Source organism: Macaca thibetana, chromosome 6 (assembly GCF_024542745.1).
Source record: "Macaca thibetana thibetana isolate TM-01 chromosome 6, ASM2454274v1, whole genome shotgun sequence".
In the NCBI taxonomy this organism is placed as follows: Eukaryota; Metazoa; Chordata; class Mammalia; order Primates; family Cercopithecidae; genus Macaca; species Macaca thibetana.
This window is the reverse complement of record NC_065583.1, coordinates 101,365,712-101,654,069: the sequence shown is the minus strand read 5'-3', so window position 1 is coordinate 101,654,069 and position 288,358 is coordinate 101,365,712. Positions and strand designations below refer to the sequence as shown.

The 288,358-nt window shown below is 42.5% G+C and overlaps 3 protein-coding genes, 1 long non-coding RNA gene and 1 pseudogene across 10 annotated transcripts in view; 2 read left to right on the top strand and 3 right to left on the bottom strand.

The window, feature by feature from the left end:
• Positions 1-99,774: 99,774 nt before the first annotated feature.
• On the bottom strand, positions 99,775-114,001 carry MTX3 (metaxin 3). Of its 5 annotated transcripts, none has more exons than XM_050795709.1 (9): positions 113,897-114,001; positions 113,332-113,401; positions 112,895-112,971; positions 111,878-111,970; positions 111,186-111,368; positions 110,963-111,039; positions 109,650-109,807; positions 108,279-108,367; positions 99,775-106,790 (listed from the first exon to the last, which is right to left on the bottom strand). In XM_050795709.1, exons 1-9 carry the CDS (start codon positions 113,975-113,977, stop codon positions 106,680-106,682), a joined length of 939 nt encoding a protein of 312 aa, XP_050651666.1. In that variant the 5' UTR covers positions 113,978-114,001; the 3' UTR covers positions 99,775-106,679. The 5 variants fall into 5 exon arrangements, 4 of the variants coding, with proteins under 4 accessions (XP_050651666.1, XP_050651668.1, XP_050651670.1 ...); XR_007726830.1 differs by having other exon boundaries at positions 106,781-106,790; positions 108,279-109,266; positions 113,897-113,992; XM_050795710.1 differs by lacking the exon at positions 99,775-106,790 and adding an exon at positions 109,170-109,266 and having other exon boundaries at positions 108,295-108,367; positions 113,897-113,992.
• A 27,305-nt stretch (positions 114,002-141,306) lies between these two features.
• On the top strand, positions 141,307-142,069 carry LOC126957626 (RING-box protein 1-like; annotated as a pseudogene).
• A 768-nt stretch (positions 142,070-142,837) lies between these two features.
• Positions 142,838-202,547, top strand: THBS4 (thrombospondin 4). Of its 2 annotated transcripts, none has more exons than XM_050795650.1 (22): positions 142,838-142,997; positions 161,298-161,501; positions 176,616-176,863; positions 179,019-179,127; positions 179,521-179,603; positions 180,254-180,305; positions 180,517-180,719; positions 182,499-182,636; positions 185,139-185,207; positions 187,726-187,878; positions 190,025-190,129; positions 190,363-190,470; positions 190,741-190,900; positions 191,849-191,967; positions 192,846-192,898; positions 196,114-196,307; positions 197,323-197,501; positions 198,192-198,240; positions 198,333-198,529; positions 199,175-199,347; positions 201,659-201,798; positions 202,326-202,547. In XM_050795650.1, the coding sequence occupies exons 2-22, from the start codon at positions 161,483-161,485 to the stop codon at positions 202,385-202,387; spliced, it is 2,613 nt and encodes an 870-aa protein (XP_050651607.1). In that variant the 5' UTR covers positions 142,838-142,997; positions 161,298-161,482; the 3' UTR covers positions 202,388-202,547. The 2 variants fall into 2 exon arrangements, with proteins under 2 accessions (XP_050651607.1, XP_050651606.1); XM_050795649.1 differs by lacking the exon at positions 142,838-142,997 and adding an exon at positions 156,576-156,854.
• LOC126957639 (uncharacterized) lies at positions 185,955-199,480 on the bottom strand. Of its 2 annotated transcripts, none has more exons than XR_007726844.1 (3): positions 199,373-199,480; positions 192,079-192,236; positions 185,955-186,353 (listed from the first exon to the last, which is right to left on the bottom strand). It is a non-coding gene; the product is annotated as an uncharacterized LOC126957639 (long non-coding RNA). The 2 variants fall into 2 exon arrangements; XR_007726845.1 differs by lacking the exon at positions 199,373-199,480 and adding an exon at positions 196,626-196,813.
• Positions 202,548-256,984: 54,437 nt separating the features above from the next.
• The window catches only part of SERINC5 (serine incorporator 5), a 121,727-nt gene continuing 90,353 nt past the window's right edge, over positions 256,985-288,358 (bottom strand). Inside the window, exons 7-12 of the mRNA XM_050795684.1 lie at positions 286,009-286,104; positions 278,171-278,297; positions 269,069-269,135; positions 265,384-265,423; positions 264,227-264,371; positions 256,985-261,929 (exon numbers count right to left, since the gene is read on the bottom strand). Coding sequence (XP_050651641.1) covers positions 261,782-261,929; positions 264,227-264,371; positions 265,384-265,423; positions 269,069-269,135; positions 278,171-278,297; positions 286,009-286,104 — 623 coding nt within the window. The 3' untranslated portion in view covers positions 256,985-261,781. The remainder of the gene's footprint in view (positions 261,930-264,226; positions 264,372-265,383; positions 265,424-269,068; positions 269,136-278,170; positions 278,298-286,008; positions 286,105-288,358) is intronic.

The window sequence follows — 288,358 nt, the reverse complement described above, 5'->3', positions numbered from 1 at the left end:
AAAGGAGATGAAACTTTATGTTAGGCTACCAGAGCAGACATCCGGGTGTCAGTGTGGGGAGATGCCCCGGGACTTAAAGATGAAGGGGCTGTGGGAGATGATGGCAGAGGAGGGGTCCGGCTCTAGGTCTTCAGGGGAAATGAAATCTCCCTACCTTTCCTGCCTGAGAGGGTGCTCAGCTGTAGGGAGGGTACGTTCTTCTTCTTTTGGGGCTTTATTGTCAAAAGGGAGGAGTAGTCTTCCTACATGACCTCAGGGAAAGTGCCTTTTTAATGAAGGACTTCTGTCCTTGCGTCTTCTCACCTGCCCTCTGTTCCATCTTCTCGCCTCCTTGGCCTTTTCCTCCCACTTGCTATCTGTCCTTATTTAGAGAAAAGGTTTGGGTAAGACTATTCATTTCATAGGATATTTTCTGCTTAATCTTTTTTTTAAAAAATGTTAAAGTCTTAGTTTCAGACACCTAGCCCATGCTTGTCCCTGGAATTACATGTTCCTGTAAGAGGGGCTTGGTCCAACATGCACCCCCTGGAAAAGACCCACTGGCCTTCTCATAACAACAGGAGAGAGACAGTAACGGGCTCCATGATGGGCAGCTTCTCACTTCCGTCGTTCCAACTGGTTCTGGGAGTAGAGAGAGCTCATACCAGCTGCTTGATGCAGGCTCCAAAGGGCATTTTGTTTTAACAGTGCCTTTTTCCTTAGGAATTGTCGCGTTCTCCCTCTCCCTCTCATTCATTCACTCAGCTCTGTGCTGAGTCTCCACCCAGGAGAAACTGACTAGAGGCAAGCGCTGCTCTCAGGAAACGGAGTTACCCTGTCAGGCAGTTTGTGAGTGGATCCCAGGCTTAGCAAGACCCACTGGAAATTCTCTCAAGGTTCAGAGAGGACAGAGTAGATGAGAAAAGAAGACTCTTTGAAGTCAGCCCTTGAGAGATTGGTTCAGCAGAGAGCAGGGGCTAGGACATTGCAGATGAAGCAAGGAGACAGCATAAGGGAGATCATAAATATACATGGGATATGGTATATGTGCGTGTGTGCATGCATGCATAATAGTTATATGTGTAAATAGTGCAAAATCCAGAAGGTTAAAAAGATATGTAGTCTGTCTCCTTGTTCCTCCTCACTCAGTTCCCCTCCCTAGAGGCAGAGTTTATGTTTAAAAATATTTAACAAAGACAGAGTATCCCTCCGCATCCCCACTCATGGCTGGATGGCTGAACCATTTTCTAAGAGTGGAAGTATCAAATATGCATGTTTTCATTGTTTTATCCTCAGTGCATTCTGTGGCCACTCTCCACAACCAAGTCCTCACAAAAAATACTCCATGTTCCATTTTGGAGACCAAGTTCCTGCCCCAAGATGCAGAAAAATTGAGAGGCCTATATAATGTTAGCCACCCCTGCCTCCACCCAGGAATCCACAAAAATCTCCTGAGGACTCTGGGCTCCTGCAGGGCAAGGGTTGTGGCTCTGAGCCAAGAGTATCGAGATCTAAGGGATCTCAGGGACCAGGAGGCCCCAGGAGCATGTGGGCTGCACCTTAAATGGAAAAGGATTGACTCATTTGGAGACCAGGGCAGCTTACAACCAAGGAAGGGCTGCCTCTGCCCCCAAGCGGATGGTAAAGGGGGTGCCCAGGGACACAGGAGCAGCCCTCATGGTGGGCACTAACAGAATCAGGGTTCACAGGCTACAGGAAGACAACTGAGAACACACAGACCGACTCTGGCTCTTCCCAGATGAGTTTCCTGACCACAAGAGAACTCCCGCATAGAAAGGTTATGTGGGAAACACTCTGGTTTTTCTTGCCCTGCTGTGAAATCAATTAAAAACAGGATGGATATAAAGTGGTTTTATAACCTCCTCCACCTTCTGGCTTCCTTCCTTCTTGGGGACGAGCCAGTCAGAGTGGGGAGAGACAGGAGTCTCACGGTCTGAAAATTCTGCAGCAGTTTAAATGATAGTGACCTATTGCTTTAGCTCTCCTCAGGGGACCTGTGGCTGGAGGAGAAAATGTCTCCTTGGAAAGTGGCCAAAGGAAGGAGAACCCCATAGAGGGAGTGAGGGTAGGGCCCAACCCTTCCAAGTGCTGGGTCAGTCTTAGGTTCAGGACGCATCTAACCTGAGGAAATAAGAAAGCCAGTTTTAGAAGACAGTTTATTTCCCACGGAACAATTCGAATGGCTTTGTTAGCCTCGCACACACTTGCTCTATATGGCCCAACATGAATAATTTTCATTCCTGCTTTGATTTACCAAAAAATGATAGTACATAACTTTTATTGAGTACTACTCTGTGCCAGGCACATACTCAGATACCTTTCTTACATTAACTGTAATTCTTACAACACCACTGCAGGTTAAGTAGTATTTTCTCCTTTTAAAAATAAGGAAAATGAGGATCAATGAGGCTAAGTAAACTTCCCAAGTTCAGAGAGCTAATAATAATAGTTCTGACTTATTGAACTCCTCCTCTTCTGTGGGCTAGATATTTGACATACGTTATCTGAAATCCTTATCACAACCCTATGAGGGATGTTGCTATAGTCCATTTGACAGATGAAAAAGTCATAGTTAAGGAAATAGTGCAAAGCCCCGGAACTGACTTGGTGAAATCTGGCCTTGAACCTGGGTCTCTCTGGATTCTCTGATGCCTGTATTTATTCCAAGTGTGCCATGCAACTTCGGGGATCCAGGAAGGTGCTCTTGCCCTAGGTGCTTCCAGTGGGTGCTCTGGGACCAGTGAGGGGCCCCCACTGGTTGTCCGTGGTGATCTGAGGTTGAACTGAGCTGTGCACAGAGCATGAGAGCAGCTTCTGCCAATACACATTGTTCTCCGCAGCATGTAATGTTTTCTAGGGCCTTGGCCAACTTGGCTGAGGCATTTTAGACATCTTGAGGGACTGGGTTTCGAGCATCTTAAGCGGATCGACAGATTTTATCAGGAAGTACTGCTTCTTACCACGGAGCTGCCCACATTTTTCCCAGTGAAGAGTATTAGCTGGAACTAGGGTTCCAGCTATTTTTACACCCAATGCAAAATCATGTGAATGAGTTTCCATGGTTTACACATCTCTCCTTACTCGTCAGACAGTTCTCATCTGCTTTAGGCAACCCCATCTTCTCTTTATTCCTGTGTTATTTTCCAAGGCACAGCCACCCACAAAACATCTTAGGGAGTCTTCATGTCCCAATCCACATCTTCACGTCACTTCGCTCACTTGCCCGCACCCTGAAATCTGTAGTCCACAAGCAACAGCAACAGCAAGACAATTCGAGATTGGGCTGGCATTAGAGAAATGCCCAAAACATGTTTACATCTTGTATGTCTTTTAGGGCTCTTGTTAACCCAAGGAGAAAGAACAGTATGAACACGGGTTTTAGAGAATAACTCTGAAGACCCTATTAGTGCCCGAAGCAGGACTAGAAAGTAGATTTTCACCGGATCCCATTGTCCCCAATTATCTTGCTCCAGACCCTATTCTAAGGCATAAAGTTAGGGAAATAGCCACAGAGGCTCAGGCACGTTGCCCTAATTTGAAATGTTTCCCTCAAGGGGTCCTTTCAGTTGTTCTGAAAACTCAGCCTGAAAATTGTAAATACCCCATAAAGGCAAAGCTTTTACCTGGAACAATCCATTGCAGAAGAAGCGTATTCCCTAAAGCCAAGGTTGTTGCACAGTTTGAGCTGTCTCACGAGCACCAGCAACTAGTCATTTATTTATTCAAGAAATACGTACTGAGTGGCTGCCAGGGGCCAAGTACTGCTGAGTACTGTGGACTCAGCCTAGCCCTCCTAGAGTGCAGAGTGTGTCGGAGGAGTCAGCTGAACAGGAACTTTTAGTGAAGTGCACTCTGGGAGTAGAGAGCAGGTGGGCCTGGGCAACCCCAAGGTTCTCTGAGGAAGTGACATTTAAACTAAGACCTGGAAGACAGTAGAAGCTGGCCAGGCGAGGATGACATGGAGTCCTCCAGTGTGGCAGCCATGAGTATGAGCCTCACAGACCCCCAACATGGAGGAACTTCAGTGATCAGGAGCCTGGCTGCTGCACCCTGAAATCCATCACCATGCCTGTGCAGAGGCCATGCTTCCCACAGGATGCACCCAGCCAATGGCTGAGGTTGGTGGCAGTGCCAGGGCAGCCTGTTCCTTGGAAGCCAGGACTACTCCGATGGCCACCTTTGCTCAAGAACACCTCCAGAACCCTGCTGAGCTTCTTTACATTGCTAGGTGGTCTACAACGTCTCTCTCCATCCTTCCTCTCCCTTCTCCTTCATGTGGAGTCAGGTTTGCGCCATGTTCCTTATCCAGCCTCTCCTCTCCTGCCCACCATGGGCATGTGTGACACTGCTCAGGGAGGATGTGAAGGGGGAGGTGAGCTGAGCCAGGAGGCCAGGAAAGAAAAAGGGAAAGGTCCCTGGGTAGAGCTGGGCAAGTTCTATTGTCCCAGCAGGAGGAGGAAAAGTCAGGCAGGAGGAGTCAAAAGTTTATTCCAGGGGTTGTCTGAGATTAGAATTCTGTCCCTTCTTTTTAAAATTCCAGAACAGGTCTGGCTAAAAGCTTCCTGTTTCAGGACAAAGTCCCAAAGGAACTTCTTTGTAAAACCATCTTGTAGCTCACCTATAAGAGCTTTGTCCTTCCCCAACATTTACATCCTTACAGGTATCAGAAGAAGGTGGCTCTCCAGAGTGTCACCTTGGCAGGGCCAGTCCCAGTCCTGACTGGGGAGAAGCCCAGGTGCCAGGTTTGTTGTTATTGCGGCAATGGAAGCTGCAGGCTGCCGGCACCTGTTGCCGCTCACCAGCTCCATCCTTCTAATCAGCAGCCCAGGCTCAGATTCTTCCCAGCTGCGTGGGGAGAATGTCCTGCTCCGGCTGCCATGAGTCACTTGGCAGATCTAGTTCTCATTGCACATTAATACCTTGGGGATTTTTTTGTTGTTTTATTTTTTTTAAATAAAAGAATAACATTAACATCAAGGGAGGTCATCAAAGAGAAAAAGAGTTACAAAAAGGTGGCATGCAGCCTGGGCATGTGAGGTAGAAGGTGGAGCGGGGGTGGGTTTTGGCCTTTAGGTGGTCATGGCTGCCCCAGCCCGGGCTTCAGTGGTGCCTTTCACATCCATTCTTCATCTATAGGATGCCTGGGGATTAGGTAGGAGTGCCAAAACACTGCAATTATAAAAAGAGGGAAAAATGACCCTGCTGGTGATCATTTAAGGAAGTATTTTAGGACAACTGAAAGGAAATAGATCTTTACACAGCCTGTAGCCTATAAATGGAACCCATTACCCCCATCAGGTGTTCTGCATGAAAGTAAAAAATGGGTCCCAGAATAGGCCAGATAAATTCACAGATATTAGATGTCATGGTCACTAGGCTCAGCCTATGAAGACCAAGTTACCATGTTCCCATGAAAATGTTCCTGCTGCCCCCAGAGGACCTGTGCTCCAGCCACATCAAGCTCCTAAATATTTCTGGAACACTGAATCTCCTTTCTTGAGTCTGTGTCTTTGCTACGCTGTTACCTCTAGGTTCCCCTGCCACTTTTTCCCAAGACTGGTAAACTACCACTTACTCTTCAAGATCCAGTTCAAAGCCTCCTCTAGAAAGTCTTTCTTGAATCCTCTAGGGCAGGGGTGGTCACTCCTTCCTCTGTGCCCTCAAAGCCTGCTGTACCAAGCACACGCACAATGCCATCATTGCACTATAATTGTCTGCTCAACTGGACTATAAACTTCTCCAGGGTAGAGACTGTGCCTGATTCATGTGGGCTTAGCAGAGAGGCTGGCCCACAGCCCCTATACAGGAAATACATGTTGAATAAAGGAATGAATGTTGAGTTACATCAACCAATGGTCTCACCACTTACAGGACACATTCTTAATGACATTCTCAGAAGCTTTGCTTCTAATATCACTTGGACAGTATTCTTCTGCCAGGACATATTCCTGTTTATCTCAGCTAATATATATGCTCGTCTCCAAAGCAGCCATCTGTGTAGTTGAAGTGAAGTAGCCAAGAGAATTGAGATTTTAGTGTCTTTAACTTAACTGTGTCTCTCAGACAAATGAGCCAGTTCCCCAGAAATCTGGTCTAGAAATATTGCCAATGCACATTCCAGTGACTTTGAGATGTTAGAAAAACAGACATATCACCTTTCAGGCTGAAATCACTGGGAAGTGCATTTTAAAGCTGGGTTTCCTTCCAGATCCTTAGGTTGTGAATGACACACAGTCTGTGGAAAATTTATGAGATCACCAAGAGCTGAGGTCTGAAGTGTTCAAGAAGTGTTTAACCACAGATCAACCAAACAGAACATTTGCATGTTTCTGAAAAACAAAAAACAAAAAAGTAAAACAAAACAAACACCAAACCAGCAAACAAAGGTCTAATGATTAAAATGCTGTCCAAATCAAATCAATATGAGGGGTCTGCCCAGGCTCATATGTAGAGACTCTGAAGATGATGAATTGTAGGAAGAGAAAGGAGAATAAGACCCTGGCAAGTATGGGAAAATCCAAGAATAATGAGGGGTGCTGCTCAGTGAATTAATTAACTATCCCTAGAGAAAAGTTCCTAGAAGTGGAGAACCTTGGGTTTCAACCCCAATTTCAACTTTTCTAGAAAATCATTTGAACTTAACTTTCAAATGATTGACTGCAAAAATTTGTTAGTCAATTTAAAAATAAACATCTATACATGCTTTTAGGTGTATGTGTGTGGGTGTATTTTTAGTAGAGATGGGATTTCACCATGTTGGCCAGGCTAGTCTTGAACTCCTGGCCTTGAGTGATCCACCCACCTCGGCCTCCCAAAGTGCTGGGATTACAGGTGTGAGCCACTGTGCCCAACCTATACATGCTATTAACTTATCGGCGGCCGGGCGTGGTGGCTCAAGCCTGTAATCCTAGCACTTTGGGAGGCCGAGACGGGTGGATCACGAGGTCAGGAGATCGAGACAATCCTGGCTAAAACGGTGAAACCCCGTCTCTACTAAAAAATACAAAAAACTAGCCGGGTGAGGCGGCGGGCGCCTGTAGTCCCAGCTACTCGGGAGGCTGAGGCAGGAGAATGGCCTGAACCCGGGAGGCGGAGCTTGCAGTGAGCTGAGATCCGGCCACTGCGCTCCAGCCTGGGGGACAGAGCAAGACTCCGTCTCAAAAAAAAAAAAAAAAAAAAAAAAAAACTTATCGGCAAATGTAAAGTGTTTTTATGGGCCACAATGCAGATTTTTATTCAGAAATTAGCTCTGGGACAGCTAGTATGACCAGGGCCCCCGACTGGGCCCTAGAGATGCAGCAGGGAGCGGGACTGAGGTCGCGTCTGCCCTCATGGGACCTAGAGTCTGGTAAGAAGAACAGGCCCAGGATAAGTGATTACAGTAACAGCCAGTGGCAATAAGGTTTTGCTGGGAGACATCCAGAGGGTTCTGTAATGTCCAGTAAGGGGACTTGATTTATTCCAAAGGGCAAAGATAGTCACCCCGAGGAAGTGAGCTTGGGCTGATGCTCAGTATTGAGGTTGTAGGGAGAAGAATGTTCCAAGAAAAGGGAGGACTCTGAAGAACTGAAGCTTCCAGAATTGCTGAAGCCCAGAACGAGAGGAAGAATCACCAGAGAAGGCTTGAGAGAGAAGCAGGGGCAAGAAAAAATATTTAACAACTGACACATGGATATAAATTCATAAACTGTTACATTCATCTTAAGTAAGTATAAAATGTGTTTCATTTTATTCTCTAAATTTGCTAAATTATAGATATTATTCAATGTCTTCCTTTCCAAGAGATTTAATAGTACAAATTGTTTATAGATATCATTTTGTTTTTGTGTGATGTAACTGCCACTAGATAAATTATGCCCCTGAGCCATGAGAAAACTTTTCCAATGATTTTCCCATTAAATTGCTGGACATTAAGTAACACGCAGACTCAGGAAGCGGAGAATCCACTTAACTTCAATGGTATTTTTCAAGATGCTTAATTTTCTCTCAGCATCTGCTGAAATAACAGCAATTGCATTAACAAAGTTTCCTAGCACTTGTAATACTGCCTTAGATTTTTATCTATTTAATATCTTGATATTGACTGAGTCATGAAAATTGTACATTGGAATCACATGCTTGAGTTTCACCTAATCCTTAGGCTAGATGAGAGGCTCTAGTGGGCAATTAAGTACTGAGCTGCAAGTTCAATATTTTGACTCAGCCCCTCAGGCTGTAGATAACCTCTGTGCACTGCGGTTTTCTCATGCATAAAATGGAAATTATGATATCTGTGGTGTTCCACTGAATTAATATACATCTAGAATGAACACAGCTGGCATTCTATTCCCATTAGCTCTCCCCTTTAGTAATAAAGTTAATATTGTAAATGCCCAGGACAGATGACCATCAGGTATCCAAGCTCTTCTGATAAATGGAGGAGGAATTCAACAGAGAAGAATTTCTCACTGGTCTCCAGACCATCCTTATGGGTGTCCGTCTTTCTCAACAGTGCCCATCATTCCTGAAGAAACTCTGCCCGGCACCTGACCAGGACCTGTAGGAAGCATATTAATATGTACTTATTTGCTCTTTCAATTTTCACTGAGTACTCCAGGAGCCCAAGTTCAACAAAAGCTGATGTTCCCACATATGGCCAGGTGAGGGCGACTCTGAGAGAGCACTGGCCTGTGGTAGCTGACTACAGCCTGGGAGGGTACCAGAGTCCCTATCAGGGGTAATGTCATCCCCTTACCATGGAATTTGGGAATGCTCTGGTTAAGTGAGTTCACCAGGACAAGACCTAGAGCTTGGTGAGCATAGGGCTTGCATGCTGAACACCACCACAGTGATCCTCAAGCAAAACCCACCTGGACTGGGTGAAACCAAGACACAGGAATGAGGCAGTCCTCTCATAGTGGAAACCAATGTCAGTGCCTAGAAGTCCATATTTTGGGGGAAACTGATTGGCACAAGCAGCAACCAACCAGAGTAGATTCAGCATTCACTCTTTGGTTAATGGATTGAGAGGAGATAGGTGAAGTAGTTCTAAAGCATAGAATTTTACTATGTAAGCAGCCTGTACCACTAACCATGCAGATAAACATAAGTTGAATGTTAACCTCAGAGTCATATTAATGGCCCTGGATGCATAGGAAGAACATGGACAGCCACAATGGTCTTAAGAGATCTGATGTATGTTTTTGACAATGTTTTCTGAATACAATATGAAGAAAAAGTTGAAGGAAGTCAAGACTGGAGGCAAGGAAACTCGTTGGGATACCTTTCAGGGGTTCAGGTTGGGATACGAGAGATATTTAATGTGTGTAATTCTCAAGACTTGGTGATTAATTAGACGTGGGAGGTAAGGAAAAAGAGGAGTCAAGGATGACTCCTAGGTTTCTTGCTTGGGAATTTAGAAAGATTAGGTCACCATTTGTCATGCCCCCACAGAAAATCAGGAGACAGGCATGTTTGGAGAGGGGCTGTGTTCAGTCTGGTGTTGGATATGTTCAGTTTGAAGTACCTATGACATATCTAAGCAGAGATCCAGTAGGCAGTTGGAGATATGGGTACCACACAGAAAGAGGCCTGGCTGGAGATGATGATTTTGGAATCCTTACATATTGACTGCATGAAATTGCTGAGAGAGAGAGAGAATAAAAGTGAGAAAGGCAAGGGTCTGAGTCCTGAGTAACAACAACATGTAAAGAACAGGTAGAAGATAAGGCATCACAGGGTTGGGAGAAAACCAAAATATCACGCTCTAACAGAAGGCAGGAGAAAGGCGTGTTGGGTATGGTGAATGGGCACTTAGCATCCGTTCCTGCCTTCTCTGCTGTCTATGTTTTCTTCTTGGACAGCTCAAGACTACTTTCCCCAGATTCCTTTGCAACTAGAGGACTGGATGCAAATTAGATTCCACCAATTACATGTACATTCAAGATTTTGAAAGTGAAACTGAGGCAGAGGCTATAGTCCCATTGCTTTTGGCTGTTTTCCATTGGCAAGTACAATGTTAAAGATGCAGAGCTTTTCCCAAGCAATGTTATGGTATCTAGTCATTAGCCTCGTGGTTACTCAGTTGTCACAGTGGTGGTAGCAGCTTCCTAATCCTAGATTGTAGCCATAGTGGTATGTTCTGATTCCTTCCTGTACCTTCCTGAATTTGGCAAAGGTCCCACTTCCTGTTGGCAGGTCAGTTATGATGGGCATTCCCAGAGATCCACCTACATCTCAAAACCTTCCAACTTTTTTGTTTTTGTTTGTTTGTTTGTTTTGTTTTGTTTTTGAGATGGAGTCTTGCTCTGTCATCTAGACTGGAGTGCAGTGACGCGATCTCAGCTCACGGCGACCTCTGCCTCCCAGGTTTAAGCGATTCTCCTACCTCAGCCTCCTGAGTAGCTGGGATTACAGGCGCCTGCCATCACACCCAGCTAATTTTTGTATTTTTAGTAGATACGGGGTTTTACCATGTTGGCCAGGATGGTCTCGAACTCCTGACCTCGTGATCTGCCTACCTCGGCCTCCCAAAGTGCTGGGATTACAGGCGGGAGGGCTTAAAATGTCAAGACTGACTTCTTTTTTTTCTTATTGAAGCCTGAATAATACAGAATATTTCAGGGAGGGAACGGTTGACTGTATTAAATACTGCTAAGAGAGCAAGCAATGTAAGAACTGGAAAAGTCCACTGGATTTGGCAATTTAGCTGTTGGTCATTTTGGTAGTAACTAAAGCAGTCTTATTGAAGGTGAAAGAAGTATGCACAACATCGAATTCATCTCCCTACTTCAGAAAGAACCTCAAAACTCTTATAGGTTGACATAGTGATGTTTTGTGGAAGAAGCTCTAGAGTCAGGAGACCCACGTTCTAGTCTTAATCTTGTTGCTATCAAGGTGTGTGAATGCAGTGGAGTCACTTAGCCTCTCATCTCCTCAGCCAGGTGTCCATGCCAGAACATGCACCATTCTTGCTGCCTCCTATTTCCCTTCTCCAAGCTGACTCTACCTGTTTCCCTTAACTCTCCAAAGTATAGCAACACTAGGTGGTGGCGTTTGAGAATACTCAAAAGATTTGAGGATAGCAAAAGAGAATTACAAGATAGAAATGGTAAACTTAAAATAAGATATCAAACTATACTTCTGGAAAACATCAACTATGCATCTTGCAGTGATTTCCAGTGCACTTCTGTCATTGCACACCAACAAACTGACCTGGGCAGGAATTCCTTTGACCCTGTCCTAAACCTCCGGGTCCAGACCCAGCTCTTCATTTTCCTCAGGAAAAAGGAAGAAATCCTCCCTTAAAATATAATACATTCTGTATCAACATACTTGCCCTCAAAGAAGACAACTCACTTTGTCAGAGCAATTTCTTTCTTCATTATCTCTGTGTTGTTCTAGAAAAGGCTTTATGGTTTATCTTGCAATAATCAGAAGGCTCATGGGAAGGTTCTGCTCCCCTGACATTCCCAAAGCAATCTTCTCCCAAATTTGAATTTGAACCTAATTTGCATCCAGTCCTGTAATTGCAAAGGAATCTGGGGAAAGTAGTCTTGAGCTGTCCAAGAAGGAAACATAGACAGCAGAGAAGGCAGGAACAGATGCTAAGTGCCCATTCACCATGCCCAACACGCCTTTCTCCTGCCTTCTGTTAGAGCGTGATATTTTGGTTTTCTCCCAACCCTGTGATGCCTTATCTTCTACCTGTTCTTTACATGTTGTTGTTACTCAGGACTCAGACCCTTGCTTTTCTCACTTTTATTCTCTCTCTCTCTCAGCAATTTCATGCAGTCAATATGTAAGGATTCCAAAATCATCATCTCCAGCCAGGCCTCTTTCTGTGTGGTACCCATATCTCCGACTGCCTACTGGATCTCTGCTTAGATATGTCATAGGTACTTCAAACTGAACATATCCAACACCAGACTGAACACAGCCCCTCTCCAAACATGCCTGTCTTCTGATTTTCTATGGGGGCATGACAAATGGTGACTTAATCTTTCTAAATTCCCAAGCAAGAAACCTAGGAGTCATCCTTGACTCCTCTTTTTCCTTACCTCCCACGTCTAATTAATCACCAAGTCTTGAGAATTACACACATTAAATATCTCTCGTATCCCAACCTGAACCCCTGAAAAGTATAACAACTAGTTTCCTTGCCTCCAGTCTTGATTTCCTTCCATTTGTTCTTCATATTGTGTTCAGAAAACACTGTCAAAACCACATCAGATCTCTTAAGACCATTGTGGCTCTCCATGCCCTTCCTATGACATCCAGAGCCATTACTATGGCTCTGAGGTTAACATTCAACTTGTGTTTATCTGCATGGTTAGTGGTACTGGCTGCTTAAATAATAAAATTCTCCTGTGCTTTGGAACTACTTCCCCTAACCTGTGCATTTCCCTGGGCATGATAGTGGCTTTCTAAATTTTCCTAGAAATGTGTTTGCCTTTAAATGTTCTAATATTTATATGTCTGGCTTCCAAAAGGAGGAAAAAAAGGAAAATGAAGGGGGCAGAGAAATACACTAGTCTTTTAAATTTCCTAGAAGTTGCTTTAGTCAGAGAAGGTGGGGCTTGCAATAATGGCAGTGAGGGTTGCAATAAGGCTGCTCTCTTACATCTGCACCTCCACAATCATAAATAGCAATCAGCAATCAGGGCACAGATCCTTGATATTTGGAGGAGAGGTTCTTTATTGACCAATCTAGCTCCCACAAGCTGTATGCATGCTCCTGGAACATGTGCGCAGCTGCCTGCCACAAAGCTGGGGGTGGCAGGGTGACAGAGGGATGTTCACACCAAAAGCTGAAATTGACCAAAATTAATCACAGTTTACTACCCAAGTCTTCCTATAGAAGTTGCAACCCTTCAAAAAGACTCCAGAGTTTCAAAACAGTTACTCAGATATAGTTTAATAGGAGAACACTATGATTCTTTAGAAATGAATCCTGACATATTTAAGGATAAAGAACCATGATGCCCATAGCTTTCTTTCAAATGGTTCAGCAAGCAAACAATAAAAGTATAGGTATATAAAGAAAAGATGGCAAAAAAGTAAACACTTTTTGAATCTATGTGGTAGGTATGCGGGTATTCATTGTCCTACAATTTTTTTTGTATTTCAAATTTTTTATAAAAAGTCATAAAAACTAGTAGATAGGCGATGTAGGGGAAGTGATTTCCTGTTTGGGTACTAGCTTCATGGCCAGATGGATGGCAAGAACTATCCAAATTTGCACATGCCTGATTTAAGCATGTCAGAAATAGTGGAGACTGTGTGACTCCATTCACTTAGAGGCCAGAATCTTCAAGGCCTATTGTACCACTCTAAATAGTTTCTAGTTCATCCATGAGCTAGCAAAAGCCCATAAATAGTTTAAACATAAGAATGACAAAAGCATGCTTGCACATATTTGAAACATCATTCAGGCTGGGGAATGGTTGGAAAGGTAGCAAGACTGGAAGGGGTGGGCATTTTAGGGATTGTTGGTCAGTCTTCTGGGTCGATTATAATGAAGCCTAAACTAGCACAATGACCACGGAAACAGTGAGATAGAATAGATCCAAGAGAACTTCACAAACATGGACCGAAGAATGAGACATCTCAAACTTCTATTAACCTTGGTTCAAACTGAAGTCTTAAGTCGTCTTGATATTTGCTGAAAATCCCTGGAAAGAAAAGTCATCCTGTTGACCTAAGTACTTTAAGAAATTAAGTGCTATGTTACTTATTGCCCGTCTCAGCAAGATAAGCAGACAAGTTTATAGAATATTTACATCTGAGCAATAATGGGAATATAATGAAAAAATAATCCAGGCAAGGCAAAGATCTCAAGATTAAAAAGTACATGTTCTGAATCATGAATTATTATTTCAGTTCCTCTCTATGCTGAGAAAGAGCAAGGGGTTTGCCAAGTGTTTGTAGCACTTTTATGTAATCTCTCAGATAACCCTTAAAGCCTTGTGATAACCCTAGAGGATAGGAAAATACTTTCTTTTGAGAAATTGCTTATCTGTCTCGTAAATATATTTGTTATGGGAAAGTGAATTATTTGTGTAATTGTAGGTGAAGTAATTGTTTTAACTAACCTACCATTCAGTGTATTATGTTAGACAGAAAGTACCCAACTTCCTAGTTTAATTTTTTTTTTATAAAGTGCTGAAATGCCTTTTACCAATTCTGATCCAAACACATGGCAAATCTTTATTCTTCTGTATGTGGTAGAACAGTCAGGACATGGAGATTGGTTTGAAAGTGTGAGCCAGGATGAATTTTCAAGACTGATGCCCGGGTTGCTGGCTTGGGTAACTAGGTAGGTGGTGAAGATATTCAGTGAGTCAGGGCACACAGGAAGAGGAACAGCAGGTTTCCAAGACAGTGAGTTTGACTTTGAACATAAAGAATTTGAATTACCTGTAGGACATCTGAGTAGAGCTGATTAATAGGCAGATGGAGATATGCATGTGGAACTCAGGAGAAAGATCTGGAAATTTACATTTAAGCCAACTGCACATGACTCAGGTAGAGCCACTCTCAGTTAAATGTGGGACCCTTGTAATATAACCTGAACCACGAAAGTACAAATCTTTTTTGACACCACGATGCTTTCCTCATTGAGAATAGAACATGTTGACTTTGAAAGAAAATCAGTATTCACTTTGGTGAAATCTTGCCGCTGGGTAATTTAAGAGGAAACCAGCCATAGCACTGATGTTGAATGACCAAAAGGGCACAAAGAACCCTCCATCTTGCCCTCACCAGGATCCAGATTATAATAGGTATTCAAAAACTATTTGTTGAATGAACAAATGGTGAAATATCCCCATTCCCCACAGCCTGCTCCCAAATATGTCCCTATTACCTAATGAAACAGAAAATGCACTGGATGGAGGTATTTTCTTAAGTAAAAGATGACCCCCAGGTACTTCTGGGATGAGTAATACTTCAACCACCACCAGTCACACAGTTCTCCGGGGAAACAATTTCTGGAAATGGGAAGAGGAACAGACATGGGGGAAAGTGGGAGGAATGGGAAGAGAGAAGAGGCCACAGAGGTCAGGCTGCTTCCTTCACATCTTTTCTTGGGGGTGGATCTGGCCTGGGCTGGAGGCCCTTCACCCTGAACTCTTAAAGGAACAAAAAGTATCCTTCCTGTGCTTTCCATTAGTTGCTTTCAAATATGTTTCTGGAAACCCTCTGGGGATAGCAACAGAGTCTGAGGCCTACCTCCCACCTCCACTTATTTTTTGTTACATCACAGCATTGATCTTTGTGACTAAGTGGCAACTCAAAAAGCCCAGGAACAGCATGCCTTCCTCAACAGTAATTCTGCAAACTCTCAGGAGAGGAACAAGATCCAGGGTTTGCCAGGGGTGCCACTTGCAATGGCTATGGAGATGGGAGGGTGGCGGGGAGAGGAAAGCCTTTGCTGAGGCTGCAGAGATCTCATCAAAGGCCTGCAGTTCAGGTGGAGTAAAGGAGTTGCAAACCTTGGGGATAGAATGCCCTTACCCTCCGCTCTGGCTTTGACCATTGCTCATTATTATGTTTCAGTTTTTCTCCTTATGTCACTGTTGGCTTCTGTCTTGATAAGCAGCAGCTCAGAAAGCATAAACCTGGGCTGTGTGGAATGTCACCCTTTAGAGACTAAAATGGGATGTTTCCAGAATATACTTTCCTCTCAGGTCTGCACACAGCCCCAGGCACAGCAACTCCACAGCTGGGGAGTACAGAGTGAGGCCACCACCCTATCATTGAGGCTTGCCAATTGGTTTTCCATGATACAAATAGATGATTAACACAAACCTATTTGGGAAGAAGGGAAGTTCTGAGTAAATGGGTTAACAGCCGCCATCACAGACCTCTTCCTCACCAGCTGCCATCCTTAGATGGCAGGTGCTTGGTAAATATTTGCACTATGTACTAGGGGTTGAGTTAGGTTGGCATGATTGACGTGAAATGCCAGTCAATCCATCTTACTAATTCTGCTTTGTTCAGAGAGTTCTAGGGCCCTGTCTTCAACAACAGCTGGCTGAAAGGCTCTACCAGATTTGTTCTCCTCATCCTCCAAACTCCTGGTGAATTCATCACCTGAGTTAAAATTACCATCCTCTTGCAAAGCAGACTCTATAGACATGAACCATCCTAACTCCAGCTGTTTGTTATAGCCAAAGCAATCTGAACTTAATTTAAACGGATGAGTGAGTGTTGGTGGTGAAAATCACTCTAAGAATGACCAAAGAAACAGGCTCTAAGATTCCCTGAATAGTGCTTTGGTCTCAGAATATGTAGAGGTGTGGGGAAATGTTAGGTGCACCCCATCTGGGCAACATCTGTTGTTTTGGGAGCCAAGAGTTTATTTGCTGAAGCATATCTGAAGGGTTTGATTTGGTTTTCCTCTTTCCATTCTGGGTTCTGATGCTTAATTTTGCTTTGTGAGGCTCTCAAGGGACAGGTGCATCCCATCTGCTGACTTCCTGTTGGCTCTGAGGTGACATATTCTCATTAAGACGGCTCCTATTTAAATGCTGTGTCTTCTGCTGTTGCTGTCTCCGCATCTTTCTCCTTTTTGGTTTTCTTTCTCTCCAACTGGTCCCAGTGGACTCAAATGGACTATTTGACACTCCCCTGCTTTCAGTCCTCCACCTGTATTCCATCAGTATGTTATATGATAATTACTTCATCTTTTAATTCACTGGACTGCAAACAAGAGCCAGGGAAAGCCAGAAACTCCATTTTCCACTGGAAAATGTGCAGGGGTTAACAAGAGAAGTGTTCACAGGAAAGAAAATTAATGGCTTGATGAGATTTCAGGGTGTGTACTGGACAGGATCACCCAACAGGAAACCTCTTCCCTGATGCTGAGGCCATGAATACATTCCGTACCAAAGCAGGATTTGAAGTGCAGATACACACGTACCTCGTATTTCACTATGAGAGTTACTTAAGCATGCTGTTAAAATATGGGTATTTAACCCGGCTAGAGCATTTTGTTTCTCAAGTGGGAGTAGTCGAACAGACTAGAAATTATATCATTACCATAATGATCATTGTTTTTGTATATAAAAGAACATGACTGGCCTTTGTCCATAGTCTCTGTGAGCTAGCCTAAGTTCTTGGATTTTCCTGAGTGATAGGAATGTCTTTGTTATTCATGGTGGGCCCCTCAGACCATATCTTAGTTTATGCTAATACTATGGCTCAGGATGGGATCTGACTATGCTGGAAAGACTAACCGTTGATGAGAGGGTTGAAGTTTTGAGCCACGTGATATCAACCCAAACTCTGGGGAGGAGAATGGAGCTAGAGATTGACTCCAACCATACAGAAATGATATAATCAACCATGCCTATGTAATGAAACTCCAATAAAAACTCTGGACACAAAGGTTTGGTTGAGTTTCCTGGTTAGTGATACACTGATGTGCCAAGAGGGTGACACATCCTGAGGACATGGAAGCTTTGCATGTGAGCCCTTCCAGACTTTGCCCTATGGGTCTTTTGTTTCAGCTGGTCCTAATTTGTATCCTCTATAATAAAACTATAATCATAAATATAGCACTTTTTTAAGGTCTGTGTGTCACTCTAGTGAATTATCAACCCTGAAGAGGTAGTGGAAACTTCTGAACTTATAGCCAGTTGGTCAAAAGTGCACAGAGCCTGGGAGTCCTGGAACTTACAACAGATGTCCAAACTGAATGGAGCCTTGTTAGGTGCATGCCTTTGAACCTGTGGAGTCTATGTTAATTGCCAATAGTTAGTGTCAGAATTGCATTGCGGTCATCATCATCATCATTGCTTCACTTTATTGAGTTATTACCAAATGGTACCTTGTGTATGTCATGGGATCCCCAAATTTACACACTATACTCAAATATGCAAAGAAGATGTTGCTCTCACAATGGATTTTATCTAACGATCTTCACTTTCTTCCCCAGTCATTGAATAGTAGAAGAAAAACAGAATTTAAACTTGATAATTTATAGCATCAGAGTCTCTTTCAGTTTAAACTCTTTTAACTCCATCTTTTTAGAGCACGTACTTAGGCTTCCAGATTCCCCTTTCCCACCCCCAATCCTCTTTAGAGTGAAATTTAGAGTTTTGGGCAGAATCATGGCCTAACGGCTGTCAATGCTGCATCAGCAAAAGGGACTCAAATCCTTGGAGCCATGCTGCCCTTAGGCTTGAGCAAGAGCTGCCCGTGGCGGGTTGGGGGTGGTTCTTGCTCTGACTTTTCTCTTTTCACAGCCCACACCAAGGGGCAGGGTGTCCAAGCAGCCAAGGGGATGTGCTCACCAGAGTCTGCACCTCCACTACTGCGTCATATTCAGGATACCCAGGACATAGGAATCCCTTCCTTCCCAACTTCTCCAATGTACTTTCAGGGCCTGTGCAGGCTTCCTCGTTAGGTTCATCTCCTGACGGTGAACCCCACAACAAGTATGCATACCCTTAGGCCAAAGAGGTGGCCAAGGAGAAGCTGTAGCAGAGTGGGATTGGGGTGAAGGAGCCTGGACCTACAGCCTAGGGGGTCTATGTGCCTGTGTAAACCTTCCAGACAAAGTTGGGGTTGGGAAGAGACAGGAGCAGGCTGGGGCTGCATTTGTACTCACCTCAGGCCCTGCTCTGGATCCTCATCAGCCTCTGATGCACTGTGACTGGTCTGATCCAGCTCCTGTGCCGGTGACCTCTGAGGTGTCAGGCCTTTGCAATGATGCACTGGCATCCATCACTGGAGTCCATGGTCCTTGATGTTTACCTTCAGTCATGAAGTCCACATATACAGGGTTTACTTCGTCTTGACTGCAGGACTCGGCCAGCAAACCAGCCCTCTCATCTTCTCCTATCCCCTCATGGAAGCACAGAGAAACTTCTAGAACTCCTGCATATCATATGTAACTATGGGAAATCAGGAACATTGCCACCTCTCTGCTCCTCCTCTGGCTACCATTTATACTGTACTGGATGTGGCCATATGTGAGGCTTCCCTTAAAGTTTCATCATTCAATATATAGTTTACATATGGCATGCAGGAGTTCTAGAAGTTTCCTTATGCACTTGAAAAGAGGTTAGTCTGAATTGAGATGTGCTGCACCAGATACACATCAGATTTCAAAGACTGACCCCCCAAAAGTAAAATATCTCATTAATTTTTTCTATTGATTGCATGTTGAAATGATAATATTTTGGATATATTGAGTTAGGTAAAATATATTATTGAAATCAATATTATTGATTTCTTTTTCTTTTTTAGAGACATGATCTTGCTCTGTTGTCCCAGCCAGAGTGCAGTGTCACCATCATAGCTCACTGCAGCCTCTAACTACTGGGCTCAAGCAATCCTCTCTCCTCGGCCTCTCAAAGTGCTGGGATTACAGATGTAAGCTACCATGGCTGGCCTATTTCTTTCATTCTTTTCTTCCTCTTTTTGGTAGGATTTTTGTTAATTTATTTATTTGTCCTAGTTTTCTGGCAATCTAAGTTAAAGCAGAAAGCTTTTAGGGCTTTAACCTTGAGCCAATGAAGTTAAATGGATAACTCTTTGTAAATGGCAAAGTAGCTGCAGTACAAAAAAAAAAAAAAATAATAATAAGGACAGATTGACCTGGTTCAGCAGATGGCCTAGAACCAGGGAGCCAGGACTAGCTAGGCATTGGTTCATTACCTCTTCTGGAAAGCCTTAGGGAGCCTGCCTCACCCACAGTCCCCTTCTGAGGGTGATGAAGAGTGATGGTACATGACCCATGATCCCATCACATTAATAGAACAAGGAAGCTATTGTTGGATTAGCCAGAGCCTGAGGGTGGTCTTCAGCAAGAGCTCCTCCACCTGGATGTTGAAGGCTGTCCAACCAGATGCTCTATCAGGGCATTCAATATAGACATAGAAAGTCTGCTGGTAAAGTCAGGAGCAGCAGGTGCAGAGGCAAAATCTATGCATCATCATCATGGTGGAGCCCCAGAGCAGGGATCTGCAGATGCCCAATTCTGAAGAGTTGCCAACCAGATATTATTGTGACAGTGTCACCAGAGCTACTAGTGGAGTAATGGGACTACAACCACTTCCTGGACCATGTTTTTTTTTCCAGGGAGGCCTGACCGCATGGCCTGAGACAACTTTCTGTCTCCTTAATTTTCCTAAGTAGGCTGATACAATAATTAACCCTCATTTGTGGAAATAACCTAAGGACATGTCTGTATCTTGAAACCTTGAAACCAGTGAATCTAATATACATTCACATGCTACAAAAAGAAACAACCAAAAGGATCAGGCCACAGCTTCTTTTCTAATGAAGGACTGGCGGCTCATATCAGCCCCCAAAGTGGTTCTTTCTAGATGTCACCAGTAGGGCAGCTCATTCCTAATCCTCTTCCACATTGCCAGCCTCCACTTTAGAAACCGGAACAGGGAAATGCTTCTTTCCCAACAATTCTTGCAGCTAAGCGTCACCTGTTTCTTTTTGCTTTAAAAACGTGGCCAGCAGAAAAATTGAAATTACATATATGGTTCACATTAGGTTTCTACTGAACAGCTCTGTCCTAGAGACTTGGTGGCCCAGCCAAACTGTCTGAGGCAAATGGCATTTGCCTCCCCAGTCTTGCAGTTCCTCGTACATGACCTCTTTGCCCTCTTCTTGTCTCTCGTCTCCTTTATCATTCCATCAGAGAAGAAGGGCAGACTTCCTCCTTCATTTTCCTGTCTCCCGTGAACTTCTCCTGTGTTCTAGCCTCTTTCCTTCCAAAGCCTCTAAGCCAAGCCTCACAGCTCAGCCATAATGATGGAAAGGGAGTCTGCTCTACCCTTTGAAAGAAACTTTATAATCCTGTCAGTTAGGCTTGTTCTGGATAAGCAATAAACAAAATTTGATTTTTTCCTTTTTAAAAATGTTTAAAGTTTCTTCTCCTTCTGTGATCCCCCTTCCCTCTCCAAAGTCCTACTTCGGATGTCAAAAACTACATATAACCTCCCACTTCCTCTTTGGTTTCCTTTTGTAATACTCCTAACTCTCCATGAGGCATCTCTGGATGAATTAGGTGAATGCAAAACGAGAAAAACATATTCATAAATTTTAAATGTGTATATCTGTTATATGAATGCAGTCATCCTTTGGTATACACAAGAGATTGATGCCAGAACCCCGTGTGTAACCAAATCCAAGCATATTCAAGTTCTGCAGTCAGCCCTGCAGAACCAGCATATAGGAAAATTCAGCCCTCCCCATACATGGGTTTCACATCCCAGGAATGCTATACTTTCCATCCATGTTTAGTTGGAGAAAAGCTTCTGTAAGTAGACCTGCACAGTTCAAACTTGAGTTGTTCAGGGGTCAACTGTTATCTCATACCATCATCAACAACATATATACCCAAGAAGTAGGTATAATTAACTCTATTTTTATATATGAAGAAATGAGACTAAAAGGTATCAGTGGCAAAGCTAAAATTTCGACTTAGGCCTTTGGACCCTTAAAGCCTCATTCATTCAATTCAATGAGTATTTATTATCCACTTTATGCTAGGCACTGTTCTAGACACTTGGGCTGTATTGGTGAATGAAAAAAGCTCTCTGAAAGCAATTTTCTAGCAAGTGGGGACAGATTATAAACAATATGGTTGGCAGAATAATGTCTCCCCAAAGATGTTCATGTCCTGATCCCCAGAACCTGTGAATATGTTACACTGGATGGCAAAAAGGACTTTGCAACTATGATTAAGGTTATGAACCTTGAGATGGGGAAAGTATCCTGGGTTATCCAGTTGGGCTCAATGTAATCACATGGGCCCTTGAAAGTGGAAGAAGAAAGCAGAAGAATCAGTAAAGAGACATGGAATGGAAGAAGAGGCAGGAAAGATTTGAAGCATGAAGCGTACTTGACCTACTGTTGCTGCCTTAAAAGATGAAGGAAGGAGCCATGAGCCAAGGAATATGAGTGGTCTCTGGAAACCGGGAATGCCAACAAGGAAACAGGAACCTGAGTCCATCAATCACAAGGAACTGAATTCTGCCCGCAATCTGCATAAGCAAGAAGACAGATTCTCCCCTAGAGTCTCCAGAAATGAAGGCAGCCCTGCCAACACTTTGACTTTGGCTTTGAGAGACTGTAACCAGAGAAAGCAGCTGAACCCACCAGACTTTTGACCAATAGAACAATAAGATAATATATCTCTGTTGTTTTGAACTACCAAGTGTGTGGTAATTTGCTATGACAGTAATATGAAATGAATACAAGCAATACATATAATAAATAAGCATCTAATGAGTCAGTATCTAATGAGGAAAAGAAAAAACCACTCTCGATAATCAAAGCAAAAAGAGATTTAACGCATGTAACTGGTGGGAAAATTTCGGGCAGGGCTGGAAGAACAAAAGAAGGAAGGAAATATTACCCGTATGGCAGACTGATTGCATATATGTTCCTAATCCTTTACTCTTCCCGTACCCAGACCTTTTAGCATGTGAGTTTGGAGTCCCTCCCATACAGTGGAGTGCATTTCTCCACCCTGTGTGACTTGTGGCGCAGAAGTGATGATGAGCCACTTCTAAATCCAGGCTCTTGAGGCTCTGCACGTTTCCACTTGCTCTTTCTCGGATGCCTGCCATCACCATAGAACATGCTCAGGCTCTCCTGCTGGAGGACAAGAAAACCATGTCTCAGAGTCTAGTGGCCACAGTCAAGGCCAACCCATCCAAGCCAACAACCTGCAGAGTACACAATCACTCAGCCAACCCCCAGCCAACCCTGGGTAGACAAACGCTACATTCTTATATTTTTGAATGCTACCAAAATGTTATGATTGTATGTTTCATGGAACTATTTTGGCAATAGGTAACTTACATCCCTGGAAATCAGGAAATTATCATCACTCTTGACTTAGAGGCTAAAAGTGGGAAGGGGTGTTACTCAGAGATCAGGAAGCTGCTGCCACCCCTAGCTGATGCCCGTAAGCTCAGTATTTATCACTGTACTGCTGCAGAGACTGTCGCTGCTACTAACACTGATAGACACACTATTGCTGACATTGCTGGAGACACTGCCACTAGAATTCAGGAAGTGATTCCCACCCCATGGTTGAAGTTCATGAGTCCACAGTGTTGGAGGCATACTTGTGTTAATGAACAGAAGACAGCCTCTGCCTCCATCTTCTTACCTTCAAATCTCACGTTAATGCCTCCCAAGGGCAGATACTAACAAGCACAAAACTGACCAAGGAGTACGGGAAATATAGTTGACAGCCTTTCGGCCCCAACAGTACAAGGGAAATTAGAGAAGAAGCCTGGATAGAGCTGTGTGCTAAAGGCATTGTCTGGCACAATAAATAAATTATATGATAATTTAGAATAATAAGTACTATAGGAATAAAACAGAAAAAAAGCAGGATTTAGATAAATGAGCATGTCTTTAATCACTGTTTTACTACCTCCCAGGTAATACATCCAGACTGTTTAGTTTTTCTAAGCCATTCCCACCCTTGGTAGACAGATAATAACAAAAGGACAAAGTATTTTTCTGGGAAGGAGGGGCCAGTAGGGAATAGAAATACGCATTGGGAAGAAGTGGGAGAATGGGAGAGGAGTCTTGCCTGGTGCATGCAGGCTAAAAAAGAAGAAAGTTGCATAAACTTTGCAGGGATTTAGATACCTATTTAATTCTGTTTAATAAACCATTTGTTCCTACCTATGTGCCACAAGGTACCAGACTATGAACTTTGAGGAATTCAAATATAGCCTGGATATCAACAGTCTGATTGTCCCCCAAGTCCTGTAAACTGCAGGTGTCAATTTGTCTGTTAGGATTTGGTTAAGTTGCTTTACCTCCCATTCTATATACTGTGAAAACTCATCATTACTACCTATCTGTCTGGGTTCTCTTGGGGTGCCTGAGGGTCTGGTCCTGAGTTCTTTCTACTGTATTTTTGGTTTCTGCTTGGAGTTTTGCCTCATGTATACATTATCAACCAACATAAAGCAAACTCTGTAAAATATTCAAAGAGGTTTATTCTGAGCTAATGTAAGTGACCGTGGCCTGGAGACCAGTCTCAGGAGGTCCTGAAAAAGTGTGCTTGAGGTGGTCAGGTTACAGTTTGGTTTTATACATTTTAGGGAGACAGAAGTTACAAGCAAAGGCACAAATTAATACAGTTCAGTCCCAAAAGGTGGAGCACCTCGAAGGGGCAGGGGCATAGGGGCAGCTCACAGGTCATAGGTGGATTCAAAAATTCTGTGATTGGCCATAGGTTGAAAGAGTTAAGCTAAAGACACGAAGTCAGTAGGAAGAAATGCTTGAGTTAAGAGGTGGGGGTCGTGGAAGCCAAGGTTCTTGTTATATCGATGAAGCCTCCAGGTAGCAGGCTTCAGAGAGAATAGTTAGTAAATGTCTCTTTGCGGACCTTAAGAGGGCTTAAGCTTAGTTAATCTCTCCTAGATCTGGGAAAGGCCTAGCTGCATGAATGGAGATTCTCTATAGATACAGAATTTCCCCCACAAAAGACCACTTTGCAGAGCCATTTTAAAATATGTCAAAGGAACACATTTTGGGATAAAATATTTTGATTTCCTTCAGGGTCTGCTCTCTGTCATGGGATGCTATACTAGAGTCAGGTTGGAATTTGGTAACTTGTTGCCGAAGAGTCTGTTTTGTCAGTCTTATGATCTCTATCTTGGTCAGTTGTGCCTAAACTCCAAAAGGAGGAGTACGAGGAGGCCTGTCTGACCTTCTGCCCTGTCATGGCTGGGAATGTATTCCATTTTTCAGGTTGTTCTGGGGTCCCCCTGGCCAAGGGTGAGGCCAGTTCAGTCACTGGGTGGGGATATAGGATTTTATTTTTGGTTTACAATATAATCCAAATCCCTTTATTATATCAGGTCAACACATCAGACACTGCCACAGTCCCTTGCAGCCCCAAAGTACCCACTGCCTAACGCTGTGTCTGGGCAGATATATCTGGGCAGGCTCCGGGCCATGGAGGGAGCTTGGCAATGCAGAAACGGAAACCTGGTGTATCACGACTTAGACATCCTTATCCCAACACATCTGTCAGTCTTCTCCCCACCTGGAAGAATTTTCATTTACATTTAATTTCATTTGCATCTTGTCGACATTCCCTTTTACTTAGGTTTCCTTCTCCCTATCTCACTTCCTTCCTTCCTCAACCAGTTATAGTTTGACCTTCCACCAAAATTTCTGTTAAGTGGAGCAATTGAGCGGTCTTTGTTTTACCACGTGACCGTTATCTAGGTAGGCTACCCCACTTTCCCATCAAGGTGTATTCCTGAACAAACACATAGTTCCCTCCTTAAACAAAATTTTGCAGTCAGCTTTTAAAATCATTTTCCTCCTTCCCATCAAGCCAAAGATAATAAGCCAGTGCTTCCACATTCACAGGTACTTCCTGTGTATACACAGAGGAGTTGCCTACAGAAAACGTCCCGCAGAATGTTCCTGGAATTTGATTTCCACGTACTGTTCTGAGAGGCTAGCCTGCAGAGAACAAATGTAAGGAGGTATGTCATAAGATCAAGATATTTTGAAAATATGCACCCTCATTTCACATGGTAAATGGGAAATTAAGTATTTTCTTCTAAAGTAAACAACAAGGGAACTTTTGTTTCTATAAGAAAGACTAGGTAATTTGCTCTTCTTTATTTTTTAAATGTTTTTATTTTATTTATTTTTATTTTTGTGGGTATATAGTAGGTATCTTTGTGGGGTACATGAGATATTTTAATACAGGCGTGCAATGTATAATAATCACATCGGGGTAAATGGGGTACTCATCACCTCAAGCATTCTTTGTGTCACAAACAATCTAACTATACCCTTTTAGTTATTATAAAATATATAATTAAATTATTTTGGACTATAATCACTTTGTTGTGCTAATGAATACTAGGTCTTATTCATTCTTTCTAACCATTTTTTTGTACCTGCTAACCTTCCCCACTTCCCCTTCCCCACTACCCTTCCCAGCCTCTAGTAACCATCCTTCTACTCTCTAGCTCCATGAATTCAATTGTTTTAATTTTTACCTCTCACAAATAAGTGAGGGCATATGAAGTTTGCCTTTCTGTGCCTCGCTTATTTCATTTAACATACTGACCTCTGGTTCCATCCATGTTGTTGCAAGTGACAGCATCTCATTCTTTTTTATGGCTGAATAGTACTCCATTGTGTATAGGTACCACATTTTATTTAGAGGACTAGGTAATTTGAGCCAAGCCTTTGACTGAGGGCAAACAGAAAAGCTGGATGAAAATATATATATACACACACACAGACACACACACACACACTTTAAAATATCAGAGAACTAATAAGGTAGCTAAGAATTATTTTTCTATGATCTAGGAAAAGACAGAAATATATAGAGTTGAGCCTGGCAAATAGGGCTTTTTTCCTTGGAAGTGTTTAATGACTTCTGAATAGATTGCTGAAAGGCAGAGCAGAATTTTGAGTGGCTTCAGAGGCTAAAAGATGAAAAGTGGAGTCTAGGACCCTCTAAGATAACCTATTTCCATGCTTTGAATTGGAACCATCAAAGTCTGAATTCTAGGAGTAAGGATAAATCAGAAATATAAAACAGATTTATAGAGAGAGAGTGCTAGAAAAAAGAGAGAATGGTACAGAAAAAATAGTTTAAGAGAATTTTGAAGAAAATAGCCTGGGAATTTTCTAAGAATGATGAAATCATCCAGCCACAGATTTAAGAAGTATCATGAACCTCAAGAAAGCTAAATATAAAGGTCATTTAAATTATATATAAATTGTGATAATTTCTACAAAAGTATGCTGATTTAAATGCATAGAATTTATAGACCAATTTGGGATGGTTAACATCTTTTTAATTTTCTTATTTATTTATTTATTTAATTTATTATTTTGAGACAGGGTCTTTCTCTCTGTTGCCCAGGCTGGAATGCAGTGGTGCAATCTTGACTCCCGGCAACTTCTGCCTCCTGGACTCAAGCAATTCTCCTACCTTAGCCTCCCAAGTTAGCTCAGACTACAGGGCCAAGCCACTATGCCCAGCTAATTTTTGTATCTTTCATAGCGATCGAGTTTTGCCATATTGCCCAGGCTGGTCTTGAACTACTGAGTTCAGCTGATCTGCCTACCTCAGTTCAGCTCATCCTGCTTCCCAAAGTGCTAGGATTACAGGTGTGAACCACCGCGCTGGGCCAGAGATAATTAACGTCTTAACAAAATGAATCTTCCAATCCATGGAGACAGTATATTTCTCCATTTATTCAGTTTTTCTTAAATTTCTCTTATCAGTATGTGCACAATTATTTTTAATCGCATTTTTGCAAAACAAATAACTCACATGTTCTTCAATAGGGTAGCTGTTAAGTAAAATTATTACACATACATACAAACAATGAAATTTTATCCAGCTTTTAAAATGATTCAGAACTCGCATATGAAGATGGTAAAGTAAAGCCATATCACAGAATTTGTCTATTATCTAACAAGGTGATTTTTTGTTGCAAAAACATGGATAAAGAGCCCCAAACAAGAAAAGGGGCTCAAACTTATGCTATAAACTTCAAAAAGTACTGGGCAAAGAAAATGCAGAAAGTTCAAGTGCAGGCCTGCATCACTTCTAAGGCTACTCCACCTCCACCTGAATCAGTACTGGGGTAATGTTTTAAGTAAGAGAAATCCTGAGAATTTTGAGCAAAATCAACCAATTCAAAGAGAAGTGGACTTACAGTTGATAAGGTTGGCAGATAATACAGCTTCAGGATAATTGGCTCTACTGAATAAAGCAATCCAATAAAGAAGGAGCAAAGGGAGCATTCCAAATTTTCAAAAAGAAAGTACAGAAAATATCCTTGAAGTGAAGGATAAAAAGATGTACACTTAAAGGCATAGTCTCTATCTCAGAAAACTGACATAAAGCAATAGACATTGACACACTGATTAAGTTGCTAAACATGAAAGAATTCTTCAAATAGTCAGCCAGAACAAAGCAAGTCACCAAAAGAAGGAAAATGTGAGATGGTTTCCAAATTCTCTGCAGAAACATTTATTACAGAGGACAATGGAGCAACCTATAGACATTTTCCAGGGTTAAAGAATGACTCAAGGATACTTGGCACAACAAAAATTGTTAATCATGTGTCAAGGAAACAGGCATTCATTTTCAAATATGAACAGTGTGTGAGTCGTTGAAAACCATTTTGACAATGAAATCTAGCCAATCAAGAACTAAATAAAAATTAATAATCCAGGAATGGCGAAGTCATAGAAAAAGGATTGTTGTAAACAATTAATTCAGTTATGTAGAAAATGAAACTAAACATCTGGGAAAATTCTGGTTGCAATACAGAATTTAATGTTATCAACTTGAGCAAAGTAAGAATAACATAATTAACAACAACAAAAACATACAGATGCGGGGGTGGGGGTAAAAGGAAAGAAGAAACAGATGCATACTGACCTATCCACTTTTTACAATCAGGAGTCAACTAATGCTGTTGGGAGAAAAGGCTGGGTGTGATGACTCACACCTGTAATCCCAGCACTTTGGGAGGCTGAAGTGAGTGGATCAGTTGAGGTCAGGAGTTTGAGACCAGCCTGGCCAATATGGTAAAACCCCATCTCTACTAAAAAATAATAATAATAAAAATAAAATTGCAAAAAAATGACAAGTTTGAGACTAATCATTTAATTTTTAAAATATCTTAACCTTAAATTTTATAGGAATTAATAAAATTTCTTGTAGTGAAAGATTATTGATCTAGTATAGCTATTTCTTTCATTTTCCATCAGCATATTTTTCTTCTGTTAAATTCCAATTAGATTTCCAAAACTACACGGATGAATGTCACAGACTCACCTTGTGCAAAAGAAACAGATACAAAGGAATACATACTATATGTTTCCATTTGTATAAAGATCCAAAAGATGAAACAAATGTACCCCTGCATGGTGAGGGCAAGAGACTAATGACTGGGTCTAGGCATTAGGGAGCCTTCTGTTGCACTGTGAATGTCTTATATGTGGGTTGCATGTCCATGGGTGTGTATACATACATACAAATCCACTGAGGTGTACACTTAACATTTGTGCATGTTGCTGTGCATATATAGGTTTTTCGACATCTCAATTAAATATAATGCTTTTTATTTAAAAATAGCATAGATAGTAAAGTTTAATTTTTTTCTTCAACTTCTACTTTAAGTTCTGGGGTACATATGCAGGATATGGAGGTTTGTTACATAGGTAAACATGTGCCACGGTGGTTTGCTACACAGATCAATCCATCACCTAGGTGTTAAGCCCAACATCCATTAGCTGTTCTTCCTGATGCTTTCCCTCCCCATGCCCCACTCTTACAGGGCCAGTGTGTGTTATTCCTTCCAATGTGTTCATGTGTTCTCATCATTCAGTTCCCCCTTATAAGTAAGAGCATGCAGTGTTGGGTTTTCTGTTCCTGCATTAGTTTGCTGAGAACAATGGCTGCCAGCTCCATCCATGTCCCTGCAAAGGACATAATCTCATTCCTTTTTATGGCTGTACAGTACTCCATGGTGTACATGTACCACATTTTCTTTATCCAGTCTATTACTGTTGGGTATGTTGGTTGATTCCATGTCTTTGCTATTGTGGTTGCAAGGAACATACGTGTGCATGTGTCTTTATAATAGAATGATTTATATTCCTTTGGGTATTCGCCCAGTAACGGTATTGCTGGGTCAAATGGTATTTTAGTTCTTTGAGGAATTGCCAAACTGTCTTCCACACTGGCTGAACTAATTTACATTCCCACCAACAGTGTAAAAGCATTCCTTTTTCTCCGCATCCTTGCCAGCATCTGTTGTTTCTTGACTTTTTAATAATTACCATTCTGACTGGTGTGAGATTGTATCTCACTGTGGTTTTGATTTGCATTTCTCTAATGATCAGTGATGTCAAGCTTTTTTACATATGTTTGTTGGTTGCATGAATGTCTTCTTTTGAGAAGTGCCTGTTCTTGTCCTTTGCCCCGTAAAGGTTAATTAAAAAAATTTTTTTTTGAATTTATCTATTCTTCTCTCTATGCATATTTTCAATCTATGCATATTTATATATTCAAAGAGAGATATCTGGAATAAATGTCAAGTGATAGAAACTGGTAATTTCAGGGTGAAGGGATTTGGGTGATTTATTGCTTTTTTGTTGTACTTTCCTATATTGCTTGAGTCTTTATAATCAGCATAATTAGGAAACAAAAAAGTTATTTTAAAATAATGGTTCAGATACGTATTTCTGCATCCAAAAGTGTCTCAGACATATTTTTAATTTTAAAAGATTATAGGCCAGGCGTGGTGACTCATGCCTGTAATCCCAGCACTTTGGGAGACTGAGGCTGGCAGATCACTTGAGGTCAGGAGTTCGAGATCAGCCTAGACAACATGGCAAAACCCCATTTCTACTAAAAATTCAAAAATTAGCCGGGTGTGGTGGCATGCACCTGTAATCCCAGCTATTAGGGAGGCTGAGGCAGGAGAATTGCGTGAACCTGGGAGGCAGAGATTGCAGTGAGCCAAGATCGTGCCATTGCACTCCAGTCTGGGCAACAGAGCATGACTGTCTCACACACACAAAAAAAGATCATAAAATATTATATTATGATCCATTTTTAATTAAAACAAACAAACATAAACCCTTATGTCTATGTAGTTTTTTTTAACGTCTAGAAATAAAGACTCCAAAAGAGTCTGGAAATCCCAATAACAAAATTTATTGGCAGCAATAAAATAGATAATTATTTTTCTTTCATCTTTGCACTTCTTTATATCACATTGATTTTTACATTTTTTCTGATTATTTAAAGTTTTTTATAATAAAAGGTATGTATTACTTGTATAATGAAAAAAATTGCTATTTTCATTGATGGAATAAAGGGAGAAGGGAAAAAAATGGAAAAATAATCCATTAGGAAATAGAATTGAAAGAATCCCATGAAGGAAATGACTAGACTTGGAGTGCTGGTAGGAAAGCCAGGCCACATGTGTGAGAAATTGTTTCTGGAACTGGACTCCTGTGGACTTATAAAGAATCTGACTTTTGCAAAGTATGGCCAAAAGACTAAAGAGAATGAGTGTATGTGTTTGACACATGTGAAGGCAAGTATGATGCAGTTAAATGGCAAATCTCCAAACAGCTGGGCAGGGTAAGTCTTGACATTTGTAATGTCAAAGTGAGACCCCATCTCTACAAAAAATTTAAAAAATAAAAACATAGCCAGGCATGGTGGCACATGCCTATAGTCCCAGGTACTTGGGAGACTAAGGTAGGGGAATCACCTGAGCCCAGGAGTTCAAGACTGCAGTGAGCTGTGATCACACCACTGCACTCCAGCCTGGGTGAAAGTGCAAGACCCTGTCTCTAAAACACACACACACACACACACACACACACACACACACACTCTCACACATATACATACATAGATGCAATATGTCTATTAGTAGTTTGTTAAAAGAGATTATGGTACATTCCCTGCATATGGAATAAAATGCAACCATTAAAAGTTAATATGCATATCTGTATTATTTGTGGCTACAACACATTGATGAATAAACAAGCAAGTAGCAAAAAACATGCATAGCACATTCTCATTTTAATGTTATGTGTGTGGCTATGTGTTTGTGTCTGTGTCTGTGTGTATATACACAGACACACACAGAAAAGAAAGTTTGGGCAGATATCTGGCCAATGTTAGCAGCTATTCTGTGAGGTGAAATTACCAGTGATATTCACATTTGTGGTGGTTGATTTCTTTTTTTACAATGAATATAGACTTATTTCGTAATCTAAAAGAGTTAGTTTCTTTCATTTGTTCTTTTTCTTTTTTTCTTTTTCTTTTTCTTTTTTCTTTTCTTTTTTTTTTTTTTTTTTTTTTTTTTTTTTTTTTTTTTTTTGAGACAGGTTCTTATTCTGTCACCCAGGCTAGAGTGCAGTGGCATGATTACAGCTCACTGCAGCCTCCAGCTCACTGCAGCCTCCGGAGTCTCGCTCTCGCCCTGGGCTGGCCGGATCTCAGCTCAGCAAGCTCCGCCTCCCGCCACCTCAGCCTCTTGAGTAGCTAGGACACAGGTATGTACCACTACACCCAGTTTTTTATTATTTATTTTTGTAGAGATTGGGGTGGGTAGGGGTCTTACTATGTTGCCCAGGCTGGTCTTGAATCCCTGGGCTCAAATGATCCTCCTGCCCTAGCCTCCTAAAGTATTGGGATTACAGGAATGAGCCACTGTACCTGGCTTATTATTATTATTTGAGACAGGGTCTCACTGTGTCACCCAGGCTGGAATGCAGTGGCATAATCATAGGTCATCTAAGCGTAAATGATCCTCCTGCCTCAGCCTCCCGAGTAGCTAGGACTGCAGGCATGAGCCACTACTACTGACTTATTTGTTCTTTTTTTGATTTTTCATCCACCACTAAGAGTCATACAAGCAAATGTTATTTTTGAATTTTAAAAATGTAAACCTTTAGAAATTTCAAACAGAGGAGAGACAGTTCTCTGTAATTATTATAAGGGTCCTGATATAAAAATCTACCATTTCAAATTTTTTTAACATGGCACAAAAAAACCAGGAAGATAATGAAAAGTATCAGTGAAGGCTATAGAATGGTGAACACCTAAGTGAGAATAGTTCATATTTTGTTAACCACATGGCTAAGGATTTCACCCTAGCCTCATAAAAAGAGGTAATTGAGGTTAACCTCAAAATCACACTGACCCTTTTTATGGTAGGTTACAAGGATATGTGTGCCTAAATTAATTTTAAAAATATTTGGAGTGTAGAGCCAGCCACTTACAGATGGATGGAATAAGGACTTCCAATATCTGCTCCTTCATAAAAGCAAGGAAAACTCTGGAAAAAAAAAGAAAAGTCAAAATAAACATTTTCAGAACTCTGAAAATTAATCTATTATTTAAAATACTCTGCAAAGCATTTATTGAAGAGAATGGCTGAATCTCAGTAATAACAGTGAGCTTTGTGATGTTTTACTTGCCCCTTCTCATGCCTTTTCCCCAACTCTGTGGCAACCTTGAAAACCAACAGCCTGGTAATGGTGGTAGCCAGGAAACCCAGCAGACTGCCAGCCACTGCAGGGAGCAGAATGGGTTTGGAGCTTCCCAAAAGCTCTATCCCCAGAGAGTTGTCACTATTTGACCTATCTGTCAGTTTCCTGAAAATTCTCATTCGCAAGGCTTCTGATGGTTAATTTTATGTGACAACCTGAATGGGTCATGGTGCCCAGATATTTGGCCAAACACTATTCTAGCTGTTTCTGTAAAGGCATTTGTTAGATGATATTTAAAGCTGTGGACTTTGAATAAAGCAGACCACCCTCCATAATGTGAGTGGGACTCTGAAAAGTTGAAGGCCTTTATAGAGCAAAAACTGATCTCCCCCAAGCAAGAAGAAATTCTGCCAGCAGGTTGCCTTTGGAATTCAGACTGTAATTCTTCCCTGGGTCTCCAACCTGTCAGCCTACCCTGCAGATTTTGTGCTTTGTCCCTCCACCATTACATTAAGGAATTTAAGCCAATTACTTAACACAATTACAAAATAAATCTCTTTCACTCTCTCTGTCTCTCTTTCTCTAACTGTGCACAAATAACAGTTCATGTTAGCACACAACAAGATGGTGCCTCCTGAAAGCCAAGAGGGCCCTCACCAGGAATTGAATCTTCCAGCACCTTGGTCTTGAACTTTCCAGCCTCCAGAACTGTGAGAAATAAATGTCTGTTTTTAAGTCACCCCATTTATGATATTTTGTTATAGTAACCCAAGTTGACTAAGATACTTATCTCATATCGCATACAAAAATTAATTTGAATCAAAGACCTAAATGTGTGAGCTAAAACTACAAAACTGTTAGAAGAAAACATAAGCCTAAATCATAATGATCTTGGATTAGGCAATGGTTTCTTAGGTGTGATACCAAAAACATCATCAAAGTTAAAAACTTTTGTACTGCAAATAATACTATTAAGAAAGTTAAAAGACAACACATAATTTGGGAAAAAATATTTTCAAATCAGCCATTAGATAAGGAAATTATCTGGATCATATAAAGAACTCTTGTCAAGTCACTTCCAAGATGGCCAAGTAGGAACAGCTCCAGTCTACAGCTTCCAGCAAGACAGACACAGACGATAGGCTGCATTTCCAACTAAGATACCTGGTTCATCTCATTGGGACTGGCTGGACAGAGACTGCAGCCCACAGAGGGCTAGCCAAAGCAGGGCAGGGTGTCACCTCACCAGAGAAGCGCAAGGAGTTGGGGGATTTCCCTTTCCCAACCAAGAGAAGCTGAGAGTGACTGTACCTGGAGAAGTTGTACACTCTCGCCCAAATACTGTGCTTTTCCCACGGTCTTCACAACCGGTAGACCAGGAGATCTCCTCTTGTGCCTGGCTCAGCAGGTCCCATGCCCATGGAGCCTTGCTTGCTGCTAGCACAGCAGTCTGAAATCAACCTGGGATGTGGGAGCTTGGCGGGGGGAGGGGCGTCCACCATTGCTGAGGCTTGAGTAGGTGGTTCTATGCTCACAGTGTAAACAAAGCAGCAGGGAAGTTCAAACTGGGTGGAGCCCGCCCCAGCTCAGCAAGGCCTCTCTAGAATCCACCTCTGCGGACAGGGCATATCTGAACAAAAGGCAGCAGACAGCTTCTCCAGACTTAAACGTCCCTGCCTGACAGCTCTAAACAGAGCAGTGGTTCTCCCAGCAGGGCATTTGAGCTCCAGTAACGAACAGACTGCCCCCTCAAGTGGGTCCCTGACACCCATGTAGCCTGACTGGGAGACACCTCTCAGTAGGGGCTGACAGACACCTCATACAGGCAGGTGCCCCTCTGGGACAAAGCTTCCAGAGGAAGGATCAGGCAGCAATACTTGCTGTTCCCAGGCAAACTGGGTCTGGAGTGGACCTCCAGCAAACTCCAACAGACATGCAGCTGAAGGGCCTGTTAGAAGGAAGACTAACAAACAGAAAGGAATAGCATCAACATCAAGAAAAAGGACATCCACACCAAAACCCCATCCGTAGGTCACTAACATCAAAGACCAAAGATAAAACCACAAAGATGGGGAGAACCCAGAGCAGAAAGGCTGAAAATTCCAAAAACCAGAACATCTCTTCTCCTCCAAATAAACACAACTCCTCACCAGTAAGGGAACAAAACTGGACGGAAAATGAGTTTGATGAATTGACAGAAGTAGGCTTCAGAAGGTCGGTAATAACAAACTTCTCCAAGCTAAAGGAGCATGTTCTGACCCATAGCAAGGAAGCTAAAAACCTTGAAAAAAGATTAGATGAATGGCTAACTAGAATAAACAGTGTAGAGAAGACCTTAAATGACCTGATGTAGCTGAAAACCACAGTACGAGAACTGCGTGAAGCATACACAAGTTTCAATAGCCGATTCAATCAGCAGAAGAAAGGATATCAGTGATTGAAGATCAAATTAATGAAATAAAGTAAGATGACAAGATTAGATAACAAAGAGTGAAAAGAAATGAACAAAGCCTTCAAGAAATATGGAACTACGTGAAAAGTCCAAATCTACATTTGATTGGCGTACCTGAAAGTGATGGGGAGAATGGAACTAAGTTAGAAAACACGCTTCAGGATATTATCCAGGAGAACTTCCCCAATGTAGCAAGGCAGGCCATCATTCAAATTCAGGAAATACAGAGAACATCACCAAGATACTCCTCAAGAAAAGCAACCCCAAGACAAATAATTGTCAGATTCACCAAGGTTGAAATGAAGGAAAAAATGTTAAGGGCAATCAGAAAGAAAGGTCGGGTTATCCACAGAGGGAAGTCCATCAGACTAACAATGGATCTCTCTGCAGAAACCCTACAAGCCAGAAGAGAGTGGGGGCCAATATTCAACATTCTTAGAGAAAAGAATTTACAGACAAGCAAATGCTGAGAGATTTTGTCACCACCGGGCTTGCCTTACAAGAGCTCCTGAAGGAAGCACTAAACATAGAAAGGAACAACCAGTACCAGCCACTGCAAAAACATGCCAAATTGTAAAGACCATTGACGCTATGAAGAAACTACATCAATTAATGGGCGAAATAACCAGCTAGCATCATAATGACAGGATCAAATTCACACATAACAATATTAACCTTAAATGTAAACAGGCTAAATGCCCCAATTAAAAGACACAGACTGGCAAGTTGGATAAAGAGTCAAGACCCATCAGTGTGTTGTAGTCAGGAGACCCATCTCACGTGTAAAGACACACATAGGCTCAAGATAAAGGGATGGAGGAAGATCTACCAAGCAAATGGAAGGCGAAAAAAGCAGGGGTTGCAATCCTGGTCTCTGATAAAACAGACTTTAAACCAGCAAAGATCAAAAGAGACAAAGAAGGCCATTACATAATGGTAAAGGGATCAATGCAACAAGAAGAGCTAACTATCCTAAATATATATGAACCCAATACAGGAGCACCCAGATTCATAAAGCAAGTCCTTAGAGACCTACAAAGAGACTTAGACTCCCACACAATAATAATGGGAGACTTTAACAACCCACTGTCAATATTAGATCAATGGGACAGAAAATTAACAAGGATATCCAGGACTTGAACTCAGCTCTGGACCACGTGGGCCTAATAGACATCTATAGAACACCCCAAATCAACAGAATATACATTCTTCTCAGCACCACATCTCACTTATTCTAAAATTGACCACATAATTGAAAGTTAAACACTCCTCAGCAAATGTGAAAGAACAGAAATCACAACAAACTGTCTTTCAGACCACAGTGCAATCAAATTAGAACTCAGGATTAAGAATCTCACTCAAAACCACAGTACTACATGGAAACTGAACAACCTGCTCCTGAATGGACTACTGGGTAAATAATGAAATGAAGGCAGAAATAAAGATGTTCTTTGAAACCAATGAGAACAAAGACACAATGTACCAGAACCTCTGGGACATTTATAGCAGTGCGTAGAGGGAAATTGATAGCACTAAATGCCCACAAGAGAAAGCAGGAGAGATCTAAAATTGACACCCTAACATCACAATTAAAAGAACTGGAGAAACAAGAGCAAACAAATTCAAAAGCTAGCAGAAGACAAGAAATAACAAACATCAGAGCAGAGCTAAAGGAGATAGAGACACCAAAAGCCCTTCAAAAAATCAATGAATCTAGGATCTGGTTTTTTGAAAAGATCAACAAAATTGATAGACTGCTAGTCAGACTAATAAAGAAGAAAAGAGAGAAGAATAAAATAGATGCAACAAAAAATGATAAAGAGGGTATCACCCCCAATCCCACAGAAATACATACCATCGTCAGAGAATCCTATAAATGCCTCTCTGCAAATAAACTAGAAAATCTAGAAGAAATGGATAAATTCCTGGACACATACACACTCCCAAGACTAAACCAGGAAGAAGCTGACTCTCTGAATAGACCAATAACAGATTCTGAAATTGAGGCAATAATTAATAGCCTACCAACCAAAAAAAGTCCAGGACCAGATGGATTCACAGCCGAATTCTACCAGAGGTACAAAGAGGAGCTGGTACCATTCCTTCTGAAACTATTCCAGTCAATAGAAAAAGAGGGAATCCTCTCTAACTTATTTTATGAGGCCAGCTTCATCCTGATACCAAAGCCCGGCAGAGACACAACAAAAAAAGAGAATTTTAGACCAATATCCCTGATGAACATCAATGCGAAAATCCTCAATAAAATAATAGCAAACTGAATGCAGTAGCACATCAAAAAGCTTATCCACCACGATCAAGTTAGCTTCATCCCTGGGATGCAAGGCTGGTTCAACATGCACAAATCAATAAACATAATCCATCACATAAACAGAACCAATGACAAGAAACACATGATTATCTCAATAGATGCAGAAAAGGCCTTCGACAAAATTCAACAGCCTTTCATGCTAGAAACTCTCAATAAACTAGGTATCAATGGAACCTATCTCAAAATAATAAGAGCTATTTATGACAAACCCACAGCCACTATCATACTGAATGGGCAAAAACTGGAAGCATTCCCTTTGAAAACCGGCACAAGACAAGGATGCCCTCTCTCATCACTCCTATTCAACATAGTATTGGAAGTTCCGGTCAGGGCAATCAGGTAAGAGAAAGCAAAAAAAAAGGGTATTCAGATAGGAGAGGAAGTCAAATTGTCTCTGTTTGTAGATAACATGATTGTATATTTAGAAAACCCCATCATCTCAGCCCAAAATCTCCTTAAGCTGATAAGCAACTTCAGCAAAGTCTCAGGATACGAAATCAATGTGCAAAACTCACAAGCATTCCTATACACCAATAACAGACAGAGAGCCAAATCATGAGTTAATTCCCATTCACAGTTGCTACTAAGAGAATAAAATACCTAGGAATACAGCTTACAAGGGATGTGAAGGATCTCTTCAAGGAGAACTACAAACCACTGCTCAGGGAAATAAGAGAGGACACAAACAAATGAAAAAACATTCCATGCTCATGGATAGAAAGAATCAATATCGTGAAAATGGCCTTACTGCCCAAAATAATTTATAGATTCAATGCTATCCCCATGAAGCTACAACTGACTTTCTTCACAGAATTGGGAGAAAAGCTACTTTAAACTTCATATGGAACCAAAAAAGAGCCCACATAGCCAAGACAATCCTGGGCAAGAAGAACAAAGCTGGAGGCATCACACTACCTGACTTCACACTTTACTACAAGGCTACAGTAATCAAACAGCATGGTACTGGTACCAAAACAGATACATAGACCAATGGAGCAGAACGGAGGCCTCAGAAATAACACCACACATTTACCACCATCCGATCTTTGACAAACCTGACACACACAAGCAATGGGGAAAATATTCCCTATTTAATAAATGGTGTTGGCTAGCCATATGCAGAAAACTGAAACTGGACCCCTTCCTTACACTTTATATGAAAAGCAACTCAAGATGGATGAAAGACTTAAATGTAAGACCTATAACCATAAAAGTCCTAGAAGAAAACCTGGGCAATACTATTCAGGATATAGGCATGGGCAAAGACTTCATGTCTAAAACACCAAAAGCAATGGCAACAAAAGCCAAAATTCACAAATGGGATCTAATTATACTAAAGAGCTTCTGCACAGCAAAAGAAACTATCCTCAGAGTTAACAGGCAGTAGAACATTTTTGCAATCTATCCATCTGACAAAGGGCTAATATCCATACTCTACAAAGAACTTAAACAAATTTACAAAAAAAAAAAAAGCAAACAACCACATCAAAAAATAGGCAAAGGATATGAACAGACACTTCTCAAAAGAAGACATTTATGCAGCCAACAGACATATGAAAAATGCTCATCATCACTGGTCATCAGAGAAATGCAAATCAAAACCACAATGAGATACCATCTCATACCAGTTAGAATGGTGATGATTAAAAAGTCAGGAAGCAACAGATGCTGGAGAGGTTGTGGAAAAATAGGAACACCTTTACACTGTTGTGGGAGTGTAAATTAGTTCAACCATTGTGGAAGACAGTGTGGCGATTCCTCAAGGATCTAGAACTAGAAATACCATTTGACCCAGCAATTCCATTACTGGACATATACCCAAAGGATTATAAATCATACTATGATAGAGACATATGCACACATATGTTTATTGTGGCACTATTCACAATAGCAAAGACTTGGAACCAACCCAAATGTCCAACAATGATAGACTGGATTAAGAAAATGTGGCACATATACACCATGGAATACTATGCAGACATAAAAAAGGATGAGTTCACGTCCTTTGCAGGGACATGGATGAAACTGGAAACCATTATTCTCAGCAAACTATCACAAGATCAGAAAACCAAACACCACATGTACTCACTTATAAGTGGGAGTTGAACAATAACAACACATGGACACAGGGAGGGGAACATCACACACCAGGGCCTGTTGGGGGTGGAGGGCTAAGGGAGGGATAACATTAGGAGAAATACCTAATGTAGGTGACTGGTTGATGGGTTCAGTAAACCACCATGTCACGTGTATACCTATGTAACAAAACTGCACGTTCTGCACATGTAACCCAGAACTTTAAGTATAATAATAATGATAAAGAATTCTTACAACTCAATAGTAAAAACACAACTCAATTTTTAAAATGGGCAAATGGACCAATAATCAGTTCTGAAATTGAGGCAATAATAAATAGCCTGCCAACCAAAAAAAGCCCAGGACCAGATGGATTCACAACTGAATTCTACCACATGTACAAAGAAGACCTGGTATCATTCCTACTGAAACTATTCCCGAAAATTGGGAAGGAGGGATTCCTCCCTAATTCATTCTATAAGGCCAGCATTATCCTGATACCAAAACCTGGCAGAGATACAACAAAAAAGAAAACTTCAGGCCAATATCCTTGATGAACATTGATTCAAAAATCCTCAACAAAACACTGGCAAACCAAGTCCAGCAGCATGTCAAAAAGCTTATCCAGCACAATCAAATGGGCTTCATCCCTGGGATGCAAGGTTGGTTCAACATATGCAAATCAATAAATGTGATTCCTCACATAAATAGAACTAAAGACAGAAACCACATGCTTATCTCAATAGATGCAAAAAAGGTTTTTGATAGAATTCAACATCCCTTCATGTTAAAAACTCTCAACAAACTAGATATTGAAAGAACATACCTCAAAATAATAAGAGTTACATATGACAAACCCACAGCCAACACCATACTGAATGGGCAAAAGCTGGAAACATTCCCCTTGAAAACCAGCACAAGACAAGGATGCCCTCTCTCACCACTCCTGTTCAATATAGTATTGGAAGTTCTGGCAAGGGCAATCAGGTAAGAGAAAGAAATAAAGGCATTTAGACAGGAAGAGAGGAAGTTAAACCATCCCCTGCTTGCGGATGACATGATCCTATGAATACAAAAACCCATCATCTCAGCCCCAAAACTTCTTAAGCTGATAAGCAACTTCAGCAATGTCTCAGGATACAAAACCAATGTGCAAAAATTGCTAGCATTCCTATACACCAACAACAGTCAAGCTGAGAGCCAAATCACAAATAAACTCCCACTCACAATTTCCACAGAAAGAATAAAATACCTAGGAATACAGCTAACTAGGGGAGGGAAAGATATCTACAAGGAGAACTACAAACCACTGCTGAAAGAAATCAGAGATGACACAAACAAATGGAAAACATTGCATATTCATGGATAGCAAGAATCAGTATCATTAAAATGGCCATACTGCTAAATCAATTTATAGATTCATTGCTATGCCCATTAAACAACCATTGACATTCTTCACACAGCTAGAAAATACTATTTTGAAATTCATATGGAAACAAAAAAATGGCCCGAAGAGCCAAGGCAATCCTAAGCAAAAAGAACAAAGCTGGAGGCATCACACAACTCAACTTCAAACTATACTACAAGGCTACAGTAACCAAAACAGCATGGTATTGGTACAAGAACAGACACATAGACAAATGATACAAGAACAGACACATAAAACAGACATAATTTCCCTAGAATAGGGAAACCAGAAATAAGAGCACACACCTACAACTATCTGATCTTTGAGAAACCTGACCAAAAAAAAAAAAAGCAGTGAAGAGAGGAAAGGATTCTCTATTCAATAAATGGCACTGGGATAACTGGCTAGTCACATGCGGAAGATTGAAACTGAACCCCTTCCTTACACCATATACAAAAATTAACTCAAGATGGATTAAAGACTTAAATGTAAAACCCAAAACTATAAAAACCCTGGAAGACAACCTAGGCAATTCCATTCAGGACATAGGCATGGGCAAAGATTTCATGATGAAGACACCAAAAGCAATTGCAACAAAAGCAAAAAATTGACAAATGGAATCTAATTAAACTACAGAGTATCTGCACAGCAAAAGAAACTACTAACAGAGTAAACAGACAACCTACAGAATGGGAGAAAATTTTTGCAGACTATGTATCTGACAAAGGCCTAATATCCGGCATCTATAAGGAACTTAAACGAATTTACAAGAAAAAAAAATCCCCCTAAAAAAGTGGACAAATGACATGAACAGACACTATTTAAAAGACGACATACATGTGGCCAACAATCATATGAAAAAAGGCTCAACAACACTGATTGTTAGAGAAATGCAAATCAAAACCACAATGAGATACCATCTAACACCAGTCAGAATGGCTACTATTGAAAAGTCAAAAAATAACAGATGCTGCAGAGATGATAGAGAAAAAGGAATGCGTACACACTGTTGGTAGGAGTGTAAATTAGTTCAGCCTTGTGGAAGACAATGTTGCAATTCCTCAAAGACCTAAAGACAGAAATACTATTCAACCCAGCCATCCCATTACTGGGTACCTACCCAGAGGAATAGAAATCATTCTATTATCAAGATACATGCATGTGTATGTTCACTGAAGCACTATTCAGCAAATATATGGAATCAACCTAAATGTCCATCAGTGATATACTGGATAAAGAAAATTTGGTACATATATGCCATGGAATACTATGCAGCCATTAAAAAGAACAAGATCATGGCCTTTGCAGGGATGGAGGATGGAGCTGGAGGCCATTATCCTTAGCAAACTACCACAGGAACATAAAACCAAATGCCTCATGTTCTCACTTATAAGTGGGAGCTAATGATGAGAACACATGAACACATGGAGGGAAACAACACACACTGGGGCCTTTTGGAGGACGGAGAGTGGGAGGAGGGAGAGGATCAAGAAGATCAACTAATGGGTACTAGGTTTAATACCTGGGTGATGAAATAACCTGTACAACAAATCCCCATGACACGAGTTCCCCTATGTGACAAACCTGCACTTGTACCCCTGAACTTAAAAGTTAAAAAAAAAATGGGACTTGAATAGAAATTTCTCCAAGAATACACACTAATGGCCAATACATACATGAAAAGAAGCTCAACATCATTAGTTATTAATGGGAAAACAAAACCCAATGGGATACCGCTTCTCATCTACTAGGATGGCTATAATAAAAAAGACAGATAATCAGTGTTGGCAAGAATGTGGAGAAATTGGAACCCTGAAAACATTGCTGGTGGGAATGTAAAATTATGCAGCTGCTTTGGAAGACAGATAGGCAATTCCTTAAAAAGTTAAATGTAGAGGTATCACATGGTCCAGCAATTCTACTGCTCAGTATTTACCCAAGAGAAATGGAAAAGCATATGTCCATACAAAAAACTTGTTCCTAGCAGCATTATTCATAATAGCCAAAAACTGAATATAATTTAAATATTCATCAACTGCTTAATGGTGTATAAACAAAATATGGTATATCCATTCAGTGCAATAGTATTCATTTTTAGAAAAATAAAATACTGATACTGGCTATAACATGGATGGAACCTTGAAAACTTCATGCCACATGAAGGAAGTCAGACACAAAAGTCATATGTTATATGATTCTATTGACATGAAAAACCCAGAAGAGGCAAATCTATAGAGACAGAAAGTAGATTAATGGTTTCCAGGGATTAGACTGAGGAATGGGGAGTGACTGCTAAAGGGTACAAGTTTCATTCTGCAGAGAAGTAAATGTTCTGGAATTAGGTAGTGGTGATAGTTGCATGACTTTGTGAATATACTAAAAAAAGCCACTGAATTGTACACTTAAAAAACAAAAATGTTGGGAAATTTTTAAGAAACCATTTGTTTTTTTAATTGCACAAATACTTTATATCTTTTTAAAAACCCAGAAAATATAGTATGCAAAGAAGTTAATGATCAATTATGCTACCACTCCGAGATAATGGGCTGTTAATATTTTGTCTTACATCCCTCTGTATTTTTAAAATTTCTTTTTACAAAAAATAAGTACACAGAGAATTAAATATCAAATATTTCTCTTTAAGCCATTGTTCAATTGTCGTCTCGAACTTCCCTCTGTTGTTATCCTTGCCATTCTCTTTGCCATTTTCATGGCTGTGTTCTCTGTGTTCTTGGTTTCACATCTTCTCCCTTGCTTTAATCACTTTTTTGGAGGATAGGAGGGAATGGGCGACAGTCTGAGCAACATGCCTGTCTCAGGTCACACTGCGGTAGTTTGGGTTGGTGGCCCTCAGCCTCCAGTGCTCAGTGGATGTCCTGGGATCTTGCTTTACCATCATCCTGGAGAGCCCCTTGTTTCTCTCTTGGGGTGGATTTCCAATTTATTTTATACCAAGTCTTCCTCTGTCTGAGTTTAATCCTTTATTTTGGTGTAACAATCCTCCACTAGAATCCTGGAAAAAAAAGATGCTTGGAAGGTAACTTCTTTGAGGCCTTGCATGTTTCAAAATGCGTCTAATCTATGCTCATGTTAAATGCTAGTAAGGATAGATTGCAAATGCTGGTTCAGGATGGTAAAAGTGCTGCTTATTACTGTCTGGCTTCTAGTGCTGGCATATGATGCGCCATCCAATCTGGAAAATCATGTGCTTCAGTCTGGGAACTTTCCCTGAATCATTTCATTGGCAATTTCTCCCCTCCCCTCTGTTTTCTCAGTTTTTCTGTTTTGTTTTGTTTTGTTTCTTTTTTTTCTTTTTGGAATTTCTATTCTTTTGCTTTTGGATCTCCTAGACTAATCCTTTAAACTTTCTCCTTTTTTGTGTGTGTATTTCTGCTGGGGTTCAACTTTATCTTCCAACCCTTCTAATGACTTTTCTTCTTCATTTTGCTATCACCTTTTTAATTTCTGGGAGCTGTTTTGTTCTCTGAATATTCCTTTGCCAGGAGTGAGGGTGGGGTTGGACACATATAATGTCCTATTCTAATTTTATGAATGCAGTATCTTCTCTTAGCTCTCTGATGATATTACTCAAAATTGCTTGTTTTTTAGTGTTCAAATTACTTATCAGATACAATGTCCACTATTTGGGAAATGGGTACACTAGAAGCCCAGTCCCCACCACTATGCAATATATTCGTGTTACAAACATGCACATGCACCCCCTGAATCTAAAATAAAATAAAAAGTATTCTTCTCCCCATTTTTAAAGTTGCTTTTTCTCTTTTTGTTTGTTTGTATCTGTATCTTCCAAATTAAGGACTTTCCTTAGAAGTCTAGTATTCTTCAATTGACTGCTTATGATTTAGAGTTGAGGACTGACCTGGTTTGAATGTGTGTCCCCTCCAAATCTCATGTTGAAATGTAATCCTCAATGTTGGAATCACTGGTGGGAAGTGATTGGATCACAGGGGTGGATTCCTCATGAATGGCTTGGTGCCATCTCATTGGTGATGAGTGAGTTCTTGCTCTGAGTTCACACAAGATCTGGTTGTTTAAACGCGTCTGGGACCTCTCCCTTCTCTCTCTTCCTGCTGCTCTCACAAGGTGACATGCTGGCTCCCCTTCATCTCCCACCATGATTACAAGTTTCCCGAAGCCCTCACTAGAATCAGATGCCAGCTCTATGCTTCATGTACATCCTGCAGAACTGTGAGCCAATAAACTTCTTTTCTTTATAAAGTACTCAGTCTCAGGTATTTCTTTATAGCAACACAAAAACAGACTAACACAAAAACTAAAAGTCTGCTTGGGAGCTCTGAGTATGTAGTTTGAACTTGAGAAAACTACACTTTACTGTAGGGTGATGTGCGTAACCCATCTGTTGGGGAAGACCTACCTTAGGTCTTCCCTTTGGACTGGCCAAATGAGCCAGAGAGTTCTCTATCTCCTTCCAAGAAGGTAAAGGTCTGAGTGCCATCATTCTGGCACTGAGTGAGGGAAGGGCTGGGAGTTTCTACGTTCAGCACTGAGAAAATATACAGTCACTTAATTCCCTATTTCAGGTACTCACTGTGCCTGTCAATCCATTAACGCCCCCAGTTCCAGAAGAGTCTGGTACTGCTTGTTCCTGTGACTTTCGGTTTAATTCTAAGCTTATACCAGCTCTGGTTTAAGATTATTCTTTCCTAGGTTTAAGAAGGAAGAGTTATTATGACAGAAAAGCTGAGAGCAAGAATCAAATCTTAGCTTTGACATTTCAAAAATATAAACCCTAAAGGACTCAGGACATAAAGTTTATGACACTATGCAGGAAAAACTATCTAAAACTTAGAAATAAGGTAAATGTAATGGCTGCATGCCCTTTCTAAATAGTCCATGAAGGGTCATCTGATTCACTCAGGGAATGTGCTTTTGACCATGTCTTAATCCTGAAAAGTCAGAGATGAACTTGTAGAAAAATGATACAGTGTGGTGATTTTTGAGGGGGGAGAAGGGAACTTGGTAGAGAAGATAACTCCAATGCCTGCATTCGTGTGTGTGTGTGTTTTTTAAATCTATAGAGCATTAACTTCTCTTGTATCTGTTTACCAATCTTATTTCTATACTCCTTTCCCCACTAGCAGTATAATCCCTGTTCCTCAAATTTTTTTCAAACTAGCTCTTATTTTGTTACTGGTTCCTTCATGAGCTTGTCATCTATATGTATGAGAATTATGTTTCTTAACAGTTTGAGAATTATGCTTTAACACCATGTCTTAATCCATTTTGTGTTGCTATAATAGAGTACCTGAGACTACATAATTTGTAAACAAGCAATAGAAGTTTGTTTGGCTCATGGTTCTGGAGGCTGGGAAGTCCAACAGCATGACACTGGCATCTGGCAATGACCTTTGTGCTGTAGCGTACCATGGCAAAAAATGGAATGGCAAGCATGTGCCCAAGACAGAGAGGGAAGGAGGCCAAACGTTCACAGTAACTAGCCCACTCCCAATATAATAGCATTAATCCACTCAAGAGGGTGGAGCTCTCATGGGCTAATTACTTCTTAAAGACACCACCTGTCAACACTGTTATAATAGCAATGAAATTTCAACAAGAGTATTGGAGGGGAAGTAGAAGAGAGATGTCTACATGGAGTGCCTGGGGAAATGGGTCTAACCCAGCATCCCAGAGTTTCTGTGGAGCCCAGTATGCTTAAGGGATCAGTCAAATGTTTCCCATGTATAGAAGTAGCTAAAGGAAAGCTGACCTGATGCAGCCTTGTGGTCGTGATAAGGAAGACAACCTGTGTGGACCCAACAACTAAGACAAAGCTGGAATAAAGACAAGTCAACACCTGTCTGTGTAGATTAATGATGGGAAACCAGATATCCCCCAACCTGGCCTCACACCAATATGATCTGTAAGTGTCTGGGAACTTAGATGTGAATCCAGGAAATGAGAAGAAACCATAGATTCACTGTGATGAAGTTTGCTTCAGTCAGAAGAATGGGAGCTTTAAATAGAAATTGAATTATAATATATTAATAATTTACCTTTTTTCAAAAGTGGATTATACTGTACTTACTATTGCATATTTCACTCAATAGTACAGCATGACTATCTTAATAGGTCAATAAATCATCTATTACATCATTTTTCTTGTCTTTTTCTTTTTCTCTTTTGAGACAGAGTTCTTGCTCTCTTGTCCAAACAGGAGTGCAGTGGTGCAAACATGGCTCACTGAGGGCTTGATCTCCTGGGCTCAAGCAGTCCTCCTACCTCAGCCTCCCAAGTAGCTTGAACTACAGGTCATCTCTCTATTTTTTGTAGAGAGGTTGGGGTCTCACCATATTGCCCAGGCTGGTCTCAAACTCCTGGTCTCAAGCAATCCTCCCACCTTGGCCTCCCAAAGTCCTGGGATTACAGGTGGTAAGCCACTGAGCCAGGCCGACAACACAATTTTTCATTGCTACATAGCATTCTACCATGCAAGCTAGTTTAATAATTTAGAAAAACTATACACATTTCTCCTTCCTACTGGTAGGCACAATCAGTCTCAATTATTTTGGTTATTAAGTACTTAGTTAAAAGAACATAGACTTGGTGGAAAGAACCCTAAACTGGGTGGACCCCGCTGTTAGTCAAGGATCTGGTGACCAGAGTTGGCAAAACCAAGTTAACTTCTTTTTCAGAAAGCCCCTTAATGAAGCTGGTCATATTTAATCTTGGCTGGCCATTCCAGAGCAACACTGATTCAGCTCCTTACAAGGAGAGCTCTAGGAGTGGAGAACACCTGTTAGGGGATGTTCCATAATGTGTGTCTTAAGTGTAATAGCAAAACGCAACTGTCTACCCACCCCAAGTTCTGTGTTCATGCAGCCAGCCACTGGGAGGCAGAGATGTGCCTGCTGGCTGCAGGCTGGTGCTGGGCTCCATTTAGCCTGTAACACAAACTAGTAAATGCGCTTGCTTTAAAAGACATGGGGGAGACTGATGTGGGCTTCCATATTTGAAGAAAGTACTTTTCTCGTGATGTAGACAGAGATACCAGTGTCTAAAGAGTTTCCATTCCATGGTGGTACTTGCAATGCCCTCAGCAACCCCTGCAATTACACAGGGGAGCAGAGGTCTCAGAGTTGATCAGTTACCTGTCAATTACCCCAGGATGCTGGTTTTCATCATTTCCTATTTTTTTGCGGTGAGGTGGGGGGGGGGGGCATGGGGAGCTTGTATTTACCACAAATCAAAGCTCCTCCAATTGAGATCTATTATATATTGGGGTATTATTATTATTGTGTTGTTGTCGTCATTGTTCATTTGCTTGTTTCCGTGCCTGTAGCTTTGAAAAACCACAATGTGTTTGTGTCAAACAGCAGCATTTTGATCAATATGATCTGGTCAAAACAGATTTCTATTTGTTCTTGCTATTTTGTACATTTTATCCCTAGGATCAAAGAGAGATAATCTATTCAACAAGGTCACAAGAAACTGTTTAAAAGCTTGTTCCAGTGATAGAAACAAAATACAAATGCCTGGTTTCTTTTTATAAGAGAAACAAACGTCATTTTCCCCGCAAGTGTTGAGAGAAAAAAAAGAATATTTACAATATAAATTCTGATACTAAACCAAATTACAGGCAAGAATGTGACTATTGCACTGCTATTTTATTGTTTTAATAGTGTTATATTATATTCAGGGCATATTATCTTCATTAGTTGGAAGAATAAAATTAGAATCATATGCAGACTTTCTCAGTAATTCATGTAATTTCCTGTTTTCTATCTTTTTGGTGACTTCTGTAGAAGGACTACTTAAAAAGTTTCCCCTTTGAAAATGGCCCAACCAGGAAAGAAAACTTCTATTTTAATGCTTTGTGAGTCGGTGAGAAGAATGCATTTCATGAAGTTTAACTTCCATTCCAAACAGTGACCAAAGTGGACTGGGGTGAGAGAAGGTAGTAAGGGCAAGGTGGTGGGTGTGAGGGGCAGAGGTTAGGACTCATGTGCTTCATAAAACAAAGTGACAATGTGTTTTCCATGTGTTAAAGGCTAAAATGAGTGAAGTGAAGCCCAGTTGTCTTAACAGGGTCAGAAAAATAGCATCAACTTCAGAAACTGAACAGTAGTAGGCAACTCATACACATCAGAATATGAAAATTATCACGCCACTAAGGATTTTAGAAAATAAGATAGCTCTTCCCCTGCTTGGAACAGAATACCTAGGCTGGCCAGAGGAACAGGTTTCAACTTTCCAATCCCTCCCTTCCTTCCCCGCTGACCACACAGATCCCACAGCCTGGGACAATTGGCATTGGTGACCAAGGTAGTTGAAATGAATAAAACAGCTTTATCTTGGATACCTATGCCAGGCATTCCCAGAAGACTCTGGCCTTTCCAGGCTGTACGACCCACCTCTTTCCCCCTACTTCCCTGCAGGAAAAAAGGAAGAATCCAGATAGGTGAACAGTGGGCTGCTGAGAATATTGTCTCCTTTTACAAAGCAGAAACCCTTCAAGAGATGACCTTCGGTGACCTTATTGTTAAATGTATTATACCTTGTGGGAGACATTGGTGTTGTCTGGGTTTGAAGTACAAATGTTGTTGATTCTAACTAAGAATAAGACAAAGAGCTATATCTACGCTTCATCCTTACCCCTCCCCCTTAAAAAAGAACTGGAATACAATTAAAGGGTGCATGTCATAAAATCTGATTTGGAGAATACATGATGAAATTTTATCCTCAAGAAAAGAAAATGTTCTGTTTTTCCCATTATAAATGCCTTTAGTTCCTGCCAAACCTCTTCTTTCCTGAATGTCTTAGAATAACTTGGTATAACACAGCACAGATAGGGCAGCACAAACACTGAGTTATAATTTAATTCAATATATACTGAGGGAGAAGAGTTATACTAAGAATACCTCCCTCAAATCCCTTCCCCTGCCACCCATAAAATAGCTCATGATATTAGGAATCTTTTTAAAAAAATTATCCCATTAAAAAAAGACAGTAATATTTCCATTTGGACTTTGCCACAGGCACACTGGACTGGAAGTGGAAAATGTGGTCAGTCTTTCTCATGATGGGGCAGATTCTCATGGCCAGTCCGGGGCCTCGAGGTGGTATTAGGGACATGCAGAGGGGCCAGCCTGGCCATGTCACTTCCTGAGGCCAGGTGGTTGTGAAAGACCTAGAGGCAGGGCTATTGGTACCTGCCATGACATAGGCAGTTAATAAATGTTCAATGTTGAGATAAGCCCTTAGGATCTGAAATCTCAAAATCTGAATGATCAATATTCACTTTATTGGCCTATAAAAATAAACTCATGGAGGGGGGTTGGGGAGAGATAGGTCAAAGGATACATAATTTCAGTTAGGAGGAAAAAGTTCAAGAGCTCTATTGTACAGCATGGTGACTATAGTCAAGAACATGTTGAAAATTGCTAAGAGAGTAGATTTTAAGTGTTCCCACCACAAAAAAATATGTAAGTATATGAAGGAATACACATGTTAATTAGCATGTTTTAGCCACTCCACAAGGTATACGTATTTCAGAACATCATGGTATTTACCATCCATATATATGTATAATTTTTATTTGTCAATTAGAAAAAAAAACCTCATCCCTTCATGAACTGGCTCAGAGACATTTGAGGACTTGAATATTCATGTAGTAGAGGAGGTTTAAATCAAGCAAAGCTCTGTTCTTTTTTAAACATGCAGTCCTTTTATTGTGCTGTTCTTTTTTTTTTTTTTATGACTTTGATTTCTCCTTGCATTGCCTTAGTCATTTGAACAGAAGGGCTCCTCTCTGAGGCTCTTTGAGTCTCATGCAGAAGACTCCATTCAGCACCTCTACTTTGCACAGAGGCAAGGGTATCTCTGCCACTCCACGATCCATGTCTGTGTCCAAAATTCTCATAGCAACTCATGGGAATGGCACTGGTTTTCATTTCTGTCTTTCAGGCAACCAAGGAAGAAATTACTTTTTTCCCCCAAACTCATTTTTAATGTTTATACTTTGTCTAGTACTTCTTTACATGTGCCGTGGGAAGGGGCATATCTACATCAGCTCAGGCTCTCTTTACTGAAGGAAGTTGTTTCCAACTCCTTTACATCATGAAAAAGATTCCACTGAATTCAGAGACCTTGTAGGTGCAAAGTCTGGTCTTTAAGGAATGAATTGCAACAAAATCAATACACTTAAAGTATAACAGACTAAGTTGATATTGATCATATTAACTCTGTTTCTGCATTCTAGATTCCAAAAGCTAGATTCTCACACCATCTTCTGCTAGGTACCATGACTTCCAGGAAGAATTCTATTTCTTAGAACCATTAGAAAGACTTTCATCACTGGAAGGGAAACTTAGCAGCCTTCAAGGCAAGACAAGTAACACAGATGAGTGGGTCTGGCCGGGTGTAAGACAACAAGGGGTGGTGCCGACTGTAGTAAAATAGAAACTTCAAGCCCCTTCTAAGAGGTATTCAGATCCCATTTTTAAAATTACTGAGGTCCAAAAAACTCATGTGCAGGCTGAATTCAACACAAAGCACACCAGCTTACCAGCACTAATTAGTCTGATGTTCTTCATTATGTAGGAGGAAATGAAATTTAGACAGAATGAATAAATTGCTCAAGGTCATACTACGACTTATTAAAAAACCAGGACTAGCCTGGCCTCAGGTTTCTAATTCCCAGATGCAGTCCTTTCCCCTACCCCACGCTGTCTCTAGCTCCTAAAACGCCCCTTTAAAAATTAAAAAAAAAAAACCCACTTGCATGTTTCTCTCATTAAATTAAATGTCGTCAAACTCCTTTCCCCCAGATTTCCTTAACAACAAATTCTGAATAGCATCAAAATATGGATAAGTTGGTCAAAAGCCTGAGCAGAAGGGAAGGCCAGGCCTGTTTGAATGAAAAGGTTGATGGCTGTTACGTAAGTGTGCAGCTCAGATTTCCCCAACTTAGCAATGAACCTGAACAACCACAGAAAGCCTTGGAAATCACTGAGCAAGTCAGAAACTCATACCTGTCTCACTCGGAGAGGGCTCCAGAAGCCCTGACATCATCACTTTGCAGTCACGGCGTGGCTAGGGGCCAGACTTTCTCCTACAGAGCACCCTGAGTAATGATTTTGGTCTGATCTGTGAAGCCTGGCCAGAATCACTTCTGACATATAGACCCTAGTTGGCCACACCGTGTGACCTGGTGCAGGGCCAAAATTGGCTTTTAGCCTCTCAGAGGCATTACGTCTGTCCTGAAAGAGTTTGAGTTGCCAGGAAAGGGTCAGGTGGTGTAGTGGAACATACTTTTGGAACGAGATAGATGCACTTCTGAATGCCCTCTCTACTGCTTCTTTCAGTCAGTCAACCAACCTTTCCTGTGTGCCCACTGTGCGCCAGGCACTGTTCTACACCCTGAAGAGACAATGATGAGCCAAACAGAAAGTCCCTGCCTTCTGGAAATTTACATTTCATTGGTGGGGGGAGATGGATAATAAATAAATGGTTCAGTGATCTAGTGCGTCAGAGGGTGATGGGTGCAGTAGATGAAACTAAGAAGGGATGGAGAATGGAGAGTGCAGTGTAAATGGTGTGCTCAGGGAAGGCTCACTGAGCAAGGACTTGAAGGAGGTGAAGGAGTGAGCTATGGAGACGTGCAGGGGAAGGGCTCCATGCAAAGACCCTGATGTGGGAGCATCCATGGAGTGTTCAGGGAACAAGGAAGCCAATGTGTCTGGAGGGAGCCAGGTGGCCTGCAAGTGGCAGAAGATAGTTGATAGAGGCAATGAAAGGTGATCAGGCAAGCACTTACCTTGAGTGAAATGGGCAGCTGCTGTGGAAAATATCCGGAAGAATTTTCCAATGGATTGAATGAGGGATCAGAGAAAAAGAATCACCAAGAATGACCCAAAAATTTTTGGCTTAAGCAACTGGAAGAATGGAGGCGCCATTAACTGAGCTGGGAAGGCTGTGAGAGGAACTGGTTGTGGGGAGGGGTAGAGAGAGGACCAGGAGTTCATTTTTGGAAACATTAAATGAAGATGATGAATAAACAATCATGTATGAGTCTGAAGCACGTGAGAGAGGCCTAGATGGAGGATATAAATTTAAATGGTATTTAAAACTGTCGAACTCAATGGCATCACCAAGACTTATGGTAGGCAGGGAAGAGAAGAGGTTCCAGGACCCAACCCTGGGACACTTCACCTTGAAGGTGCAAGCTGCCATGTGGGAGCTGGGTGGCTACAGTGGGTGCCCAGGTCAGAACCGAGGCTGAGGTCACAGTCGAACCCTCCTCCAGGGACAGCTCTCAGTAGAAGGGGCTACCTTGTTTCAGGGACAGTATATAGGCAGTGACTGGTCCATCTGGGGTGCAAAGCCTAACCCCCTTATCTCGATTTACAACAACTCTGAGGGGCTTCCCTAGATCCAGAGTGCCCCATGGTATCAGCTGAGGCCACTGTTTCACCTGCCTTGCTGTTCACCTCTCCCTTGGCCTGCCCCTCACAGGGATGTGTTTTTAAGAGCATTCCCACGCACAGATTTCCATTGCAGACAATTTCCCAGGCAATCTGTCCTAAACAGTGGCTTTGAGCATAGCACTTATTTTATGGTTTGCTCATTTGTCATATGATAATTCTACCCACCTGGTAGGATTGTTGTAGGGATAAGAGACTGATATGTGGAGTAGCTAGAGCAGGGCCTGGTTAATCACAAGCCTCAAACAGGAGCTATTCTCTGAGAACCAGATTTTCATTATTCCGCCTTCTCAAACTTGGAAGATGAGAAAAGGTGCCATCATAGTGCTCAGGAGGGCAGCCTGTCTTCTCCCTGACTCCCTTGACTACATGCAGATGCTCCTTGTATGTGCTCTGACAGTACCCTCCACTTCTCATATCATAATTATATGGTATGCTATTCTAGACTGCAGTTGCGTATTTCATTTTCTTCCGCTCCTCTTTCCTGTAAGCTCCTTGCCTGCCTTCTCCGTGGTTGTAGCTCCAGGGACAAGGACATTGTAGGTATTTCACAAATATTTATTGAACTGACATCTGCCTGAGTGTATGGACTAAGGCCTGGTTTGACTCTGCTCTGGGAATTATGTATAGACTGAGGCCTGGCACAGTTTGACTCTGTTCTGGGAATTATGTATAGACTGAGGCCTGGCACAGTTTGACTCTGCTCTGGGAATTATGTATAGACTGAGGCCTGGCACAGCTTGACTCTGCCCTGGGAATTATGTATAGACTGAGGCCTGGCACAGTTTGACTCTGCTCTGGGAATTATACACGCAAATGACCTAATGAGAAATTTGGTCTGGTTTTCTGAAGTCCTAAGAAGACTATGCATCTAACAATCCATCCATCTATCCATCATCCCCCAAATTATTATATGATAAAGCATATATTATTATAGAGCACTGCTCTGTCAGGCCCTAGAAAGGCAATAGAGAACTAAATTGTATAGTTAAGCAATAAGATAAGCAATGAACAATAAACTCAAATAATTAAACAACCATCAAACCTTCTGTGGAGAAAAAAACAAACAAAAAAAACAGGGAGAGAATGGGTAGGAAACCTCATTTAGGCAGAGTCATCAGAGACTTCTAGGAAGAGAAGAAACTTAAGATGAGACCTGGAAAATGGGTAGAAGCCAGCCATGGGAAAGGCAAAACTGTTTCACACCAAGAAAGATCTTGAGAGGGGTAAAGAGGTTGATGCATTAAGAAAAGGAGAGAAAGCCAGTGTGCACGGAACAGAGTGAGGGAGGTGGCGGCTAAGCTGGTAGGGCAGGAGTAGTTCACGCTGAGCCTTGGACATTCCAGGCAGAGCAGACACAGCCTAAGTGAGTCATTTTTGGTCCCACCTAAGAGAACGAATGATAGGGGAGCAAGGGTGTGGGTAGGAGGAACTAGCTAGAGGTTGTTGGAAGAAATGATGACAGTGCAGATAGAGAAAAGGACATCTCTTCCATGTGTATTTTGAAGGAGGACATGATGGGGCTTATTAACGTGGGAGATCAGGGAAAAGAATGACTCAAGATTGGCCTTAGGTTTGGCGCTTGGCCAACCAAGTGAATGGTGATGCCAGTTGCAGAACTGGGGCAGGCTGAGGGAAGAGGGCAGGACGTTAGGAGGGAACTAAGAGTTCCTTTTTGGAAATGCTACATTTTGGAAACTCCAAAGCCTGCAATGGGACAGCCGGCTACAGTCGTCTCCCTTCTTGGTTCTGTCCCAGACAAGAACAGAGACCAGACTCTCTTGGGCTTTCCTGAAGTTCTTGGGGCCCCAAGGAATCCTGAGAAGAAAAGGCCTGCAGTGCTGGTGGTGAGTAAGTACCTAGAGAAGAGAGCGTACAGCAGCATAGTCTCCAGCAAAGACCAATACTCAGTGTTCTTGGGAACCAAAGCACAGGAACTTAAGCGCTGATGGCCAATGACCAGGAGGAGAGGTGTTACCCAACCAGGAAAGCAGCACCCATCCAGCTCTTGGCACGTTGCCCTCAGTTCCATGAAGAAGGGTCCTTCATCCCACACGCCACTGGAATGGAAAGCAGATTTAAAAGCAAGCACAGGCCTGCCAGCTGGGTACCATTCAGACATCTGCCTACAATCAGGAGCCTCCCGCTCACGACTGGCTTCATGCTAAGAAAAGCACATTTCTTCAGTGGCCACTGGTGTGTCACCTCCACGAAGTATGTGATGGGGCTTGCTGAGCTTGTGGGGGTTTAGGATGGATGAGGAGAGTGGCTGGAGTGCTGTCCCCTAGCTCAAGTCTGGCAGATACTAGAGCACTGAGACCACCAGCGACTTGTTTTCAGGCAAGTGTCAGGAGCCACTCACATCCTAAATGCCCTTTGGCTGTGAGCACCAAAGAAACCCTGTCACTGGTCAGCCTGGGTCATAGAGCCCTGGGAGCCTCTCTTCTTACCACTGTGTTTTGGCCGGTTCTCAGTGCAGCTCAAGAGTGCAGGGATAAATGAAATCTTCTATTTACTTCCACTCTACTGTGCTGGTGAGATTGTTTTCAAATACTACCCAACCATCACTGTTTTGCCCCTGTGTTAGGACTGTTCTCATTAGCCATGAGAGACTTCATAGGCAAATGGATAATGGCAAAACCATATATAGAAATTGAACTCTGACCCACAACCTGCAGCAACCTCGCCAAGAAATCTACCCCTTATCTACAATAAACAGCCCAGGAAGCCACCCTGCTGTAGGTCAAGCCTTACAGGAAGCCAGATTGCTGTCTCAAGGGGTAATCCACGAAGCCAAACAATAACCTCTGTAACAATAAGCCCCAAATGGCTAGGATTTGATGAATAACCAACAGGTTTTCTAATTTTTATCCCTGCTTCCAACTCGGGACCAAACAGGGAAAGCCAAATAGGCGCCCCTAACCAACCGCATAGGATACCTCACTTATAGTTGGCCTACCTGCAGTTTTGCCATGCCAATAGCCTCCAATAATTCCTGCAGCTTTCCCTTTTTTCCACTCTCAAGCTTTCCTACTCCTCTTCCCGCCTTTGAGTCTTTGCCCAAACATAAGTAATGGTTGCTGATTCCCTTGCTATAGGAAGCTCTGAGTAAATTGTCTTTGCTTTTCTCATTCAGTTGGTCTGCATTTACTTACACAGCCATTTATTGACGTTTCCTTTATGAATTTCCAAGAATGATTTAATAGTGCATTTGGGCAACCATATTGAGCCCCAGTGTAATGGGTACAAATTAAACTGCTATATCAAAAAGACCCCACACCATGGCCCAAATATAACAGAGGTTCAATTCTCTCCCGCATGCCTGTCTGCAGATAAGGGGTGGTCGAGGGTGAGGAGGGGAATACTGTTCCTGAGGCCAGTCAGGGACCCAGACTTCCTTTTCCTGGTTGCTCTACTGCTCCCTGGGATGTTGTGCTCACCTGTACGGTGGGAGCTGACTCCACCCCACCATGTCTGTGTCCTGGTTACAGGAAGGAGGAAAAGAGGATGAGCAGCTTCCCTTTGAAAGATGATCTGGAAGTTGTACACGTTGCTTTCTCTTACAACTGGCCAGACTTAGCCAAATGACTTCAACCCGCTGCCATGGAGGCTGGGAAATGGAATCTCTACAGGCGCCTTGCTGAAACTTGGTCTTATTACTAAAGCAGAAGGAGAGAAAGTAGATATCGGAGGGCAGTTGATGGGCTTTGCCACACCCACATGATGCTGGGTACTACAAGATGCAAATTATACATCCTTTTTGCCCTTGGAGGTTACCGGTCAATGATGATTCATGTGTAGTGTGAAGACTAGCTCTTCTAGCCAGGCATTTGAGGCCTGCCACACTGATTACCACACTTACCCTTTCTCCAAAGATCCCCCTTCCCTCCCATATGCTCCTGCCAAATACAGCCATCCTGCCCTGCCTGCCTCCAACCCAAGCCATCTTGCTCCTTGTACTGTGGATAAGAGCCACTTCCAAATTCAAATTAACTCTTTTACAACTGTATTCCATCCAATTATTTAAAGAGTTTTAAAGTCCTGCCCCTCCACGCTGGTGAGCAATAGGGAGAGGGCGGTGGAGGATTTCCCCACCATGGCACTGACTGCACGGTGTTGTCATTAACTCTTCATTGTCTGCTCTTTTGCCTAACTGTGAAGTCAGCCGGGAACAACAGCCTGGATTTTCCAGGTGCTGTCATTGGAGAAAAGTCTCTCCATACAATGTGGACTGCTCTTACCTAACCCTATTATTTCACCTGAGGGCAGCCCCTGAGAGTCCAGACAGAGCACTTTGGAGGAATGATGGAGAGGTTTAAAGTCATCACATCACAATCTATGTGAACCAACTAGAATATCACAATCTCTAAGAAGCTCCTGGGGTGCCCATACATGAATTAAAGCTTTTCCCCTGTAGAAAGGGGGCAGCTCTCAGGCCTGTGAGGTCTGGCCACTGGCATGTGACTTTGATGTGTTAAGCCTGTTCCTTGGAATAGCTTGTTCTGTAGCTTATTTTGACTTGGCACAGACTAATCCCCTCTCTTTAGATCCTGTCTCTGAATTCACAGCCATTCTGGGGATTCAGTGGTCTCTGCTCATCCCACCACCACAGAACCTCAAGCCAGGGCATCTCAGGCCTGTGTGGGTCCTGAGCGGTTTGGGATCTCTTCAAATCAATGAAAGATTTATTCAACATCTATTTAGAGAAGAACACTAATTAGCAGCTCTGTGTGGCAGACTGGTGAACATGGAGGCTTCCTGGTGGTGGCATTCTGCCTCTCATCTCTTGGTGTGAGCAATTCAGCTCTGGCCTCAGCTTGCATCCTCTGCTCAGGCAATAAGCCCTTCATGTAACTTTTACTTGCAAAAGTCCCTTAATTGTCTCAACATCTCCCCTTTAATTACCCTCCAGCAGCTGATCAAGTGATTGTTCCATTTCTCTTCCTGAAAAAGAGCTATGGTAAATACTATTTTCTCCATCCCATTCCATTTCCAGGAATCTTTTAACATATTTTATAGATTGCTGCCAGGCCCCTAACCCAGATCTCACCTCAGACAGCTTAGCTCTGCTACTGTTCCCTCAGCCTGGCTGCACAACCCTGCCCCACCGGCGCCAGCCAGAGCTAATGCCTCTCTGTCTCTCCTAGTCCCAGCCCAGCCTGGGAGCCTAGACTTGCAATTGTCTTCCTTCCATCATGTACTACCGTGGCAGACTGGTGGGAAAACTGAGCAGCAAAAAGTCACCTGTATATTATGCCTCCCGGCCTCCAAAGAAGCAAATTAGGGTTTTAATATTAGACAAACAGGACTTGAGTAGGAGTGGGAAGACTGCCAATTACAATCTCTCAACTCAAGGTTGCTCGTTAAAAAAAAAAAAAACAAAACACTGGAACTGTTTCCATTTTTAAACAAAGTGAACTTTTGATGTTAATTCTGACCTTAAAAAAAAAAAGGAAAAAGAGATGCCTTTCTCCTCATGATTTCAATTTCAAGAGTTGTGTGAAATCAAGCCCTCAGTAGTGCTAGGGTGTAGGGTGGAGGCATTTTCTGATTCACATCAGCCCCCAGCTGCTTGAGGATTGTGAAACCCTGCATGAGTTTCCACAGCACACCAAATCCACGGACTTCCTTGGCTCTCCCTTCAAGCTCTCCCCAGCTCTATCTATGTAGTCTCAGTAGTCACAGTAATTCGGGGTGGAAGTTATTTAGTAGTTTCTTTACAATGAAATAATTACATTGTTCACGTTTCCACACCTGCAAATACACAAGAGGGTCCCAATCTATTTCAATTATCTCGCTTATTAGCATTTCCAGCTTTTCCCATTTGCTAATAAGAACCACAGGTCTGGGTTGAGGTAATCCCTTCAGAAGTTAAATTATTTTGTGTATTCAGTAACCATTCTGGGATTATGACCACACTCCACTGACATAACAGAAACATAAAGATGATGAATAGAAGTTGCATGCTTTTGTTGCATGCTTTTGCAACTGCAGAAAATAATTTGGCTTATCCCTCTCTCCAAACAGGCTATATATAATTCTTAATATCTGAATTTTAAAGGCAAAGACCAAGATGGTAGAGGATTTGTTAATGACTTAAGATATTTAGTATAAATACTGCTCTGTGAATCACTATACTGGTAGGAGCAGGAAGAAGTGGGGAGATGAATAAGAGAAAATTGGGGAGTAGGTGGGAGAAAAAGAGGAATGTGTGGGCTGTTTGAGAATGTTTCAGGCAAGTACCTGGGATAAGGTGCATCTCAAACCCATGCTGATTCTTCATCATGGTGAGTAGGGTGCTAGCATTTCCCCCTTGTCCACCCCCTTCCCCACCCCACCCACCACCACACAGAGATGTCAGACTTCCATCGAGGCGCGGGTGTGCTATGTCTTCTGGCTCTTCCAGGAGCCCATGAAATTATATACCTTTCAACACTAGTGCTGCAGGGATATGCACCCAGCAAAGAGGCAAGGCGGGAGCAGTGACTCATTCATGATGAAATTTTCACAAGTCTAAAGTGAAGTGAGAAAAACAAGAATAATTATTTATATGTGGATAGATAGATGGATAGATGGATGAAAGGATAGGTAGATGGATGGATGGATGGATGGGGGAGACAGAGAGAGAATAAAATTACTAACTCATTTTGGGAAAAAAACAATTGAGGTTATGCTTTTTTCTTTTTCTTTTCTCTCTCTCTTTTTTTTTTTTTTTTTTTTTTAGACAGAATCTCATTCCATCACCCAGGCTGGAGTGCAGTAGCGCGATCTTGGCTCACTGCACCCTCTGCCTCCTGGGTTCAAGTGATTCTCCTGTCTCAGCCTCCCGAGTAGCTGGGATTACAGGGGCACACCAGGCCCGGCTAATTTTTGTATTTGTAGAAGAGATGGGATTTCACCATATTGGCCAGGCTGGTCTTGAACTCGTGACCTTGTGATCCACCTGCCTCAGCCTCCCAAAGTGAGATTATGTTTTTATCACTTATTTGGGGTCAACAAGTTCTGCTATGATAAAGATGTGACAAAGAGGGGCTTTTGGTTTTTGTTTTTAGTTAATCTGTCATTTGGCAAAATTGAAAGTTGACTCCCTATATAGGTCCCCTCTCGACTTGTTTTTTTGTTGTTGTTTTTGACACAGTTTCACTCTATCTCCCAGGCTAGAGTGCAGTGGCATGATCCCAGCTGACCGCAACCTCTGTCTCCCGGGTTCAAGTGATTCTCATGTCTCATCCTCCTGAATAGCTGAGATTACAAGCATGCGCCACCACTCCTGGCTAATTTTTGTATTTTTTATAGAGATGGGGTTTTGCCATGTTGGCCAGGCTGGTCTCGAACTCTTGACCTCAAGCGATTCGCCCACCTCAGCCTACCAAAGTGCTGGGATTACCGGCGTGAGCCACTGCGCACAGCCTCGACTTGTTTTTTAAATTTTACTAATTTAGGTCTGAGAAACCACTGGCCTAGAGTTCCATTTATCAGTGGGCTCAGTGGGCCTGGGCCCTCCAGAGGCACAAACACCCAGATGTCCTCTGAGCTTGCTTGCAGGATGCCTCACCCTGCCTTTGATCTCTTTCTTTGGTGAAGGCAGCCATTTGGCATTCTTTGAAAATGAAGTTTACAAAAAGACTAATTAAGCTCCAGGGAAGCGAAGGGACCTCAACCACAAAGCACAGCTGAATGTTTCTGCCATCCATTACAGTATTAGAGAAAAGTGAGGATTTAGCAAGTTCCCTTTCTTACAGAATGATGATGAGGCCAGGTCGATAGGGGAATTGCTTTTATATTTGATTTCCTTGGTGGGCTGCCTAAACCGTTTGAATGCTTAACTAGATAATTGTCCAAGAAATGTATCACAAAAAGGTGTTTCTCTTTTATTGTTTGTGTGTCTCACAGTGGCCCATGCAGATATACCCTTAGCCATATGAATCCAGTATCTACCGTCACAATAGCAACTGCATAACAACCAACCACAGAACCTCAGTGGGGACACAACGATAAGCACAGGTTTGCTCACAAGTTTGCAGATAGGTGATTTAGGTCGGGCTCAGATGGGCAGTTCTTCTGGTCTCCGCTGAGGTTGCTCACCTAGCTCTGACTGAGAAGACTCAGCTCTGCTGCCCCTAGGTCTTGCTCCTTGAGGTTAGCTTGGGCATATTCTGGTAATGACTGCTGAGGAGCAAGGGAGTGAGTGCAAAGGCACAGACACTTTTGCCAGCCTCCGCTAGTCTCCCATTTGCTAACATTCCACCAGCTAAAGCAAGCTATAAAACTTGGTCCAGAACAGAGGGAGGGGGTGCTATAGAGTTACCGGGCAAAAGAGGTGGACACAGGGAGGGGTGAGGAATTGGGATTATTTTTTTTTCTTTTGAGACAGAGTTTCACTCTTCTTGCCCAGGCTGGAGTGCAATGGTTCAATCTCGGCTCACCGCAACCTCTGCCTCCCGGGTTCAAGTGATTCTCCTGCCTCAGCCTCCCGAGTGGCTGGGATTACAGGCATGTGCCACCACGCCCAGCTAATTTTATATTTTTAGTAGAGATGGGGTTTCTTCATGTTGGTCAGGCTGGTCTCGAACTCCCGACCTCAGGTGATCCACCCACCTCAGCCTCCCACGGTGCTAGGATTACAGGTGTGAGCCACTGGACCCAGCCAGAATTGGGACTATTAAAGCAATCAATCTTGCTACACTAGTTAGGTTCCTATTAAGTGTGAATCTGAATTTGGGAAGGCACAGAAGTCTTAAAAACAACACTTTTTTTTTTCTTTTCACATCTCTGCCACCCCCTGTGCTCCCCTAACAGGCAGAACCATGAAGGCTGCATAAGTTGATGGATGTGTTTGTGGATAATTATTCATCAATAACAACCACAAACACCTCCCTGGGATCCCCCAAGATATGGAGAGGAGATGCAACCTACGGTTGCTGTTTCTGTGAAATAAAGGTGTGCTTCCCATCCCTACACACCGACATTTGCAAAGTGTTCACACACAAATCTGACTCAAGCAGCACATCTGTTGCCAGTCTTCCGCAGCTGTGTTATTGTAGCAGCACTGCTGCCTCTCCGGCTTCCACCACCCTCAGCAGAATCCTTGAGTGCCTGCAGGCTGGGCGACGGCATTGTTGAGTGGAGCTGCTACTCCAGGGGTGGAGGGAACAGCGTGGAGGGGACGGGGCCTCATGGAGCAATGCGCTATTTGGATTTGGTCTCAGGTTCTGTCACTTCCTGGCTCAGGGTCTTGGGTCTCTTTGATTTCTAGTAACTGTAGCCAACCTCAAACAAGGTTAAGGTAAGGGAGTGTCTCATGGGATTCAAGAGTGGGACCACAGGCCGGGTCTGGTGCCTCACGCCTGTAATCCCAGCACTTTGGGAGGCCAAGGTGGGCGGATCACCCGAGGTCAGGAGTTCAAGACCAGCCTGGCCAACACGGTGAAACCCTATCTCTACTAAAAAATACAAAAGTTAGCCAGGCATGTTGGTGAGCGCCTGTAGTCCCAGCTACTTGGGAGGCTGAGGCAGGAGAATTGCTTAAGCCCGGGAGCCGACACGGTGCCACTGTACTCCAGCCTGGGCAACAGAGTGAGACTCTGTCTTAAAAAAAAAAGAACAGGACCACAGCTGAGTCTCAGGAAGGAAGCTTATCAAGAAATGACAGGAAAGAGCAGGGCATGCTCTTGGCTTTTGTTCACCACCTCCCTTTGGGCCTTCTTCACTAGCTCCTGTCCTCATGGCAAGCAGGCAGGCAGGCAGGCAGGGGATGGTGGCCTCACAACTCCTGGACATGCACATTATAGGTCCAGCTGCATGTGAATCGTGACGATCAGTCCCAAATCCAATTTCCTGGGGAAGAGAATCTGACTGGCTTTGCTTGGGCCAAGTTTCCACTCCTGCACCAAGAGGCCCCGACATGGGACAAACAGTGCTGCTATGGACCCAACCAGTTTCCAAAGAGGGTGGATTCACTGTTAGCAGCACAGATGACCCCAGGTATGCCATAATCCTGAGCAAGTGATTTAGCCCCTCAGAGCCTGTTTCCTATGTATGTCGGGGCTCACAAAAGGCTACCCCAAAATACGGCACCCTGGAAATTTAGAAAACAGCAGGGGCAGAAAGACCACTCTGATATCCCCCACCATTCTGTGTGAGAGCAGGCCATAAAGGAATTCTTTGACCTACCTTCCCTGAAAGTAGGGTGATAAGCCCCTCGTATGATAAGTGTCTTGCCTTATACTCAAAGGATAGCCTGTCTGCTACACAGGGAGGCTAAGAAGATTCTGAACGAACAGGATTTGTTAGGTTCCCCCCAGCTGATTACCATTAGATCATACTCTTCCAGTCTAACCATATTTCTATACGATTGTCCGTTTTCCACCAAACCTAAGTGTACAGATTTCCCTGGACCTTTGGGTCTTCATTTCTGAAGTTTCTGTGTCGGTAAAACTTTGTTTAAATGAGTTTGTGATGCTTTTCTCTTGTTAATCTGACTTTTATTATGGGAGTGTTAGCTATGACCTTTGCAATGGGGGAAGAAAAGGTACTACTTTTTCTCCCTTACATCTGTAAAATGGAGGAGATGTTAGAAGCTATCTCTCTAGACTGTTGTGAAAATTAAATAATTTCAAAACATTAACAAAAGGAAATCAAATAATAAAACAATAAGTCCTTTTTTGAGATTCTGTGAAACCACTGAAAATATAAGAATGGATAGGTCTAAGGTCAGGCAGGAATACCCAAAGGGACCTGTTGCTGCTTCTAGATCCTTGCTACATTCATTCCAGCCATTCCCAAAAACAAAAGTGACTTATCCAAAGTTATAGAAAATATGTTTAAATTATCTTTAGTTTTTTCAAACTATAGAATAGTATGTTTTTACTGTAAGCATCAAATTATATAGAAAATATTGAAATGTACTCAATACGAAGTAAAATCTCTCTCATTATTCACTCCTGCCCCAACCATGAGAAACTCCAGCAACAACACTGCTGTGGTTTGGCATTTATCCTTATATGTGGTTTTTATGCAAGTGCACACACACACACTCTCACACACACACACACACTCACACTCACACACACACTCACACACACACTCACACACACTCACACACACACACTCACACACACTCACACACACTGACACACACACACTCACACACACTGACACACACACACACACACACGCTCACACACATGCTCACACACACACACGTTCACACACACACACACACACTCACACACACACACACAGGGTTGCTGTTTTCCTGTACAAATGGAGTCATACAATACATACTTTGCTGAACTTGCTTTTTATTATCTCTTCCCATGTCAGTATATATAGGGTCTAGTAATCTATAACCACTGCTTAGTACTACTTTGAATGACTGTACCTCAAAGTATCTGCTGTTAGATAGATACTGCTAGAGGACATTAAAGTCAAAACGAAAACTTGTTTTGTTTTTTTATAAAAAACTTTTTTTTCAGAACATTCCAAAAGCTTGTGGAAAACAGGGAAGTGGTAGGAAACCCCCCTGAGAGGCAAAGGCAAAATCAAATGCAATCCCTCACTTGGTAAGTGGCTGAGCCATGACAGGATGCCTGGCCCATTGCAGTACTGGTTGACCGCGTTAGAACTTCAGGCTCAATGAATTCATGTTGAAAATATAGTGGCTTCAATGTATCTTCACATGTCAGAGTTTAGTATCAAGACATGTTTAAAGACACAGTGCAAATGACTGGACTGGAGGTTTCCACACATTGGGATATCTTTTTTATATTGACAAATCCATCCAAAACTCACACTGTGAATCAGATGGGCTATAAAGAAAGACAACTTTGCACTGTGACAAGATGGGCCTTCTCTCCACCTGCCAGGACCCTTCCCAGGAAGCAGAGCATTTACTCAATTTCCCTCTGGCACCTTTTCTTTATCAAACCCTGATAACAGAAGAGGTTTCTGGTGAGGCAGAGAAAAGTGAGTGATGCTGTTAACATTCTACCCACCAGAGTGACGCTAAAAGAGAAGCAACCTCATCCACAGCCAATATGTGTTGAGTGCCTGCCATATTCTTAGCCCTGCTCTAGGCGCTTGGGATTCAGCTTCCCAACTTACAGAGTTTCCATTCTATTGGGGAATATAGACAAAAGAGAAATTAAAAGGTATGTTATATGGTATGTTTTAAATGATAAATGTTATGAATAAATCAGGAAAGGGGTAGAGAGCACTGAGGTTGGGGGTTCCCTATTTTCCATAGATGGTATATTCATTTCCAAGGGGTACCTTAAAGTACCACCAACAGGTTGGCTTAAAACCACAGAAATGTATTCCCTCACAGTTCTGGAAGCTAGGAGTCAGAAATGGCAGTGTTCAAAGGCCACGCTCCCTCCAAAGCTCTAGGGGAGAATCCTTCTCTGCCTCCTCTAGCTTCTGGAGGTTGCAGTAGCCCTCGATGTTCCTGGCTTGTTGACAGAGTAACTCCAGTCTCTGCCTCCACTGTCACATGGCCTTCATCCCTTTGTGTCTGTGGCCAAATTTCCCCCTTTTTAGAAGGATCCCAGTCATTAGATTTAGGGCTCACCCTAATCCAATGACTTCAACTTAATTACATCTCCAAAGACCCTATTTTTTTATTTTATTTTTATTTTTTTGAGACAGAGTCTCTCTCTCTCTCACCCAGGCTGGAACAGTGGCACGATCTGGGCTCACTGCAACCTACACCTCCTGGGTTTGTGCCTCAGCCTCCCGAGTAGCTGGGATTACAGGTGTGCACCACCATCTCTGACTAATTTTGGTATTTTTAGTAGAGACCGTGTTTTACCATGTGGGCCAGGCTGGTCTTGAACTCTTGACCTCAGGTGATCTGCCCACCTTGGCCTCCCAAAGTGCTGGGATTACAGGCCTGAGCCACTGCTCCTGGCTAAAAACCCTATTTCAAATAAGTTCATATCTACAGGTACTGGGTATTAGGACTTGGACACATCTTTTGGCGGAGGCGGGGACACGTTCAACCCACAGCTGTTGTTAGGACTGTGTCACTGAGAGGGTGACAGCTGAACAAAGTCAAATGAAGTGAGGGAATAAATCATGCAGCTATCATGAAGGAAAGAACTCCAGGCAGAGAGAATAGCAAGTGCACAGGCTTGGAGTCAGGATGGTGACCGGAATGTTCGCGGAGGAGCTCATTGGCCATGATGGCTAGAACAGCATGGACATGGACAAGAGGAAAAGGTGCCGAGTTCAGGGAGGAAACTGGGTGGCACTGGCTTATGCTGGGTAAGGTTTTGGGCCGAGTGACAGGATCTGATGTACATTTTAAAAGGCTCTCTTGGCCAGGCGTGGTGGCTCACGCCTGTAATCCCAGCACTTTGGGAGGCCGAAGCGGGCAGATCACTTGAGGTCAGGAGTTCAAGACCAGCCTGGCCAACACATAGTGAAACCCCATCTCTACTAAAAAATACAAAAATTAGCTGGATATGGTGGCACATGCCTGTAGTCCCAGCTACTTGGGAAGCTGAGGAAGGAGAATCACTTGAACCCAGGAGGCAGAGGTTGCAGTGAGCCAAGATTGTACCACTGTACTCCAGCCTGGGCGACAGAGCGAGACTCCATGTCTCAGAATGTTTCAAATAACAACAACAACAACAACAAACTTCTTGCTGCTGTGTTAAGAGTAATTGAAGGGGGAGAGAGCGGAAACAGGGGGACCAGTAATTAATGGAAAGGTTGATTTGCCTTTAGTTATTTCGCTTGGAGGCACCTGAAGAAGCTAAAGCTGCTCTCAATATTCTGATCCATTGAGGGAAAATATAAACAATCTCAGTAACATCTCCAAAGATGTGATCCCTGAGAACCAGGATGTTGGACACTAGAGAACTTGGCCCACAGACCACAGATAGAAGTAAGACAGGGTGACCAGGGGTTCCCAGGTGTCTGTCCAGGGGAGATTCAATGCCAATTCACTGAGACAAATGAGAGACGTCTGTAGCTAGAATGTCTGTTCCACAAGGACAGGAATCTTTGTTTTTATTCTAACTCAGAGCCAAGTACCTGACGCATGGTAGGCACTTAACAAATATTTGTTGACTGACTGAATAAACGGGAAGTAAAGAACTCTTTTTTCTCTCCTATCCCTGGAATCCATATGTGCTTGATTAATAATAGTAAAGTTTTTTTTTCTAGAATGGACAGTTAAAGGTAACTAAGACCTGGCCGGATGCAGTGGCTCAAGCCTGGAATCCCAGTACTCTGGGAGGCTGAGGTGGCTGAATCACTTGAGACCAGGAGTTTGAGACCTGCCTGGGCAACATGGTGAAACCCCATCTCTACTAGAAATACAAAAAAAATTAGCCGAGCATGGTGGTGTGTGCCTGTAGTCCCAGTGACTCGGGAGGTTGAGGCAAGGCAATCAATTAAACTCAGGCGGCAGAGGCTGCAGTGAGCGGAGACTGAGCCACTGCACCTCAGCTTGCGTGACAGAGTGAGACTCTGTCTTAGAAGAAAAAAAAAAAAAAAAGAGAACTAAGACCTTACAATAATAAATGTCTACAACCATAAGTAATTCCAAACCCAGTCAAAGGCCTACTTATTTCCAACAATAATTGGTTTTGCATAATGCCCTAGCAAGGGAAGAATTGGTGCTGGTCACTGCAGTTGGCTTAAGGACATTTAAGGGACATGTCTAGGGCAGTGGCCTACCCAGTCTCCCCAGGACCTCACTGCATGTGCACTCCAAGATTAGCAAGGACGTTCTAGGTGCAGTGACTCACCCCTGTAATCCCAGCCCTTTAGGAGGTCAAGACAGGAGGATCGCTGAGGCCGGGAGTTTGACACCAGACTGGTCAACATAGCAAGACCTTATCTCTACAAAATATTTTAAAAATTAGCTGGGTCAGGCACAGTGGCTCATACCTGTAATCCCAGCACTTTGGGAGGCTGAGGTAGGTGGATCACTTGAGGCCAGGGGTTCAAGACTAGCCTGGCCAATATGGTGAAACCCCATCTCTACTAAAAATACAAAAATTAGCTGGGCGTGGTGGTGGGTGCCTGTAATCCCAGTTACTTGGGAGGCTGAGGCAGGAGAATCACTTGAACCTGGGAGGAGGAGATTGCAGTGAGCCAAGATTGCGCCATTGCACTCCAGCCTGGGTGACAGAGTGAGACTCTGTCTCTAAATAAATAAAATAAAATAAAAATATAGAATTAGCCGGCCGGGCGCGGTGGCTCAAGCCTGTAATCCCAGCACTTTGGGAGGCCGAGACGGGCGGATCACGAGGTCAGGAGATCGAGACCATCCTGGGTAACACAGTGAAACCCCGTCTCTACTAAAAATATAAAAACTTAGCCGGGCGAGGTGGCAGGCGCCTGTAGTCCCAGCTACTCGGGAGGCTGAGGCAGGAGAATGGCGTAAACCCGGGAGGCGGAGCTTGCAGTGAGCTGAGATCCGGCCACTGCACTCCAGCCTGGGTGACAGAGTGAGACTCTGTCTCTAAATAAATAAAATAAAAAAAAAAGAATTAGCCAGGCATTGGTGGTACACGCCTGTAGTCCTAGCTCCCTGGGAACTGAAGTATGAAGATCGCTTGAGCCCAGGAGTTCAAGGTTACAGTGAGCTGTGAGTTACCACTATACTCCAGCCTGGGCCACAGAGCAAGACCCTGTCTCTTAAAAGACAAAAACAAGATTAGTGAGGTATAGCAGGCATGAAAAGCTGAGAAAAAAAAGACAAAATTATGCAAATCTGCAAAAGAAATGAATGCATATAGGAAATGATGATTAAATTTGGCTCTATTAAAACACACACACACACACACTTCTGTACCACAAAATACATTATTCACAAAGTTAAAAAACAAGGCAAAGCCTGTGGGAAAATTTTAGCAATGCATATAAATGACTAAGGTTTATTACCTAGAACATAAGGTAATGGCTCCTAAACCTCCCCTCCAAAAAAAGAAAAATAAAATAATATGAATAGGCAATTTACATAAGAGAAAATACAAATAAACTTAAGAAACCTTGCTGAGTCTCACTGATAGTTATGGAAAAAATTAAGACAATAGTATGTATACCCCTCAGATTGGCAATAATTTAAACATTTGATACTATTTTGATATGGCCAGGGTGTGAGGAAACAGGTATGGCTCACACAATCCCAGCAGAAATGTATATTAGCATAGCCCCTTTGGAGACCAGTCTGGTAGTGTCTAAAACAAAATTTAAAAATTTGCATACCACTTGACCCAGCAGTTTCACTTGTCAGTAACTAGTCTCAAAATATACTCATTCTTATCCACAAGGAAGCATGCCCAAGATGTTCACTGCTTGTAACAATAAAAGGCAGGAAACAATGGAAACATTCAGCAACAGGGAATTACAGAATATGCTTTAGAATTCTGTGCCACGTTAAAAAGAAAAAGATACTGAATGGATAGGTCTTCAAGATATATTATTGAACAAAAAAGGAAGATTGCAGAGCCTGAAAATATGATACTATTAATAAAAATAGAAAAGAAAGCAAAAGTAAACACTATATAGTATCTATGAGTGCATATGAGTAAGTGCGTAACAAAAATATCTTTAAAGAAACACACCAACTGGTAATAGTGATTTAACTCTGGGAAGGAAGGGAGAAGACTAGGGGTGATTTTACTTTTACAAGGAGAATTTATTCACGTTATCACTGGAGTGTTTGAACATACATTATTCAAGAATCCAAAAATCAGTTATAAAAATTATAAAGAGATCGATACAAGAATATGGGCCAGTTTTGGTCCGAGGGCGTTGCTGAGTTTGATGAGAGGGAAAAATACCAGCATGGGTAGTCAGGAGCGCTCTGCAGAGGGGTGGGACCTGAGGCCCAGGGGGATCACTGAGGGCAAGAAGGAACAGGATGGGGAGAGAGCTGCCTTAAACAGGATGTATTTGGAAAACATAAAAGGGCCCTGCCTCGCTGGGCTTTCCTAAAAATGACTGTGTAATTTTTCTGATTGTTAAATAATCCGTGTTTATTGTCCAAAAATTCAATTGACACAGAAAAATGTAAAGAAGAATTAAATTTCCTTCAGCATGCCACCCCCTAGAGAGAATCACCATAGACATTTGGGTGTATACACTTTCCATGACTGCACAAGCACTGCCCATCTGCTAAGCACAGCCCTACCAACAGAATGACCAGCCGCAGGGCTCAACCAAGTCAGGGTGCAAGCAAAGGCAGTCTTCAATTGTATCCCTAATTAGGCTCCAGCCAGGAAGAAGCTGCCTGAAAATTCACAGGGTTAGGGATGAAGGTGAAAATCTATCTTCTAGACGAGAATAAATGTCATTTCTTTTTTCATAAAAAGAAAGAAATATTTATTCCTCAAAACTACATTTTACCCCATTAAAATGTCCAGTTTGTATTGCCAGTCAGCAAAAGGCCAGTCTTCAGCACCTTCTCCTGGAGGGGAAGAGGACAGCTTTATGGTGACTCAGGGCATGGGCTGAACCTCCTGGGCTTGTCTCAAAGTCATCCCAAGGTTCTGGGCCAATAGTCCAAAAGCAGCTGAATTTGAAATGCTTGGACGAAAAAGTGCTTTTCCTCATTCCCATTGTTAACCCCTGAGCCTTTTCTGGCCAGATGCTTGTCAACAAGAGATAAATGTGTGCAGTAGTTTAGGAGGGAGGGGGACAGTTGCTGAGATGTCCAGAATTGGGGCAGGCCCTGGAGCTGCTTGACAAGCCTACATTTAGGGCAGACACCTCTCTCTCCTCCTAAGAAAGACAGGACTGTTTGATGGTCATGGACCTGAGTCATGGTGCTCAGATGGAGCTCCATTTCTGAAGCCTGCGCAATTGAGGACAGTGTAAGGAGTTGGCTATAGTTTGCATCATGTGGTCAAAAGAGAACTGAGACCTTACAACAATAAATGTCTACAACCATAAATAATTCCAAACCCAGCCAAAGGCCTACTTATTTCCAACAATAATTGGTTTTGCATAATGCCCTAGCAAGGGAAGAATTGGTGCTGGTCACTGGAGTTGGCTTAAGGACACTTAAGAGACATGTCTAGGACAGTAGCCTACCCAGTCTCCTCAGGACTTCACTGCATGTGCACTCAAGATTAGCAAGGATGTGCTGGATGCAGTGACTCACCCCTGTAATCCCAGCCCCTTGGGAGGCCAAGACAGGAGAATCGCTGAGGCCAGGAGTTTGACACCAGCCTGGTCAACACAGCAAGACCTCATCTCTACAAAATATTTAAAAAATTAGCTGGGCTGGGCACAGTGGCTCATGCCTGTAATCCCAGCACTTTGGGAGGCCGAGGTAGGTGGATCACTTGAGGCCAGGATTTCAAGACCAGCCTGACCAATATGGTGAAACCCCATCTCTACTAAAAATACAAAAACTAGCTGGGCATGGTAGTGCATGCCTGTAAACCCAGCTACTCAGGTGGCTGAAACAACGAGAACTGATTGAACCTGGGAGGTGGAGGTTCAAGCTGCAGTGAGCTGAGATAGCCTCACTGCACTCCAGGTTCTAACTTTCCTAGGTTCTAACTCAGCACAGGTGGAGACGATGGTACCTTTTGTAGCAGCCCCATGTCCATGCTGCTTTCCATCAAACACAGCCACAATGACTGAGGTCTGACAGTATGGAGAGGATGGTGCCAGATTCTGGGGATGCCAGGATGAATGAGACAGCATCCTCCACCTCAAGGAGCTTCTAATCCAGTGGCCCAGATAGAAATGAATGGCATGGACATTAATACAGATGAAATGACATAAGGCCATTGTAACTAAAGACCAGAAAAACAGCAAGATGGAAAAGGCTTATAGGAAGTCTACCAGTCTACAAAAGACGTTCACATATATATATGGACTTAGCAGAGTTAATGTAGGTATATGATTAGCAGTATGGAGCTCTTGTGCTTAGCCAGCCAAGCTGTCACTTGGTGTATTATGGGGTGTATTCACGGTTTCCACAGCATTAACCCCACCTCCTGGCTTCTTTCCTCTGGACCAAGTTTCAAGTCCCACCTATTTGGTTCTCTCTTCTCATCCTGACTGATCCTAGGCATATCCAAAGACATCCTTGGGTGTCGGGTCAAGATATAGTGTCTCTTCACCAAGTTGATCGATGTGTTGGGCAAAGATGTGCATAAGAATTATTGGCCGGGTGCGGTGGCTCACGCCTGTAATCCCAGCACTTTGGGAGGCCGAGGTGGGTGGATCACAAGGTCAAGAGATCGAGACCATCCTGGCTAACGTGGTGAAACCTCATCTCTACTAAAAATACAAAAATTAGCTGGGCATGGTGACGTGTGACTATAGTCCCAGCTACTTAGAAGGCTGAGAGGCAGGAGAATTACTTGAACCCAGGAGGCGGAGGTTGCAGTGATTCGAGATCATGCCACTGCACTCCAGCCTGGTGACAGAGTGAGACTCCATCTCAAAAAAAAAAAAAAGAATTATTGATTGAGGGTAGAGAAGACCTACCCCTTACCTGATGAAGAGAACCTGCAGGATCCCTTTTCACTATGGTGACATCCCATGGCAGCTTCACATTTGGCCTCTGCTGGTGAGTAGAGGGGTCAGGGTGGGTGCATTGAAGTTCTTCAGCCCCATCCTTGCTCCCCTTCTTCCTAGCTACACTGGGAGTCACTACCCTGCTACCTGTTTCCTCCACCATATTTCCCAATTTAGGCCTTAGCTTGAGTCTGTTCCCAGGTTTGAGCAGCCCTGGATAGTCTCTGTCTTTTGAATCCCTCAGAAACAGTGTTGGGTGGGACTCAGGTTATGATGTGGCCCTGTCTAACCTTGGAATTGTAGGCCTGGATCAATGGCATGTGGTGATTAAAATGACCCTCTGCATGTCCCCAGCTGTGCCTGGCACCAGAGCCCACATTTCAGTCCTGGGCTTGAAGCTTCTTTGGAAGCCCACAAAGACTCTTCCCTTCAGAACCGTGAATAATTCTTGATTTCGTGCTTGTCCTCAAAAGAACTCAGCTTCCTATTGTCAATGTGTCATAGGCTCCAATTTTAGTTATTTTTTAAAAACTTTTTTCCCAAGAATTTGAAGACTTTTTCTGGGGGATCCTCCCCCACAGTCCTCTGAAAATATTAGCTCGTTGGCCCCTTTCCCCATCAAGCTTCATACAGGCTGTCAGATGCAGGGACTCCACGGAAAGTTTTTGGAATGACCTCTAATTCTCTGACCTTGGAAGAAAAAAGATCCAGTGAGCAATTTCACAATGCCTCCACGGAGACTGCAGCCCTTGATTCAAGGAAGGTGCCCTCAGTAGAGGCAAGAAAGATCCCTCTAGAACCCCTCAAGCTGTGGCCATTCCTCCTCTAGCCCCTCTCCTGTTCACCCCTCACTACCCACCACCCTTCCACCCAACTGGAGAGAGGGAAGAGTCTATGGTCCACAATTATGAGGTTCTATCCATGGCCCACGGCCCACTGCATGCTAGAGGTTACCGGACTTTAGTGCTCCATAGAAACCTCCAACTTAAAAAGCACTTTGGCCAGTCAGCATACATTTTATCTTCTTGGGGTTGCACCACCCAATTTTCTTAGGGAACCACCTTTCTTCCCATCATGCGTGGCTGGGAAAAAAATGTCAACCAGTGAGCCCTTATCTACCTTCCTCAAGGGGTGGCATGTGATGCAGGTTAGACCAGTTAGATTGGGAATGGTAATAGGAGGAAAACAAGGAGTGGGGAGGCAGTGGGAGCTCATTCCTTACAGAGGCGCCCACCACTGTCCCCTAACAGACCACTGATTATAAATCCTGTCAACTGGACCCTGATGCTGTCCTGGTTCTGGTCCTTTTTCAAACCCAGTTCTCCAGTCTTCCCTTCAATTCTGTGAAGTACTAGGTATTATAGGAATCTATCACTGATCTCTTGTTTTTGGTTTTTTTTTTTTCTTTTGAGATGGAGTCTCATTCTGTCACCCAGGCTGGAGTGCAATGGCACTATCTGGGCTCACTGCAATCTGCACCTCCCACGTTCAAGCAATTCTCCAACCTCAGCTTCCTGAGTAGCTGAGACTACAGGCATGTGCCACCATGCCTAGCTAATTTTTGTATTTTTAGTAGAGCAGGGGTTTCACCATGTTGGTCAGGCTGGTCTCAAACTCCTGACCTCATGATCTGCTCACCCAAAGTGCTGGGATTACAGGCGTGAGCCACCGCGCCCAGTCAACCAAACCATTTTAACAAAGGATTTCTCGGATTCCACCCTTTCACTCCATGAGAAAACTAGAGGACCAGATTAGGTCTTGCCTGGAGTCATACAGCAGAAGAGAACAGAGCTAGAAAGAACTCAACCCACCCAGTCTCTCTGTCTCTCTGGGGGTCTTCTTGCTTCACCAGGCTGCTTCTGTGTCTTTGGCATTCAAGGCAAGGTTCAGAGAGAGGAATTCTGCCCCTCTGTCGCTGGGCAATGGTGGCCCCATAGCTCTGGAAGTTTGTCTCTTCATCTCAGGTGCTGAAAGCTAAGGACAATCTTCAGTATCTCTGATGTAATCCATTTTCTTCCTGCTCCTCTTTGAACCCGGGTTACTAAGCACTTATTGAGAAAATAGCTCTGCACCAGACTCTGAGGGAAGATGTGAGGGGTCATGGCACAAGGGAAAATGCAGCCTTATTGCCTAGAGACACAGAGACAAACCTGGGCTTTCACCTCTGCCATTGATTGCTGTGTGGAAGTTCAGCTGCCATGATGGCTGGTCCCTCCCAGGAGTGAGGCCTTCAGGGTGATGGTGACACCCCACTCCTCTCACCTCTACGGGTCCTCATTTGTGTCCCCCCCTCTCCATTTCTGGAGCCACCCTCTGAGCAGAGGCATGCACCATTTGTCATCCGGACATGTTTCAACAGCCTTCTCCCAGGCCTCCCTGCCTCCCATTCTTTCTTATTCCCTCCACACTCCCATGCTGGCAGGTGATTGGTAGGGCCGATCACACTGCACTCCCCAACCTCTCCAGCAGTTAGGGGCTTCCCATGTCTGTGAAAGGAAGTCAAAGCTGGAAAGGTAGACAGAGCCTTCTCAACCCCTTCCATCCGGCCTTAATTTCCATTCTGTGATGCTGCTCGCTCTCTCTCTCTCTCTCTCTCTCTTTGTCTCTCTCCACCCCTCCAGCTCTGCTTTCTGTCCTTCCTCAGCACACCATGTCCTTTTCACCCAGGCTGTGCTTAGCTCAACCCCCTCAGGATTCCCTGGGTTGAACCCTTTCCTTATCTCTTCCTTTAGAGAGTCTTTCCTGTCTCATGAGCTGAGTCCACACTTCTTGCTTAAAGGATCTTCTGATCCCATCCTCCTCCTCCCATGTGTGTGGTCTCTCCCCTGGTGCTCCCCACAGTACTTTGCTAACGCTTGCATTTGTGCTAATGTTCCCATTCTACTTTGCATGGTCATCTGTTGTTGGCATAAACTATCTTTCAGGGGGTCATAAGTACCTTGAAGACACAAATGAAAGATCTTTGTCATCCCTGTGTCCCACCCATAGTGTCTGGCATATAATGCTCCGAAAAAACGTATTGAATTTTTCCATTCAACAAATATTTGTCGAATAGTGAACAGTAGACATATCAACCTAGATTGAGTGCTAGCTCCCACCATTCTCTTCTCCCCCAAATAGATTTTTTCTCATTTTCCACCAAGAAACCCTGGTTCTCCTCTACCCATGAGCTTCCTTCTGCCCTATAGACTTACTCATTGCCTGCTCCCAACTTAAGTCGCAACATTTTGTCACATTTGTGTCATATGTTTTAAAGAAATAAAACATTATAGGTACAATTATTGCCCACTGGGATGCCTTCTTGATCCCCTTCTTTTCTCTTCCTCCCAGAGATAACTACTCTTCTGAATTTAATATTTATTGACATTTCGTACATGTATTATCCTACACATGGTCAGGCCTATTAAACTGGAATCTTGAAGAGGACTGATGCTGAAACCACCTCTGCAAAATTATAACTGAGGAAATATTGACAGTGAAAGAAATCAGAACTAACTGACTCCGTCTTGCTTCTAACCTTCAAGCTGTCCTTCTTCATTCCTGGGTGTAGGCAGAACTAACTTTGGGGAGAAATTCAGTTCATGGTGTGACTCTGAAACAAAATCGATAATAGCCCTATCCCGAAATGACCCCCTTCTTGCCTGGGGACCAGGCTGCCTTTGCAGGATTAACAAATTAGCTACAAGATTAGAATTTACAATTTAGGGGTCATGCAGCCTCCGGCTCCAAGAGTTTGAACCTCCCCAAATTGCTCCTGGGGATAACATCACTATTGTAAAGCCTAAGATCAGCGCTTGAGATAGTTTGCAGATCCTGAGCTTGATGGATCAGCTGACACCAACCAGATCGGCAATCTGGCCCAGTCAGTGCTGCCATCACACCCAGGAACAGAACATATTAAGAAAATCTAACTTCAACTTCCAACCTGACCAATCAGCACTTCCTAAGCCCCTATTCACCAACTTATATTTAAAAACTCTGATCCCTGAATGCTTGGGAAGACTGATTTGAGTAATAATAAAATTCCAGTCTCCCACACAGTCGGCGCTGTGTGAATTACTCTTTCTCCATTGCAATGCACCTGTCTTGATAAATCAGCTCTACGAAGGCAGCAGGCAAGGTGAATCCATTGGGCAGTTACAATGCTTCAGCGAATAAATAAAATGTGGGTGTTTACAACTGTGGTGTAGCAAGAAATTCCTGTATGACAATACACTGGCCCCCAGCCAATGTCTGAAAGCCAGTGGGCCCACAGGTAAGAGACCCTATTGTCAAGGGTTTCTTCTCTCCATGAGGGCTGTTGAGACCACAGAGCTTCGGGCATGCGTCCCTGAGGAGCAAGGGAGGTCTGAGCAAGATGACTCCCCGTTCTCATCTCCACACGGGTCTAGCAGTAAACCAATGTGGGAGTCCTCCCAGCCAGCCCTCCAGAGTCAGCCTGGACCAGTCTTTGTAGTGTGGTCTAGCTCATGGTGTATCCTTAATCTCAATACAGTGGATTACGTTTGCATATTTTCGAATTTTATATAAACAGTGTGCTATTATTGTATGTATCACTCTGCAGCTTGCTTTTTTTCTTATTTGCTCAACTTTGTTTTGAAAGCTTATAACCATGTTAAATCTTTAAAAAGTATTCCAGTGTTTGTATATAGAAAAATTCGTAGCATTTTTTCCTAGTGAAAATTGCCCGCTTTTTAAATTCTGACAAACAATCCTGCAGGGAATGTGCTTGTGTGTGTCTCTCTGTTGGTATGTCTGGGTGTTTCTCTCTTCTCACTTTATGCTCTATGACAATCTGCTGGGTGTATGAAGTGCTCTCTTCTTGTGGATGTAAGTTATGTTGTTTTATCAGTAGAAAGAGTTGGACCATTGAGGCAGGGGACAACAAACTTTTTCTGTAAAGAGCCAGATGGTAAATATTTTAGACCATACAGCCTCTGTCGCAATACTTGACCCTGCCCTAGTAACAGAGAAAGAAACCACAGACAATACGTAAGCTAATGGGCATGTTCCAATAAAGTATTATTTACCCAAATAGGCAGCCAACCAGCAGGCTACGGTTGTCCAGCCCTGTTCAAGATGAGCTATCTGAAAAACAAACAATAGAAAAATAGGCAAGATCTTAACAAGTAACATGAAGAAGATAATGCCCAAATGGCTGGTAAATATACAAACAGTTCAGCCTCCCTAGTCATCAGGGAGTTTGTGATCAAATTTCCTCCCTAGAGAGTCTTCAGGTACCTCTCCTAGAGTGTCAGGAGGCATCCGTGTAAAGGAGACCAACCATCAGAGCATGCTGAGGCAGCTCTCCGGGCCTGGAATGAGGGGGACAGGCCCTGCCTCTTCTCTGTTTACACCACAAGTGTCCAGGAACTTCCTTGCACCCTGAGACACACGTAAAAAATGCACCCCATGCTGTTGAACAAGTGGAGGGGGCAAGGACAGCATCTGGTGAAGTCATTGATAAGGGACAGAGATCATTTCCAAACTATCCTTCTTGAAGGTTAAATTCTTTCTTTGTGAAGGGAGAATAGGACAATGGGATCACAGAGCAGAGGCAAAGAGATTTCCAGAGGCCTTTTTGCTTGGTCAGCTGAAATACGTTTCCTCTGAACATGCTGATAGCATACATTTTCAATGACTCCAGCTTAAGGAGAGTTTACCATTTGAAAAACATCCCACAACCCTGAAGTGTGATCAGTAGGGAAACTAATAGCTGCAGAGTTTGCAAAACATTCCATTTTCCCTGGATTAAGTTTGCAACCTGGGAAAACACGAGGAACAGATGGTTCGTGATCTGCGTTTAACAACCTGAGAGGAGCTGAATTTCTGCCTACGACAAACTAATGGAGGAAGCCTGTGCACTGCCCGACTGGGTGCCTAGGAGGGCCCTGATTATGTGGGTCCTAAAGTCAGGAAAGACTCCAAGAATTGCGGCTTTAAAATTTTAAATACAAGATTATCTAGCCAGTTGGACAAAACTAGTCCCATTCTAAGCTATCCAGGATGAAGGTTTCATTACTGCAAATGTCAAACAGTTCCTAGCTGGGTGACATGGCAGATGCCAGGGGCCACATCTGACTTAAGATTTGCACATAGGCCGCTCTCTTCCCCCAAGAAACCCCAAACCATATGCCATTCCAGAAACACCACTGTGAGACGATCCTCTCATCCTCACCCCTCCCCATACTGCAAACTGAGCACGGGAGCAAACTGCCCGAAAAACATCCATCTGCTGACTCCACAGCAAAGGCCTTGGGGAGACGAACCAGCCAGGGCTTCAGTTCTCTGTGTTACTTAAATCTGATTCCCTAATTAGCTACTCTAGTCAAAATTCCCTGATACAGAACATTTACTGTATGACATCAATTCAATTCACCGAGGAAGGCAATAGAAGGATATGCTGTAGCCCTGACAACTGCTTCTAAATAAGCGTCTTCCTCAGGAACTGTTTTCCTTAAAGCTTTTGACCCAAGTCATGCCTACGATCTCATCAGAATGTAGGAATAAAGGGTGTCAAAGCACTAGTACTAACTTGGATGACACAGGCTTTTATCCATTCCTGACTTGCCCCAAATGAGTGTCCCACAACCGGTACTGACATTCCCCAGAGGTGACTCACTCATGCTCCCAAACAAGTCCTTTTCTACTCCTGGCATGACTACCATGCCTGCCAGGAACCCACCGTCTCTCACTGGGCAGCATCTCAGCCATGGCCCCACTCTGCCAGGGGTGCACAGTCACACACATCCCGCCAGGCCCCATGGGCATAGTGGTCCCCTGCTGACTCTTAGGGCAGGCACATGCCCAGACACGTCCAGCCTGGGCCCTTCACAGTACTGAGCAGTGGTGAGCCCATTCCCTGACTCTTTGTCTCACTCTAGTTCTTGTACCAAAGTAACGCCACTTGTACCCTCACGTCTCACTGACCCTTTCATAAAAACATCTCCTTCAGCACATAAGATATGGCTGATACCATAGGGTCACCATTGTACAGTCCCTTTTCCATTCTCTCCTGCATCCCACATCAGCTCTCCAGCCTGCCCAGGGGCCACCATCAGAAGCCCTCCTGCAAACTACCTCATACAAAGTGATGCCCTCCAGGGCTGCGTCCCAGCTTGAGATGTACCTACATTTGCCAGAACATCAATTTGAGCTCAAGGTGAAATACTCATGTCACTTATGGAAATTGAACCAGCAAAAGCTCACTAGACTGAAGGAAAAGGTTGTCTGAACTACTAAGGCCTAAATCTCATAATTTTAAAGAAATGTATTCACTCATGTATTCACCAGCAGAACATTATTGTGCATTTGCTGCCAGGAGGACAGACACGTAGCAAGGCACGTCTTCACTCCCACACTCCTGTGGCCAACACTGCTAGTCAATCAGTTACTTTCCCACTGAGTCTAGATCAGTCAGAGTCTTTCTCAAGATAGCATTCCAGGCAACTACTACCAACCCATAGGAATTGGCCTGTGAAATACAACCCATTTGCCACTTCTAATCAACCGCACGTTGATGACATTAGATCCTGGAGATATTAAGATGAGTAAAAATACAGTGCCAACTTTGAGCAACAGCTGGGTAGCCAGACACATGGCATCTAACAATGGATACAGAGTTTGAGGGAGGGGGGCTTCGGTAGCCGGGGGGGCTTCACTGTGGAGGGAATAGCCACACACACAGAAACATAAACTAGCACAGTGGAAAGGAGGAAGTAGGGCAGTCCAGGCAGACAGCAGCATGATCAAAAGCAAGCAGACATGAATGTCTATGGTGGGTTGGGGAAAGTCTCAGGGGAACAGATTGTGGCGCCAGAAGGGAAGGTGGGAAATGTAGGCTGGATCCAAACTTTGAAGGGCTTAAGGAGGGAGAATGTCAATCAGAAGACAATGAGGAGACGATGGATATTCCTGAAAAGGGTAGTGATCAGATCAGAGCTGAGTCTTAAAAAATTATTTATATTATCATAATGGATAGTAGATTATAAAGACATAGGACTGGAGCCAGGAAACCCAATCAGGAAGCTAAGTTGATAGGCTAGGGCTTCAGTTAATATGTATCGAGTGAATAAACGAATGAATGAATGAATGAGGGAGGCAGGGGGTGAGCCAGCAGGGATCCAGCCCCCAGCCCTGCTCCAACTAAAGCAGCTCTCTTTTATGTATAATCTGGAGTTTCTTATAGATTTTCTTTGAAGAAAGTATTCTGTAATTTTTTAAAAAGAAGTCTGAAAACCATGCTTTGACCAAGGGGAGAGGAGGGCCTGGTTGAAGGCAGCACCCACGAGAGAACTGAGACTGAAGGTGTTTACGAGAGATTTCCAGGAGCACACAAAGGAGGTGGTGACTAACAGAAGGCGAACATGGGCTCATTTTATTTCTTTTATTTTTTACTCTTAAGACCAGAATAACACAAATAAGAGTGCAAAATAAGATCTACCCAAATCTGTCTCAAAAACATTTGCATTTTTAATGCAAATTTATAGTTGAGCATTATTTTAAAGATCATATTGTCAAGTAGATCGAACATTTCCTTGTAAATTGGTTGTTAGTTTTGATTTGCTTAGTTGACCCCCACAACCTCTACTCATGCCTCAGGAGATAGTCGTTCCCAACAGAATTATTAGTCTCTACCTGAAATAGCCTATATATCTTCTTACACCCAGTTAATAAACTCTAAGAGGGGTATTCTTGGCTCACCCAGAATTTGTCTTCTAAATCATTAGAGAAAGTTAACAATTCCAATTGTTAAAAAGATGAGTGTCTTTTTATTGCTAAAAAGACGAGTGTCATAGAATGAATGTTTGTGCCCCCCCCCCCAAAATTCCTATGTTGAAATCCTAACCCCCAATGCGATGGTATTAGCAGGTTGAACCTAGAAGTAGGTCCTCATCAGACACCAGATCTGCCAGCATATTGATCTTGGACTTCCCAGCCTCCAACACCGTGAGAAATAAATTTCTGTTGTTTAAGCCACCCAGTCTGTGGTATTCTGTTACAGCAGCCTGAACTAAAACAACTAGGGACCTCCAATTCCCATCTGCTTCCTCAGTTCCCCTTTCACCCCTTCCAAAGCCCCAAGGAGTGAACATTACAGCAAATTGCCTTCTGCCACTCATCAGAGAAATGGGCAGGTGTCGAGCAGTGGTTCTCAGAACTGGATCCTCAAAGTTTTGGAATGCAGTTCTGTGGACCAGCCATATAGGATTGCCACTATGTTATTTTTTCCAAGAAAGAATACTAAGAAAACAAATAGCATTTACTACAATCCATTTCCAAAAAGACAATTGAGCACTGTTAAAGTGAACTAAATATGGCCTGAGAAGGATTCCACACTTCTATATTTGAGTCCTCATGGACGAAGCGCAACCTAACTTATAGGTAGACAAGGTTGAAAACCTAACTCAGGAGTATGGGCCTGTAACCATAGCTAAGGGTTGGCCAATCCTGGCAGCCATACTTCAACCATTCATACACTGCTGAGTGTTCAAACTGTATTCAAATAAGGCAAACGCTGAGCTGTAACCAATCCAGTCATTCTGTACCTTACTTCCGATTTCCATATGTCATTTCCCCTCTTTTGTCTATAAATCTTCTTCCAACACGTGGCTGTGCTGGAGTCTCTGAATCTGCTGCCCGATTCGTGAATCATTCATTGCTCAGTTAAACTCCTTTACATTTAATTTGGCTGAAGTTTATATTTTATCAACACCAAAAAGTGAGAAAACTATCTCCAGAATCAAGGGTGGTTCTTTAAATGGAATACACTTTGCTTTGTGAAAAACTTTCTGAACTAGACTTACATGTTGTATTTTACTTTGGACCAGTGAGACCATTGCCAGTGACCAGTGCAATCCAAGGGCTGGTTTTAGAGGCAGCAGAGTAGATCTTTAGCAAGGTCCCAGAGTTCCCACTCATTCCCCTGATTCCAAGACCCTGGAATCCAGGAAACTGCAAGGGAAACTGTGATCACTTGAGGAAGAAGCTTTGTTGCTGCCATCTGAGTGCCTTCAGGGCCTGGAATTTGTCTTTCTTTGAATGAAAGAGTTACAAATCGTGGTTTGTTGCAATTGGAATATCAGGAATAGTCAGGTACTTCAGGCAAAGTTGTATGTTAAATAAGCTTCTCTAAACTGACCTTGGAATTTGAACCACCATTTATATACCATCATTTCTGCATGGAAGTGTAATGAGATTTCTAAGCAAATGACTTGGAGATGAATTGCGAGCAAAGTCTGAACAGAAGTTGGAGGCAGCCTAGATTCCTTTGGCCTCCTGGTCCCTTTGGCCTCAACGTGCATTGTTATCCTCATTCCTAATCCCCAGATACAAATATTGATTGATGTTTAAATGGCAACTTTTCATTAATGAGCTTAGAGCACTTTCTGAAAATGTGTGCTCTTGCCATCTCTGGGACATCTGCCTAAGTTGTGGTAAGGGTTCTGGCTAGGAGTTAAGAGCCCTGGTTCTAGTTCTGAAGCTGCCATACATTAGCTTAAAGCCTTTAGGAAGAAGAGAGGAGAAGAGCAATACCTTTGAGGTCCTTGCATTGCCAGCGTTCTATGATTTATGATTTTATGGTGAGTAGATCAGAGACAGTGACAGGATCTTTCCATAGCTCCCTTTTCTGGTCAAAATGCAGCACGAATAGTCCAACCACTTTATTAGGATGTCTTTATTTTTATGGCTTTTCCACCAAATGCATTGCTTTCCTTAGCTGGCCTGGGTTTTGGGGACAGAGATTTGGCAATTATGTCCACAAATGCTCTTGACAACAGGCAACGGAGGAGGTAGGAGCCAGAAGCTTTGTAAGTTTCATAAGTTACAGTTCCTGCTGGGATTTTGATTTGATGAACCTGTGTCACCTTAATAAATTATGAAGGCTTCTCTTTTCCTTGACTCTTTTCCTTGGTTCTTTGTTCCAAAACGGGCCAAAGAATGTGCTCTAGAAATTGGCCATCTCCCTGTTTTGAAGGTGAAAGATTGCTGGGTGTCACCCCCAAAAGGAGACCTCTCTATTATATGTTTCTGTGGTTCCAAGCTCACTGTGAGCTGTGCCTTTGACTTGGCAAAGGAATTCATTGTTTGAAAAGCTATTTCTAGCCCAGCACAGCTGTTCACTGCTTAAGTTCAGCAAATGCCACCATTTTTGCAGACTGTCCTAATACCCCCAGAGAAATTATGGCAACCTAAGTGTGTGACTTTGATGAGTGAACAAAGAATGACCACTTGTCCAAGGTCTTACAGAAGTCATCCATTGTACATTTGATTATATTCTGTCTTCTCTTATCTGGTGCAATGTAGGCTCTTAAAAGCAAAAACTCAAAGAGGTTTTTTGCACTAGGTTCCTTCCCTGATCTTTGTGAAATCAAGGAATCAGATGATAATAGTGATAATACTAATAACAACAACAGCAATTCTGATTTATTTGGTGCTTCTATGTGGCAGGTAATATACTAGATACTTTATAAAAATTATCATGCTCATTTACAGATGAGAGAAAAGAGGCATAGCAAGATCGTGTAGTTTGCCAGAGAAACTTCTTAACTAGGAAATATCAGATGTGGAATTTAAACCTGGGTTCACCTTGGTAAAAGGCTCATCGTATTCCACTATGGCACGTGGATTAAAATATGGATGTGGAGATATGGATGTGGATGGGGAGCTCTGTAACTGCTCTGGCTCCATTTAGCTTATAGATCTTTGTTAAGGTTCTTTAATAGCTTGCCCCTAATTCTGCTAAAATAAGAGCCACCTCTCTATCCCGTTCCCAACCTACACAATGACAGAATTTCTTCCCTCAGCCTTTCTTCTGTATCTCTGGGAATACCTCAGTGGCAGTGGCAGGAGGTTGCAGCACACATAACTCATGCCACTGCTTGCCCTTCCCTCTGCTGGCCCCCTGATCACCTAGATGATGCTGTCTGGAGCTCCCACTCCAGAGCTCCCACCAACCTGCTACAGCTCTGGGACCACCTGTGACCTCTAGTTGACCTTGGGCCATCTCTCCTCCCTTCTCCAGCTGCTTACAAGCCCTTGATGTCCCCGCTCATCCCAGGTCTCTCTCTGGCTGGAGGGGAAAGAACTCAACCTTCTATACCCTGCCCTTAAGTGTGTTTCACTTTGTGTGTGGATGGGAAGGTGCAGGCCAGCAGCAGCCTTCCCTGGGCCCACTCTGGGGTTCCAGTTTGTTCTGTTTCTCCCTGTACTCCTCCCGTCCAGTGCATGTAAGCCCCGGGGGTGCTGGATCAGAATGGTTCACATAGTGGAGGGCTGTGCTCAGACGTGTGGCTCTTCTTTTGGTCGTGCTGCTGAGTGACTCTCCAGGGCTCCTTCTCCTTTCTCAGTTAAAGGTAAGTTTCTCTCCCAGGGCTCTGTGGTGCACATGTCTGTATATGAAAATCCACAGACTCCGGGAACTACAGAACCAGGAAATGTGGCTCGAGGGAGTGAGGTGGCATTTCCTCACAGACACTGGGTGTCCAAATCCCGGGGGAAGTCAGGGGAGGTGTATGTGCGTGGAGTGCTGGCTGGATCATATTTTGAGCTAGCTAGCTATTGTGATTTTATCCATTTCATCCCTGTTTTTTCTCTTGCCCTCTGGCACTGGCCCCCACCCCCACCTCCCATTCAAGCAGATAATAGCTGACTCTGTGCTCAGGCCTCACAGGAGGTTTGTACCAAGGCACAAAGCAAAGACTTTGCTTCTAAGCTTTGAACAAAAGCCTAAGCCCTTAGCAGAAAAGGATGCAATGGAAAAAAAAAAAAAAAAGCAAAAGACAGATTATCCTCAAGAAACATGGAAGGAAAGAAGCAGTTTCCCCAAACTAGAAAGAGATCCCATTTGGTTAGCAGGAGGTGAAGGCAGAGGCGACAGAGAGACAGATGGGGCTCCAGGAGCACAGAACCGAGCACTGCTCCCTGGGAGAGTGACGTCAGCATGATTCAAAGGCGGCCTCAGCAGAGATGCTTGGGGACCCGGGAGCCACAGCACAGAGTGACTCGGCCTGAGGGGTCAGGCCGGCCAGGCAAGGGCAAGACTGTCTCAGGGATCTGTAGACAGAGAAGCGAGGACCAAGTGGGCCTCATCCCAGAGGCCTTGGTGCTGCGTAAGCTCCAGAAACACTGGCATTAATAACCATGGACAAGGGACTCCTGGGAAGGCTGAGGTTGTGCACTTTTTGTTTATTTTTTATTTTTTCTGCCAGCCGGAAGAAATAAGAGCTTGGCATTAGAAATTAAGTTGTTACAGAAAACAAAAGAAAACTCGTAAACCTTGTGTTTGTGGACTGAGATTCATGCCCTCTGTCACTTGCCCTTGTACCCCTTGTGTTCACCCAGAAGGGGAGAGGAGAGCCTGTGCTCATACTCTATCCTGGGCATTTGGCTAGACTCAGGCCTTCTGTCCTGGACCCAGGAATAGGCAGCCTTGACCATGAATGCTTCATATTCCACTTTCTTCTCCATTTCAGTAATGATTCAACAAAACAGTTTTAAATGAAAAGCATTCGGTAAACATTGTTCAGTTTTTCCAGGACCTTAAACTTCAGAGGGATGCCACAAAATCATCTTCAGAGAAGTTTATGCTGCTTGTAAGGCTGAGAAAACAAGAGTCCTTAAGAAAAGCTCTAATTAAACATTGTAGACCATTGTATTTCCTGCCTTGTAATCGTGATGGATGGTATGGCTTTGTTTTTAAACAACACCTCATCTTTAAAATGACTCTGCTGATAAACCTAGCATTTTTTTTCAGAATATGTCCACTGTGTACATTAAATTGCTAAACATTCAGAAGAAGGAGCACAAATCAGACCCAGGAGAGTCTGTTGCAAAGTGTAAGTAGGAGAGAGGAGATGTTACCAATACTGAAAATACACTAAAATTCTGATGAAAGTACCAGATTCAATCCCATTCAAGCCTCTTAGGAACATTCAAACTGTTGAAAATAAAATGGAAAAAAGTGATTACACACTGGCATCAGCATCTAATTGTTTAATGAACATTACATGGCCTGGATCCTATTACTAATGTTTCTCTTCTTTGACATATGTCCACTGATGAAGGAAAGTTCTTTTTGGGTTGCAAAGTGGCTTTCAGAAGTTGGACGCTCTGAAAGATGACAAACAGGCAACATCTTTTACTTCTTGCTCACAAGTAAATTTCTGGCAGTTTTTGACAGGTCATAAACACACATGAAATGCTAAACTTAGTGGGTTGTTAGATGCTTTCCTTAAAGTTGAAAAACATTTTTAAAATAAATTTCCTTATGTCTACTTTTTTCCACATTCTCAACTCTGACATTCAAATGCACTTCACGAACCAACATGTAATAACATTTGAAAACCAAATTTGGAAAACCTTCATGAATTCAGACTTCACTCTTAGAGAATTTTCAAAGCATTCTTGAGACAAGCAAATGGAGGCTATGAATAAGATTATTGAGAATAATGCTTACTTAAGAGAAATATTCATGTTTGTTACATATTCACAAGCAGTTAATTACATTTGGAGTTGTGCTTGTTTGGGTCATTGTGTGAGAGCACTGACATTGGTTAGAACTTTCTAGAAAAGCTTTCATCCATTGGTTTCTGTGACTTCACTCTTCCTTGTATTTCCAACGGGCTCCCTGGACGCATCTTCTCAAGCTCTTTTTTGGGCTCTTCTTCCTCACCCAGCTACTTCAAAGGTGGAGTTACTTAGGGTTCCATCTATAAACATTTTCTTTTCTCACTACACAAACTCACCCAAAGGTTTGAATTAATTATATGCAGATAATGCTCATGGTTATGTCTCCAGCCTCAGGCTCTTCCTTGAGCTCCCTCATGTGTATCCTGTCTTAGTGGGTGACTCCTCTATATTTTGCTAGCCTAAGCCTTAAACTTGGAAATTATGCTTAATTCCTCTCTCCCTTCCCATCATTGTCCTAAATATCACTTTAACCATCCACTCTGTCTCTTCCCACTGTCGTCAACTTATTCCTGCCATCATCCTTTCTTGTCCAAATTTCTATAGCAATCTCTTAATTGACCCATCTGCTTCTAAAACCTTTCTCCTGCTAAGACCACAGGGATTTTTCTAGAATGCAAATCTGAACGTGTCACTCCTCTGCTAAAAACTTTGTTCGTGCTCAGGCGTGATGGCTCACGCCTGTAATCTCAGCACTTTGGGAAGCTGAGATGGGTGGATCACCTGAGGTCAGGAGTTCAAGACCAACCTGGCCAACATGGTGAAACCCCGTCTCTACTAAAAATACAAAAAATAATAATAATAATTAGCCGGGCATGGTGGTGGGTGCCTGTAATCCCAGCTACTTGGGAGGCTGAGGCAGGAGAATTGCTTGAACCCAGGAGGTAGAGGTTGCAGTGAGCTGAGATCACGCCATTGCATTCCAGCCTGGCCACAGAGTGAGACTCTGTCTCAAAAAAAAAAAAAAAAAAAAAAAAAAAATTGTTCAGGATTCTCATTGCCCTCAAGGTAAAGCCCACACTTTGCTTAGGCTGATAAGGGCCTTCATGATGGAGACCACATTCCACCCTCAGCATAACCCTTGCACACCAGACTGAATGCACTGTTGGCATTTTCTGTTCCATCTGTTTAGAATGCCATCCCCCTCACCTTCACTCTCTCCTGGATCTATAAAGCTTTCTTCCATCTAAGATATCACCTCTCCTGGGAAGCTTCTCTGCCTTCCCAAGATTGAATAAGGGACCTCTCCTATGTGCTTCTATAGTACTTACATCCTATATTATCTATATCACAGCACTCAATACTCTGAATTGCAGCGGCAGCTTTACTCATCAGTTTTCTCAGATGATTGTAAAAACCTTCAAGGAAAGATGTGTCTTGCTCATCATATCTCCAATAATCAGCTCATTCTAGATTCTGAAAAAACATTTGACAGATAGATGAATGCAGTTACTTTACAGACCTGTTTCTCAGTTTCCTGATTCTAAATTCTGAACAGGGAGAATCTAATTTGCCCAGCTCGGGTCAGTTTCCATTCCTGGTCCAATGAGCCGAGCTAGGGGTGTGAGAGTATGGATGGAATCTGTTAGAAAGGGGTGTGGGGTTAGAAGCAATGGGTGGCATGCATACCCGAATTATACCTTCATTGAAACAATAAAACTGCATTTTAGTTTTTAAAAGTCATACGTTATATATTTTTCATTAATTCATGAGCCTCCTTTCATTAGTTCATTATAAAAAGGTATCACTGTACCTTTAATACATAAAATAAAAATTATACAGTCACTTCTTATTTATTATTAGGGACTCATTCATCCAACTGTTCACAAATATTACTAAGTACCTACTATGTGCGAAGCTCTGCACTAGGGACTCGGTAGATAGCAGAAAATAAAATCAAATCCCTGCTGTCATGGTGCTTACTTTAAGAAATGTAAAACACAGATGTAGCATTTTAAATTAGAAAACTTAATATGAAAGAAGACAATAGGATGCTGTGCGGAAAATAACTGGGGGGATGTGATTTAGTTCTGAGAGCCAAGGAAGGATTCCCAGTCTGGGAAAAAATTATGTCAAAGCTAAAATCTGGCTTCTCTGGGAAGAATGACTGGATGCAGAGAGTTGAGGGAGGACAAGGATGGAACTGGAGATCCCTGTGGAGTTATTATGATAGTCTCAGCAAAAGACTATGATGCCTATGACTGCTGATGATTTCAGAAGATTTTGGGAGCCAGAACTGATTGTACTTTGATTGTTTCCATGTAGGGTGAATTAAAGGGTGGTGCTAAGAATAACAGTTGGGGTAGAGGTTAGGCACATGAACTCTGAAGCTAGATTGTCTGAGTTTAAATTCCAGTTCCATTAGTAAGCTATGTGACTTGGGCAAATTACTTAACCTCATTGTGCCCTGGTTTCCTCATCTAAAAAGTGGGTGATAATAATAGTAGCTACCTTGAAGATTTCTTGTGAGGATTAAACAAGTTAACATGCATAAAACATTTCAAACATTGCCTGCATGTCAGTTTACTTACAAACTGAAAAAGAGAGGTAAGTTTCCATGCTTCTGGCCTGAGCAGTGGAGCAATACAGGTGACATTTATTGAGACGGGAAAGACTAGCAGTAAAAGAGACTTTGACGGACTGAAGATCAGAGTTTGGCTTTAGATACAGGCTTGAGATTGCTCAGACCTCTTGGACATCTCTCTTTGGGCAGGTGTCTGATCTCAGAAGAGATCCCTGGGCTGGCGATGTCAATCTGTAAGACTTCCAAATACAGGCAACATTTGAAGCCCAGGAATGGAAAAGACAAGCAAGGAAGAGTGTGTAGAGTGAGCAAAGTGTGAATACAGGGCCAAGGACTGACCATGAGAGTTCTGAAAGCCAAGTAGAGAAGGAGGGGCCAACTACTGGTTTATGTGCAGTGCTGTTATACACATGCATTAGATAAGTGGAAATAGAAACATCTGGTATAATTTGAATATAAGGAATATTAAAACAAAGGACATCCTTGTATTTCTATTTTAATGGAGCTTAAAACTCTAATTCTCTGTTTAGCCCTGTTACATTGATTTTGTGACTTCTCCTATTCCTCATTGAAATCTCTAATCCAAAGATTTAAAAGAAAGTCTGGAGAATTTGGAGATTTGAGTAGTGTCATGGCTGGATCTTCAATGGCGAAGACAGAAGGTGGGGCATAAACTAGAACCAGGTGATGAAATGTCTTATAAACTGTCATAGAGTTTGAACTTGATAGCAATAAAGATCCATTCAAAGTGTTAAGCAACAGTGAAGCATGATTATTTTGTATTTGAGAAAGATCTCTGTTGAACAAGGTAGAAAATGCACTGAAAAGGAGCAAATCCAGAAGCTGAGGGGCCAGTGGTGCATCTGTAACAGTAACCCAGGAAAGAAAAGGCAAGACAAAGGCAAAGAAAAGACAAACCAGGACTGTGGGGGAGGCCAGTGGTTCCAATTCGAGTAATGACCACAGCAAGAAGCAGATAGGACGAGGCGACTGACTAGTTAGAGAAAGTAAGAGAGAGGATGATGCCATAGCCTCTGCTTTTGTTCAGACTATTCTGTGCCTTTAAAATCTTATGCTCCATGCAGCACCCTCAATGTCTTCTGTAGGGATAACCCTTTAATTTTCAAATATGTTCTCATCCTGTCTCCTGGTGAATGCACGCAGTCATTAATTAGCTCAAGTGGAAAATAAAGATGCAGACTTACTTCATATGCACTCTAGGTCCCAGGCCTGGGTAGAAAAAAAAAAATCTATGACCTAAACCACAGAAGCTAAAATCCTCCAGAAAGAAGAAAATACCCCAGTGATTGACTTGGTCTCCACATCATGTGGCTTCACTAGGTATGGAAATATAAATATGCTAGACCTTATTTATCAAAATAATTTAGTTCATCATTGTGAGAGAAAGCCCATGTTTCAAACAGCAATCTTTTTGTAATAAATAAGAAGTCCCTCGACAAACCCTGTTAAACCCCATGTGGATTTCTGTTAATGGGGAAGTTTTCCCAATGACCTAGCTTAACACTGCTGCTGCACATTAATTTGCTTTCCAGCTATACATAAATAAATAAGTGGCTGCCTCCTTGATGTGAGCTCGAGGACCCAGGGGAAGGCATTTTTTCCTCTAGATATCTTCCCCAGACTTTTTATGCTGTTTATAATTATCATATTCATCATTTTTTTCTTCTCCCTCTTCCCAATTTCTTTCTACCTCGTCTCTCTTGAACTTATTCCTATCAGACTTATGCCCCCACCATTCCATTAAAACTGCTTGTCAAGGTCACCAATGACCTCCATTTTGCTGAATCCAATGGTCAGGCGTCAGTCTCATTTAACATGATCCATCAACTGCATTCAGTGCAGCAAATTGCTACCTCTTCCTTGACACACATTCTTCATTTGGCATCAAGAATAACACATTATTTCCATTTTTTCCTATCTCATTGGGCTTAGCCTTCCTTGCTGGTGTTCTCCATGGTCTCTTAGTGTTCAGAATACCCCAGGGCTCAGTTCCTAGTCCTCTTCTCTGTAACTGAAACCCTTGATGGTCTCATCCAGTCTCGTGGTATTAAATAACACCTTTACCCTGACCACTCTTCAGTTGGTACCTCCTGGTCTCTAGCCTTACTCAGCATCTCTACTTGGATGTCCAATAGACATCTCAAACTCAATGTGTCAAAAGTGGAACTCCTCATCTCCCTTCAAAAACGGTTCTGCTCGTAGCCTTCCTTATCTCAGTTGATGGCAAGTTGATTAAGCCAGTGCTCATGCCGAAAATCTTGAAGTCATCTTTCTGTCTTTCTCTCACAATCCACATCTAATCTTGTTGATAGTGTCTGCAAGGTACACCCAGAATCCATTCTCTTCCTACCTTTCCACTGCAACCATCCTGATCCACCATCTCTTGGCTCAAAGTCACTGCAATATACTCCCAGCTTCTCTTCCTGCTTATATGCCCTTGTCTAGTGCCAGCACCATAGCTCAAGCAATCCTTCTTAAAAAGTAATCAATGGCATCACTTCTTTACTCAAAAACTGCAGTGACACAGAGTAAAAGCCAAAGCCTTACAAATGCCTTCAAGCTCCTACCTGGTCTGCTCCCTCCCCTGAATTTCAACCTCATCTCATGCTCTCCCCTGCCCACTCTGCTCCTGACCACTGGCCTCCTTGCTGTTTCTCAGACATGCCAGACAAGCTCTCCCTGTGCCCTCTGCCTTGAATGCTGTTGGATACTACAGGCCAGCCCCACACTTCTTTCGTGCCTTTGTTCAAATGCCATCTTCCCAATGCCATCTATCCTGCCATATTTCATACTATCACTTGTCCCAGCCCCAATGGTCCCAGCCTCCTTGCCCTGCTTTACTTTTTTCTTTTTCCATGGTACATATCACTTCCTACTATGTGATGCAATCTGCTTATTTATTAGGTTCACTATCAACTGTCATCCCTGCTGGACTGTAAGTGCCACAAAGGCAGAGGTCTTTGTTTTGTTCACTGATGTATCCTAGAACAATGCCTGGAACATAGGAGGCACCCAGTAAATGCTTATTGAATTAATGGATACGTCGTTTTAGGTTTCAATCACAGGGGGCTCCTACTATAAGGCAAATATTACTGGGCAGGTGATACATTCAGCTTCAGGCTTCCAATCTGAGCCATTGACATCTCTTACAAGCTTGAGCGAACTACAAGTGAGATGTCTTTGATCCATTTCCTTTCTAGCTCACTTCTTCAACACATTTTTCATCCCAGTGCTCTGGTCCTCTCCTCAGGATGGGGAATAGACACAGTCAATAGTATCTGCTCAGGGTTTATCCTCCCTAGAGTAATTTGGTCCTCTTTCTCCTTATCCCCATGGAATCCTCACTGTGATCCAATTTCTCAAGGCCTTAAGACTAAAAAAATGAGAACTAGTGGCTCCATTTAAAAAAGTATTGCAGATTGTAAATTAAGCCAATGCTGCTGTTGAACCAGATTTAGCTCATTGACCTCTAGAGGAAATACAAACGATCGCCAGAACTTTATAGCAAGACAGAAGGATACGGTATAGTGGGAAACCCAAGCAAAGGGCTGGGTTGGGAGCTGTACGTTCCTAGAGGCTAACGTGAATGTCCCAGAGGAGCGAGGAAGAGAGGCATGACTGGAAGGGACAGATCATGGGGCACACATCTTATTTTTGCCTATGGACAACTGGGCTGACTCACCAAAGGTTTTGCGAGTCCCCCATCGTGCTGCAGGCACCTAGAATAGCCGGGTGGAGGCTTCTCCAAGAATTCTAATACCCATGGAATCAGAAATGCCCACGCAGATACGTGGCGAGTGATATCTCCCACTGGAGCTCTTCTGGAGACCCTGGGCCACTTCCACAATGCTTTCTACACTGAGAACACTCTACAACATTAGGATCAACTAGAGGCAGGTTGAGTTTTTATTTCACTAAGTACCCAAGCTCTTGTGCATAATTAATCCTCAAAAAACTCTAATTCCTTTCACAGCACTGAATTAACCTTGGTCCAAAAGAAATCAACATGATAAATACTAGGCACACAGTGGGCATTTGACATCCTTCTTCCTATGTCTCTCATTTTCCTCTAGTACCCGCCCTCCCAACCTCCTTTGAGATGACTGTTTTCCATATTTGTCTCTTTCATGGCATATCTGTATTTCTTCATATCTGGCCCCAGATGTCAGATTGGCTTGCATTACTCCAGGCTGAATCATTTGATTTCCTGTCCATGTTCCTAACCTTTCCAGATCCTCTTGTATCATTTCTCAGTCACTCCCGCTGTTTACAATACCTCTCAATTTAAAGCCATCTGCAAATCTCATTAACAAACCACTGACTCCTTCTCCCTCACGATCGTAGGACATGTTGAATGAAACAAGACCTGACAGCAATCCTCTCCTCTCCATTTGAGGCATCACTTCTCTGGGTTACTTTAACTTATTATCATTTTTTATATTGTATTATTATTACACATGTACTCCCAGTCTAGGCAAATCTAATATGTGAAAATCAGTATTCATCATTTTTTGAAATTCAGTTATTCACAGGCTGGGCATGGTGGCTCATGCCTGTAATCCCAGAACTTTGGGAGGTCGAGAAGAGTGGATCATTTGAGGCCAGGAGTTCCAGGCCAGCCTGGCCAACATGGTGAAACCCCATCTTTACTAAAAATACAAATGTAGCCAGGTGTGGTGGCACACGCCTGTGGTCCCAGCTACTTGGGAGGCTGAGGCATGAGAATCGTTTGAACCCAGGCGGTGGAGGTTACAGTGAGCCGAGATCTTGCCACTGTACTCTAGCCTGGGTGACAGAGCAAGACCCTGTCTCAAAAAAAAAAAAAAAAAAAGTTATTCACCTTACAAAAACTTATTAATCTCTTTACTAGTGACCTGTCCTAGTATACTTAAAATATTTTGCTTACAAAGTAATAATTACTCAACTTTTCAAGGCTGGTTACAGCCTTGAATATAGGTATTTAATACCCTTTAGCTACATCTGTCTGTAAGAAATTTTTCCTAGCAGAGTTTTTGAATAAGTTTCAAATTCTTCCATATCAATATTAGTAAGCATCTGAGGAGCACACCAGTTTTCTCACACAAGATTCATTGGATCTTGGCTTCAACTTTTCTCACCCCTTTTCCTGATATACTCAAAATATTTCCAAATCTCACTATTCTTCCTTCCTTAAAATTTTTTGTGTCCCTTCTATGTGCCAAGCACTGTGCTTACTGCTGGGGTACAATAAAGAAAAGAGTCTCCATCCTCTGGAGCTGTTAATCTAAGAAAAAACATGAAGGGAAATAGTACTTTTGAGTACCTGCCATATTCTGAACCTGCAATGTGTATAATCCCTTTTAGACCCCACAGAAACCCCACCTGATAGCTGAGAAAACAGGAATTCAGATAATTAATTTGCCTGTGATGCGAATACAAATAGACAATTTACAGAAGAAATACAAATGGACGATAGATATATGGAAAAAATACTCAACCATACTAGCTATTAAGTAACTGCTTTATTACATAAATAAAATGCTACTTTTTTACCTATCAAGGTGGTAAAGAGAAAAATAATACTCTATGCTGGTGGGGTTGCAGTAATACAGGCTCTCCTGCATAGGGCTGCAGGGAACATAAAGGAGCATAATCCTCCTGCGAAACCCTATAATAATATGTAACAAGGACCATTATAAGAACTCACCTTAATGTCTATCGCAAGGGAAAGAAATAAACGATGTTACATCCATCCAGTGAAATTGTAGACAGTCACTAAAAATCATATAGAATATGTAATGACCTAGAAAGATTTACCAAATATTAAATAAAAAGGCATATTATAGAATAGTAGATATTATTGGATGACAATATATACAGGATTGTGTGTGTGTGAGCGTGGAGAAAATAAAAGACTGCAAGAATGGATAATATGTTAACAGGGGTTATTCATAAAAGATGGGACGGAGTTCTTTCTATTGGTTGTCTTCTACATTTCAATAATTTAAAAAATCCAAACATAAAAATGTTCATACATTCAGATCTAGTTATGCAACTGTATTGCAATAAACAGTAATGCAGACTAAGAGTCAAGCAACTTGCTCAGGACCACCCATCTGGTATATTACATTAAGTCTTGCTTTCTAAGTCTGAAATCCATTGTCTTTCTACAACCTACTCATTCAGCTCCATAACCCCAATTATAGCCTAACTAGAGTAATCCCTTGATGGCCTTTCTAGTTTCTAGGCTTTTTTGTCATGAGATTAATTTCTCCTACCAAAATAGTTTGCTGTTCTAAAATCTTTACACTGGCACTTTTTCTGCATTAAGCAACCCTTTCTTTTTTCAAAGCCTGCTTACTGGCAGGTCATTCCGATTTTCATCATCTGCTTTTGTTCTGTGAAACCTGATGAGGGCTTACGAGGTCTTCAGCATCTCTCAACAGCAAACATTGGTATTTGGGTTTGAATAATTCTTTGTTGAGCAGGGCTTTGTTAGCCCCTGGCCAGCTTAAATGCCTTCAGGGCTTCACTGTGACAACAGAACTGCCACCATACATTTCCAAACACATCCCAAGGGTGGGCAATTGAGAACCACCCTATGATCGGCCACAGCTAACCCTCTGATCTCATCTGTCTCTACTCCCTGGCTCTCAGGCTCCATTCCAGCCACCCTGGGCTCCTTGCTGCCCTTCTCATAAGCCCACAAAGGCAGGGATTTGGTGGTGGGGAGTGCGGTGGAGGGGTGTTCCTTTCATCTGCACAACCAGTTCCTGTATTCAATTCCCTCTCTTTTAAGCGCTTGATTGTTTTTTGATCCCTTTTAAATTTGATTCAGCTTCCCCAACTGTAAATGAACTAACCAATGAAACTAATCACTGATTCCACATGTTCCCAAGCTGTGCACCTCTACCGCAGGATCTCAGGGTCTTCCAAGGTCTGAACTGAAAACTGTGTCTGCATTTCCTTTTGCCTTCTATGTTTTGGGAAGGTATCTCTAAACTATCTGGGACAGAAGAGAAAAACTACATGGATGCAAATCAGTCGTACTGCATTTAAATTATGTGCATCTCTCTTATATTTTTAGCTCCTTGAGGGCAGTCATTGTAACCTTCTCTTTATATTCTTCCCAAATAAATGAGTGCCTGGAAATCACAGGTACTCAAGATCTCCACAGCAGCCTCCTCCCTGAGAAGTTAGGTGGTTGGAATGTAATTATTTAGACACGTGGGCATCTCCAGGCTTCCACACAGCAGTCATTACTGAGTGATGGATGTCAATCTTAGCATAAACGTGATTTGCAAGGCTCCAAAACCAGAGATTGGATTAAATTTGCTTAAATTTCCATTAGGCTGTGTGTGCGTGTTCCTTATTTTTACTTCCTTTTTGGTCTTTTTCCTCTTAATTTCTACATCTGCTATATACACTCCCCACTCCCCAACATTTTCTAAACTATTTGAGCAGTAGTCAACCCTGTGAATTGGATGTCATGTGCAATACAAAATGTAAATCATGTTCATTAGATGAAAAACGCAATTTCCCCCTCATGGAGAAAACTGGGACAACACGTATCAGAAGGGGCACAATATGACAGTCTTCAAACAAGTCAGTGTGCTTCCTGCATTTAAAACTGAAATCTGTTTGGTCTTAATTGTGATATTTGCAAAGTGTCATGCAAATCTTCTACACCAAAAGATTTCTTAGCTTCTTCAAAATGTGACTTCGAGAGCCGACTACCTTCTCCAAACTAGGATCTGGGGAACCAATCCTAATTGTATTTATACATGTTAAAGTTCCCGTTCTTTCCACTCACTCAAGACGCAGGATAAATAAAATAACTTCTCTTCTACTTGGAAAAGCACAAGTTTTGGAGCCTTGAGTTGGCTGCACTGGAAATTAGAAAGATCTTTGATGATGCACAGCTGTCTTCATTTCTTAGTCACAGATGTCTAAAGCATTCCAGGAGGCTGACTCATATACCTGGAGAGAGGGACCACGGTTTCTCCTTCTTTCTCCTAAAGTCCTTGTCTGGTCAAGAAGAGACCAGTTACTCCTTTGTTCTACAGCTAGGAACTTAACTACAGGATGATCTTGAGTAAGACAAAACCTGACGTTTCTTCACCACCATTTCCTTTTTGTTCCCTTACATTTGTCTCAAACATAATTTGCAGCACTTAGTGATCTTTCTGCTATGGAGGCTCACTGAAGACAAGACCCCAACATGGTAAAACGCAAGAGTTTTCCCACCAATCGCTGCTATATGCAGCAAAGGAAAGAGAGCACCTTGTGTTGTAGCCTACCATCCACTGAAGGAGATCAGTATGGACATCCAGGAGTTTCTGAGCTCCCCAGATAGTCTCAGACGAAAGTCAAGCCTCTGAGATGAGCAATTAAGAACAAAATTTCTGAAGCTCTTTGTCATATGGTTCCCAGCTTTGTGACTCTAAGTAGTGTCTCTCCGCAAAAGAATTCCATTATTCCACAACAGCAACTCCTCTTTTGTTCTTTTGTAGCAAGCAAGTGATCACTACTCAGCACCTCAATCCACCCAAGGGCTTTCACCTGGAACCCAAAGTGCATAAGTAATTAAGATTTGTGTTCTTTGGGGAAAGGAGTATTGACAAAGATGTAGGTGGCTTCTCATGTGAGAAAAGTACTTACATACCTGCATAGCTGTACTTGGAAGGTCTATGCATTTTACTATAGGTAAATTACACCTCAATTTTTAAAAATTCTACTAGTGAAGACACCCATTCTCTCAGGGAACTTGCCCTATTTAACTTACAGCTATAAATAACAGGGTTCTCTATAAGCATATACTTTGTCCCATAAACACAAAGCAGTAAAAAAACCTGAATGTCTTCCCTCCAACTAAAATTAGATTATTTTTCTCAGTTAAATCTTCCATTCAATTACAATGGACTATCCCTGTACTGTCTGGGTGAGCAAAAGGTATAATTTACAAGAAACTGACAGAGCTGAAGGGATGACAGAACTATAACCCTGCAAAGTTGCGTGAGCATCTGAGGTCCTACACAAACCGGTGGCCTAGAGAACAGACCTCTAACCTCCCTTAGCCCGGAGTGGCAAGAGCACAAGTGGTCTCAATGCATAACAGAAAGAATGGACATTTTTTGGCCAGGCACGGTGGCTCACGCCTGTAATCCCAGCACTTTGGGAGACCGAGACAAGTGGATCACCTGGGGTCAGGAGTTCAAGACCAGCCTGGCCAACATGGTGAAACACCTAAAAAAAAAAAATTATGGTGGCAGGTGCTTGTAATCCCAGCTACTTGGGAGACTAAGGCAGGAGAAGTGCTTGAACCTGGGTGGCGGAGGCTGCAGTGAGCTGAGATCGCACAATTGCACTCCAGCCTGGGTGATAACAGCAAAACTGTCTCAAAAAAAATGGACATTTTTAAAAAACCCACTATGTCTATAGCTCAGTCCCAGCCATGAACAACTACATTCAACCACCAAAAAATTCTTCCCGATGAAAAGATGTACCTCAAAGAATAAATAACATTAAATCAAGAATTAATAAGCAGTCAGATTTGAGATTTTTATTGAGAAAATAGCTATTTTGACATTATATCCAGTTTCTCATTTATCAGAATAAATTCTTTACAATATTGATCACCATCACCACTTTAGTGTATTTATACAGTCTCTGAGTAAAATATATTCACACTCGGCAAGGCTAGAATATTGAAATTATGGCCAACATTGCTTACTTTAAGATTGTTTACTTTATAATGAAGCTAGAGTAGTTGTGCAACTAGAACAGATGTTTTAAAAATGTTTGCCATTCAAAGATAGGCTTGATGGGACAAAACTAATATGCATACTACATACATATATTACTTGTCTTTTTTACTGTCAATCTTTCCGAACAATAACGTGACATTACAAACACCTCAAACTCCCACTTCAAAATGAATAGAAAAATGGAAAAACATCTCCCATTTCATAAAATTAAAAACCAAGTCAGAAGAGAAATAAAACTCATTTTTATGCATTTAACTTAAAAGCTTGAGTACACTACTCCTCCTAGAGAGAAGGAAGCCAGAACTGCAGAAGTAGCCAACAGTCCAAAGAACGAAGGGCCCCATGACCTTCTCTATGGTTCATAACTTATTGAGGGCTGATGCAAACTCTGGCAAGTTATTTTTCATGATTTCCAAGGATCTGGGATATGTAAACGAAATGATTAAAAGACATTTCTCTGAATTTGCGAGAAGACTGAAGAATCAGAACAAAGATCCAACGGCCTTTCATGTGGCTACATGTTCACCATTACACCACAACTCAAAACCCACAGGCGAGCTTTCTCTCAAATACACACTCAAAACGGTGTTCCAAATGATGCAATTGTATACATTGCAAAGACACACAAAATGCTTCCTTACACATGATTAGTAATCTGGTTTTAGACTCTGAAGTGATATCAAACATATTTAGCTAACCCTCTCAAACTTGCAGGCCTAGTGACGTTTAAATGTTTTAGGATACAGAATCTGCTTAGAATTTAGTGAAAACTATGAACCTTAGACTGTCTTCAGTAATGAACAAAACTTGAAAATATTAACCTTCCTTTGCTTTGTCACTGAAGCAACTATAAGCTTTCTATGATATATGTATCATACTAGCTTGTATGTGACTTCAATGTCATAAACATCCTTTGCCTTTTTGGCACTTTTAAAGCACAGCCAGAAAAGGTTTGTAAAGTTGTTCTGGAAATACAAGTTGGTTCCCTCTGCCTCATGGATGCTTAGGAACTGGGTAGTCCTCAAACCACCAGTTCAGACACCTGTATAGCTGCTCCTGGCCAACTAGGATTCTGAGGAAAGGGGCTGAAATAGCCAGGGGCCTCCCTCACAAATGCCTAAATAACCAAGGTATCTATGCCGACAGCCATACCCCTCTCAATACCATGGTCCAAGGAAGTCTTGACCTGTCTCTTCCCATTTTACTACTACTGGCTAGAGGGGCACCCAACGATAAGAAACCTTTGCAATGAGTATAAACTAGCAAAAACACCGTAGGGAGCATTTCCTCAGGTGTATCTCTCAGAACATAAATCCCACAAGATACCTACTTTAAAAAAAAATCCAGCAGGGGGCAGTGGCTCATGCCTGTAATTCCAGCATTTTGGGGGGTGAGGCAGGCAGAATCACCTGAGGTCAGGAGTTCAAAATCAGCCTGGTCAACATGGTGAAACCCCATCTCTACTAAAAATACAAAAATTAGCTGGGTGTGGTGGCGGGCGCCTGTAATCCCAGTTACTTGGGAGGCTGAGGCAGGAGAATTGCCTGAACCTGGGAAGCGGAAGTTGTACTGAGCCGAAATTGCACCACTGCACTCCAGCCTAAGCGACAAGAGCAAGACTCCATCTCAAAAAAACAAAAACAAAAACAAATCCGTATTAAAATAAATTAGGGAAATGATGTATAAAATAGAGGTGCTTCTCGGAGATTTAAAATGCACATTAGCATATCAAAGGTCTGAAAGGCCAACAGTAACTCAATTTTGTCTAACCCACTATTTCCCACACTTACTTGGCCACAGAACCCTCTATTCACCTAACAGTATGTTCTGACAAAACACTCTGCTAGGAACTGCTTCACCCAGAACCAAAAAGGTGATTTTTAAAAAATATTATAGCATAATTTCATATGATTAATAAGGATACAAAGAGACTTATTTTCCTGTCTCTTGTTATTTTGTCTATTTTGTTCTGAATAATCTTCTATCACATTTCCCTTTCTATTCACAAACCTTCAACTCGAGATACCCTTTCTGATACCTTTGTTCAAGAATGTTAATTCTTATCAGAATTAACTAGTCTGGAAAAAAATAATTTTGTGTCTTTTTAAACTCCTAGAGTACCTCTCCACTTCAATCACAATCTAAGTCCAGGGCAGGTAACCTGGGCTCCTAGCAAACACTATACCCCAACAAGAGTTTGGGAACCAAAACAAAACTAAAACAAATTTATCCTTATATCTCTGTGAAAATTAGCATTTTGAACATCTAATGAAACTTCAAGTTTGAGGATAATGGGATTACTGACCTACTGACCTTTGACTTCACGTAACTAACAACAAAATTTCTTTAAAATCTGGTTAAGCAATATGAAAACACTGAAAAGTAAACATAAATTCCACAAAGTTGAATGGCAGCAAAAAACATTTAACATCAAGAACATACACAAAAGACTATCATTACCACCCAAATTATCTCTGTTGCTCAGGATTTCAGTTATAAAAATAGCCAAATCAAGACAAAGACAATTACAGCTTAAAACGAAAAGCTACACCTTCTTCATTAAAGGTGAGCATCTTGTGAAACTGTGCATCTGGAGAGAGAACAAGTAGAGAGAACAAGTACAAGGCACGGGAGAACTACCACGTCAAGGGACAGAACTTTTTCAAAATATTTTATCCTCAGAAGTAAACCCCGCTACCATAGAAAGAAAAAAATATAATTAGATATTTTAAGTCACAGCATTTTTGACATCCTAGGGAAAAGGAGTTTTTGGTTTTAGGTTGGTTTTTTCTTTTCTGGTAAGGCAAAATAGATCTTTAGATAAAGTCATTTGTTACAAACATGAGTTTTTCTTAAGAACGAAATAAAAATTGTATTTAACTTCTATCATATATTTATTCAACTAAGTTGAATACTATGTTTGGAAAATTAAAGTTTTAAATCATAGTTTATATAGATAATGATACATTTAATCTATGAATTTACTTTAAAACCACTTTTATTTTGAAATACTTAGACTCACAAGAAGTTATAAAAATAGTTCAGAGAGATTCCAGGTACCCATTGCTTAGCTTCCTGTCTTTACATGTAAGCATTTATATCTAGGTTTTAAAAGGGTTAAAGTTTTTGACAGTTGATGAAAAACTGTCAAAAAAATGTAACAAGCCTGGTAAATGCATATTTTTGGAGGAGATTGTAAGGAAGCACTACCAAGTTCAAATACTACTTTTATCACTGCCTTAACCAACAGGTTTTCTAAGATACTATCTCCATTACCTATTTCTGCCTCTTTCAATGGTGTTTTTCCATTTTTACAGGCTTCTGAAAATTTTAGCTTTGATTGAAATAAGCTTCCCCATTCCTTCACATTAATATATCTAGCAATATTGAATGAATACGAATTATAAACGGAAATAAAAATGCTTGCTTTTATAAAATCTCCAGTCTTGCAGCACCCCCAAAATAATACAGACTTAAGTTGAAATTTGGTTTGTTAATGCCCACCTTTTGTGTGGTCAAAACACAGTTTTGAAGGAATGACCACCTTCAATGTTCTTTACAGCTTCTTTAGTGTTCCTTAAAAAAAAAAAAATCAGTCTTATGGATGATTGATGGCAGTTTGTTCATGGAAGATCTTCATCTGATGGGAATTATCTGACCAGTTTTTCTAATCATATACTACCAACAAAAATAAACACAAGCATGTTCCCTTTAATCATATTATCCTCCACCATCACTTCCAAAAGCCATTGGCTCACAGTATTCTGTTTAAGATTGGGGCCATTTATCCCAATGAACTCAAACTTTATCTAAAACAGGCTGGTCTAGCAGTCTGTTCAGTCTGAAAAAATGGTCTGTGCTCTGTTCAGATTGACAAAATGTTCTTTTTTGGCCGGGCGCAGTGGCTCATGCCTGTAATCCCAGCACTTGGGGAGGCTGAGGTGGGTGGATCACTTGAGGTCAGGAGTTCGAGACCTGCCTGACCAACATGGTGAAACCCGTCTCTATTAAAAAAAAAAACAAAATTAGCTGGGTGTGGTGGCACATGCCTGTAATCCCACCTACTTAGGCTGAGACAGGAGACTTGCTTGAACCCAGGAGGCGGAGGTTGCAGTGAGCCGAGATTGCACCACTGCACTCCAGCCTGGGCAACAAGAGCGAAACTCTGTCTCAAAAAAAAAAAAAAAAAGTTCTTTTCTAAGAGCTTCCTGTATGTGTGATTGGTCCCTAAAGTACTTTGTGCTCAGTTACAGCTTCCTGTCATCTCATCTGCTTATATACAAATAGCTCAACTAAGTAACCCAACATACAAACTCTCACTAAAATCGCATGTTGCATCTTAGGAAAGGTGATCTGGAAGCATTATGGACTATAGTGAGAATGTAAGGCTTATGGCAGTTTGAAGTAGGGATGACACAAAAGCAAATAAATCATATTGACAGTCACTCCCTCTACTAAAAAAGACAAATACTTGTTATTCTAAAATGACCTCTTTTGATTAAAATTTCAGGTTATGAAATATTACAGTATGCTTCTTTATCAAAGTCTACATATCAGAAGAACATGAGCTCCACGTTCCTGTAAAACTTTAAACACATTTTTCTTACTAATGGACATCAGCAGTTTTATTGAAAGAAAAATTGACATAACCTAGCATTATCTTTTGACTTTGCCCATAGAGAAACTTGGAATTAAATTTACCACTTAATTTTAGAATCTGTCAGTGTTGATATTGTTCTGCAAATTTTTAATTTTTTTAATTTAAATTTTTTAATGTTTTTAATTCTTTAAAATTAAAAATTTTTTAATTGTCCTGTTTTACATGTAATATGCTTGTAATATACATGTTATGTATGTTATAACTGTAATGTATTTCAAATACTTTTTGAAGGGTCTGATATAAATCATAATTAAAAATGACTGGCCTTGACCAAAGCATAAACACATGTCTGATGAATGTGCTAATCACCCTTCTCCAATACACATCCATCCCAGAGGACAATAAAGTCTCACAGTCATGATTTCCAATATAAAATATTTAGATTTCAGACTGCTGGAATCAGATTTTAGACTGCTGGAATCTAATAACCTGCCTTTGAAGATGCCTAATACACACACACACACACACACACACACACACACACACACCCTGTTGTAGAAGTAATGTGCAACTCATGAGGTACTTTCCCTAAATACATCCAAACAGATGACCAAGATTTTGAAGACTACCTTATTTCTCATTTAGTTAAAACTTTCAAGAAAAAATATTTACAATGACTTAAAGACTCCTGTATAAATAACTACCTAAATACAGAACAAATTGGGAGGATGTGGGTCAAACACAGCTGAGCTCCACTCAGCTCAAATTAGATGAGTCTTTTGACTACAAAGCTTGTTTTCTTAACATATGGGTTCCTACAGGACTTGATAAGATTTCATGAGCACCACAATAATCTTTTAAGACACTAATCAAAAACATGGTTCTACATTTTGAAAACCTCAGAAGTGGTTTTAGGACAACAGAAGCACCTCAACCACTAAAATAAACAAGTTTCTATTATAAGTAAAATTACCACACAGCAAATCCCTTAACAGTTCAGCAACCAATAAATAGAAAATATTTGTTAAAAGCTGCTATTTCTGATTGTTCCTTTGTATTCTTTGACTGTAAGTGAAACATATGGAAAATAATTGGTTGTCAGAAAGCTTCTGACTATATGATATGCATCTTATGAAAGAATATTAGCCTGAGCCAAGCATAAAAAACTTGGACCAGATGCACAGTAAGTATTTCTACTACCCTGGCCATGGGCTCCTCCTGAGTAGTATCTAACAAGAGGGCAATTTCAGTAAGATTTTACAGCCTAGCATAGTAACTATGACCAGTACATTCACTTCTTCTGGAATTAATACAAGAAATACAACTAAAGATGTACTACAAAGACATAGGTCTAAAACTGCCACATTCGCCCAACTAAACTAAAAGAACCCTTCCTAACGTATATCGAACACATCAGCAAAGACCAATGTTATACTGAAATGAGTATTATCAGATGTTATTATATGTAACCACCTTTAATATTTATCTATGTGCTACTAAACCCCCAAAAGATTAGACTTATGAGAGCATAATTAAAAAGCACGTTCCTCATCACTTTTTAAAGCTAAATATGGTCTCTTCTACTGAAGCAATTTATCTTTTTCTGGTTCCTAAAATAGGCATCAAATTTCTAAACAGAAGTAAAAAGCCTCAGCCAAAGAGCCACACATTAGGTATTCAGCCTGGTCTAAGAAAACTAAGTTAATAAATTGAATAAATTAACTCAAATAAATTAGGAGTGCACATTCAGAACAGAATTGTAGCTTTTGGTCAGCAACCTATGAACCAAAGGCAAAAATCTGCCATGATTAAGGCAGTTTTTTGTATACAGTACGATGTGTTTTTCTTCCCCCCACCCACCAAGTTCAATTAGCATTCTCTTTGATGTTATTAAAAATGCAGTGCCAAGCTAGAATACAAGCTTCCTAATAACAATAATAGTAATAAAAATAGATGTCATAGAAAGTTCCTTTTGGTTTAGAGTCTTCCTTAATACCTATTATGGTATCTTCTTTTTGCCTTCACACACTTGGTGTAAGAGATTACTGCAACAATCATTTGACTTTGGCCACAAACCATGACTGCTGTCAGGGTGAAAGCCGTTGGAAGGAATTATTTTCTTCTTCTGCTGGAGTCAGTTTAAGTGTTGGCAGTTTCCGAGGAGGAAGCTGAGGGCTTTGGCGAAGATTGTCATCCATCTGTAGAAAGTACAAAAGATACATCTGACTAATGCTGTGGCACCACTTATGTGGACTGTGGCCTCCCCATCCAAACTATAGCCTAGAAGAGTACAGAACCATATGTTTCCTGGGCTGCTAGAGAAATCTTTTTCTTACAAATAATCTCAAGAATTCTAAATGTCATACCTCAAATACCAGCTGACTCAGTTTCTGTAAACAGCAATGTGGCTCATTCCTGATACCTTCACAGAATTACAGTAATTCCAAAAAATAAATATTCTACTGAACTCAACCATAGCATAACTTAAAGAGATCTTCTGATAGTAAGTGTAAAAGCGATACTGTTACACTAAGCTCCAGTTTGCAAACTATGTTCACGTACAATATCTTATTTGATCTTCCCAATACGCTATGAAGAAAATGCAGACACAGACCTTCCCTGTTGTATAGATAAGCAAACCGAGACTCCGTAAGGTTAAGTGATTTGCCCCATGTCACAAGCTAGTATGAGAGCTGAAACTTGAACCCAGGTCTTCTGATTCCAAAACTATTATTCTTTCAACTATACTTCTTTGCCTCAATGAAAATGACCTGTATTCCAATCAAAAAAGACCAGCTTTTTAAAGCTGAGAGTATGTAGACCAAAGGAAGCTAGGACATTAGGCAAAAAGAAAGATAAATTCTTTACATCTAATCCAGTGGTTTTCTAAACACTGGATCAGTTCTAAATGAGGTAACCCACATCAAGCTCAAATAACACAGTGCTGGACCTCAAAAACTGTTAGCCAGTATCATCAGGCCTCAGGCTTCACTGCCCTATGAGTTTGTAAAACAGTAAGTATTACTATTTGTATCAAAAAAAAAAAAAAAAAGCAAGCTTATCAGTTACTGGGGAAAAAATATGTAACCTCTTTGTATTTTTCCTACTAGAATCGCCCTTGAAATTCCCTTTGTTGGCTCTCTCCCCTACCCAGTTCCTCAGTGTTTCTCTCATGAAAAGAACACCCCAAGTGGCAAAATATATACACTGGTGAAAAACCACATACTGTATCTACAGCAGAGAAGAACAAGAAGGAGAAAAAATAAAACTTTCATGTGGAAAGAAGAAAAGAACATTATGGTGCTGTTAATAAGAAAGGATAAGCCCGGTGCTTACAATCTTAAGAAACATTAACTTAAGAGACAGAGAGGCAGACATGCAAGCAAGAAGTGTTTTTGCTTTGTTTTTTTAAAGCAAATCTTTTGAATTTCCTAGCTTAAAGGGTACTAATTGTGTGGCAAAAGTAAACCCAATACTCTTTTCTGATCTTTCCCCAATCAGGCCACTACTGGCTTCAAAACACTATGTTACATACAACTTTAGTGAAAGTATAGTTGAACAGTTTTCTGAAAAATAAACTCTATAAAAAAACTAAAAGGGTACAGTTAATGTGTGACCCAAATGACAATATTAGCTACAGAAAGGAAAATACTAAGCTATGACAAAATGATTGAAGTAGACTTGACCTTTTCAATCAAGTTGGATTCCTTATTTACAAGTTGTGTGAGTTTCTGAAGATTTGCATCTACCGTATCTTGTCCAGCTGGAGAGATGCCTAAGAAGCCAGGACAGAAATCAGAGAAAGACAGGAAATTTTTAAAGCCTTTAAAGCTATTTAGATTGAAAGAATTTTGAGTCTACCCACCCTGTCCAGTGCCCCACTCTCCCCAAAAAAGGCAAAGAGGAAAACCATTCTGGGTTTAAAGGCGAAGAGAGGGATTTGAATGCTCCAAAATTAAACCCTGAGCAAAACGGACGAAAATTTGTCCGCTAAGTAGACAATGCTAACCAAGTGTTCTGCAATTGGCCACAATAATTAGTATTTAAAAAAAAAAAAAGCACAGTAGTCCTCATTTCCTTCTCAGGTTTAAGCTATTCCTTTCTTGCACCCATTTCAAATAGGTCTTTGGTCACAACTATCTGGATAGTTTTCCAAGGCAGTAACTCCCAAAAAGTTGCCCACCAGACATCCAAAGTATTTAGAAGAACTTAAAAATACAAATTCATAGGATTGATGCCTAAAAGATTCTAATTTAGTAAGTCTGGAATAGGACCCAAGATTTTTTATCTGTCAAATAATCAGGTTTGCTAACCACTGCTCCCAAGTTAACAAGGTTGAACATCACTTAATTTCATGACTCCCAAACTACTAACCCCTTCCTGTATACAGAACATATAACCCACCATAAAATAACAAGCTGTCCACCTAAGCCAGCTATCTTTATAATCTGTTTCTTAAAAGGACAATTTCAGCCAACCCTCCCAATAGAAATTTAGTATCTGAATCACTTAAGCACAAGGCCCCACTCTCTCAACGAAGCACATCCTAAGTAACAGGTGCCCTCTATTTACTATACCTCCATTCTGATGCAATCAGTTTTCAAGTAGTGGAATCATGGGAGTGTACCTCACCAAAATCAATCTGCTGCTGATTTCTGTTCATGCAGGAAAATGCTAGAAGCAGCAGGTAAGAATCATTTAAAGTAATTGTCCATTTGCATTCGGATAAACTCTTTTTCAGCAAATACTTAATACCTGTGGTTTCAACCTTTTAGAAAAACATGACCCACTTCAAAGGGGTAATATTTAAAGAACAAGAAGCAAGAAATGTAAAAATCCAGAGGAATAGATAAAAGGCAAATATCTATTTCTCTATTTAAATAAAAACTAATGTGAGAATAAAAATGAAGTCAGAAAAATATAAATCCTTGAAGTGTTATCAACCACTATTTAAAGACAATACACAAACTTTTAAAATTAAAATAAGTAGTGGATTTTGCTTATACATACATAGGAGAATAAGCAAACAAGTATTAGCTGAAGAAGAGCCAGCTTACCTCCAAGACTAAGCCTAAAATAACTGCTCAGGATGTCATCACAAAAGCGACAGAGGTTGGAGAGCTGTTTCAGATGTTCTTGTAGCTGAACTTTAGGAAACCGTACTTTGTAAAGAGGTGCAAGAAAACCAAAAACATAGGCATCCAAGGTAGAAGGCCTAGAAATAAATTAAGGATTTTTTAAGCACATAAGACAATATTACCTAAAGGCCGGGTGCAGTGGCTCAATGCCTGTAATCCCAGCACTTTGGGAGATGAAGGCGGGCAGATCACTTGAGGTCAGGAGTTTGAGATAGGCCTGACCAACATGGTGAAACCCTGTCTTTACTAAAAATACAAAAAAGCGGTGCGTAGTGGCAAGGACTTGTAAACCCAGCTACTTGAGAGGTTGAGGCAGGAGACTTGCTTGAACCCAGGAGGCGGAGGTTGCAATGAGCCAAGATCATGCCACTGCACTCTAGCCTGGGCAACAAGAGTGAGACTCCATCTCAAAAATAATAATAATAATAAAATAAATAAATAAAAGAAAATATTAAATTAAGGATTTTTTAAAGCATCTAAGAAAATATTAACTTGGGATGGTGTTTAATTTTTTTTCAAAATTCTCAATTCTGAATTACACAATATAGTCTCTTAAAAGGTTTACTATCCATTTTAGTTTATAAAAATGATGCAACTAAGGTTTTACTCATTGAGTAGCTTAGACTCTAACTATTTAGAAGAAAATGAAATTGTCATAGATTCATTTTCACTCACAAATGTTAAATAGACGGGAAGCAGAGTGGGAACAGTCTTAGATGTTTTAAAGTCACATATGCAGCCTACTAAGTCAATGTTAGATTATCACTGGTAGAAAAAGTTTCCTATAATAAAAGCCCATTAAATTTTTTTGTTTGTTTTGTTTTGTTTTTTGACACAGAGTTTCGCTCTTGCCACCCAGGCTGGAATGCAGTGGCGTGATCTCAGCTCACTGCAACCTCTGCCTCCCAGGTTCAAGCGATTCTCCTGCCTCAGCCTCCCAAGTAGCTGGGATTACAGGTACCCACCACCACACCCAGCTAATTTTTTGTATTTTTAGTAGAGACGGGGTTTCGCCATATTGGGCAGGCTGGTCTTGAACTCCTGGCCTCAGGTGATCTGCCCACCTTTGCCTTGCTGGGATTACAGGCATGAGCCACTGCACCTGGCCTAAATCTTTTCTTTTTTTAAGTGAAAAACTCATCTTTTGGAGAGATAAGAGGACTTGCTTTAAATAGCTGCTCACTGAATATAGGTGCACAAAATATCAAAATGATTTTTAAGGGAATACTCACGTATCTCCGAAGAAAAACTGAGATGTTCCCAATCTGTTTGATAGAAGATTTAGGCACTCCTTGGCATCTCTGTATATCTAATAAGGATGAAATTATATCTCAAAAGTAGAAAAGATACTCTAAAACTACTTTTGAGGAAGGCATCTCTAGATAAACTCATGTCTGCGATTTTTCTTATCCTTTCTCTCTAGGGCCCTTGCTTGAAGAATAATCCACACTATACCTGTGCTTCCACTTCTCGGAGGTGGTAGAGTGGAGGCTGTCCTCTGGTCAGGAGAATCCTGTTCAGTGCTCCCTTAGACATTCTTCCAGGCAGGATCAAACTCAAAGGAAAAGGAATTTGTGAAGCAAACCATGGCTTTGTCACAGTAAAGTAATTGTCACTCTCAACCCAGAATGTGTGAAGCTGCAAAGGGAGAGAAAAAAACACTACCAGGATGTTCTTTTATTAAAAGAAAGATCACTCAATCAACATGAAGGTTTTTCATAAATACCTTTATATGAAGTGACTTCATACAAGTTTTCCAATTAGAATGACTCGGGATAAAACAAGATTATTTTAAAATGTGTGAGTTTTGTTGACTGCTATATTCCAAGCACCCAGAACAAGGCCTGACACATAGCAGGTGTTCAATAAACATTTGTTGAATGAATGAATTATACCCAATTCTATACATGCAGCAAAAAGATCCATCTCCCACAAAGAATTTCCAACATGACATTTTCTTTTACTTTGTTGTTTCACATACTAGTTGAATGCCTAACAGAATCCAGTTTCACAGTAATATGAAAGAATTAAGATTAACATATAAGTAAAATTTTCTCTTAAGACTTTTCTCATTGGTTTTCTTCTAAACAGACTATGTACATTTGCAACTAGGCCACTAAAATACTGTAATATTTAAGAACACTCACCACTGCAGGGAGAAGCTTCTCTTCAAGGAGAGCAATGTAAGCCAATGTATCTGCTCCTTGTTTTGCTGAGAGTTCATAATCAGCATTATATTTCTATTAAAAAAAAAAAAAACAAAACTCAGAAGTCAAAGAGCAGTCCCAAAACAGTAAAACTAATCAAATCAGGATTCGTATTTTTCCTCACAAATAGCAAATGTGGTATTAAAATGGGAGAAAGAGAAATACAAATCCAGTGAAACCTATTGCTTAATGCACATAAAAGTTCTTAGCACGGCATCACATACGCAATATGGTCAATAAATGTTATAATATTAACTACTATTATTTTCATGCTTGTTAATGACCTAGTTCAGTGCATGGCATGTAATACAAACTTAATAAAAGCAACTATTATTTTTAACAAGAAGGAAACAGTTCCAGTTGGCTGTGTTTCTCCCCATGGAAAAAGAAAAAAACCTTCCCATTTATAAAAGTTCAAAATGTTATTGACACAACTTTTTTTAAGCACAGTATTGGCAAAACAAATAACTTTTGCATTTATATAAATCTTTACATGTTTAAACATTTTGGATACACAACTCTCTACTGTTAAAACATTTAGATACATTATTCCATAAAACTGCTATAAGAGCTTTTTAAAAATAATATAGTTGCTAGTTGGTGAGAACTCAGATGTCATGCTCAGCACAAAATGTGTACCAACTATGTGACAAAATAGACAATCCTATCAATAAGTGTAATAGTGAAAATGGCTACATTAAATCTACTTACATACAAATTTCAATAAAATTCAAAGGTTATTAAAATATAAATTGACTACCTCTTCATATGACTTTCCAATCACAGAACTCATGCTTTGGAGCAGTGATTCTCAAATCTGTTTTTAAATCTTATCCCAGGTATCTCCAATTGTCTAATGAGTTGGCAAAAAAAAAAAAAAAAAAAAAAAAAAAAAAAAAGCCCGACATGCAGGGATCAACAATCTACTCATCTACTTCTTCCAAGTGAACCACCCACCTGTTTTCTTAAAAAGTTTAGTATTTTTGCTGGCTGAGAAACCATGTTGTCTTCAGTTGTCAAAATTGGTACATCGCCTATAATCAAAAGACAGTTTACATACAAGGACACAGTGTGATTTCCTCTGAAGAGATTGCAATACCCTAAAAACTATAGCAGATGCACATTTAGAGGGGAAAAAATGAGTAAGCTTGTCTTGGTTTTTTTGCTGTTTCACAAAGAGCGGTTCTAGAGAACATTTTCATTTCTCATAATTTCCAGTGATTTGGCTTGCACTTTGAGGTATTACTCAGAATGATCAAATCATAAACAACACAGAGCCAAGGTCACGGTAAGAAACTAAATCCTTAATATTATAGCTATATACCTCACAGCTTTAAATACAAGAAGAAAAAAAAAACAGTACAGAAAGGGGAGTGTAAAGGTTTACACTATACCTCTTGAACCTCTCCAGGTGTTATCTATCACATTGACTTTCAAGGGTGCACCACAAAATTTGGCATAAGCCTGAAACAGAGTTTGCAATCAAACATTTTAGACCAAGTGCGTAACGCAAAGCTGCAGAGCAGCTTTACTTCACAGCCCCACCCCCAAAGGCAGAAGGCGACTGATTTTGAGGCCGCATCCCTCCCCGTGATCTCAAGTAGGCACGCGACCGCCAGCCACCGCGGCTTTCGGGGACTTTGCTCCCCAAAAGGTCCTGGGGACGCAGAGTAGGGAGGGCGCGCCCCCTTCTTTGGGGTTTCACTTCACCGCCCAGACAGCTTTGTGAGGCAGACAAAACTCGGGAGTCAAGCGGAGAAGCCTTGACGTCTCCGCCGGCCTTCGGCGGGGGTACAGGCTAGGTGGGGACTCGTTGGTGGGAGGGAGCCCGGGGCGATGCAGCGTGCAGCGGCCCGGCCCTCCTGGACCCCGCAGCGCAGCGGGAAACCAGGGCAAGTCAGCCTCTCGCCTCTAGCCCCGCCCCTTCTTCCCGCGCCCTGGCCCGTGAGGCGGCCTCACCATCACCACCAGGGACTCGCTGTGAACCGATGGGAGCCCCCAGCCACCTCCCCAGCAACTGAGTTCCAAGGGGGCCGCCATCTTGCGGGGGCCGACCTTTACTATCCCGGAAGTAATTTGCCACCTAATTTCCGGCACGTGGAAACGCGGGGGCGTGGCGAAGGGAGAGAAGGGCAGTTTGGGGGCTCTTGAGAGATGGGGGAGAGAATGACTGGAGGGATTAGAAAGAACTCTTAGGAGAAGGTTGGCCTAAAGGGTAAGAGTTCTGCACCTTAAGTCAGACAGACCCACCTGTAATTCTTCAAATATTAATATTTATTAGATCCTTAGAGTGTTCCAAGCCCTTTGAACATTAAATCTGTGTGATGCCTAAATTAACTGTTTGTAAAATAGGGATGACTCAGTATTTACAAGATTGTGGTGTTTAAAATGTCATGGAGGGAAAGAACTTGGCACACAGGAGGCACTCAGTAATTGTTCAACCCCTTTTCCCATATATATGGTCTCTGCCTACCTTTCCAGCCTCAGTCTGTTCTCACCCTCATGTTCACTGGCACCATCCTGCTTAAAAGTTACAGTATTTCTGAATGTCAGGTAAATTCTGCCCACCTTCAGTGCAGGTCCTTCTATCTGGAATATCTTTCTTCCCTATGCAACTTCTCCCTCAAAAATGAGTTTAACTCACATTCCCAGTGATGCTTTTACAAAGTTAGGAGCTCTGGGTTCCTGCAGCCCCTTGTGCATACTTGAATTGTAGCTTCTCTCCCTAGCTACAAACCTTTTGTCTTTCACAGAAGAGGGCTAGCTTCATAGGTGTGGGACCTGTGCAGCCACACAAGGCTCTATGCTTAAAAGGACTCCTCATTTGGCTGATGCTCTTCAGTCACTGTCTTGAAATTCTTAAGTTTTGAACAAGGGGCTCTGCATTTTTATTCTGGGCTGGGCCCCGCGAATCCTGTAGCTAGTCATGTTTGTGGGCCTAATGAGCATGGACTAAGTATTTCTTGACGTTAAACCTGACAATTTCTCAGAAAAACTATTAAAGAGGAAATTTTGGTCTTGGAAATGCTGTGATCCAAATGTATGACTGGGTCTCAGAGTTAGAACTTGGGTGCTGGGTCTTTTTTCTAGAAAGCACAGTAGTCTTTCTTCGGTACCCTCCCAGTCATGCCTCTGAGTTCTTTCCTCTATCCCACTGAGATGGTCGAGTCTTCTTAAAAACTAAAACTCAAAAGAAACCTCTGCAACTTTTCATAAAATTACTATTCAACAAATAATTGCTAGGCACTCCCTTACTGTTTACATAGTCATCTAAATTACAGTGCCAGCCTGCTAAAGTCTTTTTTACGTGTTTCAAAAACAAGAGTTCTCAGAAATGAAAAAGAGATATATCAGAAATGAGAATTAATAATAACTGTACAACTGGAAAATGTGTAACATATGTACTATTAAAACTATTGAAACATTTATTGAGCAGGCCCTATGTCTTAGACATCATCAGGCTCTGGAACAATACAGAAATATATAAAACATGAATTCTGTCCTCAGGAGTTTACAGTGCACAAAGGAGACATACACACACCAAGGTGTAACAAGTCAGATAATCACGAGTGGTGTTAGAAATATAAGCAAAATACTACAGAAACACAAAGGAGGGACAATGCATTCTCTGTGTGATTAGTGGAGACTATCTGTTGAGTCTTCAGTATAAAGAAAGTAAAGTAATTCAACTTTTAGATTGTAATGGAACCTCCCTGTTTTGAGGGTTAAAAATGCCAAGCCATAGACTGACAAAGGCAAGGCAGAGAAAAAGAAAAAAAAATCCTAAGCCATAAAGCTCAAGGTCCATATTCTACAATGAGGAATTTAAAACAATAATACAGAAAGAATGTGGATTTCCTGAGCCTTGTTTGTAGCAGGACTGAGAGGAGTGTATGAACATTCTTAGTGGACACGTAACACAGTTACTCAGTTTGGCCTTTGTCTGTACTGCTGCTGCTACATACAGTGATTTCATTTGCATTGAAGAGAAATTAAATCTCTTTCCTTAGTGTCAAATTGAGACCAGAATAGCATGTCATTGCATCTGATGAGAGAATCCTTACACACATGTTTATTAGTGCATAGATAATAGCAATCTTTTATTGCTGCAGTTCCTCTTGAGAGTCTGTATCTGTTAGATTGAATTTAAAAACTCTAACATAGCTAATTGCACAAACAGGCTGAATATTGTTGCAGAGAACCACACAGAAAATTGAAACCTTCAGAAATTATGCCTGGTATGGTTAGTTGGCTCCTGTGCCTTTTCCTGGCTGCTTTAGAGTATTGTTCAGAGTTCATCAAAATCATAATTTCAGATTCCTACCGGGAAGAATACTATCTGCAAAACATCCATGTTTGTGTGGGATGGCCTGAATTACAGCTTTATAATGAGTATCCCAGACAATGTTTTCCCCAAAAAAAGAAATCTTATTTTTCAAAAGATGATCATTAAAAATGGTTTCATCTGGTGATAGTCATCTGAACTCAGGCAACCTGACCTTGGCATCCATACCCATCCCTCGTGTGTTTCTTAACTTGGGGGCCACCGTGCAAGGTTTGTTAGGCTCTTTTTGTCTGGATGATTAATAATCTGGGAAATGGTGCTGTTGGGAAAGATGAAAGGTTTGTGACAAGTGATGGTGCAGTATATGGTCCCTTATGGGAAAGTTAAATTGTAAAGTCTTAAATATCCCTTTGAACTTGAATATTCTGTAGTTTGTGTTCAGATATAAAATCCTTAAGGAGGGGAAAGAACAAACACTGAATAGAAATCAGGAGAGCTGAGTTCTTGACTTGGCCTCTGATTAGCCATATTCGCTTGAGCCAATCATTTTGCATTGATACCTCTGCTCATTCATTTATAAAGCAAAAGCTCTTTTATCTCTGAGATGCTATCATTTTATGTGTAATGAACATTTAATAATTTATGGAGCAATTTATGGAGCATTTATGGAGCAATTTCTACATGCCAGAAGTTGCTTCAAGTATCTAACATAACTCACTTGATCTCCATAATGATTTCATGACACAGGTACCTTCCTAAGGTTAACTAACATCTTTGTGTCCCTCCTTGAGAACAGAAGAAAATATCAGTACCCATATAGCCAGTAGGTGGTAGAACCAAGATTTGAACCCAGGCAGTTTTGGCTTCAGAGTTTTTACTCCTAACCACTGTGTCATACTGCCTCATGCAGCCTCCTGTGTAGTCCATTAAAAAGCCCAGTTTCACTCAAAGTGGAGCTATCAATGCCATGATATTACTGTTATTATTTATGTAAATAATATTTTTTTAGTATTACACCGTTAAACAAATTTATTAAGCAGCTTCTGTATGCCTAGCACACTGCAAGGCTATCAGGGAATAAAAACTCATGTTCACCTGTAATCCTAGAACTTTGGGAGGAGGATCGCTTGAACCCAGGAGTTCAAGACAAGCTTGGACAACATGATGAAACCTTGTCTCAACAGAAACACAAAAATTATAGCTGGGCATGATGGTGTGTGCCTATAGTCTCAGCTACTTGGGAGGTTGAGGTGGAAGGATCGCTTGAACCCAGGAGGAGAAGATTGCTGTGAGCCGTGATTGTGCGAAAACTTACATTCAAGCTTTAAGAGGCACAGTTGATGAAACAAGGCCCACATATTTGAACTAACTAGAGACTATTAGGAAGTACCATTTTTGTCAAGAAGACAAGTCTAATATGGTTTTAGACAAAGACCTGAATGTACTGCAATGCTTGGCAAAGGTCTAATGAGAGAAGTAAAATGCTAGCTGATCTCGAAGGGTGGGTACATTGCATTTAGATTGGCACAGAGTAAGGCATTGCATGTGGGCTGTGCTATATGAGTGAAGGTATAGAAATGGGACTGACTATGGCAAGGAATCTGAAGATGAGTAAACGAATGCTGGGTTTGGTTATAAGCTGGAGACTGCTCAGGGAGAGTATTGATTGACTAACTTGAGAACCAGAATTGGAAGGCATGGGAATTTGTAGTTTTGAGAAAGTAAAGACAAGTAAAAGTCCAAATACAATATTAGTGGATTTACGTAGTCAAGGATGGGAGGTAGACAGCTATTGTTACATGGACATTATAAGAAGAAGCATTTTATAAACCCATAAACTGTATTACATAAAGTAAAAGTGTTATGGAAAATGCTGCTGAATATTATTGGAGGAAGGTCACTTGGCACCCTTCTGCTGAGCATATTTGATAGAGGAGGTTGTTATAAATCCAGTGGCAAGGGATTACTGGAGAAAAGGGTATAAACAATAAGGACAGGTCTAAAAGCATCAGAAATATGACTGATAAAGGAAAAAGAGAAATGGGACAGGAGTGAAAGACTCAAAGGTTTTGAAAGAGATGATATGGTGAATCTACACACATATGAGGACAAAATTGGCTATTAGTGAGTAAAAGTCTGAAGATGCTGGAGAGAAGAAGGATGAGATCCTAGGAATTGCCTAAGAGTTGAGGCTGAGATCCGGAGCTTGAGCAGTGGGGCTGGCATTGAAAATGAGAGACATGATCTCTTTCTGACACTGGAGGAAGTTTCAAGGGGAACTATGGGGTGCTGAGTAGATCAAATCAGTTACCTTCAAATTTCCCTATTACATTAGAAAACAAATAAAAAGTGCCTGAGAGAAAGAGATTGGGGATTTAAAAAGACAGGTGGGCACAGTGGCTCACACCTGTAATCCTAGCACTTTGGGAGGCCAAGGCAGGCAGACCACTTGAGGATTACTTGAGGTCAGGAGTTCCAGACCAGCCTGGCCAATTTGGTAAAACACGATCTCTACTTTAAAAAAAAAAAAAAAAAAATTAGCTGGATGTGGTGGCGCACGCCTGTAATCCCAGCTACTCAGGAGGCTGAGGCAAGACAATCGCTTGAACCTAGGTGGCAGAAGTTGCAGTGAGCTGAGATCATACCACTGCACTCCAGCCTGGGTGACAGAGTGACTTTGTCACAAAAAAAAGACAGGGAATAATTTAGAGACTATATCAGGGGTTAGTAAAAAGTAAATGGGAGCATTGCTGACAGTGGTAAAAGTCAAATGTAAATTAGTATTAAAGCCTAAATCAAGGGAGAGCCATGGACAGGCTAATGATTAGGTGCCTCTTTAAACAGATATTCTTTAAATATTCATTCAGTTTTTTTAAATGGAAATGAAGTTGGCCCCAGAATGTAACAAGGTCAATTTATATTTTACCAATTATGTTAAAAGTTTTATTTGGAAATCCAGATTTTCGTACCACTTAAAAGTTGGTCCTCAGGATGATAGAAGAGGAATGAGACCCTAGGAATTGCCCCAGGAATTGAAAGATGAACTCTGTAGCTTCAGCATGATGGGGGCTCAACCATCCTGACGTCTAGCTAAACTTGTACAGTTGTATGGCTTCGTCTTTGTTACCCAGAAGCATAAAAAGCCAAGTTCATGTATTTGGTAGCTATGTGAAGGTGATCAGGCCATGATATATACTGTTAGGGATTCATTTTGCTCCTCTGGCATAGTAAACCTGCTGTCTTTTGTGTGAAAAAGAATTGAATGAAACCAAAATGATAATATTATCATCCGACATTGTGCTCAATTTATGTTGAGGAAATAGGACAATTATACTTAAAAAGTGAAGTTTGTAAAGGGTCTTAGGTGGAAAAAAGGACCTTGTAATGGAAGTAAATAATGGAAATAATGAAGCCTTATTTCTGCACTTCACTCAAAGTGGTGAAACCCAATATACCAATAGACTATGATGTTAAATATGTATATTGTAATACTGAGAGTAGCCACTAAGAGAACTGTACAAGTGATATACTCAGAAATACTAAATAAATCAAAAAAAATTTTTTTAAGTCCAAGTAACCCACAAGAAGGCAAGGGGCCAGCAGGGGAGTGATAGGTTGGAGGTGGGGAGGTAGTCAGAGAAATGAGAAGTTGAGAATAAACAGAAAACAGGTAACAAAATGGCAGGCTTAAATCCTAAAATACCAAGACTTATTCTAAATGTAAAATTGATCTCAATACACCAATTAAAAGACAGAAATTGGCAGAGTGGGTAAAAAACCTAAGCCAAATGTATGCTCTCCATCGAAACTTCCTTCAAACATGACATTGGTAGATGGAACCTAAAAGGATAGAAAAGTTATACCTTGCAAACACTAATCAGGAAAAAAAAAAGTAGTATGTGTGTGTATATATATGTGTGTGTATATACATATACACACATATATACATATATATATCAGATCAAGTAGACTTCAGAGAAAAGAAAATTACTAGAGACAAGAAGGACATTACATAATGATAAATGGATCAGTCCACAAGAAAACATATTAATCCCAAATGTGTGCACCAAACAACAGTGCTTCAAAATACATGAAGCAAAAACTGATAGAGGTGAAAGAAGAAATAGACAAATCCATAATTTTAACTGTAACATATAAGCTATAGTTATACCCAACACTCAGCAATTGATAGAACTATTAGACAAAAAATAAGCAAAGATATAGATGAATTAAACAACAGGATCTAATAGACATTTATAGAATGTTCCACCCAACGACAGCAGAACATACATTATTTTTAAGAGCCTATATAGCACTCACCAAAATAGGCTATTATGAGTCATAAAGCAAACCTCAACAAAAGTTTTTAATGAAATAATGCAGAATGTATTACTTGACTATGCTGGAATTAAACTAGAAATCAATAATAGAAAGACAACAGCAAAATCTCCAAAAACTTGGAAATTAACAAACTTCTACGTAATCAGTGGGTCAGAGAGCAAGTGTCAACAGAAAAGAAATATATACAATTGATAATAAAAATACAACATTTCCTATTAAGAGAATGACAAGAAGCCACAAACTGGGAGAAAAAAATTTGCAAAACATGTATCTGTTAAAGGACTTGGGTCCAAAATATACAAATAACTCTTAAAACTTACAACAAGAAAACAACCCAATCATACTGGATTAGGATGGACTCCAAATCCAATGATTGGTGACTGATATGGTTTGGATTTGTGTCCTTGCCCAAATCACATGTCAAATTGTAATCCCCAATGTTGGAGGAGGGGCCTGGTGGGAGGTGATTGGATCAAGGAGGGATTCCCCCCTTTGCTATTCTCATGATAATGAGTTCTCATGAGTCCTGGTTGTTTGAACATGTGTAGCATCTCCCCCTTCTCTCTCTTCCTCCTGCTCCAGCTGTATGGGACGTACCTGCTTTCCCTTCACCTTCCACCATGATTTTAAGTTTCCTGAGACCCCCCTCAGCCATGTTTCCTGTACAGCCTATGGAATTGTGAGTCAATTAAACCTCTTTTCTTCATAAATTAGTTTCAGGTATTCCTTTGTAGCAGCGTGATAACAGCCTAATAAAGGTGACCTTATAAGGAAAAAGAGACATAGAGAAACAGACATAGACCCAGACCCAAATTTGGTGAAATCTGAATGAACTCTGTGGTTTGTACCAATGTCATTTTCCTGGTTTTAATATCATACAGTAGTTACAGTAGATGTTACAATTGGAAGAAACATCCCTGTACATTTATTTTACAACTGCCTGTGAGCCTATACTTAATTGAAACTAGATGTTTTTAAAAAGAATTAAAGGTAATGTAATGGCATGTGATGCAAAAAATGGGCACATGAAATATCCAGAGCATTCAACCAGATGGCAGCTAAAAATGTGGACCATCTGCTTTCATGGAACTTTGTAGTTCGGACATCTTTTCATCAGCAAGACCATGCCATTTAAATGTTTTCCCAGAAGTGGTGCTGAGCTATGTTCAGTGGCCACATGGCTCTCTAGAATCAGGAAGAATGAATAAGGATGGACAACCAGGAGTAAAGATGCTCTTCAGGAAATCATCTTAGGACTGGGTAACCGCCCTACACTCCTAGGATTCAGTCAACCTTGGAAATCACTGGAATCCTTAATATAATCTACAAACAATCCAGCATTCTCTGTTTTGTCTGAAGATACATTTCAAAGTTTGCTTTAAGAAAAACAAAAGCAATGTATTAAAACGCTTTGTTTGAATATATGTATATTTGCTGGATCACTAGTTCTTGCAGCCATATTACTGAAATTAAGGGGCTGTGGCATAATACGAATTACTATAATTCTAAACCCACTAACAGTTTATAGCTTATCCATTTCTTATACTATCCCTGTGAGGAATAATTATATCAAGCTTTATTTGTTTACACCAAACAGGGAAAAAATAGATATATTTATTCATATTTTCTCCATTGGATTAGCCAAGTCTACTAGGGAGCAAAAATACTAAATTCACATGCCTCCTTTTTTATGGTAGTAATTGAAAAGTTATGGATATGATCCCATTTTCTGAAATGTTTAAAAATGACTGTATAAAATGATCTTAGTTATTTTCAGAACTTAAGTCATTATATGTATTGTTTAGTTTATAGGGAGTTATATTACTTTTCCAGATTAATAAGCTACCATCGATAATGAAGAACAAGTAAATCCTGCCTTGTGAAATGCTGTCATTTTAAAATTTGCCTAAGGAAAGATTCATTATTGAAGGATTCCTTGCTTTATACATAAATTGCTTTAAACGGCAAACTCCCCTAGCATTGAAAAATAGTCCATATATAAAAATTCTCTCAATCCGCAATCATATCAGTTGTGTAAAATGACATATATATGGTCTGATACCTCAATTTATGGAACTTTCTCTTGAAATGTCAGTCATTACTCACATCAGTGCTTTAAATGCCATTTTAGTAAACTAAAAGAAATTAGTGTATATTTTGAGTAGTGAAAGTGACTTAGGAAGAGGAAAGAACAGCGTCCAATGAGTTTGAAATGGTGTTTACAGCTGGTTATTGTTCATAACTTTTGGAACTGTCTTGCTTCCCCTGTTCATCAAGGTGCTGAGCAGAAACATTAAAATCAACCCAAGAAGTATACTGAGTAGGTATATGGGAGAATGGCGTATTGTTAACTTCTTGATAAAATGTCTCAGTATGTAAATACTTGTGAATTATTGTTAGTTTATATTACTGTACTTACACCATTTGATTGCCCCTGCATAAAGCTGCACACTCATTTTTACTTCAAATGCAGGGACTAACTCTTATATCCCCCACAGCATTTAGTAGGCACATAATAGATGCTTATAGTTGATGGACACAAAGCATATTCAACTATTAAAAGAATAGAACTTTTATTGCTTCTTCAGTTTCCAGTGTCTCAGAGTTACCCTTTGCTTTTGACCACAAAGTCTACCCCTCTTTATGGTGTTTTCCTCAGGTGTCTGTGTCCTCTCTCCATTGCATTTTCTCCTCCCACATCTACTCAGTAACTGGAGCCTTCCTCCTTTTGCTGACCCTTGACTACAAGGCATTTCCATCTTTTGGCTTCCTAATATGTCATGCCTTCTGTTATTGCCACCACAGCCTTCCATTCCCCAGCTCTCATTTCCATCCTAGGACAGCCTTATTGTCCCATCCCTAGGATGAATAAGCATAATTTATATGCCTTTTTCTCCATTTGTTGGTATGGATAATTAAGTGACCTTCAACTTTCATTCGAGGTTAACCGTAGCACTGAAAACCAAAAGGATGAGAGGAGAGTGAGCAAATCAAGTCCAGAGAGGTGTATTTCCAGTGTGGAACAGTGACTTAGTATGAATATCCAGGAGTGAGGCTTCCAAGAGAGCATATGTGTGTGCACCGGTGAGGGGAGGAAGAGTTAGGGGTGGGAATTGTAGTAGAAGCTTCCTCAGGCCAAAGAAAACATTCCCAGAGGGTCTCTATTCTAAAGAAAAATTTTCTTTTCTCTGATTTTTTAAAATGTAGATATCTTCATTATGTATTTGGACCTGTTTTTAAAACAGCTTAGTTTTAGATTTATTCTTCAAGATAACTTGTACCTATGGACATCGCCAACAACTTATAAAAATTAGAGAGACCAGTTGACTCTCAGTAAAACTTCTCACCTGGTCCATGAGCATCGTCTCTTTATTTGGATTCCATAAGCCAAATGTTATCTTAAAATTGGCAAATATAGTTACATCTCTGTTGAACATATTTTTCTCCAGAAAATGTTTTGAGTACAAAAACGACATCTAGAGGTGACTGTCAAATATCTTTTCTTTGCACATACTACGTATTTGTTGCCGTGTTTTAGAAATATTTTAGGAGAAGTTTGGGTAACAGAACTAGCAGTGGCATTTATTAAATTCTTCCTCACAATAACTGAAGGGATATACTCCTTTTGCAGATATAACCCTTTCGATCCAACTAATGAGTTTACTAAATGCTGGCACCAGTGATACCAAGATCAATCAGATGTAGCTCTTGTTACTGAATGGCGTACATGGAGGAGATAAACACAGTAACGTCCACTCTGTGTGGTGAGCGCTGTTGGAGATCAATTAAGTGGTATGAGGTTATAGAAGAGGAATTATTCACCCATCTGCAGAGGGCTTGGGGACGAAACAGTGTCAGTAAAGCACTCCTGGAGGAGGTGTACCAGGGGAGGTGTTCCAGACAGAAAACAGCTGAAGTAAAAACATGGAATAGAGCAATAGTATATTGTGGTCTGAGCAGTACGTATAATTCAACATTTCAGGAGGGTAAAGTGAGCGGTAGATAATGATGAGAAATAAGACTGCAGGCACAGTCAGAGGCCTGTTTACCCACACTAAGGAATTTGGAGTTGGAGGCACCAGGGGTAAATATCTTGTTTCAAAAAGTGATTACATGAGGATTTTTATCCAGTTCTGTTTGTCTCCAAAGCCATGATTTTTACATTAAACCATGTTTACTTCATAGAGATTCTTCAAATTAACCATTTACCAAAGATGTAAGTAAGTTATAAGAAGAAAAACAATACAAATTTGGAAAATACTTACAAGCATTATTTGGAAAAAGCCAGTGTAGTATCTCTATTTTCAATTTGAACTTTGAGTCCAATGATTAGACATTTTCTAGTCCCATATTTTATACCATACCATGCACTCGCTTTTGTTAACTATCATTAATAGTGAAATGACAAACCTACCAGCATCTAATACTGGGGTTATACTGGTGGGTACCCTACAACAGGCGTTTTGTTCTTTGGGTATCCAGCCACTACCTTCAGTAGCTGACTGACAAAGATGTGAATCTGAAGCCACACTACCTCAAGGGCACCTCTACCAAGACACATCTGCTGGGCCTAATGAAAACAGAGGTTTCTCTCAGCCCTAGCATTGGAGATTGACATACCTTCAATGGATGTCAGGGGAGACCCAGTCCCTAAGGATGACTCTCCTGCCCCTAACCCATTAGCATGTCCCAAAAAGAAACAGGAGACCACTTTGCCTTGTATAACAGTCACGCTGCCTCGGAAAAGCTGGCAAGTCCCCTCTTAATGACCCCATGCTCTTTCCTAATGTGAACGATGTTCATGCTTTTTCATCAAATCTTTTAAATAGAAAGGGTGCAGAGAAAGTCAACTATAATCACTTGGTGCAGAGCAGAGTGCAGGGAGAGAGGGCATTTCATATTCAAGAAGAAATTGTCCAAGCAGTAAATGTCACTGTGGCGAGTCCTGTAATTGGAGATAGTAGAGAAGCACTGGACAGCTGAGGAAACTCCAGAAGGAAAAAAAAAAAAAAAAAAAAAGAAAACCTAAGAACAACATAAAAGAGCCTAAAATTTACACGGAATCAGAAAAAGACTTCTGAACAAAATAGCATTGATGGTGCTGGGAAACTTAATTAGTGTATACCCCTTAGAGCAGGAGATAGGTAGAGGAACTGTTATTTTAATGAAAGATCATTTGGAAAAAAAAAAAAAATTTGTCTTCCTCTTTAAAATTTTAACTGAATTCCCTAATTCTTAACAGAACAGGGAATATAAATTTTTCACTAAGAACAAGTGTGTTTTCTTAAAATTCCATGTTATGATCTGTTACAGGTGAGTGGGTGGCAAGTAGAGTATTGTGGTTAACTCCTGGGATGGAGAAGGGGTAGGGGAATCGATATTATTAGGAGAGGGATATAGAAGAGGCTTCAGTAATTTGCAGTTTGAATACTGCAAACTTTAGTTAAGTAGCAGGAACTAATGTTTCTTGAGTTATTCCTTATACTTTTATAAATGCCTAAATACTACAAACATTTCATAAACTTTTAAAAGTGAATTGGAGGTTCAGGCAATATTTAGGGAAACGAGAAGGAGCAAAAAAGAGATCGGGGGCAGAGGATAAGAGGAAGAGGAGAAGTAGGGAGAGAGAGAAAAAGAGAAGGAATGGTTTTGAACCTAGTGAGCTTTTGGAAGGGTTAGGTTAGAGGTCACATCTAACTAATTGATGTGACACAATTAGTTAGATGTATGAATGAACCTAAACCAGCTCTAAACTACTCCCCTTTGGGGACAGAAGCAGATGCCTTTGCCAAATTCAAAATGAAATCCTATATCTCTGAAGACCCCTTTCTTGTGTTACTGTGTAATTTACATGCAAGTTGTCTGCATAGTTAATCGCCCTCTGTAGCATCTGGTATTTATCATCAAAAAGCAGCTTGTTGAGAGGTTCTGAAGAAGCTCTTCATGTATCCTGAGTTTTAAACCTTCTTCTACAAGTCTGTTTCTTTAAAAGTTAAAGGTCTTGCTGAGTACAGGGAGGATGTGGTAGTAAGTAGTAGGGAGGGTCATTCATACTTGGGATGCTGCTAATGTGGCCTGCATGATTCAGGGCCAGAGAGGTGAAGATAAAGGGAACTAAGTGTTACAGCTAAAAGGGGTCTGAAAATCTCCTAGTCAGATTCCTCAGTTTCCACATGTGACAGTAGCTTTCGCAGGGAACCCCAGCCACCATGACTGAGCTGAAACTGGAAACCAGGTTTTTAAAGTGTCATTCATGGTTGATTTAGGGTTTTGGTTTTCTCCCACAAAATGGAGAAAATGGGAAAATTCTAGATTATCCATGTTAGAGGGATGATGAATATGTGTAGATGATACTGTTCAGATTCTGTGAGTGGGACCAGCACCACATTGGACTGGCCTAGGGAAGTCAGGATTCTGCCTTCCAGGTAGGCGCTCCCACATGTTGGTGACCTGGAACATCTGTCTGTGTTCATTCTGGAGATGCAGATCTGGGTCCCGTAGACTCAGACTTTTGCAGGACACTAGGGTGGCCCCTTGTTGCTTCTCATCTGCTACAGTCTTCCTGCCACTGTGGCCTACGGGTTTGATTTAGAAATTCAGAAGACTAGAGGTGAACAAATAGATAAAAGGTTAGAGAAGTGTTTCTCCACTAGGGCAAAGCCACAACTTTTCATGTTATTTAGCTCTTATTATTATTCTAAATTTTAAATTGTTTTTTATTCTTTCACTTACCATGTGTAACTTTCACTTTTCACTTACACATGGTAAGTGAAAGAATAAAAAACAATTTATTTATTTATTTATTTTTATTTTATATTTTGAGACAGAGTCATGCTCTCTCACCCAGGGTGGAGTGCAGTGGCGTGACCGTGGCTCGCTACAACCTCTGCCTCCTGAGTTCAGGTGATTCTCCTGCCTCAGCCTCCTGAGTAGCTGGGATTACAGGCGCCCGCCACCACACCCGGCTAATTTTTGTATTTTTAGTAGAGAGGGGGTTTCACCATGTTGCCCAGGCTGGTCTCAAACTCCTGACCTCAGGTAATCCACCCACCTCGGCCTCCCAAAGTCCTGGGATTATAGGCATGAGCCACCGCACCCAGCAAAAAAAAAAGGAAAAGAAAAAGAAAAAAATTTTTAAATTTAGAATAATAATAAGAGCTCAGAAAATGACAGTAATTAAACAACGTTCACATGGAAAAGTTGCCCTTGATGTATCTTGGGACAGGGTGGGTTTTCCTTACTGTTTTTCTTAGCTCCTTTTGTTAATATTTATTTTAGTGCCTTAATGCTACTAAACAGAAAATTCAGAAAACATTGTAGATATCTTCCTTTTTACTCTAATATTCTCCAGCTTTTCATGCATTTGCAAAAAGAAATAGATTATTAATTTCTCAAGGTTTAGCAGCTTGTTATTTCCATGTGTAATACAAATAAGCATAATTAAAGGTTAATTAGCAAATTTGCAGTTATCTGAATTAAGTGTACTTCAAATTTAATTTACAAGACCTGACAAGTTTGTGAATAAGTTAATTCATTTCTAATGTATTTTAATATACCCAAACCACAAGGCATCTTAAACTTTGTAAAAAGAGTGTGCACGGAGGAATGAGCACTAGATGTGAATTCTCGAGAACTGGGGTCCAGGCTCTGCCGTATATTGGCCTGAGCAGTTCTCTTAACTTCCCTGAGTCTTGGTATCCTGTTTTGTATACAGGGGGACCTGATCCCTCTTCTGCCTGGCTGGCAGAGCACCATGAGACTCTGGAGAAATGACATATGTTAGAGATATTTATGACCTGGAAGACAGTGCACAGTTTGTTTTGTCTGTGACATTGTTTGTTTGTTTTTGTTTGAGACGGAGTCTCGCTCTGTCACCCAGGCTGGAGTGCAGTGGCGTGATCTTGGCTCACTGCAACCTCTACCTCCCAGGTTCAAGCAATTCTCCTGCCTTAGCCTCCCAAGTAGCTGGGACTACAGGCATGCACCATCACACCCAGCTAATTTTTATATTTCTAGTAGAGACGGGGTTTCACCATGTTGGCCAGGATGGTCTCGATTTCTTGACCTCGTGATCCACTTGCCTCAGCCTCCCAAAGTGCTGGGATTACAGGCATGAGCCACCACGCCCAGCCTCTGGCATTGTTTTTAGAATAAAGCATGTATTACAGTTTTCTTGAAAAGTAAAGATTTCCAGAAAAGGAATTGGGAAACTCTTTTACCCTCATAGTTATAAAATATGGAGGTTTCCTTCCTCCAGGTTGGTCAGCTTCCCTCTTGATATGGTTTGGCTTTGTGTCCCCACCCAAATCTCATTGGATTGTACTCTCACAATGTGGGAGGGACCTGGTGGGAGATAATTGAATCATGGGGGCGGTTTCCCCCATACTGTTCTCGTGGTGGTGAATAAGTCTCACAAGATCTGATAGTTTTATCAGGGGTTTCCGCTTTTGTGTCTTCTTCATTCTGTCTTTGCCTGCTGCCATCCATGTAAGAGGAGACTTGCACCTTTTTGCCTTCTGCTGTGATTGTGAGGCTTCCCCAACCACGTGGGACTGTAAGTCCAATTAAACCTCTTTCTTTTGTAAATTGCCATTAAGCAGTGTGAAAATGGACTAATACACCTCTGCTCTAGTTTTTTTTTGGAACTAGGCCTCTTCCCTTTTATTGTCTTGCCACTCACTGTCAGATTGGACATTTCCCCACACTGGACCTCAGCATCATCCTGCTGGCAGTCCCACAGGAGTTAAAATATCTGAAGAGGGAATGGCCCAAAAAGGAGTCTCACTGCCATTGCAAGAGCTGGTTTAGAATAAAGGGGGCACTACCGTCCGCCATGTGTGTCCTGTCTGCAGGACGTAGCTACTACTCAGATCCTGGTTCTCACTCAAGTTCTACCTCAAGGCTCGAGCTCTGTCAAGTGATGCACTTCTTGGGGTCCATCTGCCTCAGGGATGGAAACTGTGAATAAAACTGAAGCACAGAGAATCATTGAGAGACTAGTTATAAGCCATTGGCAGAACTTCAACCAAAATGCCGGGCTTGTGACTCCTAGCCCTGGGCTCGTGCACATACCACACAGTGCTCTGAAATATCATTGTTTGAGGCGTTATTGTCACTTTTCTTCTAGTGATGTGGATGGCATGTCACTATCAATTATTCAGATTCTTCTCAAATAGTAATTAGTTGGTTTTTAGAGTAAATAAAGCAATAGATGCTCCCACAAGAAAAGAGAATGAAAGACACCAATTTGTGTATTTGGGGTAAGATCTTACAACAAACTGAGCCCAGGTCTGGAATAAATGTGGACAACTTCTAGCAGAGCATAAAAGCATTAAGAAGTTTATTAACACATCAGATCAGTGTCAATGAAAATCAAATTGGTATAATTTTCAAAGAAGAAACTAATGATATTTTAAGGCTGTGTTCATAGTAATATTGTCTTTCTGAAAGATACTTTATGTACTATATTAACATAGAAAAATAGTAAGCAGTTTCCAGCTACAATCAGTGGTTTAAATTAAGATATAAATGTGAGTCTACGAGTGAGAAACTAAGGCAAATGTCTCCATCTAAGACAGAGTTGCCAGATAAAATATAAGATGCCCACTTAAATTTGAATTTCATATGAATAATAGGTAATTTTTTCTTATAAGTAAAAATTTCAAACTTAACTGGATATCCCACATTTTTTTATTTTTATTTTTTATTTTTATTTTTTTGGAGATGGAGTCTCACTCTGTCGCCCAAGCTGGAGTGCAGTGGTGCAATCTCGGCTCGCTGGCTTCCCACATTTTTATTTAAGTATGGCAACTATAAAGGATAAAATTTGCTTCCAAACACTGCCTCTGAATAATATCCAAAGTACATATGATAGCCAATTAATTTGGAAAATACATCAATACAATTTCAAATCTCACAGAGGCAAGGTTTCTCAACATTGGCACTATTTATTTTGGGCCAGTTAATTCTTTGTTGTGAGGGGCTCTCGTACATTGTTTGATGCTTAACAGCACCCCTGGCCTCTACCACCAGATGCCAGTAGTAGTATACCCTAGTTGTGACAACCAAAAATGTCTGGATATTACCAGATGTCTGGTGGGGAGGGGGTCACAAAATCATCCCTGGGTGAGGACCCCTGTTCTGAGGGAAGAAGCTTATTTATAAGTGCAGTATATGTATTAATATCTTAGTAGAAAACTAGCTTGTCCTGATCTTGAAGAAAGAAGAGGAAAGCCATATTTTATGTAGTCTTTATTTTAAAGTATCTTGGGAGAAGCACCAATGGAAATGGTTGAGGAACTGGAGAACTGGTAGACATGGGATTGTTTTGCAATCTAAGGCTCTATGACAGAAGCTTCTGTTTGCTCCAGCAGCTTTGAGAGAAAAAGGCAGTAGAAAGTACTCATGACGCGGCTCAGGTTCCCAATATAGACTTCATCCAAGGCTTTGAAAGAACAGTTAGTACAGAGTCTGCTGATTTCTGGAAAAGGAGTGTTTTATTTGGATAGCAATAACTGAAATTCCAACCTAGACCACCTAGCTGAATAATTATATGTGTGTGTCCAAAACACAAATTGCCAAGAGATGAATTGAGAATCAGAATAGGAAAACTGTTTGCTGTTTGATTTTTCAGAAAATAATTCGACAGGGAATTTTGCTAAAGTGTTGTTCCTTCTATTTTACCCAGGAAAACATAGTTTGCTGTCTAAACCAAGAAACTATTAAGGGGAAGTTTTTAAGGAATTAACCTTTAGAGTCTTTGTGGCTCTAATTACTGCTCTTCGGTTGTATAGTGAGAGTCACTAAGCATTCCTTCCTCCAAGGAATTTTCAGCATAATCCTATTTTCCACTCAAATTCTTTGTGATTGCCAGATTGGAGTGAAAAATCAAATCTACTTCCAATGAAGAAAAACTAAAAAAAAAAAAACCAGTGATTCAAACAAGTTTCCAAAGAGAATACATGAACTTCTTATTCTGCCTTTATTAATTGACATCTACAATTTTGTATTTTTGTCAGGACAATGCAAAAAAAATTCTTTTGAGTCAGTCTAACTAAATATAGGGGCCAAGTGTCCTAGCTATATTGCTTTTTTTTAAAGTTATGTTAAAGCAGCCAGGCTTGGTGGCTCAAGCCTGTAATCCCAACACTTTGGGAGGAGGAAGCAAGAGGATTGCTTGAAACCAGGAGTTCAAGACCAGTCTAGGCATCATAGTGAGACCCTGTCTCTACCCGCATCCTACTCCTCCCAAAAAATTAGCTGAATGTTCCTGTAGTCCCAGCTACTCAAGAGGCTGAAGCAGGAGGATTACTTGAGCCCAGAAGTTGAAGACTGCAGTGAACCATGATTGCACTGACAAAGCAACTCAGTTCTGGTCTACAGTTCATTCTTTGGATAAACATAATACACAATACCTAGAGATACAGCAAAAACCTGCTACCCTTAAGACAAAGTCCAGAATCCTTACTGCGGTCTACAAGGTCCTAAATTATCTGATTGGAACAGACTACATTTTCCCCAACTCCTAGGGTATATGCTAAGCTGCTCTAAGTTAGAGATCAAAAAAATAGAGTGACTCAAATGAGATCAAAGTTGATAATTCTCTCACCTATCAGGGTAGAAGTATGCAGTGGTCAGTGGTCCAGAGTTTGTGGGAAGTTTGATACATGAGGCCATCTAAGTAAGGTACCTTGACCCAAGTACTTTCTATCTTGTTGCTTCCCACCCTTTAAGACATTCTCCTCATCCACACGGTCAAAGCTCACTCACCATTACGCTCACTCTGTCCCAACCTGTAGAAAGGAAGGCAGAGAGGCCAGCAAATAGCTTTCTTTTAAATTTGTGTTGCTGGGTAGGTCCCCCAGGAAACAGACTCTGAGATGGAGGTTAGTGTACAGGAAGTTCATTATGGTGTGCTCCGTGAATTATCACCCACTGGAGGAAACGAAGGAAGCAGAACTGGGAGATAGAAAAGTTAGGCTGCAGTACAGTTCTGGCAAGGTCTCGATCCAACTGATACGGAGCGTTGAAGCTGAGCTGGTCCTTCAGAGCTGGGATGAGACCAGATATTGGTTGCTAGTCGCTCCAGGAAAGGGATATGACCTTGAATGAGATGGCTCTTCTTAGCTGAGGCAATTCTCAAAGGGGGCTGTCAGCCAGTAGCCTTCCAGTTGGACAGATGGCAGCACAGCAGAGCATCTGGCTCAGGATGTGACCTGGAAATAGCATTGATATGGTTTGGCTGTGTCCCCACCCAAATCTCATCTTGAATTCCCATGTGTTGTGGGAGAGATCCAGTGGGAGGTAATTGAATCATGGGGGAAGGTCTTTCCCATGCTGTTCTTGTGATAGTGAATAAGTCTCATGAGACCTGATGATTTTAAAAGGGGGAGTTTCCGTGCACAATTTATCTCTTTGCCTTCTGCCATCCATGTAAGACATGACTTGCTTCTCCTTGCCTTCTGCCAAGATTGTGAGGCCTCCCCAGCCACGTGGAAGTGCAAGTCCATTAAGTGTCTGTCTTTTGTAAATTACCCAGTTTCAGGTATGTCTTTATCAGCAGCATGAGAACAGACTAATACAAGGGTAAACCACTTCCATTCACCCCTCATTATCTAGAATGTCTAGAACAGCCACCATAGTTGCCACGGAGTCTGGGAAATACAGTTTCTAGTTAGGAGGCCCTATACCTAGCCAGCACTAAAAGGAAGAAGGGAGAAGGGATACTGGGGAGCAATCACAAGAAGGAAGGAAAATCATTGTTTGAATTTGTTCAGCTTATTGACTGTTTTAGATAAAAAACCACTTCATTGAGGAAAGCAACCCACCAAACACAGAAGCAGAAAGAGAGCTAAAAATGGGATAAGAACAACTGAGAAACTGCTCATCCAGTAATATATTTTAAATAGTGAGGACTACACCAAACTTAGGCTTCAGAATGAGCCAGGGACGACTCTCCAGAGCTCTGCAGGAAGGGGCTTCACTGCACGCTTCACTGTAAGGACACACTTACAACCTGCACCTGAAACCCCAAGTCACAAGGACAATTGATATTTAGATGCTTTTTTTTCCCTAAGACCTGCTACATATCAGAAAAAGTCACTTAAGGTAAAAGATAAAATATGCTGAGAAACGATTCTGTTTCTTCAAAAAAAATTAAAAGAAACCCAAACAGTAATTGTATTGACCCAAGATAGCACTATTAAAATGTGGGGAGGGGGGAGGGATTGCATTGGGAGTTATACCTGATGACGAGTTGATGGGTGCTGACGAGTTGATGGGTGCAGCACACCAACATGGCACAAGTATACATATGTAACAAACCTGCACGTTATGCACATGTACCCTAGAACTTAAAGTATAATAATAATAATAAAAGAATACAATAAAATGTATCACTTTCTGTTAGCGTTGATTGGATTTTAACATAATAATGTTCTGTTTAAAAGAAGGAGACCAAAGTATGCTTATTACCTGAATGACAGAATATTCTGAGGACCAAACCCCCATGGCATGCAATTTACCTATATATAACAAACCTGCATGTGTACCCCTGAACCTAAAATAAAAGTTAATAAATAAATAAAATTTAAAAATAAAAATGAAGGAGACCAAGAAATACTTAAGGGCCCACGCCCCGTCTTTCTGAACAAAATAGCCAGACCAGCCTCTGCCACTGATTGAACCAGGGATTGGAAACGAACATAAAGCAACCACCACCTGTAGGATAAGCATAAGATTATCAGTAGCCTATGAGGAAACCTAGTAATAAAACTCTGACTGGTAGTGACACCGTATGAGGTAGTGTGGGCATCTAACCAACTAATGTGATCCTCCTCTTGTGGACAGGGAGAGGGGTATGTGGTGTGTACAACAGGAAAAACACATTAAAACTCTAGAAACCTAAACAGAGGGAGTAGGAGGGACCATAAAATGTCTGACTTCTCAAATGGTTATGAGCTCCTAGAGGTGTGCTTGGTCTCTTCCCCAGAGGCACATTTCAACTAGAGGTTGAAACTAAGAAGCTTATCAAGACTCAGGGCTTCTCACTTTCCTCTCACAGGCCCCCTCCAAGGCTGTGATTTCCTGGGCTCTCTTTGCCTTGGTTTCCTGGCCATCAGTGTCCATCACTTGAGACAATCTGAGTGTCCCCACAACAAACACCAGAAATACACCTAATGAGAAAGCCTCATCCCATCTGCAAAGTATGCTGGAACTAAGATCCAGATTCACAACCCAGGAAATTTCACTCTACTTAAGTAGTGGCATTCTATCTTCAGATTAAAGTGTGTTTGAAAATCTCTACCCTGACTGACTGGGGCTGTCACACAAGGTCCCACTGGGCCGTCTTGGGACTCTCCTGTGCAGCACTTGACCCTGCTAGACATCCTCTCTCCTCTCCCCTGTGCCCTCATCCCCATCATCTCCCAGAAACCCAGTGCTGGAACACATGAGACTTCTCAGCTGCATATTGGCAGGGCCAAGGGATCCTCAAAACAAGGCAAGTTTCTGGCCTGCTCCCCCATCAAAAGTGTGTAATTTCTTTTTCTTTTTCTTTTTTTTTTTTTTTTTTTTTTTTTTTTTTTTTTTGAGATAGAGTCTCACTCTGTCACCCAGGCTGGAGTATAATGGTACAATCTTGGCTCACTGCAACTTCTGCCTCCTTGGTTCAAGCAATTCTCCTGCCTCAACTTCCCAAGTAGCTGGGAGTACAGGTGCCCGCCACTACACCGGGCTAACTTTTGTATTTTTAGTAGAAACGGGGTTTCACCATGTTGGTCAGGCTGGTCTCAAACTGCCAACCTCAGGTGATCCACCTGCCTCGGCCTCCCAAAGTGCTGGGATTACAAGCATGAGCCACTATGCCTGGCCAAAAGTGTGTAATTTCTTAAACCCAAAGGGGTCTAGCCAAGATTCTGCATTCTCCTATTTTAAGAATACAGTGGTATCTCCATGAAGGGCCCCACTTTGAGCGCTATTTATGTTTGCCTCTGGGATTTAGCTATAGCTGGGCGTGTGTGATAGTGGGCAGGTGGCAGCCTGCCCAGGGTATATTTGCACCCTGTCCGTGTAGCATGGGGTTGAGAAAGCAGGCTCCAGTATTCCACAGGTCTGGGTTTAAACTCCAGCTCTATCATTTATTAGCTTTGTGGCCCTGGAAGAGTCTGTATCCCCTCTAAGCCTTCATCTCCTCATTTGTAAAATAGAGACATAATAATAGTTTCACAAGGCTGTTGTGAGAATTAAATGATGTATAATTCATTCTTGGCATAGGGCCTAGAACGTAGTAAGCACTGATAAATGACAGTTCTAATACTAGATACCCCATAAGTAAGCCTCCTTGAAGGAAGTTTACCCTAAGGTAAGAAGAAGGTCAACTTGATCCAGTAACAAAACCCCAGAAGGAGAGATTCCAAACGTAGCTTGGAGCCTAGCTCTTGGCTATGTCTCCTTGCCCAGCTTCCCTGTAATTCATCACTGAGTCCCATGTAGAGGAGGGATTGTAAGTAAATTGTGAAAAGAATTGTTTCAGTAAAAACTCCTTAAGGCTTCGGGGTACAGCACAGTGTTGTCTTGATACCACCACCACTTCCTATAACACATATGTCCCACCTAACCAGGAAAGAGACAACGTCTCAAACTTGGCTTCAAATGCTGCCCAGCTTTGGAATCTCACAGTGTCCAAAGCATCAGAGGTGGTACTCAATGGATGTAACAGTGGCCTTCCGCAGATATGACCATGGTCTTCAGGTGATGTGCCAATGGTATCTAGTAGACATAGCTCTGGTTCCCAAAAGAGGTATTGATGGTTCTAGCAGTCATGACAATGGTCCCTCGAATATGTGGTGGGATCTCTGGAACAAGCAGAATGGTGTTCCGTGGATACAGCAGGACCCTTGGAAGCATCAACATTCTGAGACTGATTGAGATGTTAGGGAGTTCAGATACCTCTTAGGCCCAGCAAGAGTGGTACTCGAGCCCAAGGATGTGGTGTTAGCCAGTACTTGGGGGAAGAGAGGGAGAAAGTGTCTGATACCATGGAATAGCTGCTGGTATTTATTTATGACCATGCATGGGTTATAGCCCAAGGTACAGACATTTGGGGTGTGAAGAATGTGAAGAAGAGACTTTGAATTGGACAAGAGTGAGGAAAATAGCCAAGGAACTATGTAGTATACTTCTCTTATCTGGGGTCACCATAAGCATAAAACTAAGAGCTTCATTTACAGCCGTGTATTTCAATGAGAAAGTGGAAAGAGCACCGAACCAGTGGTCTGGAGAACCAGGTGTTAATCCAAGTTTGTCAGTTGATCTCTTCAAATCTTATTATGTATAGAAAGGAGGAAAAAGAGTAGCACTCAATAACTGATGTATTTTCTTTGATAATTTTATTTCATCACTACCGGATTCAGATAAAGCCAAGGTCTCGCTAACACTCCTTGCCAGTTGAAATGTGGTGACTCTCAAAAACTTGGAAATGTCACCATTCTGGCAAGAAATCTTTTAATGGAAACTTTACATCTTCTAAAATAATTAACATTCAGTACTCAACCTTAGAACATTTTCCAAATTTAGATGAGAAGAGATGAAGCAATATAAAAAGGTGTAACCCTATCATGCTTTTCCTTTTGGCATTGAAATGAATATCCAATTAGGGGATGGGGAAAGTTTTGGTTTCTTTAGTACTGAGTTGGTGGCAGCAAGAGCTAAGTAGGGGCTGAGCATCTCAGGTGTGGCCTTCCCCTAGATGATCCAGCTATCAGGTTCAGCCAAGGTGAGTATGCCCTTGTGGGGCTTGCATGGCCTGGTCACAGTGGGAGACCCTCTGTAAAGGCCTACAAGTACTTAGGGAGGTAAGAGGACACCCCCTCAAGGGCTGAAGCCTGTCTCACCTTTGAAGGGAGTGAGATCACCAGTATCCCTGTGAGCTGTATAATAGGAGGGATAAGTCCATGTTCTGGTGCCCACCCCTATGCCTTTGGAACATTTACCCCTCTGATAAGAAACCTCCTGATAATACTGTGTTTCACTGGAACACCATAATCCTCATCATTAGTAAAATGATTGCTGGTTGTCAGCATTCACGGAGAAGGTCCCTGGGGAAGGTCAGCTGTTGGAGGGAAGACTGGCATGCTGGCTCCCAAGGCAAATGTTCCTTTCCATGATGAAGGCACCAGGGACCAGGGTCAAGCCTTTGGTCTCAGAGATGCAGAAACTCTTGTCAGTGCCTGAAAGAAGCTGAAGAATAATAAGCAGACTGCCAGTGTTGTCATTAAAAGGCAAGGTGTCTTTTACGAGGTGAGCATTAGCATCAGTCTGGCAAGTACATTCTTAGACAAACTGCAAGGAAGCCAATTTAACAGAAAGTTGCTTGACAAGCAACAAGAGTGATGTTTAATGGGGTCAGCCTATAATTACATGATGCGTCCATTTCCACCATGTGCTTCTGTTTGCCTCTTGGACCAAAAGGGCTGTCTTTGGGGCCAGGAAGACCCTTCCCTGGACAGTATTCATGCGTCCACTGCCAGACTTTGCCTCACTGACTCTTCCTCTGTCACACATTTCCAAACCTCAATGACTCACCGATTCCCTTTCTGATTGTCATGGTCTTGCCTTAAACGTGTTGATGTCTTTAATCAAGACAGATTAAAGTGAAGTTTCTTTTCTCTGGAAGATGGGACTGCCTACTGTTTTGACCCATTATATGTGCCCAGCTGGTGAAGGGCTGTGTCCTTTCATAGCCTAATTCTTGGGTCACCCCATTGTTGCCTTCCTCCCATATAACACCTACGCTGTAGTGTTGAAATGTCATCATGTTTTATTTCATATCATTTTTATTTTCTGTGTTCTTTTTCTGTGTTCCACTGATTTTTTTGAGTGGGATTGGTCTGCGAAATGGCATTATTTTTAGCACAAAATGAATCCAGTGAGACAAAATCTTATAACAAATTCAACTGTTTCATTGTATGAAAGCAGGGCAGGTTCTTTACTGATGACAATTTCTGTTCGAGAGACCAAACTGAGTTCTTGATAAATTATGAACGAATAATATACACATATTATTGTGTTTAGAATTATAGTACTGCTAGCCCTAAAAATTGATCAGTGAAGTATTGGTAATGTGAGGTGATAAGTTTTTATTTTTTCTTTTCATAATAGATTTTGCCTGTCCTTTTAGTGATTTGCACTGCCCGCAGCTACCCAAAACCTCAAGCATAGACAAACTGCTTAAAATTCCAACCTTGGATGAACTGATTCAAAACAGATAGATTAACCCATACACACTCCCTGTGCTGACACTAATGAAGAAACAACAGAGCAAAAGAGTTTCCGCTTCCCAGATGTCAATCTTCTATTTGCTTTAATCATTTTATATTTATTTATTGATCCATTCAATTATGTTGGTTTATTCCTACTTAATTTGTTCCAAAGCTTTAAGACAGATGATAAAACACAAGATAAAAACCAGGATTAAGAAAAATAAAAATAAATGTTAGATGATAAAGATGGAAGGAGGAGTTAGAATTAGAAAGATGTATAGAATGCTAGTTCCTATATTAAAATGGAATATTCAAGCTGGGCTTCCTATTGGCAAAAGCATAAATGAAATTATAATAGGTACAAAATAATACCATAAAGAAAACCTCCCCAAATAAAGAAAGCTTTTTCTTGGCACTCTAATCTATATAAGAAAATCTCAGTAATATGGATGACACAATACCACAATATAATCTAACAACATGCAACCCAACAAAACATGTGTTTTTTAAAGGAATTTTGTTCTTTGTTCAATTTCTTCCATCTACTGATTTTTAAATAATACATCCTCTGTCTATTCATTTGAGGTTAACCTAAATATTTTAATATTTAATAAAATCTAAGTTTAAATATTTTTACCTGCTTCTGAAAACTACAAGGGGATTATAAGACTGTATCGAATTGCTTCTCATGCCATTGTATTGTGTTTTAGTTGAGTGTTTTAGTTCTATTTTGCTTTTTAATTCTACAAATTAAATCCTATTATTATTATCATCACCATTATTTTATATGGCCAATGTTTCAGTGTATTTATTTATAAATGTCTTTGCTCACCATTTCTTCTTGCATTTCAGGCTTTCAATTTGGATTCATTTTCTGTGAGCCTCAGCTATAGCCTTCAAAATTTTCTTTTGTGAGGATCTATACTCAGTTTTGTTTGTCTTCAATGTCTTTTATTTTACTGTTATTCTTAAATGATCTTTTTACTAACTGTGGGATTTGGGATTGATCTCTTTTTTTTCTTTGACACATTGAAAATAATATTCTGTCTTCCATTAATGCTGTTAGAAACACTGCTATACCTCTAATTTTTATTCCTTTGAGGTGATTTGTTTTCTATCTTTGGCTACTTTTAAGATAGATCCTCTCTTTGACCTTGTTGTTCTGAACTTCCACTATAATGTGCCAAGGAATTATTTTATTTATATTTATCTGCTTGTGGTTTGGCTTAGCATCTTTCCACAATTCTGGAAAAATTTCAGCCATTTTTCCTCGGAATATTGTCTCTTTTCCATTCTTTCTACTATTTTTTTCCAGAGCTCCAATTAGGTATATGGACTTTTACAAAAACTCTATCTTCCTTTTCTCTTATTATATTTTGAAATCTCATTTCTCTATACTATATTTTATATGATTTCTTTAGATTTATCTTATACTTCACTGGTTATCTCTTTGTGTCCAGTCTGCTGTTTAATTCATACATTGATTTTAATTTAAATTATATTTTCCACTTACAGAAGCTCCAGTTCAAATATACTTTTTTTTTTCTTGAGGCAGAATTTTGCTCTTTGGGTCACCCAGGCTGGAGTGCAATGGCATGATCTCGGCTCACTGCAACCTCTGCCTCCTGGGTTCAATTGATTCTCCTGCCTCAGCCTTCCTAGTACTGGGATTAGAGGCACCTGCCGCCATGCCCGGCTAATTTTTGTATTTTTAGTAGAGATGGGGTTTCACCACGTTGGCCAGGCTGGTCTCGAACTCCTGACTTTAGGTGATCTGCCCACCTCGGCCTTCCAAAGTGCTGGGATTACAGGTGTGAGCCGCTGTGCCCAGCCCAAATATACTTATTTTTTAAACATTTTTTTATTTCTTGTCATTATTTTCAGATGTCTGTTTTATTTCTTAAAGCATATTAAATATATTTACTGTATGGTTTACTTCTCATATTTCTAATATCTGCAAGTCTCTGAAAGTGTGATGTTGTTGTCTGCTGTTTCCTCTGGTTCTTACTTGGTGCGTGTTTTGCCTAGTATACTTTGTTTGTTGGGAGGGGAGTTCGTATTCTTTAGAATGTTATCTGTAGGATTTTTTGAGAACTGGTTAAAGTTGGGGTCCTTCAGAAAGGATTTTCTTTTACTTCAATTGCCTGGGAGCACTACCAGTGCTCTCTTTGACTTTTTTTTTTTTTCTTTCTGGTCATGCGTTCCACTTCCACTGCATTTCTCACTGGCTCAACTATAGTAGCATGAATTTGGAACTACAAAACCACAAGAAGCAACATCAACTATGAGGTATTATTGACAAAAATATTTAACTTGAATCTAATCATGAGAAATAATTGATCAAATCAAGACTATGGGACAGAATCTAGGACATTCTATAGAGCCTGGATTCTTTAAAAAAGTTGTACACACACACACACACACACACACACACACACTTTAATTTATAAGATAACTTAGAAATTAAAAGAAACTACAGAGACAACAGTCCAATGCAAGGCATGCCCTTCATTGACTTCTGGATTTTTTTAAGTCATAAAAGATATTTGGGAGTCACTTAGGAAAATTAGAATGCAAACTGTATATTAAATGGCATTATGGAATTATCATTACTTTTCTTAAGTGAGATAAGGATATTGTAATTATACAAGAGATGTCCTTCATGTAGGAGATGGCTGCTGAAGTACTGAAGGGCAAAGTATCCTGTGCTTATAACTGGCTTTCAAACAGACAAACAAAAAAACCCGGTCCAAAATGGCAGCGGCAATGGATGTGGATACCCCAAGCAGTACCAACAGCAGTGCTTTGAAGTAAAAAAGTGAAATACAGTAGCTAGCCCTCTGGGCCTGGGATGTTGTGGTTAATAACTGTGCCATCTGCAGGAATCACAGCAGGGATCTGCAACGAATGTCAAGTTAACCAAGAGTCTGCCACTTCAGAAGCGTGTACTGTTGCACGGGGTGCCTGTAACCATCCTTTTCACTTCCACTGCTTCTCTCACTGGCTCAAAACACAACAGCTGTGTCTGTTGGACAACAGACAGTGGGAATTCCAAAAGTATGGGTACCAGAAAAAGATTTCTTCTATCAAGTTTAACTGTTTTGTGATTCATTTAATGACTTGCCCTTCTGTCACTTAATTATAAATTAGATAGAACTGTGTCTTTTCTGCTCTGTCTTTTCCATTTGCTGTTCTCGCAGCCACATTGTATTCTGTGTCAAATAAAGTCCAGTTGGATTCTAGAGCAAATGCTGTCTCTTGTGTATGTGGGGGAAAAGTGAACATAAATGAAGGGGCCCCTCTTCCAAGGCTGAAAAGCCACATTTTGAAAGTGAAATGTGTGTTCATTAGAGCCGGAGCAGGGTTGTCCTGTGAGTGCATTGCTTAGTCAGAGGACTCCAACTGTACAAGGGGGGAATGTGGATCACTGACCCTGAAAACAGCAGTCAGCCCTGTCTTGCTCTGGTGTGACAGCAGTGGGCAGCTGAATGAGGAAAGAACGTGGGATTCAGTCATCAGACCCAGCTCTGAGTCCTGGTTGCATAGCCTGGCTACTGATGGCAATCTCAGACAAGTTGCCTCTCTACCCTGATCTTTCCTCCTCTATAATGTGGGCTTCTAAGGACTATATGGCATTACATGGGGCACAGAAAGAGGCTTTATAAGATGCAAAACCACTATTCAAATGTAAACATTGCGTGCATATGACATGTTGCTTTCTCTTCTTAGCTTATAAAAATAAGTTTTAAAAAATTGTAATATGTAATCTTGGCTGGCAAATGTATGAACTCAATTTAAAAACTGATGTCACCTAAAATTGAATTACCACAAGAGTTCAAGTTTCCTTTACCACCACTACCTCATCACAACTTGTTAAAATGTTTTGGGCCACAGAAGGAATTGCCAATTCTAGTACTAATTTGGTAGCTATAGAGAATCTTCAACTGAGAAATGGTTTTGTTTGTTGCAGTGGTTCTCGAAATATGGTCTGAGGATTCCTGGGGGTACTTGAGACCCTGTCAGGGGGTTCATGAAGTGCTCCCTCCAACTGCAAGTCTATGCGAAACTAGTTTTTTCTTCATATACTTTAACCAAAGCAGTGCATCAAATGAAGAAGCAGACTTGAGAATCCAACTGTCTTCCATTGTCAGACATAAAAGAGATCTGCAAAAAGGTAAAACAATGCTAGTGTTATCACTAAATTTTTTTTGTTTTGAAAAATAGTTGATTTTAATAAAAGTATGTTAATAAGTGAAAAAACATATTATCTATACACAGACACATACACACATATGTATAGGCATATGAAATAAAGTAGTGACTCTAAGAGCACTGTTCATAGTACTTTGTTTCTTAGAGACAGGGTCTTTGTCATCCAGGCTATGATTGGATGCACAATCATAGCTCACTATAGCCTCAAACTCCCAGGCTAAAGGGATCCTTGCATCTCAGCCTCTACATGCGCCACTACATCCAGCTTAGATTTTTGTATTTTTTGTAGACGGGGGTCTGTGTTTTGTACATTTTGTAGAGACGGGGTCTGTGTTGCCCTGACTGGTCTTGAACACCTGGCCTCAAACAATCCTCTTCCCTCAGTCTCCCAAAGTCCGAGGATTACAGGCATGAGCAACTGCACTTAGCCTCATTGTACCTTTCTTTCAACTTTTTTGCAGGCTCAAAATTTCCACAAATTCTTAAATTTTGTGGGAAAGTGTAAAAACAAACCAGAAAATCACATGAGTTCCCCTAGAGGTGTTCTCCTCTACACCACGGCCAAAATCAGGAGAGGCAAGTTTCTTGTTCTCTCCTTTTGGGAGGAGGGTTTATGTCTAAGCTACCCTACACTGAGGGTGCGACTCCTGAGGTCTCAGTTTTCTTTGAAAGGTTTCCTGCTGGGCTTTTCACCCTAGGACGGCTTTTCTTAATCTCTTCAACCCATGATGCTGATACAACAGAAGTTTAAGGTCCCAGGTTTTATCAGACACTTTCAGGGTATAATATAGCTTTGGCACTCGCTTCCCTCTCAGAGCGCAGGCTTTCACTTTATATTTGGTCTCTATACATTTCTTGCTTTCTTGCCAGCTCAATAATTCATTTAATTTTAAAATTTCTACCCCAAATTTTTAGTTATTTTCACTGGGAGGATCATTCAGGGTATGTCATCACATTACACTACTAGAAATGGAAGTCTCAATGCAACAGCATTTTCAATGGAAGTTGAATCGCAATCACTTTTCTTCTATTTCTTGCAGAGATTCAAATGGTGGTTACAGCCACAAGCAAGAGATTCAAATAGTGGTTACAACCACAAGCAAGTTTTGAAAAACAAAATCCTTACCATAAAACTGTAAAAAAACTGGTGGCCTTAAGGCATAAATCCAGCATGTCCACCTTTCAATTACTCAGTTGAAAATATAGTTGTCTCAACACAAGAAAGTGCTCTACAAACCAATCTTTCCCCCTAATTTTTGCAGCTCATTTATTCAAATTATTGTGAATTCAGAATTCTATATTATGTACAAAAAAAGTATGAAGATAGGCCAGATCATGAAAAAACACCTTCTCAAAAGTCATGAATACTTTCATAACAATGTGGAGATAGCCCTGTTGACAAGTGCACTACATCTCTTTTTTCATGCTTTTTAATTTGCGAGGACATTTTTATATAAGAAGCAGGTTTCTAAAGCCAAAGTCATTCATGGTTTCCTTTTTATTGTAGTGGGCTTGGGATGCTCGGAACTAGGCTACTGCCTGAGGATGGTCCACTCTCTTTACTCAAGCCTCCCCTTAAGATCTAGGATAGACCTTTCCCCTGGATAGCTGAGTAGGTTATCATCAATTTCCTGAGTTGCAAGAACACCAGCCTCAATTATTTATTAAAGAAAAATAAAGTAAAAAGTAAACAGACATGATTTTGCAAAAAACAAATCTCAGAATTATAACATCACGTGATAACCCAGTCTCTGATTATCATAGAATAATTATTCCCGAGTGTCAATTACAGGTTGTAGATGCTGGATATTTTTATCCTGAGACCTTGTTTGGCCTGAACCAGCCCTTGAACTCTATTTCTCATCTCTATGTTGGACAATATACCTAGCTGTACCTGCACATACACATGTGAGATATATCATATCTCTATATAAAGTAACACAGACTCCACCTGAGTTTGGAGCGCAGTATTTGCACTGGGTTACGAAAGCAGCTGAAATCACTTTCTACTTGTAGTCAGGGGAATTAAAATTTACTCTAAGTCCTGCTGTTTTTTCCTTCCTTTTACAAGAGGGTTAGGTGCCCCTTCCCTAACAGAGTATGCTCTACTTTTTCAAAGATTGTCAAAATAACCTACAGTTTCCCCATTTCCTCTTATTTAAGCTTTGGGTGATAATAGATTAACAAACTCAGTTACAAATGGAAACATCTGAACTCCACTGTCTTAATTCATTTAGTGTTGCTGTAACAGAATATCTAAGACTGGGTGGTTTATTTTAAAAGAAAGAGAGAGAGGTCTATTTGGCTCATGATTCTGGTGGCTGAAAAGTTCAAGTTTGGGTCCACATCTGGTGATGGCCTGAGGCTGCTTCAACTCATGGTGGAAAGCAAAAGGGGAAAGCTGGTGTGTGAAAAGAAATCATGACATGGTGTGAGGGGAAGCAAGAGAGAAACCAAGGAGCCAGGCTCTTTCTCACGACCCACCCCATTCTAATCCATCCCCAGGATTCACACACCTCTCACTAGGGCCCACCTCCCCACACCACCACAAAGGGGATCAAATTTCAACATGAGTTTGGGTGGGACAAACCATATCCAAACCATAGCACCCACAAAAATAAAGATAATAGTAAGGAAACCACTATGTGCCAGGCACTGGATTAAGTGTTTATATTCATCCTCCACCTAAGAACAGTACTGCTGGCTTTTCCACTGACCTGAAAACAGGTCGCACTAGCATTTTCATCTTATGAATGACCACTCTAAGGAACAGAGCCATTAAATGGCTTCCCAAGGTCATACTGTCATGGAGCCAGTATCAAAGGCTGTTGCACTCCTAACCAGGACGCTACCCCTTCTTGTTTTTACTGGATGCTCTCAGAAATGTTTCAAGATCATGCATCCTGGAAATCAGTTGCAGGTCCCTAAAGTCAGAAGCCCAATGCTGTTCATTGAGAGCCATGATATGTCACGCACCACCCTAGAGCTGGTTCTTAACCCATAAGGTAGCTATCATTCCCATTTCCCAGTGAGGAAAGTAAGACACCACTCCTTTATCCCACCAAGAGCGTAAGGGACTTCCGCCAGGCCACACAGCTAGTAAGTGACTGGGCCAGGTTTCAAACCCAGGTGTGGCTCCGCCGTGCTACCTCTCCAGATCATACATAGCATTATGATTCCTTCGCAGGACAGGGCTATATCATGATGTATTATGCTGGTGACCACAACCATTTTGGCAATGGCTTTCTAAAAATATAGAGAAAAAAAGCAAATACTAAAAAACTGAGTTTTTGGCTTCATATAATATATGAATAATTGGAAGTACATTAAATTAAGTATAAGAAATGCATTCTCATGGCCTCAATTCACGTAGTCTGCCCCAGAAGCAAAGTTTTATGCATTGATCAGACATTCACTCTCCCTAAGGCAGTGCAAGCAAGTAGAAGGACACTGTGCCTAGGATCAGAAGACCTGAGTTCGAGTCCAGTTTCTGGCATTTCCTTGGGAAGGTTGTTCAATCTCCCTGACGTTCAGTTTTCTAATCTGTGCAGTGGAAATTATAACTACAGTACCTGCTGAAAAAATTGGTGGGTTATAATTATAACTATGGCACCCGTCTGTCCCACCTCATTGTTGTAAAGATCAGATGAGATCAAATATAAGACAAAGCGTCCTATCTGAATGAGATATTTAAAGTTGGTTATTATTATGATATGGGTTTCTAGGCAGTAAAAACTTACCGTATTCTTCCACGGAAAAAGAAAAAGATGGTGCGTGGGTATATGTGTACTTATACATAAACATGGATATATATGCATGCATGAATATGATTACAAGGACATATGTATAAGAACGTTGTGTTACGCAAAAAAGATGAGAAAAACTAGTCATACGCTCACAGAAGAAGCCCTCATAAAGCATGCTAGGGCCAGTCTGCAGTCCTCTGATTTTAGTTGCTTAACTATTAGATACACAGACAGTGTTCAAAGATTGTGTTCAAGGCACTGCAGCCCTCAGAGAACTAGCCCCAAAGCCCATGACCCCACAAGAAACTTTAGGGAGCTGCTGTGGATGGAGACCTGGCCCCACTGGAAAGGCACTAGAAAATGAGCTCTTACCTTGCAGAGAGTTGTTGGGGGAACATCAAGGAAAGAAGAAGGAATCATGAATGGCGCTTGGGGCTCACTCAGGAGGAGCTCTTCCTGATAGGCGCTTTAAAGGAATCAGTGCTCAAAACCCGTGGATGCAATGAGCTCATTCATCCTTGAGGGACCCTCTGTCACCTCTCACCTGTCCTGAGGTCCTCCACACGTCCCCCTTCTCTGTTCTTATTCCAAATTCCTCTACTACATTAACACTCTAGTTTTCTGGGTAAACTTTATTAGATTTGTTACTTCTATTTTCCTTTCCCATTAGTCAGTTTTTAAATGTGGTAGCCAAAATAATCAACATCACTAGGAATTATACCCATACTCAGAAACTCTTCAGGTGAAGGGGCATGGCAGAACTCCACAAGGAAATCCCGTTGCGAAGATTATATAGGTCGGAAAGTCATTTTTAAGTGACGTGTGTGATAAAGCACATGCTACATACCAATGGAATTTAATGCTCAAATGGAATAAATTGTGTTTGCAGTATACATTTCCCTAGATCCATACATGAAATCACATTTCCATTAAACAGTTTTCAAGTCAGTGACCAATTCCCTCCCACTTCTCCTGAAATTTATATGAACCTGAATCATTTTAATACCACTGAAAAGAAACACTATACTTACAAGGAGATGAACAACAGGTTTAATAGTTTTTAGTTTGCGGTATGAGGAGGCAAGATGGTAACTCTAATATCCCGTGTACCTCGACTCCTAGATCTGAGTAGTCGATAAGAAAGTAGGGAAAGGACTACCAGCAAGAAAAGAAGCCCACTAATATGTCCTTCTCCTTCCTCCTGTGTTTTTTTCTACTTAATAATTGAGTCTAATATTAATGGACAAGGATTGCCAGAAAAGTCATGATCTAGAACAGGGGTCAGTAACCTTTTCTGTAAAGGACTAGAGAGTAAGTATCTGAGACCTTCGCAGGCCACATGGGCTCTGTTACAACTACTCAACTGTGCCATTGTGCCACAAAAATGGACACAGCATTGCTGTGTTCCAATAAAACTTTAATTATGAGCCTTGAAATTTGAATTTCACATGATTTTCACGTCAGAAATATTAAATTCCAATCATTTAAAACTATAAAAATTATTCTTAGCTCACTGATCCTATAAAAACAAGCAGTGGGCCAGATTCAGCCTATAGGCTATAGTTGCCAGTGCCTGGTCTAAAACTTTTAATACATTGAAAAGAAATTCAAGTCATTTTCTGAAATTGAAGTCATTTTCACTCTTTCCGCCCATTTACTTTTCCCTAAGACTTTATGTTTTTCCCCACACTCTCATTCCCATTCTGATTTACCAGGACATTACTTCTCCTCTCTACCTCACGTATTTGTTTTATCGCACTATAAACCTTACTGAAGAATAAGACTATTTGCCAGAGACCCACCTGTAAACACCCAGCACTGCAGCAGGCACTAACAAAGCAGAAGACACAGAACTTGCGGCCAATCTTGTTGACATGGGCAATAATCCATTCCCTTCTCCCTCTTTCTTCCTGGTAGAGTCCACCTCTCATAATAGAGTCTGAAAAAACCAGATTGTCACTTTTCCACCTTCCTGGCAAACAAAGGGGTATGTCTATGACCAACTCCTGGACAGTAAGACCTGAAGAGAAGTCTGTTGGGGTGATTCTGGAAAAGGTTTTTCTCACTGGAAAAAAAGAAAGCTACAAGAGCAGAATCCCCACCCTCTCCTTGTTTCCTACTTTGGGATGATATCATGTAAAGAGACAATGTTTAGAGCTGCAGCAGCCATTTTGCAACCATGAGGGAAGTCCAGGAATTGGTCCACAGGCATAACATGATTAATCCACCAAAGCACCTCCGTACCTCTCTCCCTCTGGACTTCATGTTGTAGGAAATAATAAATCCCCAAGATGGGAATTTTGTTACCATCTATTACACTGACAGACTTCACTCTTGCACAGCTTACATTGCTAAAGGAGTGATGTGACACATAAAATGAAAAACCATTATAAAAAAATCATAAAATACCAGGCAGGACACAGCGACTCACACCTGTAATCCCAGCAATTTGGGAGGCCAAGGCAGGTGGACTGCTTGAGCCCAGGAGTTCAAGACCAGCCTAGGCAACATGGCAAAATCCCGTTTCTACAAAAAAGTACAAAAATTGGCCAGGCATGTAGTGGACACATGTATTCCCAGCTACTTGGGAGGCTGAGGTGGGAGGATCACCTGAGCCCAGGAGGTTGAGGCTGCAGTGAGCCAAGGTCGTGCCACTGTACTCCAGCCTGGGTGACAGAGTAAGACCCTGTCTCAAAAAAAAAAAAAAAAAAAAGGAAGAAAAAGAAAACCTAAAATACTATAACAACTCCTCCCTCCTTGGCAGCTCTATTCAACCTAAATCAAAATACGTTCATTTCTCTCCCACAGAGTTACTGCTCTATATCCACCTTCTGCTTTACAGACAAGCTTCTTAAAAGTTCATCTATCCTAGCAGGGCACAATAGTGCACACCTGCAATCCCAGCTACACAGGAGACTGAGGCAGGAGTATCTTTTGAACTCAGGAGTTTCAGACAAGCCTGGGCAACACAGCAAGACATCCCCACCCCACCCCACCTCCGCCACTGTCTCTAAAAAACCCACGAAGTTATCTACTCTTACCCTCTCCACTTCGTATTCTGTCATCCTCACTCCTCAAATAGCAATACTCTGCCCTTGTTTCACCCACACTACTCCATCAAACTGCTTTCAACAGAGTCACCAGTGACTTCTGAGTTGATAAACCCAAGCACAGTTTTTAGCTCTTATCTGGCCTGACCTCTCCCCAGAGTTCAAAATAGTCAATACTATTCACTATGCCTCTCCCACACCATACTTTTTTTTTGGTTTGTTTGTTTTGAGACAGAGTCTTGATAATGTCGCCCAGGATAGAATGCAGTGGTGCAATCTCGGCTCACTGCAACCTCCACCTCCCGAGTTCTAGCGATTCTCCTGCCTCAGCCTCCCAAGTAGCTGGGATTACAGACGCCCACCACCATGCCTGGCTAATTTTTGTGTTTTTAATAGAGATGGGATTTCACCACTTAGGCCAGGCTGATCTCGAACTCCTGACCTCAAGTGATCCACCCTTCTCGGCCTCCCAAAGTGCTGGGATTACAGGCATGAGCCACCATGCCCGGCCCATGAAACCATACTTTCCAAATTTTCTTTTGCATCCTTAAATATTTATTTCTGGCTTCTCCTTCTACTAGGCTCTTAATACTAGTGTTCCCCAGTGTTCCTGTACCACCTCCCCGTTTTTTCTTATTTTACACACTCTTCTTATGTAGCCTCATCTATACCTACAGCTTTAGTGAACTAATTAGAGGTAATTTGTAATTAGCAGCACTGATTTTCTGTTGGAAGTTAACTACTAAAATCCTTCGATGTGACAGTTATTTTAGTTAGGATAAACATGCCCCCAGGAATTCAAGTAATACTATTCATTTGCTTGCAAATTCCTTTTTCCCCATAGATGAACTTCACCCCAAGTAAAATCAGGCTATCCAAAATTCCCAGCTACTTGCAAGGCTGAGGCAGGATCCAAATTAATGTAATTTTCATGTATTTTGCAAGTTTGTTTTATGTCATATTATTTCATTACACTCTGCATAGTATTTTCTTAGCAAATACATCTAGACTAGACACCTGGCACTCAGTAAAGGATATTCCTAGCCCAGTAATCATTGTTGTCATTTGACATTGCAGGAACCACCATATGGATGGATAAATGTGTTGTTTAATGAAGGCAAGCAATTACTTTAAGAGATCCTAGTTGTTAAAAACTCTCTCTGGACTTTAAGTTTGGTATATACATAATTATTAAATGTATACATAATTGTTAATTGTAACAAATGTCCTCACAATTGATTTCTTGCTATTTTTCTAAGGATTTTACACTTTATTTAGTAAAATATATTAAAGAGGTTAATGATAATTTTTTTATAGAGACCCTTAGTAAGATTGAAAATGCGTGATTTTTCACACTTCTTTTCTTGCTTTGCTAATCATCAGTGCCTAATTGCAAAAGCAAAATATCTTCTAAATTCTGGGGGGGAAATTCTACTTTGAATTGCACACTAATCAAAAGACTCCTGCTTCATTTACTGAGCCCTTATCTGTGGTAAGTAGTTCTTGGAATAGCTATTTTCCTGTCACTTAAGCACCTTCCTTTGTTATTAACAGTGAACTAAATAGGTGTCCAAAGTCTGCCTTTCCCAGTGCTAGAGTATAAATGTCATCACACAGTAGAATGTAAACATCTTTTTTTTTTTTTTTCTTTTGAGACAGGGTCTTGCTCTGTTGCCCAGGCTGGAATGCAGTGGCATGATCATGGCTCTCACTGCAGTCTCAACCTCCTGGGCCCAAGCAATTCTCTCACCCCAGCCTCCCAAGTTCTCAGGGCCACAGGTGGGCACCACCATGCCTAACTAATTTTTTAACTTGTTTTTGTTTTTGTTTTTGAGACAGAGTCTTGCCCTGTTGCCTAGGCTGGAGTGCAGTCGTGCAATCTCGGCTCACTGCAACCTCTACCTCCCAGGTTCAAGTGATTCTCCTGCCTCAGCCTCCTGAGTAGCTGGGATTACAGGTGCCCACCACCATGCCTGGCTAATTGTTTGTATTTTTAGTAGAGATGGGGTTTCACCATGTTGGCCAGGCTGGTCTCAAACTCCTGACCTTGTGATCCACCTGCCTCGGCCTCCCAAAGTGCTGAGATTACAGGCGTGAGCTACCTTGCGCCTGGCCTGATTTTTTATTTTTTATTATTATAGAGATGAGGTCTTACTATGTTGCCCAGGTTGGTCTGCAGCTCCTGGTCTCAAGTGATTCTCCCACCTTGGCATCCTAAGTGCTGAGATTATAAGCATGAGCCACCAAACCTGGCCCTTTATCCATCTTTTAATGTTAATAATTATATCCATTTCTGTTTCCTTCAAAAATTCAAGTGGAAAACCTGACATAACTAATGGTAATTTTATTATTATACCTATATCAATTAACACATGTGTATAAAACTTCTACTTAGTTGTGCCAAATATAAGTGCACAGTATGGGTGATTTCCCCAACTTGTGAAGAATAGTGCTATAGTCACCCCCACAGGAGCAGGATAGATCCCCGCTTTCAGAATTGGGTTTGGATGCCAAAATCAATAATGCCATCACACATGCAGCAAAGGGGTTTGAAAGGTTTATTGCTCACAGAATACGCTTTTTGGGGGAGAGTAAGATGGGTTCCCAAGCTGGTCTGTAAGCTAGAGAGAACAAGAAAGGAGAATGGCTTTGGGATTCTTATTGTGGTTAGGAGTGGGGCTGTGATGAGGGTTCCTGTACATGGGCTAGGGCTTACACTGTTGGAACTTCCTGCTAGTGCCAAGGAAGGACCACCCAGGCATTCTTATCAGTTTGCCCAGATGTGGGGCAGAGAGGAAGGAAAGTAGTGGGGCTTGAGAGCTGTCAGCAGTCAAACATCAAAAATTAAGTCATACTCTGTATTACAACAATTAGAAAAGAAATAAAATGTAGTATATCAGTTCTCCATTGCTATAATATTGTTACATAACAAACAACCCACAAACCTCAATGGTATACAAAAATAAATGTGTCCTGCTCACACATCTGGAGTCAGCCAAACAGCTCTACTCATCTTGCCTGAACTCATTCACTGTCAGCTTGATCTTGGCTGGCTTTGCCTGGGGTGGGCTGTACTCTGCTCCATGTCTCTCATCCTCCAATAGGCCAGCACAGGCATGCTATCATGGCAAAGGCAAAGGTGCAGGAGTAAGCCAGCCCAATCACACAAGCACTTTTTAAGCCTCTGCTTGTGGCACTTTTGCCAAAATCCTATTGGCCAAGCATGTTACATGGCCAAGCCATGAGATGTGTACACAGAAGAATAAAAGATGTGTACATAGAAGAGTAAAGAATTGGGGCCTGTTTTGTTACCTACTGCACCTACTAATGGATTACTAATATATCACAACTCTTATCCTAGATTACAGTATTAAGAGAAGGAAAGTCAATTCAATGATATATTTACTACTAAATGTTAGGTACTGTACTTGGAATTAGAGTTACAAAAATAAATGAGATAATACTAAGGAGCTCACAGTCAGATACTGGGAAAAAAATCAATACATTATTAAAATAAATGAAATAAAATCCAATGTAAGTACATGAACAGATATTTTAACAAGAAGTGGAATGGAAATGAAAATAAACTCTTTTGTCTCCTTTATCATATATTTCATAGCTAATTAAATTAATTTTATTATAATCAAATTTACTTTAGATTCTGAGGACATAAAGAAAAAGTTTACTGAGACTCCCCAGTGAACGGCTGCATAAAAACGCAAGCCCTCTAAAAGCAAAACCAGATTGTAAATTCTGCTAGGCTAACAGAAAGTCATTTGATTCTTTTGTTTTTCCATTACACTTAGTAGTCAATCTTTTGTTTTTCCATTACACTTAGGGTTCTCTAGAGGGACAGAACTAATAGGATAGATAGGAAGGGGAGTTTATTAAGGAGTATTGACTCAAGATCACAAGATGAGATCCCACAATAGGCTGTCTACAAGCTGAGGAGCAAGGAAGCCAGTCCAAGTCCCAACACCTCAAAACAGGGAAGCTGACAGTGCAGCCTTTAGTCTGTGGCTGAAGGCCCAAGAACCCCTAGCAAATCACTGGTGTAAGTCCAAGAGTCCAAAAGCTGAAGAACTTGGAGTCTAATGTTTGAGGGCAGGAAGCATCCAGCACAGAAAAAGATCAAGGCCAGAAGACTCAGCAAGTCTGCTCATCCGTCTTCTCCTGCCTGCTTTATTCTAGCCTCACTGGCAGCTGATTAGATGGTGCCTACCCAGACTGAGGGTGGCTCTGCCTCTCCCAGTCCACAGACTCAGGTGTTAATCTCCTTTGGCAGCACCCTCACAGACACACCCAGGAGCAATACTTTGCATCCTTCAATCCAGTCAAGTTGACACTTAACATTAACCATCATGATGTGTGAGCTATTTGCTATGAATCGAATTTGCTATGAATCGAAAATTCTTAGTTTTTTTGTGTGTTTGTTTGTTTGTTTTTTGTTTTGAGTCTTTAATGAGAAAAAAATACTATCGTGCTCAAGAACACTGTGTGTCTGGTGTGTCATTGGATCAAGGGTTGGGGACACACATGGCAGAATTCAGCAACAGGGTAACATCAACAAAAATACACACAAAAAGGAAAAGAAAACGGCACTTAGCACGATCAACTCTGTTTCCTCATCATTCAGCAGCATGTTGGGGATCCCACGGCTGATGGGGAACACATGTCCAGACTCTGGGCACTGCAGGGTGCCCTCCAACACATTCATCTCCAGCAGCATGTGGTGCATCGTCCTCACCATGGAGATTCCTAGCAAATACTCTAGGTATTTTAAATAGAAGAAATTTAATACAGGGAAATGATTACATATATAATGGAAGAACTGAGATGTCAACCGGAAGAGTGAGGCAATCCACATTTTAGCAACTACAGTAAGTGATCTCCAACATCATGGCTGGAGGACTCAAATGGTGAGAAGGCAGAAGCTAGAATCATGGTGGACCTCACCTGCAAGAGTCACAAAGAAGATACATCCATTCAGTTCACAGAGAGGGAAATACTCCAGTTTCTACCTTCTACCTTCTTATTGCTCTCTAGTCTTCCATTTTATCTAGACTGCTGACAAGCATGCAGTGGAAGGTGAGCACCAGATCTGAGAGGAAACAGGCAGTGTCTGGCGCACTACACAAGAACTCTCGCAGGCATCTACTAGGCTTGCTCGGTGACTCATTTAAGGAGGAGTAGTCTATGGTGTGATATAGTATATTGTTTCTTTTGATGACTGGTTTCATTTGTTCCCTGTAGGCACCTAATCACTGTTTTTTAAATTCCCCAGGAGATTCTGATATACCCAATCAGCTGAGAACCACTGAATAGTGGCTTTCAAAATTTTGAACATCTAAACATTGTCTTCACAGAAAATCTTAATGTCTGAAGTCTACTGTACAAAACATAGAAAAGCAAGGCTGTTCTGCTTGAAGCGTAGGTTGGGAACCTGGATTCCTCTCAAACCCAGGCCACTCCTGAGAACATGGTCTGGAGATTTGAAGATTCCCAAATCTAGTCCATCTCATTAGTTGATATGTATGGACATCCTCTGTGTCTCTCAGTGCTCTCTCATGTGTAGACATATGGTGCCCCATTCCAGAGAGTGACTTTAGTGTAATGCGGCATTAAAGGAACCCTGGATAGACCTGTACTGGACCTTACATATTAGAGAGCTCTGCAGATAGCTGTAAATTGAGTAATAATTGGTGTCAGGTTATTTTAGCACAGTTTGGGGATAAAATGGTGCATTAATCTCCCAGTTTGTGGCTTATTAAACTTTGAAATGGAATTATTTGAGACATAAAAGAGATAGCAATACTTTGCTGGATCTTCTCCATTAGTCGAGATTGTTACAGAGGAGAAATTTTTGCCACTGTTTATCAAATATTTTTTCCTCTAGTTAATCCATATAATTCCGGGAGCTTTACCCAGGAGGAGGACGAATTACTTGCCTTCCCTCGATCTCTTTCAAGTCCTACCCAGGCACCTTTAAACTGTCACACGGAATCTTTGGTGACAGAGGAATAGAGGTGGGCAAGCAGGGCGTTTGGAAACCAAACTGAAAACAAATTCTCCAAAAAGCACAGATTCACCAGCCTAGAAATGGCTCTGTCTGGATGGATTCCTTGAGATGTGTTTTATTTCCATTAAAAACACAAAAACTTTCCTTTCACTGTGTCTCAAAACGATAGAGAAAAACATTCAGCCTTTCAAGTATTCAAGAAAAGCTTGAAGAAATGAAAGAAACTCGTTGCGCTCTGGGCCACGTTAGGTGGCAGAGCGTTCCTGGAGAACTTCAGGATTCTTTCTCAAGGTGGGCGTTCAAAGCCGATCCAAAGGATAGTCCTCTTTTTAGAAAACAAAAGGAGCACAAGGGTGGGGGACTGAAGGTGCCCAAAGCTGGTGGGTCAGTGTCACTTTCTTCTCCCTTTCGCCCCTTTCCTCCCGCTCCTTTCTCCCCTGTGGCCCCGAGTGCCTCTGCTCAGCACCCCTTTCTCTCCAGCCCCGACTGCCCATCTTCGCTCCTACCCTCGCGCGTCGGGGCCGTGTCTACACCCACCCCAGGACCTGGTCCGTCCAGGCTCCTTCCCATCCTCACACCCGCGCCCTTCTCCCTGCGGCCCCGGCTTGCGGCTCCAGCTGCCCAGCTCTTCCCGGGACAGGGGATCCCGCCAAGGGGGCCGCCCCCGCCCAGGCCCTCCCCCGCCCGGCCGCACCATAAAGCGCCGGGCCGCGGCCGCGGAGCGCAGCCGCCAGCAACCAAGCACCGCGCGGCCGGGACGCGAGCGCCTCCCCCGACGGCAGCCCGGACGCCGAGCACGGGTCACCTGCGCCGCCGGCCCGGGCCCCGACCGAGGTTCAACGCACGGCCCGGGGACCCCCAGACAGGGCCAACGCCGCCTTCGCCCCAGGCCTCGCGGGGAGCAGGAAGAGCCAACATGCTGGCCCCGCGCGGAGCCGCCGTCCTCCTGCTGCACCTGGTCCTGCAGCCGTGGCTGGCGGCCGGCGCCCAGGCCACCCCCCAGGGTAAGTGGGCTCGGGTCGGTCCCGGGGGCTACAGGCACCGGGTGCCCCATCCGCGGAGCGAGTGGAGGAGGGACCTGCTCGGCCCTGTGCTCCTGGGGCCTTGCTCAGTCCCTCTCTGTTCCTCCCGGGCCCAAAAAAGCATATTGTGATTGGAGGTAGTGATTAGTCTAGAATTTTCTGAAATTCGATTATCCAATGAAGGGAACAATTCCCTAAATAGGTGGGGGATGTAAAATTGATTCAAACTATGCAAAGACGCGGGGTTGCCTTCAAAACTTGCTACACGGGCGCTAGACCTCTAACATGTTAGGCTCTGGTGTAGGGTGAACTCCGGGTCCTGCATCCTGTGCCTGTTCCCTCCAGGCAGCCTTGCTCCCTAAATTCTTCCATAGGCATAGCGATGTTCGCCCAGAGTCTGCTCTTGACATCCCTGAGAAAGATGCAGAATTACTCTACTTGCCCTGCCACCTGCATTTTCTGCTCTGACTTTGCTTGAACGCCAAAGAGAACGTTTCTTTCAGGAGTTGGCTTGATGTCTTAATTTCTGAGATAAATAGGAAGGGCTGAAAACCTGGTCTTTTTCAGTGAAATCATGTTCTTTGCAGCAAGATGAGTGCAGCTGGAGGCCATTTTCCTAAGTTAATTAAGGCAGGAACAGAAAACCAAATAGCATGTTCTCGCAAGTGAGAGCTAAACAGTGGGTACATATGGACATAAAGGTGGAAACAGTAGACACTGGGGACTCCAAAAGTGGGGGTGAGGGTTGGGAAAACTACCAATTGGGTACTACGTTCACTGGGTGATGTGTTCACTAGAAGCTCAAATCCCACCTTATGCAATACACCCACGTGACAAACTTGCACGTGTACCCCCTGAATCTATAATTTTTTAAAAAGTCTTTTTCTATGAAAAGGTAAAAATACAAATAATGTGAAAAGATACTTGGACAGTCCTCAAACCCCTTGGTTAAATGGATGTGAGATAGCCATTGGGTAGAAAGCAGTTAAACAGTTTTTTTGTAAAGACCAAAAGAAAGACATAATTTAAGCAAAAAAAAAAAAAAAAAAAAAAAAAAAATCTTAGGGCTCTAACTGGCCCTAACTGGTAGGGGTGAGTTTCATGTGTTTGAACTTGGTGCCTGGGTTGATTTATTACTAACTATGGAAATAAAACTGGAAGAGACACACAACTTGAAGTAAAAGTTGTTTTTCCTCTTGAAGCCAGAGCAAAGAATGCCTATGAGGGTGTTCTCAACTCCCCTGCCTCCTGCTGCTGGAATCGCCCATTTAAACTGCATTTCGCCAAATAACTCATTTTCATTCCAGACCAGACAACCAGAATTGTGGTTTCAGGGGCTAGAGTACTACTAACTTTTAGTTTGTGCTGAAATATTTGAAATGCTGTAGTCTGTGCCTCATAGTTCTGGGAAGGTAGGAAAGGAAGCTTTTAAAGACGCTTCAAAAGTCTTATTGTGGTGATATTTGGCAAGTTTGAATGTATAGGTATAATTTTTTTTCATTATATGCATTCTTGACTTTTGAACATACAGCATCATGGTGTGCCTTAGGTGTGCTCTTTCTCAGACATACCTGACCATTTTATGGAGACTTGAACTCAGCCTATATAACCTAAATTATCTGGTTAATTTAGTTGCTGTAGATGATCTGATTAAGTCAACTTTCTGATAGATTCTTTTATTGCATTATCTAGTCTGCAATCATCAGGCTTAACAGGATAATTTGCTTATCTCCTTCTTCCTCTGAGCTGCATTGCTAGTCTTAAATTAGTATATATTCAATTTACATACCATGGTTGCTGGGCTCATTGATAGCAGTAATTTCACCTCTAACACTAGAGGATTGTGCTTTGATCCTGGCACTTTTACTAAAACATAATAACATTAATAGAAAATGGTAGTGTCTCATTTCCTTTTCAAAACACTCTCTATGTTCATTACTAAGTAATCCCATCTCTGCCTCTTGAGAGAGATGCAAACGAATCAGACAAACCATAGATTGAAATACAGCAAGTTTAGCTTGAGTTACATCATGGACCTGATCATAATCAAAGCAAAAATCAAGAGTACTAAGAATTTTGCTTTGAAGGTAGTTCCCATACTTTAAAAACATATCTCTTTTCTGAAGATGTTTTGTCCTGAATGGAACTTTAAAACATAATACCTTATTTCCCTTTGCCCTCATTAGTGGAAATGTAAAATTTCCAATTCTCTTGAAGATTAAAAAATCCAATTTCCCTTTTGAAATGCAGTAGGCAACAGTGTTTATGGTTTAGGGATATAGGCACTAAGAGGAACACAGTAAATGTTCTACTTTCCAACACGTCTCATATTAAATTCATTACTGTGTAAGGACCCCGGTACATGCGAAAAATACAATGTAGATCCAGTTTGAAGACAAATTGTCTTTTAAAAAGGGTAGACATTCTTGAGTAATTAGGTTTTTGCCTGTTTGCTTTAGAACTTTTATTCATTCTTATTACAAAAGCAATACTTGCCCATTGTAGCAAAGATAAAAGTTAGAAAAGCAAAAAATAAAGAAGAAATTAAAACTTATATTTATGCAACCCAGGGATAGCTTCTATTAACATTAACATGTTGTTGTCTTTCATTTCAAATCTTTTTCTACGTGAAAATATATTTCAAATGGAATTATGTTATACATACAGTTTTAGAATCCTTTTTTAATGTATCATGAACATCTTTCCACATCTGTAAGTATTCAGCTACACTTTAAAATTAGGTAGTATTCTGCTTTTTGGAAGAATCAAAATACATTTAGCCAGGGTTGTAATATAGAACCCTTAAGTTGTTTTTGGTGTTGATATTGTAAATAATAATTTATTGAACAAGTGCGAGTGTCACAGGATGGTTTGGGATGATTTTAACCATCCCCTCAATCTCAGCCAAGCCCTTCTTTTTTTTTTTGCTAAGAACAGTTAATATTTTCATAGCAAAATGCTATGCCAACAGAGCTCAGGTTTACCTCTCTTCCAATTAGATTTTCACCTAATTCTTTCCTAAATAGAAATTCTAGAATTACCACTAGTGTCTAATATTCTTATACCTAAATAATTTACCATGTTATTCATTATTTCCATAGGATAAATTCCCATAAGTAAAATTGCTAGATTAAAGAGCACATATGTTTTAGAGCCTTTATTACTGTTGTTTAAACTGTCTTCAAAATGTTTATACTAGTTTAAATGTTACACAGTGGTACAGAGACTGCCCATTTCCCTGAACTCTCACAGTTGAGTACTATTGTATTTACTAATTTTCCAATTCGATGGTGAAAACAATATCTTATTGTTTAAGTTAGCAACTCCTGCATCATTAGATAAATACATGAACATTTATTTATATACTTAATGGTCATTGTAATTCTTTTTATGTAAATTGCCTTTTCATATTCCTTGCCCATTTTTCTGTTAGGATGCTTATCATTTTATTGATTTGTAAGAACTCTTTATCAATTGTCAATATTACCCATTTAATAACTAGATTATTATATCAAAGAGACAGCTGTAGGTGCTGAAGTTTCTGCAGGCTATGTAATTGTTCAAGTGATATTTGCATATGCTAATAGATACACTAAGTAACTTCTACAGAGTATTACCCAAATTTGGCCTTTGCCTTTTAAATGACTCTAGGCATACTCTCTCACAGCTTTCATAAATATTACAAAGTTTGTGAGAGAAAGTACTGCTTGCTTGATCAAAAGCAACTTATACAAATACAGATGCAGATTCTGATTTTTGTAGACCAACTCTATAAGTCAAGATATAGTCAAGAAACAGACACCACATCATTTTGTTTTGTTTTGTTTCCACACTGGGATTTTTTTAAACAGAGAAATGCCGGAAAATTGTAAAGGCACAAAGGGAACACTTAGGTCTCACAAAGGTAGCAAATCATTTTCCGCCAGCACATCTACCACCATATCCATGTTTTCTGCTGCATTTCCTGTCATTTGTCACTGACCAGGAAAACACAATTGGCTCTGGTCCTGGAGGTGCCTAAGGGACTCTGTGACAGAAATTCACTGCTTGGGGACATCAGTAAAGCAATGGCTTGGATGCATTCACCAGTCCCCCTTGTACTTTAAGCCTTTAGTGCTTTTCCTGGTGGGCATTTTCAGAGCTACTTGTTCAGCCAAACCCAATTTTGTGTTTGCAAATTCAGTCCTCTCTTGAAGGCTATACCCAGTGATGAATATTGTGCTATATTTCTTCTGGCTCAGATGTCTAGCCACTGTAAAAGTAACAGGGAAGAACTGGTGAGTTTGGCAATATGGAAAAGGGATTACAAGATTAGTTTACATTACTTTGTAGCTTACTGTCAAATTGCCCCCCCCAACCAAAAAAAACCCTGTTTTCCCCCAAATTGAATCTTTCACTTATACCCCTTTTCTCCCTTCTCCTCAGTCTTTGACCTTCTCCCATCTTCCAGTCAGAGGGTGAACCCAGGCGCTCTGCTGCCAGTCCTGACAGATCAAGCCCTGAATGATCTCTATGTGATTTCCACCTTCAAGCTGCAGACTAAAAGTTCAGCCACCATCTTCGGTCTTTACTCTTCAACTGACAACAGTAAATATTTTGAATTTACTGTGATGGGACGCTTAAACAAAGGTAAGCAAATTTGCTGAAATTATTTTCTTAAAAATCTCCTTTTTCTATTCCAGGATTAGGGGTATACTTTCTTTGAGATGGTTTTCTTGTACAATTATATTCTCACTCACTAGTCATCTCAATGTTCAATATTGAATTCTTCTTACTGTACATTTACCTATATGGGGGTGGGGGGTTCAGGGAGAAAGTGACATTGGGAGAAAAAAAGAAGAATTGCTGTGACCAAGATGGCTTTTGACATTGTCTCATCCTTATGTTATTCTGAATCCAGTTCTGGAGCAGACAGGACAAGGGACAATTCAGCCACTATCTTAGGCAGCTCAGGCTGCTATAACAAAATACCATAGACTATGTGGCTTAAACAATAGACATTTACGCCTCACAGTTCTAGAGCGTGATAAGTCTAAGATCATGGTGCCATCTTAGTCCATTTTGTGTTGCTATAAAAGACTACCTGAGACTGGGTAATTTATGAAGAAAAGAGATTTATTTAGTTCACAGTTCTGTAGGCTGGGAAGTTCAAGAGCATGGCCCTGGCTTCTGACAAGGACTTTCTTGTGTCACAACGTGGTGGAGAAGGTCAAAGAGGGAGCAGACACATGGGAAGAGGAGAAAACCTGAGGGGCATCCTAGCTTTATAACAACCTACTCTCTCAGGAACTAATCCATTTTCACAAGAGCCGAAACTCACTATCTCGAGAACGGCACCAAGCCATTCATAAGAGATCCACCCCCATAATCCATACACCTCCCACAAGGCGCCACCTCCCAACACTGCCACACTGGGGACCAACTTTCAGCACAAGTTTTGATGGGGACAGACAGACCATATCCAAACCGTACCACCAGCAGATTTGGATCCTCGTAAGTGCCCAGTTCCGGGATTGTAGATGGCCATCTTTTTATTGTGTCCTCTCATGATGCAGACAGACAGCAAGCTCTCTTGTGTCTCTTCTTATAAGGTCACTATTCCCATCATGAGGGCCACACCCTCAGGACCTCATCTAAACCTAATCATCTCCCAAAACCCTCACTTCCAAATACCATCACGCTGGAGATTAGGAGTTCAATATATGAATTTGGTGGGGCAGGAGGAAGGGGCAGATACAAACATTCAGCCCATGACAGCCACCGCATACCATTCTTATGTTCCCTTTGAAGCCAGTGCTCAGTAGACCTAGCTCCTAGCTCCATAAGCACCTACCTGGCTGTGATGGAGAGAATAGACCTTAACCAGTAGAACAGGACGAATAGGGCTCTTTTCTCCCTGTGCATGCCAGACACAGGCCTGTCACTGGTTTGATTCCTCTGCTGTCATTTGTTTTATTGCCGTAGTAAGTTACTATAAGCACTGAGAAGTGAGTCCCAAAGAAAATGGTCACTATTTTTCATTGCCTTCTCCTCCACTCCTGCCCGGGGGACAACACCTGTTCCTGTTTATTAAGGAATGTGACAGATGTGTGTTCCTACTGCTTCATGCTTTTAATAAAATAGGAGAACTGGTTCTTCTGGCTGGATTTTATGTTTATTTCAGTTTGCTTTACAAAGTAGACACTTCCTAGTGCTTCAAACTCTCTCTTAGATTGTGCTTGTGATTGTACACTTAAATCTGTAGGCATTAGGAAATAAAAGAAGTTTCTAATTCTTAATTTTCATAGGACTCTAAAGTTAAAAGTGTAAAGGAATGGGATTTTAACCCCTTCTTTTCTGTCAAATTCCAACATGCTTCTTCCCTGCTTCCACTCTACTCCCAGGTCTGCTTTCTCTGTATGTGGCTCACAGCGTGCCAGGGGCCGTAAGGAGGTGTCAGATAATAAAGTGAGTCTGGGGACATAGCCAGCAGATGGGTCAACCATTCCTGTCCCCCTTTTCCCATCTTCAGCCCTAATGAGAGGAGATTCTGCCCATGTCTCTGCCTTGAATCAAACAGCCCCATTTTGCCTAGCATCTGTTGAAGGAACTGCTCACCTTCTGACAACCCAGCTACTCAGTTTGTGATCTGTGAAAATCACCGTTCTTCATCTGTGGATCAGCAACTTCTCCTAACCTGTCTATTTCAGAGGCATTGCAAAGATTTTTTTTTTTTTTTTGGTTCATCCAGCTTAATGGCCAGAAGTTCCTCTACAGTGTAAAAAACTGCTCCGAGCTTTTGCCCTCACTGCCTCTCACCCTCTATTTCTAAATTGGTCAGTATTTGTGAGCCCACTGTGGAAAGTCTGTGTTTCTGGGAAGCACAAGGAAGCAACTTGCCCTGAACTGATCCTTTCATTTTGCATAGACAAGAGTAGCACTAGATTTAATGGGCAGTAGGTAGAGGGTAAGGGAATCGTTACTATGTTTCCTCTGAAGAATCACCAGTAATGTGAGTCAGCTGTAAATACCAGCAGATCAAAAATTTTAGGGGCTGTAATCCCAGCACTTTGGGAGGCTGAGGCAGGCAGATCACCTGAGATTAGGAGTTCGAGAGCAGCATGGCCAACATGGAGAAACCCTGTCTCTACTAAAAATACAAAAATTAGCCGGGAATGGTGGTACATGCCTATAGTCACAGCTACTCGGGAGGCTGAGGCAGGAGAATTGCTTGAACCCACGAGGCAGAGGTTGCAGTGAGCTGAGATCGTGCTGCTGCACTCCATACTCAGCCTGGGCAACAGAGCGAGACTCTGTCTCAAAAGAAAAAAAAAATTTTAGAGGAAAACATGAAAGGTTTGAGATGAAGAACTGAAAGATGAACATCTCCCTACCCTCCAACCTATTAGGAAAGATAAATTGTTCTTAGAAACTATGGGGACAGAAGGAGTCCTGGAAGAATCTAGAAATGAGAATTCTTATAAGGCAAAGAGGGATTTATGGTATTATTAGAGCTTGGAGAGTTGAAGTGACACAGAGAAGTTGTTTCACTGGAGCAGTCGGAAAAAGTACGAAGATTTGCCAGCGCTGGTGAATGTAAAGTTCCAGGAAGGAGAAGTCCATTCTGACTGGAACAATAAAAAGAAGTCATTCAGCTGATCTCCTCTTCTGCTGATTTGCGTGGTAAACAGGGAAACAGAAGAAATCCAAATGGATCTCTACTGACTTAAAACACCTGAGTAGGAAATAAAACACACCCTTTCCTCCATTAAAGTCCAGGACTAGGCGATGAAGGAGGGTGACTACACAGCATCAAAGAGCAGAATTTGGTCATCTGGGCCCCATATGACCTCCTGGAACAAATTAAAATGTAGCTAATGAAGACTGCAAAGAAAGGGTTTGCCACTAAGCTCTCTGCTGCTATTCTCACCCTCTCCAAGTCAGCCTACCCCAGACCACCTCATTACTGTTCACAGACATAATTTGGATCAAGATACACCTGACCTCTGAGACCTCTAGTGGCCCCCTTTCCAAACTGAATAATGTACCCATGTCTCAGTGAGGCATTCAGGGCTTCCACTGCATGGCCCCAAGCAGCCTGTCCAGTTTATCCCTCATTCCAACCTCCATGCAGCCTGAGCTTCAGCAAGATAGGCTATTGCCATTCTTTGGGGCCGTACATGCTGTCTCTCCTCCATCCTTTTGTTCCTGCTCTCTGCTCCCTCGGCACATGTCCTACATCACCTCTCGACACCCAAATCCTACACATTCAAGACTCATCTCCAGCTCCTTCTGATATTCTTTCTAATATGACTTTGTACCTCTTAAGGAAGACATTCATCTTAGCTCATCTTGTACTTGAATTACTTCTAGGTCTTCTCTCCGTTTGGTTGGGAGCTCCCTTGAGACAGGGACTATGCAGCCCTTATCTTTGCATCTGCTGCAGCACTTAGCAAGGTGCCTTGTACATGGAAGTGGTTCATGGGCAGATTGAAAAGAATAAATGGAGGCTGAGAAGAATAGACTTGTTCGTGAAAAATGACATACACCAATGTGAAATTCTGGGATTCTACAATATCTGACACACAGTAGGTAATAAAAAAAAATTATGTATTTATTTATTGAGACAAAGTCTTGCTCCATGGGTTTTGCCATGTTAGCCAGGCTGGTCTCGAACTCCTGGCCTCAAGTGATCCTCCTGTCTCAGCCTCCTAAAGTGTGGGGCTTACAGGTCTGAGCCACCACACCATGCCAAAAGAGATATATATATATATATTTTTTTTTAATGAATAAATGTTGAAGGCCTTTTGGAATAGGATATAAGAGGATACAGGTAGTATTTCTGGTAGAAGTGATCTGCCAGGTTATTAGTAATACAGGCTTTAAATCTTGATAGAAATAAGCATCCTACAGAAACCACCTGGCTGGATAGAAGATATGACTAATGTTCTTCTAGTATCTGGCATAAAGACAACTTTCCAGTTTGTATCCTGAGTTTGAGTCACAAACTGCATCACTATGAATACATCTCTGAATCTCTCTTAGCCCTGGTTGATTGCCTATAAATGGGGATAATAATAGCTACCTCTCAGGTTGATTGCAAGAACTGAATTATATAAGGTATAATAACTTTCTTTAGACTATTGAGGTTCAATAAAATTTTCATATTCTTAAACAGTATTAGAAAGAGAGAGATGTCCACTATTTAGGCAACTGTTTTCTAATGATGATGGTTTGGTGAACTCCTGGCTTGCCTTGATGACAGTTTCACCTTTCAGAAGAAGAAAAGGAGAACTGCTTCTTTAGTCTTAGTATGATTGTCTCAGAACAACTTGGTGCTGTGAAGTGAAGGAAACCCAAAGTGTTTGCTGTAATGACCAGAGAGTGTCAGTCAAACTCCTTAGCCTAAGGAGAGGACATGCAAATAGTTCAGAGTAGTGGTTCTGAAGCTTGCAAGCTAAAGAGAAATGTAGATTAAGAGAGATGGTAGAGCTTAAAAAATAAAATTTTAGACCCAATAATAAGTGGAAAAATTGAGGGGCCTCAAACATTAATAATAATATTTATGGAGTCTTTTTTTTTTTTTTTTTTTTTTTTTTTTTGAGATGGAGTTTCGCTCTTGTTGCCCAGGCTGGAGTACAATGGCACAATCTTGGCTCACTGCAACCTCCGCCTCCCGGGTTCCAGCAATTCTCCTGCCTCAGCCTCCCGAGTAGCTGGGATTACAGGCATGCGCCACCAGGCCCAGCTAATTTTTGTATTTTTAGTAGACATAGGGTTTCTCCATGTTGGTCAGGCTGGTCTCAAACTCCTGACCTCAGGTGATCCGCCTGCTTCAACCTCCCAAAGTGCTTGGATTATAGCCGTGAGCAACCACGCCCAGCCCTATGGAGTCTTTTTAATGTACCAGGACTGTGTTAAAAGCTCAAAGTCTATTTTCCCTTTTAACTTTCACAGTATTCCTATGAGATGCCCTTGAATTAGCTTAATTTTAAAGTGGTCATATGCAGAAGATGGAAAGAATTTTAAAATTTGACACAAAACTATAAAAATTAGGACAGAAAAGCTAAAACCTAATTGAGTCAAAGCTGATGATTCACATGTAAGATAAGATAATAAAATGGGTGTTTTTAGCCATGTTCAGAATGAGATATGGAAGATATGGAAGAAATAAGCCCACCTCCTGGAATAGGTAATAGGAGATTAACAGGTGATTGAGGTAAGTCATAGATGGCTCTTCTGTTTCTGTCTTACCCATCAAGGGGAATGTTCCTCAAATTGTCAAGAATGGTTAAAAGAAAACAAAAATCCAAGCTAGGTGAGGAGATAACAGAAAAACACCCACTCTCTTTAGTGAGACTAACTATTCAGGTCCAGATGAATTACATATTGGGATAGTTAGTGAAGAAAGTGATAGTGGAGCCACTGTTAGTATCATTTAGAAATCGTAGTGAACAGAAAGGTCCTAAAAGACAGGACAGGCAAATGTTTCCATTTTTATAAAGAAGGGAAGGTGGATTCTGAAAACCACAGGCTACTGAAATTTAGGACAGAGCTCCAGAGGGTTATATGATTATTCATGTATTTTGGGATTGCCTAGAAAAGAAATCTGTGATTTTTTTAAAGACAAAGTGGATTTACTAAGAATAAATCATGCCAAACTTTTTTTTCAATAAAGTTTCAAAGCTGATAGATAAAAAACATGCTGTGAGCATAATGTATCTGACTTCAGAAAAGAATTGGATAAAGTTGCTTATTATACCTTTCTAAATAATATAAAAAAGAATAAGCTAGATTATAGTACCGCTAGGGGTTGATAAGTCACTGTATAGCAAATTATCTAGTGGTTTTTGACACGGCTCTGTCTTGGGTATTGAACTGTCCAACACGTCAGTGACTTGAGCAAAGACAGCATTTTATCGTGTTTGCAATTCAAAGCTAGAAAAGAGTTGAACATGTTGGATGCTATCATTCATATTTACAAATTCCTACCAGATAATACAATGGGCCAAAATCAATCAGATTAAATTCAACAAGAATAAATGTAAAGCTGTCAACTAGGAGTGAAAAGCAAGTTGCAGAAGTTCAGGATGTGAGACATCTATCCTAAGAGTTCTAATCAACAACAAATCCTAATCAGTGTTGAGGATAGTGCCTGACACATAATGGATACTCAAAAATGTTTGCCAAATGAATGAATGAACAGATACTGTGATGCAACTGTTTATAAAAAGCTCCCTACACTTTAGGTTTCATTAGTGCATACATATGGCGAGGTTAAGGAAGCTAATAGTCCCACTGTACTCTTAACTGTCCAGGCCACATCTAATACTGTGTCTAGTCCTGGACACATTTCACAGGGACACCGTCAAGTCAAAGATTATCTTGAAAAGAGTCACAAAAAGAGCACCTATCTGGGCCCCGTTTTGGGGTTTTGTTTTGTTTTGTTTACCACATTTAAGTAGAAAAGTTAAAGGAACTAGAGAAATGAAGGAGCCAGACAGAAGACATGAAAAATATGAAATTTGCCTTACAATATTTGAAAAAAGGGCTAGGTGCAGTGGCTCATGCCTGTAATCCCAGCACTTTGAGAGTCTGAGGCAGGAATATCACTAGAGCCCACACATTCAACACCAGTCTGGGTAAAAAATTAAAATATATATATATATTTTTTTGAGACAGAGTCTCACCCAGTTGCCCAGGCTGGAGTGCAATGGCATGATCTCAGCTCACTGCAACCTCCACCTCCCAGGTTCAAGCAATTGTCCTGCTTCAGCCTCCTGAGTAGCTGGAATTACAGGCACGCGCCACCACACCTGGCTAATTTTTTTTTTTGCGTGTGTCTTTAGTAGAGACAGGGTTTTGCCATGTTGGCCAGGCTGGTCTCAAACTCCTGACCACGTGATCCGCCTGCCTCAGCCTCCCAAAGTGCTGGGATTACAGGCGTAAGCCACTGCGTCCGGCCAAAAATACATTTTTTAAAAAATTAGCCAGACTTGGTGGTACATGCCTGTAGCTCCAGCTATTCAGGAGGCTGTGGCAGGAGGATCACTTGAGCCCAGGAGTTTGAGGCTGCAGTGAGCCATGATCATGCCACTGCACTCCAGCCTGGGTAACAGGGCAAGATCTTGTTTCAAAAAAATAAAAATAATTAAAAATAATTTTAAAATAATATTTGAAAAATGTCATTTGGAATGAAGATCAGAGTAAACCTCTCTCTAGCTCTGAAGAGTAAAATTAGGATCCATTGGTAGAAGACAGAGGAAACATATTGGCTCTGTATTAGGAAAATCTTGGAGAGTGATCCAAAAGTGAAATGGGCTTCTCTGCAAAGTAATGAGTTCCTTGTTACTGGAAATGTGCTGGTAGAGGCTGCACTTTTATTGAAGGAATTTGTGAAGTGAGATATTAAGCTGGATGACTTATAATGGTAGTATTTTGTCATTCTACCAAGGCTAGAGAAGTTTCATAGGCGCTTAAGAAATTGCTTTGCATCTGTCTCCTGTAACATGACCTTGGGCTTCTGTGCACACTCACAGCTTTGTTGCCTACCAGATAGTTGCATACTATGATGAATCTCATACTTTTTCAAAACAGAAAGTCCTCTGCAGATGTTTAGCATAATTGCTGTGTTTTCTTTCACTAGATAGATGTGTGTGTGTGTGTGTGTGTGTGTATACTCTGTATACATTACATTGTCCAAACTGCCATAAGAAAACTTTGAAACAGACTGCATTTATCACAGCTAGGAGTCACCCAGAGTACTTTCAGAAAAAGCAGTTTGCTGATTTACCTTTTCTATGTATTTCCAAAGCACTAAAGTTACAAAGACCTCGTGTATAGGGCATGAAGATAAATAAGCAAAGGCAAACAAGCATATCCATCACAAGAGACATTAATGTCAAGGAGGCAATTTTTAAATGTACAATTATTTTAAAAGAAGAGGAAAGGTTGACAATGATTGCTTCCATCATATGTTTAAAAGTGCCAAAGAGCAAAGCCATTTGCCAAATAAAGCAAAGAGTGCCGGACTACCTTTGTGAGTTTGCTGCCTGCAGGCCAGGCCACTCTGGACTCCTTTGCCCAAGCAGAAAAAATATTATCATTTCCAGTTCTTTAAAGCTGGCACCCTGCTTCATAACTTTGACATTCAACATATTATAATATTTTTGACTACCAGGTCCACTTTTCAGAAAGCACCTTTTGAAAATTCTTTCTGAAGATGGCAATATTTCAAATCTTCATTGCCTGGGCTTGCTTTTTAATCTGCTGCCAGTCACTGAAATCATATTTAATCAGACTGGGCTATGTGGTTCCTGTGTCCGGCTGGTCCCAAGCATGGAAGTGTAGCTTTTGGACAGTGCCATAAAATCGGGCCCCAAATTGTCAATTACACAAAGATGCCAAGTTTAGAGGGAAAGGATTTATATAACCAACAAAGTGTTCCACATTTAAAAAAAGACATAATTGTGAGTAATAAAAGTCAGAGTGGACACACTCTATTTTATCTATTTTTTTCACTTCATAGGTAGTTGTAGTGGTGCCCTCAGATACTATGGGATGTGGGAAAATCAGCAAGATATAGACTTGGCAGCAGGGAGGGACTTAAGGTGGTGGGAAGATGAGGGCCAGTCCTGGGATAAGGAGTTGAAACGTTATTTAGAATCCGCTAGGGAGTTATTGAAGGATTTCATTTGCTTCCTTGCTTGCTTTGAGGAGGCAATAACTTGATCAGAACAGTCCTCTAAGAAGTTCAATCTCTCAGTCCAAAAAGTCCATGCAGAAAGAGCCCTAAAGTAGGAAGGGGAGTCAGGAATCTAACAGAGAAGCCCAGAGGTGGAGCAGAGGCAGAGACGTCGTTTGAGATTTGAGCACCCACTGACTGACAGCCTTCAATTCCAATCCAATCTGCACTGCATTCTCGGTACTAACCCTGCAAGATAACCAGCTGCAATCGCCAAGAAAGCCTGTGCAGCTGGTGGTAAGTGAAAACTGAGGATGCGAACTGAATGTGCTACAGCTGAAGAAACAGTTGTACCTGGAAACACTCAATGGGTTCACCTTGCCTGCTGCCTACACAGAACCCATTTATCAAGACAGGGGAATTGCAATGGAGAAAGGGTAATTCACGGAGAGCTGGCTGTGTGGGAGACTGGAGTTTATTACTCAAATCAGTCTCCCCAAGCATTCGGGGATCAGTTTTTAAAGATAATTTTGCAGGTAGGGGCTTGGGAAGTGGGGAGTGCTGATTGGTCAGGTTGGAAATGGAATCATAGGGGGTCGAAGTTAGGTTTTCTTAATGTCTTCTGTTCCTGGGTGTGATGGCAGAAATGATTGGGCCAGATTACTGGGTTGGGTGGTGTCAGCTGATCCGTCGAGTGCATGGTCTGCAAAATATCTCAAGCACTGATGTTAGGCTTTACAATAGTGATGTTACCCTAGGAGCAATTTGGGGAGGTTCAGACTCTTGGAGCCAGAGGCTGCATGACCCCTAAACTGTCATTTCTAATCCTGTAGCTAATTTATTAGTCCTTCAAAGGCAGACTGGTCCCCAGGCAAGAAGGGAGTCTTCGGGAAAGGGCTGTTACCAATTTTGCTTCAGAGTCAAACCATCTACTGAATTCTTTCCCAAAGTTAGTTCGGCCTCTGCCCAGGAATGAACAAGGAAAGCTTAAGTGTTAGAAGCTAGATAGAGTCAGTTAGGTCTGATTTCTTTCACTGCCATAATTTCCTGAGTTACAATTTGGCAAAGGCCGTTTCATACCCAGTGACTGTTTTCCTGAGTGCTCTCCAGGGTGGTGGCCAGGCAGAGGTGTGGTCAAGCTGGGAGGTGGAATGGTTCCAGCCTCAGGGGCCTGGCTGCTTCTTCCTTCCCAGAGGGACGAAACGGTCATCCTCCTCCCTCTGTAGTGTTTTCCCCTGCGTTTTGCTACTTCTACTATGTGTGGATGTGTTGGGATAAGATAGGGTGAGATGAGCACCGGGAAAGGGGGCTGGCAAGAGGAAGGGAACCCTGTCCGTTCTCTTCCCCTTCCCGATGATGCTGCCTCTGGAGAAGGTGAGGAAAACTTGCATCCAACAGGCTGCAGGCTCCTGGGGCGAGAACTTTCTGCTTTTCCCGGACTCTGTATGACTGATGTGAAAACATTGAGCTTCCTGAGGCTGCTTGCCCTCTGGGTAGTCTAACTGCTCTGATGATAAAATAAGTGTAGAGGCACTGAAGTAAAGAATTTGCAATAAAAAAGAAAATGAAAAATGGAAGCCATAAGAGAAATGAGTATTGGATCAATTGTGAAGAATGGGAAATGTCAAGGCACTTGATAATTTTTCTGCTAACAGACATTGTGAAGATGGAAGTTTCCATGGTTTTCTTTGCCTGTGTTTTCTTTTGCTATTGTCATGAGATCTAGGGGCATGAGGGATTTGTCATTTGAGTGTTACATTGCAACAAAAAGCAAGGCAGAAGTACAGAAACCACTTCAATGAGAGTATGAACACAATAGGAGGTTTTGCTACCTTGAATTAGATGTTGAATTGCTACTCTCTGAACTTTATTTTCTATATACAAAGCTTTAAATGCAATCATTTAATTTTTCGTTGAAAGTTTATATTAGCAACATTTAGTGTGCACCTGCTATATATAAAGTATCCCACTAGGTACTATTCATCAAATTAAACCCAGCTATTTAGTTATGAAAATAAACCATGGCCCACATGCCCTGTGAAGCCCTGTTAAAAGCAAGCAACATGCCCAAGAAAATATATTTCCTTTGAATTTCACAGAAATCTTAGTTTGGGGAAGAAAAATCAAGAGTTTTTGTTATAAGCCAGTATGTGCATCCTCTGAAACAGTTAATGTAGAGAACAGAGGTAGTGGCCATAACTGAAATAAGGAGATAGTGAGTGAGTGTGTGTGTGACCTAATTCAAGTTTGGTGGTCCAAGTGGTATTTTTCCTGGCCTGTAAAAATTCCAGGTATTTGCAAAACTGTTCTAAATAGTAATGTAATAGAAGTTTTTATAAAATTGAGTTAGTGCATATGTTTGGACTCTGTTTCTCCCTCTTTTGGTTACTATATATGGTTCTAATTTCCAGCTGTGCAGTTACTATTGTAAATTCTCAACATTTAAAAAAATTTTCAGATTTAAATTATTTGTATTGATATGTAATTTTTACATATTTAAGGGGTACATGTGAATTCTCAACAATTAATATTAAATAAAAGGAGAAGATTCTGTTCTATCCCAGATTAGAAATACCTTAGAATTTCTATTTGGGTCTATTTTCCTCCATTCCATTATTTTCTTCCTCTTCATACCACATTTATATACATCTTACCATTTATTTATATTTATTTAATACTTTGCTTCAGGAAAGTTAGTATTGTTCTGGAATCAGAAAGCCCTTCTAGCTAGTCTGTCTTGCCAGGTCTTTCTGATTCTTCTCCCTCAGGAAGCAAGTGGTGGTGACCACGTCGACATAAGAGATTTCCCGTCTGACTCCTCCCACCATCTCTGTAGGTCACAGAACCTCACGTCAACTGGCTCTCTTCAGACTGTGGTCAACTGGAAAATCCAGTCAGAGTTCAGAAGGGTGGGAAAATGAACCTAGAAAGCCTAATGTGGAGAAAGCCTTAAAATATATCCTTCATGTTCCACAGTAGTGATTCTTTTCTTTGGCGACACTGCAATGTAAATAGGTATTCTTGGCTAGTTCATCTGCAGGCAGCACCATCTTGGCATTTACACTCTACAGAAAAGGTACCTGAGGAGAAAGATGGTCCAAGTTACTTGCCACAAATCACACAGATTAACAGCAACACAGTCTGGGTGTATATGTCTAATATATTTCTTTATTATTTTTATATACAAGTAATGGTTGTTTCTTGTAGAAAAGTTAAAACAATGAAGATGAGCAGGAAGAAAAAAAATACCATCCAGGCACCCAGAAAATAACCATATTAATGTAGACATATCTTCTTCTAATCTTCTAGGTATGTATGTATACATATATGTATATATATACACATGCACACTTTTTTCTAAATTAACCCATATTGACCTATAACCTCCTTTTTTTTTTTTTTTAACTTAACAAAATACTGGGAATGTCTTTTTGTGTTTTTAATTCAGCTATTCCGTAGTATTCCATTTTATGATTATAGTGTAATTTAAGTAGCCAGCCCTCTCCTTTTGGACATACATGTTGTGCCAAGTGTTGATTACAATAAGTATTTCTGAAATGAACATTCTCATCCATACATCTTGGTGCTGCTTTTTTTTTTTTTTTTTTTTTTTTTTTTTTTTTCCTATAACCCAGGACAGTGCTGAAGTGCTTCTTTTTTGTTCTTTAATTTCCTCAGTTTTAGTTCCTAGAAGTGGCAATGCTGGGCTGTTGGGTTTATACATGTTTGAGGTTCTGATGCACATGACTAAATTACCCTCCAGAAAAGTTCTACTTTAAGTTCTACTTAAGGCTTTCCCACCCTGGGACAGCTAAAGACTGGCCAGAGATTTGCAACTGCAATGATGTGTTTACCACCTCCCTTATCAGCAATATTTGCAATTAGCCTCCAACCTTGTTCCCGGGATTGTTTCCAGTGAAAATTAGCCATGCCCAGCTAATTTCTGTATTTTTAGTAGAGACAGGGTTTCACCATATTAGTCAAGCTGATCTTGAACTCCTGACCTTGTGATCTGCCCACCTTGGCCTCCCAGAGTGCTGGTTTGGGAATGGTACCTGTGGGTGCACCTGGAGGCATGTTTAGACACCAGCTGAAATCACTTTGGTCTTTCTAGCAAACCTTAACTAATGGGCTCCACTCACAAAGGGTCAACTTCCAAGATTTTAGCTAAGGGCCTCCTATGTTCAGGACAATAATGGAGTTAAAAAAATAAGGCTGCAAGGCTGCCTGGGAGGCGGAGCTTGCAGTGAGCTGAGATCCGGCCACTGCACTCCAGCCTGGGCGACAGAGCGAGACTCCGTCAAAACTAGAAGATATGTGGGCTAAAGCAGATATGTGAATAGCTACCCACATAGGAAAAAAACCGAAATGAAACAAAAACAAAAACAGAAAATAAGGTGGGAGTCCTTTTACAACCATGGATATGTTTTCTTTTCTTTTTCTTTCTTTTTTTTTTTTTTTTTTTTTTTTTTTGAGACGGGGTCACTCTGTTGCCCAGGCTAGAGTGCAGTGGTTCGATCAGGACTCACTGCATCCTCAATCCCCCAGGCTCAAGCAGTCCTCCACCTCAGTGTCCCAAGTAGCTGGGACTACAAGTACGTGCCACCACACCTGGCCATTTTATTTTTTTTTTGAAATGGAGTCTTGATCTGTCACCCAGGCTGGAGTGCAGTGGTGTGATCTTGGCTGACTGCAACCTCCACCTCCCAGGTTCAAGCGATTCTCCTGCCTCAGCCTTCCGAGTAGCTGGGACTACAGGCAAACACCACTAGGCCTGGCTAATTTTTGTATTTTTAGTAGAGACGGGGGTTCACCATATTGGTCAGGCTGGTCTTGAACTCCTGACCTCATGATCTGCCCACCTCAGCCTCCTAAAGTGCTGGGATTACAGGCGTGAGCTACCAGGCCCAGCCTGGCCAATTTTCTTAAATTTATTTTTTGTAGAGATGAGGTCTCACTATGTTGCCTAGGTTGATTTCAAACTCCTGACCTCAAGCGATTCTCCCACCTGGGCCTCCCAAAGTGCTCGGATTACAGGCATGAGCCTCTGTGCCCAGCCAATACCTTTTATTTTCTGAGCATTGTTAAATTCAGGGATGGGTTGCTGAGGGACAATATGACAGATTACACGCGATTTGATGTGTGCTGACTAAGGCCTGTGCATGCCTGCATTTTTTAGTCACGGAATGAACCATACTCAAGTTCAGATTCTAGTCCTGCCGCTTCCTATGTCCTTGACCAAGTGCCTTCACTTATCTGAGACTCACTTTCCTCATCCATAATTATTCCAATTGCATTTGGTTGCAGTGAGTAGAAATTAAGTATTTAGGCTGGGTGCAGTGGCTCACACCTGTAATCCCAGCACTTTGGGAGGCCAAGGCAGGTGGATCGCTTGAGCTCAGGATTTCGAGACCAGCCTGGGCAACACGGCAAAACCCTGACTCTACAAAAAATATATAAATTAGCTGGTTGTGGTGGCTCACACCTGTGGTCCCAACTACTTAGGAGGCTAAGATAGAAGGATTACTTGAGCACGGGAGGCAGAGGTTGCAGTGAGCTGAGATAGTCCCATTGCACTGCAGCCGGGGGGTCAGAGCGAGATCTTGTCTTTAAAAAAAAAAAAATGGGGGAGGAGGGAGAAATCAAGTATTTAAAGCACTTAAGGACAGCCCCCAGCCCCATGGTAGTGCTTAGCAAGTGTTTGGTGAATGAATGGATTCATGCTCTAGGCTTACTTAGAGTTTAGTTTGCTTTCAGATGGGGTTCTGCTTGCTCACTGTACTTACCACTATATGAGAATTGTATTGTTTATTTTCAAATTTGCCACATATTATCTGTTTCTCCATCAGCACAAAACATTCTCAGGAGGAGAGTTGGTTCCCAGTGCCTGAAACAGTGCCTAGCACACAGAAGATGGTGAATTAATATTTGAGGTTATTTCTCACTCACATTCTGTCCAGCAACCCAGTCATGTTACCAGGAGGCTGTTCAGCACGGGACACTTACCACACCATTCGTTGACCCTCCACTTCCCCCTCTTCCACTTATCACACCATTCGTTGACCTGTGCTTGCTTCCAGCCATCCTCCGTTACCTGAAGAACGACGGGAAGGTCCATTTGGTGGTTTTCAACAACCTGCAGCTGGCAGACGGAAGGCGGCACAGGCTCCTCCTGAGGCTGAGCAATTTGCAGCGAGGGGCTGGCTCCCTAGAGCTCTACCTGGACTGCATCCAGGTGGATTCTATTCACAATCTCCCCAGGGCCTTTGCCGGCCTCTCCCAGAATCCTGAGACCATTGAATTGAGGACTTTCCAGAGGAAGCCACAGGTAGGAACGCACAAACCATTCTCTGAAGTGGAAAAATGAGCTGCCGGTGCCTAGGGAGTGCAGAGGAGTGTGCTGAGAAATTCCTGCTGCAGGTCAGTGGGTCTAATGTCGGTTGCACATCAGAATCGCTTGGGGAGCTTGAAAAGCAAGTGCTAGGGGGCTGCCCCTAAGACAAACCGAATCTGAATCTGTCGGGTGGGGCCTAGGCATCAGCACATTTTTAAAACACCAATTCTAATGTGATGCCAAAATTGAGAGCTTGTGCTTTCAATGGTAAGTAGAGACTATGGATACAATTGTAAAGTTGGAAAGGAAGGGCAAAAATAAAAATAACTACCTCAGAGTGATGACGTTATCTATTTTCAGTTTTCTTTAATAAAAATAAAAAAGAATGATTGGAAACTGCCAAGCTGTCGGAACAGCATTTTCGCAGGTCTTGTCAGAACATCCACTAACAAAAGGGAGCTTAGCTTAGCTCCATTTGGTCTTAAGACATCACCTCTGTCTTCTGTTTTAATCCATGTTGATGGTATTTTTATTATTCTGTCATTGCACCTGCTGTAGAAATTGCCACATACATTTCTTTTAGAATTGTGTGCTAGTCAGTGCTTTGTTTTCTATAAAGAACTAGTATTCTTTGTCCTTTCCAATAATGCATAACTGGTTTAAAGTTCCTGAATTTCATCTGTTATATAAGCCTATGTCAAATCAGTAACTATGTTCATCTGCTATGGCCCATATTATTTTTGTCTGCTACCTCTCAATCCTCACTTTCCATTCCCTTTGTTAATTCATTATATTAATATATGCTTTGGTTACAAGCTACTCTGAGCCCTTTGTACAGAGAAGCAGGGTGTAAGCAATAATTTCCATTGCATGTAGGAATGCTGTACAGTTTTAGATAGCAATATAAAAACTATGAATCTGATCCTAGAAGTTTTGCGCTTGAACAACAGGAAGCATTTTTAATCGGAAATTCCAAGAAAGCTAAAATCCAAGGTTTGGGGTTTTTTTTGTTTTTCAGTCATATATACAGAGAGATTTTTTAATGTAGATTTACATATGGAAAAAAATTAATAGAAAGATGTGCTCAACTTTATTTCTGAATCCCCAAAGTAGCACACATAATCAGAATGACAGTCAGAAATTGTGTCACTGCTCATTTCAGAAATTAGTGTTCACCACCAAATAAGTCAATTTCTAAAAGTCAGGACTCAGCCTTGACAAAGTCATCAGAAACTGTACTTACTGGAATTTTCTCAGAAGCTCTACCTCGTTAGACCATCGGTAGTGATCACAGTGGCTCAGTCTCATAGTCACCTACTCATTCATTCAGTCAGTCAACAAATAGGCACATTCTAGGCATTAGTGCTACTGTGGCGGGCAAAGCCAGTCGTTGTCCTGACTGCCGAGATTGTAGTCTGATGTCCAATACAGTATGTGTTAAATAGCATATGTTGCCTAAATCTTAGCTAAATCAAAAAGCAGAATTCCTCTGAAAATCCTCAGCTGTGCTCATTTCTATATAAGGATGATGACTTGACCTTGGCAGTTAACATAAACGTTTGGTTGTATATAGATATAATAAAAGTGATTGCAAGCAGAATTCACAAGATAAAAGGGCAAGAAAATTTACTTTTTGACTAACAATGAATAATATCAACCCGAAATGTAAAAATACGATGCCAACTGCCTAATGATCATAGAAGATATTATTCATTCTCATAGCCCGAAGAAATCATAGGCTTTGCTAGAACCTTGAGTCAAGACATCCAAAAACTAATACTGTTTAAAATTGGGATTAACACCTTATTTATTGCGATCTAAATTCCATAAACAAATTACAGACAATTCTTAAGAGCTTCCCGTCACAAAATAACTCCTTTACCATGTAGGAAAAGAGCCTTTCCTTTTCTCAGCCCTCTTGGTGGCAATGCCAGCATTTTCCTAGGCTGCTGGCTACTTACATATTCACTTCAATCAAAAAGATAGGGCTGGCAGGCTTTAGGAAAAAATGTGATCCTACAAAATTATGTAAGATGTCAGAGGGTCCAGCGATACAGGACTACTTGATTATGAAAATTGCGTGAGTAGGCAAGCACATTGGCTTTTCAACAGTGTCAGCAATCTGTGGTATGAATGTGATTTCTTCCAGGACTTCTTGGAAGAGCTGAAGCTGGTGGTGAGAGGCTCACTGTTCCAGGTGGCCAGCCTGCAAGACTGCTTCCTGCAGCAGAGCGAGCCGCTGGCTGCCACAGGCACAGGTGTGGGCTCTTGGGCAGTTTGCATACCTTCATCAACACAAACTCCAAAGACCCTGAATAGGCAGGGTCCCATCACCAAAAAGTGGGACTGTCAACAGAGCAGCCCAACAAAACGTATCTATGAAAATCAGGCTCTTGAACAAAATCCAGGGCAAGGAGTATTTTCATTAAACTTTTATTTTTATGATTCACATGAATTTAGACTCAAATAGTCAGTGGCATCATTATCATTGTTTTTAGCTGAATTAAAGAAATTACCCCAAATTAAATTCAAATATTCTGGGTTTTTGAATCATCTTGTCATGATGATTTCCTGGGGAATCTTTTGGTTTTGAGTCACTTAGAAATGACCATCACTGGTTGAAAACTCTTTGCCTTTTGCTGTTCCTACAGGGGACTTTAACCGGCAGTTCTTGGGTCAAATGACACAATTAAACCAACTCCTGGGAGAGGTGAAGGACCTTCTGCGACAGCAGGTAACAAGTGGGGCATATCATCAGAAAAGCCCTGCTCTTCTCAGAGCAGCTCCCCACAAGCTAGTGGAGCTGCAGGCCTGCGCAGGCATGGAGGCGGCCTCTGAGTCAGACCTCCAGGGGCCCACGCAGCCCCCCACAGCAGGGATCCACTGGAAGTTCTCTGGAAATGGGGGCCAAGTTCATGATGAACACACCATGGCTCTAAGCAGAGCGGGAGCCACCAAGGGCTGCTAATGCTACTGTAAGAAGTGTTACAGAGGGCCAGGTGTGGTGCCTCACGCCTGTAATCCCAGCACTTTGGGAGGCTGAGGTGGGCGGATCACAAGGTCAGGAGTTCGAGACCAGCCTGAACAACATGGTGAAACCCCGTCTCTACTAAAAACACAAAAATTAGCCAGGCGTGGTGGTGCATGCCTGTAATCCCAGCTACTCAGGAGGCTGAGCCAGGAGAATCGCTGGAACCTGGGAGGCAGAGGTTGAAGTGAGCTGAGATTGTGCCACTGCACTCCAGCCTGGACAACAGACTGAGACTGTCTCAAAAAAAAAAAAAAAAAAAAAAGTGTTACATAGATAGCTCCACATGGATTCTTTCATTCCTGGATGATTTCAGGCATTCCTTTTCAATCCTTTTCCTCTTCTCATTTTTAAAGGTTAAGGAAACATCATTTTTGCGAAACACCATAGCTGAATGCCAGGCTTGCGGTAAGTGCTTTCCTAGTAATGGGCTCGCCTGAGTCGGATGATGCAGGCTGATGAAGGGCTTGCGGTGAGTCTGTGTTAACCGCAGTTTCTGAAGGTCTACCACATAGTTGGAGGGGAGGGAGGAAAAGTTCAATGGGAAACTAAATTTTGTTTTGTCTTCCGTATATGTTCCTGGCGGTGAATAAGCCTGTGGATGATTGTTTTCCTCTAGGTCCTCTCAAGTTTCAGTCTCCAACCCCAAGCACCGTGGTACCCCCAGCACCCCCTGCACCGCCAACACGCCCACCTCGCCGGTGTGACTCCAACCCATGTTTCCGAGGTGTCCAATGTACCGACAGCAGAGATGGCTTCCAGTGTGGGCCCTGCCCCGAGGGCTACACAGGAAACGGGATCACCTGTATTGATGTGGATGAGGTAAAAGTTCACTTAGACCGGGAGGGAATCCCTAAGTATCCTCCTTACCCTGCAGCTTTTGGAAAAAGAAGCCAGGCTGATGATTAAGGGCTGACTTGGGCTGTCCTCCAGGCTCCATCAAAACCACTTGCTTGGAGACCCTGAGACACAGGGATGGTGGAAGGAGACATGACCCAAGGTTATGGCTGCATTTGTCATTTTTCGTCTGCGTTTCCAACTCTTCTACTGGTCCATTGGCTACAGTGCCGACGTTTCTGCTTTACACGCTGACATTTGCATTGGTTATTTCTCTTAAGCAGTCTGTGCTACAATTTTGTTTTTCCCCCACTTTTGCAAATGTAGAAGGGGAGGATTTTTGTAAGGGTATATTTCAGGAGTCACCATGGATTTCTTCAGGCTTCCTAAAACAAAGGAGCAGAGGGGAATGTCACACCAACAAGGGGGAGGCCCTGTAACCTATTAGTAACTAAACGCGCCCAGGGAGGGCCCCGGAGGAGGCACATACAGCTGTTTGACCGGCTGGCAGAGCCCCAGAAGAGACTGTTTCAACACCATGGTTAGGCAGGCCAGGCCCAGTGGCTCAAGCCTGCAATCTCAACACTTTGGGAGGCTGAGGTGGGAGGATCACCTGAACTCAGGAGTTTAAGACCAGCCTGGGCAACAAGACAAAACCCTACCTCTACAAAAAATATGATCATTACCGGGGCATGGTGGCATGTGCCTGTGGTCCCAGCTACTCTGGAAGATGAAGTAGGAGGATTGCCTGAGGCAGGAGGTTGACGCTGCAGTGAGCCATGATGGCACCACTGCACTTCAGCCTGGGCACGACCCTGTCTCAAAACAAACAAACAAAAAACATGGTTAGGCAATCATCAGTCTAGTCGCAAAGTAATGTTCATAGCAGGTAGCAAGGCTGCCACCAAAATGTGCCTTCAATGTGCCCTTCTCTTCCCACCCAGCCAGAGGAAGGCTGAAAGGACAAGCGCAGGAGAGAGACACAGGTAGGGAACTTAGGCACACTGGCTCCCTGGGGCTCCTGCAGGCCCTTGGTAACCTTAGTAACACTCAGCTGATTACCTTCCCTAGTAGTAAGCAATTAAGATGGTCTCTAGTAATCCCTCAATTGGAGAAACATCTGCACACATTTCACTGAACTGCATCTGGTTTTTATCTGTGAGCTGGAATTTTCCTCTTTCTGAAAGGGCAGGAAGTGGTCATGTTTTTTACATTAGTTGAAGTGGATTAAAAAAAAAAAAAAACCAATCTCCAAGCTTCCTAGAGCCTTGGAATAGCATGGACTTGACAGGACATGGAGGCAGGCACAGGCCCTGAGGGATTATGTGGTACTGAAGAGGCACCGGCCCTGGCTTTGCCTTCTTAAGGTCTTTCTGACTGAGTAGTTGGTTTGCTGATGCTTTTGGAGTCATCTTAACAGCCAGCTAAGTGGTCCAGGGACATAGTCCTTTCACAGAGATTTGCAAATTCCGTGTCAGAATATCAGGGAGCTTATTACATTGAGAGGTAGGCTGGTTAATATCAAGGACCCTTTCAACATAGATGTGCCATTATTCTACAATACAGCAGAGCCCACTAAAAAGCAACGTTAGATTGTGTAGTCAGGGATTCAGTGGGTAACTGGATTTGGAAGCCTTTATTTCCTTTTATTATTTTTTCCACCAAAAGATAGTTAAATGACTAAACAAGTATGTGCAAATAGATGAAGAAAAGTTGGAGTGTTTTCTCGGTGTGGCTAAAGACTTTGGACTTTTTTGTCTTCAGTGCAAATACCATCCCTGCTACCCAGGCGTGCGCTGCGTGAATTTGTCTCCTGGCTTCAGATGTGACGCCTGCCCAGTGGGCTTCACAGGGCCCATGGTGCAGGGTGTTGGGATCAGTTTTGCCAAGTCAAACAAGCAGGTAGGCTGAAGTCATGGTTTCTATTCATTTCTCATCTTAACAGAACAACTGTGGTTGGTTCCCACCTCTTCGGTGTAGCCCTTGACCTCCTTGAGCAGCCAAGGCCATGTGGAATGTCATGGTGCAAAATGAGCAAATCAGGAAGTTTTTCAACCATTTCTAAGTATTTACATTTATAAAACCTAGAAGGGAGGAAGCTTTTAAGATGGGATAATAGAGTATTACTGGAAAAACAGTAAAAGGGGTAATATGGCTATTGTCATAATTTCAGGCTTATTTTGTTGATGGCCGTTGAACATTTTGTCCTGCAGAATAAGTTGAGAACCAGGGAAACAAAAGCTTTGAAAAATTAGGTCATTTTTATAGAGTCATTGTTGCCAATCCGAAGCTGTTTCAGAGATGAGGGGATTTTAAGAGTAGAAATAATCCCCCAAGGCAACCTCCCCTTTTTCTTATGTAAGCTATAAATTGCCATAAAGCACTTGAGTACTTCTTGACAGTCTCCATTTATTTCCAAATGTTCTACTATATCCTGGTCATTATTTAACTGACTGACTGTGAAATTCTTTTTGATGTTTTTAGCCCTTAAAAATGGTTGGTCTATACATATATTTTACTACTTTAGAGAAATTATTAGCTTTGAAGAAGGGCAGGGGCTTATTATTTCCTAGCTGCCTATCAAAGGGTTCTAGAGGGCATGATTTTTTAGACTAGAAAAGGTAGGCAAGCTAGACATATAGGAATGACAAGAGGCTGTTAGAGTCCTCTAAAGACAGAATCTCTAAGAACAAACCAAGGAAATAGACAAAACAAAATATAAGGTATTTGGTGTAAGGTAGTAAGGAACGCTTCTCAATAGACTTCCAGTAACATGGCAGACAGAACTGAAGTGGAAGGGAGCCACCTTGCTAAAATTTAACAGCAAATGTTACTGCATTCCAAAGTGAAAAGAAATAAAAGGAAATGACGCAGTGTCCAGAAACAAAGAGAAAACTCAAAGCCGGAACTGTGACTAAGAACTGATGCCACAGCAGATCCTGGGAGGTGGGAGCCAGGTCCGGGTCCTAGGAACGGGGACCTGGCTTTTACCCCCTGTGTGGAGTGGATGCAGCAATGGAGTCTGGGAACTTTGGAAAGGCCTAACACCCCCGCGTAAGTCCAGGACCCTCAAAGAACCACTCTATCCATTACAAGGAGACAGGAAAACTTGACTAGCCCTAAGAAACAATAAAGAAGCTTGACTTCAGCTTTAAGACATGCTTGACAAAAATGAAAATTACCCACAACAAATGTGGCACACATACAGTGTGGAACACATACAGTTATGAGTTCCAAATCTGTGTTATACATAAAATGCAGAAACACAAGCCAAAAAATTAAAATCATAACCAGCCATGAAAAGGTAAAATCCCCAGGGCCCTGTCTCAAGTCAAAGACACACCACTCTGTAAAGACACGCCAAAATTCAGGGCCAGTGGAATGCCCACAGGCAAAATCTGGGCTACTGAAGATATGCTCATAAACAAAAATGGCAGTTTATATAAAGAAACTACCATGAGGAAACATGATAAATATAAAGTAAATATAAAAAGGTAAAGAAATAAATACCATACTTAAAGAACAGGGCAATGTCCCATCTGAACAACATGGCAAAATCCCATCTCTACAAAAAATACACGCAAAACAATTAGCTGGGTGTGGTGGTGCGTGCCTGTGGTCCCAGCTACCTTGGGAAGTGGAGGTGGGAGGATCACCTGAGTCTGGGAAGTCGAGGCTGCAGTGAGCTGTGATTGTGCCACTGCACTCCAGCCTGCGCAACGGAGCAAGACCCTGTCTCAACAACAACAAAAGTGTAGGGCGATGTGAGAAAAACATACAAGTTTGAAAAACAGCCAAATAAAACTTTTATCAGTGAAAATCATTGACCTCAACTCAATAGATGGGCAAAACAGATTAGACACAGCTTCGCAGGGATTTCATAGGCTAGGAGGTGAATTTAAAGAAATCATCTAGAACACAGCACAGAGAAATAAAGATATGAAGCATATAACAAGAGGTTAGGAGTCAAAAGAAGATATTAACGAGAAAGTCCAATATTCATCCAACTGTAGTTCCAAAGAAAGACTAGAAAGCAGTTGGGGGAAACTGAGAATGTTCCAGAATTGAAAAAAGCTAAGAATCCTCAGATAGGAGAACTACACTGAGTCCCAAGCAAGATAAAAAAAACTTTCCTAACCTAACAAGGTGGTGGAACAGATGAATTACACAAGTTGTCTTTTCTGAATAACTTTCAATGCCATGAAAGCAATTCTCATTTGCAATTAGATTAAGTACAAACTGGTACAAATGCAGGGAGATGGCACAAATAACCCTCAGATGACCATTCTACCTGAAATTCTGCATCTTCACTTCACACACAGATAGCAAAACAAAGGAGATTTATTTGCATTTCTATTTAAGCAGCATGTCTCGCTAAAGTTTCTTTGAACTTTTCTGCACTAGGTCTGCACTGACATTGATGAGTGTCGAAATGGAGCATGCGTTTCCAACTCGATCTGCATTAATACTTTGGTGAGTATTTCTCACAGCTGTTGTTATCAAAGCAGAACTGGCTATTAAAACAAGTGTTTGTGTATAGACCATAGCTTCCAAACACACCTAGAACATGCGGGCATAATATATTTGATTGGCAGAATAAGGGCAAAAGTTTGTGCTAATGAAGTGTTTAATATGAGTAACTGTATATAAGTAATTTTTATGTAAGAATACTTTTATAAGTGCCAAGTTTGTCCTTTATTTTCTACCAAAGTTGCAATATTAGGCCATTAGATAACTATTTATTGAATAAATTATTACTCCTGTATTTTAAAATTGTGAAGAGCTTGGTAGTTTATGTTAATAGTTCAGTGTTTTACTGGTGACTACACAATCCCCAAATGTCATTCTTTATTTTCATAAAACTTTTCAATCTCGAGGTCAGGAGTTCGAGACTAACCTGGCTAACACAGTGAAACCCTCTCTCTACTAAAAATACAAAAAAAAAATTAGCCAGGCCTGGTGGCAGGCGCCTGTAGTCCCAGCTACTCGGGAGGCTGAGGCAGGAGAATGGCGTGAACCTGGGAGGTGGAGCTTGCAGTGAGCCGAGATCGCGCCACTGCACTCCAGCCTGGGCGACAGAGTCTCAAAAACAAAAAAAAAACAGACTCAGTCTCAAAAAATAAAAATAAAAAAAAACTTTTCAAAACTTTTCATTGTATTAAATTGAAGTGCTTAGCACTTAGGGATGGCTATAACTTAAGTATTCAGATATGGGTTTTATTTCTGAAAGTTCCTGTCAAACTATGTCCAAGATAAAAGATGTACCAGAATAGACTATCAAGAAAAGAACTACTGATTACGTGTATGACTATTTGAAAGTTTTCCAACCTCTAGGTTCCTTGTTTCCTTGTAAGTAAAAGTACTTTACATTTATCGAGTCACTTATTTTAATCCTCACAACAACCTCATAAACGGGTATTATTATTATCCACATTTTACAATTGAAGAAACTGAGGCACAGAAATATTACATCATTAAGTCCAGGCATGGTGGAGCATTCCTATAGTCCCAACTCCTCAGGAGGCTGAAGCTGAAGGATCATTTTGGTCCAAGAGTAGTTTGAGGTTACAGTGAGCTGTGATCGGCACTGCACTCCAGTCTGGGTGAGAGAGGGAGACCCTGTCTCCAAAAAGAAAAAGAAGAAATGTTACGTATTTATACTAAGGTCACACATCTTAGAAGACTTCCAGGTTGGCTACAGAGCCTGAGTTCTTCTCCACAATGCTATATTGCTTAGGAATAGATGGGGATTTATTGCTTCTCAGCTTTTACCAGGACAAAGTAGTCTGCAAATAGATTTGCGAGATCTTGGTGTAAAGGTAATGACTGAGCCACCTAGAGAGAAGGAAAGTAGACAGTAAATAGAACTCCAGGAAACCCCAAAAATGAAGGACTAGGCCAAGGAAAAAGAGCAGAAGCCAGAAAAAGGAGCGAGTGGGCAGCATCGCCAGGGAGGCTGAGATTGAGACAGGTCGTTGGAAAGCGTGCTTTGGATGTGGCAATTAAGAGGTTGTGAGTGACTTAAATCATTAAACTGCATACTTCAAATGGATGTCTTTTACGATCTATAAATTTTATGCCAATAAAACTGCATAAGATGAAAAATACAGCATGGTGACTTAGTTAATAATACCATGTTATAGATATGAAATCTGCTAAGAGAACAGATCTTAAGTGTTTTCACTGAAAAAGAAAAAAGGGGAAGGCAACTATGTGAGTTGATGGATGTGTTACTTAACTGACTAGTAATCATTTCACAATGTATATGTATATCACATCATCACACTGCACACTTTCAATATATTCAGTTTTGTCAATTTTACCTCAATAACAATGAAAATTTTAATTTTGATTTTTATATATTATATAATATGTATTACATATATTGTGTGCAGTATGATTATATATATTATATATATATTATATCTATAAAAGCTAAAAAACCTGGCCCCTGAAGTGTCACTGCAGTGGAGCTGACAGCTCATTTGTCAGTTTCTCAGTCTGCCTCATCAGAAATTCTCAATGCAGGCCACCAGCATTTCTCTGTGCACCCATTCCTTTGTCATTCCATTGTAAAAGAGCCAAAGGAACAGCAAGAAGAAAAATTAACTTGCTTCTTAAGCAGATCATCTCCCTGTCCCCAGAGTAAGCTTCTCACACCACCTCCCAGGACTTTATTGGAACTTTTGGCCTCTCCCCTTATGCCCTCCACGGTGGCACGGGCAACTCAGTGTCTGGTTCACTGTGCAGCCTACTTCCCTCACTTTTATTCCTTGTTTGTCTGAGTGGCCGGACACAGCCTCCAGTCTGATGGTGTTTTCACCAACATTCACACGATCTTACATGTAAGCAGAGAGGCAGGCAGGGGTCTGATGCCTGAATCCTGCCAGCAATGAGTACCTGTGAAAATAGACACAATAACCATACCTTTGCTCAAACTGTACCTTTGCTCACAGCTTTCAGCTCATCACCTGATCTTTGTTCCCTGCAGGGATCTTACCGCTGTGGGCCTTGCAAGCCAGGGTATACTGGTGATCAGATAAGAGGATGCAAAATGGAAAGAAACTGCAGAAACCCAGAGCTGAACCCTTGCAGTGTGAATGCCCGGTGCATTGAAGAGAGGCAGGGGGATGTGACATGTGTGGTAAGTTGTTTTTTGACTTCCTCTATCATTTTTCCTCTTCATTTTTGACTTCCTCTATCATTTTTCCTCCTTCATTTTTAACATCACCTCTCTCCAGTTTCTGCGTGCTTCGGGGTAAAAGTACTTCAAAATGAAAGCATTGCAATCAAAATGAGCATGCAGTGTAATAGGAACAGGGTCCACTGAGTTTGTGGGGAGCAGCCTGACATCCATCTAACCATCAGCTGCCTTTTCTCTCCCTCTTGGCTGTGGGGCAACACTGTCTACTTGGGCACCTGAATGCCATAGCCTCCAGTGAAGCCCCAGCTCCCAAGCACCTTCTGTGGAAAGGCCCAGAAGCCAGCAGCAGGGAGGTGAAGGAACATTCTTCTCCCCTTTCCTTCTTCTGCCCCGTCTACTTGCCTGTATAATGACAACATACCTGCTGTCATCTCTAATTGTCCTCATCCTTACGACTTCCACAGTGTCTGCCTGGACGCTCCTGTTGGGGATGGGCTGCCGTGGAGATGTGGGGGCTGTCATAGGCCCTCGGGGAGAAACCTCCCGTCTCCCGCAGGTGACTGGCAGGGGCCAGACGGTGCCATGCTCTATGTCTACCTCCACTCCAATCAGGGACAGCTCCGTGAATGGTCACGCCTCCTGTGCATTATCCAGCCCTGGAGCTGGTATGGGGAGGGTAGACTGGGAAGAGAGTAGAGCAGTCACAGCAGGGCCTGACATGGGTCTCATGCTGAGCTTGTAGTGGGCCCTACGTGAAGGAGAGGGTGCGCTCCGGCCATCCATTCCCAAATCCAAGGATCCAGAGTCCTCAGCCTGCCATCCATTCCCAAATCCAAGGATCCAAAGTCCTGGGGACCCTAGGCACTGAAAAATCAGCAGACTTCAGCTGCCCCCCTCCTCTGCACTTCCCGGGGTACCAGGCCTTTGGCAGGTGGCTTGTCAGACTCTGGATTCACCGGTTCACAGTGATCACCCCTGAGCAGCATGATGGATTCTTAGAGCCCTTTTCCATCTTCTTTGTCTCAAAGTTATGCTTCTTTATCTTTATGCATGCACAGTTTTCCACAATGAGCCTATCACTTTTCAAATAGGAAAAATAAGAGTCAAAAATGAGTTAAATAAATAAATATAATAAAGTCAGCCCTCCTTGGCAATACAGATATTCTGTAACAAGGTCAGATGGAGGAATGTGCTGTATCAGAGAGGGAATAACCCCAGCAAGTTCCTGAATTCCTCATGGTTGGGCTTGTTTATTACCAAAAAGCAGTCATTGAGAAGCAAGTGTATATCTCTGTTGAAATCCCCATTTTCTGTGAACAAATTGACAACTCCCCTGGGATGGTGGGTGATGGGGCTTTTAATATGTTTTTGAATTTGTAATAAGGCACAACGACAGATGGTAAAGGATTAATAAACTTGGTGTGACTACTAAAATAATTGAATCTGCCAGAAAATGGCTCATTAAAAATGTATTTGTTCCTAGAGGACATTTTTTCCTCATTAAAGTGAGTCAAGGACCAACCTCATGGATCAACCTTCCAGGCCTTCCAAAGGCCCTGCTGGGGCGAGTGAGCAGGAACCAGGAGCCCGGTAGGGTCTCTCTGGAGTCCTGCCTCCTGAATCCTGGTTGTAGAGGGAGAGCACAGATGATTGAGAATAGGCAGGCTGCGGCTGAGGAAGTCACTGGTCTGGAAGCTCCTTATTTTGGGTGGTGAGGCCAGGAAATTTAACCTGTGCTCACATAAGTCTGATTTCCATTGGCCCAGACTCTGCTCCTCAGACTCTCTCCCTCCTCCCTCCTTTATCTCCCACCCCAGGTCAGCTTTCCGTCCCTCTGCATTTCCAGTTCCCTGTGACCTTCTGGGTCCCCTCCTCCCGTCTCCCTTCTGCTGCTCTGCTTGTTCTGGAAGCGGAAGTGGGAGTAGGAGGGAGAGTTTTCTCTCTACGTCTCCCTTTACATCTTTTGAATAGGGAACCATCACACTACTCAAGTGCAATTAAATAGTTTCTAAGCCCCACCCAACAAGGCTGAGTGACTCTGGGCCCTCCCCCTGGGAATGAGCAAAGGAGCAGAGAGGCCCTTGTCAGCCCCCAGCTCCCTGCCAGGCTCAGCTTCCCAGGCCTCTGATGGGCTTTCCCTTTACAGTGTGGAGTCGGTTGGGCTGGCGATGGCTATGTCTGTGGAAAGGATGTGGACATCGACAGTTACCCTGATGAAGAACTGCCATGCTCTGCCAGGAACTGTAAGAAGGTAAGGGGTGTTGGGGTGACAGTAGGCACACATGCACTGTGGCTTTCCAAAGTCACATCTTCTATGGGGAGAGGTTCTATGGATCTAATTTAAAATTGCACTTGTAAAGTAGCTGCATCTCAGATGAAGTGAAACAATCACCAACAATAAAGCCACAGTGTGTTGAGGTCAGAAACAGTTACTAGCTTAACACAAATGTAGGATGTCATTCAGAACTGCGTTTTCCCCCTAAGGACAACTGCAAGTATGTGCCAAATTCTGGCCAAGAAGATGCAGACAGAGATGGCATTGGCGACGCTTGTGACGAGGATGCCGATGGAGACGGGATCCTGAATGAGCAGGTACCTGCTTTGCTGGGAGGGCCTGTGAATTGCCATGTACCAGGGATGATGGGAGAAAGCCTGTGAAGTCAACTGTGTATATGAATCATCCCAAATGTTAGTTTCCATGCCTGCATTCCACAGCACTGCAGCTTTTTACTCCTTAAGATTCACAAATGTTTGAAATATCAAACTGACAAACTTGGGCCACCAGAGTTCTGACGCTTCTTAACAATGGGGGAAGTGGATTTAGTAAAAGTCTGAGTGATGTTCTATCCTTTCATCTTTTAGGATAACTGTGTCCTGATTCACAATGTGGACCAAAGGAACAGCGATAAAGATATCTTTGGAGATGCCTGTGATAACTGCCTGAGTGTCTTAAATAATGACCAGAAAGACACAGATGGGGATGGAAGAGGAGATGCCTGTGATGATGACATGGATGGAGATGGTAGATTTATCTTGCTTTTGTCTTTTATCTGGGATTCAATTGACCTTGTTCCATTGTTCTCTCTCCAGAGTAGGAATAGAATGACTGATTCAGGGCCTTCCAGCTGTGGGTGGCTCACTGTGGCCTGCATCTGGAGGGCCCAAGGTGGACTTGTGTCTGTGGAAGGAGACTCCACAGCCCACTCCACTACTTAATGGCTCTGGATGTTTCCAGGACTTTGTATCATTGCCAGAAACTTTGTAGGACCCCTTCAAGCAGTGTCTTATCAGGGTGTGTCTTCGTGGGCATCTCCCTTCCCATTTCTACCTCTCCTCACTCGCTACTAGACTTTCTACACGTGAGAGACCCAGAAGTGAAGAACTGAATGAGAAGGCATTAAGCACCCCCCCTAAAACATGACCTCACCTTCTGCAAGCCTAACTGATGACCCATTTCCAGTGGTGTGCTGGTAAACAAACCACAGAAAGCCCTGGTTGGTAGCATTTGCCAGTTTCCATGAGGTAACTCCATACTGTCCTCATTGCTGATTTCAAGCTACCAATGTGACATCATCAAACACAAAACTGAAAAGAGAGAGGGACACAATGGACCCAGCTCCAACACAACACTGCCTAGAGCCCTAGGGTCTCAGTCATAGCTCAGATACCCATGAGATCCTCCCTCTCCAGGGTCAGCCCATACAGCCATCATGATCCCCTCCTCTGGTTGCTATCATAGCCTTTGACATCTTGGACAAATTAGAATTCAGTCGACAAATACCTCTGAGAGCTGTTCATTTTTAAGTCTCCCAGGATCCATCCTTTGAAGCTACCTCTGGATAACTGCTGAAAAGGCTAGTCCCTGTGTGACCCTGGCCCAGGCAGAAGCGACTCACCATGTGCCTGATCTCTCCAGCACCTGGAAGTCAGTGACATCCCCCTGACTCAAGGTAGCATTTCTTTCTCACAGGAATAAAAAACATTCTGGACAACTGCCCAAGATTTCCCAATCGTGACCAACGGGACAAGGATGGTGATGGTGTGGGGGATGCCTGTGACAGTTGTCCTGATATCAGCAACCCTAACCAGGTTAGTAGGATACTGGGGAATTCAAACTCCAGGCGGAATTCCTCTATGCAAAGACTCATTTAAGACGGGTGTCTAGAAAAACAGCAGAGCCTCTTAGCTGTTGCCACTTACCTAACAAAGCAGAGGCGGAGAAAGGACATACTGTGGGCCTGAAGATGGTGGGATGAGCACCACACGAGATCTGAAGCCCTAGGGACTATCTCCCAGGCTGTCGATTGCCTGTGAGGTTAGCAACACGAGCTTCATGATGCTCAATACAAGTATTTCTCCTGCAGAAAGGAAAATGGAACATGGAAATTAACCATTGGGAGCCTTGTGTCCCTTTAGTCCCTAAACCCCTACACAGCCTATGTATGGACATTTCAGATTAAGTTCAGCCAGTGATGTGTTGCATCTCCCTTCTCACTCCTCCTTCCTGTCTGGATAATTGGGTATGATGTGTCATTTATTTTTAAAGCCCTGAGACAGGGGAGTCATGGTTGCCCTCTGTGACTCACTCACAATTTTGGCCAAATTTCAAATTGCAACAGCAAAGCAAAATCAACTTGTCTCCTCCCCGTACCTATGGCTGGCTCCCTCTGACCCATGCCGGAGTTCTATGCCTCCACCTGCCACCATGCTGCCCCAGCGCCCCTTTCCAATCAGCTCATCTGGTGTGTGGGCAGCCCATCCATGTAGCTTGATATTTTAGAAGGCTTTTTTGAAAATTCAGCATTGTGCCTACACCAATATGGTGTTGTCCTTTTGCAGTTTTGCACCACCCCAGTTCCAGAGAAATAATTCCCCAAATCCAATGATGATGGGTGAGTTCTGCCTTCTCTGGAACATTCTGTACATGCAAGCCCAGGAATAAATAACATGCGCTGTTCTCTTTGCAGTCTGATGTGGATAATGATCTGGTTGGGGACTCCTGTGACACCAATCAGGACAGGTATGGCATGTCTCCCAACTGCAGAGAGCCAGATGCAACATCCAGAGAGGGTTTTAAATTTCAGAACTTCCTGCCGCTCCATTCCTTGGGATCTCTCTGGGTTGACTGAGCTGCTGGTGGGATAATAGCCCTGCCTTTGGTCAGGATTACCATGAAAATTCTCCCTGAAAGTTCTGTATAGGGGATAACAGTGTCAGAATAGGGTACTAGGCACTCCAGCAAGTGAGATCTATTTCAGGAGAGGTAATATAGCATCATGCTTCACAGATGGGCTCTGGAATAAGACAGCTAGATATAAATCTCAGCTCCTTCTCTTACATGCCAGCTAACCTTATACTAATACTTATTACCTAGTACTTCTGTGCCTCAATTTTCTCATCTGTAAAATGAGGATGGCAGTAGATCTAGCTCATAGGACCGTCGCGAAGATGGAGTTGATCCATGGAAAGTGCTTATTATGGTTTCTGTTACATACATAGCACTCAGTAGATATTAGCTCTTTTATTTTTATCATCTTTCAGCTCAGGAAAACTTCACCATCGTCCCAAAATAGAAGGCTGTCAGTTTGCTGAGGGATTGCTATTATTTTCTGGAAATTTCCTTGAAATTTTTAAAATTCCGTTTCCCTTACTTAAGTGGAATTGTTCTGTGGAAGTAAGTTTTGTCAACCCTCCTAGCTCAACACGATGGAGTCCTACATTAAGACTCAAGGCTGGATCAACTGATCAGATACTGGAAGAACATCACCAAAAACAGACGTGTGCCACTCAGCCCTAGAGGCACCTGCAACCCAAGGTTCTAAACCCTTTCATCTCCTTAGGGAAGTCTTACAGAGGCAGCTAGGGCAAGGATGAGAGGGAAAGGATTCTGAAAGACAAAGCAAAAAAAGAGGTAATTTCTCTCCTGATAACCTGGATCAGAGGTTGCCCTGTAGAAACCAGTTCTTGACCCAAACCTTACTCAAGGATAGCTCCTATGAAGCCACATCTCTCTTTTTTTTTTTTTGGAGATGGAGTCTTGCTCTGTCACCCAGGCTGGCGTGATCTCAGCTCACTGCAACCTCCACCTCCTGGGTTCAAGCAATTCTCGTGCCCCAGCCTCCCGAGTAACCGGGATTGCAGGTGTGTGCCACCATGCCTGGCTAATTTTTGTATTTTTAGTAGAGACACGGTTTCATCATGTGGGCCAAGCTGGTCTTGAACTCCTGGCCTTGAGTGATCCACCTGCCTCAGCCTCCCAAAGTGTGCATCTTTTTCATTATTCTGTGTGTCCTTGCTGCAAAGTACATATAGTCATCCCTCAGTATCCCAGGGTATTGGTCCCAGGACATCCCTCTGCCCCCAGGATACCAAAATCTTCAAATACTCAAGTCCTTTATATAAAATGATGTAGTATCTGCATATAACCTATACCTGTCCTCCCATATGCCTTAAAAATCCTCTCTAGATTACGTAATACCTAATACAATGTAAATGCTAGGTAAATAGTTATTATACTGCAATGGTTTCTTATTTGTCTTATTTTATGTTATTTTTTATTGTTCTTTTTCAAATCTTTTCAATCCTTAGTTGGTTGAATCTGCGGATATGGAACCGCGGATACAGAGGCCCGACTGTACTAGCTAAGTGAACTTAAACATTTTTCACAGTCTCTTGGCATCTCAGCTTCTTCACCTGCAAAGAGGAGATAAATAAATGCATCGCACAGGTTATGGCGAAAATTCAAGATAATGTAGATAAAGCTCCTGGCACAGCACTGGCCCAAGGGTGACATGCAGAAAGCAGGAGCCATGTTATTCTTGGTATCACAGTACAAGGAAAGGCATGTCAGCAACAGAGCCTGACGTCAGATGTCGCTCTCCTCTTCTGCAGGGAAGGTGGGACTGTATCCTGACAACTGCCCTAAATAATGTGCATCAAGAATGTTCCCTGGTACAGGTCATCTTGCACTCTGACTACTATCTACATTAATTTCTAAAATATCCTATCCCACCAGCCTCTAGATATTTGCCCAAAACAAATGACTCATTCTGCTCTGCTTTAATTCCCACAAAGTTGAACCTTGGAGAAGAGGACAGGAACTGCTTGTTTTTGCATAAAAATGTTCAGGGCTCTATAGAACGGCTGCTAATGGAAATAGCTCAGTCTTGTGTTTTATAAAGCAGCCTGCTGCATGCATAGGGATTCTGCTGTTTGAGCCACATCATCTTCTGCTTGTCCAGGCTGGCTTCACTTTTGCTGGACTCTTTCTGTCCCCGTGTACCATCTGGAAAGTGTGGCCATAGAGCGTGGTCTGGTCCTTGGCTCCCCTCTCCAAGAGGGTGCAGGGGCAGCTCCTGGCCCAGGACAGGCCACAGGTGGACCAGGGCCAAAGGACTACTAATTCTTTTCCAGAGTAACCATGAGCGGTCTCAGGCTCCAGGACACCTCTTGGAGGCAGGGCAGACGCATTTTCAGGTGTCCTTTCAGCCCAGAAAGTCAGGTGGACAGAGAAGGAGAGTTCTGAGATGTCCTTTAGACCAGCACTGAGCCTGGCCTACATGCTCCCCTCGGGAAGGCATGACCCTGTTCACTTAGTCCTTCTCCCCACGGCGTTCAGGTCTGAATCCTCATGGGATCCACTAGCCACGGATTGTGAAGAGTAATATCCAGAAAACACTGCAGGGCTTCCTAAGAGTCAGTACTTTTTCATATATTGAAATTTAATATGCAAAATCCTGATTTTCATCATTTAATCTTCCTAACAACCCTCTGAGGTGGGTACTATTTTCATTTTACAGATGAGGACCCTGAGCCATAGAGAGGTCAGATGTCCTGCCTGAGGTCACATGCTGGCCAGTGCCTGAGCCAGGATTTACACTGGGCTGTCTGGTTCCACTGCCTATCACTCTGTTCCCCTCACACGTCCTCTGAGTTGAATATTATCTAGCAGTTCCCAGGGACTGATAGGAGCATCTGGTCACAAATCATAGAAATAGACCCTTATCTTCTTGAGTAGGAAATGACTCACTTGTTTCAAGAGGGCGAGGATGGGAAAAGCTGTCTCCGAGGCCCATAGGGCAGCCTTGTCTTAGGGAATGACCCCAGTGGGCTTGATTTTAAAAGCCATCCCTGGTTTAAAAAAAAAACCTCAAGCACAGACTCTCCTTCCTAAGAATGGATCCTTCCTGTTCCCGGCTGAACTGTGAGCCACATCACCTGTCCTTTCTCGCGCAGTGATGGAGATGGGCACCAGGACAGCACAGACAACTGCCCCACCGTCATTAACAGTGCCCAGCTGGACACCGATAAGGATGGAATTGGTGACGAGTGTGATGATGATGATGACAATGATGGTATCCCAGACCTGGTGCCCCCTGGACCAGACAACTGCCGGCTGGTCCCCAACCCAGCCCAGGAGGATAGCAACAGTAAGCAGGCTCAGCCCAAAGCCGCGCAGCACCCCTGCGCTCCCTTCAGCCAGGCACGTGGGGGCACGCCTCTCTCCAGGCACCAACTCAGAACATCCCCAGCTCCCATCAGCTGCTTCTCCATACCCGGCCTCTCTGCATAGCTGCAGCTTGTGTGGACAGCAGATATCTGGTAGACACCACTCTCCAACTAAGTCAGGACTGAGCTGCTTTGCATCTTCCTGAACAACCCTAGGATGCCATCACACAGGTCAGGGAAGCAGCCACACACTGTGGCTCAGTTCCCAAAGGGCTTGGAGAGCTGCTCCCCCATCTTACCTGCCACCTGCCACCTTCCACTGGGAGTCCCACAAAAGGAGCAGGATAGAGAGAATGGCACAGAAGTGGTATATGCCAAGTTCACAAACACAGATGCCTGCGGGGGCCAGGCAGATAAGAAAATGTCTGCACCAAGCCAGACATGAGACAGCAGGGAGTGTTGGGGACTGCGGTGACCTGGAGAGGGCGTGCCCGTCCACAGCAGTGCACATGCAAAAATGCCAGCATGTGAGCTGAACAACACACACGTGGGGGCCACATTCAGTCTAGGGGCCACCAGAAGTTAGTCTTAGAGATATTCTGGTAACAATAATTTCCCTGTTTTCTACACATTACAGTCCAGAAAGTGCTGTAGACGTTTGCTTATGTGAGGTCAAGCTTAAGATCCACCAGTTGGTGAACCCAACTGTAGGTAATAAGAACTTTTATGGGGACAGAGTGGAGGGCAACTGTTCAAATTGATCTTTCTAAAAGCTCTGGGAGGACTGGCCTGGTCACCCAGTACAAGGACTCCAGGATGGGGCCTGGGACCAGCTCAGACATGACCCCAGGGCTCCTCTCCCCACACTAATGGGAAATCATGGCCCTGGTTGTGGGAGCTTGAGCCCTTCTATTCCTCATGCAGCCCCTTTCCCTGCCAAGGAGTGGCAGTGGGTGTGAGCGCTATTGAGCCCCTGTCCTTTTCCACCCCACTCAGGCGACGGAGTGGGAGACATCTGTGAGTCTGACTTTGACCAGGACCAGGTCATCGATCGGATCGATGTCTGCCCAGAGAACGCAGAGGTCACCCTGACCGACTTCAGGGCTTACCAGACCGTGGTCCTGGATCCTGAAGGGGATGCCCAGATCGATCCCAACTGGGTGGTACTGAACCAGGTGAGTGTCACATGGGCGGCAACGGCTCAGCCTTGCCTCTCAACAGAGGCCCTTCTGATAGTGGTAGGTCATGTTTAGAGGGTGCAGACAATGAGCCAGGCATTCTTCACATCGCTCTTATTCCTCAACAGCCCTATGACAGACTACTTCAATTATGCCCATTTTACAGAGGAGGAAATTGTCTGCTACAGCTTTCGTGATTGTAGCATCTTAATGATGGTAGCACTGTGGTAAGTAGCTGAGATGACTGCGGTTGGGACTCAGGCAGTCTGACCCTAGAACTGACAGTTCTGATCTCTGCAGCAGACTGCCTTCTGCGTATCCTCCCCATTGTGTAACCAAGAAAGGCAAGAACAGAGAGGCTTAGTAGATTTTCCAGAGTCACAGAGCAAGTCACATTGATTAGAAGTATATGTTGTATGTTCCCCAGTTAAAGGCCTGTTCAATCAGCTTAAGTGACAGTCTCAGCAAACTTATTTCTATTCAGCTTTGAGCTTATTTTAACCTTCTTTACAAGCACATGCTTTCTTCGAGCACATAACACGATAGAGCAACTATTCAGATGATGAAATCTTTATATGGAGGTCAGACATCACTGGCCACTCACTCGTGGTGCCTGAGGTTTTCAGCTTCCTCAGGGTTACTTGACCCCTTCCAGACTGTTCTGAACTCCCTCCCCTCTCTCTGCAGGGCATGGAGATTGTGCAGACCATGAACAGTGATCCTGGCCTGGCAGTGGGTATGTCCAGGGCCTCAGTTGCCACTCGCATAGAATTCTTCCAGCTACTGGTGTGGTTTGTCTGTTGTTCTAATCTTATCTGGTCCCTACAGGGTACACGGCTTTTAATGGAGTTGACTTCGAAGGGACCTTCCATGTAAATACCCAGACAGATGATGACTATGCGGGCTTTATCTTTGGCTACCAAGATAGCTCCAGCTTCTACGTGGTCATGTGGAAGCAGACGGAGCAGACATATTGGCAAGCCACCCCGTTCCGAGCGGTTGCAGAACCTGGCATTCAGCTCAAGGTATTGGTGGTTTGAAGTCATTCATCGCCCTTTCTTCTGGACCCTTCATCTTTTTCCAGATGTTGTGTTTTCCCATATGGTACTTAATCTAAAAAATTGATGCATTTATGCTAACGTTAGAGTCAGGGAAGACGACAGCTGACCCAGGGCCTTGCCTTCGTTCCTGTGTACCAGCTACATTCTAACCTCTAATGGTGGGAATCCCAGCCTACGTGAGGTCAGAGAGAGGGGAGGTTTAGAGTCCACCTTCAGGCACACCGTGTTGGAAACTGGCTAATCAGTTTCATCGATAGGTCCAACTTTGTACAGGAGGGCTCATGGGCTACTTCTGTCACCCCTGCTAGGACACAAGGCTGACTTAAGTAGCCAGACGTTTGATGGGAGCCCTCATTGGACAAATGTAGGGAGCAGTGGATTTGCAGCAGGAACAACATGGAATGTGTGGTGGAATACTGGGCAAGGCTTAGTAGTAAAAGGTTGGGGTCACCTCCATAGATATGACATTTAAGTGTTTATGCTTTGTTTCGAATCCAAGGCAGCCGGATGATAACCATGACTGTAACCTGGATCATCACTTCAGATCCAGGAAGTGGGAAGGGTGGTGCCTGGGTCCTGTCCTAAAACCTTGCTTGTGTCATCGTCCAGGCTGTGAAGTCTAAGACAGGTCCAGGGGAGCATCTCCGGAACTCCCTGTGGCACACGGGGGACACCAGTGACCAGGTCAGGCTGCTGTGGAAGGATTCCAGGAATGTGGGCTGGAAGGACAAGGTGTCCTACCGCTGGTTCCTACAGCACAGGCCCCAGGTGGGCTACATCAGGTAGGTAGAGGCCCCATCTCCTTACCTTGCCCTAGAAGCAAAGCACCCTCTGTTCTGCATCCCAGAGCCTTCACTTCCCTGAGCAGTTCTGACCTAGGATAGTCCCCAAGGACATGCCAGGACTTTTGTGACTGCAGGGTGGGGAACCTAGAAAAGAAGTGGGGGAGAAGGCACTCAGACTCAGACAGACCACCCGGACAGGACAGAAGGGCCAAGATGGGGAGAGAAGGAACAGAGTTGAGGGGAGGACCCAGCGTTGTGGGGTTGGTGCATTTGGATGGCTGTGCCCTCCTGCCATGCTCTGAAGAGAAACCTGAGGGTAGACATGCCAATCGGTATGAGGTAAGAGGTGTGGCAGGGTCTCTTCTCCACACCCTCCCCTGTGGCACCTCTGGGCCCTGTGTAATCACTTACTAGTGCACGTTTCACCCTGACTGCACTATGCCCCTTACAGTCTGTCTTCCCTACTGGATCACAAACTGCATGAGAGCAGCACTGGTATCTTTTTTTTTTTTTTTGAGACAGAATCTCACTCTGTTGCCAGATGGGAGTGCTGTGGTGTGATCTAGGCTCACTGCAACCTCTGCCTTCCTGGTTCAAGTGATTCTCCTGCCTCAGCCTCCCAAGTAGCTGGGATTATAGGCATGTGCCACCACACCCAGCTAATTTTTGTATTTTTAATAGAGATGGGGTTTCATCATGTTGGCCATTGTGATCCGCACACCTCGGCCTCCCAAAGTGCTGGGATTACAGGCGTGGGCCACCGTGCCTGGCTGTATCTTATTTTATCTTGGTCTCCCCAGTGCCTAGCACAAAGTCTGGCATCTACTACACATGGCACGAAGTAATCGTCATGTAAGCCAAAGTAGCCTGTCTTGTTTCTTTATAGGACTTTTTTTTTGTTTGTTTTGTTTTTTTTGTTTAGTATTCTCTCTCAGGAGTTAGGAGGCTTAGGGCTGTATCTTTGAAATGTAGATAGTGTTCTTCATTTGAACTTGCAGCTCAACACCCATCCTAGCCTATGTTAGTATATTGAGGAAGCAGTACTGAGTGCATTCTCCTCCTCAGGGCAGGAAAACAGCCTCGTGGAAAAAAGAAAGTCATGAGGGCAAATCCATGTTTTGTTTCTCTTTGTGACATTATGTCAAATGTACTCTTTTTGTCTCACAGTAAGATGATCATGTTCTCAGCCCTATTAAGCTCAATGCCCCTTTTTTATAATATTTTGAAATGCCCCCTTTTCCGTCCCAAAATGGAATCATAGAAATTACAACCTACCTACACATATAATCTAGAAAATCAGTCTGAGCCCTAACAATATAATAGCGAAATAAGAAAAACTTATAACAAGATAATTTAAATACTTGAGCACAGCCACACCAGAAGACAAAATGAAATAGACACTTGCACCCATACCTAGAATCACTATGCAGGTGACACTCTAACACAGACTGTTGTGTCAGTGACTTAAATGTTACACTGGTGTTGATGACAGCAATGTCAATTTCTCAAATGGTGAACATTTTAGAATGTTAATTTTCAAACAAAGTACTCAGTAGTTTTCTCAATTTACCCTGGAAAATACAGTTTACATTAAAATGTGTGCAAAATATATTTGATGTTCACAAGTGAAAGGAAGTCAGGTTCTAGGCCCTGATAGTTGCTCTTTACCTACCCTGGTGTCTGAGGAACACTCCAGAAGTGTAGGGAATGCAGGACAGGTTTTGATTGTTCTCTCTAGGGCATTGCACGCCATCCAGCATCCCTGGCTGCCATCACTCAGTGCCCCTGTGACAACCCAAAGTGTCCACACAGATTCCTCCAACTCTACTTAGGGAGAGCTGAATCCTGTGGAGAATCAAAGCTCTGAGATTCCACCAAAAGAGAGAAATCAGACCAAAGGAAAAGCAGAAGTCTTTAAGCATGGTATATAGACAAGGCGACTCACATGACAATGAAGACACAAAACTTTCTCACTCATGACATCAGGTTTGGTTTGATTTTTAACTCAAGTTTGATAGTGTGCCCAACATCATGTTAAGCCTTGTGAGAGACAGAAGTTGGGAAGAAACACCCCCGCCCCCAGACATACATACACACACAGGGACACACAAACGGTCCCTGCCCTCAGGGACTTCCAGTCTAGTAAGTAAGGGGGAACAGCTACAGCATAATCCACGTCAGCGAGAAATGAAGCCTAAAACAGAGTAAAGACACAGGTGTGTATAAGAAGCGGGGCCCCTGGGCCTCACAGTGAGCACTTTACCCGGGTTGGATTTCATGGAGACCCCTCCGGCTGTGTTGTCCACAGGGTACGATTTTATGAAGGCTCCGAGTTGGTGGCTGACTCTGGAGTCACCATAGACACCACAATGCGTGGAGGCCGACTTGGCGTTTTCTGCTTCTCTCAAGAAAACATCATCTGGTCCAACCTCAAGTATCGCTGCAATGGTAACGTGCATTCTCATTACTATTCAATATTGTTACTAGAATTAGTCAAATACTGCCACCTTATTTTTATACCGCACTTCCCCCCAAAAGCCCAACGCTCATACCACGTAGTCATTAAAACCTGATAGTCCCTGTGTACCAGAAGTAAAAAGCAGATCGCATTTATCCTATTTTATGCATGTGGAAATTAAGACCCACAGAATTTGACTGCATGGTTTAGGGTTTGGGGTTCAGTGAGAAATCCAGTCAGATTTAATTTACAGGAAGCCTTTATTTTTTCATGTAGTTAAAACATAACCATAGATGCAAAACCCACTCTGCCTGCTGATTTTCTGTAGGGCCGGGAAGGAGCACTCCCGGGCTTTAAGCCAACGGTTTGCAAAGCAGCCTGCAGGAGAAGATGGCGGCGAGGGCCTGCGGGGCCTCCTGGGCAGGCTAACAGCGCCCCCTACGGGACGCCTGCGCCGCGGGCGGGGGTCCGGGTGGAAGGAACCTCGCTAACCTCCCTGTGCGCATTCCTATTGCAGACACCATCCCTGAGGACTTCCAAGAGTTTCAAACCCAGAATTTCGACCGCTTGGATAATTGAACCAAGAGAGCAATCCGTAACTGCTTTTCCGAACACTAAAACCATATATTTTTTAACTTCCTTTAATTTTCTTTATATACACTGTGGCTTTCTTTTACCAACCCAAATAAATCAAAATGTTTTATATGAATGTGGCAATAAAGGAGATCATTTTTAAAAACCATGTTGCTCAGACATTGCTCTCGTGTGAGGGATCCCCGTTAACTTGCAGGGTGGTGGTTTCTTCTCAGACCCGGTAGCCGGTAAGATGAGCCTGTGCGTGAATCACAAGGTCCAGGCCAGAGGTCTCATCTGGGGTCCCCCCAGTTTGTTCCATACAAAACGCCTAACCGTTCCATGCTCACCTCGGCAGCTTCCTTATTTTGGCTTAGGGGTCTCGAGAAACACATGTTCGGGGGGCACCTTCCCTAGGAAGGTGTTTTTCTGGCCTAGTCCTGGGACAGATTTGCCCAATTCTTTCTGATGCTCTCCACCCATCCCACACCTTCTAGACTTCCATTCTGGCCCCTTCAACGTCATTCTTAAGCTTATTTATATATTTGGCTCCCCCTAGTGGATTGTAAGCATATTGACAATAAAGGAGCATGTCATTACAATCAATATCCCCACAGTACCTGGAATGTAGTATATAGCCAATAAATGTTTGCTGAATAAACGAAGAATGAATGAATGAATGCCTCTTAAGTGAAAGGACAGTAGAGTGTATATGATCATAAAAGCCCTCCTCAACTCAAAAAGTCACAACATATCCTCTTATTTATGGTACCAGTAGCTGGAGGTACAGGGCAGAAACTTGCCTAATTTGTACACTAGCCTTTCTTGTATCTCAGTTGTAAGTCAAAGATACAAGCAAATTTGTATACATTCTCTAGAAATTTAGTTTCAAAGAATTTGCTGTGTGGTTATAAATTTTCTTATCCCAGAATTCGTAGAGATATATTAAATCATTTATGAAGAAAAACCACCACAGCTTTACCATGGCTAAGAGTGAGAAAATACAACGGTGCATGCATGAGATCTGGAGGATTTCTGGACATCCTCCTCTTGTGTACAGACTGGAGATGTGTGTTGCCTTGTAATCCAGGACATCTGATCTCCTACATCAAAAACTCCAATGGGGCCGCGTGTGGTGGTGCTTGCCTGTGGTCCCTAGCACTTTGGGAGGTCAAGGCAGGCAGATCACCTGAGGCCATGAGTTCAAGACCAGCCTGGCCAACATGGCGAAACCTGTCTCTACTAAAAATACAAAAATTAGCCGGTTGTGGTGCCACTTGCCTGTAGTCCCAGCTATTTGGGAGGCTGAGGTGGGAGAATCGCTTGAGCCCGGGAGGCAGAGGCTGCAGTGAGCTGAGATGGTACCACTGTACTCCAGCCTGGGCAACAAGAGTGAGTGTCCTATGGCTCCTATATTCTCCCTGAGGCTGGTGGAAGGAGGAGGCAACCCATGCCATGCCCACCCCTGGGGCAGCCTCCCTGCTGTCAGCTGTGCAAGCCCCAAGAACACAGTATGTCCACAGGAAACAGACTCTTGGTTAAATCTTTTGTCTCTACAATTGTTTTAGAAACCATGGGCCCACAGGAGATCTAGAACATAATTCCATCCCTTAGGGAGCTTATTTCATTTTTGGGAAGACAAAACTTTTTATGCAAAACAAGAAACAAAGATGCATGTAGATCCAGCAGTGTGCTGAAGCCAGCTCCTACCAGCTCATAAGAGCCAATTATTCAAGTTTTAGGAATATTGTGAGCCAGTTAAACTGTTGGTAGTTTCAAATTGGCCATGGTGGGAGTATTTACACAGAAACTGGCAAACACTACAAATCAGGGCTCCAGAGAACTGGTGGTTAAACATTTATCAGCACACAAGTGATTATTCTACCTTGTCCTATTCCTAGTTGGCCCTCCTTATTTTTTTTTGAAGCTGATATAGAAAACGTGAGGCTTTCAGAAAATACCTTGCATAAGAAATGAAGTAAGAAAAGTGAAAATGGACGGGGTGCTGTGGCTCACACCTGTAATCCCACCACTTTGGGAGGCCTAGGCGGGAGGATCACTTGAGGTCAGGAGTTTGGGACCAGCCTGGCCAACATAGTAAAACCCCGTCTCTACTAAAAATACAAAAATTAGGCCAGGTGCAGTGCCTTATGCCTGTAATCCCAGCTCCTCAGGGGGCTGAGGCACAAGAGTCTCTTGAACCCAGGAGGCAGAGGTTGCAGTGAGCTGAGATCATGCCACTGCACTCCAGCCTGGGCGACAGAACAAGACCTGTCTGAAGGAAAAAAAAAAAAAGTAAAAATCAGGAAGCACTCGAGAGAAACTAGCCAATTGGAGACTCAGAGGGTGAGTTAGCAGGTGTGGTATGCTCTCCCCCTCTCCCCCCAGTAAATCCCTGGGCTTCTTGAATACTTGTTATACTCAACCTTAGCACAATGACTCAAATTCCTATTACAGTTCCATTAGGTTAGTAAGAGCCTCATTTGAATCTTACACCTCTAGGACTGAGTGGCCATCAGTCTCTCACCAACTAGTATGAATTCATTCCAATGCCCATTCACCTCCTGACTTCTCATGGAGATCGAGAAGACTGAGGAGTTGGGCATGGTGGTGCACGCCTGTGGTCCTAGCTACCTGGGAGGCTGAATGAGGAGGATCACTTGAGCCCAGGAGTTCAAGTCCAGCATGGGCAACATAGCAAGATCCTCTCTCTCTCTCTCTCTTTTTTTTTTTTTTTTTTTTTTTTAAGTACTAGGGGAATGGGAGGCGTGACTGGGAAAGAAAAGAGGCATTGTCACTGTGGGGAAAAGACCATGGCTGAGTAGAATTCCATGGGAAGTGTGGGAGATCTCTGGGGGCAGGATGAGGACACTAGGGGCAGCCAGAGGAGGCCTGGGGGCATGGGAGCAGGTGCACAAAGGGAGGTGCAGCCCTTTTTGCCTACACCCAAGAAAAAGGAAAAAAAAAAAAAAAAAAAAAAAAAAAAAGCTCTTCCTTCTCCCCATCCAGGTTGTTAGTCCTAGGCTCCAGAAGTATTATGGTGATTATCCTTAGGTTAATTTTGGAGACAGGCTATAGAGTTAAAGGGAATGAGGAGGATATCGAATCCAGCCACCTTCTACTGAAATATTTGTAGGCATTTTTTATGGCCTAGGCTAGAAGACAACTGGGAACAGACTCAAGCAGCAAAAAAGAATCTGGTCCAGAAGCGAGGCTGTGGGAAAAATAGATAATGTACAGCATGAATCTAGGGGTGAGAGGTGGGGTACCCCTGCTTGGGATACATGCCTGGGGTCCCCAGTAACATCGGGACTGTAAAGGGTGGCTCAACCTTTCAGTGGCATGAAGAAACCCCCTGCAGTGTCCACAGCTCCGCATCTTACAGCCCCACCCAATTTGGTCATAGGCAACCTCAGGTGACAGACACTCACCCCAAATTCCCTGGGGCAGTATAGTTCCCACAGTGGGTGAGGGTGTTTTATTCCAGAGAAATAATTCTAGTACTTTAGAATTAAGTACAGAGATGCTGAAGTCAATTGGACCCATCATCCCAATATTTTTGTGTGGTGTTGGGGAATTATGTTTGAGTATGTGGCAACACACTTGAAATATCTAATTTGGCATAATTAGAGAATGCAATAAATTGAACTTGTGATTCCAGTTTAAAATGCAGACAGATGCATTTTAAATGGTTTTTTAGGGTTTTTTAGGGTTGTGTCCTAATAAATCCATAAGTTGAACATATCTTAAGTCCAAAGTGCATTTAGTACTCCAATAAAGCCAAGTCAAAAGTTTAAGTCATCCATCATTAAGTCCAGATACTCCTCAATTTAAATAGGGTTATGTTTTGATAAAAATCGTAAGTCAAACCATCATTAGTTGGGAGTTGTTTATAGCTGAATATCTGGTTTATCGTCATCATTATTATTATTATTGAGACAGGATCTCACTGTTGCTCAGGCTGCAGTGCAGTGGTGCAGTCTTGGCTCACTGCAGCCTCAACCTCCTGGGCTCAACTAGTCCTCCCACCTCAGCCTTCCGAGAAGCTAAGACTACAGGCACGTGCCACCATACCCACCTAATTTTTTGTATTTTTTTCGTAAAGATGGGGTCTTACTGTGTTGCCCAGGCTGGTCTCAAACTCCTGGGCACAAATGATCCTCCTGCCTTGGCCTCCCAAAGAGAGTATTTGATTTTAGACTTGTGATTTTTAAGTCAGAAGGTAGGAGAATGTGGTTAAATATGCAAATATTGAGGTGATTAAGATAATTTCTCATCCATTATATAAATTTTTTAAATTTACAAATTATATAAGCACATAGGTAGTTTTCATCAAATGACAAAAAAAAATTCATAAATGAAATTTAAATATATTTTTAATGTTACAAATTAGCATAGTATATTATGTCATAAATTAATATATTATGTTTATAAATGGGATTTAGAGTGTTTAAGGAAATTTAATTAACTAAGTTTGCAAATGGGACTAAACATTAATCAAAGGCCTAAAAGTGATTATATATTTTGCTGTACAGTAATAAGTAGATTTGCATATTTATAGAATATAGTAAAGTAATACGATTTTTAAGTTGAGTTTTTTAACTTAAGGTTTTGTAATTTGTAACTTTAATAGAATATTAATTTTAAAACCAAAGTCACCATAAATTGTGTTTTCTGTAAAAGACAACCTTTCCTTCGGGCCTAAGGAAAGCCTCCTGCAAGCTCCACATTTTACCACCTCACCCAAATCACTGGTTAACAAACAACCTCAGTCAATTGACATGCACCCCAAATTTCCTGAGGCAGTAGAGTTTTCTTAGTGGAGAAGGGTCTTTTATTCCTGAGAAATAATTCTACAATTGTAGAACTAAGTACAGAGATGCTGAAGTCAATTGGACCCATCATCCTAATATTTTTGTGTGGTGCTTGGGAATTATGTTTGAATATGTGGCGAAGTACAGGAAATATCTAAGAGAATTTGGCATAGAGAATGCAATAAATTCAACATGGGATTCTAGTTTAAAATGCATACAGATGCTCCTTGACTTACCACGTAGTTACATCCTTGGATAAACCCACGGCAAGTCAGAAATATCATAAGTGAAAATGCATTTAATATCTTGATAAGTCCATCATAAAGTCAAAAATATCTTAAGTCAAACCATTATAAGTTGGGGATTGTCTGTAGTTGAGTATTTGATTTCAGACTTGTGATTTTAAATCAGAAGGTAGGGAGAATTTGGTTGAATACGTAAATGATATTGAGGTGGTTCAAATAATTTATAATCCACTATATAAATTTTTTTTAATTTACAAGAGTTATTTAAGTGCATAGGCAGGTTTTGTCACACAAGTGACATAAAAATAATAAACTTTATAAATGCAATTTAAATTTATTGTTTATAATGTGTTACAAATTAGCGTAGTATATTGTGTTATAAATATATTAAATTTATAAATGGAATTTAGGGCATTTAAAGAAATTTAATAAGTTTACAAATGGCACTAGACATTAATCAAAAGCTTACAAGTAATTATAAATTTTGCTATAAAGTAATAGATTTGTATATTTATAGAATATAGTAGAGTAATAAGATTTTTAAGTTGAACTTCTATACTTAAGGTTTTGCAATTTGTAACTTTAATCAAACATTAATTTTAAAAACCAGTCACCATAAATTGTGTTTTCTGTGTACAAAAGCTACTCTTATAAGCAAATAACAAAATCAATAGAAGCCAACACAGTGACAGTCAGCACTGATTTTTTTTTATTAAGGGGTGAAGATCTGGGGAAATGCGTCCTCAATTCCAAATAAGGGGCTCACAATCATTCCAGAGCACTGCCCTTTTCCACACCGGGGACTGTCACCGCACAGAGGGATAAAGGACCTTGCTTCAGCTCTCCCCGGCTCCAGGGCATCACCAAGCAGCTGGCTGCAGCATCGCTGGGGGCCTGAGCTCTCCTGCTGTCAGCTCTCAAACCCCTCATTTGCCAGGACACATGGCCTGAAGAATGCACTAGCCCCAACTTGGAGCCCTGGTGTGGCAATGCGGCAAGGAGCACCTCGCTCTTCTCCCTGCTACATTAACAATTTTAAGGGTGCCTAAACATGTCTGCTTATCTGGAGGGCTGGGGTGAATGAGGCCTCCACAATGAAAGCTCTCCTATTCTGGCTGCGCCACCTGATTGAAAAGTAACTTTAGCTTATTTCCTTGGCTCATCATGAAAGAGTGAAAAGTATTTTCCTCACATTGTCTACTTTCTCAGCTACGGAGTGGACATGCATCACGCCTTCAACTCAGGTCCTAGAGAAAAAACAACTTTCTTTCCCAAATTTCACCTTGTTTTTCTTCTGAGAACTTATTGTGCCAAACTCAAGAGAAACATAACCTTAGTCTTTCTTGGGGTTCCCATTCTTTTTCCAGAATCAAGACTCTAGGATGTCTTCTCAGTACCAAGGTGTTTGGGGAGGAGGACATCTATCCACACAGATTCCTTCCAACGTGACCATCGTCAGCACCCACCCCCCAAACTCTGTTAGAGTTAACAGACCACACTGGGGACCTCAAATCTGTGTGAACCTTTGCAGCCATTCCTTTACTGGCCCTCACCTATGGACTGCAGAAAGCCCCCACAGGCCTCCCTTCCTTCCCTCTCAGTATGGGAGAATCCTTCTCAAATATGAGGAGGGAAGCCTCATTCTCCCTCTTGCTTTTGGCCAAGAAATCTTCTCCATTCCCAGGGTTCCTTCACTTACGCCCTGCTATGACTTGAATGTGACCCCTGAAGCTCATGTGTTGGAAACTTAATCCCTAATACAACACTTTTGAAAAATAAGGCCTAATGGGAGGTGTTTAATTCATGAGGGCAGAGCCCTTGTGAATGGATTAATGTCAGTTATAAAAGTGCTTGAGGCTGTGAGTTGCATTTTTTGCTCTCTTATGCTCTCTGCCCCTCCATCCCCCACCAGGGGAGGACACAGTACAAAGGTCTTTGCCAGATACCGGCACCTTGATCCATCTCAGACTTCCCAACCTCCCGTGTAAAATAAATTTTCTTTCTTTGTAAGTCACCCAGTCTGTCGTATTCTGTTATACCAACACAAAATGGACTAAGACACTCCCAAAAACCCTAGAATTCAACTATGGGCTTAGCTCTAGGGTACACAAAAACTAGAACAGTTTGCAAGCTGGCTCTGACTCACACCACCACAGCCTCACTGATATAGTGGGCCCAGAGTCCACTCTGCCTGAATGGGAGGACAGGTGCAAAGGGAAATATGAAAAGGAAATGGGTCAATATCTCAAAGTGCTACCACAACATATTGTGAACGACTTCAGTAGCTAATTCAGAAAAATTATTTTTTAGAAATGAGGTCTCACTATGTTGCCCAGGCTGGTCTCACACTCCTGGGCTCCAGCAATCCTCCCACCTCAGCCTCCCAAAGTGCTGGGATTACAGGCATGAACCACCACACCTGGCCTCCTACTGTTTAGATTTGTTCCTAAAAGTAAAAGATGCCTGTGTTTAAACCAGGCCAGATCACTCACCCTAGAAATTCCACAAATAGCCCATGAGCTGAGGGCTCCAGGCAGACAGGTGGCTGAGCGCAGTTCCCATGCTGGCCCGGAGGAGACCACCTAGGAAGTCACAGCTTAGGATACACTGGGGCTGGCGGGAAGGTTTGCCTTTATCCATTATCCAAGCTGTGATTCAGCACAAATCTCCCTTTCGTTAAGTTTAACTTGTTGAGTAACATTAAATTTACACACTGCAAAGCACAATAGAATTTCACTGCTGTGAACATATATGTTCACAAGCGTCCAACTAAGTGTGAGTATGTGCTGCCGCATTAGGGGTATTTACTAAATAGTTGTTCATTAGTTATTTATTTTGTAGCACCTACTAGAGTAAACAGTAGCAGATATCTAATGTCTAAGAAAAATTTATGGAAGGAAGATTTGAATGGAAAATTTTCTCCATTAGCATATTTTTAAGGAGTTTTCCTCACAATTCCATCCCACTCCTACCCCTCCTACCAGAATTCTGAGGATCAGGGCTTGAGAACTAACATCTCCAAAGTCCCAGTAGCCCTTTCTATAGGCTTTCTATAGGCTCCTGGAGGATGAGGACCGTGCCATGTTTATCTCACCCTCCACCCCTCAATAAAGTACAAATTTGTGGAATTGGAGAGGCCAAGAGGCCTCAAACCCTTGTCTCTTTCATATCATCCACTAGGGGGCAGCAATCCTCTAAAAATAACCCCTAAACCAGCCACTTTTTTCGCTAAAAGATGACGAAATTTCATTAAAAGTAGGATAACAAACACCTGTTATCCCAGCAGTTTGGGAGGCCGAGGCGGGTGGATCATGAGGTCCGGAGACCGAGATCATCCTGGCCAACATGGTGAAACCCCATCCCTACTAAAAATAAAAAAACTAGCCGGGCGTGGTGGCGGGCGCCTGTAGTCCCAGCTACTCGGGAGGCTGAGGCAGGAGAATGGCGTGAACTTGTGGGGGCGAAGGTTGCAGTGAGCTGAGACCACGCCACTGCACTCCAGCCTGGGTGATAGAGCAAGTATCTGTCTCAAAAAAAAAAAAAAAAAGAACAACAACAACTACAATTTTTTAAACTCTGCTCCTAGCACTATGCTATATGCTAATAGTTCAGGGCTTAAGAACACTTTTATTGGCCAGGAGTGGTGTCTCACCCCTGAAAACTGAGCACTTTGGGAAGCTGAGGCAGGACGATCCTTCAGCTCAGGAATTTGAGACCAGCCTGGGCAACATAGTGAGACCATCCTACTGAGAATGTTTTAATAATTAGTCAGGCATGGTGGGGTGCGCGGTAGTCCCAGCTACTTGGGAGGCTGAGGTGGGAGGATCACTTGAGCCTGAGTGGACGGGCTGCAGTGAGCTATGATTGCACCACTGCACTTCAGCCTGGGTGACAGAGCAAGATCCTGTCTTTAAAAAAAGAACTCTTATTTATCAAAACAAACATCTCAACAAAAAGCAACAACCACCACATAGGAAGGAAACCACCACCTAAATTTGAGTTATTGCGAATTAGTCTCTGAATGAACACTGAAGCCTCAGCTTCTTTTAGGTATTCCCTCAGCCTAAATTCACAGGATCGAGTCTTCTCCATGAGCAAAGCAAAGAGCCATTCTTCATCGATCCACTCATCATTCACTCATTCTTCAGACACACACTGAGCAATTACTATATACCAGGCCCTGTGCTAGGTACTGGGAGGGATTTTAAAAGTACACAAAGCCAGTCCATTTTAGTCCAGGCCACTGTATGACTGAAAGCCTTTGTCATCCGATTAATAATACTGATCATAACTGCAAAAGTATAGTGTAGTTTAGAAGTAAATGAACCTGGCTGGGCGCAGTGGCTCACGCCTGTAATCCCAGCACTTTAGGAGGTGGGGGCAGGCAGATCACTTGAGGTTAGGAGTTTGAGACCAGCCTGGGCAACATGGCAAAACCCATCTCTACTAAAAGTACAAAAATTAGCCACATGTGGTGGCACACATCTGTAGTTTCTGCTACGTGGGAAGCTGAGACAGGAGAATCACTTGAACCTCAGATGCAGAGGTTGCAGTAAGATTGTGCCACTGCGCTCCAGCCTGGGCAGCAGAGGGGTATTCTGTCTCAAAAAAAAAAAAAAAAAAAAAAAAAAAACTGCACCTCAAAGCCAACCACTAGATTCTCTCGCTCTATTTAGAGGATATTTGTTTGCTGTAAGAACCCAGACTTAATCCTGAGAGGTTTTAGCAGGTCTCAAGGGAGCCTCATCCTAAACATCCCTGCCAGGGAGAACCCTTCCAGGGGGCAGGGGCAGGCAGCTTCCTGGCCCAGGACAGTTTGCGTGACCTAAATTACTTGAGTCAAAAATTCTTTGACCCACATAGTGTTTCGGTGGTTGTTGTTGGGTTTTCTATTTGCTAACTTGAGCAAATATTTAAAATTTGAGTGTTTTTACACAAAAACCTGGATTTCCAACTTCTCTTTAAAAAGTCAAAACTCCGGCCTCTATCTGCATTCATGCACAGAAACCTTGAAAAGGGCCTGCGTTCTCCATGCACCACAGTGTCCACATATGTAAGTTTCTACCTGGCACTGTAAGTGATCGAGTATGAGACTCCATACTTGGGATTTCCCAGGCGCTCTGTGCGGCCTGCAGGGGATATGGAGAAGGTTGGGACTCAACCCCTCTTGTGGCAGGTCGGGTCTCACTAACAGCTAAACAGGCAGGCCTCCATGACAACTGTTTCAGCACTGCCTGAGTGCTTAGATTCAATATTAAAGGCTGCAAGATCCAGTGCCCTTACACAAAGGCTGGAATGTAACAAAAGCCCACCAAGAGTCTTCCTAGGCCTTTCCTGGGCCTGGAAGCATGACAAAATAACAAAGAAATTCTTACATTCCTTGTACCCACGTTTAGGATTAAACATGTTTTATTGGGGGTCAGCAAAGAACTCCCCAGACCTCCGTAATTCAGCAGGAGACAAGATAAGGGTAATCACCTCCAGCATCTGGACCCATCTAGATTAAGTAAACTTACTGAGGCTCCGGAGGAAGGTCTCCAGGACTCAGACCTTAGTTATGGATTAGAGGGAATCAATCACTGTGTCTTTTGATGAATGCACACTTACACATAGACACATAGCTTCAAAGGTATAGAAGCACTGGAAAACTTTGTAAATTTGAGTTGGTCTGTGATATTTTCCTGGCCTTCTCCCTGTACCTGGTTACAGAAATAAACTCTCTTCTTTCCCGGTTTATCTGCGTCTCGTTACTGGGCTGTGAGAACAAGCAGCCCAACCCTTGGTTCAGTCTGGGGGCATTCTGGCTGACAACCTGTTAGGGGTTGTCACCATTGCCTGGAGAGGATAGGGGTGCAGTGAGGGCCAGCCGACAGGAGCTGAGGTCTCGGGTAGAGGACACCTACCTTATCAATAGATGGAAAGAGATTCAAACCGAGCATCACTGACTCTGGCTCCAAAATCTGAAATTCTTTTATAGCTACAGCACACATTCATCGGGTGTGCAGAGAAGAGCTAACAGCAGGCCCGAGATGGCTGGTGATCCTTAGTTAGAAAGGCCTAATTGCAAAGTTGGGCCTTGGCTGGTATCTGCACACTTGGCTTTCCAGAGTGTTCCCATGATTTCTGAACCTGATAAGAGTGGTTCACTGTGTCTTGACTGTACAGTGTGGTTTATGCCGAGCATCTGCTTTCTTTCTGGGAGGTGGAATTTTGGTACGTGGTAGGGAGAAGGTGCCTATGGGACCAGACCCTAATAAAAACCCTGGGAGCTGCGTTTCCAATGAGCTTCCCTTGTGGCCAACATTTCATATGCTTTGTCACAACTCATTGCTGGGGAAATTAAGCACATATTATGTGACTTCCACCTGGAGAGGACTCTTGGTAGCTTGCCCCCTGGTTTTTTCTGGACTGGGCCCCATATACCTTTTTTTTTTTTTTTTTTTTTTTTTTTTTTTGCTGATTTTGCCTTGTATCCTTTCACTGTAATAAAGTATAACTGTGAGCATAAGTAGATGCTGAGTTATGCTTCAGCCAATCACTAGATTCTCTCTCTCTATTTAGAGGGCATTTGTTTATTGGAAGAACCCAAACTTACTTAATTCAGAGTTTTTACCTGGGTCCAAAGAGAGCCTCATTCTAAACACCCCTGTCTAGAAAGCTTCCGATGAAACTTTCTAGCCAACCACTTAAATGTAGTGGTGTTGGGGACCCCAAAACATCAGTCCCCTATCTCCAACAACTGAAGGATGCCTTGGGCTTACAAAGTGCAAAGAATAATTGAGGTGCTAGGTCATCATACGCATCACTAATGAGAAAATAGTGGGAAACAGGGGCCTAAAAGTTGAGACCAATAACCACAAAATGCCTGCAGAGCTGGAGGAGCCAAACTCAAAGTCAAGACCCCTGGGACTGGACACATGACAAGGGACAGAGTCTACCTGAAGTGGATTATTTGGTGAGTCTCAAACCTGGAGAAACTGAAGATGAGGCAGTCACCCCCAATACCTGCTCTACCTTTTTTTTTTTTTTTTTTTTTTTTTTTTTTTTGAGACGGAGTCTCGCTCTGTCACCCAGGCTGGAGTGCAGTGGCCGGATCTCAGCTCACTGCAAGCTCCACCTCCCGGGTTCCCGCCATTCTCCTGCCTCAGCCTCCCAAGTAGCTGGGACTACAGGCGCCCGCCACCTCACCTGGCTAGTTTTTTGTATTTTTTTTAGTAGAGACGGGGTTTCACTGTGTTAGCCAGGATGGTCTCGATCTTCTGACCTCGTGATCCGCCCGTCTCAGCCTCCCAAAGTGCTGGGATTACAGGCTTGAGCCCCCGCGCCCGGCCTCTACCCTTCTTTCATAGTCATAGTGCCCCAAATTTTTGCAGGAACCCAGATGCCCAGAATAAAAGATTACACTTCCCAGGTTAGTTGTGGCCATCTAAGTTCTGATCAGTGGGATATAAGCAAAAAAGTTCATGGTAGCTTCTGGGAATCTTCTTCTAAAGATGGCTACTTTTTTTTTTTTTTTTTTTTTTAAAGATGGATTCTCCCTCTGTCGCCAGGCTGGGGTGCAGTGGTGCAGTCTTGGCTTACTGCAACCTCCGCCTCCCGGGTTCAAGTGATTCTCCTGCCTCAGCCTCCCGAGTAGCTGGGATTATAGGCATGCACCACCACACCTGGCTATGTTGGCTATGTTTCACCATGTTGGCCAGGATGGTCTCGGTCTCTTGACCTCATGATCCGCCTGCCTCGGCCTCCCAAAGTGCTGGGATTACAGGCGTGAGCCACCGTGCCAGGCCAGATGGTTAGTATTTCTTATTCGTCCTCTTCTCCCTCCTCCTAGGTTGGAATATGTATATAATGGCTGAAGCTCCAGAGGCTGTCCTGAGTTGATGAGAAAGCCTTGGGAATAGAAGTGTCATCGCAGAGAACAAGATAGAACTGACACCGTGGAGTAACATTCCAGTAACTTACCATAAAATTTCTATCACTGGACTTTGTGGACATGAAAAATCTACATCTGTTCTTGGGGCTTTACTGTTACTTCCAGCTAAATTTAATCCTCCTTAATGCAAAAGAAATTCAGGATGGGGAAGTGTTTATAAAGTCATGTATCCAGAACCACAGACTCACCAAATCTTACATCTAAAGAGTCATCAGGAAGCTTTTTATTTTGGCCTTTTCGTTTTCCAGTTGGAAAAACTGAGGCCCAGTCGCCTCTGTGATTTGTCAGGGTTACATGGCTAGTTAGGAGCAAAACTGAGGCCAGATCCCAGGTTTTGGGGCTACAGACTCATGGTTCTCATTTTCCTGCTATGAGAATTGCCTCGGGTAGGCCAGGTCAGGGGTAAAGTCCAAAAGGGGGTTTCTCTCTAGAGGATGCAAAGAAACAGCAGTGCCAGATTGCCGTAGCTCACGCCTGTAACCCCAGCATTTTGGGAGGTTGAGGCAGGTGGATCGCTTGAGCTCAGGAGTTTGAGACCAGCCTGGGCAACGTGGTAAAACTCCATTTCTTCAAAAAATACTAAAATTAGCTGGATGTGGTGGTATGCGCTTGTCGTCCAAGCTACTTGGGAGCCTGAGGTGGGAGGGTAGCTTAAGCCCTGGAGGTTGAGGCTGCAGTGAGCTACGATGGTGCTACTGCACTCTAGCCTGGGTGACAGAGTAAGACTCTGTCTCAAAAAATAAAAAAAGAAGAAAGAAGAAAAAGAAAATGCTCTGATAGAATGTACATGATGAAATTTCAGAGGTCTCCTGGGAGGCCATCCCACTTCTGGTTTTGATGAGCAGAGACTCAACAGTGGAAGGCAGGTATGACCTCGGCTTTCTCAGGCCCCAGCTTCCCCCCTCTTCGCCTTCCTCTCACCCATCAGACTTCACACCTCCCTCTTCCCTTGGTGTTAAAACCTAAGTCTATTCCGAGTGCCTCGAACCCATATGGTGCTTACTGGTGGAACCCAGGCTGATTTCATCCCACCTGTGCCTTCTTGGCCAGTTGCCTCTATGAAGTACACAGACCGACAACATTTTACAGAGGACCAGGCTTGAGAAAGAGCTCGATGGAATCCATCTTTCTTCCCCATGCACACCCGGCCCCACTCACACCGAGGGAGTTTCATCCCTGCTGGAAACACTGTGGCAGATGCTTTGGTGGCCTGCCCATTTCTCTTTCCACTTTGTCATTCACGGATGTCAAAGCACCAGCACCTGTAGTTCTTTGTTTCTGGGCTTCCTCTGGTGCAGAAGCTGCTTTTTCTGCCTATGTTAGAGGTGCGGGGGATTTAGGAGACCTAAGAATGGGGCTCCAATGAGATGAAGGGAGTGGGTGTGAAAAGCCTCAGCCCCTCTGAGGAATGTGCCCTGCATTGTTCCCGCATGATTAGGCTCCAGCTGCCCTCAGTGGTAATGGCCCCCTCCTCCCTCCCCAGTCTAGAGGTGCTTCACCTCCCAAATAAAGAGGGTTCACTCATCCTTATCTCAGGGTCTGCTTCTGGGGGAGCTGACTAGAGGCAAACCTTCCTCAGCACTCAGATTTTACTTACTCCAAAATTAGGGAATATTAAGTTTGAAGGCATACCCTGTGCTCAAAAGCATGCACACAGACGTATATATAGAAATTTCTGGCGGGGTGCAGTGGCTCACACCTGTAATCCCAGCACTTTGGGAGGCCAAGGTGGATCACTTGAGGCCAGGAGTTTGAGATCAGCCTGGTTAACATAGGGAGACCGCATCTCTACAAAAATAACGACTTAGCTGAGTGTGGTGGTGCACACCTGTAGTTCCAGCTACTCGGGAGACTGAGGTGGGATGATCACTTGAACCTAGAAGTTCAAGACTACAGTTAGCCATGATGGCACCACTGTACTCCAGCCTGGGTGACAGGCTGAGTCACCCTATCTTAATTAAAAAAAGAAATTTCCAACTCTTCTCTGAGCCCACTACCCAAAAACAATCATATCACTCAGCCACTCAGCTGAGCTTTACTGCCCTTCCAAGAATAGCCTAGAAATCCAGTAAGGACAATGAAAACTAGAAAAATGAGGAGACACTGATACTGGATCTAATTTGTATTTTTAACCCCACTCACCACCCGCAATCACACCCAGCCCACAGCCTTTGGTAAGTGCTCAGTAAATATGTTAGTCAACAAAGCTACTGGGAGCTCATACTCTGCCCCTGCGCCATACACCCTGCCCCCAACCCCTGCTCTGTTATCTTGTTTGCACCAAGAATGATTTCCCCACTCCTAGTCTCTCTGCACAGAATGGTGAAGAAACTGCACTTGGTTTTTTCAAACTATTCTTCAGGCCGAGCACAGTGGCTCATGCCTGTAATCCCAGGACTTTGGGAGGCTGAGGTGGGCGGATCACAAGGTCAGGAGTTCCAGACCAGCTTCGCCAACACGGTGAAATCCCGTCTCTACTAACAATTTAAAAAATTAGCCAGGCATGGTGGTGCACGTCTGTAATCCCAGCTACTCAGGAGGCTGAGGCAGGAGAATCGCTTGAACCTGGGAGGCAGAGGTTGCGGTAAGCCGAGATCGCACCTGGGAGGCGGGGGTTGCAGTAAGCCGAGATCGCACCATTGCACTCCAGCCTGGGCAACAGAGCAAGACTCTGACTCAAAAGAAAAAAACAAAAACAAAAACAAAAACTATTCTCCTGCACCCTCAGGAGAACGGGCCAGGAACATGCTCTTGAAACAGGCTGCCTGCTCAGAAGTACATTTCCATATTAGCAGGCGCAGCTGTCACTCCTGCTGGAGGCCTGTTGGCTTCTTGAGAACTGCTAGTCTCACCATTTGCCACATGCCCAACAGGAAAATTTAATTCACAGAAACTCAGAATGCCAGATTCCTCCTCCCTCCCAACTCAGGGATCCCCTCAAGAGCCTGCCTGACAGCTGTTATCTTCTTCATGAACACCTCAAGTGACAGGGAACTCACTGCTGTATGATGTCGCCTATGCTATTGTTGGAAGGCTCCAGTTATTAATAATTCTTAACAGTAAACATCATTTATTAAACATTGGCTATGTGCCAGGCTCTATTAAAAGTAATTTAACTAGCCAGGTGTGGTGGTGTGCACCTGTGGTCCCAACTACTTGCAAGGCTGAGGCAAGAGGATTCCTTGAGCCCAGGAGTTCAAGACTGCAGTGAGCTATGATCATGCCACTGCGCTCCAGCCTGGGCCACAGAACAAGAACGCAACTCCTTTAAAAATACAAATTAAATTAAAAGTGCTCGACCTGGGTCAACTCATTTAATCACAACAATCCTATGAAATAGATGCTATTGTTTTTACCTCCACCTAACCTGACAGGCAAGGAAACTTGCAGCACAAAGAAGTAAATAATTAGCTCAAGATCATAGAGCTAGCAAGTGGCGGGATGCGATTTCAAACAGAAAGTGGCCTTCGAGAGCTTTCCTCTGTTGCCTTTTTTCTACTTGGGGCAGAAATCTTCCATCTTATAAGTGAGCCTTCTTAGGTCCAGATCCTTGTGAAATTGTGATGAATGCCAAGGACCCTCTCCATGCTAATGTGCATATGGTCACAAAACTCTGCATATTATTTCAGGGAGTCAACCCACCTAGCCCTTGGACCCCAGGTTAAGAATCACAGCTAACACAAAATAATGTTGCTTTTATTTCTATTTGGAAATTCTCTTATGAACTTTTTTATATCTAACAGACTTTCTCCAGGCTTGATTTTCCCTATTTTTTTTATTTTTTTATTTTTTTGAGATAGAGTCTCCCTCTGTCGCCCAGGCTAGAGTGCAATGGCGCAATCTTGGCTCACTGCAATCTCTGCCTCCTGGGTTCAAGTAATTCTCCTGCCTTAGCCTCCCAAGTAGCTGGGATTACAGATATGCACCACTACTTCTAGCTAATTTTTGGATTTTTAGTAGAGATGGGGTTTCGCTGTGTTGGCCAGGCTGGTCTTGAACTCCTGACCTCAAGAAATCCACCCATCTCAGCCTCCCAAAGTGCTGGGATTACAGGCATGAGTCACTGCGCCCAGCTAATTTTCCCAGTTCTAGATGAAAGAATGTTCAACCACACCAATACTCAAAGATAGACAAATTCAAATAAGAATAAGGTTAAGGTGTTATGTTGTACCTTTATAACAACAAAAAACTATAAAGAAAAGACTCAAAAATCAAGTGCTGGCCAGGTGCAGTGGCAGACACCTGTCATCCCAGCACTTTGCAAGGCCAAGGCAGGTGGATCTCTGAACTCAGGAGTTCAAGACCAGCCTGGGCAACATGATGAAACCCCATTTCTAAAAAAAAAAAATGCAAAAAAATTAGCCAGGCACAGTAGTGCACACCTGTAGTCACAGCTACTCAGGAGACTGAGGTGGGAGGATGACTTAAGCCTGGAAAGTCGAGGCTGCAGTGAGCCATGATCACACCACTGCATTCCAGCCCGGGCAACAGAGCAAGACCCTGTCTCAAAAAAAAAGACTGCTGGGAGGTTTGTACTCCTGTTGCTGCTGCTATGGCACCTGTATCCACTACCATTAGAAATTTGGCAACACACAGGAAAGACTGATGAAAACACCCATAAGCTTTTGACCTGGTAATTCTACTCCTCGAATTTATTCCACGAAAATAATTTAGGTAGAAATAAAAGCCACATGTAGAAAGATATTTATAGCAAACTTTTCTCTCAGAGCCAGGAAAAAAAAAAATGTCCAAAAAAACAATTGGGAAATTACAAGTAAATATGGTCATTAGCTTAATGGAATATATAAAATAATGAAAAGCGTTAAAATAACATTCAGGAAAAAAAGTGGAGGGCAGAAATCAACGTGATGATGATTGTCAATTGTGGGGTGATAGGGTGGGAATGCCCAGGGAAATTTCCATTCACTTTTTAGTGCCTCACTTTAAAAAGTGAGAGACCAAATAATCAGAACAAAAGCAGCTCAGAGGACAAAGAGGGAAACTATAAGGGATCAGAGGATCCCTCAAAACAAAATGAAAGAAAACACTATAAATAGTATCCTCTATGAAATATGAAAAGATATGCATCCATGAAAGAGAAACAGAAGAGGATGGGAGATAATCAGAAAACATGAAACAAGGCCTGGCATGGTGGCTCACACTTGTAATCCCAGCACTTGGGAGGCTGAGTGGGGCGGATCGCCTGATGTCAGGAGTTCAAGACCAGCCTGGCAAACATGGTGAAACCCCATCTCTATGAAAAATACAAAAATTAGCTGGATCTGGTGGCACGCACCTGTAATCCCAGCTACTGGGAGGCTGAGGCAGGAGAATTGCTTGAACCCAGGAGGCGGAGGTTGCAGTGAGCTGAGATCACACCACTGCACTCTAGCCTGGGAAACAGAGCAAGACTCTGTCTCAAAAAAAAAAAAAAAAGAAAAGAAAAAGGAAAACATGATAGAATTATTGGAGATGGAGTTATAACAACAGAAGTAGTAAATTCAACAGAAACTCTGGAAGATAAAGTAGGATAACTATCCAGAAAATTGAACAAAAATAAATAGAGAGATAGAAAATGGGAGAAAAGATGACCAATTCAGAAGACCCAATATCTACCTAATAGGAGTCCACTAAGAGACACAGAGACAATCTCCAGAACAAAGAGTGTAACTGGCCAAGCCAAAGGCATGTGCCCAACACATGGCTAGGTAGGAAAGGGAGGATCTGACCCATTTGGGTCTAGAATGAAAGGGCACTTTCCCCCTACAACCCAAGAGTATGGTCCCCCAAAAGAAAAAGTAATAGATGCTATTAGAAAATGAGGGTTAGATGATATACAGCCAAAAGCTACCACTGTCCACTGCACAGGAACCTCTGTTGACTCCTAGTAACCACACCTTCTTCTCTAACTACTCATAGAGCAGTTTCAATAGGATTTTTGCATCCTATCAAATGCAAAACCTCCCTTTCTAGGCCTGTTGTGCATTATCATAGCTGAGAATGTGCACATCCTACACGCCAATTGTTTCTCATGAGTTATCTCATTAAAGTCTTAAAACAAAGCAAACAAGAAAATCATCTTAGCAACCCCAATTGTAAATCAGGACACTACTGCCCAGAGAGGTTACGAAGCATGCCCAGTTTCACCCAGCTAATAAAGAGAAAAGCCAGGATTTGGACCTAGTACCCTGACCGTGGAGCTCGCACCCCTTATGCCACAGGACTTTATGTACCTCTCCCAGGAGGCTTTTTGGTGTCCCCAGTGACCCCGATGCCTCACAGCATTCTGGACCCCAAAGAGGATCTAAGGTAGGTCATCAAATGGCCACGAGAACTTCCATCAAGTCACACACCCTGAGCTTTCTGCATGCAGCCCAGTGCCTGGCTCAGAGTCCCTGGCATGCTTGGTCCCCCTAGGAGGTCCATCAGCCCTCCCAAGTCACCAGGGTGCTGGGAGCAGCCACTAGATCTCAGCCCTCCTTCAGGTCACACACCTCACTTAGGGGCTGCCCACAGGCTTGCTCTGGCTGTAGCACAGGAACCCCTGCTCCTTCCTATCTGGTGCAAGGAGCCAAGGGGATGCCTTTAAGGAAGGTTAGTCCTGTTGGTGAGATGTGTTGTGCAAAAGCAGGTTGACTGGAGAAAAATCATACACATTTATTTTAACGTTTATACACAGGAGACGTCAGAATGAAAACCCAAAGATAATGGGGAAATTGGCCATGTTAATGCTTAGGATTAACGAAGTATGAACAGCTATGTAGAAATGCGATTGGACAAAAAAGGGTATGATCTAATGTGAATAGACTGAGCTGGGAGATTCAGTGAGGCCTGTGTAGATTCTTGGCCTCTCTGTACAGCGTCCCTTCCTTCTGTGTGTGGGACAGGACCCTCTCTGGAATGGGAGTCTTATGACCTCGTCAAACGAGGTAAGTTGGATCATTTATTTATGGCCAGTTTTTACACAGAAAGGCAGAGGGAAAATAAGAGTAATATTTTTAGGATTTATGTCTGGCTTTGGGGAAAAGAGGTTCTGGTTTCTATGGGGAAGAGGGATTCTAGTTTCTATGGCTAGACTAGGGGAGAATGGGCCTGAGAGACAGGAGGGCAGATATGCAGAGAAAAATGTTTAACTTCTGAGGCTTTCATTTTTGAGTACTGTTTTCTGAGTCCCAACAGTGGGAAGCCAGAGAAAGCAGGACTGTACTTTTGAGAGCCCCCAGACAGCTGGCTCTTCCCCCACGCAGCAGCAGTCAGGCCCCAGAGCTCCTCTTGCATGTAAGCAGCAGGGCAAGGCCTCTCTGGGCTGGTGGAAGGTTCCGTGGGTCTGGCTGTATTGGGGTGAAGACCTGTCTGGGAGCCTCTGCAACTATTTATCTGTTCTGCCTTCCTCCCTCTTGCTCCTATCCTTTGAAAGTTAACCTGGACACAGAAGCTCTCAGCATTTAGGAGGCCTTAATTCCAGCTCCATTTAATGCAAGATCTCTTGAAGTGGGTCCCAATCTTAGGCCACAAGTTCAGGTGTGCAGAAAACAAACCATTTTTGTCTTTTTTTTTTTTTTGAGACAGTCTTGCTCTGTCACCCAGGCCGGAGTGCAGTGGCGCAATCTCCACTGCAATCTCTCCCTCCCAGGTTCAAGCAATTCTTGTGCCTCAGCCTTCCGTGTAGCTGGGATTACAGGTGTGCGCCACCACGCCAGGATAATTTTTGTATTTGTAGTGGAGACAGGGTTTCACCATGTTGCCAGGCTTGTCTCCAACTCCCGACCTCAAGTGATCCACCTGCCTCGGCCTCCCAAAGCGTTGGGATTACAGGCGTGAGCCACCACACCCGGCCAACAAACTGTTTTTCTGTCACAGAGTTTAATTCTACTTTGATTCCTATCCTGCCAATGTGGCAGAAACATAATCTCTGTTGATTTAGAATGTACCCATGCCCTGAACCTAGGATGTTGTCAAAGTCCCACTGAGCTCTGGGAAATGGGGTCTTTATTGTCTTTTGTCACATGGGTGTCTGAAGGATGCCTATTGTCACTTACTTTGTGCCCTACACAACTGCAGACCACTATTCAAAGACTATATAGTTTGCTCTCACTGCTGTAACAAATTACCACAAATATAATGGCTTAACACAACACAAACTATTTCTCACAGTTTCTGTAGAAGTGCAACATGGGTCTTACCAGGTGTTGGCTGTGCTGGGCTTACAGATGGAGACTCTAGGAAAGAATCCTCTTCTAAGCTCGTTCAGGTTGCTGGCCCAGTTCAGTTCTTTGTGGGTAAACTTGCTAGGTGGCAGCTAGGGTCACCCTTAGCTCCTTAGAGTTCCTTCTTTGCTCCTTGCACATCATCCAGGAGGCAGCAGACCCTTCTCACACTTGGAAGATCATGCACTCGGCCTTCTGCGGTATCTGACTCTTCCGCCTTCCTTTTCTGCTTGATTACATCGGGCCCACCTGGATGTGCTGCGTTTTCTCCCTATTTTAAGGTCAGCTGATTAGTAACCTTAATCCATCTGCAAAGCCCCTTCCCAGCAGAACCTAAATTTGCGTTTGATTGACCAAACGGGGAACTGGAGAAGGGGGAGTATCTTTAGAGTTTTGCCTGCAGCAGAGGCCGCCGTGTGAGCACATCCCTGGAGGTGTGCAGGGCAGCCACCATCACTCACCTCTCAGCCCAGTCACTAGACAGATGCCCTGTCAAGGTCATGGTCCTTTTAAGGCTGAAGGTTTGCTGCCCCTACTGTGGCTGTCTTGGGAAGGAACTGGTTCTGAACCATGCTGGGATGAGAACCTCTAGAAGGCAAGATGCCATCTACCTCAACACGCACACAAGCCATTACCTCTCTGCGGTCTCCCAGGGCTCTTTCTAGGTTGCAGGAAACAGGACAATCTGCCCCCTGTTTCCCAGGGACCCCCATTTCTGTACTGTCGTTGCTTTCCTTCTTCCCCTCACCACCAAGGAAATCACCACCTCATCAAACCTCCCATATGCCAAATATTTTGGCTAGATCTGGAGTCCTGTACATTCTGGAGTGGCTTTGGGCTTTTTGAGTCCCAGGTCCAGTCCTGCCTTCCTGTCTGTCACATTCCACAGCTGAGGCAATGAGCCAGGAAGTCACCTGCTTGGAAGTTGGAGGGGGACAGGGAGTTGGAGAACGGCAAAGTGGGGTTAATACTGCAAATCTGTTTTCCTGTCACTCTCCTGATGTGCTCTGTTCTTTAAAATGCCCTTGGCACTTGGTCCATCACAGGCCCATCCTTGGCAACTGAGTTGGAAGAAATGAGTCTCTTCGGCCAGCAGTGTCTCCCCACCATGGGCTACACCTTCAGGTGCCAGGCAAGGAGGACTGCGGGCAGCTGTGAAGCCTCCACTCTTCCTTATGGGTTTTTGGTCACTCTCCAGGGCCTAATTCAGATGTCCCTCCCCTGTGCGGCTTCTCCAGCCCTTCAGCTAGATGTGATCACTCCCTCCCCTGAGCCCCAGAACACTTTGTCCAGTTCCTGCACCCTCTGAGAGCCTAGCACAGGCCCCCCCACTGTGTACAAATTCACGGCCCCTCCCTGCATCAGAAGCCCACCCCCTTCCTCCGGGGGTGCCTCTTCTTTCTAGACATACAGTGCCCGTCCCTCTGGGGCCCCTCAGTATCTTCCCCTCCCCGTCAGCAATCCCTAGCACACCTGCAGCTGTGAGGGCTGCGCCTGAGGACAGAGCAGGGGCGGCCACCCCAGGCTTAGAGGCTGTCGTCATCAAAGTTCAAATGGAACATGCTCTGAGAAGGGTCTGCAGGGAGACCAAGGTTGCCACCCCTAGGGAAAGCCAGGCTTCTGTGATATCTCAAGCCCTGGGACCTTGAGGCAGCTTCCCGGAGGGAGCAGCCAGAAGACCCTTTCCCTACCCCCTCACCACCCAGAGAGGCCTCCCTGGGATGCCCTCCCCTGAACCCTAGAGCTTCTTGGGGATTTCCATGTTTGCACTGTGATGTCCTTTCAAGGTCACGGTGATACATGCTACGGCTGAGCAAGATTGTTCCCAGCATCAGATTGGAAGTTGAAAGAAAGACCAAGTCACAAGAACCCAAGAGCTGAGTGAATGCACAGCCGTACCCTAGGCCCACCAGCAAGGACCACATTTATTAGGCTCAGCCTCCTACACAAACCGTGCCAGAAAGTCTAAGAGAAGAAGGGGAACAGAGGAAGGGAGGGAAAGTCCTTTAAATCAACATGGTTTCATTGAGTTTCTGCACCACGCCGGGGCCTGTGGGATTGAGAAGGAGAATATAATCCTAGTCCTTGCTCTCAGGAAGCTTGTGATCTGTGTATAGCCCAAGACTGAGCAGCTGGGTGAACAAGAAGTAGTGCAAGGGGGAAGAGGTACACAAATGGTGTATCAGTTTGCTAAGGCTGCCTGAAACAACAGAAAGTTACTGTCCTTACAGTTCTGGAGAACTGGTCTAGGAAATCAAGATGTCTGCAGGGCTGGTTTCTTCTGAGGGCTGTGAAGGGTCTGCTCCAGGCCTCCCTCCTTGGCTTGTGGATGTCCATCTTCTCCCTGTGTCTCTTTACATCATCTTCCCTCTATGCATGTCTGTCTTTGTACCCACATATCTCCCTTTTAAGGACACCAGTCATATCAGATGAGGGCCCATCCTAGTGACCTCATTTTAATTTTTTTACCTCTATAATAACCCACATTCGGATATACTAGGGGTTAGGGCTTGACATGATTTGGCTGTGTCCTCACCCAAATTTCATCTTGAATTGTAGCTCCCATAATTCCCACATGTCATGGGAGGAACCCATTGGGAGGCTGTTGAATCATGGTGGGTGAGTCCTTCCTGTGCTGTTCTCATGATAGTGAATAAATCTCATGAGATCTGATGGTTTTATACGTGGGAGTTCCCCTGCACACATTTTCTCTCTTGCCTGCTGCCATGTAAGACGTGCCTTTCATCTTCCACCAAGATTGTGAAGCCTCCCCAGCCACGTGGAACTGTGAGTCCATTAAACCTCTTTTTCTTTATAAGTAACCCAGTCTCAGGTATGTCTTTATCAGCAGTGTGAAACGAACTAATACAGCCCTGTATTAGATATGCTCCAACATATCTTTTCTAGAGGGACACAATTCAACCCATAACAGGTGGCTTTGCAGGAAAGGAAGACTTGAAAGAGAATTTCCTCATCCATCCATGCATCCATCCATTTGTTTATTTATTTATTTTTGAGATGGAGTCTTACTCTTGTCACCAGACTGGAATGCATTGGTGCCATCTCAGCTCACTGCAACCTCCGCCTCCTGGGTTCAAGCGATTATCCTACCTCAGTCTCCCAAGTAGCTGGGATTACAGGCACCCACCACCAGGCCAGCTAATTTTTGTATTTTTAGTAGAGACGGGGTTTCACTATGTTGGCCAGGCTGGCCTTGAACTCCTGACCTCAGGTGATCTGCCCACCTCTGCCTCCCAAAGTGCTGGGATTACAGGTATGAGCCACTGCACCCGGCCAGAATTTCCTCATCTAAAAGGGCAGGTTCCCGGGCAGAGGTAAACACTGGAAGGTTTTATACTTTGTGATTACTGAATAATTCCTCAAGGTTGTTTTTCCAGATTTGAGGAACATCTTCAGTGACAGAACATGCCACGTTGGGCAGGACTTCTTCATGCATGCCCCAACCACAGGAGCAACAGAATCCTGGCCCCTGGGGAGACTGTGCCCAGCCATGGGCATCAGCTGAAGCCACAACCTCAAACATTCCTACCAAAAGGGAAGCTAGCTGCTGGAATCCACATGAGGGCAAAGGGGAGATGAACTCAGAGGGCAAGAAGCAGCCAGTAGGGCAAGAGGGAGAGAGGACCTTTCTTCTTGACCCACCCCACACATACAATGGACTAAATGTTTGTGTCCCCTTAAAATTCATGAGTTGAAATCCTAAACCCCAAAGTGATGGCATAAGGAGGTAGGACTTTTGAAGTGTAATTCAGTCATGAGGGCAGAGCCGTCATGATTAGGATTTAGCAACCACAGAGAGCTAGCTCACCCACTCCACCATGATAGGACACAGCAAGAAGGTTCCATCTACGAACCAGAAACTGGGTCTGGCCAGACACTGAATCTTCCCACACCTTGATCTTGGACTTCCCAGACTCCAGAACTGTGAGAAATAAATTTCTGTTGTTTCTAAGACACCAGTTTATGGTATTTTTGTTTTAGCAGCCCAAACAGAGTAAGACAACACACCAACAGGAAAAATCAGATACCTCCTGCTCCCCACCAAGATGGCTTAAGAGTCCAGGACACAGACAGAGGTAGGGGCAAGAAGGCCCCTGGGCCTGGGCTTTACATTCAAGTAAGGACTTTTAGACTTTTGATGTTATTTCCAAATGATGTTTGCTATGGGCCAAGTTATATCCCTCCAAAATTCATATGTTGAAGTTTTAACCCCCAGCAACTCAGAATCTGACTGGATTTGGAGGATAGAGTTAAGAGGTCAGTCAGTTAAAATGAGGTTGTGAGGGTGGGCCCAAATCCAATAAGGGTGTATCTATAAGAAGAGGAAAATTGGCACAGACACACACAGAAAGAAGACCAGATGAACACATGAGGAGAAGATGGCATCTGCAAGCCAAGGAGACAGGCCTCAGAAACCAACCCTGCCAACACCTTGATGCCTGGCTTCCAGCCTCCAGGACTGCGAGACAATAAATGTCTGTTAAGGGCTTAAACAGCCCTAGCCCTTGCTAGGGCTGCAGTAGTTTATTATGGCAGCCCTAGCAAAATAGTATAAAGTTCTATCCATGTGCACCTGGGATGTGTTTCTAAGCATTCATTTTTAAAATGTAACATTTCTTTAAAATATTTTTAAAAATATACTGTAACATTTTAACTTGTTTTGGCATTTCTGCTTTTTTTTTTTTTTTTTTTTTTTTCATGAGACAGAGTCTTGCTCACTCGCCCAGGTTAGAGTGCAGTGGCACGATCTTGGCTGTCCGCCTCCGGGGTTCAAGCGATTCTCCTGCCTAAGCCTCCTGAGAAGCTAGGACTACAGGTGTGCACCACCAGGCCTGGTTAATTTTTATATATATATTTTTTAGCAGAGACAGGTTTTCACCATGTTGGCCAGGCTGGTCTTGAACTTCTGCCCTCAAGTGATCCACCTGCCTTGGCCTCCCAAAGTGCTGGGATTACAGGCGTGAGCCACTGTGCCTGGCTAGCATTTCTGCATTTGTAATACACTGGGAACAACCACCACCCTTCGAAATGACAGTGGCTCATCTTTGTCAATTATACCTTAATAAAACTGGAGGAAAATTAATAAAATGGACTACAAAAAAAAAAAAAAAAAAAAAAGAAGAAGAAGAAGAAGAAGAAGGAAAGAAAAGAAAGTAGCCCAAGTTCCCTGTACCTCCCAGATGCTCCATTGAAGGGCCTCAGCTGTGATGAGAAAACCCAGCAGCCCAATTCCTGGCAACTCTCCCGGGATCTGGAATGATGGCGTGCCTGGGCACAGCCTTCCTATCTGGCCCGAGAGCCAGCTGGCACCATTAGAGCGAGGAGAGGGCTCTGAGCTTTCCCAGTAGGCTGGCAACCTCCCAGGCTCCCTCCCCCAGCCCCTATAAAACCATCTGGAAAATGAAAATAATACCTTCTGCTTCCTACCAAGCTCCAGGGACCCTGTGAGGAATAGGGAGACGATCCCCACACTCTACACATTCCCAGAGGAGGTTGCCCTGGAATAAGCTATTGCCCCACCTCTTTAATCCCAAGTGGCAGAAATGAGGGTCACTCCGTGCTCTGTCCAGCTGCTCTTGCTTCCCCTCAGGAGCCACTTCTGCTTCCATCCCACCTGATTGGAGTGGGCTTCCCACAGGCCCCCACTCCGCAGCTCCTCAGTGCTCTCCTCCTCCTCCCTGCTCTCCCGAGCCCAGTCCAGTCTGAGGTCCATCCCCCTGTGAGGGGAGCTGAGCAGCGCTGCAAACTCAGTGCTCCTGAGTCCCCCGGGGATGTGCTGAACTACACATTCTTGTTCTGTAAACCGGAGCCGAGCTTCTGCACGTCTAACCTGCTCCCTGGCGATGCTGATGTTACTGAGCAGAGTGGAAAAGTGCTAGACAATACAGCAGGGGGAAATTTCAGTCTCAAATGCATTCGAGCAGAAACCAGGACTCCCAGTCAAGCTGCTCTATGGGTTTTTAGAGCAAACTGTGATGCTCTTCACTCGCTGCTCTGAGACGCTCAGAGCGGGAGGCGGAAGCTGGGTCTACCTGAGCGTCTGTCCAGCCACATCCCCTCACTCTTCAAGGTGGCACTGGGCACACAGCCCCAGAGTCAAGGTGGCATTTAGCTGGGCCTTCAGACTGGCACCAGCAATTCCTCTTTAACTTGGGGTCCTGGGAGTCCATAGGTGGAGATGCACAGCTCAATTTGGAGATGCACCTGAGAACAAAGACGGCCCCTCTGCCCCATCCCTCTCTCCACCAGGCCTGGCCAGACCCCAGGGTGAATTGTTCGAATTCCTTGCACTTTTCCTGGCAGGGTCTTCAGGCTCATGAAATCTGCCTCTTGCCTAAGGCAGAGGATCCGCTGGCAGCAGAGCACACTGGCTGCAGTCAGGCAGGTGCAATCACTTTTTAATGACATCTTCCCCTCCTTATCAAAATTGTGCAACTCACTTTAGAATAGTTAGAAAATATTGGAAAATGTAACGAAGGAAGTAATCCTGCAATCCTACATCTCAGAAATGATGTTTCAGCATTTTTGGAAAATATCCTTCCAATCTTTCACATGCACAGGTGTGGTTTATATACCAATCTGCACTGAGATCCCCAGCACCAAGAAGTTAACACTGTAGGAAAAGCATTTATCCATGTCAGTTATTCTTTGAAAGTATGATGTGGGGAGAAAAAGAGAGATCAGACTGTTATTGTGTCTATGTAGAAAAGGAAGACATAAGAAACTCCATTTTGATCTGTACCCTGAACAATTGTTTTCCCTTGAGATGCCGTTAATCTGTAACTTGAGCCCCAACCTTGTGTGCACAGAAACATGTGTTGTATGGAATCAAGGTTTAAGGGATCTAGGGCTGTGCAGGATGTGCCTTGTTAACAATACGTTTACAGGCAGTAAGCTTGGTAAAAGTCACCGCCATTCTCCATTCTCGATTAACCAAGGGCATCATGATGCACTGCAGAAAGCTGCAGGGATCTCTGCCCGGGAAAGCCGGGTATTGTCCAAGGTTTCTACCCACTGAGACAGCCTGAGATGTGGCCTTGTGGGATGGGAAAGCCCTGACCGTCCCCCAGCCCAACACCCATGAAGAGTCTGTGCTGAGGAGGATTAGTAAAAGAGGAAGGCCTCTTGTGGTTGAGATAAGAGGAAGGCCTCTGTCTCCTGCATGCCCCTGGGAACGGAATGTCTTGGTATAAAACCCAATTGTACATTCATTCTATTCAGAGATAGGAGAAGGCCTGTGGCTGGAGGTGAGATAAGCTGACAGCATGCTGCTCTGTTATTCTTTACTATACTAAAATGTTTGGGTGGAGAAAAGCATAAATCTGGCCTACGTGCACATCCAGGCATAGTACCTTCCCATGAACTTATTTGTGACACAGATTCCTTTGCTCACATGTTTTCTTGCTGACCTTCTCCTCACTATCACCCTGTTCTTCTGCCGCCTTCCCCTTGCTAAGATAGTGAAAATAGTAATCAATAAATACTGAGGGAACTCAGAGACCGGTGCCAGTGTAGGTCCTCTGTATGCTGAGCGCCAGTCTGCTGGGCCCACTGTTCTTTCTCTATACATTGTCTCTATGTCTTATTTCTTCCTCAGTCTCTTGTCCCACCTGACAAGAAATACCCACAGGTGTGGAGGAGCAGGCCGCCCCTTCATATGATGTTTATGTTGGGTGCAATAGCTAGCACCTGTAATCCCAGCACTTTGGGAGGCTGAGGTAGGAGGTTCACTTGAACCCAGGAGTTCAAGACCAGCCTGGGCAACATAATGAGACCTCATTTCTTTAAAAAAAAAAAAAAAATCATTTTAATTAGCTGGGCATGGTGGTGCACACCTGTAGTCCCAGGTGTTCAAGAGGTTGAGGTGGGAGAATCAGTTCAGCCCAAGAGTTCAAGGCTGCAGTGAGCTGTGATCACACCACTGCACTCCAGCCTGGGCAATAAAGTGAGACCATGTCTCAAAAAAAAATAATGTATGTTTTTAATAGCTACATAATAGTCTATCCTATGGATGTTTTTATTGTTTACTTAATGCTTGCCCTATTTGGGGGCATTGAAGTTGTTTAATTTTTTTCCACTATAAATAATTTTATTCTGGCCATGTTTTTATTGAAATCTCTAACCCTGTAATCTCTTTTTTTCCTTAGAGTAGGTTTCCAGGATTGGGATATTGGAACAAAAGTTTAAATATCCTTAAAGTTCCTGATAGATGTTGTTGAATTATTTCCAGAAAGCTTCAACAAATTCATCCCCTCTAGCAGTAGTGCCTGTTTCAAGACATGATCAGCATTGTCCATTATCTTCTTTTATTTTTTCCCAATTTAGTAGGTAAATCTAGTATCGTTTCTAGTCCGCATTCTGCTTAACTCTCATGTGGCTGAACACTTTTTTCTGAGTGGCATAGCCATTCATATTTCTTCTGTGACGGGTCTGGACGCATCCTCAGTACTCTCATTTTAAGGAAAGCAAGGATGGGGCACGAGGGGATATGCATTGTATTAGTTTGTTTTCACGCTGCTGATAAAAACATACCAGAGACTGGGAAGAAAAAGAGGTTTAATTGGACTTACAGTTCCACATGGCTGGGGAAGCCTCAGAATCATGGCAGGAGGCAAAAGGCACTTCTTACATGGCAGCGGCAAGAGAAAAAGGGAGAAGCAAAAGCAGAAACCCCTGATAAATCCATCAGATCTCATGAGACTTATTCACTGTCACGAGAATAGCACAAGACAGACTGGCCACCATGTTTCAGTTACCTCACCCTGGGTCCCTCCCACAACATGTGGGAATTCTGGGAGATACAATTCAAGTTGAGATTTGAGTGGGGACACAGCCAAACCACATCATGCATCACCACCTGATGGCACTCACCCATAACCTCTGCCATGCTGTGCCCCCACCCCCATGCCTGTGGGCGAGGCTTCCCAGGCCTGGTGCCTTTGCTGCCAGACTCTGATTACTTCCACTCACACTCCCATCTCTGGGTGCCTTCAAGATAACCCAATGTTCCCAAGATCCTTCCCTCTATTAACAATGACCTGCCCTAGGCCCCATTTCTTCAGCACCGTCTCCATGTTAAATTACAAGAAGTGAGCCCAAACAAACAACTGAAAGCTAAACATCTTCACCTAACCAAAATGTTGGCCATCTGTATTAGTCTGTTTTCATACTGCTACAAAGACTACTTGAGACTGGGTAATTTATAAAGAAAAGAGGTTTAATCGACTCACAGTTCTGCATGGCTGGGGAGGCCTCAGGAAACTTACAATCATGGCGGAAGGCAAAGGGGAAGCAAGGCACATCTTACATGGCAGCAGAAGAGAGAGAGCATGCAGAAGAAACTGCCACTCTTAAACCATCAGATCACGGCCGGGTGCAGTGGCTCATACCTGTAATCCCAGCATTTTGGGAGGTTGAGGCAGGCAGATCACTTGAGGTCAGAAGTTCGAGACCAGTTTGGCCAACATGGTGAAACCCCATCACCACTAAAAATACAAAAATTAGCTCAGCATGGTGGCACATACCTGTAACCCCAGCTACTCGGGAGGCTGAGGCAAGAGAATAGCTTGACATTTGGGAGGTGGAGGTTGCAGTGAGCCAAGATTATGGCACTATACTCCAGCCTGGGCAACAGAGTGGGACTCCATCAAAAAAAAATTAGATCTTGTGAGAACTCCGTCACTATCACAAGAACAGCATGGGGAAAACACCTCCATGATCCAATCACTCCCACCAGGTCCCTCCCTCAACATGGGGGAATTACAATTTGAGATGAGATTTGGGTGGGGACACAGAGCCAAACCATATCACCATCCACAAAAGCTTTCTGACAAATAACTCTGACTAGGAATTGTAAGAAATGTTTTTAAATGAGTAAGGTGGAAGCAAACATTATTCCCATTTTATAGACAAGAAAGGTGTGTCTCTGGAGCTGTGACACTCCATAAACCAGGGAAAAGGCAGAGACAATGACTGATTTTCTGCCTCCCAATCCAGTTGCCCAACCCTCCTGGCTCAATGCCAGGACTTCCCTATTTTTGATTAGGGAAAGTGGAGCCACCCACTCCCTACGTGCGACTGTTACACATCCAGTGTCCCAGAAATGACATTCAACTTCACTATAGGGACTGCTTTTACTGACATCATTTTTAGCAGATGTTTTACTATAAAAATGGGGTGGGGAGAAATAAAGCAGATAAACTGCTGCCAAGGATCATTGCTGCTAGGGTGAAACTGGGGGCACATGGTATAGCTCAAATGCACCCCAGGTCTAGCCCAAGCCTTTCTCATTACCCAACCCAGGAACCAGACCTATTGTCCAAGGTTGTCCTCTCCAATGATCTTGGCAGGTTCAGAATAACCCTCTAATATTCCTCATTTACTGTAGTTGCTTATTATGAACCCACCAACCATTAATTCAATATTTTTTGAATTCTCAGTTTTCAGTATATTTCTCTTCAGGCTGTGGTACATATCACACCATATAGTAATTATTTGCTATTTCCTGCTTTGCTGTCTAGACTTTGAGTAAGTTGAGATTAGAATTTGTTCTTTTTCATATTCTTAGAATTTGACAAATAGCAGGTATTCTTAATCACAATTCCGTTGAAGGAAGGAATTAATGAATAAAAATTTCCTGAGTTTACTGCTTACTGCAAAAAGACTATAGATGTTTGCTGTTTTACACTTTCTTATTTTAAGGTCTAATATCAATATATTGATGTTTGGTAAATATAATTTCAATCCCAGTTGCATCTCTGAGGCCAGGCAAGAGTACTACAGAAAGTATAAATAGAGGTCAAGTGCAGGTGCCCTCTGCAAGCAAGACCATTTAGAACTCTTTAATGGCTCTTTGACAAACCTTCAGTGGGAGTTCTGTCAAAGCTGACAATGGGTAAAATTATAGAAAGGAGGGAAAGCCTTGATAAGCAGTCCTTAATGAGTTGGTCACTAAGTTAATTCAACACTGAAAGGGATAGAAGATGTTACTTACACACACGCGTGAAAGAAATCAACAATCAGGCCTCATCTGGGAAAACCATGATGGGGAAGGCTGGGGCTGATGGATGAAGGGTGTGAGGCAGGGCAGAAAGCCTCCACGTTGCTGCAGCAATGCAAAAATAGGCACCTTGCCTTAGGCCTCTCTGGCACTCCATCTTGTCTCTCCTCCCTGGAGAAAAGCAAGCTGTATTCAATCACATTTTCAACACTAAAACCAGGCTTTCCTGTCAGAGTTGGGGCCAGAGATTTTTCCATCCCCTCTTGCAAAAAGGATATTCGTAAGAGGCCTTAAGTCTACAACATTGATAGTTTCTGGGGACAAAATAGAAATTAAAATCTTACCTTGTGTTCCCCTCCTCTTCCTGGACAGAGAATGGGACAGGCCCAGGCCATCCAGATCACTATGAACCTCATCAGAAACTTCAGTCCATTTTCTCCGTTCCTTTCCCTGGGACTTGCATGCTATATCTCCATACTCCTCCTTCCCCACTCTCCAGGCTTCGTGGATGAGGTAGAGCGTGAGAGCCAGGCTCACCCGCCTTTTCCCCCACAGTGGGAAGAAGCTCAGTAACTGAGCTCAGACACTAGTGGCACACCTGCCAAGAGGATGACATAAATTCCTCCTGTGGCCCTGAGATAGGCAGAGCTCTGCTGGCAGCCCAACCCATATGTTCACTCGTTCATTAACAAACATCCACAGAGGCAGGCTGCTCTGGCCTGGAGGGGGATGTCGTACACTACAGGACTCGGGCTCATAGAGCCACGCCTCATTCCACTCCCGCTGGCTCAAGTCACCAGAAACTGTAGAGCTCTTTTTATTTTTCAGATGGGGTCTTGCTGTGTCACCCAGGCTGGAGTGCAGTGACACAATCTCGGCTCACTGCAACCTCTGACTCCCTGGTTCAACTGATTCTCCTGCCTCAGTCTCCCAAGTAGCTGGGATTACAGGCGAGTGCCACCATACCTGGCTAATTTTTTGTATTTTTTAGTAGAGATGGGTTTTCGCCATGTTGACCAGGCTGGTCTCAAACTCCCAATCTCAGGCAATCTGCCTGCCTCGACCTCCCAAAGTGCTGGGATTACAGGTGTGAGCCACCGTGCCTGGCCCAGAGCTCTTAACTACAATGACTAAGCATATGCAGAAGAACAAACTAACACGGAAGATGGCTAGGAACCACGTAAGCCAAGACTCTGCACTAAGACACACTTGAGTTCCGGTCGTCACTCTGCTGTTTACTCACTGTCCAACCGCAGATAGGACCTCACCTCTCTGAGCCTCAGTTTCCTCATTTGTAAAATAGGCAAATACTGGCACCTACCTCATAGAATGAGTGCGAGGCTTAACTGAGGCGATCTAGGCAAAGCATTTAGCTTGGGACCTAGTACATATTAAGTGCTCAATAATAGATGATGGTGATGATGTAAGTTGGACACAAGAGAAAGGGACACATACTAACTGATAACCACACGGAGCCACTGACTCGATTTGGTGTCTTTCTCTGATACTCAGTTTTTCTTACCATCTGTCAGCATGCCACACTCCTTCAGCCTTGAATTATATGCTGCCTTGTGCTTTTGCTTTTATAAAACAAAGAGAATGTATTAGTCTTCCTGAGGCTGCTATTAAAAAAAAAAAATGACCACAAGCCAGTGATTTACAACACAGAAAGTTATTCTCTCACAGTTCTGGAGACCAGAAGTCTGAAAGTACTATGTTGTCAGGGCTGTGTTCCCTCCGAAGGATCTAGGGGGCGATCTATTACTTATTTCTCCCAACTGTCAGCTGGTGCAGCTACAAGCCAAGGTGACTGTCAGCATTCCTTGGCTTGTAGCTGCACCACTCCAATTCCTACCTAGTCTTCTTATCATCTCATCTGTGTCTGTTTTCTCCTCAGTGTGTCTCTTATAAAAACACTTGTCATGCCAGGCACGGTGGCTCATGCCTGTAATCCCAGCACTTTGGGAGGCTGAGGTGGGCAGATCACTTGAGGTCAGGGGTTTGAGACCAGCCTGGCCAACATCTTTAGTAGAGATAGCCCCATCTCTACTAAAAATACAAAAATTAGCTGGGCGTGGTGGCAGGCTCCTGTAATTGCAGCTACTCAGGAGGCGGAGGCAGGAGAATCACTTGAAACTGGGAGGTGGAGGTTGCAGTGAGCTGAGACTGTACCATTATACTCTAGCCTGGGTGACAGAGCAAGACTCCATCTCAAAAAAAAGAAAAAAAAAAAAAAAATCACTTGGCTAATCCAGGGTGATCTCTTCACATCAAGATCCCTAATTTCATTACATCTGCAAAGTTAACATTTACAGTTCTGGAAATTAGGATATGGACATCATTTTGGGAACCATCTATCTTAGACTGTTCAGGCAACTATAACAAAATACCAGATACTGGGTAGCTTATAAACAACAAGCATTTATTTCTCACAGTTCTGGAGGCTTGAAAGTCCAAGATCATGGCACTGGAAGCTGTAGTGTCTGGTGAGGTCTTTTAACTATGTCCTCGTTGTGGAAGGAGCCAGGGATCACTCTTTCTTTTATAAAGCTTCTAGTCTCTCTCTCTTTTTTTTTTTTTTTTTTTTTTTTTAAGACAGAGTCTCCCTCTGCCAACAGGCTGGAGCACAGTGGCACAATCTTGGCTCACTGAAACCTCTGCCTTCCAGGCTTAAGTGATCCTCCCACCTCAGCCTCCTGAGTAACTGAGACTACAGGCACACACCACTATGTCCAGCTAATTTTATTTTATTTTTGTAGAGACGGGGTTTTGCCATGTTGGCCAGGCAGCCAGGCTGGTCTCGAATTCCTGGCCTCAAGCGATCCACCCGCCTCGGCCTCCCAAAGTGTTGGGGTTACAGGTATGAGCCACTACACCCAGCCTCATTCATGAAGGTTCTATCTTCATGAACTAATCATCTCCTAAATACCATCACCTTGGGGGCTGGGATTTCAGCATATAAATTTTGGGGAGACAAATATTCAGTCCATTACACCAACATTTGGTCCACTACTCGGGGTGCCTAAGAACATGGACTTTAGAAGTAGACTGACCTGGATTCCAATACCAGCCTCACCACCACTCACTAGTTGGATGACCTTGATTCAGTTACTTAACATCTTTGAACCTCAGCTTCTGGAAAACGACCAATAATGCCTATGTCCCGGGATTGTTTGATAGAATTAAATAAGCTAATATGTTAAAATACTTGATAATTGGTAGCTCTCATTACTAATGGTAGGTTTACCCCGCTAGGCTACAAGCTCCTAGGAGCAGCAGTTATCTCTGCTTCCTTCACAAGTCTAGCACAAGTCTGCAAACAGTCCATCCTTAGTGAAGGTGAGGTGACAAACTGGCTGAACAAGTGCCCTAGACAGCCAATATCACCAATTATGTAAGATTCCACAGGGATCTAAAGAAGGGAATTAGAAGCAGCCAATAGTGACCCCAACCTGAGCAGTGCAGGGATCAGCTGGGTGGGTTTGTCAGCAGAGAATAGGCCACCTGGGCAGGCACGTAAAATTAATTGCACTCACTGCACTGTTGTTACCATTTTTTGAATCCCTCCATATGATGTCATTCCTACAGATGGGAGGTCAGCTACGCTGGAGAAGTTCCAAAAATTCATAAATGGATTATGATCCCAAATCCCAGAGAGGGGGACTTTTCCAGACTACAACTGGGAATTTACCTTAATGATTTCCTCATCCCAGAAGGGAAAGCTGCTCTGGCATATTACAAACATTACAGCACATCTGAATAACCCAGAGAGCTTGTTTAAATGCACATTTTGGGGCCTCTACCAGGCTGGTTAAACAAAGCTTCAGTAGAGTGGGGATAGGAACCAACCATTTTGAATATCCCCCTTTGGTAATTCTGACTCAACCATAGCAATCAAATTATAGTCAAACCTAGGCAGGCGCTTGCTACCTAGGAGTCAATATGTAATACTGGAAAGAGTAAGAGTTTAGAAATTAAACAGGATTAGGGTCCAATCCTGGGTCTTCCACATAATAGCTGTGGGACCTTGGGCAAGTCACTTCATTTTTTTGGATCTCAACTTCCTTTTCTATAAAGAGGGGATGTACCTGCCAGGGTTGTGGTGTTAATTCAGTGATAATTATGTAAAGTGCCAGCTCATGGTAGATTGAGGCAGAGACTGCTACTATTCACCAATCCATTTATTCTTGTTGTTCATACACAGCTAGACTGTATTTCCCAGCACCCTTTGCAGCCAGGCACAGCCACACTAGTTCTCACCAAGGGGATATGGTTCTAAGTTATAGTACCTATTCTTGGCGAAGGCTTAAAGAACAGATATGCCTCCTCTATGTTTTCTTTTGTCTTGCATCACTTGGATGCAGGTGATAGGCTCTAGGGAATTGGGGATCTACAACATGGAAGGAGCCTGGATGCCTGAGTTACTAGGTAGTGGAAAGCTATCTATCAACCTGAATGCCTGCCTTGGACTTTTCTGCAAATGAGAAATAAGCCCACATACCATATTAGGTTATAATGTAGTTGCTTTAAAGAAATACCCATGGCTGGGCGTGGTGGCTCACACCTGTAATCCCAGCACTTTGGGAGGCTGAGGCAGGTGGATCACTTGAGGCCAGAAGTTTGAGACCAGCCTGGCCAACATGGTGAAACCCCATCTCTACTGAAAATACAAAAAATTAGCCAGGTGTGGTGGCACATGCCAGTAATCCCAGCTATTCAGGTGGCTGAGGCATAAGAATTGCTTGAACCCAGGAGGCAGAGGTTGCAGTGAGCCTAGATTCAGGCTGCACTCCAGCCTGGGGGACAGAGTGAGACTCTGACTCAAAAAAAAAAAAAAAAAAAGAAATACACTGCATTGCTATAAAGAAATACCTGAGACTGGGTAATTTGTAAATAAAGGAGTTTTGGGGGCTTTTTTTGGTTTTGTTTTGACACAGAATTTCGCTCTCGTTGCCCAGGCTGGAGTGCAATGGTGTGATCTCGACTTACTGCAACCTCCGCCTCCCAGGTTCAAGTGATTCTCCTGCCTCAGCCTCCTGAGAAGCTGGGACTATAGGCATGCACCACCACACCTGCCTAATTTTATATTTTTAGTAGAGACAGGGTTTCTCCATGTTAGTTAGACTGGTCCTGAACTCCTGACCTCAGGTGATCTGCCTACCTCGGCCTCCCAAAGTGCTGGGATTACAGGCATGACTCACCGTGCCCAGCCAAGAAAGCAGTTTTAATTGGCTGATGATTCTGCAGGCTGCACAAGCAAGGTGCTGGCATCTGCTCAGCTTCTGGGGAGGCCTAAGGGAACTTTTACTTAAAGCCAGAGCAAGCATCTCACATGGCAGAGCAGAAGCAAGAGTGAGAGTGGGCGTGGTGGTGAAGAATCTCAGGATGACCTCACTGAGATTGTTGTTCCCTGATTATTCACAAAAACTCACTCACTATCACAAGGTCAGCACCAAGGCATGAGGCAAACACCCCCATGACCCAAGCACCAGGCCCCACCTCCAACACTGAGGATTACATCTCAACATGAGATTTGGAGGGGCCAACTAAACTATATCATACACTTTTTGGATCTATTTTACAACTAACCTATAGTCAGTGTATTAATCCATTTTGCATTGCTATTAAGGAATACCTGAGACTGGGTAATTCATTTTAAAAAGAGGTTTATTTTGCCTCATGGTTCTGCAGGCTGTATAAGCATGGCACCCACATCTGCTTCTGGTGAGGTCTCAAGAAACTACCAATCACGGCAGAAGCAGGTGTGTCACATGGCGACAGAGAGAAAAAGAGAGAGGGGAGGAGATGCCAAGTTCTTTTAAACAACTAGCTCTCATGTGAACCTAATAGAGTGAGAACCCACTCATTACCTCAGGGAGGGCACCAAACATTCATGAGGGATCTGTCCCCTGACCCAAATGCCTCCCACCAGGTTCCACCTTCAACACTGGGGATCACATTTCAGCCTGAGATTTGGAGGAGACACACATCCAAACCATATCAGTCAGGAAATGTTCACCTCCTTTCTCCACCTCCAAATAACAATTACACAGTACCCAACATATGTGCAAACATTTTGTTCTATTCACAATTCCCGTATGGTGTAAATTGCAATCTCTCTGTAGTAGGACAAATTCTAGGGATGACCTCTGTATTAGTCTGGCTTCTCTAGAGGGACAGAACTAATGGAATATATATATCAATATATAAATACAAAGGGGAGTTTATTAACTCACACGATCACAAGGTCCCACAATAGGCCGTCTGCAGGCTGAGGAGCAAGGAGAGCCAGTCCAAACTTGAAGTCCAGTATTTGAGGGCAGGAAGCATCCAGCACAGGAGAAAGATGTAGGCTGGGAGGCTAGGCCCATCTCTCTTTTCACATTTTCCTGCCTGCTTATATTCTAGCAGGGCTGGTAGCTGATTAGATTGCTCCCACCCAGATTAAGGGTGGGTCTGCCTTTCCCAGCCCACTGACTCAAATGTTCATCTCTTTTGGCAACACCCTCACAGACACACCCAAGATCAATCCTTTCAATCCAATCAAGTTGACACGCAGTATTAACCATCACAGCCTCCCTCAGATTCCTGTTCCCTGGTTACTTAATTAAACAAAAATCTAGGTACTCCTGTGAAGGGATTCTGCAAATGTAATTAAAGTTTCAAGTCAGTCAACCTTAAAATATGGAGATGATCTGGGTGATCCTGATCTAATCACAAGAGCCCTTTACACAACAGGAGAGGAATTTGGAGAGATTTGAAGTATGAGGAAGACTCAAGTGCCATTGCTGCTTGAAGATGGCGGGACCACATGAGAAGGAATACCTCAAAGAACTGAAAGTGGCCCTTGCCTAACAGTCAGCAAGGAAACAGAAACCTCAGACCTACAGCGGTAAGGAACTGGATTCAGCCAATAATTGGAATGAGCTTGGAAGCAGATTCTTCTCGGTGCCTCCAGGTAAAAGCTCCGCCCAGTCAATACCTTGATTTTCAGCCCTGTGCTATCCTGAGCATAGAACTCATGCAAGCCTGCCTGGACTTCTGACTACAGAACTGTCTACTAATAAATTCATGTTGCTAAATTTGTGGTGATGTGTCACAGCAGAAATAAAAAAACTAATACATTCTCTAAATCTGTTTTGTCATCATTTTTTTTTTCTTTGAGACAGAGTCTCACTCTCCCAGCCTGGAGTGCAGTGGCGATCATAGCCCATTGTAACCTCAAACTCGTGGGTTCAAGCAGTTCTCCCACCTCAATCTCTTGAGTAGCTAGGACTACAGTCACATGCCACCATTCTCAGCTGATTTTTTTTTAAATATTATTTTTTATATAGAGATGGGGTCTCACTATGTTGCCCAGGCTGGTCTCAAACTTCTGGCTTCAAGAGATCCTTCCATCTCAGCTGGGAGGATCCCAGGATCCCAAAGCTCTGGGATTACAGGTGTGAGCCACCATGCCCAGCTTCCTCACTTATATTTTATTAATAAAAACTGACGATATCTGAATATGCTCTTGGCTTTACATTTGCTCGGTTCCTTGTGCTCAGTTGTCTGTTAGGGAGCTTCCTGCCCTTATGGTGAGGACATGACATAGTCTGGGCATCAATTGCAGCTCTTTGAGCAGAGATGATCCAGCTCCCCATCTGACCAGCCCCCAAATCCAAAGCTTAGAAGTGGAGCTGCTGTCAAGGAAAACAAAGTTGAGCAGAATGACTTCAAAGCCCAATGTGCTCACCTTCACTCTCCCAGTGGGTCCTGGCACCTGAGAATGTTCAGGGTCCGTCAGTATTGACCTCCCCTTTCCACCAGCCCTGGAAGTTATGGAAAGGGAAGGTAGCTTATTCTGATATCGTGTCCTGGAATAATGCTTCTTGGCGTGGTACATATATCCTTGTTTCTGTGCCTCTTGTTCTAAAACATCCTCCCTTTCCAAAAGCTGAAACTGTTCCTGCACATACTATGCACTTAGCCAGGTAAATTTCAGAAGGTTTTACAAAGCTTCCCAGTGAAGGAAGGAGAGAGAGGTATTGTCATGAGATACTGAATATGCAGATGGCCAGACTAGATATCAAAATCGAACCCTGACCTGCAATCTGTGGCAACTAGCCTGGGAAGCCAACACATCATCCGCAGTAACCAGTCCAGGAAGCAAAGCAATAACCCCCTTAGCAATGGGTCCCGAATGGCCAGGACTCGATTAATAAACTGACAGCCCCCCTAGTTTTTGCCCTTACCTCCAACTTTAGACTAACCAGAGAAAGTCAAATGGGCAACCCTAACCAATCACATAGCACACTGTCCTTCTAGTTGGCCCACTTGCAGCTTCCCCATGCCAACAGTCTCAGGGCACGCCCAGAGTCTTCCCTTTTTTCTACTACAAGGCTTTTCCACATCTCTGCCTGCCTTTAAGTGTCTGCCAAACACAAGTGATGGTGGCTAACTACCTTGCAAGCTCTCTATAGTAGGCTTTGTTTTTTCTCATTTGGGTGGTCTTCATTTATTTCCACAGTCCTTATATTTCAGGGAGATTTAGGGCTTAAATACAAGGAAATTTCATGTAAGGATACAGGAGTGCTTCATGGAACCTCAAGCTCAGGAAAGCAGCGCGGCCATGGGAAAACCCTAGAGCCAGAGTCTGGAAAAGCAATCAGGGCCTGCTCTCTCTCAGATCTTAGAAATCTTGTCTTCTTGCAAACAGGGTTCTCTGGTCCAAATGGCCAAAAATATGACCATGGACAGGACCTGTGCTTATCTTGTCACCTGCAGAGAGACAACTCTCTGTATGTCCTGATTCCAAGTTCCTGGAGAAGGACACAGATCAAACCACCTTGGGTCAGGCACCATCCAAGATCAATTTACTAACAGTGCTCAGCTCCCACCCAGGGTGGGGAGTAGTTGCAGGTAGTCTTGTTTATGAACATGGCAATCAGGAGCCCATCCCTGTCACCGTGTGGAGGGGAGGGGAGAGAAGGGGGATGGTTCCACCAAACATGTAGGGGGACAGATATCCCTATAGGGGTCCACTCCATTCCTGATGGCACAGTGAGACAGCGGTCATGTGTCACATGCCAGACTCTTAGACTCTGTGCCTCCCGGTACCTGTTACTGACCAACATGGTCTAGTGAGAGATTTTCCTTGTGTAGGCATCTATCCATTCATTCTTTAGCAAGTATACATCCCAACCTTATGCTAGATGCTAGGTATACAATGGTAAAACAAACACAAAAACCAAAAGCACAATCTCTACCCTCAATGTGAGGAGATACCACCATATAAATGAACAATTACAATACTGTGAAACATGTTATGCTCAATCTATGGCCTAAATCAGATCAGAGGCTGGGCTGAGGATCAGGCTGCCAAGAAATGCTTCCTAGAGAGCATGCTGCCTGAAATGAACCTTGAAAATCAGGGAGTTTGATAGAAATAGGGTAATAAAGAGTGTTTCATGCAGAAACAAGGTTCACTGTCAAGGAAAGGCATTTGAGGAGACCAAAAGTAGTATCTGGTTGACATGAGGTATATTGGAGTGAGAGTACAGGGAGGTAGGCTAGAAAGGTGGACAGAGACTAGATATGAAGGAACTTGAAAGCCATAAGTATATGATGAAGGCAATGGGCTTTCTACACAGGAATGACCTTGATGACTTGATTTGCATTATTGAAAGCTCACCGTGACTGGAATGGATTCGGGATGTCTGATGGGAAGACTCAGCTGGGCAGTTGCTGCATTAACTGTGGAGTTACAGTGGTGACCTACAAGAGCAGCCTCGGATATGGAGAAGAGTAAACTGGTTTAAGAAATGTCATCACCTGGGTCAAGAAAAGGACATGCAGTGGGTTGGGTAGGGAGGAAAATCGATGTAAATAAAGTTATATTAGTTGCAAAAGAAAAGCAAGATCGAGAGAGAGAGAGATAAATTCTACTGCCATCTATTCATCAGAATCACAAGGCTGAATCAAGAGCCTTCCTGCAAACCTAGACTCAAGCTGGTTCAGTTCAGAGACTCTATCAGAAAAATGAAGAGCTCATGAGTCATCCATCAATGTGATCTTGTGATTTTTCTTGTGACCACAAGACAAAGGAAGAGAAGAGTACTTTGGAGTCATTATAACGAAAATTCAGTTGAATACACAGAAAGTCAAAAAGAGAGAAGGAGGAACTGATCATCTGATTCAGTCTTGACCACCAAGTAGAATTGGGACATAAACAATCAAGTAGGCACAGATCCAATTTGGATTATAAAAAGCTAGTTCATCAGGAAGGCCACTATAAAGCCAGAAGCGAACAAAGAGTCAATTAAGTACAAAAGTTTTTACTATGACTATGCAGTGAGGTCCAAGCTGTACTAAATTTGAAGTTTCCTGCCAAAGAGAAATGTAATCTTCCCCGGTGGTATAAGTCAGAATTTCATGACATCAGCCAGATAACCACAAACGAATGTATCTTTTAGTGCAAGATGCTTCTAAGCCTTTCTCCACCCAACAAACCAACATTCATTTACTGATTTACTTATTTCTTTAACAAACACACTCCATTTCATAGCCACATTCTTTCAAAACTGACAGATTGAGATATATCTAAAACACAAAATCTCCAATATACACTTTCTTCTTCAATGTTGTGAGATGTATTTTTCTAAAACACTGTTCTATATATACTACCATTCCTATATTAAAAACTAGTTAGTTATCCACTGCCTTTTTTGTACAAACAAAATTTATAAATTTTAATTTGGTTACAAAAAATTTTTCATCAACATTTTTGCCTATTTGTTTATATAAAAATAGAGACAGGGTCTCACTATGTTGCCCAGGCTGGTCTCAAACTCCTAAGCTCAAGTGATCTTCCCACCTTGACCTCCCAAAGTGATAGGATTACAGGCATGAGGTACCATGCCTGGCATAATTTAAATTTTTAATTAAAAAATTTTAATTTGACTACAAAATTAATATATGCTCATTGTCAAAAACTTTCAAAGAAGAAGATTAAAATCACCATAATTCCAACACCCCGACACAATGACAATCACTTCTATGTTAGGATATACTGACAGCCTCTGTGACACGGAAAAAAACAAAGTTGTAAGAATTTTTTAAAAACCTCCTATTCCCCATTACAGTAGATTTTGTTACTCAAAATATTTGCTGCCCCACCCTGGGGAAAATAATACTTCTCTGCTTCATTGCATCAGCCTTAAAGATGTGATTTGAGGTGTCCCTTCTTGTGGGAGGATTACATATCCTCACCTCGTTGGCCTCAAGAGTGGCCATGAGACTTGCTTTGACCAATGCAATGATAACAGAAGTGATGTGTGCCACTTCTAAGCAGAAGCTCTGATTCATCTTGTGGTTCTACTATGTTCATTCTCTCTTCCATGAAACCAGCAATATCCCAAATAGAGACTGCTGGTCCCAGGATGGAAAACCTAAAGCAAAGCTACAGGTATCCCATAATTGACATGTAATGTGAGCAAGAACTGAACTTTAGTAATTGTAAACCACTGAGGGTTTTGGAGTTGCTTGTTACCACAGCATAACTTAGCTGACACTAACTGATACCACCTACCTCCAAAATGTCAACTGAGTTTTTCTTATGTCTGAAGGGAGCCTTTATGCATTGAAATAAATATTCCCTTTAATTTCAACTTATATTTTATATATTTAAATTATATATTTTTAAACTTAATTTTGAAGACTAAACTTGTGTTAATTTATAAATCAATTTTGTTAATATTTTATTATCTACTTTTATTTGGTTTTGATGAATACCTAACTGACTTGTAAGTTTGATAAAGTACTCCCAAATATTTATCAAACTTTCAAAATTAAGTTTTAGACATTTCAAATCACAATCTAATTTTAATTGATTTCTCGAGGAAAAAAACAATAAAGCAAAATCTTAAACACTGAAAACATGCTGAGCTTAAAAAGTTTAACCCTACAAATTTAATAAATTATAGCAATTAAAATATTTGAACACTATTTCAAACTTAGTTATCAGTATCTTATAAATTTTTACTAATATTTTGAGTCTAATGAATCAGTCTCTTTATTTACCATAAAGAGCAGAAAAATATCCACAAAATACTATAATGGTTACAAAACTTATTTCTAGATAAAACTTACGACTAGACATAACTTAGTCATCTTCCAAGGATATTTATGTTTGTTTTCTGGCAATAAGAAGATATTTCCAGACTCATCTTGATATTTCCTGCCCTAAAACATGCTCCAGAGAGCCCAGTGCCCTCAGAGTCTTCTGACTGGAATGCAGATCAGATGGATTGGCAAAGCAGCTCCAGGGGGCCACAAGGGCAAACCAGAAATCCACCGTAATCTTTGACCCAACGTCCTTGAGCTGCTGAATCAACATCCCAGGTGTTTAAGTTCCTGTGGTCCATTCATCAAATGCGATTCCTTACTGATATAATGGTTACACAAATAAAGAAGCCCAGAGAAAGCACTGCATATGGAAAGGAAAGATTGACCTAAAGGGGAAGATCTTGTGGGGAGGAGAGGCAGTGAAGAAAAGAGGAGGTGGGAAAGGGAACTGGGGAGAGAGGAAAGATCTGGCGGTTTCTGTGAAAGCAAATTAGTAAGGATGTTAAGAAAAGTTTGCCTTTTCTCCATGTCCATAACGGGGATTAGAACAGTAACGTCCATAGGATCATTGTGAGAATTATGCCAGGCACACACTAAGTGCTCAATAAACATTGGCTATCATTATTATTTTATTAAGCTGGGCCTCTAGAATGGATTAGAGTTGCAGACTGGAACATAATAAGGAAATCCAGGAAGTCCGTTCATTCTTACTCTTTCCCTCCCTCTCCTCTCTTCCACAATTGATCCTCTGCACAGCTGTTTTAATCCTATTATCTTTCTGCAAATTGACTTTCTTTCTATGTCAATGAGGCTAAAACAGTTACTAACAACATCTTTTAAGTTTCCAAACTCCTTGGTTCAAGGCAGCAGCCATTTCGAAGTGCAAAGTGCATTCTTTCAGTCTCAAGTCCAAATTTCCAGAAAGACACTGATTGTCCAGCTTAGATGGAAAGTCCACTCTTGGATCAATTAACTGAAGCTATGACAGGAGAGTTGTACCGAAAGGACATGGCTGCTCCTACTAGAAAACTTCCCAAAATATGGAGGGGGGAAAAGCAGGGAGGAGATGCCGCTGTGAAGAGAGAATGGTAGGTGAACATTTGGGTACATTTCCTTTGGGTCCATGTGCGCACATGAGTACATTTATGCATGTGTGCATAACTTGGATAGCACTGTACAAAGGTTTTGTTTGTTTGTTTTAGAGATAGGGTCTCCCTCTGTCACTGAGGCTGGAGTGCAGTGGGGCAATCATAGTTCACTGCAGCCTGGAACTCATCTCCTGCACTCAAGGGATCTTCCCGCCTCAGCCTCAAGAGCAGCTGGGATTACAGGTGTGCATCACCATGCCTGGATAATTTTTAAAACAATTTTTTTCTAGAGACAGGGTCTCATTATGTTGCTCAGGCTGGTCTTGAACTCCTGGCCTCAAGATCTTCCTATCCCAGCCTCCCAAGTAGCTGGGATTATAGGCATGAGCCACTGCGCCTGGCAACAGTTATCTAAATTATTTTTTACAAGGCATTCAGAACACATTCAATAAGATATTTTTCTACAGCACTATATTTATTAGCTATGTTAACATTTCCATGTATAGATGTTCTAAGTGAATTTAAATTATTTCTATTATTTTGCTTTTATGAACTCTATTTGAATATTATTGTAACTAAATAGTTGAAACTATTTAGTATTAATTCCTTAGGGAAATTCCTTAAATTGGAATTGCCAGGTCAGAAGGTGTGTCATTTTTTAACAGTTTTGATACATGTTGCTAAATGTGCCAGGCAATTTGCACCACAACATACAAAATGCAGTTTTCCTCAACATTGTCTCCAGTGCTTAGTTGAAAATTAATCTCCATTTGATACGTGAAACAAAATTTCCTTAATTACTAGTAAGATTAAAGGATAGTTTCATGGTTTTTTTTACCAACTGTTTTCCTATTATATTCTTATTGGTTTATAAGAGCATTTTAGCCAGACGTGGTGGCTCACACCTATAATCCCAGCACTTTGGGAGGCCCAGGCGGGTGGATCACCTGAGGTCAGGAGTTCGAGACCAGCCTGGCCAACATGGTGAAACTCCGTCTTTACTAAAAATACAAAAATTAGCCGGTCCTGGTGGCAGGCACCTGTAATCCCAGCTACTGGGGAGGCTGAGGCAGGAGAATCACTTGAAACTGGGAGGCAGAGGTTGCAGTGAGCAGAGATTGCACCACTGCACTCCAACCTGGGCAACAAAATGAGACTCCATCTCAAAAAAAAAAAAAAAAGAAAAAGAAAAAAATAATAAGGCATTTTAATTACTAAATATATTGCTGGGTGTGGTGACTTGCGTCTGTAGTCCCAGCTACTTGATTGAGTCCAGGAGTTTTAGCCTGGGCAATACAACAGGACTCTATCTGTAATTACATCTTCCCAGTTTGTCATAACCTTGATATAATTTGTTTTAAGTTCAGATACTCAAATCTCTTCTTTCCAGCACCTATCTTTATCTTTACATACGCCTAGAAGGATATCATCTACCATCTACCTATATATCACCCTTTCCTATGTCCCGTTCCCTAAATTTAATTTAGACATTTCATTTGGCATTTAAAAGTCCTTCACAAGGCACTATAATGTCTTGTTTTTCACTAGTTCCATTCACAAATCCTTCTTTCTTTTATCCATCCATTTTTTCATTTATTCGTCACCTATTTACTAAGCACCTATTATGTACCAGGCATCATTCTAGACACTGGCGATACAGGAGTGAACACATCCCTACCCCTCAGGGAGCTTGAATTTTAGTGTCACAGAAGACAAACTGAAAAGGTAAGAAAATGTATATAGTTGGCTGGATGGTAATAAGTACTATAGAAAACAATAAAGCAGTAAAGTAGGGTAAGAAATTCAGGGAGAGGGTGAAATCTTACATAGAATCGTCAGAGAGAACTTCACTGAAAAGGTAATACATATTTGAGGAAGAGTGTGAGGATGGTGACTGATATGGTTTGGCTGTGTCCCTACTCAAATCTCATCTTGAATTGTAGCTCCCATAATTTCCATGTGTCATGGCAGGGACCTAGTAAGAGGTAACTGAATCATGGGGCTGGGTCTTTCCCATGCTATTCTCATGATGGTCAGTAAGTCTCATGAGATCTGATGGTTTTATAAATGGTAGATACCCTGCACATGCTCTCTTGCCTGCCACCATGTAAGACGTGACTTTGTTCCTCATTCTCCTTCAGCCATGATTCTGAGGCCTCCCCAGCAATGTGGAGCTGTGAGTCAATTAAACCTCTTTCATTTGTAAATTACCCAGTCTCAGGTAAGTCTTTATTAGCAGCGTGAGAACAGACTGATTCAATGACAGAATGGGCCAAGTGCTATCCAAGGGAGAAGCATCCAGTATGGGAGAGTATGTGCAGAGAGCCTGCGGTGGAGAGGGGAAAGGAGGAGCATACCTCCTGGATTTGAACCAGCAAGGGAGCCAGTAATGCAGGAACAGAGCGGGCAAAGGGTAGTTGAGGCAGGGATAGGGAATGGGTCATGCAGGATTTTGTAGACCACTGTAAAGACTTTGGCTTTTACTTCAGAGGAGACGGGAAGCCATTTTGAGGGTGTGGTAAATTGTGTTTCCAAAGATGGCAGCAGAAATATCTCACACCTCACACAGTCTTTTGCAATGTGATCTTGCCATTGTCCTAAGAAGAGATGGAGTCTCTTTCCCTTTTCCTTGAATTTGGGCTGACCCTAAACCAATTCTGACCAACAGAATCTAGTTCTGTAACTAGATTCTGTAATACTGTAAATTTCAGGCTGGGCCTTTGGAACTGTTTTAGAAACCTTCCTTTCACCTCTTGAAATGCTCCTTCTTGGAACCCAGAAGGCATGTGGAGAAAGACATGTAGAAGAGAACCAAGGCCCAGCCATTTTGGCCTAGTTGAGCATTTCTGCCAGCCCCCAGCTTTCAAGCCAGCCAGCTGAAGCTGCAGACACCAGATAACAGAGATAAGCCATGTTCAACATGCTTTGCACAAATTTTTCACCCCCAAACCATGAGCAAATAATAGCAATTGTGGATTTAAACCATTAAGTTTTAGGGTGATTTATTACTGATGACAAAAGAGACAAATAGAGATGAACTAAATAGCACAGGCCACAGGGGAGTAAGCACGAGACCCCACAGTTACTCTCCTGAAATTCCTAGATCCCCTCCTGCTTCTATAAAGAACTCCAGGTCTGGGTTAATCACAAACTGATGACTATTCCAAGAAGTGCTGTACTCCTTAGCTCATCATCTGTTAGTTTATTTCTGTTAACTAATGGTGTTTCTATATGAACATGCTGAGACCACCTTGTTGTATCTCATTTTGTTCCTTAAAATCTGCTTGTAACCACCCCAACTTGGAGCATCTCCTGGACTTGGTATATAAGTGCTTCCCAGGTTGCAAGCCTCAAATTTGGCCCAAATAAACTCTTTACCTATATGCATTTGCCTTAGTTCTTTTTTTTTTTTCCACCATGCCTGGCTAATTTTTAAATTTTTTGTAGAGTCAAGATCTCACTATGTTGCTCAGGCTGGTCTCAAACTCTGGGGATCAAGTGATCCTCATACCTCGGCCTCCCAAAGTCCTGGGATTACAGGTGTGAGCCACCATGCCTGGCCCTTAGTTCTTTCTTTCAGGTCGACATTACACAGTAATAGGGGACTGGAATAAAAATTGACACCAGAACGTGACATACTACTGGAATGAAAAGCTAACGCCAAATGCTACATGTTTGGGACCAAGTAACACATAGAAGACTGAAGAGCAGTGAGAAGGCTGTTGGTGGAGGTCTTCATATGGTTTGATATTTGTCCCTCCCAAATCTCACATCGAAATGTAATCCTCAGCGTTGAAGGTGGGGCCTGTGGTGGGAGGTGTCATGGTTGCAGATCCTGCACGGCTTGGTGCTGTCTTCACAATAGTGAGTTCTCATGAGATCTGGTTGTGTGTGGTATCTCTCCCCACCTGCTCCTGTTCTGCCATGTGACGTGCCTGCTCCCACTTCACCTTCCACCATGAGTAAAAGCTCACTGAGGCCTCTCCAGAAACCGAGCGGATGCCAGTACCAATGCTTATAGAGCCGGCAGAACTATGAGCCAAATAAACCCCTTTTCTCTATAAATCACCCAGTCTCAGGTATTCTGTTAGAGCAATGCAAGAAAGGCCTAACACTAGCCTAAAACAGGAAGGAAAAACTTACTCTTGCTCTTGTGGGCTAGAGAAAAGGGGGCCTGAGTTACATACTGGCTGCTCAATTACACTGTCAGTTGTAGCAATGTGGAAGATGACACATGTATTAATGAACTGGCTAAGGACATTTTCATGCAGAATGCTGAAAATGTCAACTGGCTTGTGATAGTTGATAAAGTACAGAAAGAGATAAACTAAAGAGGGAAATGTTCACCTTTCAATCAAATTTTAGAAGAATATTGAAGGCCCAAGACTGAGTCAGTTAGCAGCGTGTTCTAAAAGCAAAATAAAACTTGGAGGCAAAGAACAAATCTAAGATGCTGTAACTGCCCGACAAGTTCTCCTTGCCCACTGCCTAGACAGACTCAATTTAAGACAGGGGAATTACAATAAAGAGTTTAATCCACACAGAGTCATCTGTACGGGAGACTGGAGTTGTATTATTACTCAAATCAGTCTCCCTAAAGACTTGGGATGGGGTTTTTAAGGATAATTTGGTGGGCAGGGGGTCAGAAAGTGGGGACTACTGATTGGTTAGGTCAGAGATGAAATCAGAGGGAGTTGAAGCTGTCCTCTTGTGCTGAGTCAGCTCCTGGGTGGGGGCCACAAGACCAGATGAACCAGTTTATCAGTCTGGATAGGGACAGCTGATCCATCAAGTGTAGGGTCTGCAAAATATCTGTTATCTGGGGGAGCAATTTGGAGGGGGTTTAGAATCTTGCCACCTCCAGCTGCATGACTCCTAAACCATAATATCTAATCTTGTAGCTAATTTGTTAGTCCTGCAAAGGCAGTTTATAGTTCCCAGGCCAAAAGGGAGTTTGTTCAGGGAAAGGGCTGGTACCATCTTTGTTTCAAAGTTAAACTATAGGCCGGGTGTGGTGGCTCACACCTGTAATCCCAGCACTTTGGGAGGCTGAGGTGGGCAGATCGTTTGAGGTCAAGAGTTCAAGACCAGCCTGACCAACATGGTGAAACCCTGTCTCTATTAAAAATACAAAAATTAGCCTGGTGTGGTGGCATGCACCTGTAGTCCTAGCTACTCGGGAGGTTGATGTAGGAGAATCGCTTGAACCCAGGAGGTGGAGGTTGTAGTGAGCCAAGATGAGGCCACTGCACTCCAGCCTGGGTGAGTGAGACTCTGTCTCAAAACAAAACAAAACAAACTATAAGCTAAGTTCCTCCCAAAGTTAGTTCAGCCTGCACCTAGGAATGAACAAGGACAGCTTGGAGGTTAGGAACAAATTACAACTCACTCCAACCTCTGCCTCCCTGGAGTAGCTAGGACTACAGGCACGTGCCACCAAGCCCGGCTGATTTTTGTATTTTTTGTAGACAGAGTTTCACCATGCTGCCCAGGCTGGTCTTGAACTCCTGGCCTCCCAAAGTGTTGGGATTACAGGCATGAGCCACCACGCCAGGCCCAATCACGCTTTTTCAAATGGTAAAGGAAGGCCGACCCAGAAGATGGAGTTAGGAAGTAAATCAGGTCCAGTTGTGTGTGGATAAGGCACCACAGGGATGACTCTGTGGGTGCACAGACCTAAGAACTAAAAAGACAAGTTATCTGCCTCCCGCATTCCTTCTACAACGTGAAGAGGAATCCCTTTCAAAAAGTAAGGATGAGTGTATGAAATCCGAATAAGGTTTGCAGTGCAGTGTAAACTGTTCACAGTGTCCCGTGCTTCTGATAGGTCAAGTAAGGACGATGGACGTGGCAACATGGAAGTCACCCATGACTTTGAAAAGCAGTTTTCAATTTGTGTGAAAGCTTTATTGTGGCAAGTTCAGGTGTGAATGGAAGAGATGGGGGCGATGGTAGAAGCATAGTTTTTGGATCTTCCTGAATTGCTACATAAAAATAGCAACTAGATAGCACAATCGAAAATCAAAAGCTGGAAGAGCTGAAGACTATCAGTATCTATGTGGGAACAAGCAGAGGGGGGAAAAAAAAAAGCAAATGACGTATTCAGAGTCAGAAAGTAGGATTATGGTTGCCACAGGAGAGGGGAAGAAGGGAACAGGGAGTTCTTTAATGACTTGTTTTGCAAATTGAAAAGAGTTCTGGAGATTGACTGCAAAACAATGTGAACTTACTATGCACTTCATACTACTCAACTGTACACCTAAAAATGGTTAAGCACCGTGTGGTGGCTCACACCTGTAATCCCAGCACTTTGGGAGGCCAAGAGAGAAGGCTCACTTGAGAGTAGGAGTTCAAGACCATCCTGGGCAACAGAGACACCCCATGTCTACAAAAATTTTTAAAATGAGCCAGGCATAGCGGTGCACACCTGTAGCCCCAAGCCCTCGGGAGGCTGAGGTGGAACAATCGCTTGAGCTCAGGAGCTGGAGGCTGCAGTGAGCTATGATCATGCCACTACACTCCAGCCTAGGCAAGAGACCTCGTCTCAAAAAAACAAAAAAATGCTTTACTCCAATTCTCATATTCAGGACAGGGTGTCACTAGCATAAGGGCAGGAAAAACGCAGTGTGGTCCACAGGAGCTTTCAGAGGAAGAAGACAAGCTTGGGGTTTCATGTTTATATTCTCAACAATTAGCACAACAATGGGAAAAGGAATGTCTTTTTGGTGCTGGGAAAACTGAATATCCACATGTTGAAGAGTGAAATTAGACCTTTATTTCATACCATATTCAAAAATCAACCTACAATGAATTAAAGACTTAGCTGTTAAAACCTGAAACTAAAACTAGGCAACGAAAATGTAAACAAATAAGATTACATCAAACTAAAAAGCTTCTGCACAGCAAAGGAAACAACAAAGTTAGGAGACAACCTACAGCATTGGAGAAAATGCTCGCAAACTTAACATCTAATAAGGGGTTAATATTCCAGATATACAAGAAACTCAAAACTGCTCAATAGCAAGAAAACAAACAACCCACTTAAAAAGTAGACAAAGGAACTGAATAGGCATTTCTCAAAAGACATACAAATGGCCAACAGATATATGAAAAAGTGCTCAAGTCAGGCTGGGTGCGGTGGCTCACACCTGTAATCCCAGCACTTTGGGAGGCCGAGGTTGGCGGATCATGAGGTCAGGAGTTCCAGACCAGCCTGGCCAACAGGGCGAAACCATCTCCACCCAAAAAATACAACAATTAGCCGGGCAGTGTGACACGCGCCTGTAACCCCAGCTACTCATGAGGTTGAGGTGGGACAATCACTTGAACCTGGAGGCTGACGGAGGTTGCAGTGAGCTGACATTGTGCCACTGTACTCCAGCTGGGGTGACAGAGTGAGAACCTGTCTCAAAAACAACAAAAAAATCCAAAAACCTGCAAGTAGAACTACCATATGATCCAGCAATCCCACTAATGGGTATATATCCAAAGGGAATGACATCAGTATGTCAAAGAGATATCCACACCCCTATGTTCACTGTAGCATTATTCACAATGGCCAAGATATAGAATCAACACAAGTGTCCACAAATGAATATATAAAGAAAATGTGGCAAGGCGCAGTGGCTCATGCCTGTAATCCCAGCACTTTGGGAGGCCGAGGTTGGCGGATCATGAGGTCAGGTGTTAGAGACCAGCCTGGCCAACATGCATGGTGAAACCCTGTCTCTACTAAAAATACAAAAACTAGCCAGGTGTGGTGGTGGCCACCTGTAGTCCCAGGAAGTCTCGGGAAGCTGAGGCAGGAAAATTGCCTTGAACCTGGGAGGCAGAGGTTGCAGTGAGCCGAGATTGTGCCACTGCACTCCAGCCTGGTTGACAGAGCAAGACTCTAACTCAAAAAAAGAAAAAAGAAAAAAAATGTGAGCTGGGCGCAGTGGCTCACGTCTGTAATCCACGCACTTTGGGAGGTTGAGGCAGGATGATTGCTTGAGGTCAGGGCAACATAGTGAGACCCTCTCTCTACAAAAAATACAAAAATTAGTCAGGCTTGGTGTTGCACTCTGTGGTCCCAGCTGCTCGGCAGGTTGAGGCAGGAGGATCGCTTGAGTCCAAGAAGTCAAAGCCAAAATAAGCCATGATCACACCACTGTACTCCAGCCTGGGTGACAGAGTGGGACTCTGCCTCAAAAAAAAAAAAAAAAAAAAGGAAAAGAAAAGTGGCATATATACACAACAGAATAAAAAATTCAGCCTCAAAAAGAAGGAACTCCTGCAACATGCAACAACTTGGAGGAACTTAGAGGACACGGTTAAGTGAAATAAGCCAGGCACAAAAAGACAAATACTTTGTGATCTTACTGATCCATGGATCTTAAGATTCATTATCTTACTGATCCATGACTTAAGAGATGCAGAGTGTAAAGGTGGTTACTAGGGGCTGGAGGTGGGGGATTGGGTGAAGGGGATTGGGTGAAGGGGAGTTCAGGGTGATGTTGGTCAAAGAACACAAAATATCAGCCAGAAGGAGTAAGTTCAGGAGATCTACTGTGTAACATGGTGATTAGTTGGGAAACTTGCACTACCTTAAAAATTCTGAGAGTAGGCTGGGTGCGGTGGCTCACGCCTGTAATCCCAGCAGTTTGGGAGGCTGAGGTGGGCTGATCACCTGTGGTCAGGAGTTCAAGACCAGCCTGGCCAACATAGCGAAACCCCATCTCTACTAAAAATACAAAAATTACCTGGGCATGGTGGCACATGCCTGTAATCCCAACTACTTGGGAGGCTGAGGCAGGAGAATCGCTTGAGCCTGGGAGGTGGTGGTTGCAGTGAGCCGAGATCATGCCACTGCACCCCAGCCTGGGTGACAGAGCAAGACTCTGTCTCCAAAAAAAAAAAAAAAAAAAAAAAAAAAATTACTGTGAGCTTTTAAATGTTCTCAGCACAAAAACATGAGGTAATACATATGCTAATTAGCATGATTTGGTTATTCCTGAATATATACATATTTCAAAACATCATGTTGCACACCACAGATATGTATCTTTTATTTGTCAATTAAGGGATCAGCATATACTCCATGAAACTGAAGAGAGACCTCGTTAACATCTGAAGGCAACATCTCTGCGAAACAACTAACTTGAGTACTTTAATTATATATGTATCTAGCAGAAGAGAAAAAAACAACATAGTTTTAATTTCAAATTTTATTAAAGTACAGAGTTAACAAGTTTTGAGTTTTTTACATAGGAAAAGCCTAGTCAATTCAGATGCTGTATAGAAAAATTAACACTAAAAAACAAATAGAAGTCCATGACTAAAGGGGGAAAACAACGTTTAAAAGTTACCAAAATTCTAATCATATCAGAGACAATTATAAATTTCAAACAGTAGATTTACCAGACATATTGCATTTTCAAATTCTAACGTAGCAAAACGTAACCACATAATTTGGCTACAGCTAATTGTTTCAGAAAAGTTTAAAAAATTAGCAAAGTTATATCTATAAAACTTTTGTAGTTTTCTTTTTGCAAAGTAAAAAAGGCTTAAATCTTTAATAAAGGAAAACAAAACAATCCTCTTAAATTTCTTATAAATAGCTCTCGAGACATATATTACGCATCTGCTGTAATCTTTCTTTACCTGAGAGAATGTCCCAGGATCCTTTATCCCAAAGGATTACCTTAAAGAGTTCTTCCATAATTTTGCTCATGTGAATATGATTAAACTCCTATAGAAGTGGGTTGGGACATATGCATTCTTAATCTGCCCTTCCCCATTTGTTTCTTTCTGAAAGGATTTTGCTTAAGGAAAAAAAAAAGCTCTTTGGTAAAGGCCAAATATTTCAACCTTTCAAAATGACTGCCTCTGTGAAAGATTTGTTGAGGAAGAAAAAAAAAAGAGAGAGAGAGAGAAAGGTCTAAACATCTGTGTGGACAGCTCTCCAGTCCTGTGAAGTCAAAGGCCCAACATTACAGAGCACACCTCTGTCTGAAATGCAAAACTAAGTTAACTAGCAAGTTACGGAAAATAGCCTTCAGAAAATTCTGCAGGCCAAGTGGCTCCTGCATTGTCCCTGAAGAAGGAGGGCCCATGTTCTTTCTGGGTGTGTAAGGTCTTACTAAGTTCAAGGTTTGTCCCTTCTTAGTTGTAGGTTGGGTCCTCTTTCACTTCCAAGAGGTATAGGATACTAGAGTACACCAAATGAGATACTATTTAGAAAGGCAATAAAGGGAGGGTAAAAGCCTAGGCAGCTTAAATACAGGCTCTGGAATTTCCTTCACAGGAAGGTGAAGCACCAATGATGGCAAAAATTAAATAAATACGTCATCTTAAAAAGGCAGAGGGTAGGCTGCGTGCAGTGGTTTATGCCTGTAATCCCAGCACTTTGGGAAGCCAAGGCGGGCACATTGCTTGAGCTCAGGAGTTTTGAGACCAGCCTGGACAACCCCATCTCTACAAAAAAATAAAAACTGGCCAAGTGTGATGGTGCAAACCTGTGGTCTCAGCTACTTGGGAGGTGGTCCTTGAGCCCAGGAGGTCGAGCCTGCCATGAGTCAAGATCATGTCACTGCACTCCAGCCTGGGTGACAGAGTCAGCCCATCTCCAAAAAAAAAAAAAAAAAGAAATAAAAAAATAAAAAAGGCCAAAGATGACAATTTTGGCACAGGGTGGGAAATTAACATTACACTGAAGTTATTCATAATGAAGGATCTTCTGAGGAATCAGAAATAAACAATGTTGTATGGAAACAGAACCCCAAAACCCCAATAACTCCACCTTCCCCACAGCCCACCCCCACTCTATCTCCCCTTCAGAGAGGCTCCAAATACCTCTGGCAAACAATTTCTTCAGACAAAATGAAGAAGCTTTTTGCCCAAGAAATTGGGGGCAAAAATAAAAGTAACCAACGAGTATTTAAAAAAAAGCTAGACCCAGGAAAGACGTGGTTGGGTTTCCGAAGGCTTATAATGGAAACAGCCTCTAGCCTCCAGTCAGGTAACATGCCTCGCTATGACACTCCCATAAAAACCCCCACCCCTCGCCACCCACTTAGTGTTTTTACTCATAAAAATGAGGGGAAAACTTTTCTACATCAGACAAATGACACAGAGGAGATATTCACATGCAGCTTTAAAAAATCCTCTTCATCTGTCATCCCTAAATGTGTCTGACCAGCAGCTTCTGGGAATATACTCTTTAAGTCATGTACAAAAAGGTATAGGAAGCAAATGTCTATTATTTTTAAAAGATATCAGTGAGTTAATCAAATGAACACCATTGTTAGAGCAAGTCAAAGCCATTGGCACAATGTTTCCAGTTTCTTAAATCACAATTGCACAAAACTATAGGTTCTTTAAATCCAGTAATGTTGTCTCCTTGCCTGAGAATTGTATATCACAATTAATAACCATTAACATTAACTTTGCATTGATAGTCCCTCATCCTCAGATACATCCACATCTCTTTTGTTCATCCAGATACATGTGCGAACATTTTCAGCTGAGAATAAAATTCAGAGCAACTGTAACTCTCCCTCTTGCATTAGACCAACCAGCAGAAGGGAACGGGATGTCACAAACCAGACTCACGCATCTGGAAAACATGGGGTGGCTGGGCTGGCTCCAGAAGGAAGTGACGAGGGCCTTCCACCGGCCACACTCCCTTGCTTGGGCTTCCCTGAGCTGCTTTCTGCAGAGGAAAGGGCCAGCCACGGCCAGCCAAGGAATCCAAGGCCTTGTCAGCTTGACCTTGACTGAGCGTAAGGTCAGTTTCTCAAATCACACCAGCTGGCAGCCAGACCCAGTCAAGAAGACAAAGTAAAGGCTCTGCTAGACCTCAGCAGGAGGAAAACAATGAAACTAGTCACAATACTGCCCGGGCCCCTGATCTGCTACTCCTCAGGGTGTTTCCTAAAGACAACCTCCAAGGCCCTAGGCCACTGCAACACAGCTACTGTGGATGACACGCAGCCCCACTCCCTGAGCCCATTCTTGGCCCACGGAGCTCCTGTACCCTAACTGGTTCCTTGGGGAACCAGTTAGCCTTTCATTTTGCGACTCCGGACCAATCTTTGAACTGCTAAGTACAGAGCTCCTGCCCTATAAAACGAAATTTAATGGACTTTACAAAACAAGGCTCTCTTAACCACACACACAGATGGAGTGCCTTTTGAAACTGAATCTCAAACACTCTTAAGTAGGGAAAGTTCTAAAGGAATTCATCCCCTGTAATTTGTTTCCCCATGGGTTTTCTTGGGAGAAGGCAAAGGAATGAATAGAAAGCATTTCACTAATTTCACCCACCAGCATTTTGGCACACGGAAGCTCAGCTTAGGTGGCACTCAATTCTGCCCAACTCATACAGTAGAGCACAGAAAAAAATGACTGGGCTGAGCCTTTTATTCTTAGATCCTCACTTCCAGAGAGCGTGAGAAGATTCTTTTCATCCCGAATGAAATTCTAACAGGAGTTTCCAGCAAGTAAACCTTTTCCCTGCCTGAGAACATCAATGCTGAAAATAGGCATCATCTTAGGTAGCTGCCAAAAGTCACGTTTCTGTATTACTTTGCAAGTATGGATTTTGGAAATTCCTGTGGAGTGTGATCTTGGCTCACTGCAACCTCCGCCTCCCAGGTTCAAGTGATTCCCATGCCTCAGCCTCCGAGTAGCTGGGATTACAGGCACACGCTACCATGCCCGGCTAATTTTTCTCTTTTTAGTAGAGATGGGGTTTCACTGTGTTAGCCAGGCTGGTCTTGAACTCCTGACCTCAAGCGATCCACCTGCCTCTGCCCACCTCTCTTTAAGTATATTCGGCCACTCCCACATGTTGCCTAACAGGCTTCCTCTGGTCAGTGTGTCTGAGATCCTCACCTCAGAAATTCTCACGTTAGCGAATCTACTCCAAGGATGCCAGAATGAACCTGAACGGTATGGTCACATTACAGATCCAGAACACAAAACGTCTTCTGCTTTTACAGTTTCAAAGGCCTCAAGGTGGAGAAGAAACTGAGGGGCTGGCCTCAACACCTGAAAGAGCAGTGCATGCAGCGGGCTTCAACACGAAGCAGCTTTTCAGTTAAGGTCCTAAAAGTATTATCATTATTAACAGCACAAACAAGTAAGAATGATAGCCCTCTGTTGCTTAGGCAAAGAAAACAACATGAATCTTGTTCTATAATCGTGTGAATAACACCATAAATAAGCGCCGTACTTATTGCGGTAACTTGGATCAGGTAGTGATAATATGGTGGAGAACCACGTGGGGGGTGACCAGGCAAATTGTGCTTTTTCACATTATTACAAAGACGTGGGACCCAGAAAAGATGAGACCTCGGGGAAGGGTGCAGGCAGAGAGTGAAGTCTGTGATTCCCAGCATCACAACCTCAAAAGGAGATGTTTAGGGGCCATGAGGAGGGGGCACTGAGGGTACAGTTGAAAAGCAGGCGCCACCTCTTGCACCCTATAAATACCAGGGGCCCTGCAGGCTGAGTCCTGTCCTCAAAGCCGCCTGGGGACAAGGTTCTAAGAGGCGGAAGTGAGTGAGAGGGGTCTGGATTCTGTTAGGGGCTGGGGACTCAAGATTTTGGCATATTTTCTATTCCAAGGATGAGAACGACTGGCCACACAAGGTATTTCACAGGTATCCCTGTGAAAAGATGCTGTCTCCCAAATTCTGTTTTGGCAAAAACATGCAGAAGGAAGTCAACATAACCAGTATCCAGTTTCTAGGGGTAAGATATTTCAACCGTGATCAGTTTGGTTGAAAATTTCAATTCCTTTGGGACAAACTGGTAGTCTCTTTTTGAATTTCAAAAGTAAAAAGTTAATCAGGAGATTTTTTTTTTTTTTTTTTTTTTTTTCCTCACAGCCTTTTCAGACCCACTCAGGCACAGGGCACCAGTCCCTGCTTAACCCCCGGGGACACTGTTCAAAAGATGGCACTTTCCAGGCTGTAGGCCCACAAAGGGGACCGCTGATATCGTCACACAGAGAACTCCCGGGTAGGGCAGCAGAGGGGAGCGACCAGCGTACACAGGTACAACAGCACGCATATCCAGCAGGAGGCCATCTTGACCCAGAAGATGGACCAGCTCCCGCTGAAGAAGCTCTCGATGTTGGCACTTTCGTAACTGTGGAAACAAGAGACCCAGCCGCGGTCAAAGCAGGAACATACTGAGATACAATTCGCTAATTCACATTCCATTTGTAATGTACAACTCAACGGCTTTTAATGCATTCATACACAGACTTGTGCTACCATCAACACAACCCGTTTCCAAACATTCTCATCACCCCCAAAAGAAACCACGCACCTCTTAGGTGCTCTCCCCTTCCCCATGGCCCCCCGGCCCATCCCCGGCATTCACCAATCTACTTTCCGTCTCTATGGATTTGCCTATTCCAGACAGTTGATATAAAAGGAATCACATGGCCTCTTGTGTGTGGTTTTTTTGCCTCACGTACCATTTCCAAGTCTCAGCCATGTGGTAGCATGTGTCAGTCCTTCATTCCTTTTTATTGCTAACTAGTGTCTTATTGTATGGATACAGCACATCTTGTTCTACACAGTCACCAGGTGATGGTCATTTGGGATGTTTCCCCTTTTTGACTATTATAATTGATGCTGGTATGAACATCCCTGTGTAAGTTTTGTGGACCTAGTTTTCTTTTTGTCTTCGGTACACGCTCAGGAGTGGAAGAGCTGGATTACATTGTAACTCAATGTTTAATTGTTTAAGGAGCTGCCAAACTCTTTTCCAAAGTAGATTTCACATTCAAACCAGCAATGTAAGAGGTTTCCAATTTCTCCACTTCCTCGACATTTGTTATTATCTGCCTTTTTAATTATAGCTTTCTCCATCTTTTCTTAAGCTTCCCAAGCCAAAAATTTCCAGCAGTTCCCACAGCATCATTGGGAAGCATTAAAGCTCCCTTCTCCTCTCCTCCTTCAGGAAGAATCTCTCCACTCACTGTGCTTGAAACCACCACTCCCACCACCCCTACCCCAATTCCCTTTGCTCATTTTATTTTTCTCCCCAATAGTCATCACCATCTAACACACCATATTTGACTTGGATCATAGTCTGTCTCTCCCGCTAGACTATAAACCCTGCCTCCTAGAACCGTGTGGCACATAGGAGCCACTTGCACATCTGTTGAATGAATGATAAAAAGAAGTACAACAAGCCTACATGTCTAAGCTTAACTTAGCAGTCAAACAAATTATGATACAACCGAAGCTGTGGACCTGCAGAAAAAGTATGAACCTCTGTATAGTGACAGGGAAGGTCAGGTCAATCATGTACTGCCAAGTTAAAAAAAAAAAAAAAAAGCCTCCAGGGGAAAACATGTACAATAACATTTACATTAAAAAAAAAAAAAAAATTAGCCAGGTGCGGTGGCTCATGCCTGTAATCTCAGCACTTTGGGAGGCCGAGGCGGGTGGATCACAAAGTCAGGAGTTCAAGACCAGCCTGGCCAATATGGTGAAATCCCATCTCTAAAAAAAAAAAAAAAAAAAAAAAAAAAAAAAAAAAAATTAGCCAGCGTGGTAGCAGTGCCTGTAGTCCCAGCTACTAGAAAGGCTGAGGCAGGAGAATCACTTGAACCCAGGGGCGGAGGTTGCAGTGAGCCGAGATTGCGCCACTGCACTCCCGTCTGGGCGACAGAGCAAGACTCCATCTAAAAAAAAAAAAAAAATTACGTAGGTTTATAAATGCACAGAAAAGGAATACACATCCTAGCAGTGGTTATCTGTGTGGGGGGAGTAGAGGTGGGTGGGGGTACCACATTGTTACTTTTCATAATTACACATTTAGTTTGTATTTTAAAAAAAGATGTTTCCAACTTTTGTGATGAAAATGAAGAAAAATGGGGAAGAACATATACAAAATTTGAAGTAGAAAAAAAGGGATATTTTCTCTTTCTGAAAGGCAGATGAATGCTTAGGAATTCCCATTTTTCCTCCATTACCATGTTTTCCAGACTGTCCATATAGAGCTAACCTTCCATTTTCTTAAAGTTGCCATAGCATCACCAGTTTCCAGGGTTAAAACATACCCGTCCACTGTTAAAACTCGGAACTCGCTTATAATCCCAGCACTTTGGGAGGCCAAGGCAGGTGGATCACTTGAGGTCAGGAGTTCAAGACCAGCCTGGCCAACACGGCGAAACCCTGTCTCTACTAAAAATACAAAAATTGGCTAGGCATGGTGGCGTGTGCATGTAATCCCAGCTACTCGGGAGGCTGAAGCACGAGAATCGCTTGAACCCGGGAGGCAGAGGTTGCAGTGAGCCAGGATTGTGCCACTGCACTCCACCTGGGCAACGGAGTGAGACTCCTTCGCAAACAAACAAACATGAACAGCACTTAACTCTTAACTTTAAGACTTCACTTCAAAAATACCCAAGCAAATGGGCCACTCACTTGAACCAGTTGGTGACGGTCATCATCACATACAGGGAAGCCAGGAAGAACACGAAGTGGAAGTAGGAGTAGATGTAGACGGTGCCTTTCTTCTCGTCATAAATGACCCGGGGTCCCTCCTTCCCCTGCTGCTGCTCTTCAGTGTCTGTGAAGCACAAAGGGAGCCCAGGCTCAGTGAGTGAATGTGTGTGTTTACCATCCAGCAAAGCCACACTTGCTAATTCTACAGGGCTGTCAGTAGAAAAGATGCCAGAAAGCCATCTGTACCCTCTGGCAACTTCAATCTGTGCCCTAAGCACAAAACCCCCACCCCACCCTAGCAACTCCCATAATAGGAAGAGTTACCTAATGCCACATTTGTTTTTATTTATTTATTTTTTGAGATGGAGTTTTGCTCTTTTTGCCCAGGCTGGAGTACAGTGGTGCGATCATGGGTCACTGCAACCTCCGCCTCCCAGGTTCAAGACATTCTCCTGTCTCAGCCTCCTGAGTAGCTGGGATTACAGGCGCACGCCACCAGGCCAGGCTAATTTTGTATTATTTTTTAGTAGAGACAGGGTTTCGCCATGTTGGCCAGGCTGGTCTCAAACTCCTGACCTCAGGTGATCCACCTGCCTCAACCTCCCAAAGTGCTGGGATTATAGGCATAAGCCATTGCGCCTGGTCTGCCACATTTATTTTAACAGAAAGAGAACCCTTAAAAACCCCTAAAGACGTAAAACTTACTATAAGCTTTGCAGAAACTGAGAGAGAGTAAAACAAGAGTTAGTTCTTAAGCCCTTGGAATCCTCCAATCCAAGAAGGAAAGTAAGGTGAAGGAATGAAATGGCCCCAAAATAAGGTATCAGGACCTCTTGGTATTTTCCAAATCATTCCTTTTTTTAAAATGTGCTTTCTGATTCTCTAAATCTCACTGTATAATTTAACTTACATATAAACCAAAATTTGGACTGATTCTCCCTACCAGAATAACAACACAAACTAAACTCAGCTATCCTTCAGGAAGAATGTGAAAAGTATATAAGCAGTCAATCAGCTTTAGAATAAATTTCCCCTTACTATTCAAGTTATTTGTGTCTGAATCCCAAATGACAACAGATTAGAGCTATAGGACTGCAGTGTCACACAGATGAAAAGAATAAAAGTACTCTGCTTACCCTCTCCACCAGGACTGAAGCAAAAACAACAGCGGGCTATCTGTGAAAGCAAAAGCAACAGTCAGGCGGCTTGTGTTCTATTTCTAGTCCACCTCAGTAAGGCAGCAGTAACCCTTATTTGAACAACCTCCCAGGCCCTGACTTGCATGTATCCCTTCAAAAGATGTGGACTGTTCTTTCCCAGGTGTGCTGGGCATTGGTGACAGGAAACACCATGGAGGGAGATGTGCCAGAGATCCTCATCCATGGACTTGATGCTTTTTCCTGCTACCATGAATGCTGGCAGCAGAGCCTTGAGACAGCAGCTCCTTTACCCTTCTTGGGTAACCGCCACGGAATGGCTGATCACGGCAAGGGTAAAGGCTGTGCCATCATGGCCCCTGGGGTTAGGGAGGCTTTGTCCAGCTGCACTGTCCTTCAACTTCACCCTCTGCCCAATTTTGCCTCCTTCCCCTTCTCCCTCCACATGTGCTGATTTTTAATAAATATCCCACACAACAAACTGCCTCAGCCTCTGCTTCTGGAGAACTTAATGTGAAACCCAGTGAATGTGACAAGAGCCCCACTCCCCCGGCGTTCCCTTCTCGTGCTTTGCCTTCAATGCTATTTCATTAAATCCTCTTTGACCTTTGCATTGGGCTTATTATTATCCTGCGTACAGCTGAGGAAACTGGGGTCAGGCAGGTTAACTGGCCAAAGTCACCAAACTAGCTTAGTGTCAGAGCTGGGACAGACGAATGCAGGATGGGGATGCCAAGATCCATGATTCACAATAGGTAACGTGGTGTCTAGGAGCTTGGTGAAGCCAGTAGAATCTGAAATAATAAAGCGAAGGAATCTGGAAGCAGCCTACCCATGTTTCCTATCAAAATCAAGCTGTTGCATGGGCCGTGGACAGGGATGGAGGGAATGCTTGCCTTTGAGGCATCTCTGGTACCTTGTGAATTTTTTAAATCATTATTTCTTTTCTTTTTCTTTCTTTTTTTTTTTTTTTTGAGATGGAGTTTCACTCTTATTGCCCAGGCTGGAGTGCAATGGCACGATCTTGGCTCACTGCAACCTCTGCCTCCCAGGTTCAAGCAATTCTCCTGCCTCAGCCTCCTGAGTTGCTGGGATTACAGACATGTGCCACCACACCTGGTTAATTTTGTATTTTTAGTAGAGACAGGGTTTCTCCATGTTGGTCAGGCTGGTCTCGAACTCCAGGCCTCAGGTGATCTGCCCGCCTCGGCCTCTGAAAGTGCTGGGATTACAGGCGTGAGCCACCGCGCCCAGCCATTATTTCTTACCTACTCAAAACAATAAACTTAATTTTTAAAAATCAGGTTATGTGTATTCCCAGCTATTTGGGAGGCTGAGGGAGGAAGACTGCTTAAGCCTATGAGTTTGAGGCTGCAGTAAGCTGTGATCCCACCACTGCACTCCAGCCTGGGTGACAGAGGCCCTGTCTCAAAAAAATAAAATAAAATAAAAAGAAAAGAAAAAAAGTACGTGATTTCAGAAAGACTCTGGTAAACACAGTATGAAGACTGCCTGGGAAGTGCAGTGCCCTTAGCACTTTGTGGCTGAAGATATTTCAACTACAAAGAACAGATGAGCCAAGGATGAGAATATGAGAGCTTGAGTCTTCATCTCATTTGCATATCAAGGCCAAGCCCTTGTTTCCCTGCTTGACAAGGAAACCTTTAACAGAGGTATTACCCTTAACAGGAGCTTGGATTAAGTGACATGGTCTAAAAACCACTAATTCATTCAGTGGGCCCAAGACATGGTATGCTGAGGTCTTAGTTCTTTTGAAGCTCAAGTTACTGTAAGAAACTATGAACTCTCACTTTCAAAGTTGTATCCTGTGAAATGTGATGCAGGAGAGCAAACCAACTTCCATCTTGCATGCTCTCCAGTTCAGAAGGAAACACTAGGACATTTTCCCTTGGACTGAGAAGAAAAACATCCTCTCTTCAATCTAACTTGGAGACTTGCTGTTCTTTGAGCTTGAACTCTGTACACAATAGGGACATTGAAACCATAACCATACAACCTCAGCAGGTGGTCACCTAGTCAATGGTGAGAACAAACACCTCTTCTACAGACCATTCTCTTCTGTATAATAGGCAGTAACCTATTCAAACTCAGCACAGTTTTCTCCTTTGGGCAACAGAAAGAGTTGGAGAATGATGCTGGCAGACTGACAACCCTTCATAATGGCTCACTATCTCCAGGTCAGGTGCAAGAGAGACCATCCCATCCCCAGACATCCAGCTGCAGAGTAAAGTGCCCATATCTGGACAGACACCAGGGCTTTTCCATCCATGGAAAGCTATTAGAACGCACGCGGTGGCCGGATGCCAGCTGCCCCCAGTCAGCAGGAAGAACCAGGGTTCAGCAGCTCAGCTCCTGGGCAGCAGTGGTCAAGAATACAGACTCTGGGGCCAGAGTACACGGTTTGCATTCTGGCAAATCAAAACCTGTGAGGCTTAAATGACTTCACTCTGCTGGTTTTCCCCTCTGTAAAATGGAGGTAACAGCACGTCACTGGGTTTTTATGAGGATTAAGTGAAATCACATAGGAAGAACTTAGAACAGTGCCTGGGACATAGCAAGTGCTGTAAGTCTTAGTCATGCTTGGAACCCCTGGTTCTTTTCATTCTTGGGTCACAGCTGAGTCTTTCCCTGGCTGCCTCCATCTGATTAGACCCTTCTGATGTTGGTAGATGAGAGCCCCAGAAAGACCTTTGCACAATTAAGAAAGTAACAGACATTTTGTTGACTGATAGGCACCTGCTGAACACCTGGAGGCTCTGAATGTGCAGGCAACCAATGTATTGTTCATAACACTCTACCTGACAAAACGCTCACCTGATGGAACTGACATTCAGTTCAACAGTGTCAACAGCGTTCAACAGCGTCAGGCAGAGCAGATACAGTTCCTTCCCTTTCCTCTCTCCTTCCTTCCAAACAGTTATTACATAATCTCACAGCCATGCTGTGTATGGAGGGCACAGACAAGTATGAAACAGGTGGATGGATCAGAAGTTAAAATAAAACCCACCCAGACCCCATTATGGCAAGGGAAGAGCGCAGGGTGCAGCCTGACAAGGTTACCCAAGCCTCTGTTTGGGGGCGAATGGCAGGATGCCACCCAAAAGGCCAGCTTTCTTACAGAAAATCAAGAATGGACTGATTCATTTTAATCCCATAGCATACAAAGGAAAGCAGGAAAGCATTTATTTTTCCTTTTTCTTTTATTTTTTTGAGTCAAAGTTTCACTCTGTTGCCCACGCTGGAGTGCAGTGGTATGATCTTGGCTCACTGCAACCTCTGCCACCAGGGTTCAAGTGAATCTCGTGTCTCAGCCTCCCAAGTAGCTGGGACTATAGGTGTGTGCCACCACACCTGGCTAATTTTTGTATTTTTAGTAGAGATGGGGTTTCACCATGTTGGCCAGGCTAGTCTTGAACTCCTGACCTCAGGTGATCCACCCGCCTCAGCCTCCCAAAGTGCTGGGATTACAAGTGTGAGCCACCACATCCGGCCAGCATTTATTTTTCTATACAAAAATCTCTTTTTTCCCAAGCAGAAAAACAGGATCATGGAATGCAGATTGATAAAGACACAAACACAAAAGGTCCTCCTGAGAAATGGATCTTCTGAGATGAAGCAGAACAGGAAAAGGAAATGAACTTACTTCCAGTTCAGGAGCTGCATATCGCCCCTGCAGAGCGTCGGAACTCGATCTTGTTGTTGATGTCAAACTAAGAAACAAACAAAAGTCAGCTGGGCGTATTAACATGGAACGAAGGGGAAAGCCGGCTGGCCAGTACTCTGACGAGAGCCGCGGTGTAACCTACCGTTCAGGTGACTTAAATCAAAGCAATCTATTTTAATATCTCTCCTTATTCCAAAATTGGCTGGCTGATTCTATAGTTGATATCATTTTACACGGATTGCATTAGATCATTTTATGCAAAGAAGTTTGTAGGTAGAGAAGTAAGATATCTTGGTTTTCAGTATTGCTTTTTGCCTCTCCTCCCTCAAATGTTAGAATAGTTTTCTAATTTCACTTTCTCTTTCCCTCCCTTTGACTAGTCTTGCTCAGAGGGAATCAAAAGCAACGAACCCAGAGATGGCAACAGAAAGCAAGGGAGTGAAAGCAAAAGTCGCAGTTATTTACTGTGATAGTCTATAGCAGAACAAGGCTTGCTGTTTGGAAATTTAACAGAGTAGCAGTCGATGTAATAAAAAATTCTGCCACTTCCCTGAGACCTAGAAAGGTAAAATGTTAGAAAATTTGCCTTGCAGGGGGCAAAATAATTTATTTTTTCTGAAAACAAAAACAGGCCAGAGGTAGTGGCTCATGCCTGTAACACGTTGAGAGGAAGGGGTGGGTAAGAGGATCCCTTGAGGCCAGGAGTTTGAGAAGAGCCTGGGCAACACAGCAAGACCTCGTCTCCACAAAACAAAAACACAGAACATTTTAAGCAAATAGAAATATATACCATACTTAGCGTTCCAGCTAACTTTAGAGATTGATTTAGCAAATATTTACTGAAGGCCCACTACGTGTTAGGCCCGATTCTAAGCACTGGGGACTCACTGACACAGGCAACAATCTTGCCATCAGGTAGCTTCTGAGCTGGCCTGACATGGGCAGGGCGTGTTGGTACTCAAGAAGCTGGTCTGCTCATGGGAAGGTGGGACACACACTCATCTCAATCCAGCGAACCCCATGGAGCAACACTGTGCAATCTCATCCTCTTTCCCAAGGAGAGAAGAGATCAATGAGACAGAGATAAACAATAAAACGCTTTCCTCATACAGAAGCCACTGAGATCCAAGTTTGCTGCTTCTTTTGTGATCCGCTCAAGCACAACAGCATCATTTTCATTTCTGCTTTGAAACGACGGATGCTAATCCAGACCCACGCCACTCCACCTCCTGTGTGCCTGGTCAGACAAAGACAGAAACATCTCCCGGTGACTGCGCACCCAAGGAACACAACACCTGATCCGACATTTAAGAGTGGCCTGGCTGGCAAAATTGACAAATGGGATCTAATTAAACTAAAGAGCTTCTGCACAGCAAAAGAAACTACCATCAGAGTGAACAGGCAACCTACAGAATGGGAGAAAATTTTTGCAATCAATCCATCTGACAAAGGGCCAATATCCAGAATCTACAAAGAATTTAAACAAATTCACAAGAAAAAAAAAATCAAACAACCCCATCAAAAAGTGGGCAAAGAATACGAACAGACACTTCTCAAAAGAAGACATTCATACAGCCAACAGACACATGAAAAAATGCTCATCATCACTGGCCATCAGAGAAATGCAAATCAAAACCACAATAAGATACCATCTCACACCAGTTAGAATGGCGATCATCAAAAAGTCAGGAAACAACAGGTGCTGGAGAGGATGTGGAGAAATAGGAACACTTTTACACTGTTGGTGGGACTGTAAACTCGTTCAACCATTGTGGAAGACAGTGGAGATTCCTCAAGGATCTAGAACTAGAAATACCATTTGACCCAGCCATCCCATTACTGGATATATACCCAAAGGATTATAAATCGTGCTGCTATAAAGACACACGCACGTGTATATTTACTGCAGCACTATTCACAATAGCAAAGACTTGGAACCAACCCAAATGTCCATCAATGATAGACTGGATTAAGAAAATGTGGCACATATACACCATGGAATAGTATGCAGCCATAAAAAGGGATGAGTTCATGTCTTTTGTAGGGACACGGATGAAGCTAGAAACCATCATTCTGAGCAAACTATTGCAAGGACAGAAAACCAAACACCACATGTTCTCACTCGTAGGTGGAAACTGAACAATGAAAACACTTGGACACAGGGTGGGAGTGGGGAACATCACACACTGGGGCCTGTCGGGGGGGTGGGGGGAGGGGGGAGGGATAGCATTAGGAGATATACCTAATGTAAACGACGAGTTAATGGGTACAGCACACCAACATGGCACATGTATATATATGTAACAAACCTGCACGTTGTGCTCATGTACCCTAGAACTTAAATTAAAAAAAAAAAAAAAAAAAAAAAAAAGAGTGGCCCGGCTGGGTGTGGTGGCTCACACCTGTAATCTCAGTACTTTGGGAGGCTATGGCAGGCAGATCGCTTGAGCCCAGCAGTGCGAGACCAGCTTGGACAACATGGCAAAACCTTGTCTCTACAAAATATACAAAAATTAGCCAGGTGTGGTGGCACATGCCTGCGGTCCTAGCTACTGGTGAGGCTGAAGCAGGAGACTAGATTGAGCCTGGGAGGTTGCAGTGAGCATGATCACACCGGTGCACTTCAGCCTGAGTGACAGAGGTACTCTGCCTCAAAAAAAAAAAAAAAAAGAGTGGCACATATTCTGCGCATACAAGTTTTGATTTAGTACAGTGTATAGTTTCCAGAGGGGAGAATACAAGTTTTTAATTTTAAGAAGAGATCAGTATCATAAATTTTCATTTGAAAGGTAACATTCATTGTTTACGAGGCTCAGAATAGGCCAGGTGCAGTGTGGTTCACACCTGTAATCCCAGCACTTTGGGAGGCTGAGGTGGGTGGATCCTTTGAGGTCAGGAGTTCCAGACCTGGCCAACATGAAACCCCGTCTTTCCTAAAAATACAAAATTAGCCAAGTGTGGTGGCCGGCAGCTGTAATCCCAGCTACTCAGGAGGGTGAGGCAGGAAAATCGCTTGACACTGAGGAGGCAGAGGTTGCAGTGAGCTGAGATCACGCTACCGTACTCTAGCCTGGGTGAGAAAGTGAGACTCTATCTCAAAAAGAAAAAGCCTCAAGAGTAAATATTCTACTCTATAAATTCTTTGGATTAACATAATTTCCAGAAAACAAAGCTCTTTATTTGGGCTCCTTTGCCACTTCACCATCAAAGAGGCCTAACATGGGGACGGTTTTTTTACTTCTAAAAAGAACTACATTCAGAGCATCACTAATGCCATGTGACTTCTACAGGTAGATGTTACCCTACATTAAGATCTATATTCAGTTGCCAGGCATGGTGGCTCACATCCGTAATCCCAACACTTTGGGAGGCTGAGGCAGGCGGATCACCTGAGGTCAGGAATTCGAGACCAGCCTGGCCAACATGGTGAAACTTGTCTCTACTAAAAATGTAAAAACTAGCCAGGCATGGTGGGGGGCACCTGTAATCCCAGCTACTCGAGAAGCTGAGGCAGGATAATCGCTTGAACCCGGGAGGTGGATGTTGCAGGAAAAAAAAAAAGATCTTTATTCAGTTGTAGCCTTTCTCCATACAACACTCTTCTTGGAATTATCAAGAAAAGGTTTTTTTTTAATAAGCTCTTAAAGCCTAGTAAATTCTTATTATCTGCATTCAGGCTATTACAAAGACCACTGTTTGGCGAACACAGCTCAAATTGCTATAAAACAATTCCTGGGTTACCTCTCCTCTTCCTGGGCTAAGATAGGTGTGACTTTAATTCAGTATTTCCCGTGGGGATAGAGGGAGACTTACAGCATTGGGTTAAGACAATGCTTTATTGTACGGAGAATGTCTAACACACCACAGCGTGTTTACTGTCTCTGCCTGCTGCCACCTCACCCCAACCCGGCCAAAATGCCAGCAGTGCTCTGCAGTCATGGTGACAGCCAAAAAAAAAAAAAAATAGCCATGCCCTGTTTCCCTGCAGAACCACTACAGTGCTCAGAACCCCTTCACACTGGCAGAAGAATAGACAATGCAGGTGCCCCTCAACACTGGCACTGCAGATGCTTCTGAAGCTGGCCAAAGTCCACTAGACCACAGAAAATCTCTAAATAACATGTCCAAACTTTCCTGGAGATCACACATTCTGCCTCCCTGACAAACGTACAGGGCAGTCCCTTGACAGATCCCATGACTATTCCCAGCCTTTGTGCAATGATAAAGATCAGTCATGATCCCCTGTGCTATAGAACCCAAAGGAGACCCGGGCTCTCTGTGAACCTGGGGCATGGGGTGGAGGATTTCTTTTTCTTTTTTTGGAGACAGAGTTTCGCTCTTGTTGCCCAGGCTGGAGTGGGCTCGATCTCGGCTCACTGCAACCTCTGTCTTCCGGGTTCAAACGATTCTCCTGTCTCAGCCTCCCAAGTAGCTGGGGTTACAGGCATGCACCTCCATGCCCGGCTAATTTTGTATTTTTAGTAGAGACGGGATTTCTCCATTTTGGTCAGGCTGGTCTTGAACTCCTGACTTCAGGTGATCCACCTACCTTGCCCTCCCAAAGTGCTGGGATTACAGGCATGAGCCACTGCACCGGGCCACGGGGTGGAAGATTTCTAACTTGAAGATTTATAGCTGGCAGGCAGCCCAGAGCAGAATTCCCAAAATGAAGATACAAATCTCCCCCCTCCTTTCCCCACCCACCCCTTAAAGACCCAGAATGTACCAAAAAAATAAATATCCTTCCTTGATTTCCCAACTTTTTTTTACTGTAAGCCAACCCCCTCGCCAATGCTATCACACCAACCTGCAAACCAACCCACTTCAAACTAGGAAGTTGTTTGACATTGAATAAAGATTCTTACTTTTTCCAGTTTTATATTTAAAAGGATATTTTCAAAGATGGTTCAATATTAAGAATTATTTTTTCTCTTAAACACAGATAAAAGTGGAATGGCCAGGAAACTTTACGGCGCAAATGCTTTGTAATAATATAATTATGCAAGTCATCCAGTTTATCTTTCTCCCTCAGGGGACATTACACCAAGCCATCTGAGGAAAAAGAGCAGGGAGAGACTATCCATCAGTGTCCCTAAATACTCCCGCAAAGAAGCCTCAAGGAAAGGTTGCCCAAAATTGGGAGTAGAGAGCTACAGGTATAGACTCCATGCCTCCTTACATGTACAATGAGGAGACTGACCTGATCAACTCCAGGATCCTCTCCAGGCTGATAGTTTGAAATTAAAGGCAACAGAATAACAATTTCAGTCAAAATCCAGAGACCAAGGGAGGAATTAAGAAATAGTTTGTGGAGACCAGGATTTGTCACAGCACAAGTTCCAGACTAAAGGGGTGTGGAGGGATGGGCCTATAGAAAGAGCCATCAAGGCTGGGCATGGTGGCTCACACCTGTAATCCCAGCACTTTGGGAGGCCAAGGTGGGCGGATCACCTGAGTTTGGGAGTTCAAGACCAGCCTGACCAACACGGTGAAACCCCATCTCTACTAAAAATACAAAAATTAGCCGGGCATGGTGGCGTGGTGGCACGCACCTATAATCCCAGCTACTCAGGAGGCTGAGGCAGGAGAATCGCTTGAACCCGGGAGGTGGAGGTTGCAGTGAGCTGAGATCTTACCGTTGCACTCCAGCCTGGGTGACAGAGCAAAACTCTGTCAAGAAAGGAAGAATGGAAGAAAGGAAGGAAGAAAGAAAGACGGAAAGAAAGAAAGAAAGATGGAAAGAAAGACGGAAAGAAAGAAAGACAAGAAAGAAAGAAAGAGAGAGAGAAAAAAAAAAAAAAGAAAGAAAGAAAGAAAGAAAGAAAGAAAGAAAGAAAGAAAGAAAGAAAGAAAGAAAGAAAGAAAGAAAGAAAGAAAGAAAGAGAGAAAGAGTCAACAGAATGCCAGGTGCCACGGTTATGCCTGTAGTCCCAGCTACTTGGGAGGCTGAGGCAGGAGGATCCCTTGAGCACAGGAGTTTACTCAGCCTGGGTAACATAGTGAGAACTTGCCTTAAAAATTTGTTTTTTGTCTAAAAAAATAAAAAGAGCCATCAGAGAACCCCACAAGTGGACCAAGGTGAGGGCTTACATGGGGTCCAAGCTATGATGTTCTTTCACAGCAATGATTCCTGGGTGCAATGGAAGGAGGCTCTGGAGAAAAGGCGGCCCCAGGCAGAAAGGCAGGGAGTAGGTTTGGGTTGAGCCCTTCTTCTGAGCTGAGGCTACAAACATTAAAACATACGTCTAGAGGGTGCCCCAGCTGCAAGAGTCAGGACGGAGACACCCCAAAGGAAACAAGTATTTGGGGGTGGGGCTTGGGGGCTCTGGAGGGTGAAGGGAAAGAGAGGAGCTGGGGAGCTTCCCAGTCTTCTACAACTTTACAAAAGAGTGGACCCCAGGCAATCTTGGCCTTCTTCTCCCTTTAACCTACATACTATCTATAGTCTCTGGCTTCCTACAATTTCTGTCAAGAATCCTAGATATTCCTGCAATTATGTTCAAATGACAGTTCCCACCCAGACGATGTGGCCTTTTTGTAACATCCTCCAACCTTTCTCATTCCTCTGAGTCAGGAAGGAAAACAAACTCTTCAGAAGTCCAGATCTGAAAAAACCCTAGTTGGGCTGACTCCCACTCCTACAGCATCCCTTTTATTCCCAGGCCCTAGTAAGCCTGAATTCAGTGTTCTTAAAGCTGACCCCTTGAAGAGCTGCAGTGGATAATTACAGCAAACATCAATCACATGGGCCCCGGGGGAACTAACTCCTGGGGGCACTAACTGCCCAGCCCACAGAGTGTGCTCTTGCCTACACATTACAGAAGTACCCACAGAGCAGACTGGTCGTCCTCGTCTCCACTTTGTAGGGTCTGTAGTTTTATATGTTCTCATCCCATCAGGCACTGCAGTTCTGTGGTTTACCCATTCAATAACAATGTTTGTTGCTGGCATCTAGACAGATTTTTTTTTTTTTTTTTTAAGTAGCTATTAACTTTGAAAATTGACACCTTTTGGGAATAACAGACCAGCCCTTGCCAATCTCCACTATGGTGACTCAGTCCTGTAAGAGACAACATTTTATTCATCATCTCTCACTCAAGGGCCAACTCAGAAGAATTCTTTACACCTGCTAGAAATAGTGAGAAAATATGATAGGGTGAAAATTCCATGTTGTGAAATGCCCTGTGTGTGGTAACCCTATGCAGGAGGCTAAGAAGAATTTTTGCCGTCTTTTCCATTGAAGGGTTTATAGCAAATCCAAACTCTACTTTATCTAAAGGGAATTTCTTTTTTTTTTTTTTTGAGATAGAGTTTCTCTCTTGTTGCCCAGGCTGGAGTGCAATGGCGTGATCTCAGCTTACTGCAACCTCCACCTCCTGGGTTCAAGCAATTCTCTAGCCTCAGCCTCCCGAGTAGCTGGGATTACAGGTGTATACCACCACGCCCAGCTAATTTTTGTATTTTTAGTAGATATGGGGGTTTCATCATGTTGGCCAGGCTGGTCTCAAACTCCTGACCTCAGGTGATCCACCCACCTCAGCCTCCCAAAGTGCTGAGATTACATAGGCGTGAGCCACCGCACCGGCCAATGGCAAATATATTTTTTTTCATATGCTCGTAGGTACCCAGTAACCCACAAAAACATATGATTTTATTCTGTCAAATATCTTCATAGTTGGTTTTTTAAGAGGCAGGGTCTCACTCTGTTGCTTAGGCAGGAGTGGAGTTACCCCTAGCTCACCGCAGCCTTAGACACCTGGGTTCAAGTGATCCTCCCATCTCAGCCTCCTGAGTAGCTGGGACCACAGGCACGTGCCATCATGCCTGATTTTTTTTTTTTTAAGAAACAGGATCTCGCTATGTTGTCCAGGCTGGTCTCAAACTCCTGGATTCAACTGATCCTCCTGCCTCAGCCTCCCAAAGCGCTGGGATTACAGGTGTGAGCCACTGCACCACGCAGCCTGCTTCCTGTATTGTAGGTACTCAGTGAACAACTTAGGAATTAGTAAAATTGAAAGGCCAGAAAGAAGTCACCAGAGTCCATTATGCAACAAGGAGACTCTGTCACTTTGTCACACACAGGCCAACAATGAATGTATGTAACCATCATCTTAACACCCACCTGCAAAACAAGCATTTTATGGCTTGATGCATGACCCTGAGCAAATAGACTCCAAAACGCCTGTGTCCCTGTTGGTCCCTTTCTAATAGCAGAAGCTGTTAAAGGAGGTAAGAGAAAATGCCAACATGCTCAGAAAGACATTGTATTTATACAAGCTATCGCCACCAGGAGTGCTTACTTTCAGCAAAAAGGAAGATTATAATGTGCCTATGACTCAATTCAATGGAATTGAATTTTTACACTGAACATTAACAAAATGTAAACACAGAAGTAAAGGCTAAATGTGAAAAGGTTACTGTCAAAGGGAAGCTTAGTTATCAGCAAAATATATATCCAGATTAACTAGCCATTTCTATCCTTGACTTTTCTCCCTCTAGCAATCTTTTAAGCCTTTTAAAGGTGGAATAACACCCACCACAAGCATCTGAAACACAGCCCACTTATGTATCACATCTACTTTTGGAGGAGCTGGTTTGCCTAGTGAACAACAGCATTGTGGGTTTTAGCAGAAAAGAGAAGGAACATTTCCTGTCTGAACAGAATGACCACGCATGCAGCACTTTGTACTCTTTCCATCAACAGCAGAACAAAGCTATTTCCTTTGGATTAGAAAGCTGCCAGGACATGCTGGCACATTCTATCTCTTCTTTACTTTGTGCTCCCCTGCCCTCCAGTAAGGGTACAGCAAACTACTATTCAACCATCTTTTAAAGGGTGTTAGGCAATGGTGCTGCAACATACCATATATTTGCTTTACTGACCCCAAATAAAAACAAGTAAGGTAAATGAAGTTCAAATATTTAGAGTTCATGCTCTTCACCTTTTTACTTGTGGTTGTTTTCCCCCCTCCTCAAATGGTATTTGTTTCTGCAGCCTCACAGCAACTGAAAGTTATTTCAATTCTTTTCCTGCAATTTTAAACTCTGCAAAAATGGCCTTGAGTAACTCCCAAGACTTACCAGGAATATAAGATACATCCGATTAAGAGGCTGGTCCCCAGTATAGTCACCAAGTTTTCATCTCTGTACAGGTCTTGACCGAAGTCAGGCACACAGATTGTAACATTTTTCCCATGTTCATCTAGAACTTGTAAAGAAAAAACAAAGTCATCATAGTGAAATAGAAAGTCCAGTTGTAACTCACAGAAGCACTCATTTTGGCAAAACTCAGGTAGCTGTGGTGTACCTCCTTAGAATAGTGAACACTTATCACTGGAAACTTCTACTCTACAGGCTGTTTCCATGCAGACTGGATTTCTATTTCAAAGAACCATTCTCCCACATCATCACACCCTTGGAACAAGACCCTCAGATTCCAGCTCAGTGCCATGGGGCTCAAACAGATGCAAGACCTAAGGAGAAAGTCTTGCTCATTTTCAGTACTATTCAAACAACAGTAAAAAGACAAGTCAGGCGCATTTTTCAGTTGACAGGGCAGCCCCTACTATCTTCGGTAGGGTGCAGATACCAAGCAGTGCTGAGGTGAATCAACAGCCAACAATAGCTCCTAAACCAGTTGAGAAGCTATTTAGATGTGATATGATAATTGCGATATCTGTCTACAACTTGGAAACCTCCTGAGGTTTTTTTTAAAATATGGGTGACCACATGTGATATTGTGAAATATGTATTTGGTCTTCATCCGCATTTACTTGCAAGCAACTCCTAAAATCCTTGAAATCTCCAAAATGGTGTCTTTTTGTATGTTAAACATGAACTAATGGCTGGCAGCCCCTAGGCAGCTTCAGGATGGGGGCTGGTCACCAGAAAGACCAACGTAGGATTAGAGGGTTGGGGCTTTCAGACCCACTCTCCAAACTCCAGGAATGGGAGGAATGGGAGAAATGACAGTTGATCACCAAGGGCCAATGGTTTAATCATTTAATCAATCATGCCTGTGTAATGAAGTCTCCATAAAAGGCCCAAAGGACATGGTTCAGAGAGCTTTCTGAGAGCTGGAGGCTTACAGGAAGGTGAACACGACCTCATCCATATGTTAGGAACCCAGCCACACCAACTCCATGGAGACAGAAGCTCGGGACCCTTCCAGACCTTGCCTTATATGTATTTGCACCTGCCTGTTTACTCATATTCTTTAAAATATCCTTTGTAATAAATCAGTAAAGATAAGTATTTCCTGAGTTCTGTGAGCCACTCTATCAAATTAATCCATTTCAAAGAAGGGGTAACTGTGGGAGCCCTAACAGTTGGTCAGAAGTTCTGGGGGGCCGGACTTCTGACCAGCGGGTAGGGTAGGGCTGTTTTGTGGAATTGAGCCTTCAACCTGTGGGATCTGACCTTATCTCCAGTTGGAGCATCCGAATTGGATTGGAGGACACCCAATTGAAGCCCACTGCGGAACTTACTGCCTGCTTGCTGGTGGGGACAAATCTCCACATATTTTAGTGTCACAGAAACCTTCTGTGTTGACTGTTGTAGTGTGAAACAGAAGCAAAACTGAGTTATTCTAAACACTACGTAACAAAGATTCCTATAATATAACCATCAGTGGTAATTTACCTTTTACCTGACATGGGGTCTTCCATTTGGAACACCCAACCTAGGTCTGACTGCCAACTTTGCCACCAAAGCAAGTAACATAAACATAAAATAACACTCTAGAAACCACTTTACAAACGTGTACGTTTTAAGTGTCTGAAGTGAGACTAAAATTATTTTTTTTTTTGTATTTTTTTTTTTTTTTAGTAGAGACGGGGTTTCACCGTGTTAGCCAGGATGGTCTTGATCTCCTGACCCCGTGATCCGCCCGTCTCGGCCTCCCAAAGTGCTGGGATTACAAGCTTGAGCCACCGCGCCCGGCCGGGGAGACTAAAATTATGACTGGTATTTGCACTTGAAACAGTAAACATAACTGTGTATGCTGTGGTTTAAGGAATCTTTTATTATTTGTATAAATTTATGGGGTACAAGTGTTAGCTTTTTTACATATAGCGGAGAAGTCTTGGCTTTTAGTGTATCTATCACCCAGATAATATGTATTGTACCCATTAAGTAATTTCTCACCATCTATCCCCTCCCTCCTTCCTATGTTTGAGACTTCACTATCATTCCACACTCATGTCCATGTGTACACACTATTTAACTCCCACTTAAAAGTGAGAACATGCAGTATTTTTCTTTCTGTGTCTGCTTGTTTCACTTAAGATAATGGCTTCGTTTCATCCATGTTGCTACAAAAGACAGGATTTCATTCTTTTTTATGGCTGAATAGTATTCCATTGTGTGGATATATACACATATATATATATTTGTATACATATAAATCACGTTTTTTCTTTTTTTTTTTTTTTTTTTGGAGACAGAGTCTGGCTCTGTACCCCAGGCTGGAGTGCAGTGGCGCGATCTCAACCTCGGCTCACTGCAAGCTCCGCCTCCCGGGTTCACGCCATTCTCCTGCCTCAGCCTCCTGAGCAGCTGGGACTACAGGCGCCCGCCACCGCGTCTGGCTAATTTTTTGTATTTTTAGTAGAGACGGGGTTTCACCGTGGTCTCCATCTCCTGACCTCGTGATCTGCCCACCTCGGCCTCCCAAAGTGCTGGGATTACAAGTGTGAGCCACCGCGCCTGGCCAAATCACGTGTTCTTTAGCCAATCATCTGTTGATGGGACACTTAAGGTGATTCCATATCTTTGCTATTGTGAAATGTGCTGTGATAAACACAGAGGTGCAGGTATCTTTTTGAAATAATGATTTCTTTTCCTTTTCATAGATACCCAGTAGTGGGATTGCTGGATCAAATGGTAGCTCTATTTTTAGTTCTCTGAGAAATCTCCACACTGTTTCCCATAGTAGCTATGCTAATTTACATTCCCATCAACAATGTAAGTGTTCCCATTTCTCCACATCCTTGCCAACATCTGTTACTTTTTGTCTTTTTAATACTAGCCATTCTGACTGGTGTGAAATGGCATCTAGTTATGGTTTTAATTTGCATTCTCAGATAATTAGCAATGTTGAGCATTTTTTTCATATGCCTGTTGGCCATTTATATGTCTTATTTAGAAAAAAAATGAACTGTCTATTCATGTCCTTTGACCACTTTTTAATGGATTTAGTGGTTTTTGTTGAATTGAGCTCCTTGTAAATTCTGCATATTGCTCCCCTGTAAGACACAGTTTGCAAATATTTTCTCTGATTCTGCAGGTTGTCTGTTCATGCTGTTGATTATTTCTTTTGCTGTACAGAAGCTAATTAGATTAATATAGTTCCATTTGTCTGGTTTTGTTTTTGTTGTCTGTGCTTTTGAGGTCTTAGTCATGAATTCTTTGCCTTGAGCAATATCCAGAAGAGTTTTCCTAGGTTTTCTTCTAGTATTTTTATAGTTTCAGGTCTTACATGTAAGTCTTTAATCCACCTTTTGTTGATTTTTGTATGTGGTGAGAGACAGGGTAGGGGTTCAGCATAAGGAAATCCAAATTTTCCAGGACCACTTATTGAAAAGCGTATCCTTTCCCCAGTGTGTGTTCTTGTCAACTTTGTCAAAGACCAGATGGCTATAAATATGTGGCTTTACTTCTGGGTTCTCTATGCAGTTCCATGGATCTATTCTTATGCAAATACCATGCTATTTTGCTTGCTGTAGCTTTGTAGCATAATTTGAAGAAGGGACTCCTTCAGCTTTGAAGTGTGATTCCTCCAAGCTTTGTTCTTTTTGCTTAGGATTGCTTTACCTATTCTGGCTCTGTTGTTTCCATACAAATTTTAGGATTGTTTTTCTGTGAAAAATATCATTGGTATTTTGATAGGGATAGCACTGAATGTGTAAGACTGCTTTAGGCAATATGGTTATTTTAACAATATTTATTCTTCTGATCCATGAGCATGGGATGTCTTTCCATTTGCTTGCATTTTTTTTTTTTTTTTTTTTTTTGAGACGTGGTCTTGTTCTTTCACCCAGTCTGGTGTACAGTGGCCTGATCATAGATCACTGTAACCTCAAGCTCCTGGGCTCAGGTGATCTTCCCACCTCAAACCCATGAGTAGCTAGAACTATAGGTGCATGCCACCACACCCAGCTAATTTGTAAATTTTTTGTGGAGATGGGGCTTTGCTATGTTGCTCAGGCCGGCCTCAAATTCCTGGCCTCAAGCTATCCTCCCACCTTGGCCTCCCAAAGTGCTGGGATCACAGGAATGTGCCCCTACTTATGGCCCCTCCCTCTAAGTTTTTCATCAGTGTTTAGTAGTTTTCATTGTAAAGATCTTTCACCTCCTTCATTAAATGTATTCTTAGTTATTTTATTTTTTGTATCTATTATAAATGGGATCAGCTTCTTCATTTGGTTCTCTGCTAGATGATTACTGGTGTATAGAAACACTACTGATTTTTTTTTTTTGAGGCGGAGTCTTGCTCCGTTGTCCAGGCTGGGGTGCGGGGGTGCAGTAGTGTGATCCTGGCTCACTGCAACCTCCCCCTCCCGGTTCAAGTGATTCTCCTGTCTCAGCCTCCCAAGTAGTTGGGATTACAGATGTGTGCACCACCAGGACTCGCTGATTTTTATATTTTTAGTAGAGACAGGGTTTCACCATGTTGGGCAAACTGGTCTTGAGCTCCTGACCTCAAATGATCCACCCACTTTGCCCTCCCAAAGTGCTGGGATTACAGATGTGAGTCAACGTACCCTGCCAAAACACTAGTAACTTTTGTATGTTGATTTTGTATACTTCAATATTATTGAATTCATTATACAAATCTAAGAGTGTTTTGGTGGAACCTTTTGGGTTTTCTAGATACAGAATCATATCATCAACAAACATGATAATTTGACTTCCTCTCTTCCAATTTGGATGCCTTTTATTTCTTTCTCTTGCCCGAGTGTCCTGGCTAGGACTTCCAGTACTATGGTGAATAGGCATGGTGAAGGTAGGCACCCTTATCTTGGTCCAGTTCTCAAAAGTTATGTTCCTACTTTATTGAGGGTTTTTTTTTACCACGAAAAGATGCTGAATTTTAACAAATGCTTTTTCTGCATCTATTGAAATGATCACATGGTTTTTATCTTTAATTCTGTTTATGTAATATGTAATGTATGATGTATCATATTTATAAATTTGCATATGTTGAACCATTCTTGCATCCATGGTATAATGCCCACTTGATCATGGTATATTATCTTCTGATGTACTATTACATTGTGTTTGCTAGTATTTTGTTGAAGATTTTTCCATCTATGTTCATCAGGGGTATTGGTCTATAATCTTCTTTTTTGTTGTATCCCTGTCTGGTTTTGGTTATCAGGGTGATATATCAGGCCTTGTATAATGAGTCAGGGAGAGTTCTTTCCTCCTCCATTTTTTGGCACAATTTCAGGAGGACTGGTATTAGTTCTCCCTTATATGTTTGGTAGGATTTGGCTATGACTCCATCCGGTCCTGGCTTTTTCTTATTGGAAGATTTTTTAAATCACTGATTCAGTGTCACTATTCATCATTGGCCTGTTTAGGATTTCTATTCTTTCTTGCTTTCCAGAAATGTATCCATTTCCTCTAGGTTTTCTAGTTTGTAAGTATATGGATGTTCATAATAGTCTGTAATGATCTTTGTACTTTTGTGGTGTTATTGTGATTTTTCCTTTTTCATTTCTAATTTTGTTGATTTGGTCTTCTCTCTTCTTGGTAGGGGCTTATCAATTTTGTTTATCTTTTCAACAAACCAACTTTTTTTTGTTTTGTTGATCCTCTGTATTTTTCTCATGGGCTTTTTTTTGGTGGGGGGAGGTCTGTATTTTATTTAGTTCCTTATTTCATTTTTTTGAGACAAAGCCCCTGTCTATTGCCCTGGGTAGAGTGCAGTGGTGCAATAAGAGCTCACAGTTTACTGCAGCCTCAACCTCTGGGGCTCCAGGGATTCTCCCACCTCAGCCTCCCGAGTAGCTGGGACTACAGATGTGCGCCACCATGCCTGGATACTTTCTTGTATTTTTTTGTAGGGACAGGGTTTCGCCATGTTGCCCAGGCTGGTCTCAAACTCCTGGGCTCCTGCAATCTGCCTGCCTCAGCCTCCCGAAGTGCTAGGATTACAACCATGAGCCAACTCAACACAGCCCTGATCTTTGTTATTTCTTTTGTTCTGCTAACTTTGGGTTTGGTTTCTTCTTGATTTTCTAGTTCCAGGTACAACATTAGGTTGTTAATTTGTGATCTTTCTGCTTTTTTGATGTAGGCATTTAATGCTATAAACTTCCCTGTGTATGCTGTGGTTTCAAGAATCTTTATTCTTAAGCTAATTTAAAAAATGTAGAGCACTTGAAATTTAAAATAACTTTTTTTCTGTTTTTTTTTGTTGTTTTTTTTTCTGGTAGAGATGCATATGTTGCCAAGGCTGGTCTCAGCTCCTGGCTGCAAGCAATCTTCCTGCCTCAGCCTCCCAAGGTGCTTAGATTACAGGCATGAGCCACCATGCTCAGCCTTTTCTTCTGTTTTAAAGGGATACCTGTCATTTAAAAAATATTGTAAATTAAAATCCCAGTAAGTAAAAGCCAGAAATTAATACATAAACAGACATAAAAGAAAGTCTTAAAGAGACGAAATTTATGTACACTTACTGAGTCAAGATAGAATATTAAAAAAAAAAAAAAAATTAAATCCAGGATAGGCAATACTTACTTAAGACCTCTACTTACATTACTTTCCACTGTAAATAGCAACAAGGACAAGCCCATAAATAGTACGTATATATGCTAAAACTTTCAAAATTATCATTGCACCAGCTTTCCAAATTTAAGAGGAAACAACTTCAATTTTCTTAGACACTACATTTATTTAATTTGATTTATATAAGCTCAAATATACCCAAACATACATTTATATATGCTTATGTGTATGTATATATGTATGTATGTGTGTATATATTTACATTTATACATCACAAAAGTAATAGGGAGGGTAAGTTAAGTTTCTGCAAGTTACTTAAGTAGCAGGATCAGTCTATAAACCGGGCAGTCCGACTTCAAAGCTCATGCTCTAATCACTATGTTCGGCTGTCTCTGTAAATAAATGTCATTTAGGACGAGTGGTTTGAGGTCACATAGCCAGTAAATCATGGGATCTGTGCTCAGATCCTGCTCCCCACTCCCCACTCCCCCACATTCTTTCCACTCTCTCTGTTCCACGGCTATAGTCAGAAAAGAAAAGAAATACAACTAAATTAAGAGGTTATTTAGGCCTAAAAGCAAACTCTACAGCCAAACCTTTCCTCCTGTCTGTCCTACACACCAGGAAGAATTGAAAAAGGGAATTTTCCTTTACATAGCCCAAGTTAAAGACTTTTTTAACTTTAAAAGAGAGATGAAAAAGTCTAGATCATCTCTCTATTGTGATTTAGTACACTTCTAATAATTTATTTTTCAACTTAATTTTTGTGGATACATAGTAGGTGTACATATTTATGTGGTACATGAGATGTTTTAATACAGGCATGAAATATGTAACCATCACATCATCTAAAATGGGGTATCCATCCCCTCATGCATTGATCCTTTGTGTTACAAGCAGTCCAATTATACTCTTTTAGTTATTTTTAAATGTACAATTAAATTTGACTATAGTCACCCTGTTGTGCTATCAAATACTAGGTCTTATTCATTCTTCCTATTTATTGTGTACCCATTAATCATCCCAACCTCCTCCCAAACCTCCCCCAAACCCTTCCCAGCCTCTGGTAGCCATCCTTCTGCTCTCTATCTCCATGGCCTCTCCAATATTTAAACAATAGTTCACTCCTCCATGAAAGAAAATATTCACACCGCAAACACAAGCCCCCTAACAGGCTGGCTTACCTACTTCTGCAGGTTTGCTGGACAGAGCTGAGAAGGTGAGGTAGGTGACATAGCAGCTTATGACCCCTGATTGTAGGAGCCCCGAGTGCGGCTGTCCTGAAAAATGACAAGAGACAGAGAGACAACAGGTTTTAATTTGAAGAAAAAGAAAGCATATGCCTAAAAAACCTGACAGTCCCCATGACAGTCCTCAAACTTGAGCTTCCACCTTTAAAGGAAAGAAAAGAGAAAAAAAAATGTAGTGTGTTTCTCAGATAAAACTAAAAAGATATTAAGGGGGAGAAAGTTACACACTGAGCTGAACATTGCTATTTTAAAGATGTCAGGTTCTGCCAAGTTCTCTACCAATACTTTATCAAGCCTATGGCTATACTTAAACACATTGACTAGTCTCCCTGAGGTTTGTAACATTAGTTCTTAAATCCCAAGATCAGAAAAAAAATTACCGTCGTTGTTGATAAAACCGCATAGCTTAGTTGGGGAGGGGAGTAAGCGGTAAACCAGATTTCACAGGGGATGTATTCCGGATTCTACAAGGTCATCACATACCACAATCTATGATAGGACAAAAAGCTCTTACCTGCCAATGGACAAAAAGCTTTTGGGAACAGAATACAAGAATTGCTCTTGGCTAAAGAGGAAGGCTATGGGGCTCAGCATTCACTGGGAGAAGGGCTTTAAGGTTATTTATTGATTCATTTATTTTTAACTTTTATTTTAGGTTTTGGGGTGTATATGCAGGTTTGTTGTAAGGGGAAAATTATCATGGGGGTTTGTTGTACAGATTATTTCGTCACCCAGGTATTAAGTCTAGTACCCATTAGTTATCTTTCCTGATCCTCTCCTTCTTCCCACCCTCCACCCTCTGATAGATAGGCCCCAGTGTGTGTTGTTCCCCTCTATGTGTCCATATGTTCTCATCATTTAGCTCCCACTTTCAAGCAAGAACATGTGGTATTTGGTTTTCTGTTCCTGTGTTCATTTTAAGGATAATGTCTTCCAGCACCATCCATGTTCCTGAAAAGGACATGATCTCTTACCTTTTTATGGCTACACAGTATTCCACAGATTCCATAGTGTATATGTACCACATTTTCTTTATTCAGTATACCATTGATGGGCATTTAGGTTGATTCCATATCTTTGCTATTGTGAATAGTGTTGCAGTGAACATACGTGTGCCTCTGTCTTTATGTGAGAACCATTTATATTCCTTTGGGTATATACCCAGTAATGAGATTGCTGGGCCTAATGGTAGTTCTGTTTTTAGGTCTGAGGAACTGCCACACTGCTTTCCACTATGGTTGAACTAATTTACATTCCCACCAACAGTGTATAAGTGTTCATTTTTCTCTGAAACTTCACAAGCCATCTGTTATTTTTTGAAAGTTATAATATTTCAAGTAAACTAAAGGTTCAGATCTTTCAGAGTAACCAGGATGTGATAAGGGATCTCTCTTTTTTTCCCGTGAAATTTTCGACCACTTACTGACATAAAAGGATGCAGTTTTATTCAGTCTTGTGGTCAAATTTGTTTCCAAAATTATCATTATTAAATTATAATTACCGATAAAGACATAAAACAGACCCTGTTATAATGTTGCTCTTTGGCAAGGGAATAAGATTTCCCTTAGCACCTAATGGTACTAAACCAAATATTTCAGAACATTATCCCTATTTCAAAAGATAAAGATTTAACCCAAAGATTTTAATCAGAATATCAAGTTTTTCTAGGAACTCTTAACTGATCAATTAAAGGGATTAGGCAAATACTCTCAATTTCAATAATGGTCTTAAAATTTTTAGTAGAGGAAAACATAGTATTTGTGACTAGTTTTTTTTTTCTTCTTCTTCTTCTTTTTTGACACAGAGTCTCACTCTGTCACCCAGGCTGGAGTGCAGCGGGGGATCTTGGCTGACTGCAACCTCTGCCTCCCAGGTTCAAGCAATTCTCCTGCCTCGGCCTAACCAGGTAGCAGGGACTACAGGCGTGCGCCACCACAGCTGGTTAATTATTTTGGGTATTTTTAGTAGAGACGGGGTTTCCCCATGTTGGCCAGGCTGGTCTTGAACTCCTGACCTCAGATGATCTGCCGCCTGCCTTGGCCTCCCAAAGTGGGGATTACAGGCATGAAACACCGCACCCGACCACTAGTTGCCTTTTTAAACCACTATTTTAGAAAGGATTCAAGGGGGCTGTAAATTTATCGCCTATATTTTCCTACCTAGAACCTGAATGTCATGCGCATTTTCATCACCTATAGGGTCCGACACCCACAAAAAAACATCAGACCAGGGACATCTCACTGTAAGCCCAAAGACACTATATCCTGGCTTAAGAAACCAAGAG

What these genes read in the sequence shown, in the direction of transcription:
- MTX3 (XM_050795709.1), bottom strand. Translation starts at nt 113,977, where the DNA reads ATGGCGGCCCCCTTGGAACTCAGTTGCTGGGGAGGTGGCTGGGGGCTC. An exon ending in GCGAGTCCCTGGTGGTGATG is followed by an intron (nt 113,402 to 113,896) that starts GTGAGGCCGCCT and finishes ACTCTGTTTCAG; the next exon opens with GCTTATGCCAAATTTTGTGG. An exon ending in AATCCAACTTGATTGAAAAG is followed by an intron (nt 106,791 to 108,278) that starts GTCAAGTCTACT and finishes TACTTTCTACAG; the next exon opens with ATGGATGACAATCTTCGCCA.
- THBS4 (XM_050795649.1), top strand. Translation starts at nt 156,767, where the DNA reads ATGCTGGCCCCGCGCGGAGCCGCCGTCCTCCTGCTGCACCTGGTCCTG. An exon ending in TTGCCAAGTCAAACAAGCAG is followed by an intron (nt 182,637 to 185,138) that starts GTAGGCTGAAGT and finishes TTTCTGCACTAG; the next exon opens with GTCTGCACTGACATTGATGA. An exon ending in TGATGACATGGATGGAGATG is followed by an intron (nt 190,901 to 191,848) that starts GTAGATTTATCT and finishes TCTTTCTCACAG; the next exon opens with GAATAAAAAACATTCTGGAC.